At 38.4% G+C, this 288,358-nt stretch overlaps 6 protein-coding genes across 7 annotated transcripts; 2 read left to right on the forward strand and 4 right to left on the reverse strand.

Moving 5' to 3' along the window:
- The first annotated feature begins 18,928 nt into the window (after positions 1-18,928).
- On the forward strand, positions 18,929-20,101 carry LOC140245165 (melatonin receptor type 1B-like). The gene has a single exon (XM_072324764.1). It carries the CDS (start codon positions 18,929-18,931, stop codon positions 20,099-20,101), a length of 1,173 nt encoding a protein of 390 aa, XP_072180865.1.
- Positions 20,102-25,240: 5,139 nt separating this feature from the next.
- Positions 25,241-52,774, reverse strand: LOC140245166 (1-phosphatidylinositol 3-phosphate 5-kinase-like). The gene is made up of 12 exons (XM_072324765.1): positions 52,651-52,774; positions 49,207-49,425; positions 48,714-48,892; positions 46,270-46,459; positions 43,661-43,865; positions 40,737-40,860; positions 39,522-39,679; positions 35,905-36,016; positions 33,824-33,962; positions 30,454-30,615; positions 26,937-27,011; positions 25,241-25,263 (listed from the first exon to the last, which is right to left on the reverse strand). The coding sequence occupies exons 1-12, from the start codon at positions 52,772-52,774 to the stop codon at positions 25,241-25,243; spliced, it is 1,710 nt and encodes a 569-aa protein (XP_072180866.1).
- A 13,019-nt stretch (positions 52,775-65,793) lies between these two features.
- On the forward strand, positions 65,794-144,218 carry LOC140245542 (NEDD8 ultimate buster 1-like). The gene is made up of 13 exons (XM_072325108.1): positions 65,794-65,936; positions 72,224-72,389; positions 73,329-73,564; positions 75,378-75,489; positions 76,167-76,281; positions 78,125-78,323; positions 79,466-79,575; positions 81,349-81,476; positions 87,094-87,150; positions 89,223-89,464; positions 138,227-138,428; positions 139,298-139,460; positions 143,384-144,218. Exons 2-13 carry the CDS (start codon positions 72,264-72,266, stop codon positions 143,536-143,538), a joined length of 1,845 nt encoding a protein of 614 aa, XP_072181209.1. The 5' UTR covers positions 65,794-65,936; positions 72,224-72,263; the 3' UTR covers positions 143,539-144,218.
- On the reverse strand, positions 99,247-110,702 carry LOC140245540 (E3 SUMO-protein ligase ZBED1-like). The gene is made up of 3 exons (XM_072325106.1): positions 109,953-110,702; positions 101,408-101,608; positions 99,247-100,789 (listed from the first exon to the last, which is right to left on the reverse strand). Exons 1-3 carry the CDS (start codon positions 110,700-110,702, stop codon positions 99,596-99,598), a joined length of 2,145 nt encoding a protein of 714 aa, XP_072181207.1. The 3' UTR covers positions 99,247-99,595.
- Positions 119,444-130,115, reverse strand: LOC140245541 (E3 SUMO-protein ligase ZBED1-like). Its single transcript, XM_072325107.1, is given in 5 exon segments — positions 119,444-121,177; positions 122,203-122,751; positions 123,975-124,448; positions 129,916-129,977; positions 129,980-130,115. Coding segments are annotated over 5 exon segments (2,013 nt in total). The 3' UTR covers positions 119,444-120,385.
- A 37,062-nt stretch (positions 144,219-181,280) lies between the features above and the next one.
- LOC140245360 (E3 SUMO-protein ligase ZBED1-like) lies at positions 181,281-200,381 on the reverse strand. Of its 2 annotated transcripts, none has more exons than XM_072324937.1 (4): positions 200,358-200,381; positions 188,800-189,162; positions 185,531-186,073; positions 181,281-182,507 (listed from the first exon to the last, which is right to left on the reverse strand). In XM_072324937.1, exons 2-4 carry the CDS (start codon positions 189,004-189,006, stop codon positions 181,719-181,721), a joined length of 1,539 nt encoding a protein of 512 aa, XP_072181038.1. In that variant the 5' UTR covers positions 189,007-189,162; positions 200,358-200,381; the 3' UTR covers positions 181,281-181,718. The 2 variants fall into 2 exon arrangements, with proteins under 2 accessions (XP_072181038.1, XP_072181037.1); XM_072324936.1 differs by having other exon boundaries at positions 200,101-200,363.
- Between the last annotated feature and the right edge of the window lie 87,977 nt (positions 200,382-288,358).

The following is a 288,358-nucleotide window of genomic DNA, read 5'->3' on the forward strand; positions in this document are numbered from 1 at the left end:
TTGATGGCAGTTATATGTCAGTACCACTGTATAGAGTGGATTTGAAATGTGACCTAGTTTCTGGTCCTGTCACTGTTGGAGTTGTTCCTGAATTGCCCATGGTAGGCATTGACTTCTTGTTGGGGAATGACTTGGCTGGGGACAAGGTGGTTGTGTCTCCAGTTGTTTCGGATAAACCAGTGGTGGTTGCTGAAACTGAGCAGTTGCAGGAGGAGTTTCCTGGGATTTTCCCAGATTGTGTTGTGACTAGGTCTCAGGCTCGTAGAGCTGTTCAAGATGATGCGGATTCTGTTGATGTGGAGGAGAATTCCGGTGTTTGGTTGGCAGAAACCTTTTTCAAGGATTTGAATGATGGGGTTGCTGTATTAGGCTCCGAGGCTAACAGTGATGGGCTGTTCAGCAAGTCTTCCGTGGTTGAAGCACAGCAGGCAGACTCTGAGTTGAAAGGCTTGTCTCAGACGGCGTGTTCTGAGGCTGAGGCTGAAAAGGTCCCTGAGTGCTATTATGTCAAAGATGGCATTTTGATGAGGAAGTGGAGACCTCCCCATAGGCCAGCTGATGAGGATTGGACGGTCGTCCGTCAAGTTGTTGTCCCTCCCTGTTACCACGGTGAGATCTTGAGGATTGCTCACGAGTTACCTGTTGGCGGCCATTTAGGCGTCAGAAAAACAAAGGATCGGATCATGAGGCATTTCTATTGGCCAGGGTTGAATGTGGATGTGGCTGAGTTTTGCAAGACTTGTCACATATGTCAGGTGGCTGGTAAACCACAGCATTCAGTGAAGCCAGCGCCATTGATTCCGATACCTGCGTTTGAAGAACCATTCAGTCGGGTTCTAGTTGACTGTGTTGGACCTTTGCCTAGGACTAGGTCGGGTCATAAGTACCTCTTGACAATCATGGATATGTCTACACGGTTTCCAGAGGCTATCCCATTGAGAAATATCACTGCCAAGACTGTGGTAGATGCTCTAGTGCAGTTTTTCACTAGGTATGGGTTGCCCAAGGAAGTGCAGTCTGACCAAGGGTCAAATTTCATGTCAGGCATATTTCAAGAGGTGATGTATCGTCTGGGTGTGAAGCAGCTGAAGTCATCAGCTTATCATCCCCAATCCCAAGGTGCGTTGGAGCGCTACCACCAGACCCTAAAGACAATGATTAGGGCATTTTGTGAGGAGTATCCCGAGGATTGGGATAAGGGCATCCCTTTCCTGCTGTTCGCAACGAGGGACTCCCCAAATGAGTCGACGGGTTTCAGCCCATTTGAGTTGGTGTACGGTCATGAAGTTAGGGGCCCACTGAAGCTCATCAAAGAGAAATTCATGACTGAGGATGATGAGGTCCACCTACTTGACTATGTGTCAAAGTTTCGTGAAAGGCTTTCAAAGGCTTGCGAGGTAGCTAGGGAACACTTGAAAGTGTCACAAGACTCAATGAAGAGAAAGGCAGACAAAAATGCCAAGGCTCGAACCTTCAAACCAGGTGACAAAGTTCTTGTACTGCTGCCCATACAAGGTGAACCATTGAAAGCCAAGTTCAGTGGCCCATACTGTGTCAAAAAGAAACTCAATGATGTGAACTATGTGATCAGTACACCAGACAGGAGCACAGATCAGAGAATGTGTCATGTCAATATGTTGAAAGAGTGCTATGACAGAAAGTCAGTTGGTGTGACATAGGTAGTGGATAGCACAGTAGAAGTTAAGGGTGAAAGGTTTTCACCTCACATCACACATACAGTGTTTAGCTTATCCATTACTGATGTACCGGTATGCAATTTGAGTTTGACATGATTAGCTTAGAAAATTCAAGCAATAACATTGTAAATGGTATCCATGAAAAGAGAACATGGAATTAATGCAGCTATTCAAAAGGCATGTGATAGTATGTGATTATGGTTGCTTGATTTGGATTTTACCTCACATTCGTTGTAAATAACAATGAGAAATTGTGAAGGTAAAAGAAACCCTTGCTACGGCAAGGCTTTCTTTTTCCCATGGGGGATGGTGTCACAAATGTACACACAAGTAGTTATGTACATGTATCAAGGCTGTATGCATGGTTGTTTAATGTGTATGTACACAGGGTGACCAGATTAATGGAGAACATTCTATATGATATAGATATAGTACATACAGGCTGACCAGATCAGTGGAGAATTTTCTACATGGTATACAATGTAGCTACAGTACATGTATGCATGTGACCGGAAATACGTTATAGCTCACTCAATCTAGAATGATTTAACCCATTCCAGAAAATTCTAGGAAGTGCTGGCTGAGTGAGGCACTGCCCTTGTAGCCCAATGTGATTGGTAGTTAATTTTGGCAATGATGTTATGCACATATTAGGCAATGAGTCATCCAGGATTCCTGGAATTTGGACTTGCTAGTATGTTCAGGTATGTGGCCCCAGGTTGGAGAAAATTACAGAATGTACTAGAAAGGGGTGAATGGATAGTATATAAGCTGGAGAAATTCTGAGGTAGGCAGAGTACCCAACACCTCTGCTCTGAGAGTTACGTCACTTCTGGCTCTGAAGCGACTTGTTATAGTCAGTCTTGTGTTACCTGCTGACCTGCTATACAAACTGTGTTTGTGGAGATAAGGCCTGGGAGACATTTTGCCTGCAGAGAATTAATTTGCCTACATTGGAGATAGACTCCATATTTTAGTGTCAACGGACATTGTTACGGCAAAGCTGTGACGGGCTGGATTCCTTGCTGGACATTATAAAGTGAATCATCATTCAACGCATCAACTGGACGTGGTCGTCATAACATTTGGATTCTGCCCATTTCCTGTGGATTCTGCACGTTTCGCTGTGGACGTATATCCTGGATTTTTACCCCGGATTTAATACCGAGGATTATCACAACCTGCGCATTTGGATTTACGTCTGAGGTATCATTCATCGGTACATCGCGGATCATTCATCTGTGCATCGAACATCGTATCTGGACACTGTCAAAGGAGTACTTACTTTCAAATTTGGCTGTAATACGTGTAAGTGATCCCACTACCGATTTATAATTGTTTCTATTGATCATTATTGTACTGATGTGAAAACCGATTACGAGTCTGTACCCACAATATCACTGTTAATAAACCGCCTGAACATTAGTTGATTGTTTCTTTTGTGCGATCATTCTCAGAGTGATTTTGGTCGTAACATATCCACTACGGATGCTATCTGCTAAGTTTGATGAAAATCCATCATGGGGTTTTTAAGAAGAATGTACAATTTAGACCTCCATTTGGACCCCTCCCTGGATCTGCCATGAACAAACTTGAAACTGCAGTCATCAATGAACTAACTCATTGTATTAACTTAGCTCAATCACTTCTTGTTCTAGAGAACAAGATCTTTAAAGATTCTTTTTTGGAAGGTTGGAGGCATGGTGCCCATTTGAACAAATTGAAATCAATCCCTCTATCCCCCTAGGGATGCTACCTGACAAGTTTGGCAGGTAGCATCCCTGCATCCAGGGGTTCCCCCTTGGAGCCTGGGGGGGGGGGGGGGGGAAGTGGTCCAAAATGAGAGCCTATTACCCCTTTCCCGCTGAAGGAAATCTTCCCCAGGTGCACCCAGGTGCACCTGGGTAACCTCGCAGTATGAAACAAAACTCAATTGAAACCTAGGGGGAGCCTAGGTGAAACACCGATTAAATGTCATGCGGTTTTCAAGAAGAAGATGAAAATGTAAAAAGTTTACGTGCACCAGATGCCGGACAATGAGTGATCATAATAGCTCTCTTCAGCCTGCGGCAAAGGTGAGCTAAAAAGTCTCTAAAAAAAATGAACATGTTTGATTTTCTCGCGACTCACCAGAGACCAGATTAGTTTCCTGCAAATGTCACAGAGATGTCTCCATGACCAGCTAGACTCCCAGGTTGCCACCTAGTCTCCATTAAGCATATGATGTACCCACTTTACTGAGCACATATTGACACCATTGCATTATAGAGATGCCCCCCCCCCCCCCAAAAAAAAAAAAAAAAAGAAAAGAAAAGAAAAAAAGTTAACTCAAATTTTGATTATTTCAGTAGCTCTTCTGAAAAGGGAAGAATGGACTCACCTGATACATTTACGATTCGAATGAGGTCCATGTTGTTGTTCAGTGGTATAAAGGCAAGTGTTATAATGGTTACCGCTTGGCTCTTTTCATCACTCGTTTTTAGTTTTGCATCCTCCAATAGGAAGGACATTGGTGCCCAACACAGTTTACTTACAGTTTCTATTCCAGCCTTAAACCTATAAAAACTAAGATCTAAGCAAGTTGGTCATATTGTAAACTCAAACAATTATAATTACTTGCTGCCTGTATTAGCATATTAGTTGCCTCATTTATGATACTGATGGTCATTCAGATAGACAGTTAAAGGACAAGTTCACCTTGATATACTTGTTGATTGAGAGAAGACAGCAATATTAGAAGAACACATCAGTGAAGTTAGAGGAAAATTGGAAGATCTATTCAAATGTTATCAAATTTTGAAGTTTCTGTGCCACCATCATTGGCTAAGAAGACTACTAGAGTTTATGATATCACATGCATAGAATGATATAAACAAAATATAAAGAAAATCAAACATATTTTCACTTTTCTCTCATGAGAAAAACAGTGTTTGACTTGTCTCTTTCAGAAAGCAGGGAAATGATATTACCCTTAAAACAAGTCAAAGGAACGTGTACTTTTTCCAGAAAAGGAAATTTCTGTGGAATTTTCTTTATATTTCATTATATAGTTCTACACATGTGACATCATAAACTGTAGGGCCATTCTCCAAAAAAATGTGCAAAACTGCGATTTTTGTGTCGCCAGCATGTTCATACAGTTTAAAATCGATATTTTGTCCCTCAGAAATCAATTTTTAAAGTTAAATTCATCCGAGAGGATTGACCTGTAAAATACATGTATCAGTAAAGCTATTGGGACATCCGGGATAATATTAGAAATACGATCCGAAGTTTGATGTAACCCTAAAAACCCCATGTCGCCAGGACAGGGAAGTGTTCATATAACAAGTTGTAACTCGTTAACATATCATTCAAATCAAATCTTTTGGACCTCATTCCATTGCTCCTCGAGTGCCTGAATGAAAAATGATATTGCATATTAACAATATGCTGTTTTGATATTTTTCTAAGAGGTCATTTATATCATGTCGCCAAATCGCCGTCAGATACGTTACCCTTTTTCAGACTCGAGAGAAGATCAAAGAAATGCCGCATGGCAGTGTAATTTCACATGTTAAACAAAGTCAACCTAATGCTTACGTGGAACCATGATTCATTCATTGAATCTCTTGTTACAAAAAAATATACTGATCCGAAGCCGCAGAAGCTTAATGTTACGATGAGCTGATGTCAGATGCGTTACTTAAACTTTGCTTCATTTAGAAAAAAATATGCTGTAAATAAAAACGAAGCTCAGATACTTTTGAACACTTAAGGTAATGATTAATCACACAACAGAAATTGTTGGAGAAAATGAATATTTTTGTAGATGATAGTGTGAGAACGGTAACGGCACATCAGATACGTTACCATCAAACATGTCAGATACGTTACCACTAAAATGTGTTGTGCAGCAAGGTTAACCGCACGCGCTTTTGCGTGCGGATTTAACCGGTTGACAACTTGCTCTATTATTATGACCTGCTAAGAGGATAGTTCTAAGAGGAATTAGAAGTTTATTTGATGAAAATCGGTTTTGAAATGGTCAATATATCCAAAATAAAGTAAAAGAAAGAGTTCCTTACAAAATGTGATGGCTCATCTACTTTTATTTGGACATCTTTCTTATACTTTATTTTGGACATCTCGGTCATTTCAAAACTGATTTCATGAAATAAATACTTAATTCTTCCTAGAGTTATATGCTCTAAAGTATTTCATATAAGTGGATTTCGATTATCTTGCAAAAAGTTAAAACCTATACTCATCTATAAAACCAGAACTGTACTATCCCTTATTGTAGCATTTACAAAAAGTGCCATCAGATATGTTACAAATTAATTTTCTTTCTGCTTTGTTGTGTTCGTTTGTGTGTGTGTGTGTGTGTGTGTGTGTGCATGCATGTTTTTTTTTTTCACAATAACATAGAAAGACTTTAAGGGCTGGATTGTGGTACCCACCTTTTTTTTTTCAACTTCATATTAAACTACATGAACAGTCTACCTTTGTTCATTATAATTTTGCATCTTATCTACATAAAATGGGGTTAGTATTATGGTTAAAGTCAAGAGCACTTCCTTCGTTGCAGGTTTATGTTCTGAAAATGACAATAGGATATGATGTCTAACGTTTTGCATCAGGTTTTTGAATCGCATGTTTGAGTGATCGGGATTTGATTGTGTCAATGAACATAAATACTTTGTCAGATACTTTACCATCGCTTATTGGTTCTTGAGACCTAATTCATTACAGACAGGAACAAAGGAAGATTGAATTCATATGATCATTTGCATAAACTTTTTCCAATTTCATTCTTACCGTCTTCAGTGTATCATAACAAAATTTCAGAACTTTATCAAAAAAGAAGTTTTGTGGATTTGTGCCTGCTTGACTCTCATATTTCACGTACATCTCAAAGTTTGACTGAAGAGTTATATCTTCTATCTATGACGAGAACATTCTTTACGTGTAGAAGTGTGGTGTTTTAACGAAAATAATCATGGTGTGATGTTCTTCGAAGTTGTAATGAATATATTGGCATGATTGGTGTTGGGTTTAAAATTGTATACTAACGGAACGTCTGATGCGTCAGTTACGTTATCACACACCGTTCTTCTTTCGATCCGAAATGTATTTAATCTGGCAGAGATGTTACCTGGCATTTGCTGTTTATGAAAAGTATAGTACTTGTTCATAGAGTTTCATACATTATCAGTGAGATTATTATTATAATTCAAATGCAGGTAAAAAGTTAGATTATGGTAACATATTTTAAGCCGAAATATATTTATGTTCTTGACTTTTATTTAGCCTTTATTTTATAAATTATGATCATTTTTATTACAGATTAGATCAAGGCTGACTCCAAAATGTTTCCACGATGTTTGTAGATGTTTAAGCTTGTAGTTTTACATAAGCATTGTCATATTTAAGCAAGAAATAAGCAGACAATCAACAGTTTTCTACGATGCTATCTCTGGTAACGTATCTGATATTTGGTTTAAACATGTAAAAAAGGACTCTACGTTTGGAAATGTTTCTAGAAAAAGTATGGGCTCTCAAAAATCACCCATTGATTGTTTTCGTATTCTTAAGGGATTGAAGTTTCTGAATTGATAAAAAATAAATGAAAATGAAATCTCTGATGTTGAATTTTTGTCATTTCTACAAAGGTACTTGCACACTTTTTCGGAGAATGGCCCTGTAGTAGTCTTTTCATCCAGCAGTGACTAAGCAGAAATTTTAAAGATTCATAATTTTTAGCAGGGGTCTATGGGAAGTGCGTGTTGTACCAAAATCAGTCCATCCTCAACAGGTTAATAACTGCGATACCAGGAAACTCGCAACACTAACGTGAAAGCTGCTATGCAAATACTCCAAAAGCTGTCTGAAACATTGCAAGAGTAATCACATACCAAAGTGCAATTTTCTATTTCACATGAAGTTTGCGGTAACAGTTTACTTCACAAAACTTGCAAGTTTGTATACCTTTCACTTAAAACCTGGATAACACCCCACAGCCATACAGGATATGTGAATAGCAGCCAGCCAACCAAGCGATACACTGTAGTTTATGGAACACTTAAGGCTGCATATATACATCAGATTGCCACTCAACTTAATTGTGGATGTTTAAGGGACCTGCAATGCAAATACATGTTGCCTTGTTGTGATTTATGATACCCTGATCATCACTTATGTAGCCAATTGAATACATCTAACTACATGCCATAGAATATTTCAATTTTCTATTTTTCACCAAGATTACTCGGATCTGTCTATCAAAAAAAAAAAAATTCAAACTATGATTGTTTCAATAACATCCTCTGTCAGTCACTGCTAAATTACTGGAGTAAAAGTTGAGCATAACTTGCATATTTCCATTATGATTAACAATTATACAAATGATGCACAGGTCTGGGCGCATCAGTAAGAATGTTGTGCATTGAGTAATTATGGAATTGTTTAACCCACAAGGCAAAGCCCAGTGACTACAAAAGTAGATTTCTATAGTTATCACATGCACGCTGTTCTTACTGATGCACCAAGACCTATGCATTCAATTGTATCATCAACATACAGAAATCAATTTTCTTTAGATTATTATGCAACCTGATAGCAGATTCACTGCATGCATTTCCTTTTGGCTTTCTATAGATACATAGCTACATGGTAGCTATACCATGCATCCAATAATTCCAGCCATGGATCCAATGCAGTAAGTAGTTGGCACACAGTGAATTTACTGAATGCATGGTCAGCTAGGCAATAGGCATCTCTTACTGGGTGTGTGAATGCTCGCTTGGTGCGCAAGAACATGTTTACAGTGGCTGTCACCAGTGAGGCAATGAGTGGCCAGTAAAATGAGATTGCAAAAATTCCCAAAGAATTTCATAAAAGACATCGCAAACTTTACAACTAGAAAGTTTTGGGTGCATGAAATTTCCACAAATGTTGTGAGGAGCTAAGAATCGCGCAAAGTTAATTGTATGCAAAAGTGTTTGTCTAAACAATGTATTGAATGTAAGTGGCAATTCATGAAAGTTTCATGCTGCAAAAGAGCTTGTCGGTTACAATGGGCAAAAGCTTCATGTTGCAAATTTTCTGGTTTTACAGTAGTGGCAAAGGTGGCAACACTCACAAGGTTTCTCTACTGAGGTAGTATAAAAACATATGATTGGAGTGTGAATGGAAGAAGTCATTATATTTCACATTGAGAATGGGCCTCTAGCCTCAGATGACAGCAAATACTAAATGAGTATTTGCAGGTTTTAACTGTTTACCACACCACAGTCTCAGTCACACTTCCTGAACAGCATGAATTACATTGTGTACACATGCCAAGCTCATTGTCCACTACAGGAATCTGTCTCACAGAGATGCAGAGGGAAAACTTGTGATATGACAAAAAAGCAATTGATAATATAGCTTGAAAGTGAAACTTCATATCATGTTAAAACTGTCTTGTATGAAAAAGCAGATTTAATCGTCAAAATGGCAGCATATCCGTTTGGATCATCAGATGAGACAGTTATGGAGTGCTCAAGTTTCACATTTTTCACGAGACAGCAATATCTGATCATAACCTAGAATAAAAGCTATTTGTAAAAACTGTGCTTAACCACATTTGCCACCATACTATTAACCATCATGGTAGGATATCTTAAATAGTAATGTGTTTCAATAGTTGATAGGTTAACACTGAGCTGGCTTAACTTCAAGCACATGGCTATGTTAGTGCCCTTGTAGTTAGCCATCTTCGAGTTATCATTGACACTCATCTAAATTTGCAGAAACATCATTTCATATATTTTGTGAAAGCAAACGACTCTAAAAAAAAAACTGCTGAAACTGCACTTTCCCATTCATCTTATGATCCTAATGTAGAAGAAGGGTAGTTCTTTCAGAAAATATGAAAACCAAATATTGACTTGGTTGACTCGTTTCAACTGTTTTGAGTCCTCACCTAACATCAAGGGGTGTGACTTTTTGTTCGTTTTGTGATGCACGGTCATATATGTATCAACATCGTTAAGTTTCTGACTTATTTTTTCCAAGAGCATTACCTTTCATAAAACCCACCCTGCCACTTTTTTTTTTTGTCGTTCTTTGCTTTACACCCAATCATTAAAATCATGCCAATCACTTGTACATGTTGAAATTTCTTTCGATTCAATAGCACATATAGATTTTTAAAAATTGACACTCGTCATAACAGATAGCTTGATGATAAGAACAACACCCCTCCCCCTCCCTATATTCAAATATAAAAAAATATGATTTAATTCCAAACACACTGCAACACCTGCAAGTATTCAATCTATTAAGCAGATCTTGGTGCTAAAATCAAGTGTGCCAAGTTACTAATATCATACTTGATGGATATCCAATTTGATGTTTTGATTAATCATTTTGAATGTTTTACAGAGTTCTTTTCAAAATAAAACTTCTTACAGCAATTAACCAAGGCTGTAAGACAGAATAATTTACAGCATCAAACTCATGTTGCCCGTTCCTGTCTTGCTAAAAGCGGGGCTTTACTTGAAAGCACACTTTTGAATTCTGACTACCCAAGAATGTGGGCATCAAGTTTTGTCTGTTGACAGTGGCCTGGTAATAAAACCTCTGGCCATGATCAATGGAGGGGCTATAAACAAGTTGCTACTCACTCCATCTATCAGTCTATAGGGCATCACTTGGTGGCTAACTGTTGCAAAAACATGACACCTTTTGGTGCAGAATGGTGTTTGACCATCAACTCCCTCGAAATTTGCATTGCAGGACGGTTTGCATAGAAGTTTATGGACAGACACAACTTTGCTGCAGTCGGGCTAGGTAAGGAATCAAATTTGTCTCCAAGTTCATGTAATTCTGTTTTGCTTACTTTAACAATGTCAAGAAAACAAACAACCATGATGCACACAGAAAAAAAAAAGAAATTCAACACAAAAGTACTGAAGAAGGCATCTCCATCCCTTGGATGAATGCATGTTTGGTTTGCAAGAAGAACTTATGAATGGTTTGAATAAACTATTTCCATAAAAACTGCAAAATATTCTTGTGATAACTATCTTTTTAACATTTTGCATTTACTGATACTGACAGTGTGTCATATTGTTCACCAGTAAACAATTGTAAAGCTTAATCTATGGAAAGATGTCATTGGTAAGATCAATATCGATAGAGTGTTGCCCTTGTTTCTAAGCCTGTGCGTAACAACATCTACATTTATTATCTTTATGTCCTTGGTGGAAATGAATAGTCCCAATCACATTGAAATGTGAAAGTTGAAAAGGTTTGCTTTAATCAGAAAAAGCAGCAACAAAATACTTTCAATTATGTATGCAATATGATAGCTTCAAGTGTTTTTAGCAGCCACGCATCAGGTACTCTGACATTGATTGATTGATTAATTGATTGATTGATTGATTGATTGATTGATTGATTGATTGATTGATTGATTGATTTGACTACTTTAAAAATAGATGTGCCATAATTTTATGAACAATCAATTTAAAAAGCCCTTGAGTGTGATCACACCTTACAATTGATTGTATTTCCCACTTTCAGTGTACCAAGCCGTGATTTATCAGTAGATATTCATACATCTCATATGGGTAATTCCATTAAGTTGGGGCAGTGTCCATGTAGCATCGTGATATTTAAAAAATACATTTCAGCATAACTCAATATTAATTATGCTGTACATTTATTGTTTGTAGGCTTTACATTTGCATTGAGGCCACACATTTTCCTGGAAATTTTGTGCCATTCAGACTCAATTTTGATGAAGTTATTAAACAATATGTAACAGTGTCCTGTAGCATTGTGACGTGTCCATGTAGCATCGTGATATTTTAAAATTTGGTCCTAAGAGACAAATTATAGCAATTAGCTTGACCAAAATTTGATGCAAAATGCATAAAACTAGAATGAGATAGCTAAATATCTCAAATTTCCTGTACACAGTTTTAATCTTAAAAGAAAATTACAAAATGTATCACGATGCTATGCGGTGTACTTTTTTGTGACATTTGGTGGACACCGAGTAGCATAGTGACACATTGTGTAATTTTCTTGTAAAAGTAAAACTGTGGAAAGGAGAGTTAAGATATTTAGCTATCTGACTAATCTAGTAATTATGCATATTATATCAAATTTTGGTCAAGCTAATTGCATTAATTTGTCTTTTAGGACCAGATTTTAACTATCACGATGCTACATGGACACATCACGATGCTACCGGACACCGTTTCATATCGTTTTAATAACTTCATCAAAATTGAGTCTAAATGGCACAAAATTTCCAGGAAAATGTATGGTCTCAATACAAATGTAAAGTCTATAAACAATATATGTATAGCATAATTAGTATTGAGTTATGCTAAAATGTCACACTTTGTGCCCCAACTTCACAGAATTACCCATATGTGTTGATTGATTTGACTACTTTAAAAATGGATGTGACGTAATTCTATGAACAATCAATTTAAAAAGCCCTCGAGTGTGATCACAGCTTACAATTGATTGTATTTCCCACTTTCAGTGGACATTTATCAAGCCGTGATTTATCACTAGATATTCAAACATCTCATATGTATCACTGCTGATAAATTTTTAAGAACATGCAAGGGAACAGTCACAACTTATATGTACATGCATATACTATATAAACTATAAACTCTATATAACTCTATCAAACATGATCAGGACAGATAATCACTTTCTAATTATGAACATATTTTCAGCAGTTGGCCCCACATAGCTTACATAAACTGAACTCAAAAATTTCTAAATTCTTAATGTACAGCAATCATATTGATTATTCTACATCAGGGATACATGCGTTTAATATGAGCAAATGATATGGGTCAAGCATTAAAATCATATATTCCATAGTGGCCAATTGTAGGTAAAATCTTATGGCAATTTTATAAAATTACTCTTTAACTTAAATCAACTCTACAACTTGAGAACTGTAGACAAAATATTTCCTCATCTATGCTTTTGCAAATATTCTTTTTCTTTTCTAAATCCTTTGCATCAGCCTTTTCTGGACAAGATTCTTATCATGGTATTCATAAGAGATTCCTTAACAACCTACTCTCTTGATAAATTGCATGGCACTTCCAGGATTACACTTCCCTTTCTGCAAATATACTTCATGAAATTAAAACACTCTTTATGTGTGCTTTGAACACAAGACAAGTTGAAGGGTAAGTGATCACAGGCTGTGCCGGATGAGACATAATCAAGTCATAAATTTTGTCTCAGCCAACAAAAGCTGGCATAATTATAGCTGGCCCTCTATGACTCTGTCTTCAGTTCAATTTTTTGTTCCTTCTGGAGGTAAGGAAGATTTGTAGCGGTGAGCAAATTCACAATATATCACTAGATGTGACCTATCACCTGGTAAACTCACAGATATTTCAGCTGAGATATCTATCACATATAAGGAGATTCGGTTGAAAGACATGAATCTGATATTTGCTCAAAAATGGAAAAGTTTATATTTTTTCGGGAATCGAAGATGATCGAAGCTATGATTTTGATTTAGAGTTCTAACCTTGTTTGTCACCTTAAAAAAAAAAGGATGACTATGAGAAAATTTAAATTCTTTTGCTTCCATTACATTATTTGCTCGATCTGAATTCTTTTAATTTTACACTTACCCAAGTGGGACAAAATACGATGCTCAGAAAAAAAATGTGGGCATCAAAGTACTACCAATACTGCAAAGTTACACGATATGCCAAATTACTAGAAGATTGCATGTTTTCCATATGAACAGGGATATACAAAATAGTCTTCCAAATCCATTTGTAGAGGGGCAAGCATGTATAAAGTTAATCTATAAACTAGGACAGGATAGGATTTATATCATGTGGTGATAAGCACAATCAGGGTATGCAATCATGACTTTCTCACTTTAAAAATTGTAACTTCTAAAAGAATGCACCAACTGACTTAAAAATTCACATGCAGCATGCTAAGACATCAGTAATCACATGTGGTAAGACAATAGCTAATTTCTTCTCATTTACTGTTAATTATTTAAGGTTCATTGCCAAAAAGTCCCCCAAAACCCACGTAATACGTCAAAAAAAAGCGTTTTACAACTTACGTAAAATCAAGATTTGAGGTCCATATTTTAAGTCTACCCCTATGTCTTTGGTATCAAATTAATGGATTTTTTCCTGGCATTGCTTGCATGCAATAAAAAACAGTGGTTCTTTCAGCTGGAGAAAGTTATAAGGTCTGCAGTCCCATCCTGGTAGGAGTGTAATGCTAGCTTATTTTTGTGACATTGTGACCTTTTAACCCATGCTGTACAGCTATACATGGAGAAACAGCTTATTTTTCTGCTTTTCCTGAAAGTACTGAAGACACACTACAATATGGTGCACTGTTTGCCAATAAATGTTCAGCCAGTTTTGAGTTTTGAACCATTTTCAAATGCTGAGTAAAATAAGTGCAGCCGTTTTTCAGTATTTTCAGTGAGGTATATCCTTACTTTAAAGACTCTTTTCCCCTTATTGAATATCCTTGTTTTTTTAACCATGAATTGTACATATGTAGAAATCTATTGTGTGAAAATTTTAGCAAATTTGAGCAATAGGAACTTATTTTTTTTATTTTTACAAATTGCTGAGCATAAATAAGTGCAATACACGCCCATGTTATACTGCATGAAGGTCATATGATAAGTGTTCAGTGTTCATATTTCAATGCTTGTTCAATTTCTAAAGACATCATAAGCTAAAACATATTATTTTGGCTTAATATGTCATTGTTTGACTGTCACAGCTTGGATATCAACTCAAATCATCATAAATCTCACATTCATTCTTCTATCTGTGTTTACAAATATGAGAATTGATCCAAACACTGTGCGCACATTCAAGGTCAAACTGTACAGATAATTTTTTGATGAAAAATATAATATCTTCCAAAGTACCAGCCCTAATTTCATAAAAATCTGTAATAATGGCCACTATATGTCTGTTACCTATTCCTGAAAGTTTCGCCTCTTCACTCTTTGGCAAAAGTGAAATGTGATAAAATCTGTAAAAGTGGTTATATTTGAATTCAAAATAATGCCTACAAAATTGATCATCCATTTCGAGAAGTGAAAATATGAAATTCATTCATATTTTGTGATATGTCATGGCTATGTGCTGGTGGTGAATGAAAGAGATATTTATCAGGAATATCTAACAGCATTATCAGATGAAAAAAAATTCTCCTTTTTTTAATGAATTTTTCCAATATATTAGTCATTTCAATGTAATTCGACACCCCTAATTTAAATGCTAATTTATGCGCAGTTTGATGCAAAATTTTGACTCGTTCTTTACATGAAATGAAAATTTGAACACTCAGCTACAACAAACAACAAAAAAAGCATTTTCACCAAGTTTTTTCATTTTTGCCCTGTTACACAATTGCATACCCTGATTGTGCTATTGACCATATGAGATTGAAGACTTTTACTGTAACCTTTTGCTTCCCATAGCATCTCTAACTCAAATATTCTCAAGAGGCCAATTGGTGCTAGGCAACCTGAAATGCACCAAGACGGGATCAAATTGAGCAGTGGAGGTATTGACTTGTTAAGGGCTGATCAAACAAACCTATTTTTCATTCTTCCTCGGGACACCTAGGCTTGAGGGCTCCAAACTGGAGAAAATCTGGTATCAATGAGGCGGAAATTAGAAGACAAATGATGTTTGTCTTTTTGGGGAGTCATTGAGGAAGGTATGGTTCCAGGGGAGATTAATTGAAGTCTGCTTGCACAGCCAATGCATCAAAAGTTAATTCATCTTCAGATGAAAGCGAGAGAGAAGGGATGATTCATGTAGAACATGTGATTGTACCATCACTGATCTCAACGTACATCCGTAGGTATGAAACCAATCTTCAGTTTGAAAGTATTCCAGTTGTCTGTCTGTCTGTGATGAGGATTCATGATATGGTAGAAAGTAACAGTCAGCTCTGATATTGTGATACTCCCATATATCAGGTAAGTCCACATTCTCTATAACAATGTCTGAATGCCATTATAGTCATACTCGAGACCTGTGTTAAAACTACAATACCACAAGAATTCTCTCAGACACAAACCAACACTGGTAGCAAGTTGTTATTTGATGTTGGATTGATGATGCCATTGGTAGTAGCAATGATGTCACACTGTTATCATCTTGGAAGGAAGACACTTCTACCTAAATAAGGAAGATCAGCTGTGCATTGTGTTTGTTTTTTCTGCAGGATTTAATGTGACAAAATGGATTTTGCTCAGTTCTACAAGTGCCGTCAACCACATGGAGTGAAGATCTACTGATGTGTACAAAACTCTTAAGCGGGACTTTGAGTTTGGACTGGGAGCATTATGTCCTCAAAGGTATAATATTCAGTCCTTCCTTGCATGTCTTACTCATTTTTTTTTTTTTTTTTTTGTGTGTGTGTGTGTCTTTTATATGAAAAAAAAATGATAAAGCATGAAAACAGCATTTAGGTATTATAACATTTTTGTTCACAGGAACCCTAGATTAATGTGAAATTATAACAAGCATTTGTGCCTTTGATGAAAAATAAGTAATGTCAAACATCAGTAATGTGTGTGTGTGTGTGTGTCAACTGTAATGTGCATACTGTCGAGTTTTTGATTAGCAATTTTACCTTTAATTGATTTAACTGCATCCTCAAATTATGCACCTACAACAGTAAACTCAACTCATGGACATTTATCCAAGACATGCAAAGTGAAAGATCAAAACTGACATTCTGAAGATACTGCTGTAACTGTATGTTTGGTGTCCAACTCCAAAGCTTTGTGCACCTAGAAATACCAGGCAACTAGAAATGTCGCTTTGGCGACTGGTATGCCTCCGCCATAATGCATGATTTTCCCAATAGGTCTAGATAGTACATGTGGACAATGTGTGATTACATTTTCACAAAATTGGCAAAATATTGAAATGACAAGTTTGTCACAAATGTGTTGAATGTTCACCTTCCTTGACCTAGGTTTAATTGGATGAATGTCTATAGGAGAGAATGTATCTATGGATTTAAGGACTTTAACTCGACTTTGACCCATTCATACATTTAGGTATTGAGTAATTTTCAAGGTACAGGTGTGGAGAAAAAGTGCAATTTCTGAATTGAATAGTAAATTGTTACCATTTTCATCTGGCCCTTGACCCTAAAATTCATAAGATAATCACTTTCAGGTAGAACATGCATAATATGTACTAAGTTTCAAGATAACTTGAGCCACTTCTGAGATATGGAGGAAAAAGTTAGTTCAGCACTTTCACTTGATCGTAGACCTTTTGACCTTTGAGGCAAAAAAAGAAGAAAAAAAAAACTTTCCAGAGAATTTCTATTAGGTTACACATGTATGCATACATCAAGTGTAAAAAAAAAAAAAAAAAAACCCTGCTGGCATTGCATGATAGGAGGGAAATAGTAAAATTTTGAAGTGTTGCACTTGACCTTTGACCCCTGACCTTTGACCCCATGAACCCTACATTCTCTAGATATCACTTCCAGTCAGTATATGTATATACTATGTTCCATGAAGATACCTTGAACAATTTTCAAAGGTATGGAGAAAAAAAAAGAAAAAAAAAAGTATGACCTAAAAGTAAAAAAAAAAATGACCTTTTGACCTTTGACCTTTGACCTCATGACCCAAACTTTCACCAGAGAATCTTAATTGGGTAATACATGTATACACTAAGTTTCAAGAAAATATCTTCAGGCATTCAATAGATATGGTGGAAATAGTGAAATTTTATGTATTTGAACCTGACCTTTTGACCTTTGACCTTTGACCTCATGACCCAAACTTTCACCAGAGAATCTTAATTAGGTAATACATGTATACACTAAGTTTCAAGAAAATATCTTCAGGCATTCAATAGATATGGTGGAAATAGTGAAATTTTATGTATTTGACCTTGACCTTTTGACCTTTGACCTTGAGCATGTGCACCCAAAAGTTGATAGGCACAACTTCACCCCCTAATACACATACATGCCAAGTTTCATTAGGATACCTCAACGGGTTTTGATAGTTACCTTGTCCACAAAATTCATTACGGACGGACGGAAGGACGGACGGACGGACGGACGGACGGACGGACAACCCGAAAACATAATGCCTCCGGCACCACTTCGTGGCGGAGGCATAACAAAAATTATCCTCAATGTTAGACAAAATCAATATTTCGTTAGGAAATGAATTCCTTAAATCTAGTAACTGGGTGATTTTTACAATTGACATAAGCTACTATTGGAATGCATGCTTCATAAAAATTGATTTTGTCTTAGGAATTTTTCTAAACTTATTTCCTCTTTTCCTGTCACAAACTGGTCCCCAAAAGGCCTTATGTACAGATTTTGTGCAAGTGTGTCAGTTAACTTATATTTCAGAACTATGTCACACTTCTATTAAAGTTCACATGTGTATCAGTGAAGAAAAGGATACTCACATCCAGTTAATCATTCAAAAATTTCTCATTTCATAATGATGGGGGGGGGGGGATGCCACACTTCATGAGATAAGCACCTCAAAGTTTGAAGATACAACCTGAGTGCTGTTTAAACAGTTTTCCACATTTGCAACACCACAACTTACAAAGAAAAATGACTGTTAATCTATTATCATGACAGGCAATAACTTGGTGATAGAGCAGTTACAAGTAATGGATAAGTGATGATAGCAAAGCTGCCTTGTTCCATCTGGGGAAGGGGGGAGGGAGATTTTATAAAATTTCTGACAAGTGATGACCAGTAATTATGAGAAATGGGCTGTGTACTTTAGTGCTCTCTGTGCACTGAAAGATGCAGTCTGATTTTGCAAGTTATGACACACTACATATTAGTCCAATTTTGGATGGTAAGGATGTCAAATTTCAAGTCTAACAGTCACAAGTACTGGTTGATGCAGTGATGAGCAATGGGGATGACATCATTGTGAAGCAAAAATTAGCTCCTTATGTTTATGTTCAGGTTCCACTGGGTTCACTATCAAGAACAATTAGCTACACTGAACGACTCACCTGGATTTACTATGCAAGTTGTTCTTCATTACTTTGTTGACATTTTGGTCTTTCTTTATCATTATATTAACTCTCAAGTGCATCTAATATCCTACCTCTAGGTTTCGTCCCAGACTGCAGAGATGTACAACATACGTGTGCATTCGTAAATTATTTGGTCATGTATGCATCACGACAATGGATCCTACAACTGCAAGCAGCCTAGCGGATGAAGTGTTGTCATCCAGTGGATACACCGAATCAACAGATGAGATTGAAAATCCTCACACACCCAACCCAGTGGCTCTCAATCTACAGCTGACATACCTGGGAATAATATGTATCCTTGGTGCATTTGGCAACATCATGGTACTGGTGGCAAGCCTGTCGCACAAAGAGTTGCGCTCACCGGCAAACATGTTTATTGTCAATCTCAGCTTTGTAGATCTGCTGACAAATGTCATGTCCATTCCAGTGCTGATGGTCTCACTGAAATATAATGCCTGGATATTCAGCAATGGAATGTGTCACGCCTCTGCCTACATAGCCATCATCTGTCTTGGACAATCTGTTCAGAGCTTGGCGCACATTGCCGGCGCTCGGTACATCCTGATTACAAAGCCCCAGAGAGTTTATCAGAAGTTTTGCTCGTGGAAGGCTGTCTTTCTGAATATTACATTCATCTGGTTCTCAACAATTTTCATAGTGATAATTCCAGAGTTTGGCTTTGCAGATATCAAATTCAATCCTAACCTCGGGCTCTGCAGTGTTGATCCCCAGCACCAAAATGCATGGATCTACACCACAATCCTCGTCGCACACTCGATCCTCAGCACTTTGATCCTCATCCCCTGCTTCTACTTCACAACATGCTACACCGTCATGTCCAGTCGTAGGCGCATCCAGCAGCAGAATGTTTTTCAACGTAACGTCAGCCGCATCGAGGAGAACCTAAATTTTTGGAAGCGTGAACTCGGCCTCTCTAAGGTTCTCATCCTTACACTTCTTGCTTACATTATCTGTTGGGTTCCTTTTGCTGTCGTGCACTTCCTCAGTGCTGATGGCTATGTCTCACCCGTGGCTCAGCGGGTAGCCATATTATTTCTTGTGACAAATTCCTGCATTAATCCCTATATTTATGCCGTTTGCAATCGCAAATTTAGACGTGTGTACAGAGACCTCTTCTATGGTTTGTGGTATAGAGTACGACCCCAAAGCACTACTGACAGCAATTCATCACAACCATGTAAGGAAAGGGAGAATGAACAGAGTAATGTAGGGATCCTGATTATTAGGCAGCCCACAACTTCTGGTACTGCAAGCTCCTGTCATGATAACCATGCCTTTCGTGTGACCACATCAGATGCTTGATAACACTTCAAATAATTGGTGCAATCCAAAGTTGTCATTGTGTGATCATACCAATTACTGAAAATGAACATTTCAGTGTGAATTCTTCAAGCAATCTCACCAATAACACACCTCTGGCTGTGTTCCAGTCATGGGAAGTCATACCTGCGTGCACAGGTACAATGTACTCATCGAGTCTAAATAATTATATTGCTTTCATTTTGAATGAACTATGATAAATCATGTGACACACAGCAAGTTGAATATGTTGTTAATTTCCCAAGATTGAATCTAATACTGGAAATTCTACACAGGTCTCATTAAGTTATAAAGATGGGAATGAAATTACAGACAAACTTACAGTTGACAAGGAATCAAAGTCCATTTTTTATATCACTTTATACCAAATGATTCCCATTTCGTCAAATGAACCTCATTTACAACTTTGGCTTGGATGACAATTTCATCATATTTTAAGAATTCTGTCCAACTGCTTCAGCATTAAAGCTACTTCTACATGATCTGCTCAAAACTAGATGTTTGTGAGAATCTGTGTTCTCAACATGAACTGAACACATGTCACACAGCTTCTTGGCATTAAAAAAAAAAAGCAAAAAAAAAAAAACTCGAAATACTTATTGCATTATGAAAACTTTCAACAATTTGGAGTTAGAATATGATTTGCACATTACTCACATTAAATTTGTTGGAAGTATTCTTGTCTGTGAAGGTATCTGATTTCAGCATTTTAAAAGAGTTTCATTTTAACTTGTTGAGGACAGTTTGATTTTGCTACAACACGTACTTCCCATAGACGCTTGTCCAAGTATACTCAGGACTCGTCCTCAACGATTTAAGAATGAATCATATACTATACAATGGTTATTGGGTAGGAGAACAAGAGAACGCTTCTTGAATACTGTAAAACGAGGAATGTTCGTGTGCATTTTAATTTTGTGAATTTCACAAGAGCCAAGATCCGCGAAATTGAAATGCACGTGAAAGTTCTTGTCTACACTATACGCACTGAATGTTAGAGGCAACTCACGAAATTTCATGCCACAAAAAAGGCCGTTGGTTCCAATTCGCAAAAATTCCATGCCGCGAAAATATTGTGTTTTACAGTAACATGATGATGCAAAAGAGGTAGTGAGGTTTGGACTGGTCAAAATATTTGGATCTGATGATATGCTTTATGGAATATCGGATCTCTATCAAAAGGATATGTGAGAGTAAAATTTATCTGTCGATAACGGTAGTTAAGAATATAAAGTCAGCAAATTTGTACAAAGTCAAGCAGCATTTAAGAAAAAGAAAGTATTACAATGTGAATGTATATTTGTATTACATTATGTCCTACCTACAGGCTGTGCAAAATGTGAATTATAATGCCACTTTGCTTGGTTGTTTATTTTGTACTGATCTATTTATTTTGCAAACATCCCAAACATGAATAATTTGTTATTTGCACATAATTACAGACTTTCACTTCCTATAACAATATAACCAAATCAGAACTTTATGTGCTTTATCTGAGCTTTGTGTTGGCAAATTTTTTCATTTGACAATTTTAGTTAAATTTCATGTACAAAGGTGTATCAAGGTGATATAATAATTAGCTTACATCCACTGGAGACTATGTACAGGCATTCAAACTGTCAAAACAATCCCAACATTTGTCTGATTTTAAACAAATTTACACTAATCTCTGTTTTGTTTCACTGCTTTCATTCTCAGTATTTCCTGTTTGAGTAATGAATTTTTGGAAAGGATTGAATCACATCTTAATAGCTTTGAGGTGGACAAATTATTACACTATGTACTTAACTACCATTCCTCGTGACCATATTGTGGTGCAAAATGTTTTTAATGTTTAAAAGCTGATCAGTTCTGCTATGGTTGACAATCAAAGTGCATTAAAAGAAATTACAAGTTCAACTGGTTTTACTTGAATTTGATGAAAACAAACAGTTCCTTCTGAGTCTAGGCAGCTCATCAAAACTGAATTAAATTTTACTTCACATAATTTAGTCATTTCTGAACCAGCACACAAATATTTAGCAAACCATACATTATTTGTCCCTCACTGTTAAGGGTAATTTAATGGATTTCCATATGGAACCTTGCTATGATATTACACATTATAACTTCATTGCATCAAAGCGCATTCTATTCAGAATTTGCCCTCTTGCAAAGAATTTCATTGTCAAACCACCTCTGCTGGGGTTGTTTCCATTATAATGACAAAATCTACACAATTGCAAGAGTTTTCACAAATCATTGACAATAATTGTGTCAGTGCACAGTAAGTTTTGTACAATATTAAGGCAAAGAATGTTCATGACTCCTGGTATTTTGTTTGTAATTAGGAGCCCCCCTCCCCCCCCAAAAAAAACAACCAAAAAACAAAACAAAACAAAACAAAAACAAAAACAAAAAACAAACAAATAAACAAACAAACAAACAAAAACAAACTACAAACTACAAAACAAAAGAAAATGTAGCTCAAATATGTAAACTGTAAAACCAGAAACATAAGAGGCATGGACTTTCGCACTTTGGAGTCAATGGCCTTTTTCATGGCATGAGACTTTCGCCAATTGTCACCGGCATTCAATGCATTGTGTAGACTAACATTTTTGCATGCATTTTGTTTTCTTGAATCTTGGCCCTTCATGAAATTTGTGAAAGTTTCATGCATGCAAAAATTTCTGGTTTTACAGTAGTTTGATGAGCTATCAATATTCCCTTGCTCATTTCCAATGCACAGTATTAAGGTCAATGTTTTAGGACAGCAACGTTTCTTAAATTCCCTCTAATTCAGGGATTTACACCTGTTAATGACAGCTGGCACAAAGGAAAGACCTGCTCAGGACTACATATGCACTGAAGCTCTCATTGTATTATATTTAGAAATTTAGTTCTTTTTCAAGTTCTGATGTAACAAACATGTAAAAAGCACTCAATTTTGTATGAGACAGAGCTCTGTTACAAGAGATTTTTGTTGTTGCTGTTGTTAGAATTTCATTCGATATAGGACATCATCGACAACTCAAACTTCCATGGTGTACAAATCTTTGACATTCTGCATCCCCTATCCCATACTACAGGCCATTTTCCTTCAGGTCTGCCTGGCATGAGAAGACCATCACCATGCCATGCTAATTTACCAGCCACCATGAAACATCTTTAATAATTACAACCATTAATCCAAAGTAATGAGTGTGACCTGACGGCGCACTTCCTCAATTAACATCAAAATAAAATGTAAATGGTTTACGTCACAGGAGCCTGCATCGTAATGAAACTACAACCCTATCAGGGCATGACTAAGGTCGAGGCAGCGTACATGTTTGCAGTTGGTGTATTAAGCACACAAAATGTCAAAGTATCTCAACAAAAGAGCATGCACAGAATACCATATTAAATGAAGCTCATTGTGTGAGCCCTGGAGTTGCACACACTCAAATGCATGTCATAGATTACAAGGTTTACACATTATTAGTACCATATGTAAAATGCAACTGACTTATAATCTAATCAGTGTCTATAATGTAATTTCAAGATGTAATATTAATAGGATAAAAGAGAAAGGGGTAGTAGAGAAATGTTTCCAGTGAGCACTTTTAAAGATTTTGAATGACACCATTAAAAAAATGTCCTAATGATGATGTTTAAAAAAAGAAGAAAAAAAAAAACTGTCCTGGAATCATTGTAAATTGCAGCACAAACTCTTTAAATAACTCCCAATATATTATGTTGCAAGCAGAGAAACAATTTATCGTTATAGTAAAAAAAGCACATTTACTAGGCATTACAAAAGGGTGACCAAAATCTAATGCACATATGTCAATGAGGTTTTACACACAAAATTAGAATACAAACAATTGTGTAAACAAAGGCAGTCTCTGTTTTTATTCTGCTGGTCAGGGTACACAAACTTGCAAAGGGAAGCTATGTAAGGAACATACTATTTAAGTGGAACTGCTCAAGATTATGTACCCTCTTAAACCCATTTATTACATTTTTACCACTTTACAAAATGTAAAAAAAAAAAAACAATAAATAAAAGAATAGCCCTGTACATCAGCTTCTTGGGAAAGCGAATGCCTACACAGTATTTCTAGTGTATTTCTTTATCTTGGCTTTTGTAGGCTATATTTTTGCCCACACAATGGATAATTGACCCTCAAGGTACACTATAACATTAAAAGTCAGCCTTCTGGAGTACATTTTCTGTTCATTCACACTCAAGTATGTTTCAATTATCTTAAGAGTGTGAAATCAATGTTGTGCAATTAATGAAATATTGGTATTTGTTTACAACCATGCATACACAGATGTTAAATAATTTGTTGAATACTAGTTGGACTGTTTATTCTCCTTGCTGACATAATACAGCTTGCATGATAAAATATCACTTCCCCTTACAACATAAAGCAATTTAGCTTACTAAGATTTGCAAATCACTCTCACAAAGAGTCAAATAGTGATTGGTTTATTTCACCATACAGAAGCAAAATCTAAATCATTTTTTGTCTTATTCATTATATCAAATTTTTATATTCATTGTCTATTTTCAGGAATTAAATGATGACAGTGCATACTTAGCATGACAAATATGACAAAATAATGGCAATCCTTTCAGAATAATGTCCTGATGCAATGGTGCTGTTTCTGGAGTAAATTTCCAATTGTTTCCCCACCATTAAATCCAAAGGCAAGACTGATAAACAGACTTGAAGTGTTGGTTTATAGTGTCAATAAAATGCCAACTATTACAAAAATACACATGGCACATGGTTACTCATTAACGCCAAAGGTTGCATTTTACAACCATTAGGGTGGTCGTGGTTTACCCACTATACAGTATGTCAAAAAAAAAAAAATTACAATGGGACATTCCGCAATGATATCTTTAAAAATAGTGATTCAATCTGAATACAAATTCAGGGTATGAAACTATAACTCATTGCCCACAACTTACAGAAAACCCCATTCGATTTGCTTCAGTGGTCAAAGAGAAATTAGGAATTTTGTAGAGGATGTCGGGAATCTCTTCTGTCCAAGTTCTGTCTATTATTCACACACAAGATCATCGAAATGCTAAACTCCGATTCATGATATGCTTTACAACAATCCACATTTCTCTGTGACCGCTCAACCAATTCGAATGGGGATTTCTGCAAAATAGAGCCAAGATGTTATATTTTAAGACCCTGACGTAGTATTAAAAAAAAAAAAAATCATATTGGGCGTTATCAGTGCGAAAATCTGATTGTAATTTTTTGGGGGACATCTGCAGTAAGTCGCCCCAAAAATTACAATCAGATTTTCGAACTGATAACACCAAATATGATCAACCTGTGTAAGTGCTACTTCAGGATTGATCTACTATTTTTAAAGATATCATTGCGGAGGGCCCCGTTGTAATTTTTTTTGGGACATACTGTAGATGCTCACTGCAGGCAAATCTTTGTATAAAGTGTCTTTTACAATTGGTCTGCAGCCAGTTTGGGACAGCAAGCAACTGTTTTTGTTTTTATTGTTTGTTTTTGTTTTGTTTTGTTTTTTGCTTTGTTTTGTTTTGTTTTGTTTTTGTTTTTGTTTTTGTTTTTGTTTTGTTTTTTTTGTTTTTTGGGCATTGCACAACTGATAGCTTGGTGTCTTGTGAGTACTCCCATTTGTTGCAGGTGATCATACGAACTGGAAGGTGTCGTGACAGGTCACATCTGAACTTTGAACATACTAAAAATCCAGACAAGACCAGAGGCGATGGAACACTTGCACAACCACTCGTACCAGTCTCATTCAATTGCAAAAGCGATTGCATGGTCTCATGTCCACTCACACGGCCATGCGATTGGTCATGCAATAATTGAGATTGATGTCAAGCCACTCCCAATCACTCAAGCAACACTCGCATATGAATTCACAACCACTTGCATAAACATATGCGAGCAAATGCAACTTACTCATGCAACGGTTTCTTCTGGCTGCTTTTGTTTTTAGATGTTGCATTTGTGAATGCTTTCTTGCAACCCGATTGGAATATTGGTATTATGAATTGGAATATGATGAATTGTTTGTCACAAGTTGACAATAATGGCTGATGATTACTGCATTTAATGGGGAACTAAACAAATAAATCTTCATAGGTCACATGTCACATGCAAATATTTTTGACCACATAAATGAATTATAACAACTTTACTTTCCCCAAAACTAACAGAGGCAATAAAATGGCAGGAAATTGTGAATCAAGAGATATCAATCTTGTTTGGAATAGATACACGTAGCAAATTTGGTCTAGGCCACTTGTATTGAGTATATTTGTTATGACCATCAAGGAAGCACGAAATGCTTTCAACAAGCAACCATGCGACCTCCAAGTCTCTTCTGGAAGACAAGGCAATCAGGATAAGTGTGTCTTGCCTGGGTGCACAACCTCTGTAGCCATGGGACTCAAACCAGGGACCAACACAATGATAGTCCATGATCTTATCTATTGAGTCAAAACAGCTTCTCATAACTTCATAAACCTTGAATGTGACTATGCACATAACTGAAGGGAACACAACAGTCATACAAATATACTATTACATACAGGAGGAACCGTGATCTTGATAAGTATCTGCAATTTCAGCAGACTTGATGAACCTCTTATCATGTAGTTTGTGGCTCAATTAATGGTTTTTTTTTTTGTTTTTTTTTGTCCGTGTGTGTAGGCCAAGGATAAATTTCACTGATGACTCTTTACACTTTGCACAATATGATCGACAAAACGGTTAGACGAAAATGTTTTGATGCAATATTTTTTATGAGAATAGGGATGGAAAAAATCTTTGCCACTCACCATTCAGGGCTATTGGGATACTGGCACTAGATGCATCCTGGTTGATGGCTTCCAAATGACTTGCTTCACTGGGAGCTACAGAGATGGGACAAAATATCAATGTCAAGACAGGTACCTTCTCTCTATTAAAGGTTTAAGTATAATTTGTGTCGCTCTCCACTCTTTTTGTTCCTTTGTCCTCATCTACCTACACAAAAGTTCCAATAAAATCTCAACAAAGTCATACAACTGTCTAAAAATCACCAAACCACCAGTTAAAAATTTGTGCAATTTAAGAAGTATAGCCCAAGTTTTGGAAATGTTTCATTACAGATAAAATTCTGTGGTTTTTTTTTTCAGTGCATTACGCCACAAGTTATTGTCTATAAATAACTTGACGATGCCTACAAGTGAAATTATGAATGACAATTTGAGATATGAATATAAAATCAACCTCAGATGCAATATGATCAATCACAATTGGCTAAAATTCACAATCTCCTTTCTTGTATGTTCAACTTTCTTGAACAAATAAGACACTACAAAGCGCAAGTTATTACTGTTAAAGCATAAAGTGGTATTTGCAACTCAGCATTCTGAGGAAATGGACTTTCTAAAGCAAGATGTGGCACAAAAATAAATAAACACAAGTAGATAAGACGCATCTGAGTCTTCTAAATATAAAATTCAAGGAACTTTTGAAAACCTGAAACTGTGCATCTCCACAATTTTTTTATGGTAACCAATGCAGCAGAAATATCTAGAAATTTCACTGAGATTATAATAATCTGTATTAGTTTCACTGAGTAATTTCACTGAGATTATAATAATCTGTTTTAGTAGTTAATAAGCAGTAAGACCACATCTGTATACACGCATAATGTTGCTGCATTATCAAACACCACTGTGAGAGGTTATTCACACATTATATGTACCACATCATTAAATGCACTCCATGACTACCAAGGAAGAATACAGTGTAACAATGTGAACTGAATAGCATACATATGATAATATCAAACAAACACACATACATGCACAGTCATGTCAAGAGAAATAAGACAATTGTAAAACAACATGCAAGCTCAACATCACAAAAATAAATATATACCACACTAAACAAATTTTTTTTTTTTTTTTTTTGTATGTACCTACACACAAGTAGACAGATACGACCCAGTATGGCAAAATTGCAGTTAGTTTCAAGCTTTGTAAGTGTTAAATTACTACTTGCTGAATGTAGCTCATATTTGCAAAGCGGCCACAAGAATTCATAGTAGTAAGCCCACTCAGTATCACATGCACACATGTGCAGAAAATTGGGTGAACCAAGAAGCAATGGAAGTTTAAGCAGAGCGGGACATTTCAACTGGGAATGCAGAACTCTCAAGTAGGAAGGAACAGGGAATATACATATACCACAGAAAATGGCATTAGTGTTTTCCAGGTAAAAATCACTATTCCCACTATCATTAGGCACACATACATACACATAACAGGGATCATGTCCATATTGACAACTTGTTAGGTGGTCATCAAACAAAAGTAACTGAACTGATCACATGTAATGGTAATTCAAATCATTTACCAACATCTGTGCAACTAGCATGCCATGAAATTTGTACTGATGTAATTGAGGGTATCGCCAATACGTAGGTGCCGTGCGCAGAGCAGCATGTTAGATGCATTATGGGATAGCTCATGGGACAAACTTGCCCCGGTTTTGGCTGCACATGCACTTACACCACGCTATGTCTTTAGTATTTTTCGTTGAAGATTTCTTCGCTTTCCATCATGTGATCAGCACATTGAAGCCTTGCAGTAGTGAACCATGACTCTAGTGACCGCAAATCAGTACAGCTTAGACACTTTCAACTCTTTTAAGCTGAATTATAGCCAAGAAAAAAAAGGGTTAAAAGCGGAAAAGCAGACAAAGAACTTCATTGAATCGTATGGGAACTGTGACTCGTGTGAGACAACCAGAAGCGAACAAGGGACCGAGGAATCCCACAGTGCACCTGTGACAGAGCTCTTCAGCGTGCGCAGGAGTTTTTTACTTCATTGGCGATAGCAAGAATTTAAATATCAATAGAGCTATCTCATAACAGCAATTAATCCGTCAATGTAGACATCTCCTACTCTTTACTTTACAACTGCTTGGCTTATACTAAGGAGGAGATGCCAACATGTTTATTTGCTGTCTTGTTGTCCCCTAACAGGGGGCCTCTGGAGCTTATGATATCATGAGACTTAAAAAAGAAATTTATTTACTATACATTGCCATTCAAAATGCATGCAGTGCCATATTGTTATTATTAGTAACACCACTGATACAATGACTGTGTGTTTCTATCTTATTTATTTTATTTTTTTTTTTGCTGCAATCTGAAGTATCAAAGATATCTCACATACATACAATGAAATTATTAGATATATGATGTTATTCATATTCAAGGTACATACATAATGAGCTAGGATAGCTTTTTTTTTTCTTTTTTAAATACTTTGAGCTGATGCAGTAGCATGATTATGGTGCTGACCAAACAGTAATGAAGTTATTACATGTACCTGTATTTTATGCATACCATCCTCAATGTCACTTTGGTGTGATTGCAAGCAATTTTGCAAGATGTTATTGTTAGTTATACATAACAGAAATTAGAAGCATGGTAAAAGGGTTAGTAACAAGAATGACACAACATCAACCATGTGAAATAGCATTCAGTGCATAAGACAGTAGATCAAAGTTGTATTTTGGCAAATGGAAAAAAAAAAAAAGATGAATTTCATTCAAGCACACACAGCCCACTAACAGCATGACCAAAAGAAAAAATAAATGTGTATAACTCAAAGAGCCAAAATTATGTCTGCTTTCTATGGAAGTGAGGGCTGCATGCATTTGTTTGCTGGCTTGATAATCATTTGTGATTTAGGTTGTTCTATTATGAATAAACCAGCTTGAAAATGTGATGGCCTGGTGGGAGATTTGATGTTCAGAAAAGGTCCCTTTTCATGTCCAGTTACTGGTTTGAAAGGCAATATTTACTTCCTTTATGTGTCAATTGATATGATCTGTCACAAACTTTGAGATTTCTTCTAAATCATGGGGAGACTGTGTTTGATGTGTGCTCTATGCATACTGCTTGCAACTACTATGACTAGTTTGATCAACATTCAAACATAAGATGGATAGTATGCCCTCAGATGAACAAAGAACATCTCCGCAAGCAATTGGGCAGGCATCCAGTTAGGGAGGAAGGGAAATGTTAGCCACACCAGGAAACACAATTCGAGCACAGATATTACTAAGGTAGGTTTGACTGAAACATTCTGACCAAGTGGCCAAAACATGCTCTTTGAGGTAAAGAAAAGAAAACACAGCTCTACTATGCAGGCAGACAGAGACGACAGAAAACACCAAAAATGAAACAACAAAAATACAACAACACCTCGTGGGAGAATTCCCCATAAGAACCACAAGACAGGCTAACAGAAAAAGTTGGAGAGAAATCTCTGACAGAAGTTCTCAATGTAATACCTGTGTGAATTTCCAATTTGAAGGAAGGGATTGGAGAAGAGTTGTATTTCTGGCGAGAGTCTACATCACAGTGGCAGTCCTCAGAGGGGCGGCAATCTGCACCTGAGATGGCAAGGGGCCCATCAACAATGGTGGGCACTTCCATACAGGTTGTCTTGCGATCTATGATCATCACAAGATATGCAGTCAGCATTCAAGATGCCATGGAAGGCAGCAGGAAATAAATTGAACAGAGTCAGTTCAGCTACATGTTCAATGTTTAAGATACAAATGAATGCTTTTTACAGACCAGCCATGCATTCAAGTTCATAATTCACCTTTTATCAATAAAACAACAGATTCTAACTCACTGAAATTTGTAAGATATCAATCTTAAATGTTATTTCCGTATACACTGAATTGACCATGTTCAACAGCCTAAGAAGTCTAAGTCCAAATTTAACATAATTTTCAACAGGCATTAAACTTCAGTTTGGAGGCAAACACATAAGGCTCATAATAACAAGAGAAATATGAACTTCATTCTGGTGTCTCCCAATATCTAAAAAAAAAAAATGCTAACAGCCTGTCAGAACTGTAACCCCTATGTATAAAGAGCATGTACGTACATGTAGAAGCTCTTTTCAGTATACAGTTAAACTCGCCTAAGTCGACATCGCATATGTCGAATAATCGCGCAAGTCGATGATTTTAAAAAGTCCCGATTTTTCCCCATTGACTTACGTGTAATAATTCACTCACAAGTCAAATTTTCTAAGTCGAATACTCGCCTAAGTCGATGAAATTCCAAGAACACTTTCAAGGAAAAACCATTAAATTCACTGTGCCTAAGTCGAATAAGGTTTTATTGTGCAATAAATCACTGTCAAAATCACGAGACGCCAGTTTTTGTTTACATAAGAACTAGCCCGACCAGACAGGTGACAAAAAAATGATCTAAAGTATCAAAATTCAAAGCGATCGCATGCGATTGTTGAACTCTCTTCGTGTGGAGGTCCGCTGGTACAGCCCTGTCACGATAGCGCTACGTACGTACGGTACGTACAGCGCGACTGGGCTGTGTATAGTCTGTGTATGTTTGCAGTCTGCGCTGTGCAGTGGATGGATGAAGCTGCTGAGTTTTCAAAGCAGAAAGTAGGGGGAAAGTTACGGGCACAGGTAAATCAGAATTGCACCTCTACACGCATTTCAAGCCATGATATGGTAAACTGGAATCAATCACTGCTCAAATATCGTTCATATTCACTTCCCCAAGGTTTAACGAGGGTGTAAAGTAATCCGACCTGTGCCAATGCTAATGCACTGTCCATGCAAAGTTAGCCGCGGCCCTGCCGGGCGACCCGTGCTGCAGTACACCTCTCCAGCTCTCGGCTCCAGAGTAGACAACATACATGTACATTATACATAATGTACGTGTGGTGTGACTGTTGTTAAGTCGATTTTTTTCGACTTACGCACAAGTCGAAACTCGCCTAAGTCGATGTGTTTTGCTCAGTCCCGAGAAGATCGACTTATGCGAGTTTAACTGTATCTGCAGGGGTAAACTCCCATGAAAACAACTCAATTAGCTAATTATATTTCAATCATTTTCTAGCAACAACATCAACAACAACAAATATAGTCACTGGTATGCCTCCACCATACAGCACAGGTTCTCCACATAAGTCTAGAGTACGTCTTGACAATGTGAGACAACATGTTTGTCCCAAATATGTCGAGTATTTACTTTCCTTGAACATCGTTTCATTTGGATGGATGGCTAATGTTTAAAAAGGCAAGTATTTGGGAATTTGAGCATTTTCACTGGACCTTCGACTCTTGCCCTTTGACCTCATGGCCCTCAATTCTTCATATAATAACTAACTGGTAATATTCATTTTCATTACAATACTTTGAGTTACTTTCAAAATATGGGGAAAAATTGACATTCTAAAATTTTCACTTGACCTTTAACTCAATGGCCAAAATCTTTCCCTTCAAAATCATTGTGCAGCAATATCTGATTATTTGTATTCAATCTACATGTATGCGTTGAGTAATCTCCAAGGTATGGAGAAGAAGTCTACACTTATTTCAGCACTAAACAGTAGAACTTAAGCATGTAACCTGACCTTTGGCATCTTGACCCAACAATTTCCAAGAGAGTGTTTATGCTTTCCTTTTTTGGGCCAAATTCAACATTTTGAAATGTGATAAGTGCAAAAATGCCGTTGCTTATATGCTCATTTTGATGTAAGTGCTGTTTCATGTTTCAAAATGCAAAAACAAAAAAACATATGTTCATTTACAATTGGTGATTCTACCTTATCATGTTTCATGGGGAAGCATAAATGCAAAATGACATATAAAAACATTTAAAAAACTGAATATGAATTTCAAGAAGATGAAAATGTACACTTTGGGCCCCACTTTGGACCCCCCCCCCCCCAACCCCAAGGGGGGGGGGGGCACCTCCAGATCTGCCATGAACAAACTTCACACTACAGTCATCAATTTACTTACTCATAGCATTAACATAGCTCTATTACTTCTGGTTCTACAGAAGATTTTTCACAATTCCTTCATTTGGAGGGTTTGGGGGCCCCCAGGTGGGGCATGGTGCCCATTTGAACAATTGAGATCCTATCCCCCTAAGGATGCTACCTGCCAAGCTTGGTGAAAATCCATCCAGGGGTTTCAAGAAGTAGATAAAAATTCAAAAAGCTTATGCACAACACACAATGGATGCTGCACACACAAAAAAACACAACATTACAAAGGGCCAATCGCTCTCATGTTCTCCCGGGATACAGCCAAATCACTTTATCAACAACTACTCTCACTTCAGTCATTAGGCAGCATACAATATACACTATCTAATCTATTAAAGATATCACATCTTTTAAAAATGCTACACCTGTAGTTATGAACAAAGCTTTTACATGGTGCGGAGCATGACTTCAAAGGAAAGCTGAAGTTCTTTCTTCATCTACATAACACCTTCTTGGTTTGATTCATGTGTACATTGTCACTGTAGCTTCCCAAGATTGTCATTTCTTGTCCTCATAAATGGATATTTAATTTTGGAAGCCACTTTATAACCTCTGACACTCACATATAATTTTTAAAGAAATCAGGATAACTGATTTTCTCAACATACATTGAGCTTGCCTGGTACTTCTCTTAATAGTACAACATGGCAGACACACCAACATCCACAGCCACACACGAACACACACACACACAGATCTTTACAAATATTGATGTGTCACTGCTTTCAATGTTATCTCACACTACCTAACAGGGTTAGGGATGATTTTATATTAAGGAGCACACCATTTAAGATTGTCATCAAATGTCTGTCCTCTAGAATCAGATGACCTGTACTTACCTAGAATATCATCATCAGATGCCAGATCATCCTCCTGATGTATGTCTTTGAACCAGGATGGTTCCATGAACTCCCCATATGGGGGTGGCTCACTCATCTCATCAAGAGGTGGTTGCAAGTCCTGATTAATTTCTGCCAACTGTTTCATTAGGTAAAATAAAAAGACAGATGCAATGATGAAATATTGATACAAAACAGAAAGACCTTTACTTATGCTACGAGTATCACCGAACACACATCAGGTGCACATACAGGTTGAACATGTGGTAGAAAAGCTGATAAGCATGTCTGACTCAACTCAAAAGCCTTGATAAGCAGCAATAGAATACATCATGTCATGACCATGGGTGTATGTAAAGGATACATTCATTATGTCACTGTAGTAAGGTGAGGCAGTTGCACTAAATGCATATGATACAGCAATGCAAAATATGACACAGCAGTGACAATAAAGTCCACAGATAACTCTTGTAAAATGTTGGTTTTGTTGGCTACACTACAAAGGAGGTAACTAGCAACTACATAGCAATAGACATATTGAAATACGAGGAAAAGTAGAAATTACGCGGTGCGTAATATATGTCTCCACCGGAAGTAGCATTTAGTAGCAAAATGTACAATATAGGTAAAAACTCAAGGTCAAAGGTCAAAGAAGTCAAAGGTCAAAATTCTGTGTAGAAGTTTTGAAGCCCTCACCTAGTGCCATCACATAAAGCAAACGGAAGTGAAATCAGGTTAGAAATGGCGAAGGAGTAGAATTTTGTAGCCAATGTACAATATAGGTCAAAAATCAAGGTCAAAGGTCAAAGAAGTCAAAGGTCAAAATTCTGTGTACAAGTTTTGAAGCCCTCACCTAGTGCCATCACATAAAGCAAACGGAATCGAAATCGGGTTAGAAATGGCAAAGGAGTAGCATTTTGTAGCCAATGTACAATACAGGTCAAAAATCAAGGTCAAAGGTCAAAATTCTGTGTAGAAGTTTTGAAGCCCTCACCTAGTGCCATCACTTAAAGCAAACGGAATCGAAATCGGGTTAGAAATGGCGAAGGAGTACGATTTTGAAGCAAAATGTACAATATAGGTCAAAGGTCAAGGTCAAAGGTCACAACTGAAATTCTGTGTAGAAGTTTCAAAGCTCCCATGTAGTGCTATCATATAAAGCAAACAGAATCAAAATTAGCTAATAAATGACAGAGAAGTAGCAAATTGAACATTTTGATCACACACGGACGCACACACAGACAGACAGACGCACGGTCGGACGGACGGATGGACGGACAGACACACGGACACACATACGTACAGAGCCCGTTTCATAGTCCCCTGCTCGAACTCGTTCGGCGGGGACAAAAAAAAACAGTACATGACAAATATCAGTGTAAATAAAAAGATTCTAAAATTGATTTATTAATATTCAGTATTCAACAGAACAACCATTTGATGAGTCTTTTATCTGAAACATGAAGAGGATCCCTTGGTTCATTTATTTGCCCATACACAGGAAACTGAAAATGGCTTATAAACACCTGTTGGTTTGGAATACCTTACCAATACTGTTCAGTTAAAAACAAAGAAGCTATAATAGTAATCAAAAAGTGTGTGTCAATTATTTCATGATTAGATAACTTTTCCTACTTTGAAGATGATGCCGACACTGTTTAGAATAATGATGTACTTTATAGCATTGCTTGTCTGCTTGTGCAGTCACATATATGACTCTGAGTACATATGTTTATATAGCACTTGCATTTATCATAAGACATGTATTCCAGCATTTACAAATCCTCAATAATGGTTTATCTCAGGATCATCACATACCTCATAACTGAAATTCACTACCTCCATTTTTCAAGGAATGTTGGGTAAACTTGTGACCCCCAGTGCTTGTTCATCTTCTTTTTTTTTTAATAATCATTTACGACTATGAAATATAAAATGCATCCCTTAATTCACTATCACCTGCAGTTTTCCACAGAAATCCTTTAGTTTTAGCATGATACAATGGGCATTGCTGTACAGGTATTACAGCAAAAGAAAATGTAGCTCAATACATGCAGCTGAAAAAAAAAAAAATTCATTACCTCCCCTTGACTGTAGAGGGCGTATCCATCATGGAATACTTGGTCAGATGATGCAGCACATTTCAGCCACTTAGCATCCAGGAGGGCCTGACCAATTGCCACAGCTTGGACTCTGAGATGAAAGAGGCAAGTACATGATTAAAGATTTGATTTTTCTGAAAGGTTACAAAAGCTTAGGCCATTACAAATAATATCAAATCAAATCAAATCTGCCATGTACGGTTAGCATTCAGATCATTTGTATGTAAATATATTATAAAAGCTGATAATTTCTCACTTTGATAAACATTTGATGCATGTATCATGTGAGAAGTACTACTAAATATATATATAATTCAAATACAGAGGACTCCCATTATAACCAAATCCTCGGGACTGGCAGTTTTCTTTCGTTATATCAAAATTTCGTTATAACCGAACAAATAAACAATAAAAACACATAGAGAGGACAATGTTGCAGCCTGAATCTTTACTTCGTTGTAACTGGAATTTCGTTATAACCGTGTTCGTTTATAACGGGAGTGCACTGTATGATAAAAAAAAAAAAAAAAGTCTTTGAATATTCATGAGCCTCAGAAAGGTTAGAAAGTCTGAAATGTCATGAACTCTATTTGGGAAAGACCTCTTCCAATCACATAATCCATCTCTTATATGCAACAAAATTTATACACTAATCACTCTTTTTATCTTTAAATATCATTTTCAATCATTACTTTGTTTTTGTTGAAACATGAAATGAGTCGGTTGACAAAACATTATTCTTGCTAAAAACTGTAAAACATTTTAAAATCTATGAATAACCTCCTGTGCAAATGCAAAGCACTACTATACTTTATGAAATGATGATAGTCTTAAGAAGATTCTTTTCCCACAACTTTTGTTTGTGCAACATTAATGTGATCAATTTTCACCGATCATTTAAGGTCGTTCCTCAGTTGAATTTGTGCGCATCCTAGCTGCGAGTGATAAGCTGAGCTAGCTGAGCTGAGCAGCTGCTAGTAGATCGAGCTAGAGTGTGGTACATACGGATACCCGACAGCTCCCCACCGCGGACGCATTGGGCGGCCTAGCTCGGCTCGCGTGCTGACTGTACGCGATAATATCTGTACGTACTATGCAAAGTTCAGCGGTCCGAGCCGCATATTTATGGTCATGGTAACACAACACTGATCGACGGAATCGGGAAGTTTGGAAGTGGAACTGAGCTGTTTCCATTTTCAATTCATAGATCTGTCTTGTGACATGCAGTTCATTATCTGTTCATCAACATGGTCAAGTCGAGTGCTAAGGTACCTAGGGCCTATAGGCCCTATAGTCGGGGACTACTAGTCTACTAGACTAGGTGTTAAAAACAACAACAACAACAACAACAACAACAAAACAAACATAATTATGACACAAATTTTATCTTTAGGTCTAACAACTAAAACAATCTGAGTATCTCTGTTAAAATCTAAATTAGATTTAAACTTGTCATTACTAATACAAAATATTGTGTTCTCTTTTTTAATTTCTGGTTACAAAATACAAGGTCACGAAAGTATTATCAAACAAGTATTTATCACTTTCACCATTCACATATTAATCTTTAATTACCAAATCTGGTGTAACAAAAGGAGAATCAAAGAATATTTTTTTTTTTCGGGAGGGGGGGGGGGGGGTAGTGAAGGTACATCTCCATAGTTTACAACACGCACTTTACCAACCACTGCAACAACCAACACATGCAATCTACAATCAACATCATTATATTAAGATTTGTTTTTCCTTTCAAGGAGGACCGTCAGACTAATGCCAAAACTCCCATTTCCTTTAATATATTTATTCTTCTTCCTCCATTATCACTTTCCGCACATGGTTACAGCAAGTGGGTAAAACAAACAAACAAACAAGCATGTCAATGTCGAGTTTTCTGCTTGCGTCCACATAATATCATAATATGGCTGTGTAAGGGAAATAATAACAAAAAACGCACATGGACCTTCCTTTCTGGATATTTTGTTCACCATATCACTGCAATTATGACATGCTTTTTGTTTGTTTTTTTGAAAGAAAGAAAAGAAAATGGGGTTTTGATTGAGCCGCACGAGATTCATGCATTCTAGCAGGGTATATCCATGCATTGGTTCCTGGCCAGATTTGGGGGTCTTACTATGATTTCTGTCGCAAGGAGGCTCTGCTAGCACTAAAACGAGCACATGAACCCCCCATTTTTACAATTGTTCTGCATTAAGTAACCCTTCTGCTACAATTTGATAAAGTTTCGTAAAAATGACATGGGTTTTGAATGTTCAGCATGACATTCATGAACTCCATCTAATCAGGGCACCCACGATAGGTTCCTGACCAGATTTTGGGGTCCGAGGATGATTTCTATCATATGGGGGTGCTGCCAGCACAAAAACTAGCACATGAACCCCCACTTTTTATTGTTTTTCTGGAATTAGTAATCCTTCTTCTACAATTTGGTCAAGTTTCATGAAAATGACATGGGTTTTGAATGTACAGCATAAGTTTTATGAACCCACCTTGTCAGGGCATCCCTGCATAGGTTCCTGACCACAATTTTGGAACTTACGATGATATATGTCACATGGGGGCGCTGCTAGCACAAAAACGAGCACATGAACCCCCACTTTTTATCGTTCTTCTGGAATTAGCCTTTTTCTACAATTTGGTCAAGTTTCGTGAAAATGACAAGATTGGGTTTTGAATGTACAACATAATTTTTATGAACCCACCCTGTCAGGGCATCCCTGCATAGGTTCCTGACCAGATTTTGGGGACTTACGATGATATATATCGCATGGAGGCACTGCTACCACAAAAACTAGCACATGAACCCCCACTTTTTATTGTTTTTTCTGGAATTAGTAAGCCTTCTTCTAAGATTTGGTCAAGTTTTGTGAAAATGACATGGGTTTTTGTACAGCATAAGTTTTATGAACCTTGTCCTTTAGCTCATCCCTAACAGAAAACATCAATGAGAAGGATTTGAGAGATTTCGGTGTTTTCTGCCGCGTGAGGACCGCTGCTTGCTCAAGAATGAGAGTGCAAACCCTAATTTTGAAACCTTTTCCTCATTTTGGGTACCTTTTTCTGCAATTCTTGCAAATTTGGAGAAAATAACATGGATTTTGAAAGAATTATGAGGATTTAAGTTTGTCATTGCAGATTTTGTTGCCAATCATGGTCTTGATCCTGTAACGCTATCATTTTGGTACAGGACGGCAGATTACTCATATTCTTCAAAGTCCCGTAGAAGAAAAACAAACACATGAACCTATGGTTTTATTTACATATTTGGGCTTCGGATGGGTCAAAGTTACTGCATGGAAAGTTTGTAGAAAATGACATGGACTTCACTTTAACTGAGGAACGTCCTTAAACCCATGCCAAGAACAGCTCTTATGAGCATGCATATCATGTGGAAGCCTTCATTGATATTCATGATTACTGAAATAAGTGAAGAGACTTCACTGTGATGTATTTCTTGTACCAGCTTAGCACATTAAGCTAATTTTGCTGCATCTGCCCAATCTGGTTTAGGCATAGGCCTAAAACTTATAATGACAGTGCAAACTTCATAGTGTCCCTCATTCAAAACAACAAAATACCTTTGGGCGGCTTTGTCCTTTTGCAAGAGCCAATCCACAAGTTCACTACCAATGATGCAGTCAGGGTAGGTGCGGAGACGATAACGGTGGTTTTGGAACATAATGCCATTGTTTGGGTGTCGTATCAACAACCATAAATCTCTCAGCTGAGCAGAGTCCTGGATACAAAAATCAATACAGGTAATAGCAACATTTCCTCTGAACATAAATAGGCTCAGTGGACCTTGTACCTTAATGAACAATGAATATGCAATAATGTAAAGGCATTTTCAATGTGAACACAAATGCACACTTGCAATATAGTCTCATTTCACATAATGATGCTATGAAGACATTTCTGGCCTGAAAAGGTAATACATGTACACAAAAGAGCAACAAATGTGTACTGCTAGCCTGAAGCTTTAAAAAAAAAAAAAAAAAAAAAAAACAAGCAAAAGAAAAAAAAAATCTGCAAAAATTTGCTTATTTTCATATTCAAAACAAAGTAAATGCCTAAACACTTTGCCAAGTATGGTTTCTATACAAATAGAGCTTCAAGACCAAAATTAAGCAAATAGCGAATTTCACTTTTTATACTTCCTACAACCCTGCAATTTGCATCAGCAATAACCAAAGAGGCACTTTCATTATGCCTTATTAATGAGCATTTTGTTTTACAACTTCCTTTTTATTCTTTATTGGTCATTCATTTGAAAACATTGTAGCTTTGCCGCAGTCCACAATCTTGAACACAGATGTCTTTGCCACAACACAACAAATGGTAATTTACCATGTAGTTCGATCTATTGTTCAGAAACAATACATGTGGAATACCACATTATATCAAATTAACATCCAAATGGGTCATAACTATTTATTCAGTACTGATAACTAGTGGCAATAAGTAAGTCCTAATGGAAAGTTGGAAGGTAATGAGCCTACCAGACAAAAACTTTCTGGGCATTGTGGATCATTGGATAAGACAGCAAACTCTGATAGTAAAAGTTCTGGTTCAAGTATGCAGGTAGCAGCTGTTATGCCCCTTGGCAAAGTACTGTATCATCGTTGTCTAGTCATTTGGAAGTGACTTCAAGCTGTCAGTCATGTGGATGCTTGCACTTATGCATTCACATACTTCTTTTAATTTTGGCTATGTTGAATGAATAAAAATAACAAATTAACCAGAAAGTGCCAAACTTTCTTTACTGCTCAAGCAAACCTTTCAAGGCAACATACCAGAAGCTTTTTCTCTAGTACACTGGATAGATGGGTCTCTGTGGATGGTGCAACACTCGGAGCAGTCTCAAACAGGTGTGATGATGAATTCAGTAAATCAATGCTCCCCACACTCATTGTGCGACTGTCAGTCATGAAAGAAACAGTTACACATAGAAACTGTGAAATTTTACGTAATAAGAGAGGGATAATGTAAGAATGGAAGACATACACTGATCTCCACGTGTACTTACAAATATCAGGGCAAAAACACCCCAAAGTTGAAATTAGCCTGAAGATCTGAAGTATACAACATATTTATGTTGATACAACTGGCATGCATCAAAGATGTAAAAGAAAATGAGTTAAAAAAATATAAAAATGTGTTTGAGTTCTCATATGCAATACATTCCTTGGATATGTTAACAAATCAAAGGACAATTCTCAGTTATTTACATGTCTCCCTGTAGTAAATAATCAATTCAACACTTAAGGATTTCTCATATACTGTCCTACATTGTACTTGGAAATTAAAATGAAAAAAAAAAATGAACTGATAATGACTGCTGGACAGTATCAAACAAAACACAGAGGCTTCAAGAAACATGTGATCTAAAATCTTCCTGTCTCTCCGTTTACTTATTTTGTAAAAATAACTTCTATCTCAGGTAAGCACATACTTTCTTTATCATCTTTTCAGTGGTGCATTACAATAACAGCAAAAATGTGAGATGATGCAGAGTAATAAATATTCTCTCTTTTTTTTTTACATTTGTGAAAAAAAGAAAACTTCTCACAAACTAAAGACTATATTACTCAAATACACTTTGTAGGTAATAAGTAGCCATACCCAACTTTGCATGAATGAGTAAACATAGGAACAATTTGATATCACTCTTTACAAAGCCTGAATTCTGCATCATTTTATTCTGTGTGTGCACAATTAATTTTTATGATTCCAAGCAAATTGGTTGTCACTGCAAATTCAACCTTATTGCTTGATGCATTTAACGAAACTCCTGGGAAATAGACTAGTAAATTCAATTAAACTCCTGTAAAAGTAGTCTAGCATAGTTTGCAAACCCAGCGTTTTGGACTTGACCCACAGAACTATATAGGTAGAATGATCAAGTGGGGTCTGAAAGCATAGCCAGCGCACGCGATCTCCGCCATTTTGGTTAGTCTTTTGTTACGTCACGGCTAGCGTGCGCAGAACAGGGTTTGCAAAGTTGCACTGACTTTTTTTTTCTTCTTTTTTACCTCCCCCTGTTCATCGCAAGCCGTGACGTAACAAAAGACTAATCAAAATGGCGGCATGTAATGTGCGCGCAACTGGCTATAAAGCTACGCGTGGGTTGTGAATGGGCTTGATCAATCTACCTATTAAATATCTGTGACTTGACCCTTGTTAGGAATCACTGACCACGACCATGAATAGACCCCCTCCTTCATACTTCTTTGTTCCCTTGCTCCCTCTTTTGTGTGCATGGCCAAGAGTGTTGCCATGAAGTGTAAACATACAATGTATATGTAACAGTATATAGCTATATACCAAGAAAGCCAAGTTACACATGTAGCTGGGCATTAGTTGTTGTGTTAACAATGAAGTCAGGACATGTTTCGTGTGTGTTAGCAGTGGCTTTCGTGGATCGCAGAGGCCCAATTCGGCAAGAATAACATTTGATATGTTATTTAATACTTTTAGATTATAGTAAAACATGTGTATTTTTATATAACTTTTTAGTAGGGATTGTAACACGAAATGATACAGTTAACTTATAATTTGAAACTTTATGTTTAGAAAGCTAAACATACATGTACTTGAATTATTACATCGTATGCATAGTTGATACATGTACTTCTATACTGTCATTAAAGACCTTTGATTATTCAGTTAAGTTATAACGAATGATTTGAAGTACATAGTTTTTCAGTTAAAGAGTTAGAGAATGTAATTAGACATTGATTGTAAATGTTTTAGTGTAGCTTTGTTATGTTTTAACAGCACTATCGTATATATTCACATTACAGTTATAAACCTAAATGCGGAGTTAAGGTCTTATTAGGACCAACTGGCATTCCCACACAAAATGTCTTATTGATAAATCATTTCACATTTTTGTTAGTGATATGAGGTTATATATTTGCTGTTTAAGGTCATAAAACAGACAGGAATATATTTTATTGTTAGTGGTTTTCGTCATCACAAATTTAGTTCTTACTTGTGTCAGTGGAGAAACAATTTAATGGGACGGTTGCTTCTCTTAATGTGAGAATATTATTCTCCTTTTACAAGATTAGATATATCCAGTGGATTGTTAAGGTTAGTTTTGCTGACGTGTATAAGTTGTGGTTGTTTGTCTGGGTTTATGGTATTCATTGTTTTAACATGATTTTAAGTATCGTTTGAATGGGAAGTTAGTAGTAGTAGCAGTGTCAATTATATATCGATAGTGTATGTAGTGTGCATAGTGTCGGTTAGTTCACAGGTTGTGATTTGTGAATGTAAATATCTCGTTATACATGTACAAGATGACTTATTTTCTGTATTTCTTTATGTTATCTTTACAGATCGTTATCTCAAATTCGCCTCAAATTCGTCTCTAATTCGTCTCAAATGCACCTCATATTCGCCTCGTGGATATTTTTGCAACTGAATAAAACATATGTTTGTTGGACTTTAGTTGCTTGTGCACCGAGTGATTTGTGAATAACGACGATCAAGCCGTGTGTGCGAACTGAAACTCCTCCGTTATCTAGTTGATGCGGAGGCAGCCACATTGGTAGAGAAAATGCCTTTCCACAGAAACTGTGTTACAATTGTTCTGAAATGAAAGATAATTCTGGAAATGCATGTTCTAACAAATCACACATACCCATAAAACTAATTATGCCGCACAGGCTTCACAATTTAAGACTCTCACTTCTAGTCAATGCAGCCCTACCTAGTACGACTCAAATCATCCGCCATGAAACCAAGAATTTTCTTCCGTGGAGTCTGGGCCCCCTCAGCAGGCAATCCTGTTGGGGTGGTTGCCTCGGTAACACTGTTCAGGTCCTCCTGCAGTGCTCTCAGGTCACCTGAGGAGTAGGCTGACTGTGCATAGCTCAGTACTACTTTACAGCAATATGTGCACACTCGTAAGTTACCTGCATAAGAAATGAGAAATGATAAAAGATATTCTGAGCATTTGATCTTACCGAGGTAGTTATCAAAGACAAAGTAATCAAGAGAAAGGACACAGAAAAAAAAATAAAATAATTTATTATAAAATAAATTTATTATATTATATAGTAATAATAATAATAATGATAATAATAATAATAATAATAATAATTATTATTATCATTATTATTATTATTATTATTATTATTATTATTATTATTATTATTATCATTATTATTATTATTATTATTATTATTATTATTATTATTATCATTATTATTATTATTATTATTATTATTGTGATTGAAAGAAAGATCCGCAAAGTGGAGAGAAAAGCAGCTGCACGGGCAGTTTTGCAGAGAGACGGAGAACATCAGCAGTAATGACACATGGTTATGGCTGAAGAAAGGAGAACTGAAGGAGACAGAAGGACTGATCATCGCTGCCCAAGAGCAAGCACTGTCAACAAATGCTCTGAAAGCCAAGATACAAAAGAGAGATGCGGATGCCGCATGCAGGATATGCCGAGAAAGAGACGAGACAGTGCAACATATCGTATGTGGCTATAGTAAACTGGCGGAAAAGGAGTACAAAAGATGACATGACAAACTGGCACAAGTCGTTCTCTGGGAGCTTTGCAGAAAACATGAAATACCATGTGAGAGCAAATAGTATATGCACGAAAGTCAGAAAGTCAGAAAGTTTCTGAAAATGGTCAAGTTAAAATCCTGTGGGATTTCGATGTTCAACCTGACAATGTCATCCAGCACAGGCGTCCGGATATCATCGTCGTAGAAAGGGCTCGACAGATGTGCACAATCGTCGATGTCGCGGTACCGGGAGACAGCAGAGTAGCCGAGAAGGAGAAGGAAAAGATAGAGAAGTACCAAGACCTTGCCAGAGAGCTTCGCCACCTGTGGAATATGAGAATGAAGGTGATCCCTATTGTCGTTGGAGCACTCGGAACAATGCCAAAGCAGCTGCAACAGCACTTGGACGACGTTGGTGTGCCCGATCGAGTGCAAACGCTCCAAAAAGCAGCATTGCTGGGGACAGCACAAATCCTGAGAAAAGTACTGGAAGTCTAAGGTTCCAGGATGGAACTTGACGTGATATTAATCTCCAAGAGATATCTTGTGAAGATAGAGATAATAATAACAATAACAATAATAATAATAATAATAATAATAATAATAATACTAATAATAATAATAATAATAATAATAATAATAATAATAATAATAATAATAATAATAATAATAATAACAATAATAATGATGGTAATAATGATAATAATAATAATAATGATGGTAATAATAACAATAATGATGATAATAATAATAATAATAATAATAATAATAATAATGATGATAATAATAATAACAATCACAATAAAAAACAATGACAGTAATATTTTTACAGCTAGAACAAGAGGGACATCCAGGTTAAAACATTTTGTCATCCAAGGTACACACACAGGAAGAGTTGAACTTGGGAACTCTATCTGAATGTCATGAGTCTCCTCAAATACTGTATACGCCGAATATTTCGTGGGGTTTTTATTTTCACAAATTTTGCGAGTCAGGTGCTATTCACAAAATTAAAGACATCCATGTGAAAATAATGACTCTGATCCCGATACGAATGTGATGCACACATTTCGGCTTGCAGTATATGGTCCAGCTCCCATTTTGTTTAAAGTGAGATTAATTTGAATAAAAAAAGTCATCCCCAATATCCTGATGACCACACCTCCCAGGTACCCTATGGAAAATACATAAAATATCCTCTAACACCCTTAAAGGACAAGTCCACCTTCATAATACATGTGGATTACATGAATGCAGCAATATTAGTAGAACACATCAGTAAAAGTTTGAGGGAAATGGGACAATCCATTCAAAAGTTATGAATTTTTAAAGTACCTGCACAGTCACTGCTGGATGAGAAGACTACAACAGTGTATGATGTCACATGCATAGAACAATATAAGGAAAATATAAAGAGAATATTACAAAATTGTATTTTGTTTTTAAAGTGCACATTTCCTTGACTTGTCACTTGACGTATATCAAGGGTAATATTACTCACCCTGCCTTCTGAAAAAGGCAAGTGTTCTTTTATTATGAGGAAAAAAAATGAAAATATGTTGAATTTTCCCGAGGTTTTTCTTTATATCATTCTACACATGACATCACAAAGTGTAGTTGTCTTCTCATCCAGCAGTGACAGAGCAGAAACTTCAAAAATGCATATTAAACTTTTGAATGGATTGTCCCATTTTCCTCAAACTCTCACTGATGTATCCTACTATGCTGCATTCACTCAATCCACATGTCTATGAAGGTGGACTTGCCCTTTAACCTCTCATATACAGTTGTACCTCACCTGTGAACCCTATGAATGTCCCTGACACTTCCTGATTGCAGCAGCGGCTACAAAAGATCTGGCCACACACCCTGCAGTGGTGACGCCGTCTGAATGTGGTGAACTTTTCACCACAATCATAGCATTCCTTACACTGGCTGTCGGGCATCCAGTACTGCCTGATGTCATAATCTGTGTAAATGGCTGGGTCCTGCCCATTCATATGATGCACAACACAAAAATAAAATTGGATTAGGGTTCTGAAATCAGTATTTTAAGTAATTTTTCAGTTATTTGATTGCTCATATGATTAAATATCATCTTCATTCTGGAAACATACAACATAGGGTATGTTAAATGGTTGCCTTGGAATCCAGGTCTGACAAAAAAATGTTCATATAAATGAATTTCATGCACTAACACCTGAGCCTGATTCATCATGGATTACACTGTGTAGACAGATTTCACAAAAGCAAGGCTGAATTTTGTTAAATCCAGTTGTGATCAACAAAGACAACATGCCATCTTGACAGGCATGTCAGTCAGCACACTATGTACATATTGAAATCACTGACAATGACTTTGAAAGTTAAAATTGTGGCTTTGACCTGCCCTCTAATGTCAATTCAAGCAAGTTAAAATATTACAATAGACTTCTGACTGTGAAACTATATCAAGATTCATAATAACAATTATTGACACACAATTGCTGTATAGCAGTAGTTTTCAGCATGGACTTGTTATTTGCCTGTTGGAAAAACAAGTTTAACAACAGGATATGCATATTTAGCTGGTATTCATTCTTGAGGTCAATCCAAATTTTTGTCTGGCAGGTCCAATGTATAGCACACAAGCCACATAGTTTTCACACATTGTGTACAGCACAACACAGTCGGAACAATTCAAAAACCTATACAGTTCTTGACAAATGGTCACAAAATTATCACAACCAATTTATTCCTAGAAGCAATATTCTATGTCCAACAAAATGGTGGTATAATTCTTAGCACACATTTTCATCAAATTGGTACCTAAGAAAAGTAAACAAATAGGTCATACATATGTATGGTACTCCCTTAAACACACACACACACACACACACACACACACACACACACACACACATGTATATATAATATATACTAGCCCAAGGACACTATCCCAATCATTCTCTCAGTCACGCAAACTTGCTCATAATACATCATATTCCATATCATAAACAATTTCCTCACATTTGCTGTGTTTTCATACACTGTCATAAACAAATGTAACCCATCACCAGAAAACCCTAATAAAGTCATCATACCAAGATTTTCTCTTTCTGGTATCTCTAGATTATTCAGACAATAAAGTTTCAAGTGAAATATAATATGTACTTCAATACTTCCAAAACATCTACTGTAAAGGTTACCATGAGCCAAAAAACAGTTTAAATAAAGTCAGCTTTGAAGTTTTAGGCATGTCGTAAAACGTACAGACTGGACATACATGATATGAAGGATATATTGCAATTTAAAAAAAGGGGGGAAAAAACTCATAAAGGTATCTAACTTTTTGTTTTGTGTGTGTATTTATCTGACAAGGTCACTAAGGAAACAATAAATTCTCATGAGAATACTTCCATGGGATCAACTATAGCAATGGTTTTAGGTCCCCTCTAAAAGACTTGGCACTAATGATGCTTTGCCTGGGAGCACAAGCACAAATGCCAGACTCTAATCATGGACCTGATCTTATCCACTACACTACAACTGCTCATGATTCCTAATACTGTAAAAGTGGTTTCTTTCGCGGTGGTTTTATTTTCGTGCTTTTCACGCTTTGAGGTTGAACCGCGAATCTAACATCACGCGAAAATGTTTTGAAAAGTCGCGCGAAATTAACCACGCAAGGAAATGTTTTGAACTCGCCGCTTGTAACAACGCTATTGCGCACATGCATACACGAAGATTCTGCGCATTGAGTGTATTGATGGTCAACACACACACAGCGATACCGTGCAATGTAGGTACAAGCATGTTATAAAGTACTCGAGAGACAGGATTTCAGGTAAGCCTGCATTTGATTTTAAATTCAATTTAATAAATAAAAGATAATTGCATTATAGTTTGGGTTTTCATGTGCAAAATAAAACAGTTTTTGCCAACCGCGAATTTAAACACACGCGAAAAAGTTGGCGCCGATGGGAACCGCGAAAGTATCTGTACGCGGAAGAAACCACTTTTACAGCAGTAAAAAGTTCTCATTTCAAAACATTCTAAAACTTCAAAATTCAGACAAGAAGTAGCTGACTTGTCAAATGATCAATTTCCTAACAAATGAGTTGTCTTATCTTTCAGTGAAATCACACTAATTTGCAGTTTTCTTAGCTCTGATGTCTGCAACTCCATCAAGATAATGTAAGATAGTCCATAAATGTATGTGTGTGAGAATCTATATGTGTGATACTGTGAAAGCATGAACACCTGTCCTCGTCGCTCAATGAGGCTGCTGAGATGTCGCAGTACTGTGGTCAGACTGCGGGTGTAGTTAACGGTGGGGCCTGGCACTGTGTACTCCGACAATCGCCGCCTGGCTGCAGCTGAGTCCACTTCTTTCCGCTGACCACCACTGATGGAGGGAGAGCTACTTCTTGGAGCAGCAGCTGCAGCATTCATCATCACAGAGAGAAAAAAAAAGAGTGACAAGAGAGGCAATGGTTAATTTCACGAGTCCCAAAGCGTACCTTTACATTGCTTTTGATGATTTAAATGCATTACCTTTTTAAACCCCAATTGCATTGTTAAAGATAAAAGTAAACTGTAAATATTTTATTCTATTTTGCCTCTTGTAGCTGCCAATGATACTACACCTATAATGCATCCATCACAAACATCACTGACACAAGGATAATACTGTAACAGCAATATGACTGATAACACCATGATTTAAATGAAGCCATTCACATGAAAATATCACCTCTACTATCCAGACTCCCTTCTCTAACTCTGCCTCCAGAGGGAGTCCTTTCCCTCCTCCGCACACTGTCATCCCCTTTTGTGGTTGTCAAGTCCTCTTCCTCCTGTTTGTGTTCCAAGTCAGACTTTCTTATAGTAAGGTCGGCAGGCCGTTTTTGGACTCCACTACCATGTACTGATGAGCCCAGGGCATTGCTGGTTCTACCTGCAGTTAAGGTATCTATAAAGCAATTCAAACAAACAAGAATGTGGAATCAAGAACATATGGCTCAACTGACAGTTATGTGTCTGCTTCAGGTAAAGAAGGATCCTGGTTCAAAGACCAAACAGAAAACAGGTAAAGCAATTGTGTGAAAGCATGTCATCAAACACACACACACACATATGGTGCAAAAAAAAAAATACTTTACATTGGCTCTCTAGGACTCATTTTTTTTTTCCACATGCATGCAGTCAACAGGAAGAGTTAACTATAAACTATGGGTGCAAGAAAATTAGAGACTTAACAAAATTTGCAGCTATTATGTGCCAAACAATGGGTACTTTTGTCTATTTAAATTGTATTAGTGGAAAATGGAGCAAAGAAAGTGGGATTCCATCGGAATTCGAACCCGAGACCTCCGGATGCTAGCCCGGTGCTCTACCGACTGAGCCATAGAAAGCCCTAGTTCAGTGTTCGTCCCAGAAACCCTAAATTCTCAATGCTCGAGCATTGCAAAATTTGCAGCTATTATGTGCCAAACAATGGGTACTTTCGTCTATTTAAATTGTATTAGTGGAAAATGGAGCAAAGAAAATGGGATTCCATCGGGATGTGAACCCGAGACCTCCGGATGCTAGCCCGGTGCTCTACCGACTGAGCCATAGAAAGCCCTAGTTCAGTGTTCGTCCCAGAAACCCTAAATTCTCAATGCTCGAGCATTGCAAAATTTGCAGCTACAGTATTCATCGCATAATCGGGACAGGTTGGGAGTAGCAAACACGGCCCCTTTAAGCGGGGTGCCCGATTTTGCGATGAGCACTCACCATACACTAACGGCATACGACATGTACATGTAGTGCACACACACACACACACACACACACACCCGCATACTGACGTACTGTACATGTACATGAATACACAACCACGCTACCCCTCGGCGCGACCCTCTAGCTCACCCTGCATTCTCGCAATGATGTAGAGTAATCGCAACCGGGTTCTTCTTCTATTAAGAATCACCTCTCTCCGAACACAAAATAATTATGTGGATTAAAAGCTGGCACTTTCTTAAACATTCGTAGAATTCTTGAACACGTAGGGCGTTCCGTATAAATACATATCCACAACCATGGGAAATGATTACCCCGAACTGATGTGGGAACGTCAATGAAAAGTCCTTCAATCATTCAGTCATCACGGCTTGATTGTTTACTTGCCGCGATCACTGCACTGTACATGTGTTGTCAATATGTAGCGATCTAGCTCGCCATACACATGTACAGAAACGCGAAGGCGGGCAGCGAGCTGAAATGTACGCGTACTGGATGGACGGAGGTCAAAACACACCAGTCTGAAGCTTGCTTTGTAAGTTTGATGTAAACGACAACTGACAGGGAATCTCTGAAATATTGTTGTGGTATTTTGGTAGATTTTTTGTGTAAAATATCAACAAAATCAAAGATCGCTTGAAGAAAAATTGTCCCGTTTATCAGAGCTCCCCGCCCGATTATCCAGTGAAAATAACGTGCATTGGAAATGTTTCTGGGAAGCGTATGTCATTTAAGCGAGGTTCCCGATTATCAGATGCCCGATTATGCGATGAATACTGTATTATGTGCCAAACAATGGGTACTTTCGTCTATTTAAATTGTATTAGTGGAAAATGGAGCAAAGAAAATGGGATTCCATCGGGATTCGAACCCGAGACCTCCGGATGACAGCCCGGTGCTCTACCGACTGAGCAATAGAAAGCCCTAGTTCAGTGTTCGTCCCAGAAATCCTAAATTCTCAATGCTGAGCATTGAGAATTTAGGGTTTCTGGGACGAACACTGAGTCCACTATATATCATGCATATATGCACAGAAGAGACATGTACATTTGGCATTTAAATAGGCACTTAATTCTGTTAACATCTAAGAACATAAGTTAAGAGACAGATTCAGAGAATGGCCCTGTCAACCAAATAACCCTGTAAGCAGCCATAAAAAGATTGGGCATCTGCTACTAAAACGAAAAAAACAAAACAAAACAAAACATTTTCATTTGAGTTAACAACACCTTCACCCAAGGAAGAAATTTTGACAATGAATTCATTTATTTAATAATATTTTTACATTTACAGGTCACACGATACTTGTAATGTATTTATTCCTGTGAGACAGTCATTTTGAATGATAAAAGTGAAGTAAAACCAACTCTGTGAAACTTGACAAACAATATGAAGGATTTGTACATACCACTTCTAGATAATCTTAGCATGGCATCAGGTGAGCTCCTGACGTATCATTTTAGGCCAGTAACATCAATTTGTGCCATCATTTGTATGTGCTGAGAAAAGCACACTAGGACAGGCCCTTTTTATTCTTAACAAGGGTTCACCACTACCCTGTTCATTCCAGGAACCTGGTGTACCGGGTCCCCATAGCATCAACTCATAGACGGGAACTGGATATAAAATACGTAGTTTTACACAAGAGTGTCTGCATTCATGGCCTAAATTCATGTTTGCGTGTATCATAAAATGGGTAGAAAGATTACTTTGTCAAAAGATTTGAGTTTCTGCTAACCACATCTTCTTTGTTCTTTTTTCTTTTCTTTTTTTGTCTCAGAATTGCATACAGGTATCTTTGCATAATTCACCTTTTCAACTTTAGTAGTGTGTTTGTTTTGCTGCAAACCTCATACGAAGACATATGTCACAATCGAGGCTGAGCTCACTAGATTTTGACTTTCACTGACCCTATTCTGGGGCCCGTTGCATAAAAGTTACTATCATGGTAACTTTGCCATCCAGTGGTAACTTCCATGGAATTCTTGAATTTGATTGGCTGTTGAGTATTGTTGCCATGGTAGTTACCATTGGATGGCAAAGTTACCATAATAGTAACTTTTATGCAACGGGCCCCTGGTGCCCTTATGGTATATAACAAAAGAATTTTGGAGCCCAGCGCATGCTCTATCCATATCTCATGTCCAATCAATAGTTTGCATTGTTCTATGATGCATGCAGTTGACCGTGAAAGGGAATACATGTCCTGTGTAGAGCAAAAAGAATCTTGTTTGGGGGCATTGAGGGTTCCCAGGGAATTGTGGAAGGAATGGGTTGAGATTTCTTCAACAGAGTTTTAAGCATGTTATCTTGAAATTGCATTTATATCCTACCCTCATTTGCTGCATACATGATGTAAAATTCATTGAAACAAAATCCACATAAAAAAAAACAACACACAGGCTGTTATTACCTTTGCTTCTACGAAACCAAGATGGAAAGGAGAATCGCGATGACTGGCCCTTGTCTTCATTAGCTGGTTGATGAAACCAGGTCAAGCTGCTCTCCACCTTGTGTCCACTGGAGGAAGCAGCCATAGTCGCTGGAGCAGGACCACAGGCGTTTAACCTAATGAATTACTGTGAACATAGAATGAGCATAAAGGGAGCTTCATAGTTTGCAGTCTCATGTAAAGGCAGGTACATCAAATGTACTATATTGGCAGTCTTTCACTCTCCATGTGCCACGTACGCACGCCCAACTCAGTTGACGGCGTGCCAACGTCACATATTCTGCTCAAACGCAAAGACCCGCCCACACTGATTTGTAAATCGCCAAATGTCACAGTACAATGAAAGCATTTCTCGAGATTCCATTCCTGTCACACTGAGCTTGCATTTCATGTGGTGATTGGATAGCAAGCGATGTTCCCTACTGGACAGGCAAGTAAATTTGAAGTTTCTGTCAATTGATGTTTAGTGTGCAAAAGTCATGGCTCTACAATAATGTAGCTACTAGTCATTTAAAAGAAAAACAATCAGAGATTTGCCATATAATTTACATTAAAGCAATGCTCGGCATTTTTTCTACAACTTCAGTCATTACATGTCCAGAATAACAACAGCCTATATATTGCACAGATTTGAAGAACAGAATGTTTTTCCAAAGTATGTTGCTGTCTAAGAATAATGTGGCACACAGGCGGTTTACACCATGGCACATAAAGAGTTAACCCGTTCCTTACGGGAACCTGGTATACCAGGTCCCCGTCGGAGCAACTGATTTATGGGAACCTGGGGGGCGTTTCATCAACGAGTTCGTCGGAGGTTTTCACCGACAAATTTGCTATCAGCCAATCAGACGCAAGGATTTCAGTAGCTTTTAGCAGTTGTCGGTGTAAATCACTGACAAAAAGTTTCATGAAACACCCCCCTGGTATACCAGGTTCCCAAGATGAAGACATGAGTGCCTGCTTTCGTGGCCTAAATTCATGCTTCTTTGTGTTACAAAGTCCCAAAGAATGGGTTTGATAAAAAGATTAGGATTTATTCTATCAGCACTTCTTCTCTTGCTGTTGGAAGATTTCGTATATCACAGTATTTTTTACATTTGTTCTGATTTAGTTTGCCCTTGCTCTGCTGCAAAACTCGTATGAACATGTACATTAGCGATCAAAGGTGATCACAGTAGATATCTGTGTTCGCTGACCCTAGTCACCGCATTCTGGCACTTGATTTGTGTATAACAAAAGAGTCTGTGAGCCCATCAGCGCACGCTCTATTCATACACCTGATCGATATTTCTATTGTTCAAGGGCACATGTAGTTGGCCATAGGGAGGGGATGCATGCAACGCTTGACTGCTTTTGCACAGGTGGATTACCAACCTGTCCATTCATTGTCGACGGGCAAAAAGAATCTCGTTTGGGGACATTGAAGGTATCTAGAGAATTGCAGAAGAAATGGGTTAAGAGTCTGTAAGAGTATTTTGATAATTCTGCAGCATTTGGACTATAAGGACACAAATTGTATGAGCCAGGGGTCTCAAGAATGCAGATCTACCGATATGTTTGTAAATAAACATTACTGCCTTCTATCAAACAAATACAGCTGGGTTACTAGGGTAACTTTCTGAAAGCATTCAAGAACTGTCTTCTCATCTTAATTTTGGTAAGTTACATATTTGTACATACACTCACACAAAGAAAAATAGTCTGATAGCATCATCTACTCATGCTCACCTAGTATGATTTCCTATCACCATTGTACAGTCATGTTCCTTGCTCATAGAAAAGGCCTTTTGCATCAGTTATGCAGTATTAAATCAGTTGACAGTACTCGTCCCATATCCCTGCAGTATGTAATTTTGCTACACTACATCTTGTATCCATAAATTATCCTATCAAAGCCAACCTTACAAAGACAGTCCAAAGTCTAACTTTCATTGTTCTGACCACTCCGATGATATACTTCTGATCATTATATTTCAACAAATGTAGCATCGAAGAAAAAACAACAGTATAGACAATATTATTTGAACTAAAAAGACTGAAAACAGGGCAAAAGGTTAATGTCTGCTAAAAAAAAATGATAACATCAACAGTCTTCAGGATCGGTGTCATCTATTGTTTGTCCTGCACAGAAACCAGTATCTGGTAAACCCTGCACACAAGGACAAGAGTTATACCGGTACATAAATGAGCATCCTTCTCAGACTCTACCCTGTACGGATATGTACAGTGTACTGTGACAGCAGTCCAGGAAGTGATCAACAGCAGTGATATGGAAAGCAAAAACCTGATGAATCTCATTATTGCAATATGTTGCATACCTATTTTCTCTGGAGAAAATATCAAATTCATTACAGTAATCTTTTAGTGCATGGCTCTGATCGTGGGTACCCTTCATCCTGCAATATTCTTAACATCCATAGAATTTTGCTGACAGTACCAAGGTGCTATTTTCTGATAAAGATTTAACAACATAAAGCTAAGGAAGCTGTAAGACTAGTTTCGTAATATTTAGAATAACATTTTTGTATTTACAGCCATTTTTAGATTAAAAAATGCTGTTTTTTGGCATATTAAATGTAACATTAAAAACAGCACAATTTCAAGCCCATCATTAAAAGGAAGGATTGTGCTTTTGTTGGGCATTTGATGAATGAAATGTATGAAGTAGTATAGTACAAAGATTTTTTATATTGAGAGCATGCCATGTGCTCTTCAAATAAAAATATATGGATGAATTAATATTTAGGGTTTTGTTCATAACTTTTGGTGTCCACCAAACATATATAAATAAATCACACAATTGCAGTTGATATTGCAATAGCTGTTTTGTAACATAGCATTCAAAAGCGATCAGAGTAACAGTCCAACAATTAAAAAGGTTTTTATTCCCCATTACTCTGATATACTATCACTTGCAACATCACTTGAATTTTTAGTGTCCACAGTTATGAACATAATACAGCCCTATTCTGAAGTAATGGAAAATCATTTTCTAAACTTTTGTATCACCAGGTATTGCTTTCATAAAAATATAAGAAAATATAACTTCACATAAGCATTTTACATTTCTTTAAAAATTTTTCATCAATTACGAAGGTGGACATGGTTATGAACAAAAGAGTTATGAACATAAGATTCAGTTTTTATTTAATATCAATGTCAAAGTTATGTAGCTATTTCTTAACAATTCTAACTATTCTGTCTTTTTCAGTATAAAAACACAAACTACTAATGATTTGATGTGTTGTACACTACATATTGTTGTACTTCCTTTCATCTCTTATGTTCATAACCTGGACACCACTGAATCTTATGCGTCCAACATTTATGAACAAAATGACAACTTCATAAAATTAAAACATTTATCTTAAAATTGATCTTGTAAAATTAATTTGATTTTAAGTCATTATTTCTTTAGTCTTAACTAGTTTCTTGTAAGTTTTGATGCATAAGAGTAATCTGTTTCTTTAGAATAACCATCAGTAGTGTCCTACAGTTATTAACATAATCTTTTTTGACAACAGCAAATTCTTACAGTGAAAAAGAATAAGAATGATTACAACTTTAGTTATGTTATATGTTGGTCCACTCCATTGCCTTTGTTTATTGAAATGTTGTTAATGGGGATATGATATCAATTCAGGGATGGTTGCTAAATTTCTTCAGCACAGGTCACAAAATCTTATGTTCATAACTATTGTCCAAAATGGATTTAATCACTATGCTTTGGTGAAGATGCAAATCCCTGAATTTCTGGTATATGATGATAGTCATAGCAATTATCAACTAGTATATCATTGTGCAAAGTTTTTTTTTTTTTTTTCTGAAACTGCTTCCATAAATGAATAAAAAAAAAAGGAAATGGACATGGAGTTATGAATAAAAGACACTTGATGTTTTGATGTTTGATTACATGTGCACTGCCCATGGAACAGCTCTTAAAATTGGTGTGTGAGTAAAGGGCTTTTTACACTTGTGTTTCTTAACCCCGGACTTTCTCTGACCCAGGACTATCGTTAGTCCCGTACCAATTTTTTCAGCTTTTTACACTCGCCAATTAGTCCCGTACTATCTCTTGTCCGGGGCTAAGGAGAAAACTGACCTTTTTACACTCGTCTTTCTTAGCCCCGGACTTTCCAAACCACATGAATATTCATAATTACGCTGTGTACTGTACACGTACACGCACGCACCGGCAGCACTTGATTACCTCGTTTCTGATTGGTCAGTGAGGGTCGCACTTCGTCTCCGTCGCTTAGCCCAGGATTATTTTTTCGTTCTGTTTACACTCACTTGCTTGGCACCGCAATTGCGGTGCTAACCCCTGCTATTTTGAAGGGCCAGATAGTACCGTACTATCGGTGGGGCTAGCCCACTTTGGCAAAAACGAGTGTAAACAGAAAGTGGGCTAAGGATAGTCCCGTACTATCGGTGGGGCTAAGGCCCCCCCTTAGCCCCACCGATAGTCCGGGGCTAAGCAAAAATTTACAAGTGTAAAAAGCCCTTAATACAGGGTGTAAGGAAGATTGTAAGGAGAGAATCAGTTTCATTCCAAGAACTTCACTTTTGACCCCATATGTTACACTTTGGGTACCCATGATTGGAGCCATGCACTTTAGCTATGCTGATTTGTGTCTGAAAATGTTGATCAAAATTAAGTTTGGAATCAACTGCCACTCCCAAGTCCTTACTTGACTCTACATACTGAGTATAAAAGATTTCATTACACTTCATATATAGTACAGTCATGCTGCTTGTCTCATTTACCAACTGTAAGAACACAACATTTTTCGGATGAAACTCGAGAAGCGACTTGTCTAATGAAGAGATAAGATATTTTAGGCCTTTCTACAAAGAAGTAGCATTACTGCCAGATCAACTTACTGAAATATTTCATCTATATCATCTGCATAACAGGTAATACTGCCATGACTGCTGGAAGTTACGTGCTCAGCCCAGGGAGGTCAAAATGTACACAATACAAAGCATGAGACCAAGGAGGCTCCCCAGGGGAATACTGCTTGTAACATTATCCCAGTGAGAAGGATGCAGACACATTGTTTCCTCCCAAAAAGAAATGATTTAAACCAATCAAGCAATAGGCTAGCAATGCTGGAAGACTTGACTTTAGCTAGAAGTCATCAGTCTGGGGTACCTTGTCAAAGGCTTTCATGAAATCCAATTCCCACATCAACATTTAACCATCGCTTCAAAACAAGCTTGTCCACTCACCTAATACATTAAAGGAGAAGTCCGGACGATTTTGAATAAATTTCACCATAATCTACATAAATCAAGGACCATAATGACTAATTTTCATTGAAAAATACCCTCCCAACTCGTCACAATCGATTTTTTAGCATCACTAATTTTGAATCGTAACTGTTCGACGGCGAGAAAGATCACGTGACGGCGTGACGTATTAGCATCACATTGTTTTTTTTGTTTGGAGCGTCAGCTGGCTCGGGGAGCCCTGCTTGAGCAACGGCGACACGGGCCGAGCAAGCGGTAGCATTCCGCGTGGTTCTGACCACGCAGCGGATGCACGCGGCATGATCTATTGCTTCACTTCGAAAATGCCGATGTGTGAGCGTTTGGGTGTTCTGATAAACCGGGCGATGGCCAGAAGAAGAGGTTTTTTTTTTTTGCCATTCCGAACCCAGAAAATGAGCGGGAAAGGTGTGCAAGATGGCTCTCCAATATTTTAATTGACAAGTTTGTCGTCAAAACTTACAACCACTACTCGATGCAGCCTCGTCATACTCCCCATCGGCGGCGTAACTGCAACCAGCAGCCCCATACGCATAGCATAATGGGGCTGCGCACTGCAGCATTCAGGATCATGATAAGGTAGTATCGCGGATAAATATCAACTTAAAATCGAAAAATTTCTTCAATTTGAAGATTTACCAGTGAAGATGAAGTATTGACAACAGGCTTGCGGGCAACGCTTGGTTCTGCCAATAGTCTCTTTCTCTTCGAATTAATGACTTAATGTGACCCGGTCGAGAGGAACCTTGGAGAGCTACACTGAATTGACGGCCAGCGCATAACCGAAGATGTGTGCGCACAGAGATGTCTCTTTGTGTGTGCGCCTGTGCTGGCCGTCAATAATTCAGTGTAGCTCTACAAGGTTCCTCTCGACCGAGTCACATTAAGTCATCAATTTGAACAGAAAAGGACAATTGGCAGAACCAAACATTGCCCAAAGCCTGTTGTCAATACTTTAACTTTACTGTTAAGTCTTCAAAGTGAAGAAATATTTCGATTTTAAGTTGATATTTATCCGTGATGCTACCCAATCATGATCCTGAATGCCACAGTACGCAGTCCCATTACGCTATGTGTATGGGGCTGTTGGTTGCAGTTACCGGCGGCAGTACTATGATGAAGCTGGCGCTGGCGTTTCTTCCGCGATTCAAGTTTTACTGTCGTAAGTTACCACCGTCAGACATACTCAACAGTCTCGGACAACAAGAGAGGCAATAATTCTGAAACTGACAGACTGATTTCAGATTGTTTACACTCAGAAGTTGAAAAAAACGATCACGAATTGTGATAGCATCAGCAGACATAAATGTATGTCTGAGCACTCTGATGACAACAATAGCCAATGAAATGTAAATGATGGGGTGGACACTAATAAGTACGGCAGTATTACAATACATATAATATTTCAATAAAATTAAAATCTTATAACATTGCAACTATTTTACATTAATCTTTGACGGATTTTATATAGATATATACCGAAGATTATTTGAATAAAGGAATACAGTATTTGGCAACAAATTGTCTGGTACTTATATAGGGGACCATTTTAAACATGTATATATATATATTCACAGATCTCATCCCTGAGAATAAATTCCATAACCTTGCAAGTGATACCTGTTAAAGCTGAATTTACTGAAAGTCTATGGTCACCTTTCTAAGAAACTGGACTAATATGAGCAATATCCCAGCATTCTGGAACAGTCCCAGTAGCCAATGAAGTTGAGAAAATAATACTCAAGGGCTCTGAAAAAGATGAACATGTAGCTAATTTAAATAACACTAGGGAGCTTGACGGAAAATAGATTTCAACACAGCAGCCCAATGAATTTGATATCAACAGAAAGCTTGTCAAAAAAAAAAAAAGAAACACAATGGAGTTTGAATCAGCTTTATATCTTTAAATTTGATCAAGATATGCATGTTTCAATATTTTTGTAGCAACATTCATTCTGAAAATTTCAATAGTGAAATGGTGAGTTATGACTATTTTCTAATGTATCGAGTCTTTGACAGTTTTTTTTTTTTTCCTGTTGCAGCTACATGAATATTATATCATTAGAAAGCTTGTTAGAAAAGAAACACACTGGTGTTTAAATCAGCTTAATACCTTCAAATTTGACCATGTTATGCAAGTTTTATCATCACTGGTACAGATTTTTATACATCAATTACAGTGTAGATATCAAATGGTGGAAAGTAAGAATTTGGTGTTTAAATCAGCTATCTTTAAAAAGGTAAAGATAATTGCATCTTTCTTGGAAAAGTTGTGTTAGTTTAACAATGCTGCTGGTAAAGTGATATCTTGTCTAAGTTTTCCAGTTGTAGAGCTCTAAACTTAAATTTGGTGTCATTGGAAAGCTCATCAGAAAAGAAACACAATGGTGTTGAAATAAGCTATAAACCTTTTAATCTGACAAAGGGTGCATTTATCAACCCTTTTTCTCGGCAGAAACAGGTTTTCCAAACGGCTTTCAGGGAATTTTTACGAGATGATAAACGCAGAGCTGTTTTGAAAGCCTTTTCGAAAGCCGCAAATTTGTGCTTTCCGAAACAGGTTTCCTAAACAGGTTTCCAGAAACCCGTTTCTAGAAGCCTTTTGAAGCGAGATAAACGCAAAGCTGTTTTAAAACGGCTTTGTACTGCAGTTACGAACCATGCACGCCATCATATGACCTCTTCTCCTCGGGTCAGCTATTGTGTTCGCGAAGAGTTGATAAACGCAACTATTTTGGAAGCCGTTCCATAAATTGAAGAGAGGTTATTACCAGCCTTCCAACTATTCTTAATTAGAAAAAATAATAACAATAAATGAATAAAACAAAATAAGACAGAACAAAAACACAGATCCCCACCCCAGCCTCATCAGCAATGCCCCCCCCCCCAAAAAAAAAAAAAAAAAAATAGCCATGATGATCATTGTATGATATTCAATATGTTATGCCCTCCATTTCAAAACTTACTCAAATTACAAACTCATATAATTTGTTCAACAAATCATAAATTGCCCAAATGTTGACAATACACATCAAGTAGCAACACGTACTGTGCAACATGCAAATTCAGATTTTCATAAAATACTACTTTTCCTTATCTTTTTCATTTTTTTTGATATATATTTTGGACCATATCCAACAGAAATATTGGCGTAAAAATGGTGCAGAAGTATCATCAAAACAATCTTTTGATTTTTCATGGCGAAAATGAAGACGAGTTATGCCGCGAGTGGTATCATTCGAAAGCGCGATGTCTCATGTACACTACATGATGCATTTTGTAACATGTTCAAAGGGTACCCCTACAGCAAGTGGTATGATGTCAAAGTTCAAAGGTCTAGCAGGACATTTCCCAAAAAAATGCAACCTCCATGAAATGGAGACAAGTTTCTTTTTCAGCTTTTTTTCACTAATTTCGTCAAAATGGATATGAGATTTGAAAAATTAAACTCCTTGGCTGCCTACATAAGGATGAATTTAGAATGTAAAAGATCAAGAAATGGGGACATTACAATAAATCATTGTTACCAGGTTTTCACACATTAGCAGATAGATTGCGGGAAATAGCAATCAGTCGAACTTTCTACTACAACACTCAAGGATGTGGTAGCCCATTTGGCCCAGGTGATTCACAAATGTTTGATTATCCCTATTTACTTAAAGATAATATAAAGTTTTGGTATTACCTCAAAAGTTTCCCTGAATTTGCTTGTCTTAGTTTGTGTTTCAGGTTAAAGTACCTTTCATATAACTAACATTGTGAGACTTACTCGCCCCAAAGTGCTCTCAAGTCTTAGTAATCATGCAATAATGGTTTCGCACCAGAGCCGCCGCCGCCGCCCCATTACGCTATGCGTATCGGGCTGCTGGTCGCTATGCGTATGGGGCTGCTGGTCGCAGTTAATTGCATGATTACTAAGAAATGAGAGCACTTTGGGGCGAGTAAGTCTCACAGTGTTAGTTATATGAAAGGTACTTTTACCTGAAACACGGAAATTCAGGGAAACTTTTGAGGTACCAAAACTTTTTATTGGCTTTAATATGTTCTTCACTGAGATCAACATGGTCCAGATTAGCCTGACCAAATGCCGTGTGAAGCACATGACTTCTGTACAGAGACAGGGCTGTGTATACAGTTAGATCCAGATGTGAAAAAAACAAACAAACAAACAAACAAAAAACATCAATACTGATGCCCACTGGACAGAAGCACTGGCCCATCAGATTCTACATCATTAAACAGTAAAAAAAAACATTTCCCTACATCTTACGATCCGGGTTCCATCAATTACCAATTCCTTTTTGGATTTTGTAATTTAGGTGGAATTCCACTTCTTATAATATATCTTTAATTTCATGTAGCATACTGCCAGAATCTTTTTTTGGATTGGTTATAGGAAAATCCTTTGCAATATCAGACCATTGTACTGTTGTGGGATTGCGTTTTGGGGACAGTCTGCCTTGACTTCCCCCTCCTCTCGACTGTACTTTACAATCGTAACCAGACCTGGACTGTGACTTTAACCTGACTGCGGGGTCACATGACTGACACATTCGACCCTGTCAGGTGACTGCCGACCACCATGACCTTGACTTGATGCTTGATGACTGGACGTATGACTGACAGATGTGGAAGGAAAATCCCCGTATTGAAATCGGTCCGGATCAGGCGCATCCAGCCATCTCGAGTATTGGTGAGTACTCATTTCTACCGAAGAGGAGCAAATCCCACTTTAGAATTCATATTCTTTCCGACAACATCTTGTAGCAGCTTTGACCTTATTTCTGGTTCTATAAAATATCTTGTTCTCTGCTTCCGTCTCACTCAAAAACCTTACCCAACATCTATCATTTGTCTGACTAGGGCCTATGTCATGATAATCATAAGCGAATCCAGAGGGGGGTGCCCCAGGCACGCCCCCCCCCCCCCATTTTCTAAAACAAAAGAAATAAAAAGAAAAAAATGAAAGAGGGCGCAGGCGCCCCCTCCCTTTAATTTTTTAAGTAACAATCTTTGTCAGCCGATTGTAGTGGCAGCAGAAAATTGCACTGAAGTCTTTCTCCTTTTTGCTTGTCAGCCAATGAATCCCGGAAGCGGCCCGAGGAACAGGAAAATTGCATGTACTGAAAAGCGCTTGTTTTGTTTTGTTTTTGTTTGTTTTTTGCTTGTTGGCCGATGAAACCTGGAAGAGGTGCGAGGAATGGAAAAACTACGTGATGAAGCATTGTCTTTGTTTTTGTTTTGTCTTTTAGCTTGTCAGCCGATGAGACCCGAAGTGGCACCAGACACAGAAAAATTTTTGGCGCCCACCCCCCCCCCCCCCTTTTGGCTTTATTTGAAATTCCTGGATCTGCATGCCCCTGATGTGCATGATAATGCAATGGCCATGGATGGATTTGAGCTGCTTTATCAATAAGAATTACAGACGTGACATCAACATCATGCATGACACTGTGTCATGCTGAGTGTCGAGTAGCCAAGACAGTGCGATCGAGATATCGGATGTAACTGTTACAATTCTAGATCTAAATAAACTTAATTTTCGACTGCGCCTCTCTCCATTATCCATATCCCGTTCTGTAACGTGTAACACAGCCCAGCGACTGGATGGGCTGCCGGCTGTGTATACTTACCCGTTCTGCTGCTGTCGTTGACTTATGACTCAACTGTGACCAGCAGCCCCATACGCATAGCGTTACGCTATGCGTAAGGGGCTGCTGGTCGCAGTAACCGTTGACCGATCTTGTCATCGGGAATATGTTCCGCGGAGACTACGTCTAACCAAGGAGGTTGAAGAGATGGAGTAACAACAGAGTTATTCCCTTTGATCTATATTCGAAGCCGCCGCTCAAAAATATTTGAAGCATGTGCCAAACAGGATCTGCCGCGCCGATATGAAGACAACTGACTCGTGTCTCATTGCATAATCACCAGCCACTTTAATCAAAGGAAGATATGTCTTTGTGATGGTAATTACTTTTCGCTATCCCTTCTTATAAAAGGTAGGTGATACAGACACGAGGATGCGCGCGAACAGAAATTGAGGAAAAAATGCTGAAATGAAGATGAAAATTACTCGACTGGGCATATATGCGGGCACTAATCTGATATATCTATCAGTATCATACTTGAAGATTATTCCATATTACTTTTAATTGGGGAAATTAAGCTGAAAAGTGATAACACCAGCTTTCCAGGATGGGACAGTGCGCAGCACAGTGTCTGGTCAGGCTAACTAGTATACCAGATACGTAGTATAACTAGAGGTCTATAGTCACTAGTACGTTAGTCTGACTTCATCACTGTTCAAGGAATTCCCTCCCCTTTCTATGCAGGAGAGCCGTAGGCGTAGATCTAATGTCAAAAAAATGATTTGAAAACAAAAAAAATAACTCCTCCGGGCAGACGGGTTTTTTTTTTTCTTTCTTTCTTTCTTTTTTTGTCTCTATCCCGCTGGCATAGCTACAGTAGCTGGGAACGCCTCTAACCGCAGCAGCGACCCCATAAATACGTACCGTAGTGCCCCGCGCCGGAGTTAGGAACGCCTCCAGAGCGAGCTACATGATCTACATCATGATCTACAGTAGGCCTACAGTACATGTTTGATCAACACGTAGGTTCTCCCTAACGCAGTTACTTGATTGTATGGCTACGGATGACTACCGAAAATAATCCATCGAAAACACCGTAACTTTTAGCTCATTACGGTTGATAAGTAAACCAGATTTCTTTTGACATCATTTGATATTCGACGACAGCTAGTTGTGCCTACCTTCTTCTGGGAGACTACCGGCTGAAACTCATCACAAACTCGAACTCGCCCATTCTTCGAATTTCGGTCCGATGATATTGGTACGGAAAACCGGTGGATAACGTCGTCTTACGTATTTATATACGTACGTTTCGAAGAAGAAGCACCACAGAACTCTACAGTACTACACTGAAGGGCCCGAATTCACGAAGGTGGTACAAATGAAACCATGGTTTAAACCATGGACAAAAACTATGGAGCGCCAAGTGTCACATGGAATACTTCGTTACGAAATCAGTCATTTCGTCGATGAAATGATGATTTTGTAACGAAATGACAACATTTTGTAACTAAATGAACATTTCATCCAAGAAATGATAATTTCGTTAACGAAACGGTCATTTTGTCGACGAAATGACCAATTTCGTAACGAAATATTCCGTGCGACACTTGGCGCTCCATGGTTTTAGTCCATGGTTTAAACCATGGTTTCATTTGTACCACTTTCGTGAATTCGGGCCTATGAGTTCTGTGAGAAGCACACCGAGTGTGTGTGTTTTCAGATCAGAGGGGGGATTCCTACGGTCAGCCTCTTACACAGTATGCACTGAATGATTACACTTAAATGACAAGAATAGGGTTAAACAAACATATATTTTTTAAGTTATTGTATTTATTTTTTATTAAAAATATTTAAATTGAAGTTTAGGAGAAAATATGTTTGTTTGTGTTCTCAAATTAAAAAAAAAGTAATTGAAGATCATTAATATTTTTACGGCAACCAAACAGAAAAGCATCCCTGCAAGAAGTAATAGCACTTCGAAAAACTTAAAATGAATGTGTGGTTGAGATTAAAATCTTAATTTGAATAAAGACATCGTAATTAAATAGTTTTGTATGTGTTCAAGGGTCGTACTCATACTCTTATTAAGGACCAGACCGACTTAAGAGTACAATTAGAAAAACAACACTTTATAGAGAATTATAGTAGCTTGCTTCAGTTGGGGAATATTCGATATTACGCAATCACTTGTAAATTTACATTCAAACTCTTTGCTCAAATTCAGACGAGTGACTCGACTATTTTGAGCACGGTTCACCTTCCTTAATTACGCATGGCATTGCCCCTGTTCCAGAGCAAGCAAATGTACCTTGCACGGATCTATTTCCACTTCGTGCTGCCAAGTGAATAACTGATTTTCTGTCAGTGTTAGTCAGTGGAGAGGTAAGTGTTGTTAGCTTCCTTTCTCTTAAAATGTGCAATGTAGAATTACAATTAAATTTTAGTGGTCACTGCACTGCCCTGTGTCACTGTGACGTCCGCTTGGCTCCTGCCTAGTTTATTTATAGGCTGCCTTCTTGTTACTGTTGGACAGTAACATAGAAGAAGAAAAAGAAGTGTATAAAGTTAAATATATTTGCCAATACATTTGAATACCACAGAACAAAATTTTCCTAATGTAATGACCAATGACTAACGTCAACGATTTTCTTTGGTGATGGGACCAACTCCAGCTCCCGCAACCACCTGGCAACAGGAAGTAAATTTACATTTGAATTAGGCTTAGTCTAGATTTATTCTGTAAAACGTTTAACATTAGACCTCTAGTTGCATGCAACATATAAACTTTAATGGGCATTGCGAAGTACCTACGTGTTACAACTGCATGCAGGCCTAAATTATACTTGTTACCTGCGTGGGAGTTGCCTGCGAGGTGCTGCCAGGCAGTGCATGTGGGCAATCTTTGTGACTTGATCACCATGCAGGCCCGGAACAAGCTTTGAGCATGCTCAAGATACAAGGGCCTGTCACACCTTTATTACCTTTCCGGGGCAAGCCCTGCTTTGTGACTTGTGGGGGACAATTTTTGCTACCCAGAGGTCCCTGCAGATACCCACACACGACAGTACCTAGTACGTATTTCACCCGTAATTGCCCAGAGGTGCGCACGCAAATCCTATTTACCCGCAAGTTTACAGGCCCTGTCACACCTTTCCAGGCAAGCTACATGGGCTTGTTGCATGTAGGAATTTTCCAGCATGCAGGACAGTTTCTGCCAGCAAACAGGGATTTGGACAAGTTTTGCATAATTTGTCTTACTTGTTGGATGCACGCTACTTTTATATGTTCAACTTGCGTGCATTCTGAGCTGTATGAACTGCATGTCAGGCACATGGATGGCTCATCAGGGCTGTCAACTCATTGAAAGAATCCCTCTGAAAGACTATTTATTTGGCAGGGGTCCCACAGAATGTCACTATCTTGGCCTCAACCGACTCTCAACTAACCAGCAGACAGGCAGTAACTAACCCTCAGCATGGACGCAATTTGCCCGCAGATTGCCCGCAGAGGTCCATGCAGAACACCAGTAGATTAAGGTCCGTAGTGGCAGCACCTCAAGGCAACTCCCACGCAGATAACATGTAGTTGTAATGCAGTGTCCGTATGTCACCCATTCCTAGAACGTCAGTTGAACATAAGTAGCGCCCAGCAGGTAAGATGCATGTGAAACTTGCCTGAATCGTTGTCCACCCGCAGAAAATTATCCTGCATGCTGGAAAATCCCTACGAGCAACAAGCCCGCGTAACTTACCCAGAAAGGTGTGTCAGGGCCTTTAATAAAGGGTCAAAGGTCAAGTGAAGATAAATCCCTGAATACCGTACCTGCTGTCTTGAACAATAACCAACCATCCAAATTTAATGATCAGCACATTTTTGACAAATAGGTCATTTTTATCTTTTGCCAATCATGTGAAGCTGTTGTCACACATTGTCAAGACATTGGTCTACTAAAAACCTATTAGGAGAACCATGCATTATGGCAGAGGCATAGCAGTCAACATAGCGACATCATTAGTTTTATATAAAAATAGACTGGTATGATAATGGCCTGGTTTACCTAGGAGATTTGTTTATGGTAGATCGTTTCTGGTCGATTGAACACATCAAATCACAAGTGCATTGCAGACAAAGAAATTGCATGCAGTATTTGATTTATGCAGGACTGAAACGGGTGATTATCATGTGTATGGGTTGAGAGTACGTTCACACTGCATTCATCCTCGACCATTTGAGGGCAGCACTTTACTGGAAGAAGAAGAAGAAGAGTAGAAAGGAAAAATCTGTGCAGTATGTTAGACAAGAAAACAAATTTCAAGCTCCCTGTTTGTGGCAAATAAAATATCACATACATGAGTGGTAATCATAAAAGTTATTTTATACAAACTGATTCTTTCAAGAAATGAGTTCAAAAACACATGATGTTGCCTTCATTGGGAAGAAAGACTTTATGTTGATATTGATGGAATACAATGTTCAATAGACATCTTGTACAGATAAGAGGAAACAAATAACAATTTACATTGGAAATCATTGTTGATCAAATGCGGTGTACCACAAGGGTCCATTATTGTTTTTGTTATATGTTAATGATTTACCTAATGCATCAAGTTTATTACAGTACGTTATTTTTGCTGATGATACCAATGTATTTCTCTCAAATTCAGATTTTCAATGTCTTATTAGATCTTTAAATAATGAATTACCAAAATTGTCTCAGTGGTTCAAAAGTAATATCTTATCTTTGAATCTAAAGAAAACAAATTATATGCACTTCAAACATCCAAGGAAACTGATTTGTAGTGACACTGAATGTATTCTAAAAATAGATGGCATTCCTCTTGAGAGGACAACATCCACTAAATTTCTTGGAATTGTAATTAATGAAACTTACTTGGAATGATCATGTGAAATATATTTCATCTCCTATTGCTCGTAATGTTGGAATATTATGTAAACTCAGACATTGTTTATCTTTTGATATCTTGATTATGCTTTATAATGCACTCATCCTACCATACATTTCTTATTGTAATATGATATGGGCAAACTCGGTGTCTGCTAACAATACTATATTAAAATTGCAAAAGAAAGTTATTCGTATATGTGCAAATACTGGTTATAATGATCACACGGATCCCCTTTTCTTCTGCTTTAAGATCTTAGAGGTGAATGACATCCACACTTTACAAAATGCACTTTTGATGTTCCGCTTTAATACTGACTTATTACCCTCTTCATTTATTGATATGTTCCAGCTGAACTCAGAAATCCATTCTTATCCTACAAGGCAAGCAATGGATATGTACACTTGAGTAACCCTAAAACACTCCTAGCACACAAATCAGTAAGACATACTGGCCCAGATATCTGGAATAGACTTCCACTTGAATTACGTAACATTAAGTCTATTCATTCATTTAAAAAAGCAGTAAAGAAAATGTTGATTTCACAGTACCGGTGATACCTTCTGTAGAAACACTTGATGACTCATTCTTTGTTCATTGTTGTATCTATTATGTTTCTTTCTCTCCGAGTCTCTGCACGTGCGGATGCACCTGCAGTATACTGTCCTCCTCTGATCCACTGGGATTCATTCCTTCTCTGTTGTTCATTATTCATGTTATGTCGAGCAAATCATGGTTCACTATAACGTCATGCCCTGAAAGGGCACGTAGAAATTTATGCTGTGTATGTAGATGATTGCTTTTTGTCTTCTTCTCTTTTTCTCTCTTTCTCATTCAATGTAACTTTTACAAGACAAAAGCAACACTTATTATGTGAATACATCACTGTAATTTATTAGTATAAATACAGTATGTGCATGTATGTATGTGTCTAAGTATAGAGGTATGTCGAGTTGATCTGGCGAGACTAGTATCTGGAGGTTTTTATCATCTCCTCCCCTTCCTTTCTTCTTCTTCTTCTCTCTCTCTCTCTCTCTCTCCCTCTCCCTAACCCTTATTCCACGAGCATCATGTTGGACCCTCTTGTTTTTCTTCACTATAATGTTATTTGTTATCGGTTGCCAAACAGTCAAGCGTTGTGCTTATTATTGGCAATCGTTCTGTATGCAAATTATTAACACGTTACTCACGTAATTATACTACAGATGTATTGCATAATTGATGAAAATGATGAAAATTGTATAAAGTATACTACCGGTATTTTGTACTTTGTTAATGAAATTGCAGAAAGTTGATGTATTTGAAAAAAATGGCATACAGAGAATAAATAAATCAAATCAAATCAAATCAAATCAAGTAAAAAGGAACCTCTTTAATTGGGGGAAATCTACAGTAATGATGATGTTTGTCCAAAATGATGCATTAAGGAGTCTATAAATCATGCATTTATTGAATGCAAATTGAATGAGCCCCTCTTCAATTACTTTAAAAGAGAAATATTGCTAGAGATATTTCAAGGAATGCTGACATTCAGTACTCAACATTTGCTCAAGATAAATTGTGAAAACAAATGTATTTTATTTCTTTAGATTTGTTGAAAATCTATAAATTGATTGTAGATCACAATATTATGGAAAGAGATGGAAGAATAATTGCAGCCAAACAGATTTTCCATAGAGCAAATTTCAAAAAGAATTAAATTTCATTTAGATATCAGTTGGATGAAAGAGAGCATGTTTTTACCAAAATGTGAATGCAGTTGTTGCTTGTCATTGGAACAACAAAACAAAACAAAAACAGTTGTTTGTAAAATGTTCATTTAAGAAATTGAGATAATTTCAGTATATACTTGTATTTTTATGCCTCCGCCACGAAGTGGTGCCGGAGGCATTATGTTTTCGGGTTGTCCGTCCGTCCGTCCGTCCGTCCGTCCGTCCGTCCGTCCTTCCGTCCGTCCGTAATGAATTTTTGTGGACAAGGTAACTATCAAAACCTGTTGAGGTATTATCCTAATGAAACTTGGCATGTATGTGTATTAGGGGGTGAAGTTGTGCCTATCAACTTTTGAGTGCACATGCTCAAGGTCAAAGGTCAAAAGGTCAAGGTCAAATACATAGAATTTCACTATTTCCACCATATCTATTGAATGCCTGAAGATATTTTCTTGAAACTTAGTGTATACATGTATTACCCAATTAAGATTCTCTGGTGAAAGTTTGGGTCATGAGGTCAAAGGTCAAAAGGTCAGGGTCAAATACATAAAATTTTACTATTTCCACCATATCTATTGAATGCCTGAAGATATTTTCTTGAAACTTAGTGTATACATGTATTACCCAATTAAGATTCTCTGGTGAAAGTTTGGGTCATGAGGTCAAAGGTCAAAGGTCAAAAGGTCAAGTAAAAATATTAAAACTTCTTTTTTTTCTCCATACCTTGGAAAATTGTTCAAGGTATCTTCATGGAACATAGTATATACATATACTGACTGGAAGTGATTATCTAGAGAATGTAGGGTTCATGGGGTCAAAGGTCAGGGGTCAAAGGTCAAGTGCAACACTTCAAAATTTTACTATTTCCCTCCTATTATGCAATGCCAGCAGGGTTATTTTTTTTTTTACACTTGGTGTATGCATACATGTGTAACCTAATAGAAATTCTCTGGAAAGTTTTTTTTTTTTCTTCTTTTTTTGCCTCAAAGGTCAAAAGGTCAAAGATCAAGTGAAAGTGCTGAACTAACTTTTTCCTCCATATCTCGGAAGTGGCTCAAGTTATCTTGAAACTTAGTACATATTATGCATGTTCTACCTGAAAGTGATTATCATCTTATGAATTTTAGGGTCAAGGGCCAGATGAAAATGGTAACAATTTACTATTCAATTCAGAAATTGCACTTTTTCTCCACACCTGTACCTTGAAAATTACTCAATGCCTAAATGTATGAATGGGTCAAAGTCGAGTTAAAGTCCTTAAATCCCTAGATACATGCTCTCCTATTCATCCAATTAAACCTAGGTCAAGGAAGGTGAGTATTCAACACATTTGTGACAAACTTGTCATTTCAATATTTTGCCAATTTTGTGAAAATGTAATCACACATTGTCCACATGTACTATCTAGACCTATTGGGAAAATCATGCATTATGGCGGAGGCATACCAGTCGCCAAAGCGACATTTCTAGTTTAATTTCAAATTATGTTTGACCTTTTTTGATGATCTTGCTATGATGTGTAGTTGAGTCGTGAAGTTATTTTGTGCCAGGGAAACCATGTGTATGTACATAATATCCTTTGATGAGGCAAAGAAAAAAAAAAGGATTTATTATGAAAGACTTTCTTATGAAACCCTCCCCCCCCCCAAAAAAAAATAAATAAAAAAAATAAAAAAAAAAATCATAATTTTGCCATATCACTCCACACTACCCTACCCTTGATAACTTATGTATGGATCTACATACAAATACATATTTGGCAAATGGTGGCTGTACAGCATTAGGGGAAGGGGCATAAGGAAGTCTTTTCAAATGATGTTTCGAGAAGTGCTCATAAAAGATATGGGAAGACTTCCTAATGGTGGGGTATTACTTTAAGTGGGGGGATCATAAGAAAGTCTTTACCGACATTTTGCAGACTGAGCATGACTACATACACGTCACCTATTGCAATAATGAATATCATAGATTGCATAGACACTGTCAGAACACCTCGGGTTTCTTTGCTGGTATATTTTGATTACACTATGACCATTATTTCTTGTCTTTGCAGAAAACCTAATCACTGAAGAAACATTTTTCAAATCAAAATAATGGCATCAAACATATCTGATGGGCAGGTCCGGGATTCACTCCGTAAGAAACTGAATGAGGATAAAATTAAGTTATGGCTACCTCCATATACGACAGAATCCAGAACACAAGGCATAATGCCAGAGGTAAGTATACATGATGGGCATGAAGGATCATCATGTCACCCGATTTGCCATGTTTCTCTGATACAGTCACATACATTAGATAAGTTGAGAAGCTGAATGATTAAAAGTTTTTGTTAAAAAAATTTGCCAGTTAACTGTTTGAACTACCTTCCTGTCTTAATAAGAGAGTTTAGAATGTTTTCAAATGCAAATTTTTCAGATTTTCTAAGGCATTCTTAAGTATTTTGAGTTCATGCATTGTGTTTGAATACCTTTTCTCTCAAATGCTTGACTGCTTCTTAACTTGCAAGCTGATTTTCTCAAAACATATTTTGGCAAGCTTTTGTTTTGTTTCAGTAGTGGTGTTAAAAAAAAAACAACTGAGAGCATATTATGTGTGTTATTGGAGAGCCAAGGGTCTGGAAAATGCAGTGATGATAGTATTAGGTGACTGATATCTAATGACTTTGTCAGTCTTTTTTGATGACAGTGAACATTTTTTCCCCCGCTGTACTAACATTGACATAATAAGCACCGCATAGAATAAACTTATGACTAGTGTATGTTAAAAGTAGAGAATGACAGAGAGGTGGGAGAGTTAGATGATAAGGGTGGAGAAAAGGAGTCTCATCCATTAATGAACCATGGTTATCAACAGTGAAAATGAGATCCAAGACATGCCATTTATAGTGAGATCAAATGCAGCATTACAATATATTTGCATTTGTAGGAAAGGTAAAGAAAAACAATGTGAAAGCAGCTATGTCTGGATATATTCCTTTTCCCAGTTGGCCTTACACTCTCTTCACACATTGTTGTTCTTTCAGGTGTAATGAATGTAGATTGTATACATCACACAGATGCAATTCATAATATAGCTTTTGCCTATTTGTACTTAACGCAGATAGAACACTATATTGCTAATATTTTTTAACAGTGAAATTTTGTGATCTCTGATAGGAGCTTATCGAGAAATACTCATTGGCACTTGGAATACCAAAGGAAATAGTTTCGGCAACTTTAGAGGATCTGCGGCGCCATGCCTTGGACAAGCTAGCAGCTCGACAAAGGTTCCTTGAAGAGGGTATTGCCAATTTGAAGATAAAGCTGACAGGCAGTATACCTGAAGGTGTTCGCTGTAGTAACTTTGAGCATGAGACCAAAATTGATGTCAGCAGTTCAGAGCTAAAGGAACAGTAAGTATGAAGAATAGAATTTATATCTTTTATGCCTCCACCACGAAGTATCGCCAGGGGCACTATGTTTTGGGGTCGTCTGTTTGTTGATTCTCTAGAGGAAAGTTTCAGGCCATGAGGTCAAAGGTCAAGTGAAAATGCAGAAATTTTACCTTTTTTCTCCATATCTCAGGGATGGCTCAGGGTATCTTCATATGCATGTAATGCCTGACAGTAATTACCTTGGGACTTTTTGGTAACGAGTCTAAGATCTAGGGTCAGGGGTCAAGGTCAAATTCTTAAATTTCACTATTTCCCCAATGTTAAAGCAATGTCTGAAGGTATTTTCTTGAAACTTTAGTGTACACATGTATTGTCAGATTCTCTGGGAAAGTTTTTGGCCATGGGGATAATGGTCAATGGTCAAAGGTCAAGTGTAACGCTAAAATTTCACTTCTCCATGTCTCTGAAATGGCTCAAGGTATCATTATAAAACTTAGTACATATCGTCGCTGGGGCGACAAGACCTCGTATCTACAAAATGTCAAATGTTCACGAGAGCCAAAAAACATGGCGTCCAAAGCACTGTGGCGAATGGGATAGCCTTTCCTTTGACATGCTGTTGGGGCTTCATTTTTTGAGTAAGACAGTTGGGATTTGGACAGGACATTGACCACTTAACCCATTATTTGACCATTAATCCAAAAAAAGTCATTTTCACCAAAATTGCAGCTACAAGGTCTTGTCACCCCAGCGACGATATGCATGTACTGCCTGACAGTGATTCTCTTGGGACTCTTTGGGTCATAGGGTTAAAGTTCTAGGGTCAAAGGTCAGGTTAAAATGCTGAGATTATATTATTTATTGCTGAAATTACACTTTTTCTCCATACCTTGGGGATTACTCAATGCATGTAATGTAATAAAACTAGATTATCTACAGCACAATGATTCTGTGAGTGACAAATTTTGATCATGGGGTCAATGGTTAAGGGAAAATGTTCAAATGTCACAATCTTCCCATCTTTAAAAAAAAAAAAAAAAAAATCAAAGTACTTGTCATGAAAATGGATGTTACCAGTTAGTGATTACTTGAAGAATTGTGGGCCATGGGGTGAAAGGGTGTGGGTCAAATATCAAGTAAAAATGCTCAAATCCCCAATTACCTGCTCTTTTTAGATAAACAATTTAGACATCCATCCAGATCAAACTAGTTCAAGGGAAGTAAACACTCAACACATTTGTGACAAATGTGTTATTTCAATTTTTTGTCAATGAAGTGAAACTCTTGTCCCACATTGTCAAGATGTACACTAGACCTATTGGGAGAAACATGCATTATGGCAGAGGCATTCCAGTTGTCATAGAGGCATTTCTAGTTTGTTTGTTTGTTTGTTTGGGTTTTTTTTAGTTTTTTTTTTTTTTTTTTTAGGGGTTGGATCTATGGGTGGGTGGGATTGTTGTACATCCCTTATTGTTGTCGATCTCAAGAGCAAACATGTATTTACAGGGATACACGTGAGAAAAAATTCTACTCATCCATTCCAGTTTAAAACTTATCGCGATTGAACAGTGCTGTCAGAGGGGTAGGGAGATTACATATTTGTTATTATTTATTGTCAGTAAACTGGCCTTATTTACTCTGTGTGTCAGAAAGGGCAAGCTGTCCTACCTATATAATGCTGAATGATTCAGCGAGCAATAATGTTACTATATTCGATTAGCTGTTGCTGTTATCAGAAGTTATATTACATGAATGTCTGTATATCAAAACCATTATGTAAGAAGTTAGATTGGATCTGAAATATTTCATCCTCATTTATTTCAACATAAAGGATATCTGCCCAAACTTCTGTTGGTATGGATCACCTGAAGCTAATTAGTTGTGGACGTGTCCTTGATGATGGGAAGAATCTCAGAGAGCAAGGTCTTGGCCCAAACTCTCAGGTTAGTTCTAAACACACAGAAGCCATGATGAATGGCATAGCAAGCTGTTGCTGGCCTCAGATATCTTATTCTCATGGCTAACTTATCGTTTCAAAGGAGGATTATCAATGTTGTTACAAATGGGCCATCTACCCATCACACACAGAAACCTAGAAACTCCTTTACAAAGACTGCAGAATCATGAAAAAAAAAGGGTGAAGTTTTTTGGTTTTTTTTTTTTTTTTGGGGGGGGGGGGGTTTGTTTGTTTTTTTGTCTGAGTGCTATATTAGTGTACCCTAGTATTGCTATTTGTCAGTGTGATGATTCATGGTGGGTTTTCTGCTAAAAAGCTATCAAAAAAGCTTTCTTCTCATATGACTGTGGCACTGTACACCATGATATTGGAGTGATGTCAACAGGATAAACATGGTGTGCATAAATTTGATTCTAGCTTGAAAAACCTGGCCATGCATCCAAATGCCTTAAAACTTCAAAGATAAAGTCTCCTAACATTCAGTGTAGAAAAATTTTGACACTCGGTTCACAAGTGACTTAATACTGAGAGAGATGAAGTCTTGCTCTTTTGTTCTTCATAATGCATGCATATTTGGATGATGTAAAGATTACATACACTTTACAATGAAACTCATTTGCTGTGGCATTTAAACTATTCCTTTTTTCCTTGTCCAATGTTTAGGTGATGGTGATTTGTCTGTCTCAAAGTGAAGTTGAGGCAAGAAAGCAGGAAGACCAGCGGAATCGTCTGGAAAGAACCAAAGAAGCAGCCAAGATTCTTGCTAAAAGAAACACAGGTTGGCATAGCCTGCACTCTCAGTGTGAATAATGGAGTTTAAAGAGAATATGCTTCCTTATGGAAACAGAGAGCAAAGAAGCAGAGGCGTTAGGCCTAATGGAGATTTATGCAAAGTCACTTTAATCTAACAAATGTCATCAGAAGTTTAATCTCAAACATCTGTTTAAAACAGTTACAATAATGATATGTTTGAACAAGAGACAAATGGCACTTAATGCTCATAGTTTAGTGTCTTGTGTAGTGTCCATTATCTGTTGAAAATCATTACTGAACATTAGGCATACCAATATCCCAAATATACACAACTATCTGTATTGCAGATACCTATCAAGAGACAATACTTCGTAAATCAAAATAAACATTCAAAGAAAACTACCATTTGGCACAAATTTATATGCTGTGTTTATACGAGAATCTTGGAAAGGACGAAATGTAAGACTTTTGCTTGTTCCACAATTGGGAATGCAACAAGCAAAGAGAAAATTCATACAATGTCTGTGGTAATTCAAGCACTTTAGATGAAATCAGTAGAATTTGGCAAAGGTTTTGCTGACGTCATAAAATGTACCAATCTAACAGCAGCAGACGACATGTCACAGCTAAAACACAAATCAGAAGTGCATGCATTGCTGCTGAAGAAGAGTTTAAATTACTGTGCTAATTATGCTAATTGTGATATTCTTCTAAAGAAAAGGTGGCTCAGAACGCTAATATGCCAGTGCTCAGCTTTAAGACCATCACTGGAAAGGCATATCTTAGATTTTAGAAAATAAGGACCATTGCATTTTTTTAGTTTGAAAAGCCTGTCTAACAATGCTGAATGTGAATGAACAGCAAACCATCCAGCACAGCAGTGCAGCTGAATGCATAACTCAAACAGTAGCAAGGCCAAGCGAATGCTGACAGTGACTTTTGCCGAAGTGTTCGGAGTGGGCAAGTGCCTGAGTGATATTGAATTTTACCTATTTGAAATATTGGTGTTACTGTTAATGTTTTTAAAGGTGCATGGTCCCGGTGTTTTAGTCAAATGCGGACGCGGGCGCATGGCGCAAGTTTCCTATAGAGACCTACGCTATCAACTTCTCTTTAGCGCTTACGCTTTGGCCCACTTTCCTGGGTCCGAAGAAGTCCGATTCAGTGTAGTCAGCGGTCCGATCACAGTTCGGCTAAGGGGGATGACAGCTTTAGCAAACTTCTTTTGTGATGTCACAATAGCAAGCACATATGCACGCACCCTGGCATTACTACAGACTGCGCAATGCGCAAAGAAGACAACAAAGGCAACGTTACTTAGCAACACCTACGCACTTTACTCTTGATGACAGCTCAACTTCGGTAATCTTCGTATCAATGCTAACGGTGATCGGCAGTATCATCAACAGCGCCATCTACACTACCGGGACTATGCCCCTTTAAAGCAGATCATATAAATGACACAGAAAAGTGTTAGATTCACTTTGCATTGGTATGGCATTTATCCTTGCTAAATACCAATAAAACGCTCACCAAGAAAAACAGTTACACCGTTGAACCTGTGCTTTGTCTATAGCACATAGTCTGCTTTTGCTTACTGATTCCATTCAGTGACATCACAAATATCAGGCATGTTCAGCGAGTTTCAGTAGGTTTACGTAGTACGCTTACACATTGAATGCTAGTGGCAGTTTGCGAAAATTTCATGCTGATATATTTCTGGTTTTACAGTACTCTTATGTCAAATACAGTTATATTCAGTTGTACTGTAATGAGAAGTATTGTATATATATATATATATATATATATATATATATATTTATTTATTTATTTATCCATTTATGTATATAACATCTATTTTCTTGTAGAAGACAGAATTGGCAGGGAAGATGACCGATACTTCCTCCAGATTGCTGACCAAACAGGACGGCCTATCAAGCTGCCTGACGAAGAGCGTCAAGCCCTGTCTGTTGCCCTCACACTTAATGAGAAAGGGCGGGCATGCCTGAAACGGAAGCAATATGGAGAAGCTCTGCTCATCCTGCTGGAAGCTGACCAAGCTTTCAAGTCAGTATAGAATTCAGGAGATGTTTTTGCATCAAAAATATGGAAAAAGAAATATTGAAACTGTTTGGTCCTTTACGACTGACAGTGACTGTAAAAGTATGGTTACAGTTCGTTATGCCAAAGATTCATTATTCCGAAGGCACGTTGCTCCAAAGGTTTGTAAAAAAAAATATGAAATAAGGTTATTCCATGGTTCTTTAATCTGAAAATGCAATAAGGTTTGTTATTCCATAGGTCCTATAGCGTGCACTTTTTCTTTTTCGGATTAACGAACCGTATTTCATTTTCAAACTATAGAATCTGAGGAATTACAAACCTTATTTTGTTTTGGGAATTCATAGGTACCCATACACATAATACCTACATGAAACTTCAAATGTAGGCCACTGACCTTCCCACCCCAAAACAACAACAAACAAAAAAATAAAGCAAAAACTATATTCGCTTTATTAAGCTGAAGCTAAGAGAAATATTTCCTAGTGACATAACCAGAGAGAAAACAGAATGCCAGTTTGGGCCCTTGTTTTCCAAACAAGTAAATGTGTTGGTAATATAAAACTCAGTTCATAGCTACACATGATGCCTACAAAACTTATAGAACTTTTGAACTTCCAGATATGTAACATGGATGTGACACGGGCCAACTGTGCCATGTAGAATAAACTACCTGGACATTGGAAAGGTCTGTAGCAGAGAATACTGCTTGTAAATGTACAAGAGTGAAACTCAAATACTGCCCCCTTGAATGAATTGTTAAGTGTCAGCTCATGTTATAGAAGAGGTGCAAGGTGCTTGTTAACACTTCAGAATGTTCCACCTTGTAGGCATTTTCTACCTGTATTGTGCATATTGGGTCAAGTGTGTTGATGCTACAAAACTTTACATGAAAATACTACCCCCATAGGAAAGTTGCAGATTTATTTGTTTCCATTGTTGTTGTTTTACTTATGAGCACATTATAATTGTCTCTGACTCCCATATACACCAAATACAGAGAGCAAAATATTTCTGAGTAGATTAGCTGGTCTGTAATTTTTCAGGAAATATGTAACTAGTAACTCAGGAAGTGGTCTGCAGTCCTTTTGACATGATGTTTCTAATTCTTTCTTTCCCATCGTTGTTCTTGTCTTTGTTTCATGAAGGCAATGTCGATCTGAAATTCTGCAAGCAGTTGATAACTATGCTGTGCTGTGTCTTGATATCGTCTGGTGCTACCTTTGTCTACAAAATGTGGAACAATTGCCAGATGCAGGTGAGAATGTCTTTGACATATTGATATAGTCTAGAATGCAGCTGATTAGGACACTACATAGCAATGAGTAGTTTGTAAAGATCATCATTTTTATTCCCATGCTAGAGAAGAAATAAATGTAATGGGTTCACTGTCAAGCTTCTGGTACTCTTTTCCATATACAGTATCTGTACTGTACATGGACTAGAATTAATGGCTGATTTGATGGTAAAGAATGCATGAATGCACAAATAAAGAAATCAAAAGGTTTAGTTAACCCCGACAACACTACTGCCATTGCAGCTGTGTGTAAATCATGATGAGCTTCACAAAAGATTACTACGTAATACCATGGAAAATACTGCAATAAAGACATAATAGTAAATAGGTGAAATATAAATATGCATTGTGAATGGTTGAATTTCATCATGCGATTATGCAAAACTGCCTGTATATTGCACAAGTGCTTATACTGAAACTTTTTTTTTTTCTGATGGAATTTCCCTTTAAGGGTAATATCTTTAGCTACAAGGTTAAAGAAGACTGTAATTTAACCAGGTCTATGTTGAATGAATGATATGAAATTGTAAGTCTACAAACATGAGAATGACTTTAAAGCCAAAGTTTTGGGCATCAAACTTTTGTGGGTGGTTCCTGCAGTTGTCTAGCATAAAAACAAATAAAATCTGAATTCTGGTTTACTTTGCTAATCTATGATCTTCAGTTGTGTATTACTATTGTTCAGAAGCGTAGCCATATACATCTGCTGGAGAAATGTGGTCATGTAGTCTTTGCAGATGTGACTGCCCCTTGGAATGTGAGCATAGGTTATAAACATCATTGAAAGACATTCATCATACAGGATTGATCAGTCGAATATGAAAATACATTTATGGTTTGAAATAGATTATGAACGAAATCAAGGATTTTTGAAGTATCCTCGCTGTTGTTGCCAGTAAACTCCCTGGGGTTCTCTTAAATGACTAAAAGAGGAGACTGAAATTGCTGTAGAAATTGCAAATATATTAGACCTACCAATCTGACTTCTCCAGGAAATAAAAACAACAATGATCAAAAATTAAAATTTGTGCTCAACATCATGATTTGATATCACATATACAAGTAAACACTAGTAAGGGATTCAAGATGTAATTACTGGCTTTATAATGTTGAATACTCTTTCCCATTCAAAGCCTTCATCGTAGAAAAAAAAAACAAATCTAACATCCATTGCCCAGGCTATGTGCACATTATTTTTCGCATAATGTTCGTAACAAGATGTTGGCATTCTTCTCTGTCAAGTCTTCATCAGTGACAATTCCTGATCCTTTCAGTGTACAGCAGGTGGTTTGTTTGTTTGTTTTTAGTGAATGCAAGTTATGCTTTGTCTTTTAGATGATGGGGGGGGGGGGAGGTGAGGAATTGACCACTGTGAGCTGCAGTAGCATATGAGTTGTTTGACAACTAGTGTTGAGTGACTTGGGGCATGCACCCCTCATCATAATAGGGGAGCTCAATGTGTTATACTGAGATGTGCACACCAATCCTGTCTGCCACTTTCCACAAAAGTTGATCTGTGTGTATTTCTTTCTCAGTGCATAGCTTACAAGTGCCAATTACTGTGGGATGTGCTCACTAGGAAAACGTGACATAGTTATGTCCGAATTATAGAAGTCGGCAGCAAGCATAAAAGTATACAACTATTGTTCTGATAGATTCACATGGTTGTGTAAACATACATAGGGGAAAAAAATCATATGTTATTTACTGCTGTGGATGATTTTTATCTCACAGAGTCCAGACTGCAAACTTGTGAGGATTGTTTCAAGAGGAGCTATGGAGAGAACATGGAGCGCCTCACAGCACTAAAAGGTGACAGCAGCACAGAGCTTGCACTCTACGTCCGGCTCTACCTCTTACTGGTGAGTGACACAAACATACATTTGTATTATGCACTTTTGTGGAAACTGATTCAGTTCATTAATGTTGTCATGTTGTACTATCTGAATAAAAAATCCCATATTGTATTCTTTGTAAGTTCCCTTAAATTCTGCATTGATGAACCTATGCATATGGTGAATATGTGTTTCTGACAAGTATCCAACATGTCATGTTAATGAAATACCACAGTAAAGGATACCTAGATTGGGAAATTTTTGTGTTTCTTGCCACTGACCCATGTTTAACCCATTTTGTGATGTTTGAAGGTTTAAATGGTGAATTAGATAAGGAAGAGAGGTTTGGGGTAACACCCATGTGTACATAGTCCTTGTAGGGACTATTGCTTGACAAGAGAAGAGCCTATAGAAAGAGGAGACTTGAGGAGGGAAGTGACATTGGGAGAATATAGGGAAGGCAGGCGTACAGTGACAATTAATTGAGGGGCAGCAGTGAGCTGGAGGTTGAAGTTGCCCTCCTGGAGACAGGAGATAAGGGAACAGAGCAAGTCACAAGAAAAAAAATAGAGTGAAAATCAGGTAAAGGGTTTGGAAATCATTGACAGGAGTAAGATGAAACAGAAAGGAGGGAGAAGACAAAGAAGTTGAAGGTTAGAAAATCTTGGAGATATTAAAGAGAGAGAAGTGAAGTTTCATGAAACCAAGGGAGAGAAATGAAGCCTGTGAACGATGTTGGTTATGGCAGGGCTGCACACTAACCCATTTTTTCTGCCGGTCCAACCTGTCTCTGTCGGACCGGTAAATGCCCCGTTTTACCATTTTTTACCGGTCCGAACAGAAAATTTACCGGTCAACAACGACAACCTGAAAAAACATTAAATGACTTGCAAACTCATTTTCTTGTTTTTTTTATGGACGCCCCCCCCCCCCCCTCCCCACCCATGTACATTCTACAGATTAATACTTTTTGGAAAACTTGCATTGTATATTGCACAAGAAATAAAATAAAAAAATAGGAAAAAATAGAATGTTTGTTTGTGAATTACAGTGTAAAATGATAATGAACAAATTCAGATTGTGTCAAATGCGTTTGTGACTTTTTCTAAACATCGGCGCACGAACTTGCTGCGTAACCTGCTCTTGGTGGTCAGTTGGATTGCGACGATTTAATGAATTATTTTAGCTGTGATATTTTCTGATGCACGCGCTACAAGGGGTTCTTTATTTTTCTCCCGATAATCTATTCACATTTGTGCATGCGTTCTTGAAAGGTACACGACATGCAGGGCCGAATTCGCAATCCTTTTTTTGCGCCCATTTCCACCTCAAATATTAGCGGGTTTGTGACAATTTCATAAATTACTTCGGCTGTAATATTTTCTGATGCACGCGCCAAAAGGGGTTGAAAATGCGTCCTTTATTTTTTCCCGATAAACTCTTCGAATTTCGTAAGTGCGTTCTTAAAAGATGCACCACATGGCCGAATTCATGATACGTTTTGCGCCTATTTCTACCCCAAATATCAGGAGGATTGTGACGATTTCATAAATTACTTCGGCTGTAATCTTTTATGATGCACGCGCCATAAGGGGTTGAAAATGTGTCCTTTATTCGAATTCATAAGTGCGTTCTTAAAAAATGTTTCACACGGCCGAATTCATGATACTTTTTGCGCCTATTTCTACCTCAAATATCAGCGGCATTGTGGCGATTTCATGAATTACTTCGGATGTAACTTTTTGTGATGCTCGCACCGGCTAGAATGGTTGATAATGCGTCCTTTATTTTTCTCCCCATAATCTCTTCGCATTCCGTACATGCGTTCTTTAAAGGTATACGACACGGCCGAACTCACGATCCTTTTTGCGCCTATTTCTACCTCAAATATCAGCGGGATTGCGGTGATTTTATGAATTACTTCGGCTGTAATCTTTTATGATACACGCGCCAAAAGGGGTTGAAAATGTGTTCTTTATTTTTCCCCGATAAACTCTTCGCATTTCGTAAATACGTTCTTAAAAGATATACGACACGGCCAAAAATCATGATTCTTTTTGCGCCTATTGTTTCCTCAAACTTCAACGGGATTGCGATGATTTCATGAATTATCATTCGGCTGTAATCTTTATGATGCACGGGCCAAAAGGGGTTGAAAATGTGTTCTGTATTTTTCTCCAAATATAATCTCTTCGCATTTGGTACATGCGAATACGACACGGCCGAATTCAAGATCCTTTTAGCGCCTATTTCTACATCAAAATAATATCAGCCGAATTGTGGCGATTTCGTGAATTACTTCGGATGTAATCTTTTGTGATACACGCACCAGCTATACTGGTTGAAAATGCGTTCTTTATTTTTCTCCCCATAATCTCTTCGCATTCCGTACATGCGTTCTTTAAAGGTATACGACACGGCCGAATTCACGATCCTTTTGGCGCCTATTTCTACCTCAAATATCAGCGGGATTGCGATGATTTCATGTATGACTTCGGATGTAATCTTTTATGATACACGCGCCAAAAGGGGTTGAAAATGTGTCCTTTATTTTTCCCCGATAAACTCTTCGCATTTCGTAAATGCGTTCTTAAAAGATACACGACACGGCCAAAAATCATGATTCTTTTGCGCCTATCGTTTCCTCAAACTTCAACGGGATTGCGATGATTTTATGAATTATTATTCGGCTGTAATCCTTATGATGCACGGGCCAAACGGGGTTGAAAATGTGCCCTGTATTTTTCACCCAATAATCACTTCGCATTGCGTACATGCCTATCTACGTCACGGCCGAATTCACGATCCTTTTAGCGCCTATTTCTACATCAAATATCAGCGGGATTGCGATATGTCATTAATTATTTCGCCTGTAATCTTTTGTGATACATGCACCAGAAGGGTTGAAAATGCGTTCTTTATTTTTCTCCCGATAATTTCTTCGCATCTGTGCATGCGTTTTCAAAATTGTACAATGCATGCAGGGCCGAATTTGAGATTCTTTTTGCGCCTATTATTGTTATCTCAAATTCCAAGGGGATTGTGAATTTTCATATACTATTCGGCTGTAATCTATATGATGCAAACGCCAAAAGGGGTGAAAATGTGTCCTTTTTATTTTTCTCCCGCTAATCTTTTCCCATTTCGTACGTGCGTTCTTAAAAGGTATACGTCACGGCCGAATTCACGATCCTTTTTTGCGCCTATTTCTACCTCAAATATCAGCGGGATTGTGGCGATTTCATGAATTACTTCAGATGTAATCTTTTGTAATGCACGCACCAGAAGGGCAAAAATTTGTTTTTTATTTTTCTCCCGATAATCTTGTCGCATTTGTGCATGCGTGTTTGATAACCAACATGGCATGCAGGACTGAATTCAAGATCCTTTTTGCGCCCGTTATTTCCTCAAATTTCAACGGGATTGCGTTGATTTCATGAATTGTTATTCGGCTGTAATCTTTTATGATGTACTCACCAAATGTGTCCTTTATTATTTTTTTTTTCTCTCCTCTATAATCTCTTCGCATTTCGTACATAAGCTTTTGAAAGATACGACGCGGCCGGTCGAAATCATGATCCTTTTTGGGACGATTTCTACCTCAAATATGTAAGCGGGACTGCGATGATTTTATGATTTTTTTCTCCCTAGTATTATCTCTTCACATTTTGTGCATGCGTTTTCTTAAAAAGTACACGGAAGGGCCGATTTCGTGATCCTTTTTGCGCCTATCTTCATTATGAGACCATTCTGAACGAATGAAAATATTCATCTGTGAAATGACTGTGTAAAATGAAAATAAACGCAATCAGATCCATTTACTGTATCGTTGAATATCGAATGTCTTTTTACTTTTTCTAAAAATCAACACAAGTAAATTAGTTCTAACATAACTGCCACGCTGCTGCGAAGCCGGGATCGGATTGATCTTGCGTTAAAAAATCATGAGCAAAATGACTCAGAAATGCGTGCGCTTCTATCAATGCTTCTTGTCTGGCATGACCGCCGATCGCAAGCAAACGAAAAGCAGTTACACTGTTCTATACATGCTTTGCATGTATTGCATTGCATGGCAGTGCGTCAACAGCGCCAAATGCGCAAGCGAGCGCGAATAACTGGTCGATTCCTAGTGCTCAAAACTAATATGTTTACTGCACAAATTGCACCGGTAGACATAAACGAAAACTTGCGTAAAACTTGTTGAACAGTGCGATATCTTGCCTTCTGTTTCTTCCTGATCGGGGCTGCTCTTTTTCTTTCTACTGACCCCACCAATGCTTTTTTCTTACTGGTCATGTCGGACCGGTAACTTGTGGATTTCCTGAAAAGTTACCGGTCCGACAGTGACTTTTGCCGGTCTTTGACCGTCGGACCGGCGCCAGTGTGCAGCCCTGGTTATGGAACGCAGAATCAAAACGATAAAAAGAGGAATAAATCGGGAAGGAAAGAGGTCAGTCGTGGAGAGATGAGACTACAGAGTAAGAGAAAGGAAAGAAAAAGAGGAATGAAAGATAATAAAGTGAAGGGGAAGGGTTGAGTAGATTGTAGAAAGGATTGCTGTGGGAGAGAGAAATTAATGATTAAAAGTTAAGTCCTGAAAAGGTTCTGGTGGAAGAAGGGAATAGGAGAGAATGTAAAGTTGAAAAAATGTAGTCCTAAGGGGGAGAAAGCACTGAGAAAAAAAAATCTTGCCAAGAAACTTAAAAAATGTAGAGATGGTGCTGAAATGGACTGTTGTTTGTAAGGAAAGCAAGAAATAAAAGGAGGAAAGAGATAAGTGGAGGAGAATCAGATTACAGTTTAAGAGAAAGAAAAAAGTGGAATGAAAATGATTGAGCAAAAATGCTAGTTCAGAGGGAGCAAGGATAAGAACAATTAAAATCTCAGAGAAATTTGTTTACTCCTTCTTTGTTGTTTTGATTCTGCATTCCTTAGTTCACATCATTCACCGGCTTCATTTTTCTCCCCTGGTTTTGTGAAACTTCACTTCTCTCTCCTATCTCCATGATTTTCCAACCTTCATCTTCTCCCTCTTCTCCCTTCTTTCTGTTTCATCTTTCTCCTCCCAATGACTTCAAAACCCTTTACCTGATTTTTCACTTTATTCTTCCTTTCTGTTCCCTTTTCTCCTGTCTCCACTAGTGCAACTTCAACTTCCAACTCACTGCTGCCCCTCAATTGTCACCATCTGTCTTTATACTCTCCCCATTTCGCTTCCCTCCTCAACTCTCCTCTTTCTAGGCTCTTCTAGGCAATAGTCCCTGCGAAGACTAACAAAACACCTGGTGTTACCACAAACCTCTCTCCTTCATAAGCTGGTTTTGTTGGTTTAAAATTCAACTCTATGCTGCTAACGTGGGATTTTCTGTCATAATACATGAGGGCTGAATATAAACTTTCTACTTTTTAACTCTTCCTCCGTAATATAATGTTGGAATACTTGTAATTGATTTATGTGCTTTTGATTTAATATGAAAGTACATCCCCTGAAATAGAATTTATTCTATGATATAAAGTAAATCCTATATTTACCCCCCCCCCCCCACCCACACCAAAAGAACAACAGCTGTACTTTTGATTTTCATTAAAAATTTTATTTTGCCATGTGTCATTGTGCATTCAGTCTATGTTAATTTCTTTCCAGGGCATAGTTGCAGCTCTGAAAAACAATAAAGTACAAGCAAGAACTCTTCTGAATAAAGTAGGTGAACATTTATTTTATTTTCCAAGACTATAACATTTATTGAAAGGGATCATAGAATACAGATGAAACTCAGTTATAACAAGGGGGTCAGAACTCGGCCATTTTCCTCATTAAAGCCTACATGTACCTTGTTCTATCAGTAAGCACAAAGAGTATTGCTCAAATATACCCATATGTGTTTGGAATACTAGTACAATGTATATATCATGTAAAATAGCATGATTTCAGTGCTGAACCTACAGTGTTGCAGAATATGAGTCTCATTTTGAATGTAAACATAATTTTTTTTGTGATTCACAAAGAAAAAAAAAAATCCACAATCCATGTTCCCATTTCCTGGATAAACATTAATTAAATGTGCAGTGTTTGCCATTCACATGGTCATATCATTGTTTCCAAAGTTTGGGTGTATGTTGTAGGCAGTGGATGGATGTGAACATTTGTGCATGTATGTGGTGATATGTTAGTGATGACTAGTACCCCCATTCCACAGAAATTTATTTCTCATCGGTCACTCGTCGGAAGCAAAGTTTGTTGCGTCTTGCCACCAACCGGAGTGTATCAGATCACAATCTGATGAATCAAGCTTGTGTTGGTTGACTGTCAGGTCAGTGTCAGACATGCCGTGCTTGATCCTCATTGGACGATCTTGCCTCATCGGAGCACTGCCCATCATGTCTGATACTGACCTGCTAGTCTACCAACGCAAGTTCCATGCATCAGACTGCGATCCAATTCACTTTGGTTAGTGAACAGAAACAAATAACTTTGCTTCCGACGAGTCACGATGAGAAAAAATCTCTTTGGAATGGGTGTAGCATACAAGAGCTTAATGCTACATGCATGTGTGTTTGTGGGTAAAGGCAATTAAGTTTTTTGTGATGAACAACGATGCATTACCCCCCCCCCCCCCCCAAAAAAAAAAAATAATAATGATAAAAAAAAAAGATTCTGGATCATACACCGGCTAGATTGAGCACATTTCCGTACAGCAGGTCTCACTATAAGAGCAGTGTAATACATTTCCTTGTATGGGAGAAACATCAGGGCAGAAGAAATTTTCTGGTATAGATCTCATGTCAATGAGAGTTTTGGTTTATTGAGCTTCCCTTGTATATTGCCAAAGCAAACACTACAAAGTTGAATAGCTGTTCAGACTATCAAAATATTACTCTAAAAAAAGGACAATTTTCTTTTGTGTCTTGATGAGAGAAGCCAGCCAATATTATGAAGCAGCAAAAGTTGGCTCCACAGTAAACAGTCATGTGGACTGTTCCTAATGTATTGGACAATTGCCTTTGATGATACATGGTTTGTTTGTTTGTTTGTTTTTTGTTTGTTTGTTTTTAGCATGTAGTTGTTTATTTATGTACATTGGGTAGACAGCAGCACTGAACTTCTACTACAAGAAGATTGAAGATTTAGTTTTTATTGCAAATGTCTGTAATACTCAGACATGCATAGTATCTATCCTTGCTGAATTTATTACTTTTTAGACTCAAAGAAAAACATAGATTGATATAAAGTGAACTGTTGTTATAATAAACAGTATTCTTTATTCCCATATAACCTCAATATTCTTGTCATACTGAATCAGGGGAAAAAAAAACAACTTTTTTTTTTTACCACTGTTGCATTCTCAGTTATTTTTCATTTTGGTGTATTGGTATTATACTGTATTTCTAATCAAGATAAGTACATTAAATTTCTATGATCTTTGTGACAAAAATCCTTGTTTTAACCTGAAACAATAATAACTGTTAATTGATATGCTGTAGTTCTCATCATGGATAAATCCTGCAGAAGCGAAATATAGAATGTCTGGTCAGACCTTGCATTTCATTGTGGAGTTGGTACAATGTATGTAGATACATGTATACACTTTTTTTTTTCAAATAAAAAAAAAAAAGAACCAATATAATACATGCTCTTAGTAGGATGAACTCTTGCTGGCAGTTCACGTTCATTGATATTTGCCTGTGCTGATTATCTTCACTGAATATCTAATTTCATGTCATGCTGATGCTGCTATATTCTTATATCACACCCAACTGACATTGTTTCCAAAGGCCGAGAGTATCTTAACATCACTACAAGTAGATGAGAATAAACTGATGCAGCTAATGTCTATGGGGTATGACATGGTGGAGTCCAGGCTTGGCCTTAGAGCTGCTGGAGGCAGTGTATCCCATGCCGTCACCAAAATTATTGAGAGGAGAGAGAGAAAGAGGGAGATCGCAGAGAAGGAAAAGGAGGAGGCCAAACGGAAGAGGCGGCAGAGGAGGATTGGGAAGACTGCTGATGGAAGTTGGTGAGTGTATTATTGTGATTATGTAAGATTATGATTGGAAAAAGGTCAGTAAACAATGGGATAAGGAATGCCTGCTTTGATTAAATGTATTCAAGTGAGATATTTTTGGTTCATACATACTGACCTGCACATGCTCTGTCTAAAGTAAGATCAATCATTTGCTCCCAAAGCACCACCGTTACCTTCACTTTGATGGCAGAATCTCCAATACATATACCTGTAGGCCTAATACTGATGTTAATGGACAGTAAACCTTGCACAATTTGACATTGCGTGAGTTGCCAAATTGCATAAGTCAACTGAATTCATTCTTATGAAATCCTGTATGTTTGTCTACATTTTTGCAAGTCGACCATTTCCTTATGTCTACATGAGTTCTTCCTCCCAACTGGGGAAATCCTGTTTAAGTTGACAAGTATTTTCACCTCTATAACTAACAAGACTTGACAAGAGCACTCGCTCATTGGTAGTGTGGTTCAGTTCTCTATGGTATTTATACCCATGATTCAACATGTTGCATGCAGGTACCACTTGAAGTAGGTGTGTGTGATTGCATCTAATGTAAACTAACTTTAATATGTGTGTATATTTGTTTGTCTCATGCGACTTGATGTGGGCTGCGTGGTCAGCTCTTTCTCAATGTACCGCATTCAAATTGGAATGTGGGTGAAATTCAAAAATGTCTTCACAAGCAGGAGTGATGATTATATTCATAGCATTATTGCAATTGTTCACCAGAGGGGCATTTCATTAAGCGTTTTGTCAAGATATTTTTTCTGACAAACTGTTCTAAGCTACTGAAATCCTTGCATCTGATTTGCTGAGGGAAAAAAAAAAAAAATTCCGACAAATTTCATGAAGCATTTTGTCAGGTATTTTTTCTGACAAACTGTTATAAACTACTGAAATCCTTCCATCTGATTAGCCGACAGATTTGTCGCACAAAATGCTTCGTGAAATGCCCCCTGGTGAGTTTCTGTCTGCCTGCTTAACAGAGGCGAGACATACAGTATAGGCGTCACTTTGCCGTTGGCATTGTCGTTGTCAAAGTCGTCAACAATTTGGTGTACTCTCTATGACTTTCCAGATTTGAGCTATGACCACCAAACAAGCATCACAGGTACATTACCTAAAAATAGCGATAAAATTTGAATATGGATATCAAAGTCCAACAAGAACAGAAGGTCAAGGAACGTTCCCTGGTAAGGGCTCTAGGGCCTACTCACAGTATTGTGGTGTACTCTTATTAACTTTTCACAGATGTGAGCTATGACCATCATCAAAATTCATCTTAAAAGAAAAATAAAGAGCAAAACATGGAAAAACATTGGAATACATAGGAAAGGTAAAAAAAAAAGGAAATACAGTACTTCAGAAATTAGTTTTGAAGACACAATTTTTTTTTTTTTTACAATTGCTGAGAACACTAGAAACAATATATACAGTTGAACCTCTATTATCCGGCCTCCCTTTATCCGGATCTCTCTATTATCCGGACGCAATCTCGCCGTGATTTTTTTTTTTTTTAATAATTACGGGAAGAAAGGGGGATTCCCAACATGAATTACATATTACTTCCAATATGATTAACATACATTGCATCAAATTTCCTTCCAAAGCTTACCTTCAGACATTTCAACATCCTGAAACATCCCCAAATGTAACAATGAAAAGGTTGCAGTATACACATTACTACATGTGGTACTACAATGGGCTACATCAGTACATGTGTATGTATAATAAATGTACATGTATAAAGCATTGAGTCTCCCGTATCCGGCCAAATCCCTTATCCGGATGAGCCCCGGTCCCGACTTGTCCGGATACGAGAGGTTCAACTGTACATCAAAATATGCCTTTTTGGAGCTAATTTACTGACTTACAGCAAAAAAAAAACAACAACCTCATTTCATGCATACATTATGCAAAATTAGCATAAATTACCACATATATATATTTATTTTCCATTGTAAATCAACTCCTCAGTTTTGCAGATGACATCACAGGCAATGTATGTGCAGATTTTCATTGCAATCATGCAGTCAACAGCCAAGATCTGGAGGGGGCCTGGGAGCCCCCCCCCCCCCCCCCACACACACACACACACACACACTATCATTAGCCTGTTAAGGACAAGTTCATCTTAATGTATAATTGTACAAGTGGATTGAGTGAATGCAGCGTTATTAGCAGAATTTATCAGTGAAAGTTTGGGGAAAATCGGACAATCAGTCTAAAAGTTACGAATTTCTAAGTTTCAGCGTAGTCACTGCTAGATGGGAAGATTAAGGTACAGTTTATGATGTCACATGCATAGGACAATAAATACAACGTAAGGAAAAGGTAAGTAAACGTTTCCTTGACTTGTTACTGACATATGTTATGGGTAATAATTTTCCCTTTGTGTTCTGAAAAAGGCAGGTCAGGTGCTCTTTTATTACATGAGAAAGTAAAAATACATTGTTTGTTGAATTATCTTTCTTTTCTTTAGATTATTCTATGCATGTGACATCACAAGCTGTAGTAGTCTTCTCATCCAGTGATGGCAGCATTAAAACTTGAAAAATTCATGACTTTCGAACAGATTGTCACATATTCCTCAAACTTTCACAGATGTGTCTACTAATACACTGTATAGCTGCAATCTCGCAATCCTTATGTAATTAAGGTTATCTTGTCCTTTAAACCTGTGCATAACTTGATTTATGAAATGGTTCTAGGAACAACTTTACAGTTACCTTTTGGGTTAAGGGTAAATACCTGTTGGCTACATGTTGAACTTGCTCGAAAGCCAAGATGTCCTAGGCAATGATTCCAAACACACTGAACACAAATTTGGAAGTTGTTAACAGTAAATACATTGTAAGTGATTGAGTGCATGCTGTTAAAAGCATACATAATTTGTGATGTCAGTGAGCACAGTAAGGGAAACGCAACTGAATAAACAAAGTCAAGCATTTGAGCAATGACATCTCTGAGCAGTTGTTAGTAGTCGATAGGAAAAATGAAAGACTGGTCACATGACTGCTCTCAGTCAATCATTTGATTAGGATCCATGTCAGGGAAAAAAAGTCATAGGAAAAATGAAAGACTGGTCACATGACTGCTCTCAGTCAATCATTTGATTAGGATCCATGTCACCATTTTACTATGTACAGTTGTATAATAGTAAATGAGAACTCATATGCACCAGTCAGTTAACTCTTCATGTGACATTTTAATTACAAAATCATCAATTGTACACACATGTTCACAAGCATGAAACAGCATAACTAAACTAAAGCAGTTTGATTTTGTGTAATGTAGTCTCCACAGATGTCAGCCAGAGTACTGAAGACTAGTAACAGGCTGGCTGAAAATTACAATCCAGTACACGTGTAATTTAAACCTGTTAAGAATTGAAGATTGTGGTAGACCTGTAACAAACATGTTCAGCAACACTGTGCAGGGTGGTCCACAGCTTGACATATTAGCAGAGAAGATATACAAAAGTATTTGATATTGTGTTTGAATTAAGAGTGCAAGAGTGAAATTTCCCTTGACAGAGATACTCTCTCGTGCTATCTTAACCTTACCTCTTAACAGCTGATCACAGTGGATAACTTTAGCAACTTGATGCAACACACATGTTTAGATTGGGCTGCCTCCACACCTCGTGCAATCACTACCTGTTATACATGCTGATAATGACTCTTCACCTACATGTACCTGTACATTTCAAGTTTAGTGATCTTGACACTAGACCTTAAACCCTCTCTCCCTAAATAATATAAATTTTGGTTATTTCTACCCATTACACCTAATGAAAGTATCATTAAAGTCACACATAGAGCAATGTACAGCACAAATATCTTGAGCTCAGGTAAGAAATGACCAGGCAGGGCAATTCCACGGTTAGTAATGTTACATTTAAACAAATTTGGATTATTTTTACTACTAAATCACCATTTATTCATTTCAAGTCAAAATCATGTTAAAAACATGTTCATCTTTCCCAGGTTTAAGATATAGAGAAGAATGAATACAATATTAGAATTGCTATGGCAACTAAAAGAGCTGGTTAGTAACGTTACAAAAAAGGACATGACAAAAAAAGAAATCAATGTCTTGTAACAAAAAGTGTGCAAAAATTCAAGTTACTTCAAACAAAGTGTTGCGTTAATTACAATTATTGCATCATGACAAATGTTCATGCAAATATTTTTAGGTGGTCAACCAATAATTTATTAGCTAGACCCCCAAAAGCGTGGTTAGTAACGTTACAGTTAGTAACGTTACATTTGTCCGGAGTAATTCCACAGGTCATTTCACCCTTTTGTAATTGACAAAATGTCACACGACTTCTGGAGTATTTAAATGTATTCATCTTTTACCCTTTAGCAAAACACTGAGGAAAAATTTTCAAAGGAACCCACTGTAATTTGCATTTAAGTGAATTTCAGCATCCCCAGTCCCACATGTACATTTTAAATGATGGTTTTAGATCTTGCAAAATCAATAAATACGGAAAATAAAATCTACTGTATTTGAAAGACCTTAATGATTGGTGAACATCCATGGCATTAGTTGATACCTAAATTAAAGAGTAAGATAAAGAGGTACATTTCTTTTATCCATGTCATGTCCACCTAACTGCGGAATTGCCCGGCAGGATTCTGTAAAGGGAAGGGGATGTGATGACAAGATACTTGCATTTGGAAACATCATAGAACAATGTACAAAATGGCAGAAGCAAATACAGTATCTATCACTTCGTCAACTTTGAAATGGCCTTCTATAACATACACTGAGGCGGCCTTTGGAATATTTCAAGGATGCATGAAATCCCAGAGCTTATGTTAGTAGTGGACTTCATTAATACCTTAATCTATGCCAACTTCAAATGCTGGCAGGGAACAGAACCGAGTATTCCGGCATTCCAGATAAAAATCAGTCAGGTAAGGTTGTGTGCTGTTAGCATTGCTATCGACTGGGTAATGTGCATTAACAAACCTTCATTTTTCTGATGATCTGGATCTGGTTGCACACGTTTTGCTGACACAAGCAAGCAAGAAAAAACATTATGTCTCTGCTACTTTGCACAGCAAATTGGCCTTAAAATAAACAAGAGGAAATCTGAAGTGATCATGCTAACCACTTCAGATCCATAACCTACCCATGAGGATGGAGAAGCTCACACCTTTGGACATACCTGACTAAAGATATGGCTTGTTATATTTTTGATCAAAGTTAAATTGACTTTTCTCATCAACCCTACAACATTTCTGTCTTGTCATATTTATGCAAATAACTGCTAGCTGAAGTAATGACTGAAAGTGACATGTTTTGCAATAGCACAGTGACCATTTATCTCAATCGTTTCATTGGAATAACATTGTTGATTCAGTTGTATCCTTCCTCCATAATATTACCACTGGAAATTCAAGGATAAAGTTACAGCAGAATTGTTTTTCTAGTAAAAGTTAAATGACCAGTGACCTTAAAGGTTCTTCCCAAAAATCTAATCAGCACATCTAAACCTTATCATGCCACAGAGCTGGGCTAAATAGCAAAAAGGAAACAAGAGACCCATGGGTCTAGTGCTCACCCGAGTATTGCAAATTCACCTTTCACGCAGTCACTAATCTAAATTATTCACAGCTCTACCAAAATTTGACCAGGCATTCTTATAGAAGATGAAAATGTACAATAAGGGCCCAAATTTTTAAAGATTCCTTAATTTTGAGGGGATTGGGGGCCCCCTGGGGCCCTCTGGGTGGGGCATGGTGCCCATGTTGATAAATTGAGATCCTAACCCCCTAGGGATACTACCTGCCAAGTTTGATAAAAATCCATCATGAGGTTTTCAGGAAGATTAAAAATGTACAATTTAGGCCCCCATTTGGACCTCCCCATCACTCCCCCCCCCCCCCCCCCCGCCCCAAGAGGGGCACCCCTGGTGTCTGCTATGAACAAACTTGATACTACAGTCATAAATAGTATTAACTTAGCTCTACCACTCCTGATTCTATTCATTTTGGGAAGATTCCTTCATTTTGGGAGGTTTGGGCCCCCCTGGGCCCCCCTGGGTGGGGCATGGTGCCCATTTTGTCAAATTGAGTTCTTAACCCCCTAGGGATGCTACCTGCCAAGTTTGGTGAAAATCGATCATAGGGTTCTCAAGAAGAAGATAAAAAAACTTGATACTACAGTCATAAATAGTATTAACTTAGCTCTACCACTCCTGATTCTATTCATTTTGGGAAGATTCCTTCATTTTGGGAGGTTTGGGCCCCCCTGGGCCCCCCTGGGTGGGGCATGGTGCCCATTTTGTCAAATTGAGTTCCTAACCCCCTAGGGATGCTACCTGCCAAGTTTGGTGAAAATCGATCATAGGGTTCTCAAGAAGAAGATAAAAATGTACAATTTAGGCCCCGTAAGGACCCCTTCCCACCCCCTCCCCTGGGTCCCAAGGGGGGCACCCCTGATTCCGCCATGAACAAACTTGAAACTACAGTCATCAATGTACTAGCTCAAAGTATTAACTTAGCTCTATCACTTCTCGTTCTAGAGAAGAAGATTTTTTAAGATTCCTTCATTTTGGGGGGTTTGGGCCCCCCTGAGGGACCCCTGGGTGGAGCATGGTGCCCATTTTAATAAATTGAGTTCCTAACCCCTTATGGATGCTACCTGCCAAGTTTGGTGAAAATCGGTCTTGGGGTTTTTTAGAAGAAGATGAAAATGTAAAAAGTTTACGGACGATGGACGACGCACGACGCACAACAGACGCCAGACGAAGGGTGATCGCAATAGCTCACTTGAGCCTTCGGCTCAGGTGAGCTAAAAAAATCCAAGGAATGTTTTTAGCAAGATATTACAGCTGGTCAGCCAACACACAAAGACAACCCAACATCCTTCAAGGCAGAGACATACAATTCTCTCAGCATGAATGTCAACAACATACAATGTACATTTATTTGACACACTGCAAAGTTTGCTCTTTTTTTTCAGTATTTTGTCAAATTTTGGCAAAGGAGCTGTAGACTGCCACGCAAATTTGTATTGATTCTTCTTGATGACCTACTGAAACAATCTCTTGTGGACAACCCTGCCAGAAATTTTATACTTCTCTTAGCCATTAAGTTTAGGCTTAACAGAGTATATTCTTTCTCTTCAAAATGGTTTATCAACTTTAAGACAACACAGCAAATTAACTGCTTCTTTGTTGTATTATCTACATTGTGTAAGTACATGTATGATTTGATGCAATTTTCTGTAAGAAACAATGCTTTGAAAAAAATTATAAAAATCTTCAGTGAACACTTTCATTACACCAAGGCAGAATGGCCCATGAAAAATATTTTACAGTGAACAGTGTTAGCAACCAGTAACTTGAAATATGCACCAAAGACATTCTTAATGTCTGCAACGTAAACCATCATTGTTTACCAAAACTATGTAATATATGTTATCTATCTTGAGGAGGACACGAGGATGAGGGCATCCTTCTTTTGGCAACAAATTCTGTGCCACAAGAAGGATGCCCTCCTCATCTTTCCGTTTGTCTCCATCGTCCAGGAAGAGGTTACTTCTATGTCTCCGATGGCCGTCAAACTGGGCTTCCTCATTGAGGAGGAATTATCTTATCATTTGGTTCTTCAACAAATTTTGCTGTACAACTCACACATCATCCTGCAGACTGACTGTGGTGACCAGTTGTCAGACTTGACATCCTAAGATATTCAAGCTAAATACATGTAGTGTACATCACTTAATAGGTACAAATAAAATGTGCAAACAAAACGTGATTGAGAACTACTGTACATGTATGAAGTCCCCCAAATGAGCAGGGTAACAGTAATATATGCCATGATCTACAGCTTGGAGTGCCTGTGATGCCAAGGAGCTACATGTATAATATACATATTGTTAAATTTTGATGAAATTCTGTGTTTTGAAAGGAATGAGTTATATTTTGTGGTAGACAGAAGATCCCATCTGTTCTCTGATGCTACATTTACACCATGTTTCCAGCGGCCATGGCAGCCCTGTTTGCCTGAAATGTACTGTGCTGTGGGCAGGAAAGATATTATCCTCCCCCCCCCCCCCCCACCTTTGTAATCTAGTCTTTTTCAATCCAGTTGTTGCTCAAAAGAGCATTTCAGTTATCAATTCACGTTTGCATGGCATCTGGTCAGGCTAGACTGCACATATTGCTCATGGTGGCCCACTACAGAATGCCTCAAAGTTTTGTGATGGCAATTATGAGCTGTCACGCTTTGCTACATTCACCCTGTTTTATTACGGCCTCCTAGGTTTCTCACCAGCACTGTGACTGCCTTGGCAAATTTTTTGACAATTTAAAAGTCTGACATGGCCTTCCGGGTAATCACGACCTGTCAAGTTTACCCATCCCGTCCCATCGCATTGTTTCATGTCCATCCTATTTTGTCCACAAGTGGCCTGAAACGGGACTGCCATTGTCTGCGGGAAGATGATGTTAATGTAGCATCAGCAATTTCATTCTTTTGATGATTCTGCAATTCATGCACCAATGATGACAAACATCCAAAAACTCTAGTAGACTTTACTAATGAAATCCAACATTTTATGTTACACTGTACTTATCCTATGTACAAACCAGGTCTTAGCATCAAAATTACAATATCACAAATTATTAAAACTATATCGAACATCTGAAAATTTTTTGACAATTTAAAAGTCTGACATGGCCTTCCGGGTAATCACGACCTGTCAAGTTTACCCATCCCGTCCCATCGCATTGTTTCATGTCCATCCTATTTTGTCCACAAGTGGCCTGAAACGGGACTGCCATTGTCTGCGGGAAGATGATGTTAATGTAGCATCAGCAATTTCATTCTTTTGATGATTCTGCAATTCATGCACCAATGATGACAAACATCCAAAAACTCTAGTAGACTTTACTAATGAAATCCAACATTTTATGTTACACTGTACTTATCCTATGTACAAACCAGGTCTTAGCATCAAAATTACAATATCACAAATTATTAAAACTATATCGAACATCTGAAAATTTGAATGTACACTGTACTGTGCACTCCCATTGTAGCAAACATGGTAAAATAACAATATATTCTAGTTACAATGAAGTAAAAACTCAGGCCGCAACATTGTGCACTCTCTTGTTTTTTATTGTTATTTGTCTGGTTATAACGAAATTAGATACGTTTGTGTATAACAAAAGAAAGCTGTTGGTATAGAGGACTTTGTCATAATGGGAGTCCACCACTGTATTGTATTGGCATAAAAGATATGTAATGATAAAGTGGACTGAAGTTTTGGATAGAACAGAGAAATTCAGCCAACTCCATCAGCCTGTAGCAAAGGACCTAATTTTGCTTGGCAACTGACCAATGATTATTATTCACATCCTTTTTCTACTTTAAGAGCCTTGTAGAGACAAACCTTATTAAAATGATACTCGGTCCACAAGATTTTTTCTTCTTATGTAACAAAGTTTTGTTTTAACATGTGTCCACAGGTTGCTACATAAACACACACATGTAGGGTTACATACTCTTACTGCTGGTGCAGGCGACTTCAACCCATTAGCAAATTTGTTCAATCAATTTCTGCCATGAACAGATAATAAATCCATATATCTGATGTTGTGTTAGCCCTTAGATTTTTAGGTCCTCTTTTGTTCTCCTTTGCTCTAATCTGATTTTAAAGAGTTAGGAAGAAATTGAATTCACAGTAAACTGCATCCTTTTATTTAAAAAAATAGTAAAAAAAAAAAAAAAAAACCTTTCAGGAAATTGAAATGTTGGTAAGTTTTCAACAGCTGTCTGGGATAATTATTCTCAGTGTAATCTTTGCCCATTTGTTGGATATACCATCACAGTAATTAATAATGGACTTTCAGAGTTGCATTGAAGTTGTAATGGATGATGTTTATTTAGAGCTGAGAACTAGTGTTCAAGCATGTACATGTATGTTTCAGAGTCAATAAAGTACTTAATTTGTACACAAATCTGAAAACCCTGCTCTTGCTGCTCTTGAGTGATGATTCACCACAAAATATTGCAGCAACAGTGTGTGAGCTACATCTGAACACAGATATCCTGACAACTTAAATCGTTTGGACAATCGGAAAAAACATTGCCGTTACAAAAAAAGTTCCAAGTTTGTGTGGAGGAAGAGTTGAGCATCCACATGAGCAGCTTCTAGGCGTTTACGATTCTCCAAACTGGCCACTTTCTCTGAAGTCTTATTGATTGGCGAGGCTGCAGCTGGCACACACAGGATTGCCCTAGCAAGCCTTGCAAGACCAGGAAAGCGTTTCTCATTAAGCCGCCACCAGGTAAGGGGATCTGTTTCGCGAGAAACTGGACGCTCGAGCCGAAAGAGATCAATCTCATCTTCTGGCATGACCATCTTCTTGTTGAATTCATCCTCTCCAAGGAGCTTGAAGAATGGAGATTCCTCCTGGGCATTAGAATCATTACCCTTCTGCTCTTCTGTGGGCATTCCAACAAGCCGCTTCTTGAGTTCGTCAATGACTGGGGTGCGGTCCTCATCTGAGAGGAAACGAAGGTGGTGAAAGCGGGGATCAATAACAGATGCTTGCATCGTAAGGGAGCTGGGAAGAATCTCATCTAGTTCGCAGCGAATGTTGAGTTCCCTTCTCAGAGCATCACGGAAGGCCTTGGCTTCTTCGGATATTTCCTTGCCATCGCTGGACTGAATGTGCTGGAGAACACCCTGCATCACTGGCAACCAACATGATCCAGATTTGTTCCTCGAGTCACTCATGACAGCAATAGCTGCTTTGATACTTTGCAAAGCTTCTACCAACTCAGGCAGTAACTGCCACTGGCCGTCAGTTAGATTATGTTCATTTTTTTCACCAAGAACCTCCATGATTGCCTTGTGCATCTCTGAAATCTTGACAAACATGTCACATACCGAGAGCCAGCCATTGGTGCAATTGTACATGCTAAGTGTTGCTGACTGCTTGAGTCTCTTCAGCACCTTGCAAAGATTGTCATTCAGATCCTTGTTGATTGTCAAGTGGATGATCAGACGTCCTGTTGCCTGAATAAGTTCTGCAACAGGTTGGATACTCAGAGCATTTTGTACAGATATTTCGAGCATTTCCCCTGCACAGGGTCTGCATTCCCAATTTAGAAAGGAGCAGATAGACTTCAGAATCTTCAGCCTTTCTGAGATGTCAGGAATGGACTGCTTGCCATCGGTACCAAACACTATACCAGCAACACTGTCAATGGGAATGTTGCACTCTTGGCACAGGTTTTGAATCTGTTGGGCTACATCCTGATCAGTGGCATTCTCAAATACCTGAATGAAGGAAAAAAAAGTTGAAAGGGTTGCATCACCTCTCTAGTTTACATGTACATCAACCCTACAAGTATTGAAGTACAGCACATGACATGATACAATACATGATGGTATATTTGGGGTAATTTCTTGCAGATAATATGTGAATAAACCTTGCCCTCTTCTGCAGTTACCCGCTTTGATTTTTATTTCACATTGTACTTTATGAGAAAGTAGGCTTTATAGATCACATGGAATTTTCAACACATTCAGAACTGTCAATTATTAGAGTATAAATGTCAGTTGTAGTCAACTGAATTCTGTGTAAATTGATTATGACTCTTAAATTTCTCACATATATGCAGCTGTACAAGTTAAATGTTTGTTTGAAATGTGTTGTTTGGTCCACTGCTATTTGGCTTAAGTTCTGTGTTTCCTAAAAACCCTACATTACATGTTGTGTTCAAACAAAGCTATGCTGTGACATATGTCATCCTAAGAAAGAAACTACATCCCAGATTAACAACTGAAAATTCAAATTCATTGGATCATCACTTTAGTTCCATCACATGACTGATTTTTCTATCAAGTGGTAACAGATTAGATTTCATGATATTATCCTATTCCCTGTATACTCACTTGGATTGTTCCCACAGTCCACATCTTGCTCTTCCATTCACTTGTGATGATGTGTGCTGTTAGAGTGATGTAGTTCTTGCTTTGATAATCAGACCATAGAGTGCAAGTTAAACCAATTCTCTGCTCATCACTTGAAATCTGTTCACCAAGTTTTTGTCGCCCTTCTTTCAGCTTCTCAGACAGACGATCCTCGAGTTCTTCCTATTGTTTACAATGAAAACAAGAGACCAGTCAGTCAAGCACTCACCGGAATATCACAAGTTCACCTTCCATACATTCTGGCAGACTTATCATAAGAACATACATGATGTAGCAAACTTGAGGGTCCTCCAGGAGGGCATCATGTCCATTTCTATAATTTTTATGTGACTGGGCATCACAAAACCAACAAAAAGTTGCACACCCTAGTTTTACGTGAGGAATCAAAATAGAAAAGCAAGATATTTTGGTGGCATGAAATTTTTTGAAAATTGGAGCCAACAGTCTTTTTTTGCAGCCTGAAATTTTCACGAATTGCCACTATCACAAATACTTGTATTGGGTATCATGAAATTCACAAGATTAATGTACACTCAATCATTTCTGGTAAGTGAAGGGAGTCAACGTAGTCAATCTTCACATTTCTATATTTTCTGACAGAGCACATGTTGCACATGTTTCATCCTGTATCTTGATGAATACATGTCCTATCTTTCCCATATTTTGCATATGTAAAGACCATGTTACAAGGATTATTTCACAAAATAACTACTTTTTGCTCAGATGCCATCTTGTCTGTGCAAAGTGGGGTCAAAGCTCATATGTACTTCTTTCTTTATCTTCGTTATGACATGTTATCTCTATGGGAGGGAATTTTTCTAGATGTGAAAATTGACATGATTGTCTTTATCGAGCACTAGCTCACTTACCCTTTGGTGAATTTCTCCCAGATTTTAATATGTTGTAGCTGAGACTTTGCGCTATGTTGTTGTGCCTTTTGTTTTTTCATAAAATGTTGGGATCATGCTAAAAAACTTGGTTGAAATTAAAGCTTATCTTTGATGTATTGAGATATTTCTTTCTTTTTGCAACTTCTTTGCAATAACTCAAGAATAACAGCCCCTATCACCCCAATATTTAGCACATGTTTAGTTCATGTCACGTACATTATTTCATAAAATAACAACTACTTGATCGGACACCATCTTGGGTATGTAAATTAGGGTCAAATGTCATAAATTTTTCATCCTGTATCTTGGTGAATACTAGTCTTGTCCTATCTTTCCCAATTTGCACACGCAAAGACCATGTTACAAGAATCATTTCACAAAATAACCACTTTTTGCTCAGATGCCATCTTTGGTGTGCAAAATGGGGTCAAAGGTCAAATATACTTTGTGTATAATATACATTATGTATCTTCGTTAGTGCATACGGAATTCGGTACCAAATATGGCAGGTCTGACTCCCTTTTCTAAATGAGACTCCAAACATCACATGGCCAATGTCCCCTCAACACAGATAAAACCTGTATGGTCATGCCTATTGGGATCAGGACTCAAATCATTGATTTCCCAATAGATCAGATCACCTAATTTGTCAGAGTTGAAAAATTCCGAGTCTAGTTTAAATTGAAAATATATGTCTTGAGATTCTAGAGTTGGTATCGGTCATTAATAGAATGTGTTTTTAATGAGTGGAGAAAGTTTTGGTTTAATCTATATAATCCCTTCATTGTGATTGCTACAGAGTCTTAATTATGCCGGGGGGGGGGGGGGGTTCCCTATTCATTGCACATAGCACAGTACAGTGAGATTTAAAAGGACTTGAATACCCAAAACTTCAATGCCTCTTTTCTCAGCAAATATATTTCCAGAATTTGCATTTTCTATCCTTTGTATAGATACAATGTAGGCAAGGAAAGTCCATTTGTATAATTATACACTGTACACCATGTACATCATCTTAAAGTCTGCTCAGGGCATTCAGATTCTTCTCTTCATCAAAACTCCATGTTTGGCAACTTTTTGGTGTTTTTGTGATGTAGTGTAACATTCTATCACACTGGCAATAATACTTGCTAAATGTGAAGAAAAATTGACGGTACCATACGTTTTCAAAAAGATCAAAATGTGAAAACTGACACCAAATTTGGTACTGACCCCAAGGAGGCAACCCTCGATTTGGCAGAAACAAACTGGAATGTACAGTGTACATGTACTCATACGAATGTACTACTGTACATTTCACTTACTACAATACCTAAGAGCATTTCTGGTTTAAATCTTTGTGTGCCACCACAGTATTCCGAGACCACAATGCATCAGAGCTTTTGGAAACATTTTGTTTTGAAAGCTACAATGTATGTGACTTACCAAAGAAACATCTGTACCTGGTGTACAGTAATAGAAATGCAGTACTGCAAAGTTTTATAGAAAACTGAAAGTTTTGCTGTGATGTAAATTTTATGACACAGTTAAAGCTGTGGCACTTTCAGTGTACTGTGGAACGTTGTGATTTATCAATCAGTTTATATGTTTCAGCAAAATTTGCAAAGTTGGCTAAAACAATCACTCCTTTAAGCCTCTAATTCATGATTGTGGTGTACACTTATGCCTGCCCGCACAATTTGAAACGGAAGTTAGCTACATGTGCATCTAATAGAAGTTAAATATAAATACACAAATGATAATGACGTGTTGAATGAAAATGGTTAAATGCAAAAATCCGAGCACACATTGACACACACAGACACAGACAGACAGAGGTAGTCACATATGCACACACACACACACATCTGAACTCTGGATTGTAGCGTAAAACTTTACATTGATTTTTAGTCACTCTATTAAAAGCCAGAAACATTCGTGGCATGAAAATTTCATGAATTGGAGCCAATTGCCTGTACCCGGCAAGACACTTTTGCAAATTTGTGAAATAACCAACTAGCACTTTTATTGCATGCCATGGTGTAGCTGGGATAGACAAAATCTTCCACATGCACTTTACTTACAAGAATCTTGGTTTCTTGCAAAATTCATGAAAGTTTCATGCATGCAAAAATTTCTGGCTTTATGGAACTGGTTACATGATATGAAAGATACAATATGTACGTTGCCCAACTATTAGATAGCTAACTTCAGTTTCAGATTATGTGGGCAGCGAACACTGTGATCACAAATGAGAGGTTTGAGATTAGTTGTGAAGAGTGAGTTGTACAAATGTGTACATTGAGCAAAGACACTGAAAGTCAACATTGATGAATACCTTCCGATTGGGTTCAGACTTCCACTAGTGATTGGAAATAAGCTACGGGTACTTAGTACAAGTAGACCAGTCTAGTAGACTTTTGAAATTTGAGATACAAACAATGTGTATCTACAATGTTCATGGCTCATAGATATGAGTTGTAGCATTTTCACACACCCTGGCACCTGGCATTATTCACCAAAATGTTATCAATTCCAACTTTACTTACTTGGATTGTCATTAGATATCTACTCCCACCCCCCGGCCCCCACACCAATTTTGCCATACCATTCCTTGCCCTTTTAGGTACTTGTGGCTTTGAATACATACTATGAGGGTACCACTTCGTTAAATCGCCACCCTAAGGATATCTAGCTCGTTTGTTCCAAAAGTATAAGACAAATTCACCAAGTTTCACCTCAAAATATGGTGTAAAAACTGCAGTTTTGAATCCCATGGCCACCCTGCTGATTTTAAATTTCCACAGTAAAAAAACACTTATTTGCGCAACTTTAAAAGGGTACCTTGAGATCGGCACCCTGCCCTCAGTATATACTTTAGGTAATACGTATCTGTGAATTTCAGTCATGCGTCGTGTTCGTAAAAGAGGATGTGTAATGGAACCATGTTTTAGTTTAGTTTTTGTAAGTTTGTTTATGAGGTGTTTTTTTTTGTCTCATTTTTATTACAAGTATTTTCATAGCTTATGGCACTTAGTCCCATGTGTAACTTTTCATTCTATACACTAACACTAGTAACAGCCATGATACACAGGGTGCCGATGTTAAATCTTTTAGGACTGTACCATCTCTAGACACTAGAGTACTTTCCCACCAGTTTGTCGAATGATCTCCAAACATACACAAACTCACTCTACATACCCAACAGCCTTGAATATTTGCATTTGAGCAAGAGTCAAGTCCAGTAGAAAAGAATTTTTCACCATTTGACACTTATACACTTGTCGGAATATCATGTCAATCGCAGCTACAATGTAGTTCGCTCTGTGATAACTGCGTTGCACAAGAGCAGACAGCACAGCACGGTGTACAAAACATGTTCATGGCTGCAAGCGCCGCGATTAATCTGAATGTAGCTACAATCTCACAGCAAGTTCTTCTGCGGTATCTTTAAAAAGGTAATACTTTTTCGCCTTTCTTACAGCTTGTACCAAGTCGCGGTAGTGACCGAGTGAGGATTGAAGTTGTTTGTCTTGAGTGTGTGTGTGTGCATTGTATGCGTGTGTGTGTGTGCATGAAAGAAGATTGTGAAAAATGTCGTTATAAGACAAGGGTGAAAGAATATAAAGCCTTTAAAAAAGGCTAGGAAAAGGGGGAAAGGAAAGATATAAAAAAGATATAAAAAGATATAAAAAACTAGAACTATCACTCAATGTGATTAAGACCCCCACCTAACACTGAGGGAGTTAGCTCAACCAGCATTAACTTTGTATGCTTTTTATTGAAAAAAAAAATAGAAACCAGGGCAATGTATTGTTCAACATTGAACAAATGTCTATCTTGCTCACTGATAGTCACATGTGCCATACTCTAGTCAAGTGCTCAAAACCTGATGGAGTAAGATAAGTAAATTGGCAATTTCTATGATTTTCATTAAAAAATTGTTGTTACCATGGCAACACAATGTTTGACATGTTTAACGAAGAATCACAATTACATGCTATCACAGATGTCACACGTGCCAAATTTCAATTCAAATGCCCAAAAGCTGAGGGAGTTAGCTGAATTCATATCATTGCATAATTTTCATTCAAAATATGCAGTTACCATGGCAACACATTTTTCAACAATGATGAAAGATAAATTTTGCACATCTACGTTATACCAAGATCACATGTGCCAAATTTGAAGCCAAGTGCTCAAAGACTGATGGAGTTAATTGAATCCATAATATTTCTGTATGATTTTCATTCAAAATATACTGTTACCATGGCAACACATTGTTCAACAATGACAAAAGATGAAGTTTGCACATCTTCATGCTATTACGGTCACATGTGACAAATTTCAAGCCAAGTGCTCAAAGACTGAGGGAGTTAACTGAATCCATAGTATTTTTGTATGATTTTCAATATTAAATATGCATATGCTTTTACCGCGGCAACACATTTTTCAACAATGACAAAAGATTAAGTTTGCACATGTGCATACATGTACCATAGCCATTACATGTGCCAAATTTCAAGCCATATATGCTCAAAGACTGAGGGAGTTAACTGAATCCAAAATATATTTGTATTCTTCTCGGTGAAAAAATGCTGTTACCATGGCAACACATCCTTCAACAATGACGAAAGATTAAGTTCGCACATCTATGAACTATTGTGGTCATATGTACCCAATTTCAAGCCAAGGGCTCAAAGAGCAACATTTTGTAAGATTTCTTAAAAATTTGCCTTTGCCATGGCAACACATTAAATGCAATACTAACAAAAAAGATGTCATGCACATCTTTATTTGATAATGGTCCCACATGCCAAATTTGGTGTCAATTACTCAAAAAATGAGAGAGTAATTCGATCCACCAGTTTTTATGAAAATATGCCGTTGCCATGGCAACGCATAATGCAATACTAACAAAAAAGGTGTTTTGCCAATCTACCTTTGATATTGGTCACACATTCCAAATTTGGGGTCAATTGCTCAATAAATGAGAGAGTAGTTTGATCCAGAACAATTTACAAGATTTTTAAAAAATTTGCTGGTGCCATGGCAATGCATTATGCAATACATACGTACTAACGAAAAAGGTTGTATTGCACATCTTCCTTTGATAGTGGTCACACATGCCAAATTTGGGGTTAATTGCTCAAAAATGAGAGAGTATTTCTATCCACAAGTTTTTGTGAAAATACGCCGTTACCATGGCAATGTATTATGCGATACTAACAAAAAAGGTGTCTCGCATATCTACCTTTGATAGCAGTCACGCATGCTGAATTTGGGGTCAATTGCTCAAAAAATGAGAGTAGTTAGATGCCCAACATTTTGCAAGATTTGTTTTAAAAATTTGCTGTTGCCATGGCAACGCATTATGCAATACTAACCAAAAAGGTGTCTTGCACATCTTCCTTTGATAGTGGTCACACATGTCAAATTTGGGGTTAATTGCTCAAAAAATGAGAGAGTAGTTCAATCCACAAGTTTTTATGAAAATATGCCGTTACCATGGCAACGTATTATACGATACTAACAAAAAAGGTGTCTTGCACATCTACCTTTGATAGTGATCACACATGCCAAATTTGGGGTCAATTGCTCAAAAAATGAGAGAGGAGTTCGATCCACAAGATTTTGCAACGGACCGACCGACCGACCCCCGACCGACCGGCCATCCGACCTCAGAGTGATTCCTACAATGTATATACCCCCCTACACACTATGTGTGGGTGGGGGTATAAAAACCTGGAAAATAAAACAAAAGGTTTACAAAATAGTTCATTAAAAGATAACAAGGAAAGAAAGAAGAGAAACTTGCACTATGAAGGAAAGCAAGGGAGAGATGGATATGTTTGAAAAGAAAAGAAGAAAGCAAAGAGAAAAATGTAGATTGAAAACTGAAAAGCACTGATCTAATTTGAATGTACAAGGTACTGTAGAATAATAGAGAGATAAATCAAAACTGGATTATTAAAAGCAAAGATTAGGAAGGGAAAAAAGAATTATACAGGTTGAAAAGGAAATGAAGAAAAGGATTCATTAGGACCAGCATGTACTCGAAAAGGTATTGAAGAGGATAGAAAGGAAAAACCCTTGTACAATGTACAATTGTAGTAGGAGGGAAAAATAACCAGTTAAATATGAAATTGAGAAAGTTAGACAAGAGGAAAACCACAATGAAATGATCGATGGGAAGGAAAGCAAAATTTAGGTGTAGATTCTTCCTGAAAACGAAAGAAAAGATAGAAAAGAAGAAAAGAAAGAGAAAGATATACATTTTAAGTGGCAACACACACTCGTGCATGCGTTCAACCACTTTCAAGCAACCGTTACCGCAAGACTTGGCTGAGGAAAAGAGAAAAATAAACTTAAGCTTTACAATTACACCATGTAGAAAAAGCTGCTGTGTCATTACATTCAGACCAAATGATCAACCCTTAGCGCACGCTGAACATATTCATACTGTAATGTCACCGTTAGCTGTAACCCCGGGACGCTCCGTGTACACAGTTACACACTGTGGGAGCGTCCTGAGTCAATGGAGTGCTATATATCGGTAAGCTTGAAAAACATACACAGTCTGTCACAGATTTTTGCGCCTCCGTAAGTTTCGAATTTCACTAGAAAAAAACTTACTTTTATAGTATACATAAGATTCTTATCTAATTCCTACCATACGTTCACCTTGTTCTTGTTCACACTGGTCCAATGATCTTGAAAAAACGTTTTTTTTTTACAGGTCCATCTCCTAGCTCCCCATCCCATTCACCATTTTCGAAATCAGTATGCAATACACTGCGCACGTAAATATTCATGTGCTGGGCGGAGTCGCAATGCTTTTAGCCTTCTGACAAGGCCTGCGCGCGCGTACCCACCCAGAAAGCAACACAATATACAGCGACAGGGTTTGCCACAACAGTATGATACGGCCTTGCCATAAAGCTACAGCTGTACAGATGAATTGACGGCCAGCGCATGCGCACAAGTTTCAAATCCATTGACGTTATAAGATGTCGTTCTCCCAAGTTCCTTTCGACCGAGTCGTATTTAACTCATCAATTCGAGCAGAAATGGAATATTGGCAGGACCAAAAGTTGAACGCAGTCAGTCTTCAACATTATAACTTCACCTATAAGTATTCATGTTACAGAATTTTTGCGATTTCATATTGATATTTAGGCGCTATACTTCGCCTGTCATGATCATATCTGCTACAATGCGCAGCCCCAACACTGCGTGTTGGGGCTGGTCGCAGTTACGTTAGCTGTAACGTTAGACATGTACTTGTTAAGAGCAGCGTTTCAAGCGATCAAGATTTTCTGATTTTTCGACACTTGTAAATACTTAACGTTAAAGTGTTTAAAAATTAACATCTATTCGACTTCAGAGACTCAGATGCAAGTATTTTAGGTTACTACAACTATCAACAAGGGTGAGTTTGTGCATGTTTGGAGATCATTTGACAAACAGGTGCGAAAGTACACTAGAAATTGCTTGAGTTAAACGTGAAGCATTCAGGCCATTGCAGTTACCTACAACAACTTTACAAAAAGGCCTTACAAAAATACAAAACAACCCAGAATAACCCATGCCATGCATCATGCATGGGTGGTCTATAAATTCTATATTGGTTTTACCCTGGAAGGGAAGTCATATCCTGGCTCCAGACCATGAACTAATCCACGCAATCCTGTTCCCTCTGTCACGGTCAATGGTAATAAATCCTCCACGACCATTCTAAAAATCAGGTTGGTGATGGCTCGAGAGCGTGGAGCAGAGCACCAATGCCTCTTCGCTGTTTTATCATTTCCTTTGTCCTTGGAAATGGTTGCCAGCTTATTTGTCTGAGCTTTCTTCTTCGCTTCATTCTGATTCGGTTCTTTTCCAACCTTCTCTTTCTTAATGCCAATGAGTCGCGCGCTCCCCTTCGACGTGTTGCCATTGCTGTTCTGTTCACTCCGCCGTTGACCAGCAGCAGCAGCAGCAGCAGAATCGTCACCGACGCAACTCCTCGATCGGAGAGAGGTTTGTTGGCTCTGCCATCCGCTCTCGTCAGAGGTATCAACGCCCAATGCGTCATCGAGACCAACAGGATGTGAATCTTCAACATCGCGATCACAGCCCTCGTACTTTCGTTTGGCACGATCCGGTATTTTAGCGGGGCGATACACATCCGAGTGTCGATTCATTAAATGATTCCTCAAGTTAGATGTACCGCTTCGTGACGAGGAGGTTAGACGAAATCCGCACAATCTGCAAGTGACATACCTAGACTCCTCGTTGTGTTCCATGAACTGCCAAACATCCGATCGCCGATTATTATTTCTCTGCAGTATAATACTCTCCATAGTTTGATTGTCCATCGCATCTATCATTTTTTCGCTCATTTTAATGGAAATTGTGCACAGACAACGCCCGTGAAAATAGTAATTTTAGCCTCAAAACAAAGCGGATAATTCGACACACACACCGCGGTTTCGCTGGGTCTCCTCATTCGGTGCGTGCTGCGTACGAACACGGACACGCGCCTGCTGGTCAAGTCCGGATAGTTAGTGGCGGATGGCCATGCAACAACTGGCATGGAGAAACCGCGCGCTGAACGTTCAGTGATCCATACGTATCACGTAAATGCATCCGGGGTTGAATTAGAGTGCGCTTGCGTACAACTTGCTTAGCCTCGCTTACCAGGCATCGGGAATATTTTTGATACTCAGTACTGTAATTGAATTGAGAAAAAGACGCGCTTGGCAAGATGTGCTTCCTTCTTTTTTGGGGGGGGCTTTATTATATCCATCTCGTAGGTTTGAATGCTGCTGTTACCTCTTATTCATCACATCAGTAGGTCGTTTTCACTTGCAAGCAATACATTGTTACGTTCTTCTTTTTGTCTTGGTACCACTTAGTAATACGCCGTAAGGGGATATCCCAAACTAATGTCCAAGGCACTCGATTAATCGATCGTGCCTCTGACGAAATTCTTATTGTATTTATCGATCATTGAAATCCTCGTCAGTCATTGGTGTAAAGTTTTCATTTGCGTGTAAACAACGCGCGTGTTGTGTTCACTGCGGAGAACGGCCGGCAGTGCTGTATTGTGCAAGTGTGTGTGTGTGTGTGTGTGTGTGTGTGTGTGTGTGTGTGTGTGTTTGTTTGTTTGGCCGTTGTTGTTGTTGTTGTTGTTGTTGTTGTTGTTGTTGTTGTTGTTGTTGTTGTTGTTGCTGTTGTTCTTTGTTCTTGTTGTTGCTGCAAGGAAATGTGGGACAGGGTTCTTAGAAAGTTTGTTCATGAGGATCGCACCCCCATTATCCTCTTCCAAGCCTCACCATGCAGTCATCATTTGGAAAGTGTAATATAGTGTTGCAGCTGAAGAAATGTATGACAGGTTTTTTAACTGTTCTGTCCCCATCACACCTCGCACAAAATTGAAATTGTATTTTACCAAGCTGTGTCCGGCAGGAAAGGATTCTCACATTATTCAAATATATCAAGGACACCTATTTTTCTTCATGTAGGGATTCTCTAGAGTTATATTGCTTTTACTACTAATACTGTGATTTTAAAAAAAATGTACACACCTTTGCCCATATCCAGTCATGATGACAACAAACATTCCATCCGAATTATCTAATCGAGATACCATTGATATGGGGATGGAAATAACAAATGTCAAATTTCTTTATCAACATACCAATTGTTTGGGAACCCTGGTCAATTGTTTCTATGCAGCCTCCACTGCTTTGTTTGTTCTGACTAGCTTCTGTCACAGATATTGCATATAGGGAAACAAGCGTGATTTCACCCCTTTTAAAGCAATTTTCCCTTCTCCTTGTACAAATAAAACCATAAAGGACTTGTAGAAGTGAAACTACTATTGAAACAGTGCCAACAGTACGTGCTAAGTGCACAAGGTCCAGCAGAGCCCCCCTAGTGATCAGTCATTTTAACATGGTTGATCCTCTTTCGACCTCTGTAATGACATCCATTTTCCTACAGACGTATTTAGACTATAGGCCTACATTTCAGGTCTCTTCACCTGACATCTCTTTGTTCTGTACAAGTGTAGGCATCATTTATCAAATATGAAGTAAAATCAATTTCTGCAGGTGCACTAATAGACATCTCAGGTAAGTTGTCTCAACCATGGAGGATGTGTAAGTCAGGATACCCTTGATAGAATTTGACTATAGCCTAGAGGTCAACAACTGTATAATTATGGGAGAGAGTGATAGCTTCAGTCCGTTTTTTTTTTTCAATACAAATGAAAATTCAAAATGTTCATTTTAAGAATGTGCAATTTTCGTTTATAATTAAGAATTTGAAACAATATATTGAGGGATTAATTAACTTTTTGTAATCCTATTTTTTTCTTTACCATTTTCATTTATAAGAATTTTAAACAATATATTGAGGGATGAATCAACTTGTTGTACTCCTATTTTTTTTTTTTTTTTCCTTTTGAGGGGGTGGGTGTGCTGGGCATGAGAACACAACAAAACGAGTTACCCCTCTTATACTTTTTTTAATGCATAATACATAGGAATACATAGGGTCCATCCACTTTGGGCCCCACTTTTTTACCCTGGAAGTGGTACCACAAAAATATGGTTACCGGTAAGCTTTTTTGTTGTTGTTATTCTTGCTTTGCAGGCTACTCTTGGAAGTTATGCCACAAAATTGAGGTGAAGGCTGTTTTGTTTTTTGTTTATTGTTAGTTGGTTGGTTGGTTGTTGTTGTTTTGGGGGGGTTTGGGTTTTGGGTTTTTGTTTTGTTTTGTTTTTTTTTTTTTGCTTGTCAGCTGATGAAAACTGGAAGTGGCGACAGTATTTTTTGCTTGTTAGCTGAAGAAATCCAGAAGTGGCACTGGAAAATTGTGCTAAAGGCCTGTTTTTTTTTTTTTTTTTTTTTTTCAGCTGGTGATGAAACCCAGAAGTTGATGCAAGAAACATAGAATACTAAATACAGAACTGCATGTATAAAAAAAATGGTACAGTCCTCTCCACTTAATCGGTAGGTGTCTTGCAGAGCATTTCTTACCCGATTAAGTGGAGTACCCAATCAACAGGAGTTCGCGATTCACCAGAGTACCCAATTAACCAGAAAGCATGTTGATCCATTCACATCCCAGATATCACAGAAACTAATCACAACCTCTCTGTATTAGACTCACAGCACAGTATGTCACCTACAGTCACAGCACAGTTTGTCACCTACAGTCACAGCTCACATAAATTCACACAACAGCCTTGGTGAGTGTCTGCAGCATAACTCTGTGAATAATCTGAGTCCTCATGGAGTCGCATGCATGCTTTTAAGTACATGTATGTGTCATGTGCAGCTAGATTCCTATGCATGGTATGCAGCCAAATGCTGCAATGAATTCTGTTGTGTCCCCATGTGTTTCATTGGTACTGTAAGACCCCGTTTACAGTGCGGGGCTGGGCCGAGCCGCGGCCGAGCCCAGCCTCAATTGCGAGGCCGGGCCCCGCAATTTTGTCCGTTTACACTGCCGGGCTCGGCCGCGCTTTTGATTCAAACCTTTCAATTTGTCGTGGTGGCGGTCTGCTTATAAACAAATGCAATTTGGTATTGTCTGGTTTTCAGACCCTTCGCCAAATGAATTCCGTGGCGACGAAGTCGCCGTTCGGGCAAAGGCCTTTGCCGAAGGAAAGATCCTTTGCAGGACAAAACCACCTTAAACTATACTAGTTTTCGACGTTGAGGGGATTAATATCCTGAATAGCGAAAGATACATGCAGAGGGTTTGGAAGCCAGACTAAAATTGGCCGCGCAATTGGCCGCGCATTTGGCCCAGTTTGCGTTTACACCAAGAAAAGGCCGGGCTCGGCCGCAGCTCGGCCACGGCCGAGACCACCTCCAGAGCGAGGCCAAATGCGAGGCCAATTTTGGCCTCGCATTTGGCCTTTTGCGCGTTTACACTGAAGCGGGGCTGGGCACGGCCACGGCCGAGCCGCGGCCGAGCCTCGCACTGTAAACGGGGTCTAAGTGTAATTGGGAATGCCCGATCAAGGAGGTTCAAGAGAGTGGAGTCACAACTGTCGTATTTCCTTTGAAGTCACGTTTGATGCCGCCACTCGAAAGTATTTGAAGCATGTGGCAAACTGGATCTGCCGCGCAGATAGGAAGACAATTGACTCATGTCTCATTGCATAATCATCAGCCACTTTCTAACGAAAATATGTCTTTGTGATGGTAATTACTTTTCGCCATCCCTACTTATAAAAGGTAGGTGGTACATAATGGTAAAGACACGGGGATGCGTGAATAGAAATTGCGCAAAAAATGAAATGAAAATGAAAATTACTCGACTGGCCGTGCCCGGCCACTAATCTGATATATCTATTAATATAGAATTATACTCGAAGATTATTCCATATCAGTTTTATTTGGAGGAATTAAGTGGAAAAGTGATAAAACCGGCTTTCCGGGAGGGTACAGTTTTAAACACTTTCACATGATACAGCTCTGATTTGCACTTTTGCACATATTTCTTGAAGGGATTGGCCTTTGTTTAATGAGCTTTATCATTAAGTGAGATTTCGTTTCATTTAAGATAAACAAGCAAAATATAGCCAACATTAAGTTAACGTTCAAAATGAATCTTCAGATTGCACAGCAAGACAGCGGCATCAAACCCCGTCACCAAAGGCACAGATGCACCTGTGGAATTCTTTTGTACATCAATAGAAAAGTGACAACTGTTTGAATAATTACAGCCAGTTGGCCCGATTAAGCGGTACCCAAAAAGCAGAGTACTGTATACTGTATTCATAGTCAAATTTCATGTTTCATAATTTCACTTGTCTCATGTCACTCCTGTCATTTCTGTAAGTTCAAACTGACCTTAACAGGCATATATTGATGAAAGCTAGTATATGAACCTGCTTGTAAGGTCGTATCTGTATGATTTCCCATGATGCATACTTGCCATGAGTAATGTAAAATACACTGTACAAACAAAAATCCTTTTTTTTTTTTGTACACAATGAAATCAACTTTTTATACAAGACTGAAAAAAATTAATGATTTGAAAAACAATGAGATGCAGGGAAACTATTATGCATATATTTACATGTACAGTGTGTGTATATCGGTCCATAGGGCGAATAAATGTCTGAAAATTAGGTATCTTAAGGGAATTCGCTCCATAGGGGGGATTTTTTTATTCCCCTGGTTTTGACAATGTTTTTCAATGCTTTATCAGTAATCTGGGGCCTAAGGACTACTCCACAGTAGGACACAGATGGCATAGTATTTGTGTAGAATTAGGACTGTACCATCAATACAATTTAGGGGAGATTGTCGGTGATGCAAAAAAAAAATAAAAAATGGGTGTATATATTGGATGTGCATAAAAAAAAAACAGGTAATTGGGGGATGTAGGTATATCTGCTTTTTCTCCAAAAAAAAAAAAAAGAAGTTGTATTTTTCTCACTAACATGCAGAATTTTGTGGTACAAAATGCATTTTGTGCTTTTATCAATTCAATTCTTCATTGAGCAAAAAGGCGATACTTGCATTTTTTTTCTGAATATTATGCTTTTTATCAAAATTCCGCCAAACTATCATTTATTCCGCATTTTTCCTTATGGTTGGAAATAGCATTATACAACTTGTGTGAATAAATATATATATGTATATATATATGTGTGTGTGTGTGTGAGAGATACATATCTGTTATGCCAGTGCAGAATGTGATATGCATCAGAAAACAGCAAAGGGGGATGTTAAAACAGAGAAAATGCAATGCTTTGCTACTGCCATGCTAGGGTTATATATATATATATATGTATATAATATATATTTCATTTGATCTGCATATTGGCAGTAATAGTAATACATGTAGTAATGTCACAATAGAAAAATGCATTAAATGCCAATTGTCTTTTATTCAAAATCAAAATTTGCCTCATCACTTTCATCCGTGACGAAGAGGCCCCCCCCCCAAAAAAAAAAAAAAAAATAAGATAAAATAAAATAAAATAAAATAAAATAATTTTGAATAAAAACAAATTAGTATTTAACACATTTTTCTATAGTAACATCACTATTATCATATATATATTTATATATGATATACATGTACATGACTAGAGACTTGTCTGGTCACTGACTTTGCTCAAAGATCATGGCATGATCAAGTGCCAACAAGGTCAGGGCCATTAATTTGAAGCTAGAGTTTGACAAAGAAATGTAATGATTGTTCAAACAAGTCTTGCATTGGTACACTGCATTATTTTTTTTTTTTTTCAAATGCCAATGTCTGTCAGACTGTATAACGTAAGTTGTTTTTATTTGATCTTGCCCTTGTCTTCTAGTATGTATCAACATATCATAAAAGCATAAGTGAATTACATACATGCATTACTGCCCTCACATTTTATTTTACTGATAATTTTGAATACAATAACATACAAAGCATAACAAAAGAAAGAGAAAGATTGATACTCACTAAAAACATGAATGTTCTTTTCACTCTCTTCTGTAGAAGATGATACATGATGCAAGAACATATCTGTGCAAGGAAAAAAGAGAACTATCCCTTCACATCTGGCTCCCAAAAACATTAGTTAAAATATTGTATGAAAACCTTGTACAGTGTATGCACTGTAGTACAACCATTCAAAAAACATACCATCATAAAACTGTTTCTTACAGATACTTAGTACATGTGTAAAAGCATGTGATACCTAGAAGAGGCATCACTGTCAGCATGTACATTAAACTTACATACAGGGTTATGGCGATCTTGCTGCCTTTTGTATAGTCACACGTGTAGTTCATGACGATCGACTTACAAATGGCATTAATGTATTTTTTAGCTGCTTGTATATTTAAGAAGCATCAATGGTTAAAACAGAAACACGAAACATATGGTACAAATATCAACTACAGTGAAAAAATATTACAGTATTTGCTCTACTGGACTGTAATAATTGTATATACATGTATATAACATAACACTGAATCGTATCCGGACAATTACCCCCAGAGGGCAATTACCCCCCGGCTAAATACTGGTTAGTGGTAAGGTTAGAGTTAAGATTAGGGTTAGGTTTAGTGTTAGGAGTTTGGGTTTGGGTTAGGATTAGGTTCAGGATTAGGATTAGGATTAGGGCCAGGGGAAGGGTCCGGGATAATTGCCCAGGAGGTAGTTGCCCTAGACCCCACTGAATACATCATTAAAGTACAAAGGACTGGAATCCTGCCCTTGCTTGGGGAAAGGAAGATAACATTGCAATGTACACATACATAACGTAGTCCAATTGATGGCTTCAATTGTATCGTCGATTACTCACAATATACTAGTACAGTGTACATGTCCATGAGTTGCCAGCAAAATCTGAATAATGTAGATCAATGTCAGAGAGTAGCAAGTTAAATTTTATGACAGACATTGTACTTGAAAATCAATTACATGTACTTGGCCTGATGACTTTACTATTCGTGTACTTCAAACAGTTGCTAATTTACAAATACCAAGGATATCAATATACAGTATCTACAGTGAAACCCATTCTAACAAGGTCTGTGGGACCTGTGTTGCTTGAAGGTCTGTGGGATCAGTGATATTATCTTGTCATAATTGGTTCCTCGTAATAACCGTACTCACTAAAAACAAAGAAAAACACAAGCATGGAGTCATATACCAATCAATCAAAGCTACAGTGTCCTCGTAATAACCGTACTCACTAAAAACAAAGAAAAACACAAGCATGGAGTCATATACCAATCAATCAAAGCTACAGTGTACGAACAGTCTTTGCATTTTATTTACACAAGTGTATGGCTCATTATTAAGAACGAATAAAATTAGTTGTGAATTGAAGCAAAAAAAAAAAAAAAGAAGAAGAAAGAAAGGGGTTGAAATGCATTTTCTATTTTTCTTCCCCAAACTTTTTTGGACATGTTGTACATTTGCTCCTGAAAAGTACACAGCAGGGTCGAATTTATGACACTTTCAACATCTGTCTTTCCTTTGTGTATTGAACTATTCTGAAAGAATGCAAGTTTTCATTTGTAAAATACATGTACAGTGTAAAATGACACAAATGTAATTAACATAGATTATACAGTATTAAATGTATTCGTTACTTTTTCTTAACATCAGCGCAAGTAGAGTAACATGCGTTATTTAACTTGCTGGGTAAATTACGCTGTTGGTGCCCAGCGGGATTGGACGATTTTATGAATTATTCTGCCTCCAATCTTTGAGGATTTATGATTCAGAAGGGGTTGAAAATGCATTCTTTATTTTTCTTTGGAAAACCTCATTGCATTTTGTACGTGTTCTTGAAAGGTACACGACAGGGTAGAATTCATGATCCTTTTTACACCTAATTCTACCTCATATATTAGACCATTCAGAGAGAATGAAAATATTCATTTGTGAAATGCAGCATACGATGATAATGAACAAACTTAAAAGAAAATCTACTAAGCACTGTTGTTATTTTTCTGAACATTGGCACAAGTAGGTTACATGCTTTATTCAACTTATTTTATGTTGTTGCCAAGCAGGATCATGATGATTCAACAGTTTTATGCTGTTGCTGCCTGGTGGGATCACATTGATTTCAAGAATTATTTCAGCTTTAATCTTTTACATAATGTACACACCAATGTTTACTAACCAGCAAAACAGCTGCATGCATTCCCAAAAATATTCTTCCATTTTCTGCCACTAGTTTCATTAGATGAAAAGTTTTTGAATGAGTATAATAGTATAGTAGTGCATCTCTAAAAGAAATCAAATGATTATGTTCAAAGATTTAAGTACACTGGAGGGTAATAGTGTATCTTATCACATGGTTTATAAGAAAACATGGAAAGCACAGTTACTGGTTTATATTCATCACTGATAATGGGGATAGAGAGGGATAGCGGTGGGTCTGAGCCTAGCATGTTGTTTCCTCTTCCTGCTTCAGATAGTTCGTATAGGGAGACAGCATGGGATCACTATGCAAACATGTACATGCAGTGGCGGATCCAGAGGGGGGCGCAACCGGCGCACGTCCCCCTTTATTTTTTGTTAAAAACAAAAGAAATAAAAAGAAAAAAATGAAATGAAACCCGGAAGTGGCACCAGAAATATTAGTCACGCCCCCCCCCCCCCCTTTACAGAATTCCTGGATCCGCCCCTGACATGTATGTACATCTGTACAATGCACATGTGCTGAACACATTAAGTGTGTTCAGCACAGACTCTGCAGAACAACAAAGAGAATACATGGATAGCATGAATTCAATTTTAAATGTTTTGTTTTTCACGTTTGAAAGCAGCAAGTCAAAAAATGGAACCTCGTATCTGATCAGACTGCCTATGTGTTTCTTTATCAAAATGCACCAAAAATGTCCTTGTTAAAATTAGAATCTCATTATAATTGAGCTCATTGTCACCAAACCGTTCTGCCATTGGTTTACACTCAAAGGAAAATAGGACTAATGTTATCAGCTTGTTAAAAGTGGTTCCTTGTTTCAGGCAAGCTCATTATAACAGGGTTTCACTGTACTGTCAGATTTACAGTTCTTTTTTTCAAAAGTATTGGGATGGTTACCATTCATGTTGTATGCAACAAAAGGTAAAAGAATGTTGCTGTTTGAAATAAAGAAATTTGCAATACATTAGATGCTGACACATTATTGTTGTTGTTTTTTATACATAACTCTGGTCATTTTATCATGACCCTGTTCTGCTTTTTCTCATCAATCTCATCATGTTGTAGACCAATGCACATGCAATTAAAATGATTCGCATTTGAAAAGAAATTTCCCTCCCTTGTGTCTGTTCAATTACTTAAGATCCAAGTTGCATGTATGTAAGATTTTGTTCCACCACCACTTGTATTTGTTCATGAAGAGAACCAAGCATTGGTTTACATTTTCCACATCTTGATGAGTAACATGACCCCCCTCACTGCAACTCTGTCAACCTCTGGCGTAAGATCAGCCCTGACAACTGATATGATACAAACCATTTCAAATCAGTTGTTGTGGCATGCTCAGAAGACCAAGGCTTGAGTTTCAGTTGTCAGAGCCAATTCTGCAATGTTTAGTATAATGCCCAGTTATGATTCATGAAGATCAGGGGTCCTGCAGCCTCTACTTCAAGAAGACCCCTCTTCATATCCAGCTGACAAGCACCAGCTCTGATTTCCTTCACTGGCAGTGCAATAGCTGGTACTGACAGGTACTGTCTGGCCAGCTTAGCCAACTCTGGAAACCTCCCTTGATTGACCCGCCACCAGTCCAGTGGACAGCACTCATGTCTCAGCATAGGAAAGTTGATGTAGTTGGTAATCTCACTGTCAGTGTCCTGACGCTCCTGAGTATATTCCTCAGTTCCACCGAACAGACACAGGAATGGGGACAGGTCCTGAGAGTTGGAGTTGGTTGTGCCATCAGTTCCTCCAACTTTAATGGTACCAAGAACTCCCTTGAGGGCATCAAACACATCTCCTTTGTCCTCTTCAGCAATGAATTTCAGTTTCTTAAATCTTGGATCAAGCAGAGCAGCAAGCATCGGTATGGATGAAGGGAGAATGGCAGTGAGATCCCACTTTTCCCGGGTTTCCTTGCCAATGGTCTTCAGGAAGTTGTCCATGGGTGAGTTCTTGGCATGACTGGAATCTTCACAATGCTGGAGAATGCTGTGGACCACTGGCAGAAGACATGACACAGAGCCTGTCTTGTCCTCGCTCATAACTGTCAGTGCTGCCTTCAGGATTTGGAGGGAATTCATCAATAACTCAATGAGAGCCCATTTCTCTTCACTGAGGTACAGTTGTTTGTTCTTGATGTCTTGATCGCCGACTTTTTCAATCTCTTCCTTGAGGGCTATCAACTGCAACAGAGAGAAATGTTATAGTGACACTATGTAACATGTCCAAAGAATATAGATTTTAACTTCTGGCCTACAATGTCATATTCAACAACATGCATTCACTTAGAGAATAGGCATTAATGAGTGTGTTTGCAAAATGTTCATGTTAACTGAGTGGAAATTATACACTTGTATAGTGTTCAGTTTGGCCCACATATTTTGGGGGTTTCTGCAGAATCAACCGAAATTGTATGGCAAAACAAGATGCACAACAGTCTAATCGATTTTTTTTTAAACTTCTAGTTGCTGATACTTTTCAAGCACATTACTTTTAATGTTATGCTCTTCATTCCAAAATGCATTCAAATGAGAATGTTACCAAAAACCCTTTAAAAAGATTCAATCTAATATCAAAATTAATTGAATGAGTTTTCAGAAATTGAGCCATAGCAGTCGTCACAAAATGTAACTTGAAAGAATCATGCATATTTTCAACAACTACTGGCCTAACAGACTTGTATTTAAAGGGATGGTATAGTATTGGTGGAGATGAGAATTGGGCTTTTAACATTTTGTGAGATATCACGAAACCACTTTTGTTAATAGTACAGACCATACCATTCTAAGAGGAATTCAAACTTTATTAGATGAAAATTGGTTTTGGAATGGGTAACACATCCAAAATCAAAGTAAAACAAAGCACTCATATATAAAAGGTGGGTTCCACCTTTTGTTAGGATCACTCTGTTTTGGATATCTCATCCATTTCAAAACCAATTTTCATCAGGTAAACATTGAATTTCTCTTGGAACTACATGTTCTTTCATATTTGATAAAAGGTTTCTCATTATCTCACAAAAAACAAAACAAAAACAAAAAAAGTTAAAAACCCGAAGTTAGGTCTCAGCCTAAACTATACAAATCCTTTAAATTCTTCTTTTCAATTAGAATTTCTCCCACTGGTTAATATGGTTCTTGATTTGTTGACTGGAGTTAAACTTTGAACTTTGGATACTGGAATTCACTGTCATTGTACAATAACAAACCTTCATCAGCATATTACAAGTGGCTACCCATGACCCCTTGTGATCTTGCACCAGTTCCACCTGGTGAGTAAAGCCATCCACCTCCTTCATTTCCTGAAGGATGCGGCGTGCCCCGTCATCGTGGATCAGGTAGTTGGCTAACTTCCCTGCCTTATCAATCACATCCCTGATCTCTGGTATGGCAAATGCTGCCTGAACACACATGTCCAGCTTTTCAGCAGCACAGCTCATGCTTTCACATGCCAACAGGGTGCCGATTCGTCCCATCTGAGACTTGAGCATGCCTTGACGGTACACAGTCCCCACAAGCCCCTGCAAAGGCAGGTTGTACATAAGCAGGAGGCTGCTGATGCAGTTGCCAATTTCATTTCCAGTGACACGGAGCTGGCTCAACTGCTCAGTGCCAAGCACCCAGCTCTTGCGCTCCCACTGGTCATTCAGGTAATGGATGATGACTGTCATGTAGCATTCTTGATCATTGTTCCTCCACAAATCGTAGACCACAGAGTAGTGTGGAGCATCCTCTGCAAGAGTGCTCATGAGTTTCACCTGTAAGGAGTATAAAAAGTGGTTGTTATGCAAAACAAAAACAAAAACAGCACTCTACAAAATCCAAGTATGTAAATATGTAAGAATGGAGTTTTAAAAGGGGCAAAAACAAAAATAATACTGCACAGCCTTGCTTCAATTTCAAAATCGTACAGAAAGAAAGTAGATGAAACACATTGAAGCTAATGGTGAGTATGTTGTTGGGTTCTGGTCCACATCCACATGCTCGCCTACACATAACCACTACCAATTAAAGCAGCCAACTACATACAGTATATGCTAGTTGTTCCAAAACGAATACAGGTTGCTAAAACATTGTGCTAAAACAAGCAAACAAACAAACAAACAAAACAACACATTACTAGTGAACAGTAGGTCATTGGTACCATTAGCAAGAGCTTCTCATACACTATGTACATTGTATTGAGCATCAGGCACCTACACGAGTGTGGATTTGTTTTTTTGTTTATGTTTTTGTTTGCTTGTTTGTTTTGTTTTGTTTTATTTTTTGAGCAGCCATATTTAGTACATTGCATGTACATTCTTCTGATCTGGCAAGTGGGACAGGTTAATAAAGCCCCTGCAGTGCAAGAAAAATGTTTACAAAATTATGAATTTTGAAGATTCATGATTTATATATAATCCTTCATACCGCAAAACTTTGGTTCTTTTACTTTCAAAACTTTTTACCTGTGAATATATCAAAATGTTTATTGCAAACAGTATTGTTCACAGTTACAATACCCACATACATGTAATAATTTTCATCTGTTCAAAGTTAATTCGGTTTACACAAGAAGATCTTCCCTTCAGCTTTCCCATTGTTTGGAATTTCATACCAAGTTAGTGTTAAGTTTCCTGTTTATTTCACATTTCACATTGACTTAAAAACTAAATAATGCTTAATTTCAGACTGTAAGAGATGCATTGTATTTGTTGTACTGTATGTATTCTTATTTGAAATGGAAATGAAGAAACAAAAAAAAAAAATAATGGCATACAAAATTACACTAGTCGAGAAGACTCCCATAATATCTGACGCAGCCAAGTTGATCTTATTTGTTGTTGATTTTGTGTGTACATGTGTGTGTCTGTCTGTCTGTGTGCATGTCTGTGTGTGACTCCTCTGAGTACCTCCACAGACTGTCACAAAATTAATAAATACTGTCTCTATCAATTATTTCACTCACTTAAATCTGATGAGTATCACTTCAATTACTTACCTTGCCAGCTTCATACATGTTCAACAGCATGTCTTGCAACAGCTTCTTGTCTGGAAGAGGGTATGCTGGCTCTAAAAATTTCATTAACCCTTGGAACCCTTCTGACACAACAAAACTGAGTGGTTGCAGGCTCTGTACAAGCATTTGAAGAAGTTTTTCATGCACAATGGCATTCTGGTTGTCTGTGAAGCTCCTGTTCATACTGAACCGCATACGGAATGCAGAAAGGCCTGATGGCTGGTGCTTTGTTGACAGCACAGCACTCTGTGTTGCTGGGTTGGCAACCTCAGTTGATGTGTTGTTGGCAGTAGAGAGTGTTGGGTTATTTGATGTCGAAGGTCCATCTGTGCCTTCTTCCTCCTTCACTCCTTTGATTTTGGGCCTTCCACGTTTTTTTCGCTCTGCTGGCAATGAGCTTCCAACCATGGACTTGATCTTTCCTGGCTTAAATACCTTAGCTGATGGACCAACAACCTGTTATAGCAAATATCACAAATACAATTTATGAACAATTTCATCATAAGTTGTGCAAAGTCTATTCTAACAAAAGGTTGCAGGTTTTCAGAATATCAATTCACTTTCTGCTGAGTTCTATGGCATGCAGGATTAAGTTAAGATATAACTGCTTGACAAACAACTTACAATGTATGTACTACACATGCAAGTTTAACAGATCATCACACTAGTGTTGGCAGTTCAATAGGTCATACACAATGCATTGTATGAAATAGCCTAAATGATCTGCGTTACATGCCTTGCTTCTGGTTACTGTATATTTCACTACAGACTGTCTAACACCATGGGAGTTAAACCTTTGACTTTGGTGATAATCACTGGACATGATGCAATAGGCCTACCACACACCTTTCTTTCTTTTTTGTCTGAGACTTAATTTCAATAGGGTAAAAGATGCAATTCATGCCACTTGACTGAATGCAGAGTGTAGCTGTTTAACTTAAAGAGATTCCATGTCATTTTCATAGGCCTACAATCTTTATACAAGTTGTACACACATTGTATGCTTGCCTTTCAAAAGCAGAAAAAGAGACATTGCACCATGAACAAATGGTTAAATACTGTAAAGACAAAAATAATACTCTTGATACCACATAGCACATTCAGTATATTACATGTTACTTACCCAATATTGACATTCAAATGATATGAATGTGCTACCTGCCACCCAGTGTACCCTCATGTGTGTAGTGTGTAAGTTGAATTTTCACAAACAGCATGGTTTACACTAAAATTGAATTACATTCCTGAATATTCAAGTTGAATGAACTGAACAAGCAACCGAGATAGTCACAATCAATAAAATGGAAGCAGTCTCATCAAAGGAGAATGATATGGCCTACCTACGTATATTCATTCATGTGGATCGAGTGAATGCAGCAATAGCAGAACACACCAGTGAAGTTTGAGGGAAATCAATCTGTTTTGAAGTTAATGAATTTTTAAAAGTTTTGGTGTCGCCATCTCTGGATGAGAAGATTACAACAGTCTGTGACATCATTGCAGACAACAATCGATATTGATAAGAGAATTCCATAAAATTCCATTTTTAATGGAAAGAACAGACTACGACCTATTACGACATACGTACATAAGTCAGGGTAATAATATTCCCTTTCTGAAAGAGGCAAGGCAAACTGTATAACATATTTTTTTTCATTAATGAAATACGATAGAAAAATTAAAATATGTTGTCTCTTTGTGTATACCTGCTGTCCTGCAGCACACACTGTTTCACGTCTCATCCAGCGATGGTGGCACCAAAATTTTACAAAATCATAAATTTGGTTGAACGGATGGTCAGATTTCCTCAAACCTCACTGATGTGTTCGACCATAATTGCTGTGTTCACTCAAGTCACATATTTGGGGATTTGTTTTAGTAGCAGAAGTTTCCAATTCTTACTGGTCCCAGACCATCGGGACCAGTGACAGTGTGCAGTGTTGATCAACCAGTTCTATAAATGTACGTAATCTCTCTTGAATATAACATCAGGATAAAATTCAAAGTTGCTGATTAAATGATGAAATGATTCTGCACAAAAGTACCTCAGGACTTGTTGGATTCACACAGAAATTGTATCACAATTTAAAACTAGAAATGTCGCTACAGCGACTGGTTATACCCCCGCCAAACAACATTTCATAAGCTTTGGTCAAAACATTTCATAAGCTTTGGTCAAAAAACTGAGGAAGTAGTTAAATCCGCAAGATCTTTCCTTGATCTTCTGCCATTAATATGCCGTTACCATGGCAACGTACTTTCGGGTACTGTCGAAAAATGCGTCTTGCACATCTACAACCAAAGGCACACATCTGTACCAAGTTTCATGGAAATTGGGCAAAAACTGAGGAAGTAGTTTGCAACACAAAATTTTCCATCCTTTTGGCTCATAATATGTGAGCTGTTACCATGGCAACATACTTTTTGCCACTGTCAAGAAATGTGTCATGCTGACCTATATCCTAAGACAAACATTCAATATGAATTCCATGAGAATTGGAAGAACACTGATGAAGCAGTTTTGCCATGAAGCATTTTGCCCTATATTTTACCAATAACATGCCGTTACCATGGCAACACACTTTTTGCCACTGTGGAAATATGTGTCTTGCACATTAACATATTCAGATGAACATCTGTACCTAATTTCATAAAAATTGATCAAAAACTGTGGGAGGAGTTCGCGACGCAAGATTTGTACCCATTTTTGCCCATAATATGCCATTACCATGGCAACGTACTTTTGGGTACTGTCAAAAAATATGTCTTGCACATCTACAACCCAAGGCACACATCTGTGCCAAGTTTTATGGGAATCGGTTGAAAACTGAGGAAGTAGTTCGCGACGCAAGATTTGCAACGCACCGACCGCCCGACCGACCGCCCGACCGCCCGACCGTCCGCTGATTCCTATATACCCCCTTCAAACTTCGTTTGGCGGGGGTATGAAAAAAAAAAAAAAAAAAAATCACAATCACAATCACCATTCCAGGCAGCAGGTATTCAGAGCTACCAAGTCTCACGCATTCTGCGTGAGACTCAAGCATTTAGGGTCTGTCTCACGATCTCACGCATGACACCCATTTTTCTCACGCATCGGGTGAAGTCTGCAACTTGGGCCAAAAATAAGGCGCATAGCTCAAAGGATTAAAGTGATAGTTGCAATTGAAGGCATAGTTCCCTTTGTCTTTCAAAATTAGTAAAAGATAGTCACTTAAGTATGCACCAGATCGCATCATTAAGAGCTAATAATTAAAAAAAAACTCCCTACCATGGGAGGGCGGACACCCCCCTCGTTCGCGCGCGCATGCGCGCGACCGCCGAGACGCCGAGTCACGAAAATCTCACTCATAAAAATTTTTTGAACTTGGCATCTCTGGGTATTTACCCTACACACAAGCTCCTGCCAATCTTTTAAATTTCTTTTCTTGAAAAGATGATACACATTCATACATGTATGTGTGGTACAAATAGACCTTAACAAATGTGCAGTGTAGAAAGCCATGTTATCACAGCACCCTCATATTGTAGTTATCCACTTGACATGACGTACTTTGCTAGTTATCAGTTCTACAATTGCGATGCATCACATGATTTATATACCCATAAAATATTGTTATGTTTTATGGCACGGTTACTAAACTATCTGTAGCAGATCTGCGGCAGATCTGCAGCAGGCTGTTAATGATGAATATTCATAAGTACAATTTCAGGAAGAGGTTGTGGCAGATCTGCGGCAAGATTTCTACACATGCAGGTATGCAGTATGCGAGAAGTCTGCCGCAAGCTCCTCTCTGTGGCAGCATTCCCGCAGATCTGCCACAGACTGTTCCTGCCGCATACTAACAGTTAGTATGCAGCAGGTCTGCAGCAAAGCTTGGTTCTGCCGCGTACTACCGCTTACTCTTGCCGCAGACTAAAAAGTATGCTGCAGACCTGCGTCAAGTCTGCCGGAGATCTGCGGCAGACTTTTCTTTTTCTTATGGGTTCATTAACCAAGAAAGGAAATTTATTCATGTCGAGTGGATAACCCTGTGTGGATGTTGTGATACAATATTGTAATTGATTTTTTTAGGTGAAAAGGGGTTGTAAAGATGTAGTTGCCAATTATCAACCAAATATACAGTAATGATATCTTTGTATACCCTCCCCCCCCCAAAAAAAAAAAAAAAATCTGATGAGTTTTAAGTGATGACATATTGTCTCATTTGAAGAATGATCTATGTAGCATTTGTACAAGTGAACAGTCTAAGTTAAAAAAGAAATAAATTGCTACATATGTATTTCATTATACCTTAAAATTCAAAACTTTTATAAAACTGTGACATATAAATTTCAAGAAATGTCAATTGTCCCATTTTCTCAAATGTAGGCCTACACTTGTACCAATGAACATTTAAAAAAAAAGCCCCCCCCAAAAAAAAAAAATAAAAACAAAAATAAAATAAATAAAATAAATAAATAACCTTCTTTTGTCTTGGCTCAATATCATACTGAATGCTTGTATTTTGTTGGTAGTGATATGAATTTGTGGTCAGTCCTTAGGACTGGCAATTTTCTTGCATTATAAAATACAAAAATTATTTATAGAACAGAACAAATAAAGATTTTGGGACATGATTTTTCACTTAGTTATAACAGGAATTTCATTATATTCGTTAGTAACAGGATTGCACTGTACATTACCGGTATTCTTTTCATGTGCTTATCGAGAGTACAACATGTGTAGCTTCATTTCCCATTTTCCTCTCCCCTTTCCTCTTTCTTTTCCTTTCTCTTTAATGCCATTTTATGTAGCGTACGAGTACACGCGGGCATCACCATAGCTTTTTCGGGGGGGGGGGAGGGGGAGGGGGAAAGTGCGTTTCTTTCTGGTGCTACTTCCGGGTTCATCAGCTAACAAGCAAAAAACAAAAAGGGGGGCCATCAGCGCAACTTTCTAATTCCACTTCCGGGTTTCTTCAGCTGACAAGCAAAAAAAAAACGACAAAAAACAAACAAACAAAAAAAAAAAAACCAGGCCTCTTTCTTACCTGTGCATGTGAGGGAGCAATTAATGCAATGTGACCGATCAAGCCAATGAGCGGGACCATGTGGAGATTTTAAATTGTGTGTAAGAAAAAAAAAAAAAATTAGCGTTCGCACCAACGCACCCCCCCCCCCCCCCACAACCCCGACGCCGTGCAAAGCACTTGTGTAATGTTAGGCCTACTACTGTACGTTGCTAATATAATGGCTCCAGTAGAAACCTTCTTGGTTGAGGTGGGGATTCATGTTTTGAACATTCCTAACTGTTAGTGAGATAATATGATATATGAAAAAGCATGTAATTTTAAGAAGGATTCGACGTTCATTTGATGAAAATTGGTTTTCAAATGGCCTGAGATATCCAAAAAAGTGACAATAATAAAAGGCGACAGACCACAGACGCCTTTTACTAGGATCTTTTTGTTTCACCTTGTTTTTGGATATCTCAGCCATTTCAAAACCGATTTTCATCTAAAAAACTTTTGATACCCCTTAGAATTGCATGCTCTTTGACATCTCATAGGTCTATAAACGTTGGAGTGGTTTCTGAATATCTCGCAAAACGTTCAAAGCTAAATCCTCACCTCGACCAGAACTGTACACACCCTTATAACGTTACAAGTAACAGTTACAAAGTACACTGTATATAACCGGCCAACCCTAGAAGCGCTATGAATCCGTCTACTGCATACAATGTCCCATGTCATCGAGTTGATCCACAACTGAAGACCAAAGTCTCCACACATAGAGTACACTGACTAAGAATTTTGATTTTCCCACCCAGGCAGTGTGATTCATACTTTAATCGATCTGCATGGATTTAAACCATGTAGTCGATGTGTAGAAAAACGTTTTAACCTGTCAAATCGATTCCTACTTGTCACATGTACATTACCTCGAATTCTTGCATCGAATGCGCGGCTGTTAGATGGTATCGCAAATTTGTCGTTCCCCCGTGTACGCAAGTATCTTGTCGCAGAATTGACACTTGGCCCGTCGTGTTTCTCGGTTCAGTTCCATGAATTGCCAAACAGATGACCGTGGGCTGAGTATTTTGCCGCTCTGGCCAGCCGTAGGATTGCTCCTACGAGGCATTTTTTAGTTTTCTGAGCTCCCAAAAGTCTGGAAATCGACAAAATTTTAAGATTGAAATGATCGATCTAGAGTCGAAGTTGCACTGACGCTTATCTCTGTTTCGATCGGTCTGCAGGTACGCGTACAGTACATATAGGGGGAACAAGGCGGTGACACAATGGGGTCCTCATACGCGAGTCGCGAGCATGCAATGTCTATGCAGTTTTTGTCCCCTAATTTGATCGACGACAAATTGCGCCAATGACTGCGTACCCACGCAATCGATTCAGGAAGGTCAGACTTCATTTAGACTTTGATAACAGTCGTTTTCGGCAAAGAAATGTGACGTAATCTATATAGGATGTCTGCGGAAATATCGAGTTTTCATGGATCGAGGAGGAATCCATTTGTAATAAACTATGTACATTTCTTTCCTTTTTAGGTAATGCAATTGTCCAAATAGCATAAAGAACATAATGCTAGATAAATAGCGTACGTATGGCGAGTACTCGTAACTCTGTACGTACCATATCCAGTGATATCGGGCCAGAAACTGAATTTTCGAAGGGGGGGGGGGGGGGGGGGAGGGGAGACTTATGGCCATATACATGTTTTGTTTTGTTTTTTTTTCGTTGTTTTTTTTTTTTGGGGGGGGGAATTTCTATAATTATATAGCATCTCAACCTTTACTATAGACCCTTCAACACTGTTTCCCCGGGACTCCTCCCCGCTCTTTCACTGACCCTCCAAACTCTTTCACTTTCTCCTTGATTAACACACAGTTTCGTTACGTCAGAAAACCTCCTAAAATTACTATTTGTGAGCCTCCGCGCTCATAAGAATGTTTATCTACAATGCTATAGGCCCTACAGGACTGACAAGAGCATTCTTTTTTTTTTCAGGTAGCAGTAGACTGCATTTAAACTATATATCTTGGAATTCTCCATGTGTTGGACTTCGAATGTGAAGGAGGAGTCCGGAGTACGCCATTTATATAGTTCTTCAATGTTTTACTGTAATTGGGGAGTGTATTTTGACTCTGTTGGTAGCGCGCCCGCCTCCAGACCCAAAGGACCCAGGTCGATCGATTCCTGATCCCGAGTCTGGAGCATGGAGCTACTAAATTAGTAGCTCCGTGGTCTGAGCAACGTTATGTGTGTAATCATCACTTCGATCCCCATAGTAAGAGACAAAAACTATGTCCCCCCGATAGGTCATAAAATGGAGCAAGGTCCCGTGTGTTCTAGCCGCGGTTCAGCGGTGGGACTGGCAAAAGATGGTGTCATGAGTCTTCACGATTATTCGTGGTCCGGTCCGGTCACACTGGCAGCCAAACTTTCCAAACTTTTTGATCTTTGGATCGAAAAGTTTTGTATTAGTGCACGTGTGCGCAACGAAAAAGTAGATCGAGCGCGCCATCTGATGGCTAGTGATTGTGACGTAACAATGACACCTGTACAACACAATAGACCAGTTCATGATTCCACTTTGCTCATAAGCAGAAAAAGGTCGTTTTTAATGTACCAACAGGCATGTAATGATTGTTCATATGATCCTTATCGAAATGGCGTTTGCCAGCACATCCACCTGACAGCATGCCTAGCTGTTATTTGGCAATATCCAAAGGAAAAGGTTGTTATTGCCTTCAACACAAAACAATTAAACAGATGCCTGCTAAAATGTCAACTGATGGACTAGTCTAGTCACCTGGTCTAAACGCAAGTCCATTCTTTGTTTGAACAGGATTGATGAATCCAATCAATTATTACGTATAGCTTAGCATTACGCCGCTTTGAAAACGAGTGATTAAGCGCCTAACCAAATGAGAGAAAAGAATGTAATTTGTACCAATATGTACGTGAGCTAATTACTAACTGATTAATAGTCGTGCGCTTCGGAGGCACCGTCCGCAAACAAGTGGTGGACAATTGTCACGTGACAAAAAGTTTGTAGCGGTCACAGTATAGCAAAAGATTGAAAACTTCGGGGGGAGTATGTGGAGAAATATTTCAAGCTCGAGTGGGAAGTTTCGCTAGAAATTTCCCGTGAAGTTTCGCGGGAATTTTGCTGTCACACTGGCAAAACTTCGAAATCTTTAACGCAACTTTAACTCTTTCTGTGCCAGGGACTTTGGACAGTTTGTACAATGCTATAGAGTTTTCTGTGCCAATTGACACTCAAAGCACAAAAACGGTTAAACGTTTTGATCTTTTGCCAGTGTGACCACGGCTTCTTAGATGAGTCACAAGTCATGCATGTAAAAGATCCCGCTTCATTCATTCATCGCATGGATCATGCAGGGTGCATAATCCGGTGAAGTTGTACCCTTCACATTTCACTGGAGTACAAGTGAATATGGGCTATCAAGCCATCTTCTCAGATGAAAATACTGCTTTTGTGTCATGACGACTCCCTCAAGTGTAAACCATTAAATCAACATCTCTGAATAAAACATTCTGATTTGCCTCTGTCAATGGCGTAAATCCATACTGAGGAGTGGGGGGATGGTCACCATCACCACGATTACAAGCCCATAACCGGACCTGCGCAGCCTTTTTTTTTTTTTTTTTTTTGGGGGGGGGGGGGAGAAGCTTTGTGCCCCCCTTCCCCCCCCCCCCCACACACACACACACTTTACAGGGATCGGATGCCCCACTCTTTTGCATGAAATATAAAGTGGGAGAAAAGTGGCAGCAACAACATAAAGACTTTTTGTTCTTGTTGCTTTTTTTTTTTTTGCTTGTCAGACGACTTTCGGCGGAAAATCAGACCTTAAAAGTATGAAAACATTTTTTTTTTTTTTGGGAAATATCTGTGAGAGGGACCGGAACGACCGAACGGGAGAAGTGTGTGTATGGGGGGGGGGGGTATCCCTCTCCCACACGAGGAAGATTTTGCATTTTCAGACCTGAAATTCAGCGATCTGGTGCTCACTTGTGGTGAAAATTTTGTTCTGTTTTCTTTAAAAAAAAACAAAAAGAAAATGAAACATTCACAATATATTATTGAATGACAAAATCGTGGTATTTCAGCTTTTGCTGTGCGACATCACTGTGAAGGCCTACTAAATAATGGGGCCTATAATCGGCGTAGACAGGATATGATCTTAGGAGGGTGAGGGAACGAATCAAGCGAGGGGGGAGGGTATGGTAGGGGGGTTTCCCCCTCCTACCGTGAAATCTCTTTGCGTTTAAAATTTTGACATTTTTCAGTCCAAAAACTGCCGTTTGTAGCTATATTCTTCGCTTTGGAAATTAAGGGGGGGGGGGGGGCACACCAGGCGCAACTGCTGTCAATCACTGGCAGCAACATCAGGAGAATGGCATAGCAGCTAAATGCGAGCGAGCGGGGCGAGCGAGCTTGAAAATTTTGACACTTTACAGTCCAAAGACTGCCGTTTGTGGCTGTATTTTTTCTCTTTGGAAATTATGGGGGCACACCGGGCGCAACTGCCAGCAATCGGGCAGCAACATCAGAATGGCATAACGATTAAATGCGAGCGAGCGAAGCGAGTGAGCTTGAAAATTTTGATATTTTACAGTCCCACATGTCCTTTGTGGCTGTACTAGTATTTTTTCGCTTTGGAAATTAAGGGGGGGGGGGGCGCACCGGGCGAAAACTGCTGGCAATTACTGGTAGCAACATCAGGAGAATGGCATAATGATTAAATGCGAGCGAGCGAAGCAAATGAGCTTGAAAATTTTGACATTTTCCAGTCTCAAAAACTGTCGTTTGTGGCTGTATTTTTTCGCATTGGAAATTAAGGGGGCGCACCGGGCAAAAACTGTTGGCAATTACTGGCAGCAACATCAGGAGAATGGCATAATGATTAACTACGAGCGAGCGAAGCGAGCGAGCTTCAAAATTTTGACATTTGACAGTCCAAAAACTGCCGTTTGTAGCTATATTTTTCGCTTTGGAAATTAAGGGGGTCGCACCTGCTGTCAATCACTGGCAGCAACATCAAGAGAATGGCATAGCGATTAAATGCGAGCGAGCGGAGCGAGCGAGCTTGAAAATTTTGATATTTTACAGTCTAAAAACTGCCGTTTGTAGCTATACTTTTTCGCTTTGGAAATTTAGGGGGCACACCGAGTGCAAATGCCGGCAATTACTGGCAGCAACATTAGGAGAATGGCATATCGGTTAAATGCGAGCGAGCGGAGCGAGCGAGCTTGAAAATTTTGACAGTTCAAAGACTGCCGTGTGTGGCTGTATTTTTCGCTTTGGAAATTAAGGGGGCACACCGGGCGCAACTGTCGGCAATTACTGGCAGCAACATCAGGAGAATGGCATACTGATTAAATGCTAGCGAGCGAAGCGAGTGAGCTTGAAAAAGTTTGACATTTTCCAGTCCTAAAAACTGTCGTTTGTAGCTATATTTTCGCTTTGGAAATTAGGATAAGGGGGCGCACCGGATGTACCTGCTGTCAATCACTGGCAGCAACATCAGGAGAATGGCATAGCGATTAAATGCGAGCGAGCGGAGCGAGCGAGCTTGAAAATTTTGACATTTTACAGTCTAAAAACTGCCGTTTGTAGCTATACTTTTTCGCTTTGGAAATTTAGGGGGCACACCGAGTGCAAATGCCGGCAATTACTGGCAGCAACATCAGGAGAATGGCATAGCGGTTAAATGCGAGCGAGCGGAGCGAGCGAGCTTGAAAATTTTGACATTTTACAGTCCAAAGACTGCCGTGTGTGGCTGTATTTTTTCGCTTTGGAAATTAAGGGGGCACACCGGGCGCAACTGCCGGCAATTACTGGCAGCAACATCAGGAGAATGGCATACTGATTAAATGCTAGCGAGCGAAGCGAGTGAGCTTGAAAATTTTGACATTTTCCAGTCCTAAAAACTGTCGTTTGTAGCTATATTTTCGCTTTGGAAATTAAGGGGGGCGCACCGGATGTACCTGCTGTCAATCACTGGCAGCAACATCAGGAGAATGGCATAGCGATTAAATGCGAGCGAGCGGAGCGAGCTAGCTTGAAAATTTTGACATTTTACAGTCTAAAAACTGCCGTTTGTAGCTATACTTTTTCGCTTTGGAAATTTAGGGGGCACACCGAGTGCAACTGCCGGCAATTACTGGCAGCAACATCAGGAGAATGGCATAGCGGTTAAATGCGAGCGAGCGGAGCGAGCGAGCGGAGCGAGCGAGCTTGAAAATTTTGACATTTTACAGTCCAAAGACTGCCGTTTGTGGCTGTATTTTTTCGCTTTGGAAATTAAGGGGGCACACCGGGCGCAACTGCCGGCAATTACTGGCAGCAACATCAGGAGAATGGCATACTGATTAAATGCTTGCGAGCGAAGCGAGTGAGCTTGAAAATTTTGACATTTTCCAGTCCTAAATACTGTCGTTTGTAGCTATATTTTCGCTTTGGAAATTAAGGGGGGCGCACCGGATGTACCTGCTGTCAATCACTGGCAGCAACATCAGGAGAATGGCATAGCGATTAAATGCGAGCGAGCGGAGCGAGCTAGCTTGAAAATTTTGACATTTTACAGTCTAAAAACTGCCGTTTGTAGCTATACTTTTTCGCTTTGGAAATTTAGGGGGCACACCGAGTGCAACTGCCGGCAATTACTGGCAGCAACATCAGGAGAATGGCATAGCGGTTAAATGCGAGCGAGCGGAGCGAGCGAGCTTGAAAATTTTGACATTTTACAGTCCAAAGACTGCCGTTTGTGGCTGTATTTTTTCGCTTTGGAAATTAAGGGGGGCGCACCGGGTGTACCTGCTGTCAATCAGTGGCAGCAACATCAGGAGAATGGCATAGCGGTTAAATGCGAGCGAGCGGAGCGAGCGAGCTTTGAAATTTTAAAATTTTACACTCCAAAAACTGCCGTTTGTAGCTATATTTTTCGCTTTTGTTTGTCCCACTTTTATTTGAGAACCATCCCCCCCCCCCCCCCATCGACGCCTCTATACATATTAGGTTGCTTTTGTTAAGTGAAAGATCTGCTGCACACTCTTTAATTAGGGAATATACGTCTATGTCAAAAGTGTACAAAGTTTATCCCATATCCTGTATAGCGGACCTTTTGCATGTTCGTGATTGCAATACAACGATCTGGTGCATAGTTCTGGCGATATTTGGACAATTTTTCATTAAGAAAGTTCGAGATTTGTCCTCATCTCGGGAATTGCTTGGGGGATAAATGATTTGTCTGTCTAAACACTTCCTTTGGGGCGGGGCAAATGCCCCTTTGCCCCCCATAGATTCGACGTCCATGATCTTTCCTTGGTATGCCCATAGATGTATCCTGACTGAGTCATCAGTCACTGTCGTTTCTCAAGAATGATTCAGGAAATGGAGGGCATTCAATTATGGCGATAAAGTTGTTGTTATTGTTTGTTTGTATGTTTTCGTACATATTTTGCTGATGGTCCCCAGTTACTCGCGTCATAGCATGTTTACATGTAGACCTATACTATTTGACGTTGTCAACGCCTGAGCCATACCTTACAGTGTATGTCGATGTTACTTTCTTCGCGAGCGAGCGAAGCGAGCGAGCGCTTGAGAAAATTATATATTTCCTACAAGATAGAATACTGTTCAGCTCTGTTACCTGTCTGAAGGCCGGCGTACAAACGTCATGCAATATGCCAAAATTGATACAATCACATTTCTGCTTCCTCCATTCTTTCCCCTCAAAATTCAGGGGGGGGATGATTGTACAGGCCATCCCCCCCCCCTCCTCCATTTCAGGGGGGGATATATCCCCCCCCCCATCCCCCCGGGATTTACGCCCATGGCCTCTGTACTGTACTAGCGTGTTTATCATTTCCTTTTCTGTCTGCTATTCTCAGTGAGACTGACTGAGGTGTACGATTACGTGTATGGTGCAAACAAACAATAATCAACAGTGGCGGATCCAGAGGGGGGCGGACGCCCAGTGCGCCCCCCTCTTTATCCGCCCCTGATCAACATAAAACATCTTCTCACTAAAAACTTCTTTTTTTTGGGGGGGGGGCATGCAAGAGAGTTTGTACCCGGGTTGGAGCTTTTGCATTCTAGGAATTGAAATTCAACAATCTTGTGCATGACTATGAGTGACATATTTGAACATTTATCATGAAGTGAATAAGACGATGGTTACCTTGGGTATTTGAATTAAAAAAAAAAAAAAGTTCTGTAATTTACCAAGGACAGATCTACCTTAAGGCTGTAACTTTGTAATTTATTACCTATGCATCTGAATTGCCTATAAACACTGTTAGACTATGAAGTGATAAATTATACAAACGAGGAATTCTCTTGATAAATACTGGTACCCAAATACCTAAACTCGAGAGAAGAAGCTCATTATGCTAATCACGCTTCTCAAGACCGTTGTTTTACTTATATATGGTGTCATAAATGGATTCCTCGTCATTAAAAAAAAAAAAAATGGTTGCGTTACCATCGGGCTTCCTGCATTACATTTAGCAGCATATTACACATCATGCTAATTAGCTGACTATACTGATTAACTGACAGTGCTAATTAGGGTAATAAAGACAAATGCCCAAGGTTTTCAAGCTTGATTTGTGTTTTAGAAAGATGCTGAAGCAAAGTAAACTTAGTTGCCACCTTGTAAATGTAAATCAAAATTCCTGATCTACTGAACTGTATGTGAATTCACTTGATATGCTAATTATGCTATTTAATTATTTTGTTTCAAAAATATAAACTGGTGTCACAAATGCATGCATTCACTGTCTTAGAAAATCCTTGAGTGTCATATTGTCCATGTTTTCAGGTTTCCTGGATCAGAATTATGCTAATTACATGATTGAGCTGATTTAAAAAAAAAAAATACCCAAAGTTGTCAAGATGGCAATTATCCTTAATTTATGTCAATACCTTTTTAGAACATGCATGAACACAACAAAAGTACCTTATACTTCAAAGCTTGTCAAAGTCATGTACATGGTCTATGGGACCATCCACTGGATTATCAAGTCCAAGATGAAAACCAGACCAAATCAGCCCTGTCTCATATGAAGGACAGAGTAACAAAGCCATATGCAATCTTTTGATAACATACCCTTGTATTCTTTCAATATGATTTGTGCTTATTGGGTACACGAGTGTACACCCATATCAAGTAACTTTTATTTGCTTTCTCTTCACGCCCTCAGGGTAAAGACAGAGCTTTTTGATCAGATGGTAGAGATGGGATTCTCCAAGGAGACTGTAGCTTCTGCCCTTAAGCAAACCAACAATGATCTACACGGTGCCCTCAAACTCATTCAGGAACATCCGGAGCTGCTCACCCTTGATGACGACCTCAAGACAGACAGAAACTGGAATGGAACAATTACTGATGAGATGCTTGCTCAGGTGGGTACACAGCACATAAGCACAGTTAAAACAGGGTGACACCACAGCATACACAGCGATGTCACTTCATGACAGCACTGTTCTTCACAAAGTGATGATCATGATAAATATAACAATAACATTGGAAAGAGAATAACACAGGTGGGACATTGTATTTCAATCAATGAACAAACTTAGTTGTGCAACTATGTTGAGGTAAATTGTTGCAGCAAATATTGATGATAGGTATATTGCTTTTGTTTTCACTATGATGATTATTGAAATTACAATTCATTAAATATGAAAGCATTGTAAACATGATTGTACTGTATATCAGTATTGCAAGTGTGAAATTGCACCTGCTCATGGAGATTTAAAAAAAAAATATGTATATGTTTGCAATATAACCTGCTAAACAGAAACGACTGTGTCTGGATATTTACAAAACTATGTATAGCCATCTGACCATCTTTGAAATGCAAAGTTGTGTCTGAAATGCTGCTGTAAGACTGTTACACTAGTCTGGTGCAATCAAGCAATACTATTTTTTTTTTTGTTAAAGTATTTTCCAGATTGTTTAAATCATTCTTTGAACATACTGAGTGTACCCTGTACAAGAGAAAGATTTTCAATATGACTCCTCAGTTCCAAGTAGTTCATGGTATCCGTTGGGAAATTACACTGAAATTAAAATCAGATTTTAATTCAAAGAAAAACAAACAAACAATCATCCTGTTTGCTTTCTTCATGACTTGCTGCACTTTGTAACATATCCAAGGATAAAAAAAAAAAAAAAAAGATGATTTCAAGTACAGTGAAGTACCTGATGCTAGAGTATTGATCCCCTGTTTGTGATGTTCAATTGCCTGTACTTGTACACCCCTTGACAGGTCACCGAGCTGGGGTTTAGCACTGATGTAGCCCGCGAGGCATTAAGGAGGTTTCAAGGTGTCGTTTCCACAGCTGTAGAGAGGCTTGTGGCATTGGGAGGGGTTCTGCCTCCCCTTCCAAGCCGTGGGACAGGATTCTCTTCAGGACCCAGCTCAGCACAAGGTATAAATCAATAATCAATATTTGATCAATAGGCACATCAATAATTATGTTCCCAGGCACTGAACTTAATTTGCCAAGTTTTTATACCCCCACCCACACATAGGGTGTAGGGGGGTATATAGGAATCACTCTGAGGTCAGGTGGCCGGTCGGTCGGTCGGGTGGTCGGGCGGTCGGGCGGTCGGTCCGTTGCAAAATCTTGTGGATCGAACTCCTCTCTCATTTTTTGTGCAATTGACCCCAAATTTGGCATGTGTGACCACTATCAAAGGTAGATTTGCAAGACACCTTTTTCGTTAGTATCGCGTAATGCGTTGCCATGGCAACGGTATATTTTCATAAAAAATTGTGGATCAAACTACTCTCTCATTTTTTGAGCAATTAACCCCAAAATTAGCATGTGTGACCGCTATCAAAGGAAAATGTGCAAGACACCTTTTTCGTTAGTATTCCATATTGAGTTGCCATGGCAACGGCAAATTTTAATAAAATCTTACAAAATGTGGATCGAACTCCTCTCTCACTTTTTGAGCAATTGACCCCAAACTTGGCATGTGTGACCGCTATCAAAGGTAGATGTGCAAGACACCTTTTTCGTTAGTATCGCATAATGCGTTGCCATGGCAATGGCAAATTTTTGTAAAAACTTGTAGATCAAGCTACTTTCTCATTTTTTGAGCAATTAACTTCAAATTTGGAATGTGTGACTGCTACCACAGGCAGGTGTGCAAGACACCTTTTGTCATGAGTATTTCATAATGCGTTGCCATGGCAACGGCAGATTTTCATAAAAATCTTACAAAATGTTGTGGATCGAACTACTCTCTCAGTTTTGTAGCAGTGCAGTTTGAATTTGGGATATATGATCAATGTAATGAATAGTTGTGCAAAACACCTTTGATGTGTGCGTTAAAAAATCTGTTACCATGGCAACAGCAGGTTTTTTTTTTCACCAATCAAACAAAAATGTGTGGATTAACCTAACTCCTTCAGTTTTTAAGCATTTGGCTCAAAAATTGGCACATTTGACCACTATGGTATGTAGATGTGCGTACTTACGCTTTCGTCATTGTTGATCAATGCGTTGCCATGGTAACAGCATAGTTTGAATGAAAATCATACAAAATTATTGTGGATTCAGATAACTCCCTCAGTCTTTGAGCATTTGGCTTGAAATTTGGCACATGTGACCACTATAGTATATAGATGTGTAAACATAATCTTTCATCAGTGGTGAACAATGCGTTGCCATGGTAACAGCTTTTTTTTCTAAAAAGCATAGGCCTACAAAAATATTGTGGATTCAGGTAACTCCCCTAGTCTGAGCATTTAGCTTGAAATTTGGCACACATGACCACTGTGGTATGTAGATGTGTAAACTTAATCTTTCGTCAGTGGTGGTCAATGTGTTGCCATGGTAACGGCATATTTTGAATGAAAATCATACAAAAATATTGTGGATTCAGTTAACTCCCTCAGTCTTTGAGCATTTGGCTTGAAATTTGGCACATGTGAACACTATAGCATATAGATGTGCAAACTTGATCTTTCGTCAGTGGTGAACAATGCGTTGCCATGGTAACAGCATCTTTTCACTAAAATGCATACAAAAATACTGTGGATTCAGGTAACTACCTCAGTCTTTGAGCATTTAGCTTGAAATTTGGCACATTTGACCACTATAGTACGTAGATGTGCATACGTAGTCTTTCGTCATTGTTGATCCATGTGTTGCCATGGTAACAGCATATTTTGAATGAAAATTATGCACAAATATTGTGGATTCAGGTAACTCCCTCGGTCTTTGAGCATTTGGCTTGAAATTTGACACATACAACCACTATAGTACAGAGATTTGCAAACTTCATATTTCATCATTGTTGAACAATGTGTTGCCATAGTAACAGTGCATTTTGAATGAAAATCATACAAACATTTCAATTCTCCTAACTCTCTCTGTTTTAGAGTATTTTGGCTTCAAACTTGGCACATGTTACCTGTATATTACCTAGGTGTGCAAAAAATCTTTTGTCAGTGTTGAAAATGTGTTGCCATGGTAACAGTATATTTTGAATGAAAATGAAACGCCTACACTAATATTGTGAATTCAGCAAAGCCCCTCAGCCTTATATCATTTGGCTTGAAATTTGGCACATGTGATGGCTATTGTGCAAACTTTTTTCTTATTGTCCAACATTGTGTTGCCGTGGTAACACAATTTTTAATGAAAACCATAGAAATCGTCAGTTTATTTATCTTGCTTACTCAGTTTTTGAGCACTTGACTTGAGATATGGGACATGTGACTAACAGTGAGCAATACATTCATTCACTGTTGAACAGTGCATTGCCATGGTAACATTTTTTTCCATTAAAAAGTAAAAAAAATTTAATCCTGGTTGAGCTGATTCCCTCAGTTGTGGGTGGGGGTATATTAATCACAATGAGTGATAGTTCTAGTTTTATCAGCATTTGGTAATCCATCCAGACTTGACCTAGTTGTAGATTAGCAAGCCTACTCATGCACAGCAATGTGCCAGCAAGGCCATGGTGACACAATCGGGATTTGGGGTGGGGGGGGGGGATTATCAATGATAATCTCTATCCATTGACATTGCCATTTTGAGAAGCAAGCACTCCTGTGTGCATGGTAATTGGCTTACAATGTAAAGCACAGTAGTACTAGCATGAACCTCTGCTATCCCTCTACTGATGCTATATACATGTATTACTCTCTCTTCTGCAACATCTTAGTTAATGTATCCATGCTACTACTTCTGTCCTCCTATCCTATATGTTTTCTTCTTCTCTCTTCTCCTGATTTTCATAGGATTCATTTTCTATCTATACTACATGTACTTTGTATACATTTTTTAATACCTTTTCATTAACATTGGATGGAATAGGTGATGCTTTATAACTTTCACTGATTTTTCTCTTTCCTGAGTGGAAAAATGTAGTTGTTTGAAGTATGCAACACCTAAACAATGTATCCTCCTTTGTATGGTCAAAATATAAAGTCATTCATTACAAGTCAAGTTTTATTTTGACTATTATAATCATCTGATTAACTAGCATGTTATTACATGTATACACTTGCAACACAGTAATTAATGAGGCCCTACAGATGTCAGATGCACTTTGGCACTTCTGAATTTAGAGATAAAGTTAAAAAAGGAGAAAGTATTGATGACTGATGTTATGATATGTATCTATATAAGACCCCGTTTACAGTGCAGGGCCGGGCCGAGCCCGCGGCCTCAATTGCAGTACTCGGCCCCACAATTCTGTCTGTTTACAGTGTCGGGCTCGGCCCAGGCTTTTAATTCAAACCTTTCAATATTTTGTCGTAGTGGTGCTCTGCATTTTACTATTAGATGGATTTGGCTCCTTATAAATTCTATGTATTATTGTCTGATAATTATCTATAAAAACAAACATAATATAAATGCACTGTATATACTTGGATTGTTTTTAGGTCGTAGTATGTACATTGGAATCTAGATGATTATTTTACAGTATGATGCAATTTAGCAACCACCTACTATGATTTACTTTTTCCATGGATGTATATATTCATTGAAAAAAGAAAAATCTTAAGGGTAAGCTGTTGATTTTAACCTTAATCTATCCCTAGCAGCAACATTTGGTTTGAGACTATACTACTAAAGTTATTAAAGTGATGAGTTTACTTGCTCAAATGGGCAATCGAAGAGAACAAATATGGTTTCATGGTTATGAAAACACAATATGTCAACAAATCAAACACCTCAATTCTTTTTTAGATGAGTCCATTATAATTGTTATAATTGTTAATCATAGTCTAAACATATGTATATATATTTTGTTTCTTTTTTTTTCTTTAAATTCTCATTATTATTATTATTTATTTTTATAATTTTTTTCTTTTTTTGCTGATGGTCAGATGATGAAGAAGTGTTGACAGATGAACAGAAGGCAGCCATTGAAGAGGTCCTACCTGACATTCCGCACCATGAGGAGGACTACCTTGATATTAGCCTTGAGGAAGAAGCTTCATTTATTGCCGAGTACAGGGCCAGGATAGAGTCAGCTCTGTAACGTCTCATCTGAGAAATTACCCACCAAGTTTGCCTAACACACAGCAATAAAGCCCCTGCCATGCAAACAAATATATACGTTGGATTCAAAGATCAAACACAAAGTGTATTTTCATTTTATGTGCAAATTGACCTAAGGGTAATTTTCCCCAAACATAATGTGTTTTCAGTGAATGCAGAAATATTAGTAGAACACATCAGTGAAGATCAAGCATGTTCTAACGATCTGATGAAAACTTTAATTTTTCATTGAATTTATGGGCTGTCATCACTGAATGGGAATGCTTTGATGGCATGTGATGTCTCAATAGTACAACAATATAAAACATCCTTCCCTGACTCATTACTAACACATACTAAGGGTGAGATTATTCACCCTTGCTCCTGATGCAGGAAAGTCAAGTGCTCTTCATTCTTCTTAGGGAAGTTAACATATTTGGAATTTTCCATATGTGTCGTGTGTTTTAACTTTTTTCTCATGTGACATCACAAACTGTAGAAGACTTCTCACCCAGCAATGATAGAGTCTTGAAATATTGGATGAACTTTTACTTCGGTCATTACCAAACACTTCAGTATTAAAGTCTCATTTTTAGGTTAAGTTGAAAGCTTGGTCTTTGTTATGCATGGCAACATATTGTATTTGACCATCAAAATTTCTATTGAATTTTAAATACAGTACCACGACAGAGAAAGTAGATTGTGTCAGTAGTAGGTTCTGAGTGTGTTCAGCTGCAATAGGGCACTGATGCCACTTCACAGATTGTAGCTGCTCATGATTAGCAGAGAGAGGATTCCTGTGAAGTTGGTGCTCATATGAGCAAGGGTGCAATGTCAACATGATCTGTGAAATCAGAATTAAAGTGTGCCAATACCCTGGAAATCAAATTTGTGTACAGCTAGAATACATTAAAAAACAGCCATAATTCACCTATGATAAGCTCCTGAAAGTATACATATTTTGATAAATCAGGTCATATTTCCCTAACAATTTTGCACTTGTGCTCTGCACTTAAAGTTCTGCTCTATAAACAATGGTACTGATGTGTGCATGTTTTAGCTATACATGTGCATTTTTACAAATGATGTCGAGATTCCATGTCGATCATTAGCTGATCATGCGCAAGCATTGCATTTCACTATTGTTCAAGACATATTATTAAAAAATATCGACAGCACAATCGTTCAGTTGAAAAAATTGGGTGATCGACTAGTCTATTTCAAGTCATTTTTGTTTTTGTTTACTCTTTTAAATTTACATTTAAACCCCAATAAATAAAAGTCAGGGTGACAAAAATTCTCATAATTTGCAGAGGGCATGTTTTAAGTATATTCTACAAATATAGCAAACATAATACTCACGGTGTTGGTACACTTTAATCTCAACCTGCACAATTGGCATATGAGAAAGAAGTACCTCAGCATATATATATATATATATATATATATATATATATATATATATATATCCTAATGAGAGATTCATGTTTGATTATTAAGTACATGTATAGTGAAATGAAAGCCACTGATCAGAGACACTATGACAAAATCAGACATATATTATTGAAGTTATGACAATTTGAGTTTCAGTCAAGTGACGAACATACTGTTTAATGAATGTATCATTCAAATTCCTTGTTTTTGACATTACAATTTGACATTTGCTTGTGATTCTATACTCCTATATTTACATACGACATTGAGTATTTCTCAAAACATGTTAATTCTTTACTCTACCCATGATATATCCAGGCTATAATTACTTTTAACAAATTTTACAAAAGTGGAAGTAACTTGATGTGTGTGTGTGTGTGTGTGTGTGTGTGTGTGTGTGTGCATGTGTGTGTATGTAGTTTAATCAGGGATTTCATAGCAAAATGATGTCTAGATATTTTGACCGTGAAACTATTAACATCCCTACACGATTCTTCAACCAATTCAAACCTGTTTCCATCAACCACTCCAGGGTAAGAGATAGTGTGAATCTATTTGAAGGTGGCAACTAAAGATATTTTGGTGGTGAACTTGCTCTTAGAGTCATCAGTATGTATGACATGCATGGCCGCTGTGCACGTATAAAGGCATAAGGTTACAACTCCTTACATCCTGTGGTATGACATGAAAATAAATGTTTGCAAATGATATGTATCATAACTTACTGTACATCTAATTTGGGTTAATTTTTGGTTGGATTAATATTTTGGTTTGCCTATTGAAAACATCTTATGTGGGGTCAAGAAAAAGTTATTGTATTTAGCTCATAGGATCATCAGTATGTATGACACGCATGTCCGCTATGCACGCATAAATGCATAAGGTCACAACTCCTTACCTCCTGTCATATCTATGACATGAAAATAAATGTGTGCAAATGATTTGTATCATAACTTACTGTACATGTAAGTTGGGATTTTTCCTTTTTTCGGGGGGGGGGGGGGGTGGGTTAATACTTTGGTTGGCCTATTGAAAACATTTCATGTGAGGTAAAGAAATAGTAACAGAAAAAATTTGTTCATAAAGGCTTAAACTAGTGTCTGTAGCTGCCGTATAAGGTAAAATACATGTACTGATCTTTGGAAAGTGATCAGCTGCTACTAGGTGCTCTGTACAATGGACAGATAGAACTTTCCAGCATACAGCAGATGCTAAAATATTTGCTGATTTACCTGCTTTTGAGTTATGATTCACAACAGCTCATTACACAATAGCAATTCTCCCTTTGATGTGAAATACAGCATAATTATGTATTACTGTCCATTTCCCAAAATACAAGATATGAATGTTTGCATAATCTGATTTTTTTTTCAGGAAACATCCATCTATTCATGGCACTGCTCTTGATATTCATCCTTTATCACAGAAATTTTCAAGTCATGCAAATTCAAGATTTTTATGTCCCCACCCATACATTCATGTAGTACATATAGGAATTACTCTGAGGTCGGGAGGTCGGGTGGCCAGGCGGTTGGTCGGATTATCCGTTGCAAAATTTTATGAATCGAAACAACTCCTTCCTTTCTGGAGCAATTGACCAAAAATTTCGCATGTGTGACCACTATAATAGATAGATGTGCAAGACACCTTTTTCATGAGTATTTGGTAATGTTGCCATGGTATCGGCAATTTTTTCCTAAAATGTTGTGGATCTACTCTCTCAGTTTTGAAGCAAGTCAGTTGAATTTCGGCACATGTGATCAATGTAAGTGTAGTTGTGCAAGACACCATGAGTGTTAAGGATGTGTTGCCATGGCTACAGCAGTTTTTAAACAAATTATTCAAAATTTTGGGGATTGCATTGTTCGCTCAGTATTTGAACATTTGAGTTGGGATTAGGAACATAACATATGATCACTATGTTACTATGTGAGACTTTTTTTGTGATTTTCAATGTAGCAGTTGCCATGGCAACAACATTTTGATACGTAAACATGTGGATTGACCTAACTCCCTTAGTTTCCAAGCATTGGACTTTAAATGTGGCACATGTGACAGCTGTAGTATTTAGATGTGCAAACTTGCAACATTTTTTGTCATTTTCAACCAATGTGTAGCCATGATAACATTTTTTTTATTGAAAATTATACGAATTGCTAATGGATTTAGCTGAATCCCTCAGTTTTTGAGCACTTGACTTGAAACTTGACACATGTGACCAGTATAATATGTAAATGATTAAAACACTTGTTAATTTTGAAAAATGCATTGCCATAGTAACAACATTTTTTATCTTTTGGTTTTTGAAAAGCATACAAAAATTGTGTGGATGGATCCAACTTCCTTGGGTTTAGATGGGGGTATTAATAACATTGAGTGATAGTGATTTTTTTTTTTTATTCCATCGTCTCTTTATGCAATAAAATGACTAGGATTGCGGCTATCCGAAATGCTTGTACTAAGCCATGTTAATAATTTCCTGACGGTCCTACTGTCCTACACATGCACACACATGCACCAGGGAGGCCCACCTCCCTGCATGCACACACACAAACATGCACACATGAGCACACTAAATTACAGCAATGAATATCCCTGTCTTTTCTGAGAGTGAGGGGATTTACTTTCATAGGTAGAGAGAAAATATCTAGCTATAGCTTGGATAGTTCCATGTGTTACTGTTTCACAGTGCCTATTTTGTCACACAATATCCTCAGGAAATGTTCTCTTCTGAAATGTTTTCAAAGGAAAGATAGTGTGCACAGTATATTTTGTGTCAAGTTGTGGAACAATTTTCATGATGTAGCAATGTTGACTCATTAAAACATTTAGAGCTACAGATAACAAAATGTTACCTTTCCATGCTTCTGCAGTACATCAATTTATGTACATTACATAATATACTGTGTAAATGTGTTCTACATACATGTATTTTGTATTGCTTTTTGTTATAGTCATTTCAATAACTAGTGTTGTTATTTTGCATTGTACATTTTTTTTTAAGTGACCCCCTCGAAATCGGTCTTTAATAGGGCTACCTATCCAGGGCCGGCAGAGCGTTTTAAAAGGTGGGGGGGGGGGGCATTTCCAGGTTTAATGAGCTAACAAGCAAAAAAAAAAAACTAGAAATGTCGCTTTGGCGACTGGTATGCCTCCGCCATAATGCATGATTTTCCCAATAGGTTTAGATAGTACATGTGGACAATGTGTGATTACATTTTCACAAAATTGGCAAAATATTGAAATGACAAGTTTGTCACAAATGTGTTGAATGTTCACCTTCCTTGACCTAGGTTTAATTGGATGAATAGGAGAGCATGTATCTAGGGATTAAGGACTTTAACTCAACTTTGACCCATTCATACATTTAGGCATTGAGTAATTTTCAAGGTACAGGTGTGGAGAAAAAGTGCAATTTCTGAATTGAATAGTAAATTGTTACCATTTTCATCTGGCCCTTGACCCTAAAATTCATAAGATGGAGAAAAGAGTTAGTTCAGCACTTTCACTTGATCTTTGACCTTTTGACCTTTGAGGCAAACAAAGAAGAAAAAAAAAACTTTCCAGAGAATTTCTATTAGGTTACACATGTATGCATACACCAAGTGTAAAAAAAAATAACCCTGCTGGCATTGCATGATGGGAGGGAAATAGTAAAATTTTGAAGTGTTGCACTTGACCTTTGACCCCTGACCTTTGACCCCATGAACCCTACATTCTCTAGATAATCACTTCCAGTCAGTATATGTATATACTATGTTCCATGAAGATACCTTGAACAATTTTCCAAGGTATGGAGAAAAAAAAAGAAGTTTTGATATTTTTACTTGACCTTTTGACCTTTGACCTCATGACCCAAACTTTCACCAGAGAATCTTAATTGGGTAATACATGTATACACTATGTTTCAAGAAAATATCTTCAGGCATTCAATAGATATGGTGGAAATAGGAAATTTTATGTATTTGACCCTGACCTTTTGACCTTTGACCTTTGACCTCATGACCCAAACTTTCACCAGAGAATCTTAATTGGGTAATACATGTATACACTAAGTTTCAAGAAAATATCTTCAGGCATTCAATAGATATGGTGGAAATAGTGAAATTGTATGTATTTGACCTTGACCTTTTGACCTTTGACCTTGAGCATGTGCACCTAAAAGTTGATAGGCACAACTTCACCTCCTAATACACATACATGCCAAGTTTCATTAGGATACCTCGACAGGTTTTGATAGTTACCTTGTCCACAAAATTCATTACGGACGGACGGAAGGAAGGACGGACGGACGGACGGACAACCCGAAAACATAATGCCTCCGGCACCACTTCGTGGCGGAGGCATAAAAAAGGTCTTCAGCTCATCTTTCTCCTTCCACTTCCAGGTTTCTTCAGCTGACAAGCAAAAAAAAAAAAAAAAAAAAAAAGGAAAAAAAAAAGGTCTTCAGCAAAAAAAAACATAACCTTACTGCGCTCAAGATCTCTATTTTTTTCTTTTTAGTGCCACTTACGTACTTCCGGGGAAAAAAAAAGTGGGGCTCAAAGTGATGACATCTTAAGTATTCCTTTGTATGGTGCGCAAAAAGTTGGCCCCCCCCCCCCACTCATCTCTCCCCTTCCGAACCCCCTCCCCCCCCCCCCCCCCCCACACACACACACACACTCATCTCTTCCCCTTCCACTTCTGGGTTTCTTCAGCCGACAAGCAAAAAAAAAAAAAAAAAAAAAAAAAAAAATCTTCAGCCGAAAACATAACCTTACCGTGCTCACACTTCAAGCACACTTAAAGATCTCTATCTATTTCTTTTTAGTGCCACTTACGTACTTCCGGGGTAAAAAAAAAAAAAAGTGGGGCCCAAAGTGATGACACCTTATGTATTCCTTTGTATGGTGCACAAAAAGTGGGGGGGGGGGGCAGAGCCCCCCTGGCCCAACCATACAAGAAGGGTAAGCACACACTTTTACTTTCCCAGCATTTATATTTCTTCTGATCACCATCAAAGAATCTGTTTTAAGATGGATTTGGAAGAAATTAATTTCTGCCATTATGAGGCCCATGGTGCTGCTCCCCATGACGAAGTGAATCGCTTTGTCTGACTGCAGATGTTGTGTGACAGAAAAGAAAGATGAAGAGCATGAAGACAAGAAGAAAACTAGAAATGTCGCTATATGGCGACTGGTATGTCTCTGCCATAATGCATGATTCTCCTGATAGGTCTATAGTACATCTTAACAATGTGTGATGACAGTTTAACATAACTGACAAAATATTGAAATGACATGTTTGTCACAAATGTGTTGAATGTTCATTTTCTTTGAACTAGGTTTAAAGGGACTGTAAAGTACTGGTAGAGGTGGGGATTCCTGTTTTGAACATTCCTAAGTGAGATAATGAGAAACATCTTATGAAATATGAAAGAGCATGTAATTTTAAGAAGGATTCAACATTTATTTGATGAAAATTTGTTTTCAAATGGTTGAGATATCCAAAAAAAAGTGATAATAAAAGGCGACAGGCCACGCCTTTTATTAGGATCACTTTGTTTCACTTTGTTTTCGGATATCTCGGCCATTTCAAAACCGATTTTCAGCAAATAAACTTTTGATATTCCTCAGAATTGCATGCTCTTTGACATCTCATAGAGTGGTTTCTGAATATCTCGCAAAACGTTAAAAGCTAAATCCTCACCTCTACCAGAACTGTACACACATTGGATGAATAGAGCATGTATTTAGGGATTTGAGGATTTTTACTGGACTTTTGACCATTTTATAAGTTTCGTATAATTATAACGATAACAATCGTTATAATTTTCAAGGTATGGAGAAAAGGTATAATTTCAGTATTAGTAAATTGTTAGAATTTTAACCTGGCCTTTCACCCTTGATCTTTGACCCAATGAAATGATCCTAAAATTCCTAAGAGAATCACCGTCAGGCAGAACATGCATAATAATTATGTACTAAGGCTGACTTGCAATGAGAGAGAGAATCACGTTTCAAAACGCGTTTGGAACAGTGTTTGCAAACCAATGGCGTAAATCCATACTGAGGAGTGGGGGGGATGGTCACCATCACCACGATTACAAGCCCATAACCGGACCTGCGCAGCCTTTTTTTTTTTTTTTTTTTTGGGGGGGGGGAGAAGCTTTGTGCCCCCCTTCCCCCCCCCCCACACACACACACACTTTACAGGGATCGGATGCCCCACTCTTTTGCATGAAATATAAAGTGGGAGAAAAGTGGCAGCAACAACATAAAGACTTTTTGTTCTTGTTGCTTTTTTTTTTTTTGCTTGTCAGACGACTTTCGGCGGAAAATCAGACCTTAAAAGTATGAAAACATTTTTTTTTTTGGGAAATATCTGTGAGAGGGACCGGAACGACCGAACGGGAGAAGTGTGTGTATGGGGGGGGGGGGGGGGGTATCCCTCTCCCACACGAGGAAGATTTTGCATTTTCAGACCTGAAATTCAGCGATCTGGTGCTCACTTGTGGTGAAAATTTTGTTCTGTTTTCTTTAAAAAAAAAACAAAAAGAAAATGAAACATTCACAATATATTATTGAATGACAAAATCGTGGTATTTCAGCTTTTGCTGTGCGACATCACTGTGAAGGCCTACTAAATAATGGGGCCTATAATCGGCGTAGACAGGATATGATCTTAGGAGGGTGAGGGAACGAATCAAGCGAGGGGGGAGGGTATGGTAGGGGGGTTTCCCCCTCCTACCGTGAAATCTCTTTGCGTTTAAAATTTTGACATTTTTCAGTCCAAAAACTGCCGTTTGTAGCTATATTCTTCGCTTTGGAAATTAAGGGGGGGGCACACCAGGCGCAACTGCTGTCAATCACTGGCAGCAACATCAGGAGAATGGCATAGCAGCTAAATGCGAGCGAGCGGGGCGAGCGAGCTTGAAAATTTTGACACTTTACAGTCCAAAGACTGCCGTTTGTGGCTGTATTTTTTCGCTTTGGAAATTATGGGGGCACACCGGGCGCAACTGCCAGCAATCGGGCAGCAACATCAGAATGGCATAACGATTAAATGCGAGCGAGCGAAGCGAGTGAGCTTGAAAATTTTGATATTTTACAGTCCCACATGTCCTTTGTGGCTGTACTAGTATTTTTTCGCTTTGGAAATTAAGGGGGGGGGGGCGCACCGGGCGAAAACTGCTGGCAATTACTGGTAGCAACATCAGGAGAATGGCATAATGATTAAATGCGAGCGAGCGAAGCAAATGAGCTTGAAAATTTTGACATTTTCCAGTCTCAAAAACTGTCGTTTGTGGCTGTATTTTTTCGCATTGGAAATTAAGGGGGCGCACCGGGCAAAAACTGTTGGCAATTACTGGCAGCAACATCAGGAGAATGGCATAATGATTAACTACGAGCGAGCGAAGCGAGCGAGCTTCAAAATTTTGACATTTGACAGTCCAAAAACTGCCGTTTGTAGCTATATTTTTCGCTTTGGAAATTAAGGGGGGCGCACCTGCTGTCAATCACTGGCAGCAACATCAAGAGAATGGCATAGCGATTAAATGCGAGCGAGCGGAGCGAGCGAGCTTGAAAATTTTGATATTTTACAGTCTAAAAACTGCCGTTTGTAGCTATACTTTTTCGCTTTGGAAATTTAGGGGGCACACCGAGTGCAAATGCCGGCAATTACTGGCAGCAACATTAGGAGAATGGCATATCGGTTAAATGCGAGCGAGCGGAGCGAGCGAGCTTGAAAATTTTGACAGTTCAAAGACTGCCGTGTGTGGCTGTATTTTTTCGCTTTGGAAATTAAGGGGGCACACCGGGCGCAACTGTCGGCAATTACTGGCAGCAACATCAGGAGAATGGCATACTGATTAAATGCTAGCGAGCGAAGCGAGTGAGCTTGAAAAAGTTTGACATTTTCCAGTCCTAAAAACTGTCGTTTGTAGCTATATTTTCGCTTTGGAAATTAGGATAAGGGGGCGCACCGGGTGTACCTGCTGTCAATCAGTGGCAGCAACATCAGGAGAATGGCATAGCGATTAAATGCGAGCGAGCGGAGCGAGCGAGCTTGAAAATTTTGACATTTTACAGTCTAAAAACTGCCGTTTGTAGCTATACTTTTTCGCTTTGGAAATTTAGGGGGCACACCGAGTGCAAATGCCGGCAATTACTGGCAGCAACATCAGGAGAATGGCATATCGGTTAAATGCGAGCGAGCGGAGCGAGCGAGCTTGAAAATTTTGACATTTTACAGTCCAAAGACTGCCGTGTGTGGCTGTATTTTTTCGCTTTGGAAATTAAGGGGGCACACCGGGCGCAACTGCCGGCAATTACTGGCAGCAACATCAGGAGAATGGCATACTGATTAAATGCTAGCGAGCGAAGCGAGTGAGCTTGAAAATTTTGACATTTTCCAGTCCTAAAAACTGTCGTTTGTAGCTATATTTTCGCTTTGGAAATTAAGGGGGGCGCACCGGATGTACCTGCTGTCAATCACTGGCAGCAACATCAGGAGAATGGCATAGCGATTAAATGCGAGCGAGCGGAGCGAGCTAGCTTGAAAATTTTGACATTTTACAGTCTAAAAACTGCCGTTTGTAGCTATACTTTTTCGCTTTGGAAATTTAGGGGGCACACCGAGTGCAACTGCCGGCAATTACTGGCAGCAACATCAGGAGAATGGCATAGCGGTTAAATGCGAGCGAGCGAGCTTGAAAATTTTGACATTTTACAGTCCAAAGACTGCCGTTTGTGGCTGTATTTTTTCGCTTTGGAAATTAAGGGGGCACACCGGGCGCAACTGCCGGCAATTACTGGCAGCAACATCAGGAGAATGGCATACTGATTAAATGCTAGCGAGCGAAGCGAGTGAGCTTGAAAATTTTGACATTTTCCAGTCCTAAATACTGTCGTTTGTAGCTATATTCTTCGCTTTGGAAATTAAGGGGGGCGCACCGGATGTACCTGCTGTCAATCACTGGCAGCAACATCAGGAGAATGGCATAGCGATTAAATGCGAGCGAGCGGAGCGAGCTAGCTTGAAAATTTTGACATTTTACAGTCTAAAAACTGCCGTTTGTAGCTATACTTTTTCGCTTTGGAAATTTAGGGGGCACACCGAGTGCAACTGCCGGCAATTACTGGCAGCAACATCAGGAGAATGGCATAGCGGTTAAATGCGAGCGAGCGGAGCGAGCGAGCTTGAAAATTTTGACATTTTACAGTCCAAAGACTGCCGTTTGTGGCTGTATTTTTTCGCTTTGGAAATTAAGGGGGCACACCGGGCGCAACTGTCGGCAATTACTGGCAGCAACATCAGGAGAATGGCATACTGATTAAATGCTAGCGAGCGAAGCGAGTGAGCTTGAAAAAGTTTGACATTTTCCAGTCCTAAAAACTGTCGTTTGTAGCTATATTTTCGCTTTGGAAATTAGGATAAGGGGGCGCACCGGGTGTACCTGCTGTCAATCAGTGGCAGCAACATCAGGAGAATGGCATAGCGATTAAATGCGAGCGAGCGGAGCGAGCTAGCTTGAAAATTTTGACATTTTACAGTCTAAAAACTGCCGTTTGTAGCTATATTTTTTCGCTTTGGAAATTTAGGGGGCACACCGAGTGCAAATGCCGGCAATTACTGGCAGCAACATCAGGAGAATGGCATAGCGGTTAAATGCGAGCGAGCGGAGCGAGCGAGCTTGAAAATTTTGACATTTTACAGTCCAAAGACTGCCGTGTGTGGCTGTATTTTTTCGCTTTGGAAATTAAGGGGGCACACCGGGCGCAACTGCCGGCAATTACTGGCAGCAACATCAGGAGAATGGCATACTGATTAAATGCTAGCGAGCGAAGCGAGTGAGCTTGAAAATTTTGACATTTTCCAGTCCTAAAAACTGTCGTTTGTAGCTATATTTTCGCTTTGGAAATTAAGGGGGGCGCACCGGATGTACCTGCTGTCAATCACTGGCAGCAACATCAGGAGAATGGCATAGCGATTAAATGCGAGCGAGCGGAGCGAGCTAGCTTGAAAATTTTGACATTTTACAGTCTAAAAACTGCCGTTTGTAGCTATACTTTTTCGCTTTGGAAATTTAGGGGGCACACCGAGTGCAACTGCCGGCAATTACTGGCAGCAACATCAGGAGAATGGCATAGCGGTTAAATGCGAGCGAGCGGAGCGAGCGAGCGGAGCGAGCGAGCTTGAAAATTTTGACATTTTACAGTCCAAAGACTGCCGTTTGTGGCTGTATTTTTTCGCTTTGGAAATTAAGGGGGCACACCGGGCGCAACTGCCGGCAATTACTGGCAGCAACATCAGGAGAATGGCATATCGGTTAAATGCGAGCGAGCGGAGCGAGCGAGCTTGAAAATTTTGACATTTTACAGTCCAAAGACTGCCGTGTGTGGCTGTATTTTTTCGCTTTGGAAATTAAGGGGGCACACCGGGCGCAACTGCCGGCAATTACTGGAAGCAACATCAGGAAAATGGCATACTGATTAAATGCTAGCGAGCGAAGCGAGTGATCTTGAAAATTTTGACATTTTCCAGTCCTAAAAACTGTCGTTTGTAGCTATATTTTCGCTTTGGAAATTAAGGGGGGCGCACCGGGTGTACCTGCTGTCAATCAGTGGCAGCAACATCAGGAGAATGGCATAGCGGTTAAATGCGAGCGAGCGGAGCGAGCGAGCTTTGAAATTTTAAAATTTTACACTCCAAAAACTGCCGTTTGTAGCTATATTTTTCGCTTTTGTTTGTCCCACTTTTATTTGAGAACCATCCCCCCCCCCATCGACGCCTCTATACATATTAGGTTGCTTTTGTTAAGTGAAAGATCTGCTGCACACTCTTTAATTAGGGAATATACGTCTATGTCAAAAGTGTACAAAGTTTATCCCATATCCTGTATAGCGGACCTTTTGCATGTTCGTGATTGCAATACAACGATCTGGTGCATAGTTCTGGCGATATTTGGACAATTTTTCATTAAGAAAGTTCGAGATTTGTCCTCATCTCGGGAATTGCTTGGGGGATAAATGATTTGTCTGTCTAAACACTTCCTTTGGGGCGGGGCAAATGCCCCTTTGCCCCCCATAGATTCGACGTCCATGATCTTTCCTTGGTATGCCCATAGATGTATCCTGACTGAGTCATCAGTCACTGTCGTTTCTCAAGAATGATTCAGGAAATGGAGGGCATTCAATTATGGCGATAAAGTTGTTGTTATTGTTTGTTTGTATGTTTTCGTACATATTTTGCTGATGGTCCCCAGTTACTCGCGTCATAGCATGTTTACATGTAGACCTATACTATTTGACGTTGTCAACGCCTGAGCCATACCTTACAGTGTATGTCGATGTTACTTTCTTCGCGAGCGAGCGAAGCGAGCGAGCGCTTGAGAAAATTATATATTTTCCTACAAGATAGAATACTGTTCAGCTCTGTTACCTGTCTGAAGGCCGGCGTACAAACGTCATGCAATATGCCAAAATTGATACAATCACATTTCTGCTTCCTCCATTCTTTCCCCTCAAAATTCAGGGGGGGATGATTGTACAGGCCATCCCCCCCTCCTCCATTTCAGGGGGGGATATATCCCCCCCATCCCCCCCCCCCCCCGGGATTTACGCCCATGTTGCAAACATGGTTTGAAACGCGATTCTCGGGGTGCCGCATTTATCTAACCATCATCAATCGCGATTCGAGTGGTGTCACTGCACAGCTGCTTTGCGCCGTTTGACCCGGGAAGTAAAGGTCAACTGCATACCACCAAACATGCCTCATCAGTCACACACAAATAATGGGCAGAGAACACAACCGGAAACAGCTGGGCTTTGACCTTGAGATTTAACCGCGTTTCAAAACGGCATTGCGTTTATTATGGCGATCGTGGTCTCATAATTCAAAACGCCCTTTGAAAGGCGTTTCAAAACGGCATTTCTAAACGCGTTTGAAAACACGGTTGCGTTTATCTAACCCCTGAAAATGCCTCAAACGCGTTTAGGATCGTGATTCTGCCTCAGAAATTTGTTTAGATAAACGCAGCCCAAGTTTCATGATGATACCTTGAGCCACTTTCTAGATATGGAAGAAGTGATATTTAGCACTCTCACTTGACCTTTGATCTTTGACCTTTGACCTTTTCAGCAAAAGACTTCCTAGGGAATCTCTATTGTGTATAGGGGGTACGTATACTAGTATACACTAAGTTTCAAGAAAAATCCTGCTACATGTAAGTATGAGGGAAAAAGTGAAATTTTGAGGAGTTAACCTTGACATTTGACCCATGACCTTCGACCCCTTGACCTCCATACGTAATAATTAACTTCCATGAATATACCCTGAACCATTTCCAGAATATGGAGAAAAAATGAAATGTTAAAAATCTTACTTGACCTTTGAACTTTGACCTCATGACCCAAAACTCTGTATAAAGAATCTTCATTTGGTAGTCCATGTATGCACTAAGTTTCACGAAATACCTTAAGGTATTGCATAGATGATATGGGGGAAATAGTGAAATTTTGAGCATTTGACCTTGACCTTAGACTTTGAGCATAGGCACCCAAAAGTTGACGGGCACAACTTCACCCGACTCAATATACATGCCAAGTTTCATTAGGATACCTCAAACAGTTTTTTCGTTATACTGTCCACAAAATTGATTACGGACGGACCGACGGACGGATGGAAGGACGGACAGAGGAACGGACAACCCGAAAACATAATGCCTCCAGCGCCACTTTGTGGCAGAGGCATCAAAAAAAGAGGTTGCTGCAGAGATCAGACTTTGATATGAAAACCCCTTGCAGAAATTATATTATGAAGATAGTACAAAATGACCTGTTCCACAAACTAGTTGAGAGGTTAACCGCCCATCCAGAAGAAGGAGACCAACCTAGCTAACATGTAAGGCAAGCTCTAAAGCCTGGTCTAAAGCTGACCATTGCATTGAGAGTCATGGCCAGTAGTGATGGTTATGCATCTCTGTACATCTGTCATGTAGTCTCTAGATCAAAAAGAAATTCAGCGACATATTTTACAACCTTTTGCAAAGGCTTACGACTGTTTTGCCACCACTTACACATGTTTCTGGGAAAAACAAAATCACAAAGAAATTGTGAAAATGTCCATAATTACTTTGCAACTTGAAGAATTGTTTGCAAAGTTGATTGCAAATGTTCACGGACCCTGACGAAACCTAAATTTTGCCACATATGCAAATATTTGTGATATACATGTACTTGTGAGATACTCCATTCTGAAAGGGCCATACACCCTGCATGTGATGGAGAATAAATAAAAGACAGTATCCAGTTTCCAATGATAAAAAAAAATCCTCATGTGACAAGGACATTCGCAAGAACTACAGACCAGTTTCCAATATTGAGTTCAGATCCAAGATCATTAAACGTGTAGTCACATCTCAGCTTGTTCAGTACATGGACGAGTCCCCATCTCTCCGAGTCCTTTCAGTCTGCCTATAAGAGTAACCATAGCTGCGAGACAGCCCTCCTCAAAGTCCAAGATGATATCCTTCGCAGTATTGACAAAAGGAAAGGGGTTATGCTGGTAATGCTCGACCTGTCTGCTGCGTTCGATACAATCGATCATGAAATATGAAATAATGAGATATCCAAAACACCAAAGCCAGTTATTTCATTCTGTACGGGGCCCCAGAGTGTAGCCCCAAATTGCCCCACCTATATACTGTTAATCAGCTGAAAATGGTCTTGACAAATTCTTTTGCAATGGAAATATTATTGCCTACTGAACAGAGATATCCCAAACACCAAAGCAAATCATCTTATCCTGTATACGGGGTCCTATAGGCTACAGTAGCAAAACACCGAAGAATTTGCAAAGGAAGCATACTTCTGCATTGTGCACAACCGAGATGACCAAATCACGAAAACCAGTCATTTCATCCTGTACTGGGCCCGGTACAGTAGCCATAAAGTGCCCCTCCCCCACATATTATGATATCATTTAGCTGAAAAGAGTCATGGTTGTTTTTCTTAAGAAGTAGGCCAAAGTATACATCATAGATACCCAAAACACCAAAGCCAGTTAGGTTTTCCCAGCCAATTTCGTACTTTTGTCGGTTAATTTGATAGAGGGTTCATTCAATTTTTAGAACAACCCTCGTTATCGCACAGTCTGTCTTTCAAAATTGTAACTTGTGCATTCAATTTAGCATTTCGATCAATGAAATTTGCACATGTGGCTTTCGAATTCGTAAAATGGGTATTCAAATTGGCTTGTACCCTATATACGTTCATTCAAATTCGCCTTGACTTGCCCAAAAGGGTATTTCAGTCATTCAATTTCGCGAAAGACAGTCAAATTCCAAACGTGTTCATTCAAATTTACATCATGCTACTTCTTTTTTTAAAGGTGAGAACATTTTAACGTGTTTTTCTATGTGATTTTTTGTTTCATCCATATAGGCTACTGGTAAGCAGTAAAAGTATCATATTTTTTACCTTGTATAACTCGATTTGGTTGTTCTGTAACGCCCCTTCTCTTCCACACATGTCATTATAGGCCTGCGTGTACCAGTACTGCAGATTAACTTCATCTTTTTATAGTCATGACAGCACAATAGATACAGACGTATATTTCTAGAAGACATAGAAAGAATTAAAAAAAAAAAACATTTGAGGATCATAACCTTGACTTCCTGGAACTTGCCGACCACTCGGAATAAAGCACTCCTAACGGCCAGATAACTTGTGGCTACGTGCTTCGTCGGACTCAATAAGTACATTAAAAAAAAAAAAAAAAAAAAAAAAAAAAAGAAAGGTTGTCAAAGTCTCTTAAACGAATACGAAAACATGAACTGTTATGATGCTTAAAAAACAATAACTACGATGAAAGAAAATAAGGAAAGACGTAAAGCATGAACATATCTGCTGTAAATAAACTGACTGCAGAACATTGTAAATTGGATGCCCAGAAATCAATTTGAATGAAGGAGCGCAGCATATGATCCCGTGACTATATCATTATGAATTTATGAATGAACGGATAGTGAAATGGTGCTTGTCTTATGAATTTCAGTTGAAAAGTGTTATTTAGAATAAGTTTAGAGGTAATGTGAATGTTCCAAAAAGGATTTGAATGAAGAGATCATGAAATTGAAATACCATGACATCTATATAGGCTAAATTTTGCTAAATTGAATGCAGCAATAAGGAATTGGATTGAGAGAGGTGCGAAATTGGCCCGGAAAACCTATATTATGCTGTGCAGGGCCCTTGACAGGTATAGCCCCAAGGTATTCCCACCCCATATAAATTAAGAGTTTTTAGGTGAAAAGAGTCATATCAATGCCTAATTTCCTTGGCAGTGGAAGTAACAGCTGCTATGAGATACCTAAAACACAAAACCCATGCAGTTTTTTATTCTTTAAGGGGCCCCAGCCAGTAGCTGGAAAGTGCTCCCGTATTATTTTATTTCAAGTGAAAAGAATCATCGTTATAATTTCTTTTGCAATGAAAGTAATACACAACGAGGTATCAAAAACACGGAAACCAGTTATAGCTGTACGGGGCCCCACACAGTATTCCTAAAGTGCCCCACATGTGATTTTATTTGGCTATTAAGCTCCCGTTCCACTATCATGACATGCACCCCGATCTATCCAATCTGTCAGATCGGGAGAGAGCGGCAAAAGACTAGTGTACGGGGACCGGGAGCATCGTAGCAGCAGCGTTGGGGTGACGGGGTTGGATCTGGCAATTTTACAGGTCGGGAAGAAATTTTGAACGTGTTCAAAATTTCTTTCCCATCTCCCCATCAAGACTGACCTACACTTATTTTGAATCGCAGTTCAAACGGGGAGAGCGTACAGTGTAAATACCGCGGGATGAGCGTAACAATTCCAGTTTTTTCTGAGCGTAGTAACAGCGGCACAAGAACGGGAAGTAAACTAGACACCGACGTGGGTCCCGCTGCTACGCCACTTTCTTGATCAAAGCACGACCTTCCCGCTTTAACGACGCTCTCACTAAGTTCTCTACTCTTCGTATAAAATCACGGCCTGTTCCTACGACGCTCGTGGTACGTTTCATTCCCGCTTTGATTACGCTGTTGGCCGCTTTAGCTACGATGTTCCTACGCTTTCCCAGACTCAATTACGCACGTCTTCCGCTCTCGCCGTTGTAAACTCGAACGTAGCCGATACGCTGGAAAAAAATGTCTAGAAGATCAGAGATATCGAGAAGCAAAACTGATGAGGAGGAGGAGGACGTTGTCGTCGCGAAAATGAAGACGAAGGAGCGCATATAGTTAAGAAGAAGAAGAAGAAGAAGAGATGAAGACAAAGAAGAGAAGAAAGCAGCAAAGCAGCCACCCACAAGGCGAAGAAAGAGGGACTGCTGCGTGATGGTAACGAGGAAGAAGAAGATGACAATACGTCATGGAAGAATTTTGAAGAATATGAAATCCTCTACAACAGAAAGAGGGATTATAAAAGCAAGCTAGGACATCAAGAAAAAGCCTTTTTGGAAAGATCACTACGTCTTTAATTAATTATGAATTGCAGCAGAAGAACCGCGAGTTGATGAGCCTCTCCGATGTCCACAGTATAATCTCTTTATTGGTTCTGCATGCTAACAAGTTGACTGAGTCGGCAGCCGAATCGGGGTACATCGGGGCACATCGAGTACTTTTTAGCTTTCTATTCTATTCTAAATCCAATATAAATAAATACAAATGAAACTGAGCCATCACTTAATGTGACCGACACCCCTATCCAATTGTAATCCTGGTGATATTAGCTCCTTCAACAAAACTGGTGATTTAATACTTTCTGTAAAGGTAGACATTCTTAATAAAACATTATGATACATTATTTTTAATTGTAGATATGAGATTCACAAACTTTGTCAGAAATAGTTGCTTAATAAGACGACCTATGATCTAGAATTTTACAAATGAGAGCCTGTAAGCACATGAAGAAATGTGAACTTCAAAATGATCATTGTAGAAGTGATAGGTCTGAATTGGACTAGATTGTATCATCTCAATAACCTTGAAAGTAAATAGGGAAATGGAGTTCTAATGCCCTGGAAAGAACATAGGAAAGAAACATCGCGAGCATGAAAGTAATTCAATCTACAAAATTTATCAGCTGGATATAGTCTTAGAAATCAAGAAATTAATCATGACTCCATTTTAAAAATCATAGGGGACACTTCTGGGCTACTGATTGGGACCCCGTACAGGATGAAATAACTGGCTTTGGTGTTTTGAGTATCTCCGTTGTGTTGGATACTTCAATTGCAAAAGAAATTGGCCATGACTCTTTTTACAACTCATGTAGGGCAATTCTTGGCTACTGTCTGTGGGGCCAAAATGGAAGAAAATACTGGCTTTCATGTTCTACATATCTCAGTTGTGTGCCACTTCCATCACAAAAGAAAATAGTCATGACATTAAATTTGCTAAAGCCATTTGGGGCACTTCTGGGCTACTGTCTCGAGACCAGGACAGGATAAAATAACTGGCTTTGGTGTTTGGTGTATCTCAGCTGTTGTGTACTACTTCATTGCAAAAGAAATTAGCCATGATGATGATGATGATGAAGATTATTATTATTATTATTATTATTATTATTATTATTATTATTATTATTATTATTATTATTATTATTATTATTATTATAGGTAAATAAAACCAGGGGGACACTTCAGTGCTGCTATGTAGGATTACGTAACTGGCTTTGGTGTTTCGCGTATCCATGTTGAGTACTATTTCCATTGCAAAAGAAACTAGCCATGATTCTCTTTAAAATCATGGGGATACTTCTTGTCTATACTCTCTGGGGCCCCGTATTCAGCATGTACAGGATAAAATTGCTGACTTTGGTGTTATGGGCATTTCTGTTGTGAACTTCATCTATTGAAAAAGGAATTAGTAATGACTCTTCAAAAAAAATCATGGCATGGGGGGGCGCTTAATCGTGGGCCTTGCACAGGATAAAATAACTGGCCTTGATGTTTGGTGTATCTCAACTGTACTAATTAAATTGCCAAAAAGAAATAGTCATGACCCTTTTCAGCTAAACAAAATCATATGAGATGGCATTTCTGGGCTACTGTGGTCTCCGTGAAGGACAAAATAATTAGCATTTGTGATTTGGGTATCTTTGTTGAGTATTCCTTCCTTTGCAAACAAAGAAAGTAGCCATGATCCTTTTCAGCTGAACCCCCCCCCCCCCAAAAAAAAAAAAAAAAAAAAAAAAAAAAAAAACAGCTTATGGGTGGGGCACATTGGGGCTATACTGTCTTGGGCCCCGTGCAGCATAATACAACTCGCTTTGGTGCTGTGGTTATCACTTTTGCGTACTACGTCCATTGCAAAAGAAATTAGCCGTATGATTATCAGGGTAATAACTAGCTTCTATGGTGTTTTGGGTATCTTGTTGTGTACTTGTTCCATTGCAAAAGAAGTTAGCCACGACTCCTTTTAAAATCATTCAGGGGCACTTCTTGGCTACTGGCTGAGACCCCGCAAACACGCAAACACACACACACACACACACACACACACACACACACACACACACACACACAAATGCATTGGTGTTTTGTATACATCTGGTGTGTACTATACAGGGCGGACTTCCATAGTGTGTTCAGCTATAGATAAGATCGTATTATGTGCCGGGGGGGGGGGGGCAAATCTTGACCACAATACTAAGGCCCCATTACAGGATAAAATAACTGGGTTTGTTGTTTTGAGTATCTCCGCTGTTGTGTACTAATTCCATTGCAAAAGAATTAGTCACGAGTCTCACGACTCTTTTCAGCTCTTTAAAAAAAATCGTATGAGGTGGTATTTCTGGGCTACTGTATCCTATATAGGGCCCCGTACAGGATAAGCTGATTTGCTTTGGTGTTTGGGATATCTCTGTTCAGTAGGCAATAATATTTCCATTGCAAAAGAATTTGTCAAGACCATTTTCAGCTGATTAACAGTATATAGGTGGGGCTATTTGGGGCTACACTCTGGGGCCCCGTACAGAATGAAATAACTGGCTTTGGTGTTTTGGATATCTCTGGTGGGTACTACTTCCTGTGCAAAAGAAATTAGCCGTGACCCTTTTCAGCTGAATACAATCAATGTGTGTGTGTGTGTGTGTGTGTGTGTGTGTGTGTGTAGGGGGGGGGGGGTACTTTGGGTCTATTGTCTGGGGCCCCGTACAGGATAAACGAGCTGGCATTGGTGTTTTGGATATCGCTGATGGGTGTACTACTTCCATTGCAAAAGAAATTAGCCGTGACCCTTTTCAGCTGAATAAAATCAATGTGTGTGTGTGGGGGGGGGGGGGCACTTTGGGGCCCCGTACAGGATAAAATAGCTGGCATTGGTGTTTTGGGATATCTCTGATGGGTACTATTTCCATTGCGAAAGAAATTTGCCGTGACCCTTTTCAGCTGAATAAAATCAATGTGTGTGTGAGTGGGGGGGGGGGGGGGCACTTTGGGGCTACTGTCTGGGGCCCCGTACAGGATAAAATAGCCTGCATTGGTGTTTTGGATATCTCTGATGGGTACTTTTTCCATTGCAAAAGAAATTAGCCGTGACTCTTTTCAGCTGAATAACACGTATGGGTGGGGCCCTTTGGGGCTACTGTCTGGGGCCCCGTTAGGCCTACAGGATAAAATAGCTGGCTTTGCTGTTTTCATGACAGGTACACCCAAAGGAACAATATCCACCAACTTTTGTCCGTGACCCCCTTCGGCTGAATAAATGCATTTTTTGGGGCCCCTTTTTGTGGCCCCTAGGCTTATGGTACAGGATGTGTCTTGCCAGCAATTCATCTTATTGACCCTTGGCCACATAATATGGTGAGACCATCAAAAGGTGTGACCCTTTTCAGCTGAATAAATCTTCTGGGGCCCCCGGTCTATATTGTTCACCACGTATACCAATCCTCTTGGAAATCTTCTTCGTGCTGAAAATGTGAAGTATCATATAACGTATGCAGATGACGTGCAAGTCTATTTTGAGTTTGACCCCAGTGACCCTTCCAGTGTTGAACTCACTTTGAATGCACTGTCCAGATGTGTGGGTAAAGTGCAGGAATGGATGACTGTGAACAAGCTGAAATTCAGTGAAGATAAAACAGAGTTTTTTGTTCTTGCCTCCCAACGCCATCTTAAGCTTGTACAGGACATCAAACTTGCTCTCGGTACAACTCTCATCTCTCCCTCTGATCATGTGCGCAATCTTGGAGTTATCTTTTCCTCTGATGCAAAGATGAGCACGCATGTTTCACAGATCTATAAGTTAGCTAACTACTACATCAGAAATCTGTGGAGGATCAGAAAATTTATTGATGCTTCTACTTGTCACGCAGCAGTCCGTGCATTGGTCTTATCGCGACTCGACTACTGTAATGCGCTTCTTGGCGGAATCAGTCAGGCTGATGTGGATCGCTTACAGAGAGTTCAGAATGCTGCCTCTAGACTAGTGTACCATGTTCGTTCACGTTCTCATGCCACTCCTACGGAAGCTTATAAGTGCCAACCAGATTACGAGATAAGAAGACGAGAAGACAAGTAAAATACCGAGAAGCCGAGTTATTGGAACTCGGCAAGTCGACTTGTTTGGGTCAAGAAGACACGAAGCCGAGTTATTGAAACTCGGCACATTGATTTGTTTGGGACAAGATTTCAAGATGACAAGTTTTTTGGGACAAGAGGCCGAGTTGAAAATCGGCAAGTCGACTTTGTTTGGTACATAAAGACAAGATAACGAGTTGTTGAAACTCGGAAATTGACTTTTGGGGGATAAGAAGACAAGATGATGAGCTGTTGACATGTCGACATGTTTAGGACAAGAAATCAAGAAATCAAGATGACAAGTTGTTTGGACAAGGGGACAAGAAGCCGCGTGTTGTTGAAACTCGGCAAGTCAATTATACAGATTTCTTTGTGACACTTGCAACCTCATTGCGTCGTGGATTTGCTTTCTGAGTTTCTCTTCCACACAACAGCAATCTCTGGGAAACTTAATATCTTTCCTGATTTTTAAGCTATTTGCCATATTCCACAAATTGGTATCATGGCAAAGAATAAAGCTGGAATACGTATTTGACAGACGAAAGGCAGCAACTTGCTCTTTAAAGCATCTGAAACTATCTGAAATTATATTAAACTATGAATAAATTGCGACAGTAAATAATGCGTACCTATACGACTTTCTCTACAAGCCTCTTCATTTGAGATTTTGAGATTTTTTTGGGAAAAAAAAATGAAAATAAATTATGCAATTAATTGGGATTAAAACCAAAATCAAAGACCTGCACTACTTGCTGAATTCTGAACAGCTCGTCATCTTGTCTTCTTGACCCAAACAGGTCGACTTGCCGAGTTTCAATAACTCGGCTTCTTGTCCTCTTGACTTCTTGTCCCAACAACTTGTAATCTTGACTTCTTGTCCTTAACAAGTCGACTTGCCGTGTTCCAACAACTCATCATCTAAACTTCTTGTCCCAAACAAGTCAACTTTGCGAGTTTCAACAAAAGATAATCTTGTCTTCTTGTCATAAACTAGTCGACTTTCTGAGTTCTTACAGCTCTTCATCTTGTCTTCTTGTTCTAAACTCGACTTGCCGAGTTTCCACAACTGGTCATCTTGACTTCTTGCCCCAAACAAGCCGACTTTCCGAGTTTCAACAACTCGTCATCTTGTCTTTTTGTCCCAAACAAGTCGACTTGCCGAGTTCCAACAGTTTACTCGGCTACTTGTCTTCTTGACCCAAACAAATCGACTTGCCGAGTTCCAACAACCCGTCATCTTGTATTTTTGTCCAAAGCAACTCGACTTGCTGAGTTCCAACAGCTCATCATCTTGTCTTCTCGTCCCAAACAAATCGACTCAACAACTCGGCTTCTTGTCTTCTTGACCCAAACAAGTCGACTTTCCGAGTTCCAATAACTCGGCTTCTTGGTATTTAACTTGTCTTCTCGTCTTCTTATCGCGTCATCTGGTTGGCACTTATAAGCTTCCGTACACTCCCCTTATACGTCAACTCCACTGGCTGCCAGTCAAAGCAAGAATATCCTTCAAGCTTCTCCTACTGGTCTACAAAGTAGTCAACAATAGAGCTCCAGCGTACATGGGGGGGGGGGGGGAGTGTCTGGTACGACACTCTCACTCTAGGCGCATTCGTCTTTCATCATCCGTTACCTTTACTCAACCACACACGAAAAAACTAGCTGGCGATGCAGCTTTCTCTTCTTCTGCTCCTAGGCTGTGGAATAAGCTCCATCCTCTTCTCAAATCATCACCAACACTTGATCATTTCAAACAAAACTTGAAGACTTATTTATTTTGATGTCCCTATATAGGTATGTGCACTGGACTTGTACTGTCACTGCCTGGTATTTTGTATATATTTTATCTCCTATGGCGACCAGGGATGACATAATACCGCTTTGTATCCAGTGGAAAGGCGCTCTATGAATGTCTACTATTATAACAATACATCCTTTTAGTGATTTTTCTTTTCTGAATTGAACCAGTGAAAGAATCATGATGCAATGACATCATCACTTCATCAAATTTTCATCTGTGAGGTTGTTGGTATCCTTTCCTTAAAAGCATAGAATATTTTGAATTTAAATAGCTACAAAATGTTTGCTTTAATGAAACTTTCACCATTCTGTATGTGTGATATTCCTTGTTGACTCTAATAGATCTACAATGAAATCAAACAATGGTATAAATTTATAAACAGGGGACATAAAATAAAGTCGTGGAATCATGATTACCCATGTTGCTGATTATGTAATCTCCTAGAACAAATCATTAATTCTTCACAAAACAGTTGTTTTCCCAAATTTATCGATATGCTAAAATGTAAATATTTTTGTGCATCACGCTTTAAGCTCTAACTCACTAAATAAAGCTTCAAATGGGCTAATTTTTTAATCTGAATATTCTTTGCAGAATTATTATAAGGCATATACATGAAACTATGAATTTTAAAAGTATCTTTCTTTTTATGTATTTCTGTCTTTCTACTTTTTTTAATTGTTAGTTTTATCTAGAATACTGTAAAACCTTTTTTGTGAACCAAGATTTGCCAAATTAAAATGCATATGAAAGTTCTTGTCTACTATATATGCATTCAATGTCAGTGGCAACATGCGAAAATTTCATGCAGCAAAAAGGGCCATCGGATCAAATTCACACAAATTTCATGCCACAAACATTACTTGCTTTACTGTAGTTGATAACCAACAGGGATGTTATCTGAGAAAAACCAGGCAAAAATATTCATCTGACAACACTTCTTGTCTAACCAATATATCATAGGCCTACCAACACAAACAAAAGTAATTGGAAACTGCCATAGACTGGCGATGACATTGGTCATGAAAATGTGCTATATCTTGGCAATCGTACCCCCAATTTTTGTAAATAGTCTCAAACTGTGCACAATGTGTCAAATAAAAAAGCTATGAAATACCAGCAAAAAGAAAAAAAAATATTATTATTATTATACTATCATTATCATGAACAAGGAAAAGTAGAAATTACGCGGTGCGTAATATATGTCCCCGCCGGAAGTAGCATTTTGTAGGAAATGTACGATACAGGTCAAAATCAAGGTCAAAGGTCAAAGAAGTCAAAGGTCAAAATTCTGTGTAGAAGTTCTGAAGCCCTCACCTAGTGCCATCACATAAAGCAAACGGAATTGAAATCGGGTTAGAAATGGCGAAGGAGTAGCATTTTGTAGCAAAATGTACAATACAGGTCAAAAATCAAGGTCAAAGGTCAAAGAAGTCAAAGGTCAAAATTCTGTGTAGAAGTTTTGAAGCCCTCACATAGTGCCATCACATAAAGCAAACGGAATCAAAATCGGGTTAGAAATGGCGAAGGAGTAGCATTTTGAAGCAAAATGTACAATACAGGTCAATGGTCAAGGTCAAAGTTCAAAGAAGTCAAAGGTCAAGATTCTGTGTAGAAGTTTTGAAGCCCTCACCTAGTGCCATCAGATAAAGTAAACGGAATCGAAATTGGGTTAGAAATGGCGAAGGAGTACCATTTTGTAGCAAAAATGTACAATATAGGTCAAAAATCAAGGTCAAAGGTCAAAGAAGTCAAAGGTCAAGATTCTGTGAAGAAGTTTTGAAGCCCTCACCTAGTGCCATCACATAAAGCAAACGGAATCGAAATCGGGTTAGAAATGGCGAAGGAGTAGCATTTTGTAGCAAAATGTACAATACAGGTCAAAAATCAAGGTCAAAGGTCAAAGAAGTCAAAGGTCAAGATTCTGTGAAGAAGTTTTGAAGCCCTCACCTAGTGCCATCACATAAAGCAAACGGAATCGAAATCGGGTTAGAAATGGCGAAGGAGTAGCATTTTGAATCAAAATGTACAATATAGGTCAATGGTCAAGGTCAAAGGTCACAACTGAAATTCTGTGTAGAAGTTTCAAAGCTCCCATGTAGTGCTATCATATAAAGCAAACAGAATCAAAATCGCCTCATAAATGACAGAGAAGTAGCAAATTGAACATTTTGATCACACACGGACGCACACACAGATGGACGGACGGACACACGAACACACACACGTATGGAGCCCCTTTCATAGTCCCCTGCTCGAACTCGTTCGGCGGGGACAAAAATGTTGGTTAAATAGGGTTATACCGAGCAGTTTGGGCTTCCTCGACACGAATAATTTGGAGCAATATTATACTGTATGACCGCTCAGTCTTTTGGTAATTTCATACATATTTCTTCTTGGTTCAAATTCTTTCCTTTTTTTTCTTTCAGGGTATTCTTTCTCAGGAAGCAAGGTTCACAGAGAGAACATATGGACTGGGAAATCATGGATTATTCTTGTATAGAGTCGACAGTTAACTCCTACCCGGAAAAATGACAGGCAAATGACTCATTACAAGAAGAAAAAGGATGAGTTGGAACACCATGTACCCTTCATCTGTAGAGCTATGCTTACTACAGTGTAATTTCAGTCATGGTTTCAGTGGATAGTGGAATACACCCCTTAACTCAGAATATGACTCATTCGCCTTGCACAGACTTAATATGGCCTGATTCCTTTGCTTCCCCCCTCCACCCCAATGTCATTTAACTTCATATGAAAACCTACTTCAGTAACTGTTTTGTTAATGTTTTCATTGTGTATAGGGGATTAATGCCTCAAGTATAACATGCCTTTTAAGCTTTTGGGCAAGAGAACCTCCATCAACACATATTTATTTCTTTGTAATGGAGTTAGCCACTTCTTTAACTAGTGATGACACAAATGTGAATGCTGCTAGTTATTTTGTCCTTAAAGGACAAGTTCACCTTCATTAACATAAGGATTGAGAGAATGTAGCAATATTAGTAGAACACATCATTGAAAGTTTGAGAAAAATCGGACAATTCGTTCAAAAGTTATGAATTTTTGAAGTTTTTGTGCAGTCACCGCTGGATGAAAAGACTACTGCAGTGTATGATGTCACATGCGTACAACAATATAAGGAAAATTAAAGAGAATTTCACAAAATTTCATCTTTTGAAAAAAGTACACATTCCCTTGACTCATTACTGACATATGTTATGGGTAATATTATTCCAATTGCCTTTAGAAAGAGGCAAGTCAAGTGCCTTTTTATTATGCGAAAAAAGTGAAAATATGTTGAATTTTCTTTACATTTTCTTTATACTGTTGTACTCATATGACATCATGAGCCTTAGTAGTCTCCTCATCCAGCGGTTCCAACTCAAAAATTTTAAAAATTCGTAACTTTTGCATCGATTGTCCAATTTTCCTCAAACTTTCACTGATGTGTTCTATTAATATTGCTGCATTCTCTCAATCCTTATGTTAATGAAGGTGGACTTGTCCTTTAATGTAATACTTGTTTCATCTATGATAAAGAAACATTACATGATCTGACTAATATCATTACCCCCCCCAAAAAAAAAAAACAAAAAAAAAAACCTACAAGAACAAAGAAAGGAAAATGAAAAGAAGAATTAAATGCACTATGTGAAATCAAATGGATAATACATATTACTTTACTATAAAACAATCAGAATACAGCATTTCAAATGTTTGTTTGGTGTGTGCGCAAGACTTCATGGTCATCATCATCACACCAGTTTTTTTCCGGGTCTGTCCCCAATCAGGGGTGGCCAAAATAACCTGACTGCTCCAACACCTTCTCACCATCTCTCCTGATTTGGGGCATCCTTTCTTAAGCCAACTCTCCAAGAATAAATTCCCCCTCCACCCGTTTCTTCCACATTTTCTTTGGTCATCCTCACTTTCATGGCTCATTCACTTGAAATCCAAGTACTTTCCTCAGGATATCATCCCCATACTTCCTTAACTGATGCCCATGCAGGTCTGCCAACATTCCAACATCCAAAGCAGAGAGATCTGTGTGTTACATGCATTTCAATAGACAAAAATAATTCCCAAATCAGGGAGATTTTAATTGTCTTATTCAGACATGAACAGATTTGGACATTTTCAGGGAGACTCCCGCAGAATCAGGGAGACTTGGCAGCTCTGCCCATGCCATTGTAAGGACATTTACCCTTGCCAGCTGTTCCACCGCGTCTTTCAACCTACAGCTGTACGCACCTCCCATCATATCCTCAGTCTTCTTTTTATCCTTTAGTTTCACACCACACATTGCTCTCAGCATAGCTGTCTGTCCTCAAAATTGCTATTCTGCTTTCCCCTCAAACACCATTTGTCTCACTCCCATACATCATTGCAGACCTCACAGAACTCTGATAAACCCTTCCTTTCATATTCAAGAACTTTTTCCCCATATTATAACTTTACATTCCCTGAACTTCGCTCATCCAAGCCTTGCTCTTGCTGTCACAGCTGCTTCACACCCCCATTTGCTTTCACCCTATCCCCCAAATATAGCCAGCCCCACTCACTGTTTCCACGTCATCACACAATGTGTCCATTGGATCCGCAATCTCTCTCTTCTCGCATCTTCCACAAACAAAATCTCTCGCCAGTCTTGGGGTCACATTCTTCATTTTCATATATCTGCTATGAATCCTTTTCCCACATTTAGTACACAACATTGAATTTGCCATAACTCTCTTCCCGCATACACCACATGGATCTACACTTGTACTTTACTGGCCAACTAATTCTCCTGCCAGTCCACTCAACCATCACTTTTGTCTTCTTGAGATTTACCTTCAGTCCTTAGTGGTCAAATGCCACCTTCCACTTTAAACACATCTTCCTCAATCCCTCCACTGTCTCATCAGAACCGTATCATCCGCATACCGCACCTCCAGTAGTAATCCCTCTCTTGCACTCTCTGTATTAATAAAACAAATCTGCAAAAAGCTGTACATATCTAAGTCCACATTCCTTCCCAACAGAGGTCATCTGAAATGCTCACAAACTACATGTATTACAGTACATGTAGGCCACTGTTTACCTACACAAACAAGAATAAATTCAAAGTTCAAAATTTTGAAGATGGGACGAGGCAAAAGTGTTTTTCAATATGTTGTATCAAGTATATGCCATTACATAATTGCTGTGGTACTGTACTTAACCGTTGTTAAAGATAATTGTTGTCATGTTGCTGCCGCATAGGCCTAAAGAGTGTTCAATGAGGGGTTTCTGCACGTCGCTGCAACATGCTCGAATTCTTGTGCAACATCCCCCAAAAGCCAGCAACATGCTATGCAACATCCTCGAGAATTGGCAACGTGCTGAAATAGTACGTATTTAAACAAGTAGAAACACATGCAAAACTTTAGAAAAATCAAACTACTTAGAAAATTTGTGTGAAAACATAAGTGAGAACGTTAAATGTATATAAGCAGCACGAGAAATAAGTTGCAAAATATTGCACGCTACATGCTCATGATTTGTGCTCCATGCACATACAATTTCTGCAATATATGTATCCTCACATTCAGAGCTTGCACGCATGCTCAAATTTCAAGTTGGGGGCCACCCTGGTTTAATATGCCCTATATTCACATGGTTTAAGTCGGGCAAGATGCTTTGCATATTGAAATACAGTGTGGATCAGTAATAACATTCTATGTAGCAATCATTTAAGGATATCATCAATTTTTTTTTTCTTAATGTCACATACAGAAATGATTCTATTTGGTTTGTAGTTAGTAGTGCTTTGTGCATTCATTTTACAAGTTAAACAAACATTGCTGGAAATATATATACACTGAACAATACATCGTATTTGTGTTCACAGTATGATTTCAAAGTGAATGTTTGCTGAGCAAGTTCAATTTTAAACACCACACAATGCCCACTTTTCACAAAATTTACTGTACTTGTTTCTAAAACAGCTTGAGACGTCTCTATTCCCTTTTTTTTTCCCCCTTTATCTGTTTACAAAGACATGTGGATGTTCAACATCTATAGAATTATACATCTGTACTTACTTTGTTATTTCATTTCAGCACCTGGTTGATTCGGTGGGCCTGCATTTGCTATTGAGGCACTTCTTACCTCCGCCAAGGGAGGAGGTTAAGTGATCATTGGCGTTGATGTGTCTGTTTGCAAAATAACTCAAAAAGTTGTGTACGGATTAAAACGAAACTTGCATGAAAAGTCGATATTGACACAAGGAACTCCTCATTCGATTTTTGTAGTGATCCAGGAATTTTTTAATGGATTTTTGAAGGATTTTTCATCTTATGGCATGTGAGGTCAACGAACTTCTCTGAGGTTAACGGTTTACATACATGTACTAAAGCGCGTGCTCTGCTCGGGCAAGACGCTGTGCAATTAACAAAAGGCTTCTAGTTTGGGAATTATGATTGCATGCGCCAGGTGGAAATGAGTTGCTGGCTTGGAAGAGGTCTGTGCTCTCCGAGTGCTAGTTATTCATTTCTTTGACATGCAGACCAATTAGAATGATGATTTCCTCTTAGAAATTACTGCTAGCACTCTTACGCCCTGCAATGTGAACTGAGATTACAAATTACAATCACATCTAACATGAACCCTGATGGTCCTTACCTTCCCTTCTTCACTGGTGCACTGTACAGAACTATGATAGTGAAGAAACGAATATTTACCATTGAGAAATATAACACATCTCACAAAAGACAAGAGAGCACATTTATTTGTAAACATCTCACATGAAACCAATGTTTAATGTCACATCCAATGCATCAATGTTCAACAAATCATTGAAATAAGTAAAAAAAAAAACAACAACAACAACAACAATTGTACATGAACAAACCAGCATACAAGGTGTGAGAGGACTGTGGCATTAATGCAAGTATTCAAAATTTCTAAAATGATCAACCTCCACCTCGTGTTTCGGAGACTTTACAGCATTCATAAGAAATATACAAAAACAATGACTTACAATGTACTTACATATTTTGTTCTCACTTTTAAATCAGGAAATCATAAAATGTAAAAATCATTTGCACACTAAACTGCCATTCTCATGTTGCCTAGTTTTGAATGTCTTGAAAAACAGTTGCACACTTCAGGTCATTAATAGCATCCAATCGTGAAATATCAAGTGCATGCAATGAAGTCTTAAATCTAGGGGGGTGGGGGGGGGGGGGGCACAGGAACCAAGCATTGGAGGTTAAATTGTTGGCTACATGTGAATACATTTGTGTACTGCATTTCCTTTTGCTGAACTATACATAAAACAAAAAGTTTGCACAATTAGTACACACTGGCGAATCCACCTACATTAATGTTCAACTGAATAGGCTGGATTCAATAAGTTCTATGTCACATATAATATAAGCCTAAATTTCACAGCTAGCCTGTTGCAAGAAAAGTTAGACTTCACACAAATGATAAAACATTTAAGCTTTCATTGCAGAACATACTTTGTTCTGCAATCATAGTGCAAAATTGTACTCAAGTGCCAATTCTTTGGCCCAGAATCTTTGCACGGTCTACTTTGATCTCATAGCAATTTACCAGGGCCTGAATGCACAGGAAAAAGTTGTTTGTAGTGAAACATGTCAATTGAACCTGTACCTGTATTTTAATGAATTAGAATCCTACAAGCCTGGCTCACACTTTGATTTTGATGTGCAATATCAAATAAAAATGCATGATATACTATTAGGATGGACAGATATTTGCTCAGATACATGCTTGTACATATTCTAGATATCACTCTTGCGACACCCCTTCCCAAGTTTGGTACATATCTGACCAATTGTATTTAGGATGAAAATGTGAGAATTGGCCACAATTACCCCCCCCCCCCACACACACACACACACACAAACTTGAAACTATAGTCACAAATCTATCTACCCGTTTATACTCATAGCACTAACTCACAGTGTAGCTTATCACTTGTAACCCCCAGATCCACCATGAACACACTTGAAACTAACCGTACTGTCACCAATGCATTTTTTTTTTTTTTTTTTACTCATAATACTAATTTAGCTCTATCACTTGTGGTTCTAAAGATTTTTTTTCAAGTCTTTAATAGGCTCCATGCAGCCTCCCAAGGGGACTTGGTGCCAATTTGAACAAACTGAGATCCTATTCCCATTGGGATGCCACCTGCCAGGTTTGGTGAAAATCCATCCTGGGCTTTCAAGAAGTAGATAAATGTAAAAAGTTCATGCATGACGCACAACGGACACTGCACAATGAATAACCGAATAGCTCACTTGAGCCTACAGCTTACACGTAGGTGAGCTAGAAAGAAAATAAGTACAAGTGCATATTGAAGTCTCTGCACTTTTTGCCTTTTGAGGCATGATTTGGGGACCTTCCATTGAAATAAAAGAAACTTCATCATGAATGAGAATTATGGAGTACAAACAAAAACCCACATATGTACAACATTACAGCAATACTAAGGCACTAAGAAAAATGTACAAGTCCATTCAGCTTTCAAAAAAATAAAAAATAAAAATAAAGTAGTGGAAACGGCTTGTATAGGGTAGTCACTGTTGGAAGCCATTTCACATGAGTTGTGATGCAGCAAAGCAATACAATGTAGGCCTATACGTATCACATCACCCCATACTTGATGGTTGATGAGTCCGAGACCCCATTTACAGTGCGGGGCTAGGCCGAGCCGCGGCCAAACCGCGGCCGAGTCCCGCAATTTTGTCCGTTTACATTGCCAGGCTCAGCCGCGCTTTTAATTCAAACCTTTCAATATTTTGTTGTAGTGGCGCTCTGCTTGTAAACAAACGCAATTTCGTATAGTCTGATTTTCAGACCCATTGCCAACTGGATTCCGTGGCGACAAAGTCGCCATTCGGGCAAAGGCCTTTGCTGAAGGAAAAATCCTTTGTAGGACAAAACCACCTTAAACTATATTAGTTTTCGACGCTGAGGGGGTTAATATCCTGAATAGTGAAATAGTATGGGAAGAGGGTCTGGAAGCCAGACTAAAATTGGCCGCGCATTTGGCCCAGTTTGCGTTTACACTGAGAAAAGGCCGGGCTCGACCGCGGCTCGGCCCCGGCCGAGACCACCTCCAGAGCGTGGCCAAATGCGCAGCCAATTTTGGCCCCGCATTTGGCCTTTTGCGCGTTTACACTGAAATGAAGGCGGGGTCGGCAGCGGCCGAGCCGCAGCCCAGCCCCGCACTGTAAACAGGGTCTGAGTTATTGTAAACAATCTTACCCTTTCCTGGAGAAGGGACAAATTTACTATCAGTTATTGAAAACCGGATGGGCAGTAACAATGAACTTTCATTCTGAGTGGGGTTTTGTTGTTGATGTTGAAGTTCTGATTTGTTTTTGTTGATAGGCAATCTGCATGGGCTGCATGAATTAAGAGTAAAAGCTTTGGTTTCCAGCACTACATATGCATATAACTCCTTGGTGCTCTAATGACAAAGGAAAATTCAAATAAAACACTTGTCAATACTGCTCAAACCAACTAGTGTTATAATCAAAATTTCAACTGACACAGAAAAACACAAAACAACCAAACAGCCAGTATTGCAATGTTTAGGATAATATGGAGCTCTACATGATTTCATGATCCCAAGGAATGCCCTGTCAAAAAGTAATCAGGAATACAATAATAGCAACTATCCTAAGAAGGAAAAAAAAAAAAATCTTTCTCCTGAAATCCATTGCCAAAATATAACCTTCGTGATAGAACACATATTCTGTTTCTGGTTAAAGTAAAAAAAGGTCAAACAACATGTCGAGTGACTTATGGAGTTGCGTTCACACTCTGTACAACTGTTGCACTACAATGACACATCACTGAATACAATATTGCTCAAGAGTTATACTTATCACCTTTAACACATCTGCAATCTCTATCATACCATGGCCTACATTCAACAAAAACAAAGTAAAATAGCTTTCACTTGAAGATGCTCAATATGGTACCAGCACAACATAACAGGGATTCTTTACCGTCTCCATTTATTGCTGTTCTTACATTAAATATCTGTCAAGGTATTGTACGCAACCCAATATACTGTCATAATATCAAGCAGTTTGACGCCATGTTCAAAGTAGCTTTAATGGAGTCAAGTGACCTAGTGGGTCTCTAGCTCTCACCCAAGTATCACAAGTTCATGTTCCATGCACTCTCTCAGACTATATCATACTTGCCAACATTTCAAAATCAGAGGTCAGAATATTTCTTGAAGAAAAGGGAAAAGAAAACCTGTGCACAGCCCACATCATGGGTGCAAAGTCTGTTTGGCCGGGTTCCAGGGCAGGGTCCTGGAATTTTTTGGGTTTGAGATGCTCAGTGATGCAATCTGAGCTTATTTTAGAAGCCATTTTCCTAAAATTTAGAACCTATGCATGGGAAATTTTCATTACAAGCACCAATCTGGACATCTGGATAAAGACAGATAATTGTTCTAGTTAACATTTATGATACCAGTACACCACCAATTCACTGCCTGATGTTTGTCTTTTGGGCCATAGGAAAGAAAAATAGAATCACAACATTTGCAATGATCAAGAAAACCTTTGCCTCACTCTAGTACTTTGCCTGCCAGACACTTGGTTTTTGTGGAAATTTCCGCAAGCACAGGTGTCAAGTGTCCAGTACCTACTGTCATAATTTTTTTTTTTTTTTAATTGTTCATGATGAATATTTTGCTGTAACATTCAGGGATAACTATGTCGCTGGCATGTGGTTCTCCTTTTGCTGCAATGTGATTTTTTAATTTTGTTGTCCATCATTCAAACGAGCTGAAAGAAGAGGAGTGACAGGGAGAAGAGGAATTGAAAGAATTAAAAGAACTGTCTGCTCAACAGTCTGTCTTTTACACAAGCATTAGGTTATTATCATCACTACTGTTAATTAGGCCATTACAAATGTACCTCCACCAAGGGACGGTACCAAGGGACGGTTTTGTTATTGTCTAACTTGACCATGCATTTCCAAATAGCAGATCAAACTGTGAAAAAAGGTCCCCTATTTGGTTCTGGCCCTGAGGGGGCCACTCTGGGTCTGTCATAAAGAAAACTTTAGAGTACATTGTATACCCACTTCACTTATGTACATTTGTACCTTGTATAACTAAGAACATTTTTTATTTAATAGGAGATACACTGTACTTGCTGAAGACTCTCTAATTTGGGGTTTATCATCCAAGAGTGATATATAAGTGCCAAGTCTGGAGAAAATTTGACCACATGTTTTCATGCAGATGATGAAAATGGGAAAATTGGTGTCCAACTTGGTACCCCCATCTGCCATGAATGCATGATGGATGCTGGACGATGAATGGTAGATCAAAATATCTCACTTATGCCTGTGGATCAAGTGATCTAATAATAAAACTAGATGAACAAAACAGGAGTAATTTCATTTAAGTCAGATCAAAACTAAGAAATTTGTGAAGCTTTTCAATTGAACATGTTTTCATGAAACAGTTCAGTAATATCCACATAATATGCAAGTTATTTAACATGATGATGTCATAGCATCCAAATTGCATTTATTGACCTATGCAGAAATCTGCACAACATTTGCATATCAAGATCTGTCAAATAATTCAAATAAAAATGTGTACACATGTATCCTAATATTTTGCTGTGGTGCAGTAACAAAAAAACAAAAACAAAAACAAACAAATTATATTCATCATATTTGAGGAAAGGTTGTAAAAACAAACATTAACAAATATTTTATATTTTTGAGCACAAAATAATGGGAGAGCAGTGAGTTGACATCACCAGCAACTAGGTCAAGAGTGTGCCTACTGCCAATGGCAATAGCGAGAGTACTATGTACATTGTACAAGTTATAATTTCACGAGTCTAAATGTGAACTTAATTTCGGTGAGGCATCTACCATTCTCTTCATCTGATTTTACTCTTCTCAAGGAGTTGGGAGGGAGGAGAGGAAACTTGAGACTCGTGATACTCTAGGGCATGCAAGTATGATTATTGTTTATGTCTGACTCAGTGGAGCAATTCATTGAAGTGATAACTCTATCTCAGAAAATTGTCTAGCAACAGGCACAGCAAGTTATGCAATATTTGGCAATTTCCCAGTGTTTCAACCACATAACTGTAAACAATTGTCACTTGTGATGCCCTTCCACACCTTTTAATGTTCAATGCTCAAAGCTAATATTTTGGGAATTCCTAGCAAGAAACAAAATATATGTATGTATATCTACACCTAAAAAAAGTTGCAAAATTTATACCATACAACTTATTTTTAAGTTTATTTTACACAATTTCTAATTGTGATTTGCTAATATTCCAACAAAAGTTACATGTGTATTCTATTTTCATCAAAAGGATAGATACTTGATTTAGTCCACTGAATGTATCTCAGGGTGTTAGAGTTTTACATTTTTTCTTTCTTTCAATTCAGCAAAATTTCTCACATCCAGCAGTCTTGATATGCCAATCATAAAACATGTAAAGTTTCAGAACATGTTAAAGACTTGTAAAAATGAGCTGAAACTGCAAAGAATAAAGGTCTATGCCATGATTACTAAGTGCTGTTTTTTGTAACACTAGTTTTCCCATACCGGTACCTCCAAAACCAATCCATTCCATGCGATAAAATGAAGTCGGCAGTCTTATATGATCCACTGGATCACATTTTCTGTAGAAGAAACCCCATGGATGCATGATGTTGTGTTTATCTGGTCTCTGTCCCATCCTTTCAGATAAAACAGCAGGCCCTGTTTCTGAGATTTTTTTTCACTTTCTTCACAGCCACCAACATTGTCCAGTACTACTGGTGATCTACACATGTGAGTGTGACTCATTTAATTGCTGCGGAACATACTGCACTGAGGCAGATCGAAGTATCGGTATTAAAAAAAAAAAAAAAGAAAACACCTCCTTTTCATCTCCCTGCCTTTTTCACAAAGCTAACTTGGAACATGGTGTAGAATTGCACTTCTAGGTGGAACACTGGAGAAATGGGTATACACAGGTAGGATGTTTCGGACACATATTTAACAACAAAGACTTGGAAATTCTGTTACAAAACTGAATAATGCTCATTACTCTATCAAGACTCAAAAACCATATTTCCATGGTTTGGTATTATATTTCTATTTGTAATTTTCAGTAAGCAGTGTTGGAAATTCATATGGTATATCAAAACATCAAATGACAATTTCTTTTTCATTGACAGTCCTATTTCGGTCATATGAGACCCTGCACCACAAAGCAAACAAAAAGTCGCCAGACATGGATTTTTAGTTAAGGGGAGATTCTGAAAGAGCAGACTCTAAGCTTTAAAATGTTGTATAACTCAATTCAAATGGATTCTCCTAACCTATATAAATACTGGAAAGAAAGCACACACTCTGAAAAGTGTGAACTGAGAAAAGAGGCTCTGAAGTACAGGGTCTATTCAAGTGCTTAATCTTTACTAAACCATGCCACCTGTGCCATGAATGGGACAAAAACATGATGTTAATCACTGTAGCACTAACAATAAAGGGATGATTAAACTGAGTTGAAATTAAGCATGGTCTATTACCACATTCTAACCATGATAAATATCAACTTTCAGAGCAGTAGCATTATCCTTTCAAAAGCTTTTAGAGTTGAAAGTGAAGAGGGTGCAAAGGATTTTCAGGAAATGAAAGGGGCCTCTAAGAAAAACCTGATAATACTCTACCAAAAAAGGGGTTGTAGAAAAACTGCTTAAAACCCACTTTCCCATTCAATCTATGATCCCAAACTCAAGAATAATGTAGAAGAAGAATAGCTCTTTCAGAAAATATGGATAACTCAAAATTGACTCGGTTCAACTATTTCACCTTTCTTGAGTCCTCACATAAAATCAAGGGGTGCGACTTTTTGTTTGTTTTGTGATGCACGGTCACATATATATATATATATATACATATATATATATATATAATACAAAATGTACCCATATACAGTGTATGTTTCAGTCTTCTGTCTATTGCAAATCAATCAAAAGCATTTCAACTGCAAGATCCAGAACTTGATGGACTAATGCTCCAGTGCCAGAACAAGAAAGCCTTCTGTAAATGCAATTCCATATTAAAGAATAAATGAACAATCTACAAAGAATGAATATAAAGTATGATAGAGCGAATATCATCAACTGTATATCAACACTTGGCTCTCAAACTAATGACTGAAACATATGCTCCCAGTAACTATGCATATCATGTTCTTATTCAATGGATCAGTTGATATCCAAGTTATTATTCTTTTCAAGTTCCTACACTGTGCAATTTGTGGAAATGCTTCAACATTTACCAGTAATCACAGACAGTGCATGCCAGTATGAGAGCCTAGACAACACACACAGAACGCATACCTAGGAGAGGATTGACCAGTTTTTGTTGAGGAAAATTAGAGGTCCAGCTGTCTCAGGTTCAAGAAGTGCCCTTTTCATGTCCACACGGGACGTCCCTGCCTGAATGTCTGCCCAGGACTGTGCAATGGCTGGTACAGCCAGGTAGCAGCGTGCAATCTTAGCCAATTCTGGGAACTTGCTCTGGTTCATTCGCCACCAGTCCAATGGGCACATGTCTCGTGACAAGGGTGGATATGACAGGTAAGTTGCCACCTCTGCATCGGCACTCTCTGGCTTGCTGTTGAATTCATCTTCCCCAAACAGACAAAGGAATGGTGATACACTAGTCTGCTGCTGGTCAACAGTGGCCTCTGCGCTGTGATTTGTGTTTGCAGTCACCAGCTGCTTCAAGGCATCAATAACATCCAACTTATCCTCGTCTGCAATGAACTTGAGCTGCTTGAAGCGTGGATCCAGCAGAGCAGACAACATGGTCACCGAAGAAGGCATGATAGCATTAAGGTCCCATTTTTCACGGACCTCTTTGGCAATGACACTGAGGAACTCGCTAACCACTGAGCCATCATCCTCCCGACCTTCACAGTGTTGCAGCATGCTGTGTACGACTGGGAGGAGGCACGATACGGAGCCACTCTTAGTGTCACTGAGGACTGTCAAGGCAGCCTTGAGGATCTGGATGGACTGGACTAGTTGAGTGGCAGTCTCCCACTGCTCATCACTTATGTAGAGCAGCTGATTCTTTTCATCCCCTACTTTGACACTTTCTATGGCATCACGTAGAGCAACAGCCTGGTAAGTAAGAAGATGACAGAAGAAAGAATAGCATTGTGACAAATACCCTCATGAAACTTTCAACAAGAAAACTAGAAATTCTGCTATGGTGACCGGTATGCCTCCGTCATATGGCATGGTTCTCCCAACAGGTCTAGAGTATGTCTTGATAATGTGAGATGACAGTTTCACATAATTGGCAAAAAAAAAAAAAGAAGAAAGAAAGAACTGATAGAATGATAGAATTTCTGCACTTTAACCTGACCTTTGACCCTTGACCTTTGACCCCATTACTAAAAAATTTCCAAGAAAATCATTGTCGGGCAGTACATGCATACGAGCAAAGTTTCATAAAGATCATACCTTGACCATTTCGAAGGCATGAAGAAACTTGAATTATCACTCACTGTGATTTAATCCCCACCTAACACTGAAGAAGTTACAAATAGCTCAACTAGCAATTACTTCAAATTATGCTTTTTGTTGAAAAAAAAAAATATTGTTACCACGCCAATGTATTGTTCAACATTGAATAAATGTACATATTTTGCTCACTGATAGTCACATGCGTCATTTCTCAAGTCAAGTGCTCAAAACATAAGATAAATAAATCAGCAATTTCTCTGATTTTCAATTAAAAATGTTACTATGGCAACACAATGTTCGACAATATTAACAAAAAATGAAGTTTGCACAACTATATATCACATGTGCCAAATGTCAAGTCAAATGCTCAAAAGCTGGGAGTTAGCTGAATTCAGGGTATTATTGTATGATTTTCATTCAAAATATGCTGTTACCATGGCAACACATTTTTCAACAATAAGGAAAGATAAATTTTGCACATCTAATGATGAAGTGCACCCTCGGCAGCACAAGCGTACCTTCCTTAGCGCTCCTAATTTGCAATCTATTTTCACAATTTTTTGCCCATTTTCCAGTGTTGTGACTCAGTGGATTTTGTGTGTAGATGCCCTTATATGTCAAGGATTATGTGATATATGATTTTTTTTTCTTCTTTATGTTTGAACATTATTGTTTTGATATATGAACGCAATGTTTTAAGTAACAGTGATAATACATGTATATAAGGATTTATATGTTATAGTAATACTGTAAACGGGGATTTTGTTGTAATGATATTAAAATGTGTGGTTATGATAACGATAATTAGTTTTGGATATTGTTGGTGAATTAAATGAGGTTGAAGGAAAAAAAGTGAAAGTTGGATAATGTAAAGCTAAAAAACAAAAGGAGAGAGAAAATGAAGAATAAGAAGAACACAACAAGAAGAGAAAAAGGAAAACAGAGGAAAATGAGAAAGAAGTTGAATTTACAGGGTTTTTTAAAGTAATCGTGATTATTTATGGTAATGAGAATAGTGATGTTAGAAATTTTACATGTATAATATGTGATTGTTTTGTTTTAAATGTTAATATTGTGTGACGAATATGTTTGATTTTTTTTTTTCATTCTATGTATTTATAGAATCTTGTTCATATTTTACAGTAATCGTGCTTATCTCTGTAAAATGTCTGCAGTCCAGCCTGCGGGCTGCAATGGACATTATTCAATAAAATACCCTTTCAATTCAATTCAATCTAGGTCATATAGCAGTCACATGTGCCAAATTTCAAGACAAATGCTCAAAGACTCAGGGAGTTACATAGCTAAATCCACAGTATTTTTGTATGATTTTTCATTCAAAATAGGCACTGTTACTATGGCACTGCATTGTTCAACAATGACGAAAGATTAAAGGACAAGTTCACCTTCATAACATAAGGATTACGAGAATGCAGCAATATTAGTAGAACACATCAATGAAAGTTTGAGGAAAATTGGACAATCGATGCAAAAGTTAAGAATTTTTAAAACTTTTGTGTTGGAACCGCTGGATGAGGAGACTAAAAGGCTCGTGATGTCATATGAGTACCACAGTATAAAGAAAATGTAAAGAAAATTCAACATATTTTCACTTTTTTCGCATAATAAAAGAGCACTTGACTTGCCTCTTTCTAAAGGCAATGGGAATAACATATGTCAGTAACGAGTCAAGAGTTTAGTCAGGTTTAGTCAGAAAATAATTCTGTTATAACTATTGTTTACATTTTGTATACGATTTTACTAATTCAAATTTTTACAGTGATTGTTTCTATCCCTAACTCACATTTTAGAACTATTTTAAAGCACTAATGCTGGGTTTTTGTTTCAACTGCAAATGGTAAATTATGCCTTTAAAGGACAAGTCCACCTTCATAAACATAAGGATTGAGAGAATGCAGCAATATTAGTAGAACACATCAGTGAAAGTTTGAGGAAAATTGGACAATGGATGCAAAAGTTATGAATTTTTAAAATTTTTGTGTTGGAACCGCTGGATGAGGAGACTACTAAGGCTCGTGATGTCATATGAGTACAACAGTATAAAGAAAATGTAAAGAAATTCAACATATTTTCATTTTTTTCGCATAAAACAAGAGCATTTGACTTGCCTCTTTCTAAAGGCAATGGGAATAATATTACCCATAACATATGTCAGTAACGAGTCAAGGGAATGTGTACTTTTTTTCAAAAGATGAAATTTTGTGAAATTGTCTTTATATTTTCCTTATATTGTTGTACACATGTGACATCATACACTGCAGTATTCTTCTCATCCAGCGGTGAATGCACAAAAACTTCAAAAATTCATAACTTTTGAAAGGATTGTCCGATTCTCCTCAAACTTTCAATGATGTGTCCTACTAATATTGCTACATTCTCTCAATCCTTATGTTAATGAAGGTGAACTTGTCCTTTAAGTTTGCCAATCTGCGTACCATAGCGGTCACATGTGCCAAATTTCAAGCTAAATGCTAAAAGACTAAGAGAGTAAGCTGAATCCAAAATATTTTTGTATGCTTTTTAGTGGAAAGTGCTGTTACTACGTATAGTAATGCATTGTTTGAAACTGCAACAACAGTCTCTCTTAATCAAGTGGAAGCCTTGGATGTCCTAGATTAAGCTAGACTCTACTCAATAGGAATCAAAAGGCTCACCTTGATTAGCATGTCCCCTGTGGCCAGCCAAGACCCCTTCAAATTATCTTCCAGCTCCCCGGTGAGCTTGCATGCCTGCTTCACTTTTTCCAGCAGTTCTTTTGCATCCTCATTCTGCAGAAAGTAACACACCATCTTGGACACACCATCCACCACTTCCTTCACTCTAGCAATTTGTAGGCCACTCTGGACACACTGCTCTAATTTCTCTGCTGCGCAGCTCATGCTGTCACAAAGTAGAGTGCTTCCCACCTTCCCCACCTGAGCTCCCTTTAGCATCCCCTGGCGGTTGACGATAGCTGTGATGCTCTCCAGAGAAAGCTGGTACTGACTGAGGAGGCTGCGGATACACATACTGAGTTCGCTGCAGGAAGGCCGAGTGGAGACACGGTCTGTGCCAAGGACCCAGGACTCGCGTGTCCAGAGGCTGGTCAGGTAGTGAATAGTGACAGTCAGGTACGTGCCCCTGTCGCTGCCAGACCACACATCAAACATGAGACCGAAGTTTTTGGCATCCTTACTGAGGCATATCTTCAATTTTTCCTGAGAGAGAAACACATAATCTATGAGGACTCATTAATGCAGCCAACATGGTGTACACTGAATCAAAAATAAAAAAAAACAAGTATAAAAAGAGTAAAATAAATTATCATTCCAACTATATTTTGTACCATGCTGAATTTCACTCAACCTGGATACTTATAGTACTCCCCGCCCAATACCATAATTGTGGCTCTCACACTGCTACTCTCACATCAAGTGTGACTGATATATATAACACACACTGACACATCCTCAAGCATACAAATGTACACGTAGATGTAACACTTAGACCCCGTTCACAGTGAGAGGCTCGGCCGCGGCCGAGCCCTCCTTCATTTCAGTGTAAACGCGCAAAAGGCCAAATGCGAGGCCAAAATTGGCCGCACATTTGGCCACGCTCTTGCTGGAGGTGGTCTCGGCCGCGGCTGCGGCCGAGCCAGGCCTCTTCTTGGTGTAAACGCAAACTGGGCCAAATGCGCGGCCAATTTTAGTCTGGCTTCCAGACCCTCTGCCCGTACTATTTCGCTATTCACAATATTAACCCCCTCAACGTCGAAAACTAGTATCGTTTAAGGTGGTTTTGTCCTGCAAAGGATTTTTCCTTCGGCAAAGGCCTTTGCCCGAACAGAAACTTCGTTGCCACGGAATCCAGTTGGCAAAGGGTCTGAAAACCAGGCTATACCAAATTGCGTTTGTTTACAAGCAGAGCACCACTACGCCAAAATATTGAAAGGTTTGAATTAAAAGTGCGGCCGAGCCTGGCAGTGTGAACAGACAAAACTGCGGGGCTTGGCCCCGCAATTGAGGCTGGGCTCGGCCGCGGCTCGGCCCAGCCCCGCACTGTAACGGGGTCTTAGAAGCTGACACACATATTGTATATATACTCACAACCTACTGCACAGACACTGACACACATTAGTATCCAAGTACTTGTACATCCCAGTGTATCTGTACACTCTTATGCCTGTAAAGTTTCTGATTACTATTCTGTACTTAACTGATGCTGGTTTGTTGTTGTTGTTTGTTGTTGTTTTTTTTTGGGGGGGTGGTTTTTCTTTTTTTTCTTGAGTTGTTTTTGTTTTGTTTTTTCAGCCAAGAATTTATGTAGTACCCACAATATGTGCTGATGTTGATAAAATGGAGGAAATCTAAATCCTATAAAAAATGCAATATACATGTAGTTCTCATAATGTACTAAATGCATTCTTTTTTTCTTTTCTTTTCTTTTTTTTTTTTGGGGGGGGGGGTCATCTTGCAACAAGAATACACAACAGTAGGCCTATGCATCCAATCTTCAGTTACCTGGTATGATCTTTGAAATTTGATATTCAAGTATAGGGGAAAGTGGAGTGAACTGGGACACGGGAGAAGTGGGAAACCTCTCTTATCTCAAAAAGTCAAATTGAACTAATCAGCTTTCAAGTCTTATCACCTTTTAGACATTTGGCGTCAGAGTACAAGCACATGGCAACAGCTCTGCAACAACTTGACTGGATAGTTCAATTTTGAATTACACACACTAGCCACACTAGTAGGCCATATGAGTTCCGATAATTTCCATTAACAGACTTTGCAAAAATTAGCTCAATTGTGATATCAGCCGCATTTTGAATTTTTTGGGGTACTGTGGTAAGCTGGGACATCATCACTGTCCCACTTCTCCCTCTATTTAAAATTGATGATAAAAATATCACAGATTTTCACATTATTTTCTTCAAATTTCAGGCGCTTTAAATGTAACTTTCTCTGATGGGCCATCATGGATATCACATTTGCGATGAAATTCTTCGTGTGTAAATATTCACACACCCAAACTTAGATCTTGTGCACACACTTTGGGTATGATGAAGCTGCATTGTGTCCATAGACATCTATGAGTTTGTTGGTGATGCTGCAAAAATTAATAGGGGCCTACTGTGAAAGTGAAAATTTTCACCCAAGCGGTTTTTCGCACTTGGCAAGGCAACATTAGTTTTGCATTAAATTTTCATTCTGTGGATTTAAACCAGCACATATATTAACATGTCGTCCATTTATTTTCACTCTACATGTAGTATCTGTTAGCACGAAATGCGCGGATATTTCAACTGTTACAGTATCATGGAAAAAAGAAAGAGTGGGTGAGAAAGCAATAGATAGTTGCCGCTAATGACAGCAGTGCAGTTGATCTGAACTTGAGTGAGGGTTTAGTCACATATACACACCTACTGGAAGTGCCTTCCACAAATATCATGCACTGATGTCTTTCTTGATCTGAGTATTGAGTGTGAATAGACTGCTCAGAGACTGCACTGGAAAGATGACAAACTAGATTCTAGATAACAAGAGGTACCAGAGATGGTCCCATCACATGAAAGGTCCTGCTGCTACAGTATATGTGCATGTGTAGTGTAGGGTGAGGCACAACTTTTTTCCTTTTTGCTACCAGAAGTAAAAAAGCTATCCCACTGAACATTACTGTAGCACAGAGCACAATTTGACATCTGGGTATTTCTTCAAGCTAGAATTGAGAGTTAGAATTGGATCTCATGTGGTACAGTAGTAATAAATGTTGAATATGACACCATAATATATTACATCATGAATATGACATCGCAATATGCCTATCATGGTACATGTAACCCATGTGCATGCAATATGCAGCATTATCACTGACTATACTCTCAGTCTTATGTATCCTGCACGAGGTGTTTCTCTTTTACAATATAAAGGCACTATCACATTACCTGGGCCTCTTCGTACTTTCCCATCAGCATGGTTTGCACGAGGGATCTTGATGGTGACAAATAACCAGGCTCCAGGACCTGCAGGAAGCGCACAAACCCCTCATCCTCCAACATGCTGACAGGAAACAAACTCCTTGCCAACAACATCACCACCTGTCCAGTGATGAACTGGGCCCTCTCTGGCCCACAGATGGTGGGCTTCACCATGGATGGGCTTGCAAGACCCCGTGAGGAGCGAGATGCTGTGTGGGGTGATGAACTTCCGATGCTCAGTCTGAAGTTGCTGCTGGGGGATTTTACCTTCCTCTTTCCAGTCTTCCATTCTCCACCTTCTTTGTACACTCTGGCTGATGGCCCTACAACCTGCATTTAATACATATCGGCATATACAAAAAGCCAATTATGACAAACTTTTCAAATTGGAGTCATGGAAAACATACTGTAATGCCAGAAATTTTCACATGCACAAAATATCCACAAATTTTGTGTGGAACCAAGATTCATGAAACTCCTTGCATGTCTACACTATGCATTGAATCCCAATTGCAATTCACGAAAATTTCATGCCACGAAATGGTTCTAATCTTAATGCAGTGAATATTTCTGGTTTTGCAGTATTATGATGGTACAAGTAGGGCTCTAATCATGGGCAAACACAATCAGGGGTGGGAGCATCCATCTACCCCTCTTTAAAAAAAAAAACTAGCAATGTCGCTATGGCGACTGGTATGCCTCCGCCATAATGCATGATTCTCCTAATAGGTTTATAGTACATGTGGACAATGTGTGATTACATTTTCACAAAATTTGCATTTAAATATTAAAATGACATGTTTGTCACAAATGTGTTGAATATTCACCTTCCTTGACATAGATTTACTGTAAAACATGATATATTCGCGGCATGAATTTTTCGCGAATTGGCGGCGACGGCCTTTTTTGCGACATGAAATTTCACGAACTGCCACCATGCTTGGCATTCAATGCATACAGTGTAGACAAGAACTTTCGCGTGCATTTTAATTTCGCGAATCTTGGCGCTCGCGAAATTCACGGAATTAAAATGCACGCGAACATTCCTTGTTTTACAGTAATTGGATGAATAGGAGAGCATGTATTTGGGAATTTAAGGACTTTAACTTGACTTTGACCCTTTCATAAGTTTATGCATTGAGTAATTTTCAAGGTATGGAGAAAAAGTGCAATTTCTTAATTGAATAGTAAATTTTCATCTGGCCTTTGACCCTAAAATTCATAAGAGAATCACTGTCAGGCAGAAAATGCATATGTACTAAGTTTCAAGATAACTTATTCCACTTCCAAGATATAGAGGAAAGAGTAAGTTCAGCACTTTCACTTGATCCTTGACCTTTTGACCCTTTGACCTTTTTGGCAAAAAAAAAAAAAAAAGAAGAAAAAAACAACTTTCCAGAGAATCTCTATTCGGTTATGGTGACAAGCACAATCATGGTATGCAATCATGATTTTCTCACTTTAAAAAATTGTAACTTCTAAAAGAATGCACCAACTGACTTCAAAATTCACATGCAGCATGCTGAGATATCAATAATCACATGTAGTAATACAATAGCTAATTTCTTCTCATTTACTGTTAATTATTAAAGATTTAATTACCAAAAAGTCCCCCAAAACCTATGTAATGCATCAAAAAAAGCATTTTACAATTTTTGTAAGATCAAGATTTGAGGTCTGATTTTTAAGTCTACCCCTATGTGTTTGGTATCAAATTAATGGATTTTTTTCCTGGCATTGCTTGCATGCAATAAAAAACAGTGGTCCTTTCTGCTGGAGAAAGTTACGAGGTCTGAAGTCCCGTCATGATAGAAGTGTAATGCTGGCTTATTTTTGTGACATGATCTTTTAACCCATGCTGTACAGCTATACATGGAGAAACAGCTCATTTTTCTGCTGAAGATACACTATAATATGGTGTGCTGTTTGCCAATAAATGTTCAGCCAGTTTTGAGTTTTGAGCCATTTTCAAATGCTGAGGAAAATAAGTGCAGCCATTTTTTTAGTATTTTCAGCGAGGTATATCCTAATTTGACTACTTAAAAGAATCCTTTCCCCTTATTGAATATCCTTAGTTTTTTTAGCCATAAATTGTACATAAATGTGTGAAAAGTTTAGCAAATTTGAGCAATAAGAACTTATTTTTTGATATTTTTACAAATTGCTGAGGAAAAATACAACTGTAAGACTGATCCATGCCCATGTTCTACTGCATGAAGGTCACATGATAAGTGTTCAGTGTTCTTATTTCAATGCTTTTTCAATTTTTAAAGATATTATAAGCAAAAACATAGTATCTTGGCTTAATATGTCATTGTTTGAGTGTCACAGCTTGGATATCAAGTCAAGTCATCATAAATCTCATATTCATTGTTCTAACTGTGTTTACAAATATGAGAATGGATCCAAACACTATGCGCACATTCAAGGTCAAACTGTACAGATAATTTTTTGATGAAAAATATCATATCTTCCAAAGTACCAGCCCTAATTTCATAAAACTTTGTAATAATGGCCAATATATGTCTGTTACCTATTCCTGAAAGTTTCACCTCTTCACTCTTTGGCAAAAGTGAAATATTATAAATATATAAAAGTGGTTTTATTTGAATTCAAAGTAATGCCTACAAAATTGATCATCCATTTTGAGTAGTGAAAATATGACATTAATTCATATTTTGTGAAATGTTTGTTTGTTTGTTTGTTTTTATTTCTGCATTCAATCAAATACAATTTGAATACAAATTTCAAAAAGTACAAAGACAAAGAATAGCAAGTGCAGTGAAATAAATCGATAACAGTACACAAATAGATACACATAGGTGATTGCATTGAGCAATGTACAGATACACATAAACATAAAATAAAATATACAGTATTTTTCAGTAAACAACAGAGATCATTGAATGCAGGAGACCACCATCGTAAGCGATTAAGCTAGAAATGGATGGAGGCCTCATAAAATGACTATCCAACGACACAACTCTCTTGGAGGAAAGTGATCAGGTGGGTGCAGTGCAGTTGCAGGTGTGAGTGCAAGATGCAGTTGAAGGAAGAAAATAGAGATTGACAAAAAAATGACAATCATTTATCATAAATATTTATCTTGATTGGTTTGAAAAATATGATTGTATCAAATATTGTTTCAGTGAAGCTTTCAAAGAATAAATACTTGAACAGGACTTTATATTGTCCGGGAGATTATTCCAAATGTCTGGACCCGAATTACTTATAGATTTATGTGTCACTAATAATTTGGGATTCAAAAGATGGAAATTTCTACATATACGAGTATTAAACCTAAGTATTAAACCTAAACATGTTATTAAACGATGATGGAAGTTGATCATGTATATATTTTAACATAATTACTGCTACTTGAATAATATTCAAATCAAAAACCTTCAATGTTTTAAGTTCATGAAATGAAGAATCAGTATGAGCCTGAAAATGTGATCCTGTACAAATACGTATAACTTTCTTTTGTAATTTAAAAATAGAATTTATTTTGGTAGAGCCACAAGTTCCCCATACAACATTGCAATAACTTATATATGGGAGAATTAACGAATTATATAATAAAAATAAAGTTGAACGAGGAAGAAAGAACTTCAGCTAGGAAATAATCCCTATATTTTTAGAAATACACGTTGTAACATGATGCAAATGCTCATTCCAAGTCAAACTTATCATCTATTGTATATATACTCCCAGAAATTTTGAATTTGTTTTCTTTTCTAATGGGATATCATCAATGTTAATATGTATCAGCGTATCTACATTATGAGAATAAAGTTTGAAATAAATGAAATGAGTCTTTTTTATATTCAAAGAAAGTTTATTAGACTTAAACCAATTTGATACTTTACTAATTTCAATATTTAAAGTATCATTTAAAATCTTAAGATCTTTATGAGAATAAAATATGTTGGTATCATCAGCAAATAAAACAAAAGAGAGAAGAGAGGATGTATTAATGATATCATTGACATAAAGAGGGAATAATAGTAGGCCCAGAATTGAGCCTTGAGGAACACCACATTTGATTATAAGGGGATCAGATTCACAACCATTAAAAGTAACAAATTGTCTTCTATTAGTTAGATAATCTTAGTTAGATAATCTTTAAACCATATGTCATGGCTAAGTGCTGGTGGTGAATGAAAGGGATATTTATCAGGAAGATCTAAGAACAATTTCTGATGAACAAAAACATTCTCCTTTTTTTTAATGAATTTTTCCTAAATATTAGTCATTTCAATGTAATTCGACACCTATGATTAGAATGCTAATTTATACGCAGTTTAATGCAAAACTCTGACTCTTTCTTTCCATGAAATGAAAATTTGAACACTCAGCTACAACAAACAGCATAAAAAGCATTTTCACCAAGTTTTTTCATATTTCCCCTGTTACACAACTGCATGTACCCTGATTGTGCTATGACCTTATACATGCATACACCAAGTTTAAAAAAAAAAATAATCCTGCTAGCATTGCATATGAGGGGAAATAGTAAAATTTTGAAGTGTTACCCTTGACCTTTGACCCCAGACCTTTGACCCCATAAACCCAAAATTGCCTAGATAATCACTACCAGTCAGTGCATGCATATGTATACTATCTTCAATGAAGATACCTTGAACAATTTCCAAGATACGGAGAAAAAAAAGTAAAATATTAATATTTTTACTTGACCTTTTGACCTTTGACCTCATGACCCCAAACTTTTACCAGAGAATCTTAATTGGGTAATACATGTATACACTAGGTTTCAAGAAAATATCTTCAGGCATTGCATAGATATGGGGGAAATAGTGAAATTTTAAGCATTTGACCTTGACCTTTTGACCTTTGACCTTGATCATGTGCACCCAAAAGTTGATAGGCACAACTTCACCCCCTAATACACTCATACATGCCAAGTTTCATTAGGATACCTCAAAAGGTTTTTTAATTACGCTGTCCACAAAATTCAATTACGAACAGAAGGACAGACAGACGGACAACCCGAAAACATAATGCCCCAAAAATTAAACCGATAAAAATCATAAATTTTCTTCATAGATGTACATGAACAGAAAGAAAGGCTTCTCTTCTTTCATTTGATGCACAACTCAATGCTCATAATTCATGCATGACTGAGAAAAATGGACAGTGGTGGTACCAAATTTTCATTTGCATGCACAAATGGTGACTGAGTGAAAATTGCAGACTTTTAACATTATGTTTTTAAAAAAAAAACTAAGTTTATATAAAAAAATATTCATATTTTTTTCTTTCAAATGAGACCTATGCATCAAATATGAGTATGCATCAAATATGAGTAACGCATGCTCAAGAAAAAGTTGCATGAAAAAAATGCTTCATTTCTTCCAATTCTACAGTCAGTCGAAAAGACCCGCACAATGCACAAAACGGCAGTGCTACAGTGAATGTGGTTCGGGGGGGGGGGGCGGCATTTACAGAGAACGCTGGGGTGGAAAGCCCTTTGTCGTCATTTATTTGGAATAAGTTATGAGACATAACCAATAATTGAAGAATAATATCAGGAGTATTCTCAGGCTGCATAGAGTCCAATGACTACGGAAAATCAATGTTACAACAATGGTATACAAATTTTGATAATTTTGTACTTCTAACTTATCTCAGTGCTTTCATTCCTTGCCAAGTTGCCCTCAAGTGTGTTTCATCCTTCATCACTTACAGGGTTTTGAAGATTTTGAAGAGGGAGGTGAAGCAAAAAGGGGTACATCACATATCACTGAACTTGCACTTGTAATAATTCAAAGGTACAAGTGCAGGGCAGAAAGTCATCCTTTTTTTTTATTTTTTCTTGGCTCAGGCTATAGGTAGCCTACTCCCTACCCCCCTCCCCCCCCCCCCCAAACATTCCACTAATGAACACCCATTGCTCTGTGGTTAACTGCATGGTAAGTCAAGCTCATGATCATGTGCTATTAATTTATGACCCTATTCACAACTGTCTATAACATTCCCTTTTTACCCCCCCCCCCCCCCCAGTTTGTGTAAATTCATTGAAGCATAAAAGCCATTGTTATCTGCCAAGTCGGGAAAGCTACGGCTTCTTATTAACCATCCATTTATCTCCGGCGACACTTTGGGGCAGAGGCATAAAAAACATTGAATATATTGAACAATTCAGCCTAAGTCTAAAGAGTAATGAACATAAATGAAAAATAATGCAACCTCTTTATATGGCTCAATTAATTTTCTGAATGAGTGAACATTTTGTCATTGGTGTCCAGTGTGGAAATGTTATGAGCAAATCAAATGTGCAGAATGACATCCTCTCCTTCCAATAAAAGGGAATACTGTAAAAGTGGAAATTTTCGCGGTGTTGAAATTTTTCGCACATTTCGCGCAACCCGAAACTAGCGCAAAAATAAAAGCACGCGAATATTTTTGCTTGCCATATGTTCCAGTAGTTGTCTTGATTCCGTGGAATTAAAAACATGAGAAACTCTTTTTACCCCGCCGAGCGCAAAAAATTAGTCACGCGAAAATATAAACTTTTACAGTATTTGATTCTTTTGTTAATATTCTGTGATATTTTGGTTACCAGTAGTAAAAGAGTTTTGAAAGGTTTTCACAATTCAGTTATTGGTCTAAAGGAATTTGCCAAAATAATGATGTGGCTTAACAGGACACTGAGCGTGACCATTGCAACGCATAGTAACTGATTGGAAGTTATGTAAAGTGCTGTAGGTCTGAAAATTCATAGGTTCACATTGTGAGATGTGTTGATCATGGTAACACAGTGTTTTTAAATTTCAAACAGAGTTCATATTTTGCCCTAAATGTAACACAAGGGGTACCCAGTATCTGAGCCATGCACATCTGCATACTAGTAATTGTGATATAATATCTAATGAAGTTTTGTCAAGCCAAAATATTATATAATTTAATTTCTTAGTGCCATCGTATGTTGAAAAATAAGCCTGAGATAGCACAAGAGAGCATCTAGAACCCTGCAGCTTCCAGGCCCTTATAAGCGGGCCCATGGCCCTGATGGGGCCCTGGACCCACTATTTGCCGCAAGGTACTTCGCACTCATGATGTGCGCTTGCGCACGTACTGGTAAGTTGAAGTCTCCAATGTGCCAGGGGTTTCAGGTGGGAGAATCTCCAGATCAGAAGGCTTGGGGTTGGAGTTTCTGGCAAACTTTGGATGGATGTGTGTTGTGTGTGTGTGTGTGTGTGTGTGTGTGTGAACTGCAGTGATTGAGGTGCATGGCGCAGAGTATGTTATACACAGTGCGAGTAAAGACAGTCCAGGGACTTATCCACTGCCTCCCAGAAGACGATGGCGGAAGGCTTCCACCAGGGATGGTGCAGTTACAGTGCCCAGTGGGAGTATGTTCCACGTTCTTAGTGTTCTGGGGATATTGAATTTTGAAAATTTATGTAAATTATTCATTCAGATTTTGGAAAAATAGACTTCACTTAGTTTTTCTACTTCTACCAAGTTCAAGTTAACCCCTCAAACTGGTTAGATCTAAATAATCTTTTAGTGAGATGTAAAATCGCATTAGACATCCTCCCTTTATGTGTCCAACGTTAGGGATTCTCTGTGTTCTACTCGAATTCCGGACACGCTTTTCACGATGGAATAATCGATGTCTTTCACATCTTGTCCATGCACCAGAATCACAATTCATATAAACAATTCACCATAGTTGGACCTACCACTCATCTACCACTTTTTGAATGAATACCTTGTATCTCAAAAAATATCCCTCATTTTCACCTTAATTTCATTCCACTCGAGGCAGAAAATACCGCAGATTCATATCCCGGGCTCAGATTGTTGATTCGTAACCGTACGCGTGGAGTTCTCAGCGACAAACACAAGTGGCATTTTTCACTGTACACCGGCGCAAGCTCATCATTTTAATCGACCGCCCGTTTTCCCATTGAAAAGCACGTAAATCCAGTGAATGGGCAAATATGTGTCAACAATAATTACGTGTATTTAATAGTAATACATGTAAATGATCTAGATCTAGTATTCCTCATGAGAATTTTTTTCAATTCTTTTTCCTCACATTTCCTCAGGTTATTTACCTGTAGATTTCTATCTCCCTAATTTTTCATGATTTGTATAAATTTATGTTCGAATGTTCCAGCGTATTGCGCCCGTCCCACGCATATTTTTTATTTTATACGCGAGAACGCCATTGCGCGAGGTGGTCAATCTAAAAATAGACGCGGGTGGTCGATGAGTGCCGGTAGTAGAACTAGAAACTAGACTTACTAGAATCTATAATATTTTGACACATTCATACAGAGCGAACGATGAAGAAAAAAACTGATAGGCCTCCTGATGTCTACGTTACTCACGTTAGACATCCTTTTAGAATTTCTACTCAGTAATTTAGACTCTAAATGAGGCTCAAGGAGTCAAATTTCATATAAGACTCTATTCATTAGACCAGGTCAATCATATGATAAAAAGTCTAACATGAACATTTCACACACTTTATGCGATAAAATCTTGTGATAGACTACACTTTTAAAGGAGTATTGTCTTCTAACGCTAAATCCGAGGTATGAGGTAGACTCTACCTCAACCTGCCTGTAATCCTGTATTTTTGTGTCACGTTTTTGGCGATTTCGGTCCATGCAAGGCTCTGTAACGTAAAGGCTATCTAGTTCTAGAGTTAGAAATCTCTGTTAGTGTTAACTGTTGAGTGTTAGTCATGAACTTGAAGACCCACTGTTACGAAGTCCTTGCACGTTTTTACTTTAACTGTTAACGTTAGAAATCTAGATATACTAGTTTGACCTAGATCTAACGTTAAACTTCACATCAGCATCGACCACTTTATGATTAAAAAAGCGTTAGGTTTACTTCTAGACTATGTTCTAACGTTACTAGTAGGAGAGTAGATCGTATCACCAGACGCTTTTTTTTTCGTGGCTTTGAATTCCGTACTCAGAAGATGAAATTTCAGCTAAATATAACACCACTTATTCACAGACTCCTGGAAATTACGAATTCAGCCAACTTATTTCAATTGTTCGCTCCAGTTTTTAGAAAATATGCTTCAAACATACCCCTCTAAAACAAGTTGTCTTTTTGCGCGGTGCAAAATCGCATTGTATTACCGGACACAATTTTCGTAATGGAATAATCGAGGTCTTTTGCACCTAGTCCTTGCACCAGAATCACAATTCATCCCAAAATTCACCATACACATTCTCACCGAGCGGATGACAAAGAAAAAATTGGCAAATGAGGCTCAAATTTCGTATTTATATACGGTAAAATGTCTGTCTTGAACATTTCAAACAGTTCACGCAATAAAACCTTATGAGAAATCGACTTCTATTTTATGTGCTTTGTCTCTGGGAGCTGCATGCACGGGTGACGAGTTGCGGGCCCCTTCCTTAGCGCACAACTATTCCGCATCGTTCGCGTTTGAGGACGATAGCTAGTACAAATTTCCGATAGCGATCAGTGAACTTTTGGTTCTCTTGGTAGTATGTTAACCCTACTACATATCGACCGCCCTTATTGAAACCGACCGCGTAGTATTGGCGCACAGAATGCTTAGTACGCACTTCACTGCGCCCAGAGCACATAAAATGTGGCTTTGACTGTTGATGAGGATGTTTGGGAAAACACGAATTTTCACTGTTCATTAATGGTTTGAATCAAGGACAAAATTTCGAATATTTTAACCGAATCGTAATGTAATGTCTACGGAAGTTTCTAAAAAGCTTCGTACAACATGGTGTTCAATGCAACTCGGTTTGTGTGCATTGTCAATGCAAAAACAACGGTCGATCTCAATAAGGAGCGGCACTGCGGGGAGCTGAAAAGAGGCTATGCAAGTTCGACGGCGATATTTTTGCACTGAGGCACTTCAAATTGAAAAGGGAACAACAGTATTTGATACGCAGCTGGATTTTCTCAATCACGTAGGTCAAGTTTTTATGTGAATTTCAGTGTTAAATATTCAAGCAAATAAAAATTAGGCGGTCGACGAGTAGTAGGTCCAACCCTATCATTGGAATGTCGATGTGGGTGAGATTTCATAGAATTTCAGTCACGAAATTTGATTCAAACATGCATAGATCTAAATATTAACTATGACGAGGTGCGGGTCACTCAACCATAAATTTGTGGTAAAATGTGAATTTCCTTGTGTTTTTACATTTTTATGTCGCATTTTTTTTTTGCGATTTCGGTCCACACAAAAGTTCTGTGAGGCTTTGGGATATCTACGAAGTCTCACGCGTACATTTAGGCCTAATAGCAACTTTAGATTTTGACGCGCGGACGTTTGAGACGAGTGCGCTGGACGTTCTCTCCCCTGCGTAGCGTTGAAAAGTAGCTTTAGATTACGCTGGGACGCAACGTACTATAAAAAATAAAATTGCGCCCCCATATGCTCGGTGCATGAACTTTAGAAAGTTCGTATCTCTACGTTGCAAACTGTGCAGACGTAAAAATAGCCCAGTATGCGTAGTGAAAAACTCGGGCGACGCAAGCTGAAAATAGATCGACTTGACGCGCACTTCTGCGCACGCTCAGAACATGTTTTTTCCCTCTGAACATCCGCGCGTCTAAAATCTTACTAAAAGTAAAGCTCCCTAATGTCATTAGTACGCAAAAATGTGTGTGTCCGGTAATAATAACAGGTTAATACCATGTCCATGCTTGTACATCGTATCTTTGAAAACATCACTCAGTTTCACCTTAATTTCATTTCACTCAAAGCAGAAAATATCGCAGATTCACATCTCAGGCTCAGCGCCCCTGGATTCCCTAGTAGGTATCCTAGATAGGGGCCTAACACCAGTGAACACAGTTGGTTCTCACAGGACTCGACTAGCGACCAGACGCCGTGTGACTTTTGTAGGATCTATAATAACGTGTAGGCAATCCTGTCGCGGTGTTACGTTAGTGTGGAATACCGAGTCGCACTCCAGCAGCACGATGATGTCCTAACGTTAGAGCCGATTCTAACTAAGGGCATAAGGCAATATAGCAAGTGTGACGTGTAATGACCGAACCATCTTCATGAGCAGTTTAGCTGATGAGGAAAAATAATTGGAAGAATTATACTGATAAGTTTTATGTCTAGCGGCGGAAAACTTTGTTCAGCGGTGGGCCTACAAATAGCTAACATAACACAACATCAAGGAACATGCATTCGATACATGATGAATTAAAACCTCCGATTTCCATCAAAGTAAATTTTACTCGATATGTCGATCCATCGATAGCTAGGCCTACCTCAAATTCGGCCATTTGGTGCGCAGCCGTCAGATGGTAGCGTAAATTCGTGGTGCCGCCTGTATACTTCATAGTTTTGTTGCACAGTGTGCATCGCGCAATTTTTGTATCAGTATCGCACACGATATACTGCCAAACTTGAGACCTATTGGATCCATACTTTTTCCCTGGTGTTTTTGACATTTTCCAGGAAATTTCAGGGGCTTACAGAAACTACACAACGTAGTATCTTCGGTAGATATATCGATCAAATTTACCGATGAGTCGAGTTCTCACGTTAGTACGATCCTATCGGATAGAGACGCAGATCATCAGTCGATTTGCATACGAGCACGCCACAAGCTCAAAGTTCATGAGAGCACGAAACACAGAGCTAGGACTGTATCGGTACGAACAAACTGCTTCGTCTCTGAACGTTTTAAAAAGATATAATGGCAATGTGTATTAGTCTGTTGTAAGTTACAAGATTTTAGAATATATATAAGTTTTGTTAATAATAAATGCAATTCATTTGTTTAATTGTGAAAAAAAAAACAAATTAAAAATTTGTAAAATCTAAATAACTTTCTGTAAAACAGACTAGTAAAACTCTTCATATCTTTGTGACGGTATCGTTGGAGCAGTCACCAGGGCGCGATTACGAACGCGATTAGTCGTCGCATTGCTGATCACGCGCTAAGCTCCCCACGGGAGGTTTATATAGGGATGGTACAGTACTGGTGGAGATGAGAATTGGGCTTTTATCTTTTTGCGAGATACCAAGAAAATACTTATGAAATAGTACAGAGCGTACCATTTTAAGAGGAATTCAAAGTTTATTTGATGAAAATCGGGTTTGGAATAACTGAAACATCCAAAAATAAAGTAAAACAAAGCGATCGTAATAAAATGTGGGTCCCACACTTATTAGTATCACTCTGTTTTGGATATCTCAGCCACTTCAAAACTAATTTTCATCAAATGAACTTTGAATTCCTCACAGAATTACATGCTCTTTCATATTTCATAAGAGGTTTCTCATTATCTCACCCAAAAATGTTAGAAACCTGAAATTAGGTCTCAATCAAAACAATACGATTCCTTTAAGTTTTGATTGGTGTTTGCATGCATATAAAATCCCACCTCCCTGGTTTGACTGTATGCAAACTTTTTACTCTAATAGTTGAGAATAGATTTGGATGAAACTTGCAAGAAAAGTTAGTAATAACACAATGAATAGATGATTAGATTTTGGTAGTGATCCGGGATTTTCTATGGATGTGTTTGAAGGATTTTTCATCTTTTGGCAGCCACAAGGATAGAATCTAGGGCCTAGGTCAATGACAATGACAATGACAGTGACAATGACAATGGCAATTTGAGGTTTTGTTTTGTTTTGTTTTGTTTTTTGTTTTTTGTTTTGTTTTGTTTTTGTTTTTGTTTTTGTTTTTGTTTGGGTTTTTTTTCCCCGAACGAACGAACCTGGGATCCGGGAAGTTCAAGCTGCGCGTATTTTACGTGCAGTAAAGCGCGAGCTGATGACGTAATAAACCCCTCCCCCACCCTTTCCCCGCCTTCGTACGGTGATGATCTCCAGTACTAGTATGTGGTATTCATAGGAAGACCATCGAATCGGTGATGTCATCATCTTGGTTGTGCTATACCGTCTCTCCGTTGGCCCGGATATGGCTGACAAGTCCACTTCTTAGGGCAATTGAGTTAGAAGATGCCAGGAAAGCATCACTTATACGGAGGCTCAAAATAGTAAGAAAAAAAAAATCAACGAGACGCGGGAGTTTCGCTCTACCCCCACCCACTCGTCAAGGATCGTGGACTATGCTCCTCATCGTCATTGGGTCAACCCTTCCCCCATGGCAAAAAGCTAGATCCGCCCCTTTTTTATGATGCCGCCCGTTAACTCAAAAATATTTGAAGAATACTAGTATGCAAAACTGGATCTGCCTCACATATTGGAAGACGATTGATTCATGTTGCATTGCATAATGATCACGGACATTGAAATACTTAATTTTTAGATCTACTATCCATGGGCGTAAATCCCGGGGGGATGGGGGGGATTATTATCCCCCCCTGAAATGGAGGAGGGGGGGGGATGGCCTGTACAATCATCCCCCCCCCCTGAATTTTGAGGGGGGAAAATGGAGGAAGCAGAAATGTGATTGTATCAATTTTGGCATATTGCATGACGTTTGTACGCCGGCCTTCAGACAGGTAACAGAGCTGAACAGTATTCTATCTTGTAGGAAAATGCTCGCGAAGAAAGTAACATCGACATACACTGTAAGGTATGGCTCAGGCGTTGACAACGTCAAATAGTATAGGTCTACATGTAAACATGCTATGACGCGAGTAACTGGGGACCATCTGCAAAATATATATACGAAAACATACAAACAAACAATAACAACAACTTTATCGCCATAATTGAATCCCCTCCATTTCCTGAATCATTCCTGAGAAAGTTTCAGGAAAAATTTTCACCACAAGTGAGCACCAGATCGCTGAATTTCAGGTCTGAAAATGCAAAATCTTCCTCGTGTGGGAGAGGGATCCCCCCCCCCCCCCCCATACACACCCTTCCCCCGTTCGGTCGTTCCGCTCCCTCTCACAGATATTTCGAAAAAAAAAAATGTTTTCATACTTTTAAGGTCTGATTTTCCGCCGAAAGTCGTCTGGCAAGCAAAAAAAAAAAAAAAGCAACAAGAACAAAAAGTCTTTATGTTGTTGCTGCCACTTTTCTCCCACTTTATATTTCATGCAAGAGTGGGGCATCCGATCCCTGTAAAGTGTGTGTGTGTGTGGGGGGGGGAGGGGGGCACAAAGCTTCTCTCCCCCCCCCCCCCCAAAAAAAAAAAAAAAAAAGCTGCGCCGGTCCGGTTATGGGCTTGTAATCGTGGTGATGGTGACCATCCCCCCCACTCCTCAGTATGGATTTACGCCGTTGCTACTATCTAGTCATATATTAAGTAGGCCTATATCCCTACTTTAAAGAAAAATTCCCTTCCAGTTATAAGATAGTCAGAAAAAAAAAATAAGTCTAAAAATCATACGAGTAGCCTACAACAGTGAAAATTTGTTAAAAGTCGGATAAAAATTCAGGAAGTTATGAAATTGTAAAATTTCGCTAGATCCTGCGGAATCGAGGTAGCCTACGGTATATAGGGGCCTACATTCTGGTGCAGTTGATATGAATATGCAGTTGAGTGCATGGACTGATGGTATCATCACTGGCGTAGCCAGGGGGGGGGGGCGATGGGGGCGGTCGCCCCCCCCCCCCCCCTAAGATTTGGACCGGGGATTTGGGAGGCGGAAAAAAAATGCGTGTATACTATATGCATGCACATGAAGCGGGTCTCCTTTACAACCTTTCATCAGATAAGATATTTTTGTGAATATTTCACTCAAAGTGTGCACCAGATCGTTGAATTTCAATTCAAAATATGCAAAATCTCTCGTGCTTGGGAGGGGGTATCCCCCTCCCAAACCCTCCCCCTCTGTGCCTCTTTCCCTAGCTTAGTACACTTTTTAGATTTAAAAAAAAATATGAATAATTCTGAGTGCACAAGACTTATCACTTATAATATTCCGAAAACTGAAGGTTCCCTCATGTAGTAAGGGGAATTTCCCCTTTTAATCGACCCTTTCCTCCCTCAGTCCCCCCCCCCCCCATCAGTAGTTTTTTTTGTGTGTGTGATTTCCCAAATGTTGATTCCATCAAATATGCGTATACGAGATATCTCAATTTCAACCTTAAAAAGGCAAAAGCTCCATCGGAAGGGAAGGGTGGAGATAACACTCGCCCACGCCTTCTCCCTGCTCGCCCGCCCCTACCCCCCCCCCCTTCCGCCATGCATAGAAGTAGACTGTGGCTATACCCAGATCGCTTTATTTCAATTCTAAAAACGGGGGAATCCTCCTTCCCCTATAAGTTCTACCTCACTAGACTTTATACATACACACAGATGGTGCACATTCGGAATAAGAGCTAAATTCCGTGATTTTAACACTTCGATGAAAAAGTATTGCACCAAAAATTTGCACCAGATCGCTGAATTTCAGGTCTGAAAACGCAAAATCACCTTCGTGTGGGATGGGATATGCCCCTATCTACACCCTCGTGTGCATGCTTTTTCTGTTTGATTGCTGAACAGACAGCGTTCATGACATTCAGTGTAAGAATTAATACAAGATGTTAAGATTATTTAAATGATACCATTTTATAGGCAAATTGTTCAATAATAATCTACACTAAAATATTCTGCAACCTTAAACAAGTGGGACTCTTTCAACTCGTTAAAACACGCAAAAACATGCATCAAATTGCACCATTTGCAACATCAAAATGCAAAAAGTTCTCACCGTGGGAGGGGGACACCCCCCTCCCACACCCTCCCCTCCCCCTTCGCTCGCTCCGCTCGCTCGGGTTCAGTCGCGTTCATGATATTTAGTGAAAAGAATACAAGAAGATTATTTAAATGATACCATTTTATAGGCAAATTGTTTCAATGATAATCTACATCAAAATATACTGCTATTAACCTTAAACAAGTGTTACTGTTTCACGTCGATAAAACGCACAAAAACATGCATCAAATTGCACCATTTGCAACATCAAAATGCAAAAAGTTCAACCGTGGGAGGGGGGACACCCCCCTCGCTCGCTCCGCTCGCTCGGGTTCAGTCGCGTTCATGATATTCAGTGAAAAAAATTAATACAAGAAGTGTATTCAAATCATACCATAATAGGCAAATTTTTCAATGATAATCTACATCAAAATATACTGCAACCTTAAACAAAACACGCAAAAACATGTATCAAATTGCACCATTTGCAACATCAAAATGCAAAAAGTTCTCACCGTGGGAGGGGGACACCCCCCTCCCACACCCTCCCCTCCCCCTTCGCTCGCTCCGCTCGCTCGGGTTCATTCGCGTTCATGATATTCAGTGAAAAGAATTAATACAAGAAGTGTATTTAAATTATACCATTTTATAGGCAGATTGTTCAATAATAATCTACACTAAAATATACTGCTACCTTGAACAAGTGGGACTGTTTCACGTCGATAAAACGCGCAAAAACATGCATCAAATTGCACCATTTGCAACATCAAAATGCAATAAGTTCTTACCGTGGGAGGGGGGACACCCCCTCCCACACCCTCCCCTCCCCCCTCGCTCGCTCTGCTCGCTCGGGCGTATCCGGGCAATTACCCCCAGAGGGCAATTACCCCCCGGCCAATTTCTGGTTGGTGGTAAGGTTAGAGTAAAGATTAGGGTTAGGGTTAGGTTTAGGGTTAGGAGTTTAGTTTAGCGTTAGGGTTAGGTTCAGGATTAGGATCAGGATTAGGGCCAGGGGAAGGGTGCGGGGTAATTGCCCAGGGGGTAATTGCCCTAGACCCCGCTCGGGTTCAGTCGCGTTCATGATATTCAGTGAAAAGAATCAATACAAGAAGTGTATTTGAATTATACCATTTTATAGGCATATTGTTCAATAATAATCTACATCAAAATAAACTGCTACCTTAAACAAGTGGGACTGTTTCACGTCGATGAAACGCGCAAAAACATGCATCAAATTGCACCATTTACAACATCAAAATGCACAAAGTTCTCACCGTGGGAGGGGGGGACGACCCCCCCCCCCCTCCCACACCCTCCCCCCCCCCCCCCCTCGCTCGCTCCGCTCGCTCGGGCTCGGTCGCTTCGCTCCCTCGCAGACTAACCGCCCCCCAAGATGAAATCCTGGCTACGCCGTTGGGTATCATCACTTTACCTGATTCATGGCGTAAAGGGTCAATACTATTAACAAAAATTACGTCAATGTTCCTGTTACATTACTAAGCTAATAGGCCCTTACATGCCCTCGAATTAGTAGTAGTAGCAGTAGTAGTAGTAGTCGTATAGTAGTAGTAGTCGTAGTAGTAGTAGTATAGTTACATTACCAAGTGTAAAACATGATTCTAAGTAGTGGTTGAATAGATACAGCAATGTGTTTGAAGGTTTGGCATGGTGAAGTAAATGGGAGAAAGATTTGCGGTGACACCATGTGTATGTACCATGGGCGTAAATCCCGGGGGGGATGGGGGGATATATCCCCCCCCCCCTGAAATGGAGGAGGGGGGAATGGCCTGTACAATCATCCCCCCCCCCCTGAATTTTTAGGGAAAAAAAATGGAGGAAGCAGAAAATTAATGTGATATATCAATTTTGGCATATTGCATGACGTTTGTACGCCGGCCTTCAGACAGGTAACAGAGCTGAACAAGGTGTATGCTATCTTGTAGGAAAATGTATACACAATTTTCTCAGGCGCTCGCTCGCTTCGCTCGCTCGCGAAGAAAGTAACATCGACATACAATGCGAGGTACGGCTCAGACGTTGACAACGTCAAATAGTATAGGCCTGCATGTAAACATCCTATGACGCGAGTAACTGGGGACCATCTGCAAAATATGTACGAAAACAAACAAACAAACAATAACAAAAACTATATTGCCATAATTGAACCCCCTCCATTTCCTGAATCATTATTGAGAAACGACAGTGACTGATGACTCAGTCAGGATACATCTATGGGCATACCCAGGGAAGATCAGGGGCGTCGAATCTACTGGGGGGGGGGGGGCAAAGGGGCATTTGCCCCGCCCCTATACGGATGTGTTTAGGCAGACAAAACAATCATTTATCCCCCAAGCAATTCCCGAGATGAGGACAAATCTCGAACTTTCTTAATGGAAAATATTGTCCAAATATCGCCAGAATTATGTACCAGATCGTTGTATTGCAATCATAAACATGCAAATGCTCTGCTATACAGGATCCCTTTCGATAAACTTTGTACACTTTTGATATTGACGTATATTTCCCTAATATATTAATTATCAAAGATTGTGGAGCAGATCTTTCACTTAACAAAAGTACCTTCATATTATGAAGAGGCGTCGATGGGGGGGGGGATGGTTCCCCCATAAAAGTGGGACAAACAAAAGCGAAAAATATAGCTACAAACGGCAGTTTTTGGAGTGTAAAATGTCAAAATTTTAAAGCTCGCTCGCTCCGCTCGCTCGCATTTAACCGCTATGCCATTTTCCTGATGTTGCTGCCAGTGACTGACAGCAGTTGCGCCCGGTGCGCCCCCCTTAATATTGCCAAAGCGAAAAATATAGCTACAAACGGCAGTTTTGGGACTGTAAAATGTCAAAATTTTGAAGCTCTCTCTCACTTCGCTCGCTCGCAATTCTCCGTGTGTTGCTGCCAGTAATTGCCAGCAGTTTTCGCCCGGTGCGCCCCCCCCCCCTTAATTTCCAAAGCGAAAAATATAACTACAAGCAGCTGTTTTGGGACTGCATTAATGTCAAAATTTTGAAGCTCGATCGCTTCGCTCGCTCGCATTTAACCATTATGCCATCCTCCTGATGCTGCTGCCAGTAATTGCCAGTAGTTTTCGCCCGGTGCGCCCCCTTAATTTCCAAAGCGAAAAAATACAGCCACAAACGACAGTTTTTTAGACTGTAAAATGTCAAAATTTTCAAGCTTACTTGCTTCGCTCCCTCGCATTTAATCATTATGCCATTCTCATGATGTTGCTGCCAGTAATTGCCAGCAGTTTACGCCCGGTGCGCCCCCCTTAATTTCCAAAGCAAAAAAAATACAGCCACAAAGGACAGTTTTTTAGACTGTAAAATATCAAAATTTTCAAGCTCACTCGCTTCGCTCGCTCGCATTTAATCGTTATGCCATTTTCCTGATGTTGCTGCCAGTAATATTGCCAGGAGTTGCGCCCGGTGTGCCCCCCCCCCCTTAATTTCCAAAGCGAAAAAATACAGCCACAAACGGCAGTCTTTGGACTGTAAAATGTCAAAAATTTTCAAGCTCGCTCGCATTTAACCACTATGTCATTCTCCTGATGTTGCTGCCAGTGATTGACAGCAGTTGCGCCCGTACGGCCCCCCTTAATTTCCAAAGCGAAAAATATAGCTACAAACGGCAGTTTTTAGACTATGAAATGTCAAAAATTTCAAGCTCGCTCGCTCCGCTCGCTCGCATTTAATTGCTATGCCATTCTCCTGATGTTGCTGCCAGTGATTGACAGCAGTTGCGCCCGGTGCGGCCCTCCTTAGTTTCCAAAGCGAAAAATATAGCTACAAACGGCAGTTTTGGGACTGTAAAATGTCTAAATTATTAATGCAAAAAGATTTCATCGTGGGAGGGGGAAACCTCCCTACCATACCCTCCCCCCCCCCCCTCACTTGCTTCGCTCCCTCCGTGGCACATAACCGCTCCTCCTAACATCAAATCCTGTCTACGCCGGTGATAGGCCCCATTATTTAGTAGGCCTTCACAGTGATGTCGCACAGGCGGAGCAAGAGCTGAAATACCACGATTTAGTCATTCAATTATATATTGTGAATATTTCATTTTCTTATTGTTTTTTAAAGAAAAGAAAACAAAATTTCACCAAAAGTGTGCACCAGATCGCTGAATTTCAGGTCTGAAAATGCAAAATCTTCCTCGTGTGGGAGAGGGATACACACCCTCCCCCCGTTCGGTCGTTCCGCTCCCTCTCACAGATATTTCAAAAACAAAAAGAAAAATGTTTTCATACTTTTAAGGTCTCATTTTCCGCCGAAAGTCATCTGATAAGCAAAAAAAAAAAAAAAAAAAAGCAACAAGAACAAAACGTCTTAATGTTTTTGCTGCCACTTTCCTCCCACTTTAACTTATTCCATGCAAAAGAGTGGGACATCCGATCCCTGTAAAGTGTGTTAGTGTGTGTGTGGGGGGGGGGGTTCACCAAGCTTCCCTCCCCCCCCCCCCCCCCCCCCCCCCCCAAGGCTGCGCCGGTCCGGTTATATGGGCTTGTGATCGTGGTGATGGTGACCATCCCCCCACTCCTCAGTACGGATTTACGCCGTTGGTATGTACATCATACACATGGTGTCACCGCAAATCTTTCTCCCTTAGGTTGACAGAATATGGATCAGTTAAAAATATCAAGATTTGAGACTGATGGGACGTAATTTCATTTGAATTAAAAAAGGTGGAAATCAAAACTTCTCTATTGGGTGAGGATCACAAAATAGTATCAGCACTCATCCCCCCCCCCCTTTCCTGTATGATTACGCCCGCTTACATTAATATGTAACTTATTTATTTCATTTTCTGTCCACGCATTATTATGTGCAGGATATATCACAGACTATAGGTATAGTAGACCTATGATATACTGTAATGTGAGGTCAGGAGGTAGGGTGTTTGCATTTAAGCATATTTGCATGATCAACCCAAACACCTAAAAATTTGATAGAAGAGACTTCTTCTAGGAGAGTAGTGTCACTTAATACAATATTCCCTGGAAATCTATCTAGGAATTACTAAAAAATATACATTTTGCCTTTTGAATATTCAATGACAATTTATTTGCATAAATCCAATGTGCGACATTGTTTAATTCATGATTCATTGCACTAATCAAAATATCAGGATCAGGACAAGAATTTAAAAAAAATCATAGTTCATCCCAGGGGCGGATCCAGGGAGGACCGCAACCGGCGCACGCCCCCCCCCCCCTTTATTTTTTGTTGAAACAAAAGAAATAAAAAGAAAAAAAAATGAGGGGAGGGGTGCGTGCGCCCCCCCCCCCCCTTTAATTTTGTAAACACGCCCCCTCTTTACGGAATTCCTGGATCCGCCCCTGCATCCGCAAATGATAATAAATGAGGGTTTATCTGAAGACCTAAAAAAAAAAAATCATTAACATAAACTATATGAATAGCACTTAGTAGGCCTAGCAAGCTTCCTGGTGGAACGCCACATTCAATTATTTCTGTTGGGGAACCAAAACTGTTGACATGTACATATTGAGATCTCAGGTAACTCGTGAACTATTACAAGGCCTTTCCACGTATGCCGTAGTGGGATAATTAGGAGAGAAGTATATCGTGATTGACCGTATCAAATGCCTCGGAAAAGTCCATGACGATGCCTGTAGTTTATGTGAAAATGTTTCGAGTGCATGTGTAACCTTCTCAACAAAATTAAGTATAATGCGAGTGTGGTATTGTGATTTTTTCTATATCCAAACTTTAAATTTGTGAACATGTTACTATTTTTTTTTTTAATTCACAGTTTGAATATATTATTCTTTTAAAATTTTTAGAAATAGAAGTTAATGAATATATAGGTTTGTAATTATAAACATTCTTCTCCCCTTATGAACATAGGAATTATCTGGTACAAGTCCAGTCGTGAGCAACAGATTAATAATGTGTATAGGGGTCTATCATTTGGGGAATTGTTTTTTAACAATTACAGTGTAATTATCAATTCCATCGCAACGTGGGCTTTTCCCTTCTTTCAAATCATTCTATATTCCCACTTTGATCCTTAATAGTTCAAAAACTATATATATCAGATAACGCTGACATTAACATGAGCAATAGCTGAATAGTTTACTATTTGCTTGGAGGCAATTTCAAAATGACAGCATAATTCAGTTTCATTAAATGAAACATTAATTTTTCACACAAAATGAAAATGAAATAAATGGAGCCAAAATGAATGAGGGTCAGGGGACACAAAAGTTATTTACTATTGCCCGTAGACATGTGGACCCTCACATGTTGCCCCTAAGAAACATTTAACATTCTTTATTCATCGTATGAATATATTTCTGTACGTTTTTACGTTTTTTAATTTTTTTTTTCTCAATTATATGTTACTCATATTTCTTTTGTTAATTTGTCCAAGGAATTTGTTATCAGCTTTGTGTCCTTCTTACTGTTTCCTCTTACTCTTTATTTATCCTCTCTCTCTCTCTCTCTCCCTCTCTCATCTGTCGTCATATTTTCCTTCCTTTCTTGTTCACTATATCGTTTATAATATAAAGCATGCGTTTCTGTACATTCTTCTTTGTTTCTGTTCACCAATCGTATTTCACTCTTATTTACTTTGTTATAGTTGTTTGTATAAACTTAAAGTTACTTGAAACTCTGTATTATTGAAGTAATAACGTGAAATATGATTTTGAATTGGACTCCGATAGCCAGAGTATGGGTTGTGGAGTAAAATGAACTTTCAACTTTCGACTAATCACAGTCCCGCGAACACGTCATGAAAAGAAGGTGTCGATCGATTAACAGATCGTGTAACGCAAACTCCCGAGCGCATTAGATCGATTTTCTTTATAATATCTGATTAAATTGCTGCCAATTACTGTGCCGAAACGATGGAATGATACTAGTAGGTAATATCAATATTGATAATTGACTTATAATAATGTATGTTAATACTTTCATGAATGCTTGTTCACAACAATAGGTAAAACAAAATGCACCATCTAGGAGATTGATTGAGTGATTGAAAGATTGATTAATTCTATTCGATTTGAAATTATTTCCACTTTGTGTTCGCTAGCACAAAAACAAACATAATTGACTTACAATAATTATACAATAGCATTAATAGCAACAGAAGAGCATTTATATTCTGTTTCATCTGTGTTCATGTTCGTTTCCTTGTTTTGTGCGTGTTTCATGTTTATCTGTACTCATTTCGGTTTCCTTTCTTCTTCTAGGTCTGCATACCCCAACGTACATAGCTGCTGAGTTAGGTCCAGGCGGGAAGCCAGCTATTAACTCCCGAATGTTTTATATTTTAACCCATGACTAATACAACAAATTTCGCTTTCAATTCTTTGAATAGTGATGAATTTTATGACACAGTAAGGCACTCTGAATCTGATCATGCAAATATTTTTTCCAGTTCGTATGAAGATTACATATCCAATAAATACAATACCTCAGCACAAGAATTTGAATATAATTTTGACTCAAACATTAATGATCCAGTTCAGAGTCCATCATGTGTTTATTTGACTGAAAATCAGTATAAAAATCGTAAAGTCGATGAAACATTTTTGTTAGCTCACTTTAACATACGCAGTATCAATAGAAACTTTGACAAGTTGCGCTTACTCTTGGAAAACCCAGATCAAAAATCTTGTTCCATCACAGGGCTTACAGAAACATGGTTGAACTCCAATATCAGTCATTTATTTTCTCTGCCCGGACTCGAATTTGTATTTAGAAATAGAAACGAGAGAGTTGGTGGTGGAGTTGGTTTGTACATCTCAAAAAAAAAAAAAAATTAAATATATTATACATGAGGAGCTTAGTGTTATGAGCGATGTACTCGAATCCCTATTTATTGAATTGATAAACCCACACGGAAAAAACACTGTGATTGGCGTAATTTACAGACCCCCTCGGTCGAATTTGAATGATTTTTTGACACTTTTGCAGGATTTAGTACAAAATCCCATTATACTCAATAAAGATACATTTTTGATGGGCGATTTTAATATCGATCTTATGAAATATAACTCCCAAAACAGCCCACAAGAATTCATAGAAATATTAATGTCTGCTTCGTTTTTACCATTAATTTCCAAGCCTACCCGCGTCACCAGCCAATTATCGGCTACCCTCATAGACAACATTTTTTGTAATGTTCTTCCACTTCCTGAGTCTGGTATCGTCCTCTCAGACATCACTGACCATTATCCTATATTTGCCCAGGTTCCAATTAAATTGACTAAACAAAATGATTATTATAAGCGACGTAAGATTACTGCAGATAATCTTACAAGTCTTCAAAACAGTTTAAAAGAAATCGACTGGTCTTCTGTATACAACACTACCGATGTCAACTTGTCTTATGACTACTTATTATTACCTCCGAAATTGATAACCACATTCCCCTGCGTAACATAAAAAATAGACATAAGCAAATTCCAAGACTCCCGTGGATAACCCAGTCTTTATTACGATCCATAAATAGGAAAAATAATTTGTTTTATAAATACAGATGCAACCCCACTGAAAAAATAAGAAAAAATATGTTTCATACAAAAACACACTCACCAAATTATTACGAACGCAGAAGAAAAATTTTTACGTTAATCAGATAAGCAAATATAAAAATGACATTAAAAACACATGGAAAACATTTAAAAAAAATGCTATGAATACACCTAATAATTCATCTAACATTTCTGAAGTTCGATGGGGCAATGCCTCCAGCAACATTCCCGCTGGCATGGCTGAAATTTTCAATGACTTCTTCTCTTCAATTGGAAAAATCTCTCTCAAAATATTCCTTTTTCTAGTAAATCCTTTAGTGATTTTTTAGATACACCTAACTGCAAAACTATATTTTTTGACCCAACATATAAAGAAGAAATAACAAAGATTGTTGCCAATTTGAAAGAAGGAAAAAGTCCTAGCCACGACGGAATTGACAACCACTTGATAAAAAACATAATTCCACAAATAGTGGATCCCTTAGTGCACAATATACATTATCAACTCATCGCTTACAACTGGCCATGTGCCAAATAGTATGAAAATTGCGAAAGTAATTCCTATTTATAAGAAAGGGGAGAAGGATGATGTCAATAACTATAGACTCATCTCTTTATTATCCTCTATTTCTAAGATTCTCGAAAGAATAGTTTACATCAGGACAGTATGTTTTCTTAAAACCTGCGACATAATTATTTTCAAACTTTCAATTTGGATTCAGGGAAAATCACAGCACAACACACGCACTACTCGCCCTCATCGACAAAGTCACACACGCACTCGACACTTTTTCACACGCAATAGGTATCTTCCTGGACTTCTCCAAGGCCTTTGACACGATTAACCATGGAATACTTCTCGCCAAATTATCCCATTATGGCATACGTGGAAAGGCCTTGAAGTGGTTCACGAGTTACCTATCAAAAAGATCCCAATTTGTACATGTCAACGGCTTTGACTCTCAAAATAAAACAATTGCATGTGGTGTTCCACAAGGGAGTTTACTAGACCCACTGTTATTCATAATTAACATCAACGATTTTCATAGATCCTCGGAGAAACTATCACTCATATTATTCGCGGATGACTCTAACCTTTTCTTTTCCCACCCTGACCCAAATATCTTAACAAGAACAGTAAATGAAGAATTGAAAAAAGTCATACAATGGATAAACGCAAATAAATTGTCACTAAATATTCAAAAAACAAAATATATGCTTTTTAGTAACTCTTTAGATAGCCCCCAGGCAATATAACATTTGATACTACTCCCCTAGAAGAAGTTTCTTCCTTTAAATTTCTTGGTGTTTGTGTTGATAACAAGTTTTCATGGAGGAATCATATTGATAACATAATGTAAAATTATTTCACGTAATATTGGCGTAATGAACAGATTAAAATATTATCTTCCTTCATCTGCATTATCAACTCTTTATTCTAGTTTGATACTATACCTTATTTAAACTACGGGATCCTTGCTTGGGGTAATACATATCAGATATTACTTGATAAACTTTTTTTATTGCAAAAGAAAGCGCTCAGAATTGTTTTTAATCTACATACCCGAGAACATACAGATGCATTGTTTTTTTACCATAAAATACTAAAAAAAAAAGATTTGTATGTGTTTCAACTCGGCCAGTTTATGTTTAATTATAACAGCAACTTTTTACCTAAGATATTTCACGACTCATTTCATCGAAACAGTCATATACATAACTATCCCACGCGACGATCCGACGAATTTCATCTTCCATTAATGAGAACCGCACATGCCCAAAGTACATTTCTTTATACTGGACCCAGACTTTGGAATAATCTAGATAATAGTTTAAAAGATTCCCCCAAATTTGTTACATTTAAAAACAAATTCAGAAAACACCTACTCTCTACTTATAATTCTAGATAATATAGATTGTTTTAATTTATGCTTGAGCTTACACCTGTCCTGATGTCGCAGCACTTGGCGTGTTCTGTATGTAGACCTCTCTTCTTTCTTCTCTCCTCTTCCTTTCCTGTCTTTTGTTCTTCGTAGACTTGTATTGTTACCGTCTTCTCTCCTCTCGGTACTGTCTCGCGTCTATGGGTAATGTGTGTACGTGTGTGTACTGTCCTCGTCATATTTTCCCAGTACACGTGGTTCAGTGAACAGTGTCCGGGCATTAGCACTAATATTCTATTTTATTTTTTTTTTATTTTTTCCGACCTGCGTATCTCCATATAACTATTGTATACCCTTACAAATGACTTAATTAATCTATATTAAATACAATACATGACGTTATAAAAAAAACCCTCGAATAATATATTATTTACTCATTATTTATCTAGCGATCCACGTCCCACAAGCTTTGCTTTTAAGTGGATCACTATTTTCCATAAACGAAACTATTTTCCGCACGCCCACGAAGTATCATTATTTTATGCATTGTTCCTCCTAATTATTGTATGTTGTTATATAATTTCTCTCGGATACTACATGAATCTTTTGCAAATGTTTGAACAATACATGTATTATATCATGACATGTTACTTTGTACTACGTTTTGATTTTCGTTGATTGGAAATAAACAATGATTGATTGATTGATTGAATTGAGTCAAAGGGGGAGCCTACGCAGCTTGTATTTATACCTGGGCCCCCAAAAATAAATCACATCGTTGAATTGATCTGAATTCATTTCCACTTTGTGTTCACAAGAACAGGAAAAAAATGAGTTACAATGATTATGAAAAAAAGGAAAAACAATTTTTTTATTGTAAAAAAACATAATAATCTCAAAACATGTTCAAATAACATACACGCTTGCAACAAACCGTAAATAACTAGTTCGGTGGTAATTGAGAAAAAAAAATTGGGTCGTGATTATTTGTTCTAAAAAAAAAAAAAAAATGTCTTATATGCTTCGTCATGTGCGCACGACCTACGCAAGACGTGAGCGATGTTCACAAAATTTTTGTGAAACCCCAAACAGATCCCGACAATTTGAAGAATATCTAACGTTGGTTTCGCGAAATCTGCGAAGTTCTTCTAAACATTATTTTTAAGACATATCCGCAAACTGTTTGCGTAGTTTTAAAGACGTTCTCGCGAACATCTGGAGCATATGGGAGCAAATCAGCACCTCGTGACGTCTGACCTCTATAAAGCGCATGGCCAAGGTGTCTGACTTTATAATGATTTCATTTTCATTTCATTTCATGTCATTTGTTAGGTTTTCTACACATTAAAATAGTTACATACATCTACACATCAAACAATCATGTATAGTAACAAACATTTTGAAAACCTGTGCAGAGAATGGAATTTTTATCAAAGTCACAGAATACACTTAAAATGACTCTAGGGTACGCCAAAATTATAATTATCTAAGAATTATGATAATGTGAGGGAACCTACAGAAAACCTGATGCGTGATCGGGTAGGTCCTTAGAGAAAAGTCGACAAACACACACACACACACACACACAAAACAACAACAACAACAACAACAACAACAACAACAACAACAACAAGCGTCCGTGCATAAGTCAGCAAACAACAGAAAGAACCGAAGGGGAGAAAAGGAGAAGGAAAAGAGCAAACTTGACTTCAACAAATATAGACAGGTATCAATATTGTCCTGAGAAACATTTGCCCGTGATCATTGACAAAAATGTGCGTTGTTTAGTTTCTTCGTGTCTATGTGAGTAGCCGTAGTTTAGCAATGGTACACACGACATTGGCACATACATCGTGAGATCTACACATTATACAAACTGCGCAAGAATGGTTTTGGGTCCGCTGTTAGAATACTATACATTCTGAGAAAAACTTTTCCGAATGTTATATTAGAAATAAGTCGGCACACACAAAACAAGTGTTTGTGCATAACTCAACAAACAATAAGGGGAGAAGAGGAGAAAGAAAGGAGAACGAATTTGACTTAACTCAAGACAACTATAAATGAAATAATATTGTTCAGAGAAACATTTTCCCGTGATTATCGGAAAATTTGTGTTGTTCGCATTGACTGGTCGTAGTTCTGATATACACACGACTGTCTAACTACGACGTAAGACGTAAGCTTGCCCTACGTAGCAACAACAATACTACAAGTTATTCCTGCCTGTGATGTGGAACTTCATTGGAGGGAGCAGCAGGCGCATGAAATGCTTTATTATAGGCTGTCAGGAAAGAAGCATCGATAAATGTAGCACATTATAAAAACGGTCTATATCAAGAAGTGTTGGCCCTATATGCAGGACTGAAAAGTCACTCGTTTCATGTTATATTGTTCTCCCACGACAGCTCAGGCTCTGCAGCTGTGGAACCACGAAAAGAACATTTTGTAGAAGACAAATTCACCATGCTTTAAAGGGAATGAAACCCAGCGATGTGTATTGAGTGAATGGGAGCCCTGCACTGCAGGGCTTCCATTTGCTCTCCCAGCGGAATTGAAGGGATTACATGACCAATATTGTGTTGTGTTTGTCTTATGTAAGATAGACCTGGACCTATTGTATACCTGTATTTTGCCTAATCATTTTTCAATCTTTCCCTCTGTACCTATACTACCTGTATCTATCAAAAACGTAAGAAAAATATTCGGGGAAATGTGAATGGCTAAATGGCGGTATCTCAGCTTTTGTTCCGCGTTCAGGCGTTTTGTTAGCTTGTTTCATTTTTCATCTTAGTAGATGGCTGGATATACAGCCCATATTCAGCTGCACTGGCTGGTCTTCGAAGGGGTCCAGTTGGGTGTGACGCGGGACCACTTCACCGGGTTATGCAACTCTAGAGGGGGTGTTTTATACAGCTGTTCTTAAAGTTACGAACGACTTAAGAACGACTGGAACACGTTCTGATGTGCTATACTTTATATCAGAATTTCAATAATTCAGCACAAGAACTGATCACCAGTCGTTCTTAAGTCGTTCGTAACTTTAAGAACAGCTTTTTGAAACACCCCCGCTCTTTGAGATGAATGAATGAAGCGGTAGTATTTTGCCTCTTCCTAAAGGGGAAGTAAATGATGATTACACACAACATCGGTCCCACTAATTGACGCAAACTAATGCAAACTGATACAAACTGACGCAAACTATAATGCAAACTCAATTCAAACTCAATGCAAACTACTAATCAATGCAAACTAACACAAATTACTAATTAATGCAAACTAATACAGACCGCTAGAGGTGAAAATTAGGGTTAATTACAGCACCTGGACCTAGCTCTTCCCAGGCCACTCTAGCCCTCTCGAAACAGATATTGATCAAACAAATCCATCCTATCGAAGAATGACTAACGTCACGTTTACTTCAGTATATCAAGCATCTCACCTCAACAGTCAACAATAACTTTTAAAAAATTGTATTGAAAAATCATCAAATTCATATTTTTTGACCAAACAAATGTCGTTTAGATTTTAGTTTGCTTTCAAAATTCAGAAAATGTAGAACAGAATTGATGGCCGAACTACTAATCAATGCAAACTCAACGAAAAATCCAAGCAGGAAGGTCTCACCCATAGCTCCCCTGCTCCAAAACACAACGCTATCCTAGGGTCTATCCCATGTGAAAACCAAGTAATATCGAGTACAGATATCGGAAAATGACACCCGAAATACTAATTAATGCAAACTCAACGCGAACTGCAAGACACAGCGCTATCCGAGAAAACCACATAAATCGATTCTAAATTTCGGAAAATGACATGCACCCCGAAATACTGGCGTAATAAATGCAAACTCCAAGACCCAACAATATCCTATGTGAAACTGACCTAAATCGATTACAAATATCGGAAAATAACACCCCGAAATCTTAATCAGTGCAAACTCAAAGACACAATGTCACTCTGTGTAAAAACGACCTAATTCGATTACAAAATATCAGAAAATAACACCCCAAAATATAAAACAAATGTAGATTATTGACAACCTAGGGCTCACGGAAAGTTGGAACAATCAAGCATCAAATCTCACTTTAGCAGAAGCAAAAGTTTAGTTAGCGGCAGATTAAATTACATTTATAAGGAAGAATGGCGCGTAGATGTAGAAGAAATTTTAATCCTCAATGTTTGCACTATCGAATTTTGAACCAGGAGCTTCATTTTATGAAATACCTCAAGCACTTGAATGTTTCGTAAGGAAATTTTCATGCAAATTCCTTTGCGCCAATCACAAATCCCAACAGTTTCTGGAAGATATTTATAATCAATTCACTTCAATTCAATTCAATTCATTTTAATCGTTCAATAAAAAAAAAGAATATATAAAAAAAAAAACATTACAGGAAATTCAGTGCGGGATTTTAACATACACTGGACAGCAAAAGAAAGTACCCACTTCTGTCAAAGGCCGCACACAAAAATTCACCCCCTAGAAAAAAACAATTTTTGTACACAGGTGTGCTACAATGCCCCTAACTAATCACATGCACTTGAGCAAGTGAATGTTTTCATAACAAAGAAGAACTTGACATGCATAGCATATTGGTCACTGAATCAAAAGTCCCACACAAAAGCACTTTCCACCACGCAAAAATGGTCACTGAATGGACAACATTTTTAAACAACCAACATTGATCCAAGCTCTGCAAGAGGGATGGACAGAACTTCCCACGCCAGACAGCTTGTCCAGAACATGCGTCAGAGATGCCTGGAATGTGTCCAGGCTCGAGGAGGGCATACACATTATTGAAAATTGATGTTTGTGACTGCATTTTTTTGTCTTATGACAATGATTTTTGCGTAAAATTGTAAGGCTCATTCTGTTACATTTTGTGACTTTTGATTCAGTGGCCAAGATGCTGCGCATGTAATTTTTTTCTTTGTAATAATGATAATCACTTGCTATTGGGTATGTGATTGCTAATGGATATTGCAGCATACCTGTGTACACAAATTGTTTATTTCTAGGGGGTGAATTTTTGTGTGCGGCCTTTGACAGAAGTGGGTACTTTCTTTTGCTGTCCAGTTTATATAAATACGAAGCATAACATATTTATAATATATAATATATATATATATATCTTTATTCATTTATATACATATATTATATATATATATATATAGAGAGAGAGGGAGAGAGAACACGAAATAGTACATGATAAATAATAAATAACTGAACATGCATGCAAGGTCAAACTGAAAAGAACAATCGTATGAAAACGTGACATAAAACCGACTCAATTGGCATGATGTTAAAAACTCCAGAAACCTTCCCTGTTGCTACGTTCCCAGTCTCACCCCCATGTCAGCCCGCGATAAACTGAAACAATTTAAACCAACTCGCCCTGAAATACAACACAAGCAAATTAACACATACGAAAACGAAAACATACGAAAATCATCTACATTTCTTTCTACATTCCACCATTGTATTGCACATAATCACTTTACAATACTGAGATATACAAGATAACAAATATATTGTAATTATACGGCAATTTGCCAAAAAAAAAATATAAAGGGAGGATTAACGGTAGAGAAAAGAAAGAAAAATAAGAATGGAAAAGGAAGCGGAGGTATAGAAGCTCAAAAATAACATAATCTGTAACAAACATCATCAGCTATTACATCATAAATCTAAAAACTGTAAAATCCCAATATGGTTATCCCAGGTGATGATGATAATGACCCGTCTGTGGCAATGACTGTAAAAATGACAATGATTATGATGGTGAAGCTGATAATGAAGGTGGCAATAATGATGTCGTTGAGATGATAATGATGGTGATTAAAAACAAGCAAACATGGGATCGTCAGTGCAGATTCACTGTTTTACAATACAGCCACAACTTTCCAAACAATAAATCACCGCAAATTTGTCCCCTATCTATCACAAGTCGTCCATTTGAAAGCCCAAGATTCCACCACTAGTAGTGAATTCGGTTCAGTACTTTTTATTCTACGCCAATTTCTATAAATGCAATCATTTTCAAATTTCGCCGGATTTTTGCAACTGATGAGATAATAATTTAGGCGCGACACGCGATCCATACGGTGAATATTGTGTAAGCTCTTGTGTAAGAGTTCTGTGGGTGATCCATGTCAACAAAAGGTACAGCTTTCACATTGGGCGCGCGCGGGCCGGGAAAAAACAGTGTGTGTGTGTGTGTGTGTGTGTACGCGCCTAATGTGAAAGCTGTATCTTTTGTTGACATGGATCAACGAGCTTGCACATTATCATCTATATAGGACGTTTTAGTCGCGCATTAAAAACGCGTATTGTTGTCCGCGCAATTTTTACCGTTCAATATTATACAAATGATGCACAGGATAGAGTGTGTTAGTGTAGGCGTGGTGCACTCGAGGGTATTTACAATTGTGAAACATGCACGAGGCGAAGCCGAGTGCATGTTGCACTACATTGTAAATACCTGAGAGTGAGCTACGCCTCCACTAACGCCACGAAATAATCCTGTGCATCATTTGTTTTATAAAATTGGTCGAAAATTCGAAAACTAACATCATTTTTCAGCGTTTTTCACGTACCTTTGTGGGTCAAGACGTCCGAAGATGTTCGTCCCAAACATTTACGCACGTCGCACTCGCGGAAGTCCCGCACATACAGTATAAGTATAATGGGGTTTGGTTTCCGGACACTTAAGTTCCCGCATGAAAACTTACTTATTTTACATAGAATATGCACCCTTTACCTTAAAGACTTGATATAGACTCCTCATATAGGCCTACTAGACAACATACTCTGAAAACGGCGTGAGAATTAACCTGCTAAATCGTTGGATTTGCTCTTCAAAGTGACTCCATGTACGCGTCCGGTCCCATAACGCTTGGTCTACTGTACTGTACAAAGTGTACGTATAGTAGAGTATACGTACGTACGCCACACATGTTATGCACAAGGGAAGACAGGCCGGCCGGCCGGCCGGCAGCCCGAACTAGAAGTTGTTTACAGGATTGACAGCGCGTATGCATGCAATTCATCAAAGGAGCCGCCGCGCGCACAGACGATCGGCAATCTACCATAGGATCAGGCAGTGCAATTGTACTGAAGTAAAGGAAGGAGGTGTGTCTCATTTCAGCGCTTCCTATTGGCTACATTCTTGAACCCATTTTATAACAGACCATATTGAACGAAACGCATAGGCCAACGTATTAATTCCCCATTGGCTACCGTTGTTACTTGCCGTTCAAGATCATACCATATTCAATACGTATTCTGTCTCGTCTATTGCGCGAGCGCTTGCTCGTGCAATATTGGCCCTAACTCGTGCAATATTCACTGGTATCCCATTCATAGCCATCCAATATAATATAAATATTCACTGTATGGAACGCGTGTCGCACCCAAATTCTTCGCTCATACGTCGCAAAAATCCAGCGAAATTTGAAAATGACTGCATTTACAGAAATTGGCGTAGAATAAAAAGTACTGAACTAAATTTGATGATTTTGGTATCATTGTCTTCTGCGGGAGATGCTCTTTCTAATGATGTCAAAAAAAATATCACTTTTAGAACGCAAGGTACTGAAAATTCACAGTTCCGCTTTTTTTTGGGACACTCGGTATATATATTTATATTCAATACAAATATGACTCACAACATAACTCCTGTCAAAGAGTACATTAATTATATCATTCTACTTCCATGCTCATGTAAACAAAATGTATACCTATTTTCAAATATTATCGCGCGTACTTTTGCGAAGTCACGTCCATTTTTGTAGACATGACACTTCAAACGGGCGCAATTGGGGATTTGTGTACATTTCCTAACTGGAAAACAGTGCTCTGTCATGAAACTCATAAAAATCTTATCATTTTTGCAATTAATCACTTTGATTTTATTACTTTTATGCTAATTATGGTAGAAGAGTGGTCAGTCAATATTTTTAAGTAAATGAAATAAGAAACAAAAAAATACATAAGAAATGCCGAAAGCAATAAAATACATAAGAATTTCAATAATTTTTGGAAGTTTTTATGATGTACAATAAGTTAAATGTGCTAAAAATGTGTTGAATTTGCATAATCAATTAATTAAAATCAGAACTTGATTATTTCAAAGATTCTTACGACACAGTCTTGTAGATTACGACGTTGGTGTCACTCATACCAAATTTCGTCGCGATCGTAACAATGATGGCAGAGATGTTGGGGGCGTTAGTTTTAGTATAGCAAAAAAAAAAAAAAAAAAAAGCCCTGATAAGGGTTACCCACCTATTCCCTCATCCTACCCTTATTCCCTACCCCCTCCGGTCCCAGAGGAAAACAACAACCTTCAACTCCTACATCACACACTCAATCCCTCCCCCGATACCCAAACCTCTGCATCCTCCACCCCCCCCCCCCCGCCCCATACAAGCCTTCGCTCAACCATGTAACATACAACTTAGGTATAGTTACATTCACCATTACTGCTATATGCGTAAAGAAAGTGTATTGCCGCACATTTGCAGCATATCTCACATGACTTGACTCAAATCAGAGATCAGAAATAACATCAAAGAAACAGATGATGAGAACCAAAGCCTTAGCTGTGTTTCATTGCCCTCCCACATTGCTAAATGAATGTGCATTTTATTTTTTCTCATCGCTGTTGCCTTTTCCTCATCTCGATATTCTACTGTTCTTTGAACAATATCCCTCTGAGTAGGAGAGGCCCCTTCTGACCTTGATCTATGAATGATATGTTTCATCACAAAATTGATTAGTTCTAATACCTTTGTCTACTGTATTCCAATATGAATATCTTTCCACTGTGCATTCTCCAGCTCCTCCAGACCAAGTCTTTCCTAAACGGCTTTAATGTGAGTCTGATTCTGGGGTCTGCTTACATAATGAACAGTAATTATCGTCAGCAAAACCAAATTTCAAAAGATTTTCTCTTGTGTATATTACTCCATGGAAGTAATTTATACTAATATTCCCTAATTTTGTTAAAATTTACAAGCGCATAACCACAATCAAACGCCCCCCCCCCACACACACACACACAATACAGGGCCTGTTTACCAAAATCAACCAACACAACAATCATGAAAAAAAAATCATAGCTATAGATGTGGAGTAAGGATCAGCGTGTTATTATCTATTAAAAAAAAACACACACACATTTCCTGCTGTGCAAGGCCAGTTTACCTCATTTCATTGCTAATTTTCTTTCTTCACTTTCCCTTTTCAATGGGGGCCTGTTCTTTTCCTTCAAAAATACAATTCATCCATTTTATCAATATCAAATGGTTTTTGAGTTGCCCTTTTCCAATATCCTGCATTTGAATACCTATACATGAACAGCTTGTCAATCTAAATTTTGCATCTGTGGTGAAACAAAAACTTGCTACACAAATTCCAATTCTGATTAACTTTTCCACAATAAAAAACACCAAAAAAAAACACCAACAAATGTTCATAGGTCTCAACCTCAGAATGACAAAATGTACATTGATTTTGTACTGCAGCAGAACCATAAGAAAACAACAGTTACTTATCTTTGATATAAAAACCATACAACATTTTATATTGAAATTCATGCAGCTTACAATCCAGAATGCACTTCTGAGACTTACAAAAACAATCTTATATCTATTTCCTCAAAATTATATAAACCAACTAAATTATTAAATGCTGATGATGTTTCAATTTCATCCGTCATCAATGCTGTAAGTTTTGATTTTGTATCCTTTAGTATATTTTACTCTGCAGATAAAAGTAATTTTTAATTGAGTATCCTCCATATTCATTTCTCGTTTTAATGTACATGATGACGGTAAAGCTACAAATATTCTATACATTTTACCAATCATTTCTTCACTAAATCCCAATCTTAAAAACCTTCTTCTCAACTGAAATTGACCACTTACATCTACCAAATTATCAACTTTATATACATTCATATAAATAAAAAAAAAATATCAAATATTGTTTATCCATTCATCAAAATAAATGTGTTATTGAAAATACCTCTTTCCTTTTTTAATTATCTGCTTTCGAAATCGAACTCCTACTTTCCATCTTGCAACATATCATTATAAATTCTGGTAAAGTTAACTTCAAGAACCCTAAAATCGTTTTACTATAAAAAGAAAATATATATATATCAAAATACAAAAAAAAAAACGCCTAATCCACATAATTCTTTTGTGATTTAACAAACACTCGAAAATTAATAATTTTTAATCTTCCCCTATCATAATCTAAATACAAAATAGACCTTTTTTATTTCAGTCAGGTGTTATCATAAGTGAAGAAATACAATTCAACTTAGGTCAAACAAAAACCTTTACCAATTGAACTTTCCCCATCAGCGTTAAATCCCTTTGTTTCCACCATGATAATAATTTCGTTATCTTACTCAAAATCTCCTTAAAATTCATGGCTTCCTTAACGTCAGGGTTCAAAGAAAAATAAATTCCTAATATTTTGACCATACGTTCTACTCCACCAAAGGGCAACACACATTGATCCCTATGCCTAATAACAGCACTTTAGAAATTTAGAAATTTGACAAAAGTGCCTCAAATAATTATTGACCTCCTCGACAGAATTGTGATCCTTAAGAAAGTAAGTAACTTCATCAGCATAAAGAATTTGTTGAATTTCAACATTATGTACCATTTACCCATGAATGTTAGAATTTTTTCTTATAGCCTGTATCACAATTTCAATGCACATAATGAATAAATACGGGGAAAAGGAGCTCCATATTGTCTTACACTCTTTTGTATCGGGAAATAACCAGTAGACTCCTTACCGTTTGTACCACAACTACAACTATTCAAATACAATATTTCAACCCCATTACATATCGTTGGTTCAAAAGCAAATACATTCAAAACTTTCTGCAAAATGTATGACGGACCGAATCGAATGCTTTCTCGAAATCGATTGCCGACATAAAGAAATAAGCCATAGCTATATGTTTAATATATATATATTGTCAATCAATCGAATAGCCTCTCCAATGTTTCTCCCTTCTTTATATCAAATTTGATCAACGTTAACTATTTCATGCAAAACATGCTTAAAGGCATAATTCACTATTTGCAGATGAAACAAAAACCAAGCATTGGTGCTTTAAAATAGTTCTAAAATGTGAGTGAGGGACAGAAACAACCACTGTAAAAATCTGATTCCGTATAATTGATGTTAAGTATTGCTAAGTACACAAAGTGTGAACAATAGTTATAATACGAATACTTCCAGACTAAACCGTTTACAGTTATGGTTACTTGAGAAAAATACTGATATCTCCTTATATTTTAGGCTTTGTTGCAAAAATTTTATATGGTAGGATGTTTTGTGATACAACAGACCTACGCATATGCATCAAATGAGATATCTTGAACATTTTTAAAATCACTGCTCCCAAAGGTAAACTGGACCTTTGATATGGTTTGACAAAACTTTCGGAAGCATCTTATAATCTACATTCAGTAATGATATAAAGGTCTGTAATTCTTATGTGTTAAAGATAATATAAAGTTTTGGTACCTCAAAAGTTTCCCTGAATTTCCTTGTCTTAGTTTGTGTTTCAGGTTAAAGTACCTTTCATAACTAACACTGTGAGACTTACTCGCCCCAAAGTCCTCTCATGTCTTAGTAATTATGCAATAATGGTTTCGTACCAGAGCCTGCACTGCAAGAATCTTCAGTCTATTGAAGGAGGCAGACTTAATCAGAAGAAGAAGAAGAAGAGCCGTTAGTTTGACTCGCCGCGGTACCGCGAGGTAGTACTGTACACGTATTGTACGAAACCATTATTGCATGATAACTGCGACCAGCATCCCCATACGCATAGCTAAATGGGGCTTCGCATTGTAGCATTCAGGATCATGACAGCAGTGGCGTATCTAGGGAAAACGGCGCCCGGGGCAAGCACGAAAATTGCGCCCCTAATTTCTGAAAAAGTGTTCAACCCCAACCCCATCCCGGTAGGGACTTTAAACAAAGTCCACATGATGCTTTTTCAAGCACTTAAAAAGGGATCTTTTGAGGGTGATTTAAATGTAATGAATTGTGATAGATTTTGGCGAGCGAGCGCAGCGAGCGAGCCGAAAATTTTTGTATTTCAGCTTACAAAACATGGAATTCTTGTCATTTTTTGCTTACCAAATCTTACAATTCTAATCAAGATATAGTGACAGCCTTATAGATATCGATTTATACCAAAAAACTGAGGACTTTAAAAAATACTCTAAATTAGTGCGCGCGAGTGAGCTGAAATTTGTAAATGTCCTCGTCATCATCACGTATTGTCCTTATTTTTTTAATATAAATTTTGGCGAGCGAGCGCAGTGAGCGAGCCGAAAATTTTTGTATTTCAGCTTACAAAACATGGAATTCTTGTCATTTTTTGCTTATTAAATCTTACAATTGTAGTGACGACCTAACGATTTATACCAACAAACTGTGGACTTGAAAAAAATACTCTAAATTAGTACGAGCGAGTGAGCCGAAATTTGTATATTTCTGCGTCATCATTACGTTTTTTTCTTATCTTTTTTGATTTTTTTTTGCGCCCCCCTCCCCCGTATGTTCGAAACCGTTGGCGTCCTCTTTTGATCCAATCGGCGATCGCTTCAGAACGAATGAAATTGCAGTCGCTGCTCCGTGTAACATTTTTCCTGCTAAATATAAAATGACATGAGTGAACATAATAGACATTATCATTTTGTCCGCGTCATCGTCACGTTTTGTTCTTATATTCCTCTCTTTTTTTATACAAATTTTGGCGAGCGAGCCGAAAATTTTTGTATTTCAGCTTACAAATCATGAAACTCTTGTCATTTTTTGCTTATTAAATCTTACAATTCTAATCAAGATATAGTGACGGCCTTATAGATAACGATTTATACCAACAAACTGAGGACTTGAAAAAATACTCTAAATTAGTACGAGCGAGTGAGCCGAAATTTGTATATTTCCGCGTCATCATTGCGTTTTGTTCTTTTCACGTTTGATTTGTTGTTGTTTTTTTGCGCCCCCCCCCCCATGACGCCCTCTTTTGATCCAATTGGCGATCGCTTCAGAACGAATGAAATAATTGCAGAACGAATGAAATTGCAGCCGCTGCTCCGTGAAACATTTTGCCTGCTAAATATAAAATGATATGTGTGAACACAATAGACACTGTCATTTTGTCATCATCACGTTTTGTTCTTACCTTCTTTTTATATAAATTTTGGCGAGCGAGCGCAGCGAGCGAGCCGAAAATTGTTGTATTTCAGCTCACAGAACATGGAATTTTTGTGTGAACACTATCATTTTGTCCGCGCCATCATCATGTTTTGTTTTTATCTTGTTTGATTTGGTTTTCTGCCCCCCCCCCCCTCCCCCACCATTCTCCCTCCCCCTTCCGGGCGAGTTTTTTCTTCTTCTTCTTCTTCTTCTTTTTCTTCTTCTTTTCTTTTTTTTCTTCTTCTTCGTTTTTTTTTTCTTCTTCTTCGTTTTTTTTTTTCGTTTTTTTGCGCCCCCACGGAGTGGCGCCCGGGGCACGTGCCCCCCTTGCCCCCCCCCCCTAGATACGCCACTGATTTGAAGTATGTGCTAAACTGGAGCTGCCTCACAGATAGGAAGACGATCGATACATGTGGCATTGCATCATGACTCGTCACCCTCAAAGGAAGATAATCTTTATGACGGTAATTGCTTTTCGCCGTCCCTTCTTAGAAAACAAGCGGCACATTAATAGTACAGGCACGGGGATGTGCGAATAAAAATTGCACAAAAATTGATGAAATGAAAATCAAAATTACTCGTTTTTACATGACTTTACACTAATCTAACATATAGATGAATAAAGAACTATACTCGAAAATTAAACCATATCAGTTTCGTTTGTCGGAAGATATCGGAAAGATGATAAAATCGGCGTTGTAGTGAGAGTACAGTTTCAAATATTTTCACGACATACAGCTCAGGTTTACATTTTTGCACACAATCTTGGACCGGATTTATTTTTGTTTCATATGCTTTATCATTAAGAGAATATTCATTCTATTTGACAAATAAACAAGCAGAATATAGACGATATAATGTTAGGGTTTCAAATTTAAGATGCCCTCTCTCTCTCTTTCTCGAGAGAGAGAGAGAGGGCATCATTAGAAATGGACTGGCCTTCATACAGCCCCGACCTCAACCCCATAGAACATTTTTGGGGATCAGCTTGGTCGAGCTGTGGGGAAGAGGATCACAAATGCAACGACATAGGCAGGACTCCGTCAGATACTGCGGTTGACGCTAATCAACAGCATGAGGACACGGTGCCAGGCGGTGGTGCAAGCACTTGGCTCGTCCACCAGATGCTGAGCCCCGATCATGTTCATTGACAATATAAAGACAAAGTAAACATAAAGTAAACACAAAATGAAGACAAAATAAAGATGAAACTCCAATAAAATCAAGACCATGCCATTTCACCTCTGTCTTTGTTGCGGTTCATGTGGCGAGGTTCAGTGAGATGAAATGGTTTGAGTCATGATTGTTTGAGTCATGATCGTTTGTGTGTGTGTGTGTGTGTGTGTGTGTGTGTGTGTAATGCTGTGTACGTGTGTCTGTGTATGTTTATCTGTTTTGTTGAACGCATACATGTTTCACTCCATAAAAATGCTGATGTTACAGTAAATGTACTCCAAAGAAAAAATAGGGAACTCACTCATCACGAGGAAACTGCATTACGGACGTCAAAAATCGGGCCATTTTGCAGCATTTCAATTCTGACTTTACCTCATATTTGTAAGCACTGCACCTCCATGTATACGATAATCATAATAAGTATGGTATCATTTTAAAGAGAATTAAACAATCTTTGTGTGGTACTAAGCACAAATGAATCTTTTTTAAGGAAAGATGAGAAATGATTGATCAAACTCAGATTTCCAAACTTTTTTGAAGGGTTTAGAACTATATGAGACGTAAATTTAATTGAAAAATTCCATTCCATTAATGAGATATGAATGAGAATGTGTTTCATAAAATGACGTCATAGTGACGTCACGGTCGACTGATCACTATGATTTTATTAGATCTGTCGTCTTTGGGACATGATACATATATGGTATAATTTTGAAATTGATATAGGTAGAGGACTTTCTGGGTTAACCTCTGCACAACTTTTGGGGAGAAATAAAGAAGAATAAAGAATCAGTACAGATACAGAAGGTGATCCGAGAGGATACTCGGATCACCTAGCTCTCGGATCACCTAACAAGTCGCAATACTCCCAAAACCAGATTTTAACTGTATATCAGTGAAGATTCCACTGTGTAAGTTTTGTTTTCCATTTAAACTATGAGGTCTTTATATCGATAGTGATTTATCTTGGAAAACTCATGTTAACTATATGAGTAAAAGTTGTTACATGTATTATAGGAATGCGGCTCCTGAACTGTTTGTGTGTCTTGTTTATATCTGCGATAAATTTCTTACTATCCTACCTTCTAAATTATGTACAGTATTTATGCCATATACTGTCAAGCCAGAAGTCTACCTTCACACCCATTTTAATCATTATAATCTCAGTCGTTGTTTTCTCAATGTCCTTTGTTTTATAGTAATGTGTTACTGATATTGTTGCATCATGTGGCTTCTCTGTGTTTTATTCAGTAACATTTATTTGACTGGTTTTTTTTTCTTTGTTTTAATCGGTTCCCCTCAATCATAGTATGGTCTAAATACATATCTGTATTCCATAATTCCCCTTATCTGATTTATCCTGCATGGGACCTACGACTGAACAAGCTTGCGTCCCGTCGTTGTCGTGGTTGGTTGGGTCAAAGGTCAATGCACACCTCCCCCACCCCTTTCACTGGAAGATATAGTGTTATCGTGTATTGTTTTGTGCTTTGTTAAACATGATACGATTATCTAAAAAGAAGTAACTGTCTAATATGTATTTCAAGCAAATATGTCAAAGAAATTTTGAATACTATATTATTTCTCTTTTTTATGAGTAGTTGAGTGAAATATTCTGTTGGTCTCCTTGGTGGCATTACTTTATTCCTGCACAGATGTAAACCCATAAAGCTATTCAACAATACTAAGATATGAAAGCAAAGCATCATAAATATCTACATGTTTTCTAATAGATTTAACAGTGATACCACTCACGTTCAAGTTGACCTTGATACACGAATTGAACTCAAACAAACAGAATGGTCTCAAGTTTCAAAGATATAATGGAAATCTGATAACAGTGAGAAAGTTGTGTACTTTCAATGTTTTCACCGTTTCCACGAATTGTGATGTCGATCACACAAGTTTTGTAAGTGTGTAAAAAAAATGAAAAAAATGAGATGATCTCGTGATGATATCATCGCCAGACTCGTCTCCTCTGACCTCATGCACTCACTGAGTCCCCTTCTTTTGAAAAGGGGAATTATATACATCTATAATATGTATACATATTCCGTTCTTTCCGAATTATTGTAAAGTTGACATAACTTAGCTATGATGAGATTGTACAGGTGCAACGGTATCGACTACAGCATGATTTTGATTAGATTTTCCGTGCAAAACCAACGGGAAATTGGAGAAAGGAGGGAAGGAATAGCGATTTTGACCTTATTAGTGAACGGAAATGGTATTTTTTTTTTCTTAATAATGCCCACATTTTCTTTGGGATCACAACAGCCATACGAAAAGCTCGTCTCGTCAGCTGAAAGAAGTGTCAACACGGTGCTCTTTTTGTGTGTAAAAGGGGCGGGGCAAACACATTTCTGGGAGAGAGGGTAAGTGTCGTCATCATTTTTTTTTTTTTTTTTTTGGGGGGGGGGGGGGGAGTTAGCGAAAATCAAACGTCTATCCCAAATGGGAAAACGCCATTCTAGGTGTTCGTTTGTTGTTTTCTCTTGAGCGGAATGAAGAAACAAATCAGTCATAACTGTCATTTCTTTTTCTTGCTCTTCCTCATATTTATCTCTCTTGCTTCCTATCTCTCTCTCCCTCTCTCCCGCTCGTTTCTTCATAAAAGGACCAGTGCATCGTGCATGTTTTCCAAGTTTCAAACAGAGATGATGTACGAACTGAACAGAGCTTGTCTTTTTTCCTTATCCTGTAGATTGGGAGTTACAAAGTTTTTGCAATTTTAATGCTAAACAGCTTAAAATCATCTCCAAGAATTCGACTACAGTGTTATTTTCTACTTTTGGTATCTCATGATTTTTCTGAAATCGTTTTCTGTCTATGAATGGGCGGTATTTTCCAATTTTTTGTATTGAATGTCTCGACAAAAGTATAAATAGGCCTATTCGTCCATCATTTTACTCAGTGCATGTTGTATATCTTGTCTCAAGAACTTATTAATTGTGAACCGTGGCTGTCAGGCATATCTTCAAGATATAGACATAATGCAACGTTTTCAGTCTTTAGACGCCCTTCTCAAGACCATAGGTAAGTTTTTCTACAATTTCTTCAGTTTCTGTTCCCAAAGCATGATGTTCCTGCTGTGCTTGTTTTCCCAAGTTGGGGCAGTAAAATATATTCTTTGTTATCTTAAAAGGCTATCTATACATCTATTGAATGTAAATACAAACTCTCTTTAACAAAATATGATCGTAGAATCATCCAGGTCTTTTGAAGAAAAAAAAATATATTCACTGAGAAGAAAATGTCAAGAAAGTAATGAGTAACTAATAAATTTACAATTGGTATCATAATGCACATTGTTATCCAACAAATTTCTGGTGATTTAAGATAAGTATTTATTTTTGGCAAGTCATATCGACGTGTCAAAATGCCCAACAGTCAAAAAAAAAAAAAAAAAAAAGGCAGTGGAAAACCTCAGTGAGTCGATGGCATGTTTCATCTTGCTATTGTACCGCCTCATTTTTTTTTTTTTTGTTATGATTTGAGCATTTCTGGTCAATGCACAACATCCTATCAATCGAGGGATTTACGTAATGACGTGAAAATGCTAAAAGTATAGGTATTATCTAAAGGCAAATATGGAGTATTTCACATCATATCTATAATCAGAAATGTTCTGCAAGCAGTACTAAAACGTTTTCTGTAACAGGCATGGATCCTTCGTCACTACAGTCTATTGATTCCAAGAGCCCAAATCGTTAACCTTTACACTCTTACTGACGTAATCATATCGACGAACATCCTCTATATTTTATCAACTTTTTTATTTTGGTCATTCATTGCGCAAAAAAAAAAAAAAAATCCAGAGAAATTTCACGAATTAGCTACGTGTAAAAAAAAGAAGGTAGTTGGCCAATGCACTCATTAAACTAAAAAAATAACAAAAAAAAAGTATGCACAGCCAACATTAGCATGACAGTAGGCCTACTATTAACATTATTAAAGAAAAGAAATAGTCCTGTCTTCCCACGAATGAATCATGAATACTTATATAACACGTACAGTTGTAATTGTGAGTCATATCCAAGAGAAAGAGAGAAAAAAAGTGAAAGATTGAAACTGGTCTTCAGAACCAGTGACAAGGTGTTGTTTTTTTCCTCTCTCTCCCTCTCCCCTCTCTCTCCTTCTCTCTCTCTCTCTCCCTCTCTCTCTTCGATCAAAGGAGAGTTTCAAGAAAGTGAGCTAAAGGTTTTATGACATACAAATGTACGTTGATTTGTGTTGATTCATGATACCCTCCACATCACTTTTGCGGTGAAACGAATGTCTAGAAGCAATCCATATATTTTTGAATAATTTTTCTTCTATTTTTCTTCAAATTACTTGGATACGCCCACAAAAAACCTTCCAAACCAAGATTCTGGTTGTGACCTCATCTGTCAATCATTGCTAAAGTATTAAAATGATTAACAAAAGACATTGGAATGCACCCTCCCCCCCCCCCCCCAAGACCGAGAATAACTTGCATGTTCCCTCGCCATGTCTTTTGTTAGTCACATCAATATCACAGAAACATGCAAGTTATGATGAGTTGAGAGGAAGGTGCATTCCAATGTTTTTTGTTAAACATATCACTTCTTTAGCAATGATAGACTGTTGAAGTCACAACCAGATTTTTTTTTTATCTTTCATTTGTTTTTGTTTTATTTCCATCCTTTCACAAAAACAATAATAATTGTACATAATTATACATAACAAAAAAAAAACAGACAAAAAAGAGGGAAAATTAGCAGGTGTACACAATTTTGTGCTTCTTTTGAATCTCAGATATAACATATTAAATTATGCTATCCATATCACATACCAAAGAAAAGTTACAGCCAGAATGTCATGTCAAGGAGTCATGCAGATTTATCCACTTCCTTTCAAATTTACTTAGTTGTCTATTTTGAAAACCAGTTTGCTTCTCAGTCACATATATAATTTTTTACTTTGTCCAGAACAGTTCAAATGTTGGCAAAATACCCAGATGTCTACATGCATATATCATCTGTTTGGCTATAACCATACAGTGGTTCAAAAGGGGCCTATGCAGGCTTCCACCAAATACACCAAACAAGATCTCTTCTTCCTTCAATTGTAGATTTATGTCAAACTTTGTATGCCACCATTTCAAAAACTCTTCCCAGAAATTACATGCATGTTGACATTCAGCGAATGTATGTTCTGGCGTTTCCTCCACTTGCTTACAAAAGGTACACAATTCAGAGTCAACAATTTTCATTTTGTGTAATCTTTTGTTCAAAAGAAGTGTTCTTGTATTAATTTTATACTGAAATGCTCTGCTCTTAGTATCAGCTAAACACACAAAGGGCATTTTGTATATAAGCTTCCATGTAGTATCATCTATCGCATATTTATTACTCCAATAGATTTCCGATGTTGGAGTCTCAAAATTTTTACCTTTCAAAATACAATTAATAATATGCGTTGTTAGCTTCTCAAAGTCTACTTCTTTGCCCTTAAAAACACAACTGAGTTTTAAGGCTGGTATCGTTTCCCGATTGGAAAGGCATCTCAACTTCAATTCGTTTGGAATAGCAGAAACAATCGAGCACCATTTCATATACATTTGCTTTTCAACTCCCCTCCTCACCCATGTGTTGAAATCTATCAATCTGCCTTCTCTATTAAACAAATCTGAAATATACCATAAACCAGCTCTAAAAAAAATTCTGCAAAAAACACAGTTCTACCATTAACTCTAACATATTCATTATTCCATACAATAATCTCACTTTTTTCTTTATGTTTTGAGTCTAAAAGTCGAAGATCAAAATAGGCGCTCAGTATATCCCTGTAAAAACTTGGGCACTGGCCCATTGTTTTACAGCTCTTTTTGGACATGTTGCAATATAAGATAAAATGACCTCCAAATTTCTTCATGAAATACCTAAAAATAACTGACCACAGAGAGCTACTTTCATTCAAAAACCTTGAAATCCATTTTACCTTCAATGCATTGAAAAAGGAAGGGATATGTATCATATTTAAACCACCTTATAAATTGTTCATACGAACCAATTAGGGTTAATTTTTTTAACATATCTATTTTTTCCATTCCATACAAAATCTTTAATAACACTCTCTAATTGTTTCAGTATATGACTTGGTATTGGTAAAACTGACCCACAATACACAAATTTTGATATAGCAAATGTTTTTACTATTTGTATTTTTCCTATCAAACTCAAATTCCTTTTTCTCCAAACATTAAGCATAACTTTCATATCTACTAAACATTTCTCAAAATTTAATGATATCATCTGTTCCATATCGGAAGACAATAATATGCCCAATACCCGAAAGGGTTCCGATGGCAAATTAATATCAAGAGGTTTAAGTTTACAATTTCTTCTTGATCCCAACCACATAGCATTCGTTTTGCTTTTATTAATTCTAAGACCTGAGAAAAAAGCAAAATCTTCAATTATACCAAACGCTTCCTTTGCGGATTCTAAATCAGCCAAAACCAAAGTGGTATCATCTGCATATTGTACTATGTTTACTGCATACCCATCAATTTCTATACCTCGAATTTGTTTATTTTGACGTATAGCACTTGAAAGTATTTCTACACAAAGTATAAACAAGTATGGAGAACCAGAATCTTGGTTTGGAAGGTTTTTTGTTGGCGTATCCAAGTAATCTGAAGAAAAATAGAAAAATTATTCAAAAATATATGGATTGCTTCTAGACATTCGTTTCACCACAAGAGTGATGTTGAGGGTATCATGAATCAACACAAATCAACATGCATTTGTATGTCATAAAACCTTTAAGATTGTATCATCAACATCACATCTATATAACCACAGCTTGTAGCATGTGAGTGAATCGCTGGAATGAAAATATGTAAAATACGAAATAATGGGACATATAGGGAACCTTAAAAAGTGGTTGTAGATGAGGGGATAAGATATGCTTTGTGGCAACTATGTCTGCAGTAAGTATGGTGTCGAGCGAAGAGCTGACTTATAATTTTATGTGTGTCTAATTTTCTGTTGCCTCTATCACGGTTTCAGTACTCAGGTCTTGAGTGTCACCGAAATTCATTTTGGTAAGCGTTCAAAAATGCATTGTACCAGTAGTGAGTATTGGAATCACTATTGCTTGCAAGAACACACGCCCGCAGCAACATATTGCTGCATTAAATGTACAATAGATAAGAAGTTGTTTTCTTCTTCTTCTTCTGTCAATGAAGCAGTTCTGCTCTGGACATGCCAAATAATGCCGGTATACGTGAGAGCAGGCCTACCACTCCGTCGGATCGCACGATCACCGTTAGGGTGTTGTACTAGTCTACAAGCTGTAGAAATTTATATCACCGCTGTGCAAGACCGAATCCAAACTGTAAGTGCATGGGAACTAGATATCACGAGTTATCAGTATCTGATTCCTGACACATGGTACGAAAGTCTAACATATCTTTACATCATTGTGCCATCAAGTAGGCCTATATCAGTATTTTGATTTTATTAGCCACATGAACTCTGACATTTTTAAACCTTCCAGAGAGTTAGAAACTTGGTTAGTTTTGCGTACACCTGATGTAAAATATAGATAATTATTCTAAGTCATTCAACTGGTCAAAGAGGATTACAGCAACAGTGCACATGACAATATGTGTCATGAACTAACAATGTAAATATTATGACTGTAAAAAAGTGTATGAAAGGAAAATTTTATTTTCTTAGATACGCAAGGACGATAACCAGTTCATTTGAATGCAGAGATGAGTATACCCTTATCTTACATCATCATCTCCGTTAATGTGCATTTTATTAAACTATATGTCTTAGAGCAGCTTCGTGTCGATTTATGCATTGCTTGAATATGAACAACTATTCAATCATAAAACAGTTTCTCACATTATGCGTTTAATTTCTAATTCACTATCCCAGGACACAACATGCGATGGTATTGAGCACAACGTTTCAATGCTTCAATTATCTACAATGCCTGTTATACCTATAACCCGAGAAATGTTCACAGTAAGTACCAGTACATCGACTAAAAAGCAGTCATACTTTCCAGCAGAGTTACTACATTGTATATAACTCTGAACTTTTAGTATAGACATTCTTATGAATTTACGGTATTATGATAGAACAGAAATAAGGAAAATCATGTCGCCTTGATTGGTGTGTGCGTACTAACGTTGTATTTCATGTTGCGGCTTTCGGCAAAATGCATGTCAAAAAAATTATAAATGCTTAATCTTAAATCATATTAAAAAGTCATGGACCTAACATATCGTTGGTGTATTCTCTCCACTTATGATTAAAATTACAGATTTGATACAACCAAAATAGAAAATGCATTGCATTCTATCTGCCTATATGCTTCTGTATTTAAGCCACTTTGTGTATTATTGACGGAAATAGATATTAGGCTTCCTCTCGTCAGTTTTTGTTTGGACTATTGCAAGCAGTGACGGTCTGGGAGTCGAATTGAACTTTTTGCCCATATATGCAAAGTATTGGAGTGCGATGCTCTACGGAGAAAAAATGTTCCCACGAATCATTTGTGGTATGCACTTTGATGCATTTGTGAAATAAAAATCTTGAAAGTTATTTATTTTTAATTCCAATTTCATTTCTACAAGACGCATTAACGATAGAAGAAAGCACTTATACCCCTTTTATATTGGGCACGACTTTTAGCTCGGGCCAAGTCGTTTTATACTGCCATTCTCGACCACTCAAGGTTATGTGCGAGACCAGACCTATCCCCCCCCCCCCCCCATTAGCCTGCTGTCCTTCCAACGAGCGCGAAAATTCAGTGACAGTTTTACTTAACGAGTACGAATTCAGTTCCGTTTTAAACGGTACGTTACTCGCGAAATTCAACCAGTCATCGGCATATATATATATATATACATACATATATATATATATATATATATATATATATATATATATATATATATATATATTACAATTTAATCATGTCGTTTGCTAGTTCAAAGCAGGGAGGTGGGAAGAGTTTTCATTGCAGTGAGAGTTATACCAGGGAGATGGGATTACCGAACAGCGAACACACTAGTGCGCTGCGTAATACACAGCGCGCCGGTGGCAACAGTACAGCAGTAAACGTACATAATACTATTGGCAACCCGGAAGCACCGCACACGCTTTCCGGTCACGGGTCAGTGAATTTAGCCGTGGCTAAACTCGCGAACTTTTTATACTGAAGTAAGCTCGGACCTGAAGCTGACCTGATCCACCCCCCTAGAGCGGACGAACTTTAGCTCGGACTAACTATTTTTCGACCTTTTATACTGAGAGTTAGCTCGCTTCAGGTCCGCACCTGAAGCGAGCTAACGCCCAGTATAGAAGGGGTAAGAGAGAGAGATGGTCGGGCTATATCTGAATTATAAGAAATAGAGTATTTTCTCTAAAGTGGAGCTAGAATGTCTTTTATTTCGAATTGTTGATTCAATACACTTTCACAAAGTGTTCAAACTTTTTCTTACTGCATTTACCAAGGAAAACCGATATGTTTTTATACGGTACTTGTAGCTTGCTGGAGCAAATAACATTATTTGATATACATCTTAGTTACTGCAGCAATTTCTCCTTCAATCGACACACTGCTGAAAATGAGAGATATATTTAGCCGTGATCACACTGGCAAGAGATCGGGAGGTTTTAAGATCGCGATCTTAAAAGATCTCAAGGCTTTGCCAGTGTGACCGCAAACCTCTCGCGAAACTAATTTGCTTTACTTACAAATCAATATTGACACGCTTGAAATGAGCAGAAGCAAACTTACTATGTTGTGCACAATGTATAAAGTCGGTTATGATTTTACCCCAAAAGATATCAAAGAAATGTTTGAGTTGAAATTTGTTGATTTAGATGTAAGGTATACAACATTGATATTCAATTACCATACCTGCTTTAGGCAGAAGATTTCTAAATGTCAAGATCCAAAATTATGGAACACATTGCTAACATGCATAAAACTACAAAAAAAAAGTTTCAGCGGTTATAAACAGAGATTAAATTTGCATCTTACACCACAATGATATTGTACCTCTCCCCCATTTTTTTTTTAAGTATACAAACCCGAGTATTCATTTTTCCGTAAATATTTTTTTTTAATTCTACTCTGTTTTGTTTCATCTAATTGTTTAGACTATGTTTTCATCTACATGTATATATAGGTTGTGAAATGTGTTTTTGTCGTTTTTACCTCACGATGCAAGAACACGTGGAAGAACAGTCGCGTTTGCTGACTCATGTGCCGTCCTTAAATATAGAAATGAAATGGAATGAAATTACAAATATATAATTATGTGAACTTCTAATTTCACACTTCCTCCTGCCCCTTTTTCTGTAAACTCATTTTTGGCTAATAAAATACACAATAATGAAATGATTACGGTTGTCAAAACCTCACGTAAATCAAAAGTTAGGATATAGTAGAACGTTACACAGCCTATGCGTGCACGGGGAGGCTTGCTGAATTGTTGCTGCCTTATTAAAGGCTCTGTCACACCTCCGGGCTAGCCTTGCTTACGACTTGCGAAGACCAATTTCTGCTTCCCGGAGACCCGCACATAACAGTACCTGGCACGTATCTCACCCGTAGTTACCCGGAGTTGCGCACGCAAGTCCTATTTACCCGCAGCCAAGTTTAGGCCCTGTCACACCTTTCCGGCCAAGCTACGCGGGCTTGTTGCGTGTGGGGATTTTCCAGCACGTGTAGGACAATTTTTGCAGGTGGAGAAGGACTTGGGCGAGTTTCCCATTCGTCTTACCCGCTGAATCCGTGGTACTTACGTTCTACTTATTTGTGACCTGCCTGTCAGGCGTGTGGGTGGAGAGTGAGGGCTGACAACTCAGTAAAGGAATCCCTCTGAAGAAATGGCAGAAGTCTCACATAATGTCCTTATCTTGGCCGCAAACGGGGCTTGCGAAGTACCTGCGTTACAGCTGCGAAATATCTGTGTGGGAGTTTCCTGCGAGGTGCTGCCGCTAAGGGCCTCCTACTGACGTTCTGCGTGGACCTCTGCGAGCAATCCCCGCGACTCTCCCGGAAAAAGTTTTGGTAATGCTCAAAACTCGGCCGCGGGTAAATTGGACTTGCGTGCGCACCTCCGGGCAACTACGGGCGAGATACACGCTAGGTACTGTCAGGTGCGGACCAACTGCTGGGAGGTCGGGTAGCAAAATAAAGATTCCCCGCAAGTCAACCCGCTAGGCTTCCCCAGACACGGTGTGACACGGCGTTGAGCATGCTCAAGACTCGTTCCGGGTGAGTCGCGGGGGTTTGCCCGCAGAGGTACACGCAGAACACCAGAAGGAGGCCCTTAGCACCTCGCAGCACCTCGCAGGCAACTCCAACGCAGGTACTTCGCAGTCCCTGTATGTCGCTCGTAGCTGAAAATGGATCGCTTTCAAAGCTCTCACGTGGATCACACGGAAAATACGCAAGTAGCAGGTAAATATCAGGTAAATAAGTACGGAACTCGCCAACATCCTTGTCCACCCGCAGAAAATTCTCCTGCGTGCTGGAAAATCCCTACTTGCAACAAACCCGCGTAGCTTACCCGGAAAGGTGTGACAGGACTTTTATCACGCTTCACTCATCAGTGGAACACTATTATGACGGGCGGGGGAGGGAACATACCGAATGTTCCACCCGAAGGGATGCTATTGAGGGAGGTTATAAGTCCGGAGACGAAGTCGAGGGACTTATAGCCTCCCGAAAAAGCATTTCAAACCCTGAGGGTGGAACGTTTGGAACATGTTCCCGACAACAAAATTCATCGTCTGCTATATCATATGGGTTAGTCAAACACCATCATCTGTAGGCAAATTTATCCTATCGATTGCGTGAAAATATGATCGTTCAATCGTTTGGTATCGTTTGTCATTTGTTATGTGAAAATGTTTTCCCATGGGAGAACATTACAAAAATATTCTGCCCATGGGCGAACATAACCAATGTGCCTCCATCACGTGACTGTGTTTAGCCAATTACTAACCGGTATTTGACTACTAGTAACCCATTTAATATTGTGCAATAATTAACAAATGAGTTAAAACTTTTTCCCCAGAAAAATAACTCCATTTTGGCGCGAAACCTGGCGGATTTCAGTAAAAAGGTCATCGAAAATGCCATGTGTTCAAATGTCACGGCGTCACTTCACAACACTCTGTCTCAAGTACAATGTAATATCACCTCTGCAGTGAACTTCTCAACTCAAGTCCTCGATGATTGTTGGGTAAGATTTCGGTTCCATTTAATTCATTTCAACTTCATGTCCTTTCCAATCAGAACATCAGTCTTTTTTAGGCATTGTTTTACCAGTATGATGCAAAGAGTGTAAATCAATAATTTCCTATGGAATTTATTCAATTTACCATCTTCTCCGCACATACTGCATGAAAGTCACTACGACGACTTGGAAAATAATGATCGAAATGATGAAAAGATTTTTTTTCTTTTTAACAGTGTATTTCATATTCATGTGAACATAGGCTGATTACAGCCGGACCACCACCAATCTTACTCTGATACCCCTTACCCCCATGAAAACGATACAAGTGTGATACGAAGAATTGTTTAAGTCACATTTCATGTACTCCCTCGGTCCTATCGATATATTATATATATATATATATATATATATACATATATTTTTGTGGGAGGAGAGTAATGGGTAACGAGTATCCTTATTTGATATTTTACCTGGGGCCTGTAACGAGGTTACCACTTTACATCAAAAGAATTATGAATTCATGATATTGTAGCGCTGTGGCTAGTTTCATGGCAAGAACGTTCTTATACAATTTGCATTTTGATAATCTGTCACTGGCACTTTTCGTTAACGATTTATGTCTGTGACAATGGGAAATGAGTATCCTATTCACTATGATATTATTATATCACTACGACGCGTCATCATTGTTGTCTCTCTGCTAATTTCTTTACCATTCATGTGCAGGTGTGCGATTTGCTTTGCGTTGTGGAAATTAAATCATACTCAAGTTAAGCTTAACCTGTCCCCTACCCGAGCATATCGTCAAGAGAAACCTTTCAAGACATTTTAAAGGGATCGTATAGTTTTGGTTGAGACCTAATTTCAGATTTCTAACATTTTTTTTTTTTTGTGTGTGTGTGTGTGAGATGATGAGAAACCTCTTATGAAATATGAAAGAGCATGTAATTCCATGAGGAATTCAACGTTTATTTGATGAAAATTGGTTTTGAAATGGCTGAGATACCCAAAACAGAGCGATTCTAATTAGTGTGGGACCCACACTTTTTTACGATCGCTTTGTTTTACTTTGTTTTTGGATGTTCCAGTAATGCCAAACCCGATTTTCATCAAATAAACTTTGGTATGCTCTGTGCTATTTCCTAAGTGTTTTCTTGTTATATCGCAAAAAGTTAAAAGCCCAGTTCTCATCTCCACCAATACTGTACCATCCCTTTAATCGTTTTCATGGTCCTGTGCCGCCCCCCCCCCCCGCCTCTCTCTCTCTCTCTCTCTCTCTTTCTCTTTCTCTTTAGTGAATTAATGGTCTCCGTTTTTTGTTTTTTTTTACCTTTTCACGTTAACACAGCCCAGCAATGATGCGCAGGATACGAATGATTTCAATGTGACAATGTCCATCGATCCAACCAACACCAGTTGCCTTCAAGGCGTTTGTGCTTCACGGGCATTTGCGAAAGATATTTCAGACGAGGTATTGACGTGGGTGAAAGCTGGAAAACACGAGAATAATTGCAACTGATTGACAAGTTGCTATACATCGAAAAATATCATGGCAACTACTAAAACACTGATCAATTTAGTGTTTATTTACGTCGATGTAGGGCAATATGTCAATCAGTTGCAATGAAATCATCTCGAATGGCTTACAGTTTTTTATGAAAGTTAAATGCTGAAGAGGATAATGGGATGATATTAGTATTTTGTCGTGAAGAATTAGTGATTTGTAATAAGATATGTCCGTTACCTGGTATTCACAATTTTCACAAGCAGATTGCTCGAAATGCAATGCAAATGTCTTTTTGTCCTCTATATTTGGTGGCTGAAGACAACGGGGAAAAAAATGACTAGTCGAAGAACATCTGCCATCTAAGAAGCCAGTTCATCCTTTTCGAAGCTAGCGGGTTATACTTAACTATCAAGAATAGTGACAAACGATGCGCTAATAAAGGGCGTTTTTCCTCTTTTTTTTTTTTTCATCTTTACGCGTGAAGTCCCATGCTGTAATGTGCGAGAGAAAAATACTTATAACGGTGTTTAAATTGTTACGATACGTAGTGTACAAACCTATAATGTAAGGTGGCATGGTCTGGACAAATAGGGAGCTTCACAATTTTGCGACGCGGAAGTTCAGAGAGAGAGAGAGGGAGAGAGAGAGAGAGGAAAAAAAAAAAAGCTTTCTGCGCATGCACAAATTTGTTTATCAAAATTGACCTTGCGTTGTCTGAGTTTGCATGGCCGCAACCGGTTCTGGGTTATTTTGCGTCTGCTCTAAAGGGCTCACACCTGTAAATGAAATGGAATGTCCCAGACCCCTTCACAAATTCGTACCAAAGATACCAAAATAAATGAAGAAAAAATAATTAAAAATCAATAATGCGGTTTGGCTAAAAACTGAATGGCTGCAGATATTCAGTATGAATTTCTCTACTAACTGCATTTTGGTTGGAAGATGAAAGCTTTTCTCATGGAATATGAAGGGACTATATTTCATTGGGTGCATGTACAGAAAATAGGTGATTTTTTGAGTGAAAAGAACTCGTAGTCTGGCTTTGCGGACCCTTGGACAGAGTTTGGGCCGAAGAACCTGCCTTGGGAATTTGATGGATGAAAGGGTATATCTCACTTATCCAGGTTAGTGAAGATGAAACACCTCATTTCTCCCAGCTATTTTAGAGAATTTTTTGAATTTTGAATTTTAACACACGTCTCTATGGGGAATTATTTACCCGTGTGAGCCCTAAATCACACCTCAGAGAGCTACTTGATGCGAGGATCCTATGGGGGCGCCATTTTATATTTATAGGCTGCGTCTTCGTGGAATTTAAAGCGACTTTGCAACATGAAGCAGGAAGATAAGAGAATGGCCAACGTCTTAAACGTCGCGTCGCAAATCTTACAATACAATGCAATAATATTTTCAAGACCTGACAAGCAGAAAGGTAGAAGCTTAGTCAAATCGCACATAAAATAAGAAAGTTATTGTATTCTAAAGCTCAGACGTTTCCACCGAATAATGATATTGTTCGAAACCACATCCGTAGGCCTATGTGTAAATTAGAAGACAATGAAGTCATCATCTCACATTAAATCTCCCATTGCTTTATAATTCCATGTGGCAAAAGATTTTTAAAGAGGTCGATAGTGAAGACTTTTTTTCAAGTGAGACATGATCACATCCTTTAATTTGCATTTGTGTTTGCTATACGAATATCACAGTCTCCTGAATGTATATATATATATATATATATATATATATATATATATATTTAAACTGTAAAGTTCCATGTCCATCTCTTTTCATTTAGGCCCAATTTCAATAAAACTGTCTAATTTCATTTCAAACGTATTGCACTTTAAGTTGGTATGTAAAGGGGCAAGTTCAAAGCACCGCTTTAATATACGAAGAAAGAAAGTCAAGCTAGACAGATTTTATGTTTTCTATACAGAGTATAATTTTTATATTGTAACATAGTTGTACTTACCACGCCACAACAAATTCTATACTGCAGTACCTTCATAGTACCTTTATGGCTGTTGTCGAGGTTAGAGTGGGGCACGTAAACAGTGGCGGATCCAGAGGGGGGCGCAACCGGCGCACGCCCCCCCCCTTTATTTTTCGTTAAAAACAAAAGAAATAAAAAGAAAAAAATGAAATGACACCCGGATGTGGCACCAGAAATATTAGTCACGCCCCCCCCCCCTTTACAGAATTCCTGGATCCGCCCCTGCGTATATTACAATGTAAAGTGGGGAGATTGTGAGTGTTTAATGCTCCAAACTCATTTTTACGTACAATGATCTGATGGTTATGTTTTCAAGACTGATACTAAAATTAATGAGTATTAGATATGATTCTATAATTAGAATACTATGAAAGTTCAAATTCCTGAGAAATTAGATAATAATTATCGATGTTCTGTATTCAGCATTATGACATAATCGATACGTGTTCATGGTCGGGGGCATATCAATCTTCAAGATCTGAACATCTTATCACTTTGCTGAGGAGGCGAATATTGTGTTTTAGATATGAGAGCCTATTGTCAGTCTATTTGTTGCCATGCTGTGTAACGCTTATTCAAAGATTGTTTATGTATGTTTTACACAGTATTGTATTGTAAATGATTTAGCTGCTTATTATCTACGAATTTGTAGTTCATTAACATGATATTTATTCAGGAAGATGTTACAGGAATAGTGTGTGCTAGGTTTTTGTATTGGTTTAAACATACATTTTTGGTAGTCATAAACAGTAACTTTTTCAACTATACTTATTTATTTTATGAAATCTGTATAATTAAAGAAACTTGTGTGTGTCGGCTACTTTTGATTTATTCAACATGTTATTCTAAATATTGACAAACGTTTGCTATTCAAAAAATATATACTTGATTATTTATTAATTCGATGTCTGTACTCTGAATCAGGTCTTTGAAAGTATGTTATTCTACCGAAATGTTTTGTCTTTATAGGATTATGGCTATTTCAAATTTGATGTGTTTAACTTATTCTACATTACATGTATTTATTGTCTTGTACGATATTATATCTGTCCAGTTGACGAAAAATCAAAGAAACTGAAATGAATGGAAAGCAATAAATGTATTGTACTTATCAAAATGAACGCGATTAAGAAATGTATGAGTTTTGTCCATCAGACAGGCCAAACTTTGATGGAAGCACAAACAATGAAATAAAACAACGTGGCAAGATATGACTGCAAGAAAGGAAAAAGTTCTGATATCAATTTACATTTGATACATTCCCGAGATGACGTCATGGAGAACCATTTTAGCAGGTCCAAATACAGTGTTTACAGACAGTTGAAACATTTTGATTGAGACGAAAAATCATAGTACTGCCAAACCCATAATGATTAAAAATCAGATTTTGAGAAGTTTTTGTCTCGTCATAATATATATTGGAACATAACTAAAATACAATGTAAATTAGCAAAATTTTGAAACATGTTTGATTGTCCATGACTGTAATACCTTTAGCAATAGGTATATGAACTTCATTTCATTTCGTCAGAGATGGATTGAAATCCATGGAGGTATTGTGGTACAAAGGAAAATACTCTTGGCTTTCAAAAGAAGGTCCCGAGTTTGAGCCCTGACAATAGTGTTTCGTCCTTGGAGGCGTTTTTAACAGTGATGTCCCTCTCAACCCAAGTGTACAAATTGTTACCTGGCAATTATGTGGTAGTGATGTTTGTAGGGTCCTCTGCAAGGGTAGTGCTATACACTGCAATGGAAAGGTACCCTTTGTCAAGAAGACTATATTCTTGAATTATTAATGGGTTGGCTTTCTTGCTTTCGGACCAATTTTATTGACCATAAAAGCAAGACATTATTAAACAGAGGGGTGAAAATAATGAGGTATGAGTTTTCTTCAGTTTTATCTGCCCTCTGTACAAATGAAATCTGTAAGGTTGCAACTGCTGATCTACATTTTCAACAAACATGTCGGAAAATGGAATAAAATAAAAAAAATAAAAAAACTCATAAAAAAAAAAACTCATTGAGCACATTCACACACTCACACAGATAAACTCGAAACAATGACGATTACAGGTCATTAAGATGGTTCGTCATTCCAGAGGTTTGTTAGTATACGCACCGTGTTTACATTAATACTCTGATTATCGAACGATATTTCATTTTCGGATGAACCTTCGAAATAACGAACCTTGTTTCATTTTCGGAATTGTAAGCGTCCGGAATAACGAAACTTCGAAATAACGCAACAAATAAATTAATGTTACGGATTAACGAACCTCGCTATAGGTATACAGAACTTGTATGTTTCGGAGTAACGAACCTAGTCTGAATAAAAACTTTGACTTCCGGATTAATGTACCTTCGGAGTAATGAACTTCACCCTATCCAATAACTGTCGCTACAATGACAATGATGTAGAGAAGCCTACGTATACTTTACATAGTACAATCAATAATTACCTATACATAACTATTATACACGCTGCTGCACCAAACAGTCATACAAAACGCACACACACACACACACACACACACACACACACACACAAACATATACGAAACAAAAATTGATCTCACCAGTCAAGTAAACACATCCTGTAAATTTGATACCAGAAGTCTCTACATTTTCCCGACACATAGTCCATGGGCCAGGCCAGATATTGGTACCACCTGAGGTGGCAAAACCTTTTTGGTGTCATTTTGTTTGTCGGGCATTATGCTTATTAGTCTGGGTGCCAAAGCCACTTTTTGGGCCTAACCTTGCTTTACCGTCCACCCAATGTTTTTTGATGGTTTTACCCTATTTCGGGGGTGCTGAATCCGAATCTGGATGATGCAACACTTGCATCCTTGAGGCTTTTGAGATATTCAAGATGGCCGCCAAAATGGCCGCCCGAACTGGAAATTCCCACGTATTTCCTTCTAAATGGTGATGAATTGAAAACAATTGATGGTTTTACCCTATTTCGAGGATGCTGAATCCTAATCTGGATAATACAACTTTTGCATCATTGAGGATTTTGAGATATTCAAGACGGCCGCCAAAATGGCCGCCAAAATCGAAAATTCCCACGTATTTCCTTCTATATAAATGGTGTGAAATTGAAAATAATTGATGATCCTATACCCTATTTGGAAGGTGCTGAATCCGAATCTGGATGATGCAACTCATGCATCCATGAAGTTTTTGAGATATTCAAAATGGCCGCCAATCAAAACCGGAAATTCCCATGTATTTCCTTCTAAGTGGTGAGAAATTTAAAACAATTGATGGTTCTACCCTATCTCTAGGGTGCTGAATCCGAGTCTGGATGATGCAAATCTTGCATCCTTCAGGGTATTGAGATATTCAAGATGGCCGCCAATGTGGCCGCCAAAATGGACGCCAGTTAAAACCGGAAATTTCTATGTATTAGCTTCTAAATGGTGAGAAATAGAAAACAAATGATAGTTTTACCCTATTTCGATGGTACTGAATCCGAATCTGATGGATGATGCACCTCGAGATAGTCAAGATGGCCGCCAAAATGGCGGCCAAAAGGGAAACTCTTATGTATATCCTTCTTATAAAAGGTGAGAAATTGATAAAAATTGATGGTTTTACCCTATTTTTTTTTTTACTGAAAGATTTCAGGTTTTCGTCAATGGCACAGTATGACATTGCTGTATATACAGTGGAACCAGCTCTATACCCGATATCTTTTGAATTGGTACGATATAAGTGTGCCAGCAATTAACCTTTCAAGAATACACATACTTTTGAATAATTGCAAGATTACACTGTTTCCTCTACATATAATGGATATGTTTTGAACACTAACAATCAATGGACAAGACATGTTCATCTAAATCATATTGTGATAGTGATGTAGAAAAGTGTATTGAAATTACCCAACATTACCTGTCTTCATCCATGAGCAGTTTTAATCTCTTCATCCATGAACACTCAAATTGGTTATTTGGTTTATATTCCTGGTCTTGATGACATTGTTGAAGACACGAGTGGGACATTTTTATAGTTATGCTTCAATTTTTTTTGTCGGCAATATGATGTAACATTATATATGTATATATGGATTATATATATATATCACAGGTAACGCGCCGTGAAAAAAAAAAATGAATAAAAAAAAAACACGACAACATGGAAGGTAATAATTGATAATCCAGTACTTACGAATATCATAATCGCGCAGAGTGCTTTTGAAATTACCCTTTTTTTTAATATTGATAGTGGTCATGGATGCAAGCATTTCCAATGACGTAATCAGAAAATGCGACAAGTTTCACAAGACTACGAGGCGAGACTCGTCAGCCTATAAACCAAGTTTCGACACCAAATACCAACATGCCATAATTTAATTTTACTCGATTGATAGCCGAAAAGGTTTAACTTCACATCTGTGGAGCCACATTATTGGCGACCACAAGCATTATTTTGTAACAATTATGCATAAAGAAATTTTCAGTCGTATGTTTGTGTTTGTACGTTTCAGTATGATGTCAATATCACTTCTTTTTTTTTTTTTTTTTGCAGTACGTGTTAAAGTTCCGTTTGAGATCGGAATATCTCAGTATATTACAATACCATTGTGACAGTCATTTTGGATGTCAATAACTTTTGGCTGATTTGACAAATTCGCTCAACTGAGTTGAATTTAAGAATACGAATTATTGCTTTTCACCCTACATGGTTATAATCCCCCGCTTCACGTTCATTTCATTTCATTTCATTTTTATTTCATTTCCGGCCAAAGCAAATATGACAATTGCATATAAACAAATTTAGTACAATGTAACTTTTACATTTCCAAATAGAATTTAGATACACGTCATAATATTTTTACATGAATCAATAAACATACTTTAGTTGAAGAAATACAGTACATGGACAATATGTGACTGAATCATAACAAAGAAAAGGTCGAAAATGGAGGGGACTGCTAAAAAGCGTTAGAGCACAGTACTTCACAATTTAAGTGTAAGCAAATGTTAAGGAGTTTTCGTTCATGCAGGACATTTATAGATGTCCCAAAACCTTCAAAGACCTTCAGCACCCTCGAAATAGGGTAAGACCATCAATTTATTCTAAAATTTTTACCATTAAGAAAAATATATTAACATTGGAATTTCTGCCACTTATATTGGCTATCATCTTGGACGTCTAAAAACCCTAAAGAATGGACGAAATTCAGCAACCAAGTTTCGAGGGTGCTGAATAGGGTCTAAAATTTTCCAATATTTGACAGTTATTTTGGCGGTCATCTTGGACATCTCAAAACCCTTAAAAAAGAACACGAAAGTTGCATCAACCAGGTTCGGATTCAGCACCCTCGAAATAGAGTAAAACCGCCAACTGTTTTAAATTTTACACCATTTAGAAGGTAATATAGGGCTTACATGGAAATTTTCGTTTTTGACGGCCATTTAGGGGCCATTCTGGCGGCCATCTTTATTATCTCAAAACCCTCAAGGAAGCAAAAGCTGTATCCTCGAGCTTCAAATTCAGCAAACTCAAAATAGTGTAAAACCACCAACTATTTCATATTTTACACAATTTAGAAGGAAATAGGGGGTCTACATATGAATTTCCGTTTTGGCTGTCATTTTTGGCGACCATCTTTATCATCTCGAAACCCTTAAGGATGCAAGAGTTGTATCCTGAGCTTCGGATTCAGCGCACCCAAAATAAGATAAAAACCACCAATTGCTTTCAAATTGTCACAATTTAGAAGGAAATACATGGGAACTTCCGTTTTGGGCGGTAAATTTTAACGGCCATATTGAATATCTCAAAATCTCCATCAATGCAGGAGTTGCATTATCCAGATTATGATTAAGCACCCTCGGAATAGGGTAAAACCATCAATAGTTTTCAATTTCTCACCATTTAGAAGGAAATACATGGGAATTTCCGGTTTTAATTGGTGGCCATTTTGGCTGCCATCTTGAATAGCCCAAAAACCTTATGGATGCAAGAGTTCCATCATCCACATTTGGATTCAGCACCTTCCAAATAGGGTAAAACAATAAATTGTTTTTAATTTCTCACCATTTAAAAGGAAATACATGGGCATTTCTGGTTTTTATTGACAGCCATTTTGGCGGCCATCTTTAATATCTCAAAAACTTGTTGGATGCATGAGTTGCATCATCCAGATTCAGATTCAGCACCTTCAAAATAGAGTAGAATCGTCAATTATTTTCAATTTCACACCAGTTAGAAGGAAATACATGGGAATTTCCGGTTTAGCGGCCATTTTGGCGGACATCTTGAATATCTCAAAATCCTCAAGGATGCAAGAGTTGCGTCATCCAGATTCGGTTTCAGCACCCTCAAAATAGGGTAAAACCATCAATTGTTTCCAATATCTCACCATTTAGAAGGAAATACGTGGGAATTTCCGGTTTTAATTGCCAGCCATTTTGGCGGCCATCTTGAATATCTCAAAAACTTGATGGATGAATGAGTTGCATCATCCAGATTCGGATTCAGCACCTTCCAAATAGAGAAGAATCATCAATTATTTTCAATTTCATACCATTTAGAAGGAAATACGTGGGAATTTTCGGTTTTGGCGGCCATTTTGGCGGCCATCTTGAATATCTCGAAACCCTCAAGGATGCAAGAGTTGCATCATCCAGATTTGGATTCAGCACCCCCGAAATAGGGTAAAACCGTGAATTGTTTTCAATATCTCACCATTTAGAAGGAAATACGTGGGAATTTTCGGTTTTGGCGGCCATTTTGGCGGCCATCTTGAATATCTCGAAACCCTCAAGGATGCAAGAGTTGCATCATCCAGATTTGGATTCAGCACCCCCGAAATAGGGTAAAACCGTGAATTGTTTTCAATATCTCACCGTTTAGAAGGAAATACGTGGGAATTTCCGGTTTTGGCGGCCATCTTGGAGGCCATCTTGAATATCTCGAAACCCTCAAGGATGCAAGAGTTGCATCATCCAGATTTGGATTCAGCACCCCCGAAATAGGGTAAACCCGTGAATTGTTTTCAATATCTCACCGTTTAGAAGGAAATACGTGGGAATTTCCGGTTTTGGCGGCCATCTTGGAGGCCATCTTGAATATCTCAAAACCCTCAAGGATGCAAGAGTTGCATCATCCAGATTCGGATTCAGCATCCCCGAAATAGGGTAAAACTATCAAAAAACACTGGGTGGACGGTAAAACAAGGTTCAGCCTTTGGCACCCAGACTATATCCAGCTATGATAGCATTTCCAAATGAGTAGCTTAGTCATAATAAATGAATATTTGACCAATTTGGTTTTGTTGTTATATCCCTATACTTCTGAATCGAGACTAACCGCTATACAAAGAAGAGCACTGTCTTCTGTATGTCCACAGGTGTTGTAAATGCGGTGCGCTTAGTCTTTATTCAAGGCAGCGAAGGGAATATCCAAAGGTTATGATGTCCACAGCGCTTAGTCTTTATTCAAGACGGCGAAGGGAATATCCAAAGCTTATGATACAATGTATATCCCTTTATCTATTTTAAAAAAAAAAAAGCAATTCCTCGTGGATTTTGCCGTATTTTTCAATTATTCATCATTTTCCGGTGAAAACGCTACGGTGAAAACGCTAATACCACGCCAATGTCGCTTTATTTCCTTCCAACAATGAAAGATAAGATCAATGTACCGGTACACTACAATACATTATGATAAATAATATTGTAAACAAACAGAGTGATTTTTGTTTAAAACTGATGTATTTGTTGAGAAGGTAGTATAAAAACAGTATAGATAATCCCTTTTATTAGGAACTTTAGATATACACTGTATCATAAGCTTTGGATGTTCCCTTCGCCGTCTTGAATAAAGACTAAGCGCACTGCGTGACAGCTGTGGACATCATAACCCTTTGGATAATCCCTTCGCTGCCTTGAATAAAGACAAAGCGCACCGCGTTTACAACAGAACACCTGTGGCAATGCAGAAGACAGTGCTCTTCTTTGTATAGCGGTTAGTTTCGATTCAGAAGTATAGGGATATAACAACAAAACCAAATTGGTTAAAAATTCATTTATTATGACTAAGCTACTCATTTGGAAATGCTATCATAGCTTGATAAGCATATCTATGCCCGACAAACAAAATGACACCAAAAAGGTTTTGCCACCTCAGGTGGTACCAATGACCCATTTTTCGGGTCTTGGCCCATGGACTAACAAGGCATCTTAAAAGACAACAAACCAAAAACACCTTGTACATCAGTACCAGTCATAGCACTTCGCATCAATGTGCGTGGTATTGTTTTCCCCTCGAATGTATTACCTGGGTTTCCTCAAGATTTGCCAGTTCTACCAAAAACCATTGATTGCGCGTATATAGTATGTATATATCAAAATCATAAGAAGCAGTTGCATACGTAGCTTGTTACTGGGTTCTACGCCCAGGCAAGGATTTTAGCGAGTTTCGCGTGCGTCTTACCAACTAAACGCGTTCTACGTATACGTTCTACTTTATCGGGGTATTAAACTACCATCCAGTGACCGGTCGACAATTTGGTGACGAAAAATCCAGTATTGCGTGAAAATTCCGTTTCCCGTAGGCTATTCTACCTGAAAAAAAAAATGAATAAAATGTCAATATCCTACTTTCGACTCAAAATGAAAAATAGAATAATGGATTTTTTCTGAAATCCTGTTCTCCGTGCTTCATTATGATGAAATGTCAAAAAATGACTCAAAATCCTATTTCATTCACATTAAAAAAAAAATCGAAAATCGAAAATAGGATATAGGAAATGGAAAATAGGTTATCGTTGTTGTTGTTGTTTTTTTACTTTTTTTTAGGATATTCATTTTTCCGTATTCGTCTTGCAATGGAGCGACGGGATATTGAAGAAAGTCCCCAACGGCCACCTTATTTCCGACACATACAGATCAGTGGTAGAGATTCAGTATTGTCTAGCGTCTTGTGAGACTATACCTATACCTATGCTACGCACATCATGTATATCATCAGGGAGGTGAGACTATTTCCTTTCACCTCCCTGATATCATACAGCAGGCATTGCGGTTCAGTTTTTCGCGACGATGTGCTCTGCTGCGAACTGACAAGTACAGCGTAGTTTGTTAAAACTTCCGACCGTAATTACGCAATATTTCCATCCACGGAAAACCTTTTCCTTCTCCCACTGAAACTAGAATGAATTGAGAAAATAGTTTCAGATAACATCCTCAAATTTCAACAACTGCATGAATCATAACATTGCTGAAAACCATGATTGCTGAAAACCATGAGAGAGGAGTTGAATTTTACTTGTATGAATCCGTTGTCACTGTGCCACGACTGGAATAATAGCACAGATCACAGCTTTCATGTTAGCTATTTTTCTAGTTGAAGAACGCAAAGCCCACTGTGGCACTGTACATTACCAGAGATGGAAGTGCAACTTGTAACGCGATGCCACTCTTTTCATAACCTATTCAACGACTCTACACACCAATATCGACTCTGTTTATAGTTTGTGTGTATGATTATTTATGATCAGACCATTGCGCTCCATATTATTTCGTATTAAGTTTGCCTGTATTTTTTATATGCAAACATCAAGGAGGAAAATATGTCTTTGTTTGATCATGTATGAGCGTTTGTCTCTGATTTATAGTTACTAGTATCTTTGATTGAATCAGTTAATTGCTCTTTAAAGGTACATGTTATATTTGATTTTCTGTCATGAACAGCCATGTTGGTATAGCGGACAGTCGGTAAGATAATAGAACTGCCGATGCACCTACAAAATTGACAGGATACCGTTGAATGATGGTTGGCAACGATTGTTAGGGAGAGCATGCAGATCTTACTATATTCATTATTTTGTTGCTAGATGATCTCATACAAATTTTACATTATATCAGGGAGGTGAGCGCTTTCCTCTCACCTCCCTGATTATATAGATGATGACTGGTGGGGGAGGGAACATACCGAATGTTCCACCCGAAGGGTTTGAAATGCTATTGAGGGAGGTTATAAGTCTTATAGCCTCCCGAAATAGCATTTCAAACCCTGAGGGTGGAACGTTTGGTACATGTTCCCGACAACAAAAGTCATCATCGGTTATATTATATGGGTTAGTCAAATACGTCAAATACGTCAACGTCAACCACCAGCACAACGCACTCGATCGCTCGCGCAGTCATTTGTTACGTAAATTTTTTTTCCCATGGGAGAAAATTACAAAAATGTTCTCCCATTGGCGAACATAACCAATGTTCCTCCATCACGTGACTGTGTTTAGCCAATCACTCACCGGTATTTGACGAGCCCATTTGATATAGCACTTTATGCTTCTCCCTCCCCCATAGCAGGCCTAATATAGAACAATTTCGTTCTTTGAAGTCACTCGACACTAGCCTTCCAATTCATTGTTATACATTAAATGATAATACGAACTAGAAACTTGGATCGCTCATTACTAGGTCCTTTATCAATGTACATAAATGTCAATTTGTAAGTGAATCGAGGAATGATCCTTTGTGAATAACAGGAAACTATTGATCCTTCAGTCAGAGAATTACGTTATCGCGTGACTACCGTGTTTCCTCTTTGATATCCCATCAGCACATGTACATGAACTGCTGCAAGGAATTTCCGTTCATTTTTACCAAAATAAAATATATCCACTCTTGTGCACTTTCATCGCTGCGCAAATCAAAATCCTTTCCCAGGAAGGCCATTTTGGAGTGTGACATTTTATTCTTCTTAAAAGAACAGACAAGTTAACAAATAGAGCCAATATATAACCGTATCTCTATCACCGCTATCACCATTTTATTCTGTACCGATAAGGGTGGATTCTAAATTGCAAACATTAATGTGGAGAATGAACATGGAAATGGCGGGGGTGTGTGTTGTGCAGTGCCCTAGCCAGGAAAGCTCTAGAAAACTTCTGCAAATGTTATTTTATTTTATAGTTTTCTGTGAAATTTAGGACTGGATAGCTATCACTCTTCATCACTCATCATATTCATGTAAATTTGAGCTCACATTGGAAATCCCTTGGACGTCACATGAAGTTGTGAATAGACTCCAGGAAAGCCATGGCAGCCATCTTTGTTTTCTGCAATATGCTTTAATAGTCCCAGCTGTGCTTCTTGGTGTTGAACTACTAGTAATCATGTGTGGAGTAAGCTAGTTTTAACAAAGTATTCCTTACAACTTTTTTTGCTTTTGTCTGTGTGTTATTTCCCCTCCCACCTCCCCCCCCCCTCTCTCTCTCTCTCTCTCTCTCTCTCTGTCAAAACTATCCTCTACTACTAGAGTCTAGTGTTCACATTTAGTGCATTTTGTGTTAAGAAAGTGATCATTTCACCTTTGAATGTGAGAATTGAGTCAGCCAAAATTACAGCCTGGGAGAACTAGATCAGACATGAGACGGTTCCTTAAACCTTAGGAATTAATGTGAGATCAGGTCAGGCATGTGTTGCATGATTGTTCAGGTTCATGGGATTCTGACTCTGGTTTTTAGACCACTCCAGACAGATTTGAGCAGGAAGACCGATGACATTAAGTTCTTGCACTGAGTCGTATTTAGAAGTGCCTGGGCAACATGATGAAGGCTTCTATACATACAAGTTTATCTACCTAGTACTTGTGTCAACTCTAATGGGTAATATGATCGTGACTAAACAAGGACAGCCCTTTGACACGTCGACCATTCCTGATGTTCACCATCTCATCTGCGGTCCTAGACATCAAACTTTGGGTTCTTTGGACTCGTGCTCTCAGCTTCAACCACTGACAAACTCACTTCACTCCTCTCTTTATAATGGCAATCCAGCTCAGCCGTACTCTGTGGACTTTCCCAAAGCAGGATCGGATCTTTGCTTTACCTCAGCATGCTTCAACTAGTGAATGCACTGGGCCCCTTTTCATAAAAAGTTGATATGACAGCAAGTCTTGCTGGAATGACAATTGTCATGGTAACGACAAGAATCCAGCTTCCTGTTGGCTGTTGCTATGGGAAGTTGCCATTCTAGCAAGAGTTGCTGTCATATCAACTTTTATGAAATGTGGCCCAGCTGATGTTGAAGTAAACCCAGGACCTTGGGGAAAGCATCCTTGCCAGATGTGCCACTGTGCAGTCACATGGAAACAGCGAGTGTGACGATTGTCAATAGTGGTACCATGTGGAATGTATGCACATGCAGGGGCGGATCCAGGAATTCCGTAAAGGGGGTGGGGCACAAAGCGGTTTATATTTCTGGTGCCAGTTCTGGGGTCAATCAACTGACAAAAAAAAAGGCCTTGACAGGAATTTTCTTGTACTTAAGTGCAAATTTTTTCGTTTCTTCTTTTATAAAAAAAAAAAAAAAAAGAATTAAAGGGGGGCGCGCCCGACACGCCCCTTCCCCCGGAACTTGGCATAATTGATAGATTTGGCATGCCCATTGCCTGATTGCGACATCATCACCAAACAAGCAACGCAAGCCAAGACTACCACGAAAGCCAACGAACACCAGTCCTATAATTGTGAATTTTCAGAGTGCACAGAATAAGAAGGAAGAGATTACGAATATGATTGACTTCACTGATCCTGGCATTGTCATAGGCGCTGAAACCATAGACAACATTAGCAGCTCCAAGTCATTCCGACCTGGCTCCACTGTCATCCGTAAGGACCGACGCGATGGCTATGGTGGTGTTCTTATAGCTATCAAGGAGGACTTTACGTTCGAGAACCTGCCTTTTATCAATCTTCCCCTGGGAACCATTGTCGGAACATTCTATCGGTCCCTCGAGCACTCAGCAGTATGATGAGGATTTATGTAGTGCAGTAGAAGAACAGCAAAGCAAAAACAAGGACACATTTTTCAGTTAGGCGGAGACATAAATTTTACAGATATAAACTGAGATACTGCAGCATCTGAAGGCAACCAGAACCCTCAAGGAATGACAAGTGTTTTCTGGACATGATTGACACCTGTGCTCAGCTACAGACAGTTCAGCTTCCAACCAGAGGCAACAGTATTTTGGACTTTGTTTGTCTAACAGACCTTCCCCTGTGAACAGGTGTGTAGCACTTCCTGACAGAGTCACGACATTGTAATGGTAGATTTGATTTGGTTTTGATTTGATTCGATTTCTTTCCGCTTCAATCAAATACAAACTGAATACAAATTTCAAAAGCACAAAGACAAAGAATAGCAAGTGCAGAGAATTAAATAAAGTGAAATAACGGTACACAAAATAGGTACACATGAGCAATTACATTGAGCAGTATACATACATAGAAACATAAAATAAAATATGCAGTATTTGTTTTCAGTAAATAACAGAGATAATTGAATGCAGGAGACCGCAATCGTAAGCGATTAAAGGGAACGTAAACCCAAAAAGCAACGTGGATTGAGTGAAAGCAGCAACATTAGCAGAACACATCAGTGAAGGTTTGAGGAAAATCTGACAATCGATGCAAAAGTTATGAATTTTTAAAGTTTTGGTGTTGGAACCGCTGGATGAGGAGACTACTAGAGGTTATGACGTATGAGTGGACAACAATACAAAGAAAATATACAGGAAATTCAACAAAAATTAACTTTTCTAGCATAATGAAAGAGCGCTTGACTAACCGCTTTCAGAAAGCACGGGGAATATTGCTACCCTTATCATATGTCGGTATCAAGATGATGGAATTTGTAATTTTCATGAAAAATGAATTTTGTGGAATTTTCTTTATATTTTCTTGATATATAAAGGAAATTCAACAAAAATTAACTTTTCTAGCATTATGAAAGAGCACTTGACTAACCGCTTTCACAAAGCAGGGGGAATATTGCTACCCTTAGCATATGTCGGTATCAAGATGATGGAATTTGTAATTTTCATGAAAAATTAATTTTTGTGGAATTTTCTTTATATTTTCTTGATATTGTTGTCCACTCCTACGTCATAACCTCTAGTAGTCTCCTCATCCAGCGGTTCCAATACCAAAACTGTAAAAATTCATAACTTTTGCATCGATTGTTCGATTTTCTTCAAAATTTCACTGATGTGTTTTACTAACGTTACTGTTTTCACTCAATCCACATTGCTCTTTGGGTTTACCTTCCCTTTAAGCTTGAAATGGATTGGGCCTCAGAAAAGGACTATCCAACGACACAACTCTCTTGGAGGAGATTAAGTGATCAGGTGGGTGCAGTGCAGTTGCACGTGTGGGTGCAGGATGCACTTGAAGGAAGAAATAGAGATTGAATGAAAATGATAATCATTCACCATAGATATTGTTATCTCAACGTAATGAGTGGGGAGAATAATGATTGTATCAGATAATGGTAGATTCCACCATCATGCCCAGAAGACAGAAACCCATCAAAAGGGAGATATACCTATGGATGGATGATAACCTCACCAGTATGAAGGATGAATGTCTTCTTTTCAGAAAGAAATTTCAGCACGACACTCTTCTTCAAGTCCAGTCGCTGACATGTGGTTGGACATCAAACACTTCCTCAGGTAAATCCATAACAAGTAATATGTTCTGTCTAAGATGTCTTCCGCCTGGCGTCATGAATACTGTATGTAAACAACACAGTTTGACCTCTGGGTCAGATGGCATGTGCGCAATGTAAGCGACGGCTGGCAGAGCGGCAACATTGAGGAAATAAACTAGTGACAACAGGACGTAATAAGCATATAATAGATGTGGAATAATGTATCATCAATCTTGCCTATAACTATTGTATGCTGAGATGTGACATTTGCGACGATAATGAACTTGAATGTATAAAATAACCTACAAAGCAGAATTGTGATTGGAGGGTTTGAAGTCACTGAAACTAAATAGACCGGGGGCCCAGAAGATTTATTCAGCTGAAAAGGGTCACACACGGTTTGATGGTGTCATCATATTAGGATGTGGCCAAGGGTCAATAAAATGAATTGCTGGCAAGTCACATCCTGTACCGTAAGCCTAGGGGCCACAAAAAGGGCCCCCGAAAAATGCATTTATTCAGCCGAAGGGGGTCACGGACAAAAGTTGGTGGATATTGTTCCTTTGGGTGTACCTACCATGAAAACACCAATGCCAGCTATTTTATCCTGTACGGGGCCCCAGACAGTAGCCCCAAAGGGCCCACCCATATGGTGTTATTCAGCTGAAAAGGGTCACGGCTAATTTCTTTTGCAATGGAAGTAGTACCCATCAGAGATATCCAAAACACGAATGCCAGCTATTATATCCTGTACGGGGCCCCAGACAGTAGCCCCAAAGTGCCCCCAACACACACACTGATTTTATTCAGCTGAAAAGGGTCACGGTTAATTTCTTTTGCACTGGAAGTAATACCCATCAGAGATATCCATAACACCAAAGCCAGTTATTTTATCCTGTACGGGGCCCCAGACAGTAGCCCCAAAGTGCCCCCCCCCCCCCCCCACACACACACACACACATAACTTATTTTATTCAGCTGAAAGGGTCAGGGATAATTTCTTTTGCACTGGAAGTAGTACCCATCAGAGATATCCAAAACACCAAAGCCAGCTATTTTATCCTGTACGGGACCCCAGACAGTAGCTCCAAAGTGCCCCCCCCCCCCACACACACACACACATACACACTGGGGCCCTGCAGTATAGCCCAGAAATACCACCTCGTACGATATTTCAAAGAGCTGAAAAGAGTCATGACTAATTTCTTTTGCAATGGAATTAGTACACAACAGCTGAGATACTCAAAACACTAAACCCAGTTATTTTATCTTGTATTGGGTCCTTAGTACTGTGGTCCAGATTGCCCCCCCCCCCCCCTCGCACATAATACGATCTTATATCTATCTGAAAACGGCCATGGCTAATTTCTTTTGAGATGGACGTAGGCATGTATATACGGCTAATTTCTTTTGCAATGGACGTAGTGTGAGTGCCAAATACACTTTTTGGGCCTAACCTTGCTTTACCGTCCACCCAATTTTTTTTTTTTTTTTGATGGATTTACCCTATTTTGGGGGTGCTGAATCCGAATCTGGATGATGCAACTCTTGCATCCTTGAGGGTTTTGAGATATTCAAGATGGCCGCCAAAATGGCCGCCCAAACCGGAAAATACCATGTATTTCCTTCTAAAAGGTGAGAAATTGAAAACAATTGATGGTTTTACCCTATTTCGAGGGTGCTGAATCCGAATCTGGATGATGCAACTCTTGCATCCTTGACGATTTTGAGATATTCAAGATGGCCTCCAAAATGGCTGCCAAGACCGGAAATTCCCATGTACTTCCTTCTAAATGGTGAGTAATTGAAAGTAATTGATTCTTCTACCCTATTTCGAGGGTGCTGAATCCGAATCTGGATGATGCAACTCTTGCATCCTTCAGGGTTTTGAGATATTCAAGATGGCCGCCAAAATGGCCGCCCAAACCGGAAAATAGCGTGTATTTCCTTCTAAATGGTGAGAAATTGAAAACAATTGATAGTTTTACCCTATTTCGAGGGTGCTGAATCCAAATCTGGATGATGCAACTCTTGCATATTTGAGGATTTTGAGATATTCAAGATGGCCGCCAAAATGGCCGCCAAGACCGGAAATGTCCATGTTTTTCCTTCTAGATTGTGAGTTATTGAAAGCAATTGATTCTTCTACCCTATTTCAAGGGTGCTGAATCCGAATCTGGATGATGCAACTCTTGCACCCTTGAGGGTTTTGAGATATTCAAGATTGCCGCCAAAATTGCAGTCAAAATCGGAAATTCCCACGTACTAGTATTTTCATTTCATTTCATTTCAATTTATTTTCATATTTTCTCACATATATCAGAATATAAAGTAAATTGATGCGAAATTTATACAGAACATAATTCAAAATAGAACTTCACCGGAATGTTCAAAAGTTTGTCTTGGTATACACAAGGTCTGTATACATGCGAGTTAAACTGAGATCATAATGCGAAAAAATATGATGGGGCCTGCGTAAAAGCAAGCTTGTATAGAGCCGCAGGTCCCGTGATAAAATCAGATTTGGGGAAACATAAGTACAAATATTTTTTTAGACCATATTATAACTGGGGGATCCGATTAAAACGAACAAAGATCAAATCAAATAAGTGTCACTATATAAAATACAGAATAAAATACAGAAAGGTCACATGTTGCAACTATACCCTACTACAAATAAGGACAATGAGAGAACAACGACTGAGATTGTCAGGATTTAAGTGGGTATGGAGGTATAGATGATGACGTAACAGTTTGGCATAAATACATAAATGGAAGGTGGGCTAAAAGAATTTTGTCGTGAATACAAAATATACACACAAGGACAATGGAGCTCATGAGTCAAAATTCCAGCGGGGTCCTAAACCATGCAGGCCGTGTGACCATGGTAACAGACAGCTGCCACGCTCAAGAATTCCAACAATCGAATATAACAGTGGTTTAGAGAGCGCAACAGGCAGATTGATCGAAAATAATAATGTACATGGTTAGGATCCCGTCGGACTACTAATAGAAGTTAAATAAGATAGACAAGGGTAAAAATACTGAGCAACACGTACTATACAATATGCAAGCCGTAGCTGCTCAAAAGATATTGTTTTAATTTTCGTTTAAATGAGGCTAAAGTGGTGCAGCTTGTAAGTTCCGTAGGGAGTTCATTCCAGTACTTAGGCCCAGTGAACATAATAGTTTTTTTCGCAAAAATTGTTCGGGTACGTGGAAGGTGATACGCATAACGTTGGCGGGTTGGATAATCGTGAAATGTATAGTTTCTTGTAAACATTTGAGAAAATGCATCTGGTAATTGGCCAGTTGAGAATTGAAACATAAACAGGCAAACGTTGTAGGAAAATAACTCATGAATTTTCAAAATTTTATTGCTCACAAAAAGTTCATTCGTGTGCGATAAATATCCAGCGTGGTTTACAATTCTAATAGCGCGTTTTTGCACAATAAATAACGAATCGATAAGGTTTTTAGAAGCATTACCCCACGCCAGAATCCCATAATTAAGATAGGGAGATATCAAAGTTGAATATATACTCTGTAGAATATTACATGGAAAATAATAACTAAGTTTGTTTAGAACCCCTGTATTTCTAGCAATAATTCTAGTTACATAACCAACATGGGTTCTCCAAGATAAATCACTATCAATGTAAAGACCCAAAAATTTTGTACTATTGACCTGTGACAAATCAATGTTGTTGGTCTTGACAGAGATAGGTAGTACAGGTGGGGAATTACTAAACAAAATATAATGAGTTTTTTTCAATGTTTAAGGAAAGTTTGTTTGCAAAAATCCAAGATTGAACAGAAGCAAGTTCTTCATTTATTATGTTTATAAGCTCTTCAGGATTTTGATGAGAAAAGAACAAATTTGTATCGTCTGCAAAACAGACAGAGTTCTGAATATCGTTAATATACAGAATAAAAAGAAGTGGACCTAACAGGGAACCCTGGGGAACACCACAAGAAATTAACTTAGGTTGGGAATCGTGACCGTGGATACTTACAAATTGTTTTCTATTTGTCAGATAATCAGAAAACCATTCTAGCGCCTTACCCCGAATTCCGTAATGATTTAACTTATAAAGTAAAATATCCTGATCTATTGTATCAAACGCCTTTAAAAATCAAGAAAAACACCAACAGTATGAGATGCATCATCTATAGCATGAGCTATCTTATCAATGAACTTGAGTAATGCGTGAGTTGTACTATGTTTTTTGCGAAATCCAAATTGAGAATCAGTAAAAATTTTTGACTGAAGAAGAAAATTAAGGGTACGTTTATACACAAGTCTTTCGAGTATCTTTGAAAAGGAAGTTAAAAGAGAAATAGGACGATAATTATTAACAAAATCTTTTCGCCTTTTTTAAAAATGGGGACAACTCTGGCTACTTTCATTTTACAAGGAACTTTACCACTAGATAAGGATTGATTTGAAATAAAAGTAAGAGGTGAAATTATTTCATGAATCACGTTTTTTACCAAAAAATTTGTGATTCCATCATATCCCGAACTTTTTTTGTTATTTAATCTATCAACAATCTTTATTATTTCATCTTCAACAATCGGTATAAAAAATAAAGATGCCATATTTCTATCATCCAGAAAAGAGTGAAATTCCTGGTGCGCTGAAGGGATTTTGTCAGCCAGATTTGGGCCAATGTGTACAAAAAAATCATTAAAAACTTCAGCTATGTCTATGGGGTCATCAATACGAACATCATCCTCTTGAATATAACTAGGAGCATTATTGTCAGTATTACATTTCAACGCCTGATTTATCACCCACGTACCCTTCACATCATATTTGCATTTATCGAATTGATTCATAAAATACATCCGTTTGGCTAACCGTAATGAAGAAGTGAGGATATTACGATACCGAGTATATCGGGACTTGTTCATAACAGTGGGTACTTTACGATATTTACGAAACAATTTGTTTTTCTTATTGATAGATTTTAAAAGTGATTTAGTAACCCATGGCTGCCGAGGTACTTTTTTATAATTTAATCTAAAACATTTACGACAAGGGATAACAGTATTGAGCTGAGTAATTAAAATGTCAATGAATAAATCAAATGATAAGTTTACGTCATTTTGATTATAAACAATCGACCAGTCAACGAGTTTTAACTTTTCTCTAAGTCTATTAATATTTGACTCTGACATAACACGAAAACCGGCATTGTTGTGCGCACTTTCTGTCAGAGTGTGAATGTTACCAATAAGTGCATACACAGGAAAATGATCGGAGATATCAGTAACTACAATACCAGGTGAAATAGGAGAAGATAACTTATTAACAAATATATTATCGATTAAAGTAGAAGAAATATCAGTGATTCTTGTAGGTTTTCTTATAACAGGAATAAAAGACTTAGACAACATTTGATTAAGAAACTCTTGACAATTATAATTATCATAATTTAAAAGATTTAAATTAAAATCACCCATAAGAAAACATGTTTTATTTCTAAGATACTGGTTCAACAAAATGTTATCGAGTAATTCAACAAACTCAGTTAAATTCGAATTTGGTGGCCTGTAAATTTCCCCGACAATTACATTTCCTTTATTTGGTACTTTTATCTCGATGAAAATACTTTCAAAAAATTCTGTCATAAAACTGAACTCCTTTAATAACCGATGGTTTAAATTTTCTGTGACATAAAAACCAACTCCACCTCCTTTCTTACACAATCTATTATTTGTTATTAGTTTAAATCGATCAAAGTGAAATAAAGAGGAAGGTGACTTCTCCTGTAACCATGTTTCACTGAGGCCGATGACACCATGTGTGAATCGTAATTCATCAATGAATAAAAGAAATTGATCAAAATGTTGGTTTAAACTCCTTATATTAAAATGAGAAATGTAAAGTTGATTTGGGTCAGAATGGGATGATGAAATGAGATCTTTTTCTAAGCAGTAACTTGTAGAAAACAAATGAGCTGGAATATCATTAGGATCAAAATCTAATTTTAATTCATCAGATTCTGTGGTTAAAAACATTTTAGAAGCAAAATTATCATCGTTCTCATTATTTGTAGTGGTTACAGAACTTCCACCTTCCGATAATTGAACATCTGCAAGAGTATCACTCATATTCATTGGGATAAAACTCTATGCAAATCATCCTATTTTCCACAGTATTTTCGTTGAGAAATGTGACAAAATGTGCAGAATGGGAAATACTGAACATGACATATTGCCATTGACCAAGATACAAGGTGGTAAAAGACACGTAATAATGTTTGTCCTGGAGACATGTATGCACCTGAGCAGCTATTGCCGACAGTGGGAAAACATGTTTACGTAAGGACGGGGAAAAATACACCAGCATCAACACATGGAATTCGGAAGTGCTAATAGCGAGTGAGCGAATAAAAAGTACTGGGGTTCTGCAAACACGAATGGAATGTGTCACTCGATGGGCTAACGCGTGAAACAATGTATACAATGGATACAGTGGATACATAGATTCAACTGGTGCGAATAATATTTCTGTAGGTTCAATAAAGAATTGCGAACATGTGACCTTCCCTAAGAGCAGACATGCACACTTGGCATTGCTAATAAATACGAAGATGTAACATTCAGACAAAAACGTAGAAACAAACAAAAGAAAAATAAGCATGTACAACACTGGCTCTACCTTAGAGCACATCACAAGTGATAATAAGGTGACAAAAAATTCAAACTGTACATTTCTTAGAGTCATGAGATATCGACGGCCAACCCACCCTCCCCTCCCTGATGCAATTTACAATAATTGCAGAATTTAGTTTTTGGTCCATGAACTGAATTTAAAATTGAATTGGTGTAGTTAATGATAAGGTTCATTAAGTAAGGTACACTGCATCATAGAAAATGAATATACCAAAACCCCTCAAAAGAGGGTCCTTTTACATACGTAATAACGTAAGTTTGTAGTAAAGCATGAAGTGAATACTTCTGAATTCGTGGGGAAAAAAAAATATATATATATATATAAGAAAGATGCACTCCATTCTGGCGTTCTCCCTAATCAACCATTATAAATCAGAACACATCTGAGAAGGATGTGGAGAAAGAAAAAACAGGCAGCAGCATGACTGTCTATATTATATAAATACATAATTTCGTATTATGATCCTCCTGTTGATAATAAAAAATAATGCTTGTATCTGAATCATGCTAGAATAACCTTTAAAGAAAGACATACTCTTAAAAACAGATAACATTTAGTGAATTTAGTACAAAATATATCTTGCTGGTGTTTATAGTGGCAGTAAAAAAAGGAGAACATGGCATTGGTTTCACGTACCAGCTTACGATATAATGTTGTCTGCCCCCCCCCCCCCCCCAAAAAAAAAATGGAAAAAATATCTTGAAGATGTTATAACAGTCTTTCCTCTCTGAGAGAAGCAAAAGAGGAAATGAACACACGCAAGGAAAGGAATAAAAATAATCAAGCTTTTGTGAATCGTTGCGTACATTACCCGGGGGAGAGCCTCCTGACCCACACACAATACACCGAGTCGCAGCTCAGTCGCCAAACCAGCTATAAAACCCTGCTTCTAAATAACTTCTCCGACAGGTATTTAATACATGTTTCGGTGGAACATCAAAATGAGTAAATAGGATGCCTATATCAGTAAGAAAATATGATTCAGCTCTTTTCCCTTTTCGCTCCTGTATATATGACATTATGTATCATCACCTTTGGTTACATTATATACGATTAACAAATAATATGAAACAATTACCATTGAATGTACTGTCAGTATTAGGAAACTGGTTTCAGTAGTAACAGAGTTTAATTAGGTCTACCAAATGCATGGATGAAGAAGAAAAAAAAATAAGTGAAAGGATATTACTCATGGTATAGATTCCAGTCTGTAGCAGCTTTTTCTTTCCATTTCAGTAAAACCTTGGTTCCCGCGAGTAGTATTTTTGTGGAGACTCCTTTCTGCTTTCGGAGGTCGTAGGCGATCTTCGCAAGCTCACCTCTCCGAGCTTTCAGACTGGGCGGTAGATCGGTACGCACGGTAATTCTGCGGTTGGGGGTTCCTAGGTCATCGCTAGCCCGCGGTTGACGCTGCCGTGTATCGAACGCGTTGAGAACAAGGTTCCTGTCGCGCATAAACACAAATCTGGCGATGATAGCTCTCGGGGGAGGGTCGCGGGACGGCCCACCAGTGGCCTGGTTGGAACCGAAGTCGCGGCGAGGAAGTCGTTGAGCGTTAGCTAGCTGGATGCCATCAGCATCGGTCGCGCTGATCCCGAGATAAATGAAGACATCGTGAAGAACCCGGTCAATTTGCTCATTTGGTGATTCCGTTACTCCGTAGAATAGGAGGTTACTCCGTCGGCCATGAATTTCCATTGCGGTTAACTTATCGTTGAGTTAACCGCAATGGTTCAAAGTTGAGAACAGTTGATGGTTCTATCCTATTCCAATTTCAAAATGGCCGCCAAAACCGGAAATTTCCACGTATTTCAATATTAATGGTTCGAAATTGAGAAAAGTTTTATTGATGATTCTACCCTATTTCGATCACTGTGCTGAATGCGAATCTGGACGATGCAACCCTTGCATCATTGAGAGTTTGGAGATATTCAAGATAGCCGCCAAAATGCTCGCCAGAATGGTGAGAAATTGATAATAATTGATAGTTTTACCCTATTTCAGGTTTTCGTCAATGGCAAAATCTAAACCCAACTATACTCTGCTGATAAACAACGCATATTGTAGTTCTTTTATACCAGTTTGAACTTGCTGTACGGTGAAACCAGCTCTACCGGATATCTCGGAGTTGGTACGATATCAGCTTTGCCAGCAATGAATCCTGCAAGACTGCAGATGCGGTTGAATATTTTGAAAGATTACACTGTTTCATCTACATTTGTATTACCATGGATATGTTTTGAACACTAACAATCAGTGGACAAGACGTGCCCATCCCGATCATATTGTTATAGTGATGAAGAGAAGTTTACTGAGATTCCCAACATTACCTGTCTTAATCCATGAACAGTTTTAATCGTTTCATCCATGAACACTCACATTGGTTGATTGGTTTATATTGGTGGTCTTGATGACATTGTTGAAGACACAAGTTGGACATTTTTATAGTTATGCTTCATATTTTTCTTCAATATGATGTAATATTATATAAATAAACACGTATATATAAATATATATATATATATATCTACAAAATGTCACATATTCAGGGAGAAAAACAAAAACTTAAACAAAAAGCAAACAAACATGGCAGCCAAGCACTATAAAAAATGAGAGAACCTTTCCTTTGACATGCCATGGTAGCTTCATTTTGGGGGTAAGACAGCTAAGGTTTGAACAGGATATCATTAACTGATTATCTGACTGTTTATTCAAAAAAATTAATTTTCACCAAAATTTCAGATACAGGGTCTTGTCGCCCAAGCGACATCATATATACACACGAGGGGATGGAAAAATCACAGGGAACGAAAAAAAAGAATAAAAAACAAACAAACGACAACATGCAAGGTTATAGTTGATAGTCCAGTACTTACGAATATCATAATCACGCAGAGTGCTTTTTAAATTACCCTTATATTGATATCTACTGTAGTGGTCATGGATGCAACCATTTCTAGTGACGTAATCAGAATATGCCACAAGTTTCATAAGAGTACGCGGCGAGACTCATGACAATACAAGACAAATTTCAACACCAAATACCAGCAGGCCATATTTTAGTATTACTCTTATAGCCAGAAAGGATTAACTTCACATCAATCTGTGGAGCCCTAGAGCGATTGGCTACCACAGGCATTACTTTATGACAATCGTGCATAAAGAAATTTTCAGTCGTATCTTTGTGTTTGTACGTTTCAGTATGATGTCAATATCATTTTCTTCCATTACGCGTTAAAGTTCCGTTTGAGACATATCGGAATATCTCAGTATTACAATACCATTGTGACAGTCATTTTGGATGCCATTAATTGTTACGGATACGGATTATTGCTTTTCACCTTGGGTTTAATCCCTCGTTTCAGGTTATAGCACAATATTTCACAATTTATGAGAAAATATTAAGGAATTTCCGTTTATACAGGACATTTGTAAGTATCTCAAAGCCTTCTGCACCCTCCAAATGGGGCAAGACCATCAACTTATTTTCAGATTTTCACCATTTAGAAAAACAAATATTAACACTGGGATTTCAATCTCTACCCATTATTTTGGCAGTCATCTTGGACATCCCAATACCCTAAAGAATGAAAAAATTGCGACAACAAAATGTCGAGGGTGCTAAATAGGGTCTCAAAAATTTCAGTATTGACAATTATTGTGGCGGTCATCTTGGAATTCTCCAAACCCCCCAAAACACAAGGGCTGCATCAACCAGGTTCAGATTTAGCACCCTAAAAATAGGGTAAAACCACCAATTGTTTTCAATTTTACACCATAACACCATCCTTATCATCTCAAAACCACTAAGGATGCAAGAGCTGTATCCTGCAGCTTCAAATTCAGCAAACTCAAAATAGGGTAAAACCATCAAATGTTTTCAATTTTACACCATTTAGAAGGAAGAAGGGGTCTACATGTGAGTTTCCTTTTTTGGCGGCCATCTTGGTGGCCATCTTTATTACCTCACAACCCTTAAGTATACAAAAGTTTTATCAAGATTCTGAGCCAGCACCCTCAAACTAGGGTAAAACCGTCAATAGTTTTCAATTTCTCACCATTAAGAAGGAAATACATGGGAATTTCCGGTTTTGGCGGCCATTTTGGCGGCCATCTTGAATATCTCAAAATCCTCAAAGATGCAAGAGTTGCATCATCCAGATTTGGAATCAGCACCCTCGAAATAGGGTAAAACCATCAATAATTTTCAATTTCTCACCATTAAGAAGGAAATACATGGGAATTTCCGGTTTGGGCGGCCATTTAGGCGGCCATCTTGAATATCTCAAAATCTTCGAGGACGCAAGAGTTGCATCATCCAGATTTGGATTCAGCACCCTCGAAATAGGGTAAAACCATCAAAAGTTTTCAATTTCACACCATTTAGAAGGAAATACATGGGAATTTCCGGTTTGGGCGGCCATTTTGGCGGCCATCTTGCATATCCCAAAATCCTCAAGGATGCAAGAGTTGCATCATCCAGATTCGGATTCAGCACCCCCAAAATAGGGTAAAACCATCAAAAAACATTGGGTGGACTGTAAAACAAGGTTCAGCCTTTGGCACCCAGACTAACGTAGTACGCAAAAGTGATAACCACCGGCACCAAAGCAAGTTGTATTATGCTGCACGGGGCCCCAGACAGTGTAGCCCCAATGTGCCCCACCCATGAGGTGTTTTTGTTTTTATTTTTTTAAGCTGAAAAGTGTCATTGCTACTTTCTTTGTTTGCAAAGGAAGGAGTACTCAACAAAGATACCCAAAGCATAAATGCCAGTTATTTTGTGTTTTACGGAGACCTACAGTATCCTAGAAATTCCATCTCATAAGATTTTGTTTATTGAATTAGTACAGCCGAGATACACCAAACATCAAGGCTAGTTATTTTATCCTGTACTAGGCCCTTTATACAGTAGCCCACAATTAAGCGCCCCCATGCCATATGATTTTTTTTTAATTAGCTGCGGAAAGAGTCATTAATAATTCCTTTTTCAATAGATGAAGTACACAACAGAAATGCCCATAACACCAAAGTCAGCCATTTTATCCTGTACATGCATGCTGCATGCGGGGCCCCAGACAGTAGACCAGGAACACCCCATATGGTTTTTAAGGAGAGTTATGGCTACTTTCTTTTGCAATGAAAGTTGTAGACAAGAGTGATACCCAAAGTCAGCCATTTTATCCTGTACATGCATGCTGCATACGGGGCCCCAGACAGTAGACCAGGAGCACCCCATATGGTTTTTAAGGAGAGTTATGGTTACTTTCTTTTGCAGTGAAAGTTGTAGACAAGAGTGATACCCAAAGTCAGCCATTTTATCCTGTACATATATGGTTTATTATAGTATTCATCTTTAAGAGTAATGGCTAATTTTATTGCAATGGAAGTAGTACTCAACAGGGATACCCGGAACAGCAAAGCCAGTTATGTAATCCTGTACGGGGCCCTACATAGTAGCACTGAAGTGTTTCCCCTCCTTCTGGTTTTATTTACCTGTTATGATAATAATGATAATAATAATAATAATGACAATAATAATAATAATAATAATAATAATAATAATAATAATAATAATAAAATGATAATGAAAATAATAATAACAACAACAACAATCATCATCATCATCATCATCATCATCATGGCTAATTTCTTTTGCAATGGAAGTAGTACACAACAGCTGAGATACACGAAACACCAAAGCCAGTTATTACCTGTCCGGGTCCCGAGACAGTAGCCCAGAAGTGCCCCAAATGGTTTTAGCAAAATGTCATGGCTATTTTCTTTTGTGATGAAAGTGGTACACAACTGAGTATTATGCAGAACATGAAAGCCAGTTTTTCTTCCAACATTTTGCTACAGACGTACAGTAGCCCATAATTGCCCCTCATGAGATGTAAAAAGAGTCATGGTCATTTTTTTTTTTTTTTTTTTGCAATTGAAGTAGAACACAAAGGAGATACCGAAAACATCATAGCCAGTTATATCATCCTTCCTGTACGGGGTCCCAAACAGTAGCCCAGAAGACGTGTTCCCTATGATTTTTAAAATGGAGTCATGATTAATTTCTTAATTTCTTAGACTATATCCAGCTGAAAAATTTTGTAGATTGAATTGCTTTCATGCTCGCGATGTTTCTTTCCTATGTTCTTTCCAGGGCATTAGAACTCCATTACCCTATTTACCTTCAGGGTTATTGAGATGATATAAAAACAATCTAGTCGAATTCGGACATGTCACTTCTACAATTATCATTTTGAAGTTCACATTTCTTTATGAGCTTACAGGCTTTCATTTGTATAATTCTAGATCATAGGTCGTCTTATTAAGCAACTATTTCGGACAAAGTTTGTGAATCTCATAATATCTACAACTAAAAATAATGTATCATAATTTTTATTAAAAATGTTTTATATATAGTCAATCTTCTTCCTGTTGTAGAGGATTTCATATTCTTCAAAATTCTTACATGTCCTCTTCTTCTTCCTCAAGCTACTATCTATCACGTGCAGTCCCTCTTTCTTCACCTTGTGGGTAGCTGCTTTGCTGCTTTCTTCTCTTCTTTATCTTCATCTCTTCTTCTTCTTCTTCTTCCTTTTAAATATGCCCTCCTTCATTTTTGCGACGACAACGTCCTCCTCCTCATCATCAGTTTTGCTTCTCGATGTTTTTGATCTTCTTCTGGCAGACATTTTTTTCTAGCTTATCGGCTACGTTCGATTTTAGAGCGGCGAGAGTGGAAGACGTGCGTAATTGAGTCTGGGTAAGCGTAGGGACAGCGTAGCTGAAGCGGCCAACAGCGTAATCAAAGCGGAAATGAAGCGTACCAAGAGCGTCGTAGGAACAGGGCTTGATTTTATACAAGAGTAGAGAACTTAGTGAGAGCGTCGTTAAAGCGAGATGGTCGTGCTTTGATCAAGAAAGCGGCGCAGCAGCGGGACCACGTCGTTGCCTAGTTTACTTCCCGTTCTTGTGCCGCTGTTACTACGCTCAGGGAAACCTTGTGACGCTCATCCCGCGGTATTACACTGTCACTACGCTCTCCCCGTTTGAATTACGATTCAAAATACGATAATCTTGATGAGGAGATTGGGAGGAAATTTTGAACAGGTTCAAAATTTCTTCCCGATCTGTAAAATTGCCCGATCCAACCCCGTCACCCTACGATGCTCCCGATTCCCGTACACATTTGCCGCTCTCTCCCGATCTGATAGATTGAATAGATCGGGGTGCAGAATCTGATCATGATAGTGGAACGGAGATTATAATAACAGCCAAATAAAATCACATGTGGGGGCACTCTAGGAATACTGTGTGATGCCCCGTACAGCTTTAACTGGTTTTGGTGTTTTGGTACCTCGTTGTGTATTACTTCCATTGCAAAAGAAATTATAGCCATAATTCTTTTCACTTAAAATAAAATAATACAGGAGCACTTTGCAGCTACTGGCTGGGGGCCCCTTAAAGAATAAAAATAACTGCATGGGTTTGGTGTTTTGGGTATTTCAACTGTCACTTCCACTGCCAAGGAAATTAGGCATACATGACTCTTTTCACCTAAAAACTCTTTAATTTATCTGGGGTGGGAATACCTTGGGGCTACCTGTCAAGGGGTTGTACAGCATACTATAGGTTTTCCGGGGGCATCCCACGAGACCGACACCCACGAGTCATACGGTCCACGAGACCGACATCAATAATAGGTCCATGAGTCATACAGCCCACGAGTTATACGGATCAGGAGTCATACAGCCCATGAGTTCGACACTACGCACAAAAGGCTCATGAGACCGACACCAAGCAAACATAGCCCACGAGACCGACACTAAGCAATAAAGGCTCATGAGACCGACACTAAGCAAAGAAAGCCCACGAGACCGACAGTAAGCAAAAAAGGCCCACGAGACCGACAATAAGCTAAAAAGGCTCACGAGACCGACACTAAGCAAAGAAAGCCCACGAGACCGACAGTAGGCAAAGAAGGCCCACGAGACCGACAGGATAAACAGCGCCATCTACATGTCAATCACCTGTACAGGGTGTTCCATGAACGGAAAAATAACATACTGGCGGGTGTAATTTCGTAACGCTATCAATTGAAAGATGGTGACCATCTACATAATTATGAACGTCATCAAATATGTATTTCTACATACTTCTGGGGGGGGGGCAAGTGTGTCAGGGAGCGACATTGTTATCAAGTAGAAAAATTGAATTGTATTCTTCATGCCCCCGCTCCCCACCCCCCCCCCCCCCAAAAAAAAATAGAAGAATTAGTATTCTTCATCCCCCCCCAAAAAAAAAGAGACAAAAACACAAATGAATTTAACAGAGGATAATAACGACGTATGAATTAATTTTAGAGCATTGCTAATGCCATCGTGCTATTTTTAATAAGCTTTCCCAGTTTTTAGCTAGAAAATGGACAATATATAAATTTTAGCTCTTCTCTTTCCCGATTCACTAGTTACTTATTCTATTTTAGATGTTCTACCCTCCTGCTTTGAGTTTTGCAGTAAGATCTGCTTGTAATTTTCTCTGTAACTATGATGTAATTCTGCTGATTGAAACGTTTTATGTCGCAGGGATTCACCTCAATTTTGTGGCTTGTGTTATTCTCCTCCGAACAGTACATTTCATCGTGAAATACAATAGCTGTTTTCATGGATGCATCTGTTTTTTTTCCGAATCCCTAACGCTACCTTAATAGACGATTACGTTATTTTTTTATTTTTAATTGATACTAAATCAACACCCTCGCAGGTATATTGAAGAAAGATCTGTTACACACTTTTACTGTACTTTGTTCATTTTTTTTCTCACAAACACACACCCATGCAAACACAATTAAAGATCCTGATCATTTCGGGGGTGGGGGGGGGTGGGGGGGGTGGGGGGGGGCAACTGATGGTAACACCCTGCCGGAGATGGCAACTCTTCTCTTCCATCTCTCACATCTTCATATGCTATTATCAGGACACCCTGTACAATTTATTGGTCTATAGGTGGCGCTGTTCATCCTGTCGGTCTCGTGGGCCTTCTTTGCTTAGTGTCGGTCTCGTGAACCTCTTTTGCGTAATGTCGGTCTCGTGAGCCTTGTATGCGTAGCGTCGGTCTCGTGGACCTTTTAAGTGTAGTGTCGGTCTCGTGGGCTTTGTTTGCTTATTGTCGGTCTCATGAGCCTTTTGTGCGTAGTGTCGGTCTCGTGAGCCGTATAACTCCTGGGCTTATTTTACTTGATGTCGAACTCGTGGGCTTTATTTACTCAGTGTCGAACTGGTGGGCTGTATAACTGGTGGGCTGTATGACTTGTGAGCTGTATGACTCGTGGGCTGTATGACTTGTGAGCTGTATAACTTGTGGGTTGTATGACTCGTGGGTGTCGGTCTCGTGACGTGCACCCGGTTTTCCGGGCCAATTTCGCACCTCTTTCAATCCAATTCCTTATGGCTGCATTCAATTTGGCACAATTTAGCCTATAGATGACATGATATTTCAATTTTATGATCTCTTCATTCAAATTCATTTTGGAACATTCACATTACCTCTAACCTCATTCTAAATAACACTTTTTCAACTGAAATTCGAAAGACAAGCACCATTTCACTGTCCGTTCATTCATAAATTCATAATGATATAGTCACGTGATCACGTATATGCTGCGCTCGTTCATTCAAATTGATGTGTGGGCATCCAATTTAACATGTTCTGCAGTCAGTTTAGCAGATATGTTTATGCTTTAGGTCTCTCCTTATTTTCTTTCATCGTAGTTATAGTTATTGTTATAGTTATTGCATCATAACATTTCATGTTTTCGTATTCGTTTCAGAGACTTTGGCAACTTTTTGTAATGTGCTTATTGAGTCCGTAGCCATAGGTTATCTGGCCGTTACGAAGGCTTTATTCTGAGTGGTCGGCCAGTTCTAGGAAGTCAAGGTTATGATCCTCAGTTTTTGTTTTTTTTTATAATTCTTTCTATGTCTTCTAGAGATGTACGTCTGTATCTATTGTGCTGTTATGACTATAAAAAGATGAAGTTAATCTGCAGTACCGGTACACGTATGCCTATATAATGACATTTATGAAAGAGAAGGGGCGTTACAGAACAACCACCTCGAGTTATACAAGGTAAAAAAAATATGATACCCTGTACTTTTACTGCTTAACAGTATACGGATGAAAGAAAAAGTCATATGGAAAGACACGTTAAAATGTTCTCACCTTTAAAAAAAGAAATAGCATGATGTAAATTTGAATGAACACGTTTGGAATTTGACTGCCTTTCGCGAATTGAATGACTCAAATATCCTTTTCGGCAAGTCAAGGCGAATTTGAATGAACGTATAGGGTACCAGCCAATTTGAATACCCATGAATTTTACGAATTCGAAAGCCACATGTGCAAATTTCATTGATCGAAATGCTAAATTGAACGCACAAGTTGCAATTTTGAAAGACAGCCTGTGCGATAACGAGGGTTTTTCTAAAAATTGAATGAACCTTCTATCAAATGAACCGACAAAAGTGCGAAATTGGCTGGGAAAACCTAACTGGCTTTGGTGTTTTGGGTATCTATGATGTGTACTAAGGCCTACTTCGATTGCAGAAGAAAAACAACCATGACTTCTTTTCAGCTAAATAATATCATAATATATGTGGGGGAGGGGCACTCTGTGGCTACTGTACCAGGCCCAGTACAGGATGAATGACTGGTTTTCGTGATTTGGTCATCTCTTTTGTGTGCTATACAGAAGTATGCTTCCTTTGCAAATTGCTTTGGTGTTTTGGTATGTCTGTCAAGTACTTTTCCATTGCAAAAGAAATTAGCAATTGCTCTTTTCAGCTAAGTAGAGTCATATGGGGGGGGGGACTATTCTGGGCTACTGTGTAGGGCCCCTACTGGATAAAATCACTTGGTTTGGTGTTTGAAGCATCTCAGTTGTTGTGTAGGACCTACAAATTCCATTGCAAAAGAAATTAGTCATGACTCTTTTCAGCTCTTAAAAAGAAAAGAAAATCAAAATCTGGGCTACTGTAGCCTATAGGATCCCGTACAGGATAAGATGACTTGCTTTGGTGTTTGGGATATCTCTGTTCAGTAGGCCATAATATTTCCAGTGCAAAAGAATTTGTCAAGACTACTTTCAGCTTATGGGTGGGACACTGTGGGGCTACTGGGGCTACTGTCTGGGGCCCCGTACAGGATAAAATAACTGGCTTTGGTGTTTTGGATATCTCTGATAGATACTACTTCCAGTGCAAAAGAAGTTAGCCGTGACCCTTTTCAGCTGAATACAATCAGTGTGTATGTGTGTGTGTGGGGGGGGGGGGCACTTTGGAGCTACTGTTTGGGGCCCCGTACAGGATAAAATAACTGGCTTTGGTGTTTTGGATATCTCTGATGGGTACTCCTTCCTTTGCAAAAGGAATCATCCGTGACCCTTTTTAGCTGAATAGAATCAATGTGGGGGTGGGGGCACTTTGGGGCTACTGTCTGGGGCCCCGTACAAGATAAAATAACTGACTTTCGTGTTTTGGATATCTCTGATGGGTACTACTTCCATTGCAAAAGAAATTAGCCAGGACCCTTTTCAGCTGAATAAAATCAATGGGGGGGGGGGGCACTTTGGGGATACTGTCTGGGGCCCCGTACAGGATAAAATAGCTGGCATTCGTGTTTTGGATATCTCTGATGGGTACTACTTCCATTGCAAAAGAAATTAGCCGTGACCCTTTTCAGCTGAATAACACCATATGGGTGGGCCCTTTGGGACTACTGTCTGGGGCCCCGTACAGCATAAGATGGCTGGCACTGGTGTTTTCATGATAGGTACACCCAAAGGAACAATATCCACCAACTTTTGTCCGTGACCCCTTCGGCTGAATAAATGCATTTTTCGGGGCCCCTTTTTGTGACCCCTAGGCTTACGGTATAGGATGTGACTTGCCAGCAATTCATTTTATTGACCCTTGGCCACATCCTAATATGATGAGACCATCAAACCGTGTGACCCTTTTCAGCGGGATAAATCTTCTGGGCCCCCGGTCTAAAACGCGTTGCTCCATTTCATCCGAGTGGGGATGCTAGTGTTAGTGTGTTAGTGTTAGTGCCCGCTGGGAGTCGTGGTTTGAGGAGTTCGACGTTTACAGTCTCGGGTTGTTCGTTGACATGGATCAGGACGGGGCCCGAGAGACGGCGACACGAGTGGCACAGCTAACGCGTTAGTAAGGTCTTATCTATATTCATTACACTATGTACATTGCTGGCACATCTGTTCGAGAGACTTTCAGAAACCTGCCAGATACCTCCAAGGCCGATTACGCTACGGCCGTGAAAGCATTGAATTGAAAGATCATTATGTGGTGACAACAATTTTAACTTTTCAGAGACACATATACTACTCAAAAAAAGTTAAGGACCACTTTTTAACGTACATAAAGATGTAGAGACTAAAGACAGAAAATGCATTTGAATCCACATTTGTACCACTTCACAATGGGCCCACTTTTCAGGATATGCAATAATGCGAGAGACATCATGCAACAACTGAAACCACCCATGTGTGAAATTGTTACAGGGTGTTTGAGGAGATTCAAGACAGCCATATTCGGGTATTTCTAGAAATACAACACCCGGTTTGAAAATTGTATACACACATTAAAAAGTGGTCCTTAACTTTTTTTGAGTAGTGTATTTCGCCAGACGTGTCAAAAGGAGGGAGAAAGTGTGATACAACTTCTGACACTATTACCCCAGTCATCAGAAGGATATAATTTTAAGACGGATTTGGATAATCAGTTGAGGGATCAGGTAGTGCAGTGTTGCAAATCCAACAATCTGTGAAAGAAGCTGTTGGAGAAGGGAGATTTTCTGCCCCTACAGGAAGCACTAAAAGTTGAAGCAAGCTTTGAGGCTGTTGAAAATCAGTTTCAATCAGTGAAACTGGATAGTCATCTAAGCTCCAGGGAGAAACCACACAAAGATAAGTTCACGCGAAGTGCTGACCGTGGGCGCAAATATTATCGATGTTTTGACCACATTAGCAGTGATTCATCGTGTCCAGCTAGAAGAAAGATTTGCAGATTTGCAGATCCTTCTTTGCAAAGAAATGCAAGACCATGCAAAAGAACGGCAAGTCTAGTTGTAGTTGCAGTAGTGATAAGACGTACAAAAGTAAGGGAAGAGATGCTGGTAGACAGAGACCAAAGTCAAAGAAGTGCAGACTTCGGCATACTGGAGGTAATTCGTGAGATGCTGATGAGACTGGTGATTGTGACTGTGAGTGTAAACACAAGGATGAGAAGAATTACCAATTTGCTGTTTCTGGTATCAGCTGTATCTGGTATCAGTATATAAGCATTAAAAATGAAGATCATCATTGATGGTGTGACATAAAGACTTATGTATGTATTCATGTTTAATTTGGTTAATTGTTCAAGCAATATGAATTAGGTTTTGGTGACCATGAATATCTTCCTTTTTTGTTAAGTACATTGTATATTGCAACTGGGGGCCCATAATCTACAAGCTTCGCTTTTCAGTGGGTCCCCCATTTCTATCCTCTGATTGGTTTATCATCATGAAGCTTATTTGTATGAGCCCCTCTAAAGTATAAAGTATAATGTAAAATGTATTCCCCTTTTCATTGACTACTTATGCTGAAATTCTTTATTTTCTGTGCATATTATATATGTTATTATGTTGCGATGGCAAAAAAAAAATGAACTGAACTGAACTGACTGTAACTGTAATTGTAGACAGTTGCAGCGACAGTAAAGTCATCGACAGGTCATTGTGGGAGAATTTAACGTCAAGAGGATTATGTACATATCCAGAAAGTGTCGAGGAAAGTTATATCCATATGCTTCAAATGAACCTCTGCACACTGTGGCATGTTTCACTGCATGTGTCGAAGCAGGTAAGACGAGACTTGACACAAAGCTTGTCGTCATCAAAGAAGCAGCTTGGAATTCTTCAAGTTGGTATAGAGCCTACTCAAGTTAACTTGGTGTCGCAGTCATATGAAGATGTGAAGGAGTTCGATTCCGTGTTCCAGGGCGTGGGAAACTGAAGGGAAGACAGATCAAGCTTGCCATAGACGACGGTGTAAAACCTACTGCTCAACCAGTGAAAAGGACGCCTCTTGGTCTTTGTTAGAAGGGTCAAGACAAAGATCAAGGAACTTATTGAGCTTGACATCATAGAGCCAATTGACTATTCGACTGCTTGGGTGAGCCCAGTGGTCATTATGCCGAGGCCTAATGACGACATCAGTTTTGCAGCTAAAACCAACGATGCAATACAGAGGAAAAGACACCCGATTTCCACTGTAGAAATATTGCAAGAGTTGACAGCTAGCAAGATTTTCTCGAAGATTGACTTGAAATGGGGCAACTGCGTCCAGTACCATTAACTAGGACTTGATCCGGAGTCACGAGGTGTGGCAACATTAGTTACCCACTGTCGATGTTTTACCGGTATAAGAGACTATTTTTCCGTATAAATGCTACACCAGAAATATACCAGTAAGTAAACGGCGTCATCCAGGGGATTTAAGGTGTAGCCAACATCTCAGACGACATCATCGTTCATACACAATCCCGTTAAGTGCACGACGCCAAGCGTAGAGCTGTTTTAGCATAGCTCCGGGACACAGGACTTAAATCGATTCGTCCTTTCCTTTCTAAAAAGTCGACAGAGAAACTTGTTCATGATCACATAATGTCTCGTCTTGATTTCTGCAACGGCATTTTGTATGGTTTACCGAACAATGAAATTCAAAAATTGCAGAGAATACAAAACTCTGCCGCTAGATTGGTTACTCGTGTTCGACTCAATGAACATATAAGTCCAATCTTAAGACACCTACATTGGCTACCAGTAAAGCAACGGATTGATTTAAAGATCTTAATCATGGCATTAATGTGTTTGCATAAACTATAGGCCCTATTATTTATCTACAACAGCTGATAACAAAATATCGTGCAGCAAGAAATCGTCGCTCTCAGTCCAACTTTCTGTTGTACACCCCCACAATATCAACACAGTTTTACGGTGCAAGATCTTTTCGACTGGCAGCAGCGGAGTTATGGAACAAAATACCCACGTATCTCAAGCAAACCGACACAGTAAATGGTTTTAAGCTTTTTTTTAAACACATCTTTTTAACATGTCCGTGGACTAGGCTTACACTGTACAATGTGCCGCTGCTCTGTCACTTTTCGTCTTGTTTTGTCTCCTCTCTCTCTCTCTTTCTCTCTCATGTCTATTTTCCCAGTTTCTATTAGTTGCTTTCTTCAATGTGCATAGAGACATTAATCTATTTTGTGATATGCACCATAAATACGGTTTATTGTTATTATTATTATTATTATGAAATCACAGTCAACGCTGAGATGTGCAGGTTCGGAATCACCAAATTGGATTTTATGGGCATAGGCTTACCAGTGAGGGGTTTAATTTAGCCAAGGCTAAAGTCGAAGCAATTGTCAATGCGAGGGAACCTCAGGATGCAACTAAGATGAGGGGTTTCCTGGAACTCGTGAACTACTGTGTGAAGTTCAATCCAGACTTCGCTACTCCGTCAGATCCGTTGAGAAAATTGACAAAGAAAGATGTTACCTTTTGGTTTGGTAGTTAGCAGCGGGAACCATTTAATGCTCTGAGGAACGCCCTCATGAGTGCAAGTCATTGGGACATTACGACCCCAAGGCACCAACGAAGGTCATGGCATAAGCAAGTCCGGATGGTCTGGGAGCAGTGCTGGTGCAGGTTCATGCAGAAGAACCCGGATCATCGCATAAGCTAGACGAGCTTTGACTAGGGTGGAATGAAGGTATTCACAAACAGAGAAAAGAGGTCCAAGGATTAGTGTGGGCATGTGAGAAGTTCCATCCATATCTGTTTGGAATTGAATTCCAGCTTGTAGCTGATCATAAGCCCTTGGAAGTGATATATTCTCCAAGGTCAAAGTCGTGTGCAAGAATTCAGAAGTTCCAGCAGTACAAGTACAAGCTCGTACACGTAGCAGGGAAGATGAACATAGTGGATTCCTTGGCGAGACCACTTTCCGGAGATGGTAGTGCAACGTTGAAGCTGGAGATGGAAGCTGAGAGCTTTGTGCGATTCATTGCTCTTCAGTCTACCCCAGGAGCAATGACCACTAGAGAGGTCGAAAAAGCATCCGAGAATGATCAACAACTGAAAAGAAATACAAATTATATCCGAATGAACAATGTAATCAGTGTTTATACAAATCAGATGTGCCCAACAAAGATGAAGTTGGTGTGGTGGGGCAGTGAGTGATTTCAAATTCGGTGCTAGTACTATTTCAGCACTAGCACCGGCGATAAAACCGAACCTTGAAATCAGTCGGTGTTGGGAGGTAGACCTCAAAAGCATGACGAATTTCCGGTTGCTGGTGCTGGGTTCGGTGTTGAATGTCGTCTGCTGAACCGAGCTCCGCCGTTTGTGTTAGCGATTTACGTGCTTTTTCCCCATTGACTAACATTAGTCCCTAGGGATCATCATTTTCGTCATTTCAAGTTCGGTGCTGGTGTTAGCGTTGACAAATATTCACTTCCATTATAGCTGAATATTTTACATGCAAAGTCTATGCAAATGCAATGATCGCTCACGTAACGTACACGAACACTCTAGACATGACTATATAAATCTGAGGCTGGGAGCAACATTACGATAATTGTGTTTTAAAGAAGGGATGACATATGTGGCATTTTAATCAGTCTTCCTCATTATGTGTCTAAAACTCAGCAGTCATGGATGCATCTTTTTATATTTGACTTTAACTATGTGCCATCACTTTTTTCGTCGCGCAATTCCTGCGGACTTCGCGGTGGTGCGATGCTATCACCTCACGTTGGGATCGATAATTTTGATCGGTATCGCCTCGTTAATCTGACCGTCGGTGTTGGAGCTCGATTTAAGGCTGTTGTTTGGGGGCTAGCACTAGCACTAGCACCGAAGTTGAAATCACCCAGTGTGTATGGAGAGGCTAGGAGATTCCAAACTGCGAACACGAATAGTGTCCCTGGCTCACGAAAGAAACTTACGAGTTGTCGCTACGAAATAAAACCAGAGAACCAAGGTATGGTGGCCTAGTTTTGAAAAGGGGGGCTCAGAAGTTTTTGAAAACTTTTCACGGTTGCCAGATCTCCAGTAGAGGCAATCCTCCCGAGCCAATTAGAAGTACACAGCTACCCACAGGACCCTGGGTTGATGTAGCCATGGATTTCATGGGACCTTTGCTAACAGGGACCAATACATCTTCTTGAAGTGGATTACTACAGTAGGTATTACGAATATGGTGACGTCTACGACAGCTTAAAAAAAAAAAATGTACGGGCGTTGATGGAAATTTTCGCCAGACATGGATTATCTGGAACCATGTACAGATGACGGACCACAAATCCGTTCAGACACTTTTGCAGACTATTGTCAGGTCACAAGAATACGTCATTACAAAGTGACGCCCAAGTGGCCACAACGCAACGTTGAAGTGGAAAGGCAAAACCAATCCATCGAGAAAAGAATCAGGATTGCCAACGCCGAGGGGAAAAACTGGTAAGATGCTTTAATTTTTTATGTAGCAGCATTCAGGGCAGCCCCCATTCAACGACGGAAAAGAGCACAGCTGAAGTATTGTTCAGAAGGAAAATTCGCACTAAGTTGCCAGAGGTGCGAGACATCTTGGATGACTAGGAACTAAAGACCGTGATGCTGAGATGAAAGGTAAAGCGAAGCAGTGTACAGACACTAAAGGAGAGGTGCCAAACAGTATAATGTGGTACCAGGATATGAAGTTCTGGTGGGGAGGGAAGTGACTAAGAAAATTAACGCTCCATTTCTACCGCAACCATTCACAATATTGTATCCAAAGATGGCAAAAAGGTGACCATTCGCTCACCAGGTGTGTGTACTACACACCACAGGTGAAGAAATACCATCGTCAGTCTGAGCAGAGTCCACTTGGCACAGGAATACTGCAGTCTGCAAACGAGACCACAGAGGTCCAGAAGTTCCAATCTGCCACGACGCCTGGTGCTGAGTTGATAGTTCCGCAGCCAAACTAAGGGAACTGATCGTCAGATGGAAGTTCTGAACATAGTACATAATGAATGACATATCCAGACATCCGCTTCGAGCAGACCAAAACGCCAATGTCAGAGGCAGAAGCGACTCCCGCATGCTGTGTCAAATGATGTGGTGATTTTTTTTTCCAAACAACCATACAGGATTGTGACGCGGAAGCTGTCATCCAGTAAGATTCTTATTTACAGTACTCTAAAAGTTTTAGTGTTTAGACGTTTAACAAAGAATTTAAGTATGATTTTTATCAAATATACAGGGTGTATGCCTGTACGCTGCTCTAATTTAAATGGAAAAGTATAGGGTGCAAGTCAAGCGCTACCCTATGTAAGGCTTAATGCTTGTACGCTGCCCTGAGTTAAACCATAGTTAAAACATCAACACAATAAGAGAAAGGGTGCCAGCCAAGCACTGCCCGGTTAGAAAGAGTGGACTCGTAATGACAGTGAGAATCTTTACTTAAGTTGTAAAGAAAGATAAAAAGCACTTTGATATGCCAGTCAATGCATATAAAGTGATTGTATTATACACGGTGGCCCAGAAAGAACGGAACACCTAAAGATCTTCCATTTCAGCAATATTGTTGCAAATGTGTCATTATTTTGCATACTATTGGAAAGGCCATTCTTTTTCCAATAGAATTACACCAAGTTCGTTAATTTTGGTTAATGCGTGATGATTTTTGGACCATTTTTGTCAACCCTTGCAATTTTCAAAATGTGATAATTTTGCACTCTCAGAGATACCAAAACCAGCGAGAATTCGGCTTGCCATAGAACCAGTAGCGTTCACAATGGGTGGAATGAAGGGCGGCCGGTGTGGTTGTAAGGCATTTTTACATCAGCCCTATGTTTCGAAATAGCGCGCTATTTCCTGACTTGGGAAATCAACCCGATCACGAAATAGCGCGCTATTTGATAATGTGAATACAAATTAGCGCGTTAATTTTATCGCTCTGATCGAGAAAATTTCTCGAGTCCAACTCGGGAAATTTCCGAAATAGCAGGATAATTAATGCAAACTAGCGCGCTATTTGATAATGTTCGGGCTGATGTGAATAGGAAATGAAATAGCGCGCTAATCTGCGATCGCGAAAAATATCTCGAGCTTGGATTTTTATCGGGCTGATGTGAAAACGCCTAGTCTGTTATCTTTATGAATGAGACGACCTGTTGGGCTCAGAGATGGTAAATTTAGCTGGAAAATAGCGAGGTTTATTCAAAGGCATGATTGGCAGTGACGCGAGTTCATGAGTGAGTTAGAAATAAAGCCCGTCATTGATAAACACAGTCAGAACTGAGAATATTGCTGTGTCGGTTTATGAACGAATTAACGGTATCTCACCGGGCTTGAAAGTAGTTTGAGACTGCATATTTAGCTAGTTGCAGAGAAGTTTTCGCTAGCCTACGACTCTGAGACGTCTATTGTGAAATCCGGTGTCTCCGAGCAGTCGCAAGAAATTTAATGACACGATTTAACAATGTGGCTGACCGATTTTAAAAATTCTCAATCTGAGCTGTCTGACCTGTATAATTATGTTCAGATGAATGAAAACTACAAAGAAAATCAAGCGCAATGAAGATCATAAAGTAATTTAATCATAAACCGACACAGCAATATTCTCAGTTCTCACTGTATTTATCAATGTACACTTAATTAAAAGGAATGAAGGTATAAGGTACAAAGGCATTATGTACAGTAGTTGACACATGTAATATATGTTCGCAAAAATATACTGTGTTATATTTTAGTGTTGGGAGAAGTTTTACTGACAGGTTCAGTGATGTAATTGGTAAGTGTTGTTTGGTTTTTGAAAAAAAAAGGGCGCAAACGTCTTTTACTTTCATGGAATATATACACAACGCAATACTCAAAATACATGTATACACAAAGACAAATAATTTTCTGTGAGGATAAATAATTTTATTTGGCAGACATTCAAAGAATTCTTTTTAATGAAGTTTATGTCTGGTGGAAAAGGGATGTTAGGAATATGCAAATAACCCAATATGACCTCTCGGTCAGATGGCATGTGCGGGGTGTAAGCGACGGCAGAATGACAACATGGATGCAATAAACCAGCGACTACGAGACTTAGTAAGCGTCTAGATGTGGAGTGACTTATCATCAATCTGGCCTAGTATTGTAGGCTGAGATGTGATACCCGGTTTCACCAACCACGGATTATAACACATCTGAAACGACTTAAATGCGGCATAAGTCACCGCAGGAACCCAAAGACCTCCAACGTTATCAAAGGCTGAAGAGTATAACCAGAAAGGCTTATGTAAACGTGCTCATGACAACTATCTGATCAATAGTTCAGATTCTACAGGTAACCCCAACTTTGTCAATCAGTTGCAATAACCCAAATTTGTTATTTTAAAGGTTCATCAAAAGCAGACGATGAGACCTGTTAGGATTAATTTCTCTGAAATCGGGTGATGGCATCATCTACTATAATAGTCCATCGAAGGCAGACAAACTCAATCACCAATTTGCATCCGTCTTTACCGGTGAACAACATCAAAGACCTAGGGAATTGCGATCAATCCTGCCTGTGTCTACAAACTTTTATCTGGACTAGAAGCCCACAAAGACTCCTGAAAGTGCTGACTCTGCATTTCACTTCAAACTTTACACTTCTGTACCAAACATCCCTATAGATCAAATAAAAAATCCAGATGACTGGAAAAAAGATCTATAAAAAGGTGACAGAAACAAAGCGGAGAATATTACCGTCGTATCTCGCTAGCTTCAGTTTCATGTAAAATTCTCGAGCACATTATACACAGTGCTAACATGGACCATCTGGAAGACAACATTTTCTTTGATACCCAGCATGGCTTCCGCTCATGTGAGTCTCATCTCATTCTTGCCATTTAGGACTTACAAAGAATAACATGACATCATTCTTCTTGATTTCTCAAAGGCCTTTGATAAGGTGCCCAAGACTCCTTCACAAGTTTGAAGCATTATAACATCAGAGATAAAACCAGCAGATGGATCACGAGTTCTTCACAGAGTCAACAAGTAGTCCTCGAATGGTCAACATGAGGTACTGCCAAATTCACCTTTGGCGTACCGCAAGGTCACCGTGTTAGGCTCGCTCCTCTTTTTCTTGTTTATTAACGACCTGACGAGTACGTCTCGCTTTTTTGCACCGTCAGGCTTTTCGCAGATGACTGCATGCTTTATACAAGAATCGACTCGGAGGCTGACTCTAAACATCTGCAAGAAGATCCGGACGCCCTGCAAGAATGGAAGAGAGACTGACTTATGGAATCTAAACCCGTAATATGACACGTCCTCTCTATCACGAACAATAGGAAACCTGTTGATTGGTCTTACAACATCCATGGTCAGATTTTGGAGAAAGTAGAAACAGCTAAATATCTTGACATTCATCTCAAGAGCAATATGAACTGAACCCACCACGTAAAAGCTGTCACCAAGAAAGCAAGTAACATCAGTGTCTTCTTCCAGCAAAACATCAGGCACTGCCCTAGAAAGACAAAAATGCTCTGCTACTTGGCATTAGTTCGCCCTATTCTGGAATATACCAGCACGGTTTTCGGGACCCCATACTCACGACAACATCCAGAGACTAGAAAGGGTTCAGCGTCGATATGTCCGCTACGTCACAGACTATCACCGGACAAGTAGCTTGACAATGATGTTGCACCAAATCCAGTGGCCATCTCTCCAAGAACGCCGTGCTCAAGTCAAGATGATGGGGACGTATCGCATCTTCCATCAGCTCACAGACATCCCTCATACCAATCTATTGCCGGTAACAGAATCAAACCGTGGACATTCTCACATGCTTCAAGTACCCTTTGCGAGAACCTTACTGTACCAGAAGTCATTCTTCCCTGATTCCATAAGGCTATGGAACTTCCTGCCAGAAGGTCGTTTCAAACATACCTCTGCCTACAATTTCAGGCAGGAGGTACAGAAAGCTCCGATAGGAGGAGAACACTGTTTTTTTAGCTGCATTTAGTTTATTTTGCAGTTATTTTATGGCACTGTACATACACCACACCACACCAGCCAAACAGTTTCGAAAATACTTTTTTTTTT

This window comes from Diadema setosum, chromosome 22 (assembly GCF_964275005.1).
Source record: "Diadema setosum chromosome 22, eeDiaSeto1, whole genome shotgun sequence".
NCBI classification, from domain to species: domain Eukaryota; kingdom Metazoa; phylum Echinodermata; class Echinoidea; order Diadematoida; family Diadematidae; genus Diadema; species Diadema setosum.

Excerpts from the sequence above, each read along its gene's own strand:
- LOC140245540 (XM_072325106.1), bottom strand. The coding sequence starts at position 110,702 with ATGAGCGAAAAAATGATAGATGCGATGGACAATCAAACTATGGAGAGT. Across the intron at positions 101,609-109,952 it reads GATATGACTTCCCTTCCAGG|GAAGAACTCGAGGATCGTCT; the intron begins GTAAAACCAATA and ends TGTAAACAATAG. Across the intron at positions 100,790-101,407 it reads GGACTGTGGGAACAATCCAA|GTATTTGAGAATGCCACTGA; the intron begins GTGAGTATACAG and ends TCCTTCATTCAG.
- LOC140245542 (XM_072325108.1), top strand. The coding sequence starts at position 72,264 with ATGGCATCAAACATATCTGATGGGCAGGTCCGGGATTCACTCCGTAAG. Across the intron at positions 73,565-75,377 it reads AGTTCAGAGCTAAAGGAACA|GATATCTGCCCAAACTTCTG; the intron begins GTAAGTATGAAG and ends TTCAACATAAAG. Across the intron at positions 87,151-89,222 it reads CAAGAACTCTTCTGAATAAA|GCCGAGAGTATCTTAACATC; the intron begins GTAGGTGAACAT and ends TTGTTTCCAAAG.
- LOC140245166 (XM_072324765.1), bottom strand. The coding sequence starts at position 52,774 with ATGGCTGCTTCCTCCAGTGGACACAAGGTGGAGAGCAGCTTGACCTGG. Across the intron at positions 43,866-46,269 it reads GACATTCATAGGGTTCACAG|GTAACTTACGAGTGTGCACA; the intron begins GTGAGGTACAAC and ends TTTCTTATGCAG. Across the intron at positions 40,861-43,660 it reads GATGATTTGAGTCGTACTAG|TCGCACAATGAGTGTGGGGA; the intron begins GTAGGGCTGCAT and ends CATGACTGACAG.
- LOC140245165 (XM_072324764.1), top strand. The coding sequence starts at position 18,929 with ATGGATCCTACAACTGCAAGCAGCCTAGCGGATGAAGTGTTGTCATCC.
- LOC140245360 (XM_072324936.1), bottom strand. The coding sequence starts at position 200,283 with ATGTCAAAAACACCAGGGAAAAAGTATGGATCCAATAGGTCTCAAGTT. Across the intron at positions 189,163-200,100 it reads ACCAAATGGCCGAATTTGAG|GTTGTAGGGCCATCAGCCAG; the intron begins GTAGGCCTAGCT and ends TATTAAATGCAG. Across the intron at positions 186,074-188,799 it reads GAAAGTACGAAGAGGCCCAG|GAAAAATTGAAGATATGCCT; the intron begins GTAATGTGATAG and ends TTTCTCTCTCAG.